Source organism: Pezoporus flaviventris, unplaced genomic scaffold (assembly GCF_033815535.1).
Source record: "Pezoporus flaviventris isolate CSIRO_AGI_PZ_B2104156 unplaced genomic scaffold, CSIRO_AGI_Pfla_v1 ptg000228l, whole genome shotgun sequence".
NCBI lineage: Eukaryota > Metazoa > Chordata > Aves > Psittaciformes > Psittacidae > Pezoporus > Pezoporus flaviventris.
This window is the reverse complement of record NW_026892776.1, coordinates 524,929-801,139: the sequence shown is the minus strand read 5'-3', so window position 1 is coordinate 801,139 and position 276,211 is coordinate 524,929. Positions and strand designations below refer to the sequence as shown.

The following is a 276,211-nucleotide window of genomic DNA, read 5'->3' as shown; positions in this document are numbered from 1 at the left end:
AGTCTCAGCGTCCTGGCTTCCCCCTTTCCAGACGGAAAACAAAATGGCCATGCAGCAGCCATTTTGTTTGCTGCGGGATGGGAGGGAGAAGGGAAGGGAGGGGAGGCGCAGGCCAGGCGGGAGCGCGTGGGAAGGACGAGGGGGGGAGAAGGGAGGGAGAGGGGAGGGCGTCGATTCGGCAGGAACCCAAAAGCCCGGCAGCGATGCCCGGGCGCGTCCTCCCTTCCTCCCGCCGCCCGGCCCCGCAAGCACCCATGCGGAGGGATGGACACGGGGCCGCGTTCGCCGGCTCTCCCAGGCCGGCCGAGCTCGAGTTGTGCGGGCTGATGGGGGTACGGCTCCTTGCCCAGGCCTGGCTGGCACCTCCCTGCTGCCCGCTGGTGCTGCTGGGTGCCTGCAGAGCAGGGCTGGGGCTCTGCGAGAGCTCCCAATGGGAGCCAGGCAGGAGAGCGGAAACCAACCGGGAACGTCAAACTCCTGAACTTCCCCGGGCAGGAAACGGTGTAAATAACACCCGCGGGGAGGGGGAGAGGAACCCGGAGCAGGCGAGGAGGCCTTGGGGACAGCGGCTTGGCAGCAGCATGGCCTCGGCAACCTGGATCGCTCCGGCACCTGCGGTGAGGAGGGAGGGAGCAGTGATGGAGGTTGCCTCGCTGGCTCCCATCCGGACAAGCCTGTGTCAGAAACGGAGCCGCATGGCCGAGGCCTGTGCAGGGTCTGGGCTGCCCTGCGGCGATGCCTCTGCACTCCCAAGCGCACCAGGCAGCGGCAGGCTGTGCACCATGGAGGACGGGGCTCCAGGCTGCGCTCCCCTCCTGAGCTCCATGGCTTTCATCTTTCTGCCCTTCCACAAACCAACACCGCAATGACCCCTGCAGCCCACGGCTTGGGGGACCAGGGAAGCATCACTCATCCCTCTTCTCCCTAAAGCACAGGGCTGAGCTCCGGGCTAGCAGCCTTCCTGAGGAAGCCAACAAGCTGCACAGATGAATCCTACCCTCCGCTTTCAGGTGAAGTCCCTTCAAGTCCTGATCAAAACCAGTCTTATAGAGCAAGGCAAGCACCTTGGGACCTTGCGTGAGAGTAGCCAGCCCAGGAAGACCCTTAGGAGCACACAAATCAAACACATCCTGGGCTTTCTGCTTCTGTAGAAGAGACAAGCAATGTGAATCAGGACTATTCCCAGGATTTAGGATGGGTGAGAGCTCTCAGCCTCAAGCCCTATCCCCTAAGGATGTAGGGAACTGGAAATGCCAAACCTCGCATAGTTCTGAAGTTGTTACAGGAAAATCCTATGAGGAAGGTTGTTAATTGGACAAGGCACTTTGTGGCATATTCATGTGGGATAAATTTAAGCACTGGAGGTTGGACCTGCTAAGCTTTATCTGGTTAGATGTGAGGGCAGTTTCTCTGCAGAGTAATTCAGAGCAGAAACGTGATGCCAACAGCTTGAATTACCCTGTGAGGAAACCTAAAATCTGAAGCTGGTTTTAATAACCATTATTCCTCACCAACTTTCAGCAAAGTAACCTAAAATCTCCAGGTGAGAAACGTTATGGATTTATTGCTTGGCAATGTGCTGTGATGGATTAGTCTTCAAATGGCCCTGAAATCAAGCATCACCTCTAGCAAACTCTATCAATGCCCGTCCTAACTTCTCATAGGGGCTTGGTGGGGAGCCGTATGATCTTGGAGGTAGGTCTGTGCATTTCGTACTAACCTTGTAGTGTGGGAATTTGGGAGTTATTTGAAAGCTCCAAATCTGGTTTATTTTAATAGGATTTGGGAAGGCAAGGCTCACTTGAAAACTTTGCACTGAAAGGGTATTGCATTCTCTTGTGAAATACTCTTCCAGGAAAAACAGCAAGGCAGCTTTGCAGAATAAAGACCAAAGAGCTCTAGAGATGCCTGTAGCAATAGATCAAGCAATGGCCACATGCGGCGTGTTAGCTTGAAACTAGGAATAAGAAACGATTCCTGCTCTGAATATTCTCTTGTAGAAAAGCCCTGACAAACTGAGGAACGTTATTTTTATCCTTATTCTAAGTGAAAACCTGTTACAAACAAGGCAGGACAAGAGGCATTTTTAAGACAGGGTGTTTTGCCTTTCCCAATAACAGGGTCCCTAGATCTGCTAGGCAGCTCCTTGCTGGTGGGTCCTGAGATGCAGCAGCAGGGGTTAGGGACATACATGGGGCTGAAGATAATAACAGCACACCCAAAAATGCAGAGGGCCCCTCAGCACAAGCTGCTTGTTCAATGTATCTTAGTCAAATGGGGGTGTGCACGGGGTGAAAGATGGGAATAAGAATAAACAAGAGGGTGTGTGTGCTTAGGAGGCTTATTAGCATGGAGGAGAAGGTACCTGACCACATAAAGAAGGGGAAGGAGATTGTGAATGCATAGGTTTTGTGCACCAAGGTTCCTGAGAGAGCTGAGATGGTTTGTGCTGGGAGAGGGAGGTGTGAATATGAGCAAAATGCTGGAGCTCTACAAAGGACAAGGGAGGAGCTGCTGAGCAGGGGGGATATTTCTGTAGCCTCCATTCTGGGCTTAGTAAACCAGGGGTAGCTTAAGCTGTGGTCATGAAAGGGGTCCTTTCTACAGGGCAGGCTGCTTGGAATTGCTGCTTTCTGCTTTCAGGGGCTGCTGCTGTGGCCTCACCAGAGGTCTCATTCAAGGCACACTCCCAACTTGCTGTTCAAGCCTCCAGTATTGTGAAGGGCAAAACCCATCTGAAAGCCCTAAGCGGAGGACTGGTAAGGTACATGGGTCCATGCGCAAGCCCCAGAGACACATTTGTCTTCCTCGGAGACAAATCATTGAATGCAGGAGTTGGTTCTCATTCTTCTACGCACATATATTTGCTGCCAAGGGTTGCTATTTGATAGTGGGTAGAGCAAAGAACGCTGTCGCTGACTTCAGATCAGAGCTGGGTGAGGAGAACAAGACTCCCATTCCTGTTCATGACCAGGACTCTCAGAAAAGGGTCTGTGATGCTGTCATGAGTGTTGCAAACCAAAGAGCTCTATCCTTGTGCTTTAGCTCTGGTTTTTCCTACCACATTGTAAAGCTGTGGAAATCAGCTGCTCATCATCATGTGTTTGAGGTGGTGGACATCAGAGCTTCCCCTCTGGCTGTTTGCTGGAGTCTCTTCAGGTCTTACTCTTCCTATTTGTTCACATCCCAGTCAGCCCATACAAACACAGCCCCACTGTCACCTCTCACATGACCTCCCTGCGCTGACCATTTTGCTTCTGGTTCATGAAATTTAGAGTGGATGAAAATGTAAGAAGCAAAGGGGGGTTATTCATTTGCTGGTGAGAAAAAAAAACTTCCCTCGTGAAGGAGGATAAATGGTCTTAGCTTTTTTCCTTTAGTTGGTGCGAGCATGTGGGTGAACTGAATTGCCTTTTCTGGGTACTTGGATGGATTCTTCTCCAGGTTTGTTCAGTGGTACCATTCTCACTGCGCCTGAGCACTCTCCTGGGAGTCTTTGGACTCCTCTATTCCTGTCTCAGGGGAGCTATGTACATAAGGCAGCAGCAGCAACAACAAAATCACTTGGGAAGGGAAAAAAACAGTTAAACAGCCGCATTGCTGAGCTCCTGCATCCAGTCTGAGTCACTTTGCCTCTGTTTCCTCCTTTGGGAGACAGTCCCTACACGGGATGCTGAGAAGGTTAATTAGTTAATACACTAATTAACCGAGTGTGCTTTGAACAAAGGAATCGCTTTAGGCACTAGCTCTCATGAAGGTCTAAGTCTAATACTGGTTTTAACAAGGTTTGGCTTCCACTTCTTATCAGCTGGGATAGCTTGCCCTCAGCCAGAGAGAAAAGACAAACTTACATGCATTATTCATACTGTTGCCACAACATATCTGAAGCAGAAATGGACAGAGTCCATCCAAGCTCTTTCCTGCCTTCTTCTTCCACCAAGGATGAAGATGAAACTGGTTTTCTTCTCACAAACACAGCTCTGGGGCTCCAGGCCAAGGAAACAGAGAAATCCAAGCTAAGGCTTTGACAGCATTGCTAGTCAATGCCCAGCAGTCTGGTTGTGACCCGTATCCCACCTTGCTCTGGAGGACTGCACACACATAAGGCAGCTTCTCCTCTCTCTTCCAGAAGATGGATGAAAGTAGAGTACTCTGCCTGCTGAAGTGAGAAGCACTTCACTTTTCGCATCACTGGGACCCATCCCAGACTGGATTTGAAGCTGCAGCTGCAACAAATCCTGCAAGCCAAACTGGTTTAGACTTTGGCCAGTCCTGAGCTCATCCAAGGACACATGTCTAGGGAAGCACCTGAACAGTGAAGCCAAACCCCATAGTGGAGGCTGTAACCCGGTTCTGAAATGTTCCAACAAAGATGTAACCGCTGGGGCTGATGAAGGTTGCTTGCCTTACTCAGGCGTGATCACAGCAATACACCTAGACCCTGCACTTCATCAGGGTGCCAGAAGATACCCTTTAAGAGTGAGACTGTCCCCACAGGCTGGGTGGAAGAGAAATTGTGACAGTTTTGATTGCTCAGGGAGCTGAGGTTGAGTTTGATTTCTAAATGTGAAACTAAATTCTCCTTCCACATGAGTTCTGCAAGCTCAGAAACTGAGGGTTTAGCTGGGCTCCTCCCCAGATGGAAAAGAAAACTCAAGGCATTGTCACTGCTATTTCTTCTGTGTCACAGTTATACAATACACAGGCCTAATCTACAGAGCTGAAAATCATAACCAGGGAGACAAGAACCTCCAGTCTCTGCATCCCTCTCTCTGGTCTAGTCTGAGGTGTGTGCTGTATTAGACTCCTCAAGGCTGCATTTTCAGAGCTGCATTTTCAGAACTGAACTGCTGCTGAAAGCAGGCCCCCTAAAATAAGCAAGCTTAGTGAATGTTCCCACCTGCAGCGGGTGTGACGATGACACCAACAGGCAGACTTCCTCCACCCTTTTGGCTGAGCCCGTCTGGAACTGTGGACATGTTTTCTGCAGGAAGAGCTCTTCACAAAACTCCTTTTCCAACACAGAACCTATACGGATTCCTGATTGCAGCCAAGTTTGACCACAGACACCATCATACAGATCCATCTCTCTTCCCTCTTTGTGGATGCAGAAATGCCTTGCAGAAACAGTACCGACATGTCATTGCTAATTAACGGTGTGTTGGCTTTGACCCATCCTCAACTGCCATTTCCTAAAACCTGGATTTTTCTGCTTGTTTATCTTCCCTGGCCTTGTTTGCACACAGCCACCACCCAAAAACCTCTCTCTGTCCAGGGAGTAGGAGTTATCACTTCTGTTTCAGCAGCAGCAGAACACAGAACAATGTAGGGCCTATGCAAACAAGTACTGCTGTTTTCTTTTGCTTTTCATTTATTCCTTAGTGGTAAATCAGTGCATTCCAAACCAAATAAAAATCACAAGATTTAGGATCCAAAAGAGCAGTTCAGAGCAATATAATAGGGGCTGAAGACAGGCTGCATTTAGAAGTTAAGCAACAAGTAGCCCTTGAAAGCAAATGAAATATTTAATCTGTGCTGCATGCCTCAAATTGTTTCTGGCTGGTAATGATGTTTTGCATTCTGCAAATGGCAGGAGCTCAGGTGCCTGGATCACTTAACACCAGACACAGGAGAGAGCTGGGCGGAGCACGTAAGCTGCTCCGGGCAGGAACCACCTTTATCTTCCGTGTGTGAACAGCACTTAGTACAATGGATCCCTCAAGACATTCCAATGACCAAACGTGACACAAGTAAGAGCTAATAGAGGCGCAGGCTGACCCAGTTTACAGGAGTCTATAGGGCAGCAGGACTGCGAATCACAACCTTCTCACTTTGTCACCAAGCTTGACCTTTCAGAAGACCCATGCAAGCTTGAGCCACTGTATTATGAGAGAGCACCATCCACACATCAGCTCCTTCAACTTCACTTCAGTCCAAGCCCCCATGTTGGCCTGGCATTTGCAAGCAAATGCAGGGCTGCCACGTGCTTTTTGCATAGTTGGACGAGGCTGCCGAGGAAAAGAAGGTGGGATGAACCCTCAGGACCCTGCACCAGCACCTATTGGCTTTAACCAGTGTTCCTACAGACCAGGGCTGAAAGCCCAGTCCTTTCCATGACCACGCGGGGACTGGATAGCGACTTCACAACCCTGCTAGCCAAATACAATCCACCTTTACCTGCCTGAGGTAAAGCAGAGCCCAGAGGAACAGGCAGCGTCTGTAGAGCTGAGCTTATCGGCGCGTTACAAAGATCACTTTGAACTTGTGCTCAAAGCCCTTTGGAGCAGACGCCCGCCCTCCCTCCCTCCCTCCAAAGAGGCTTTTCCTGGGCTTGGTGCTGCTGTTTGCAGCAGTCGCAGCCGCTCTCTTGGTCCCCTGGGGCTCCCTCTCGCCTCAGCCCCACAGGGAGAGGGAGCAGACGCTGGCTCAGAGCAAGGCTCGCTCCGAGCCTGGCAGGAGAGACCCTGGCAGACAGGGATAAAGCAGTGCCCGGGAGGCATCTGCCTGCAACGGGGCGTGCGCTGTCGATGCGCAGGGATGAGCAGATGGGTTGGTTACACAGCGAGAAATGGACACTAATCGCACCCAGATTCACCAGCTGCAGGATTTCCTCCTGAGCCCTAAAGTACAGGAAGCCCTTACCTGCTTCGTTATCCTGTCTCTGTTCATTAGCCCCTTCCCCCGCCCTGGGAACCACATCTCTGCTAATCCCCTGGGCAGGGGAGGGCCCTGACTGCAAAGCTGAGATCCAGATGGGAGCTCCCACAATGCTGAGGCACGGCTGGATCCTGCCCCAAGTCAGGGGCCTATCCAGGCTGTCAGCTCCAGCACAGCCAGGCTCCACCGGCTCAAGTTTCCCTCCCTGCTCTGGGAGCTCATTGCTGGACTCTTCTCTTGCTGCTGCCTCTCTGAACAGCTGGGAAGATTTCAGGGCTAACAAGAGCAAGGTGTGCAACACAGTCTGCGATGGGGCTCGACACATCGTGTGTCTCCGCATCCCTGCTGAGATGCAGCCGCTTCTGTGTGTGTGCATCAGCACAGGGCTGATGGAGCTTTAGCAGATTTAAACCAGCAGCAGTGATCCCCCAGCAAGCCGCAGGACCACTGGCCACACTGAACTGGGAGGTGATGCTGGTGGAGACCTTGGCTGTGTTCTTATTCCTGGGAGACTGAAACATGCTGAGTGGTTGGGTTTCATCACCTGCTGTGCAGTGCCAGCTTGGAGAAAGGAGCAAAACCCTCTTAGACCTCTTTATCCATGTCCTTGTGCATCCATCCCAGCTGCAGTGATGTGCAGAGGGATGATCCCAGGCAGCTTCCCTGTGGGGCTGCTCAGCTCCCAGGGTCTTAGCCTAATCTTTCTTCCACTAACAGGAGCCTTGGGAGGAGATTTCGGAACTTCAAGCTATTGATCACCTTGGTATTAGCACCCCCCCGAGTTCTGGTGGAGGCTCCACATGAGGACTACAGCCCGCTTGACAAATGCTATAACTCAAGCCATTGCTCCAAGTTGGGCTTTTTGGGACCCAGTCTCCTTGCATCTCCTTCACTGCTAACCTTTAGGGCAAGCAAATCTGCCTGCTCCCATCCCGCTGCCTGCTCCCAAGCCATCCCAAGCTGCCCCTCTGACCTCCATTCCCCTTGGCAGAGCCAGTGCCCAGCACTGGGCAAGCAAAGACTGAAGGAGAGGAGAACTGCTCCTTGAATTCTTGGTGTTACCTCCAGAATATCCCTACCCAGCTGCAGCTGATTCAGGTCCCCAGGCCTGGCACTAAGACATCAGCATGGGCCTTCCCAGTTCAAACCAGACCCTGAGCATCCTGACTGAGCAGTCAACCAAGTCATGGCTGCCCCACAGAGCCCTCAAGCTGGGAGGAGGAGGAGGAGGAGGAAGCACAATGCTTGTCATTGTCTTGCAGGTGAGGAGAAACCTGCACAGGCCAGGGCTGCCCTGGGGTGCGCAGCCTTGGGCTGTTCCTTAGTCCCAAGCCCAGCAGGGCTGTGACACTGATGTGCTGGCAGCAGCCACAGGACAGAAGAGCACTGGTGGGAATGAGCAGGAGCAGTGCTGGCAAAGCCACCACCCCGCAGCCTGGCTGTGGACCTCCCAAAGCCACAGGGTGCTCCATACGGGGTGATATTTGGCTGTCATCACCACAATAACACAACACCTATCTCTTGGACCGCACAGACCTCACTTTATGCAGCATGCTGTTGTGCCCTTTGCTGGGATACTTCTTCTCTTACATTCTCCATGGCCGGGACTACCCCAGCATGCCAACCCCAGTGTGCATTAGCCCTGTGCATCTCCTGGGCTTTACAACTGCAAAGCCAAACAGCACAGCTCAGTGCCCACGAGCAACCCTACAACAACAAACCGGCCACCTCACTCCTTCCTCCCAGACATCACCTTTCCCAGCAGCCAAGTAACATCAAAGATAAGCAATAGCCATGAGCAGCTCCACGCTAACAAACCAGTGCCGCAGAAGAAAGTGGAGAGAAATTAGGGATGGAAGAGAGAAAAGAAAAGCAGGGAGGAAACCAAACTATATTGATTCTTCTGGGGACAAGCTGGGGGGTGGTATGGAAGGAGAATCAGATCTGGGTACCTCTGAATACTGTCCTCCACAGTGCATGAAGCCACTAGCATCAGCTCTCCTTTGGATGTGTTTCTACATGGATGTTGTTAAAGCTGTGCCCCCAGATCCATTGGAACAATTAGTGGAAAGGCTGAGGATGGAGCCAACAAAGGCCAAATTCGGTCTCCCTGCCTTTTACGCCCTCTTTGCCCACCAGAAGTGGTCAGTGGAGTGACAAAGCTGATTACAGGGATGGTGCAGCGGGGGGGCAGCTGGTACCTGGCCTGTGGACACAGAGCACAGTGTTTACTGCACCCAAAATCAGGCAGCTTTCACCAGGGCACGTTTTGCTTGGAGCCTGGTTTCTGTTTGTCAGTTTGTTACCTAAAAAATGGGAAAAGGAAATAAATCCCAATCCAAACCCTGCCCAGACCTGGCCCTTCTGAGGAAAGGAGATTTCCCAGAGCCACCCTCCACAAACCTGGAGGCCCGATCCTGCTCCCAGGAATGTCAGTGCAAAGCCAGAGTGGCCCTGCTGACTGCTGGGGGGGGGGGTGTTATAGCAGCCGAATGGGGCTCAAGACTTGGGGAAAGGCTCCTGGTCTCCTTCCTGGAGAAGGAGCAGAGCAGCCTGGGAGCACACTCGGGATTCAAAGGCAATAAACAGCGGAAGGATCCAGCTCCCAGTTTCAAGAACTCCTCCTTTTTGCTGAGCCATGCTCTGGAAGCACGAGCCCTGTTTTGCTGTGAGCTGTGTGCAATAAAGCAGCTGCATCCCTTGGCTGGGTGGCTCTTCCAGGGGTGCCAGATGTTCTGCTTCGGACACGTCACAAGTGTCTTGCTTGAGGTTCAGACTTTCTGTCCTCTGGAGCTGCCCACTGGAGCTTTAGGGGGATTTTTCTACCCACCCTCCACCAGCTTTTCGCAGGAAGCAATAGGGACTGGGAGCAAACTGGGAAAGGTCTGGGTTTATCCCAGCCCCTGCTTGTATAAATAATCTGCAAGGAGAAAGCTGGATCGATGAGGAAAACACTTGTGCTGCCTTCCCACTGGCATAAAGGGTCTGGATAGAAACTGGTGTGTAAATGTGCCATAGTGAAGAGGGCCCCTCAATGGACTTGGATTCAGAGCCCACAAATGACACAGCCTCAGCTCCCACATGGGAGTTTCAGCTTCCAAACCAGCCATGGTATTGGGAAAACCTTCCTATGGCTGTGCTGAACGACACACCAGTGAGCAGCAAGGTCCAGAGGCAGATCCCAGCCACCAAACCCGGCTGCACAAGGCCACACAGCTCACTGAGGGGCTGGAAAGATGCTCAACACCCAGGACAGCATCTCTGGGCCGCAAGGGGCAGGCAAGGTGATTTGGGAACGTCTCTGGAGCACAGCTGAGATGTGAGGCAAAGCAGGGCCGGGGCATTCGGGTGCCTTGTGGCCAGGTCAAAGGCTTTACTGCAGGGCCATGTGTCACTCACTGAAAGAGGGGGTTTGGGGAGAAGGAAGGAGGAAGGGGAAAGCTGAGAGGGGGGAAAGAGGAGGAAGAATTTAGTGAAGGAAGAGGGGCGCCTCTCATGGCTCTGGAGTGCCTGCCAAGTGCACGGTGGTGGGACAGAAGGATCCTGCCCTGCAAACTGCCTGCTTTTGTTGTGTCCTGAATGGGCCTGAATTCAGTTGGACAGAAGGAGGGCAGGGTCACACACAGCGGGACCAAACCTGGGCTCGGCTCTGGCCTGGCAGACCCAGAGAGCTCCAATCTCACCCGGGAGAGGTGAGAACCTCCACGAGGCGGGAGGTGCTGCAGGCCAGGAGCAGCCCTGTTGATCCCGATGCCTTCCCAAAGCAGCTTCCTCCCAGGAGCACCCGGCTCAGTCCATTCCCAAAGCCTAAAGGCTGCCAGAGCGCTGCTTCACCCGCTGGGACCAGCAGAACCTCCCACCCCATTCCCGGGCATCTCCCCATGCGTGCTGCCCGCCCGGGCACGCTGTGCCAGCACGGAAAACAAGCCAGCTTCTAAAGAGTTAACGCTGCCAAACCCAGCCCGCTGGAGTTCCCACCTTCCCCAACCGCTCCTGGTTCAATTCACCCCCCCAGATGAAATGAAATTATCCGCCTCCTCTGCCCTCACCAGCGTCCTCCCTCCTTCCCTCCTTCCCATCCTTCCTCTCCCTCCTTCCACCCTTCCCGTGCCGCCACGCTGCGCTGGCACGGCCGGAGCACGCGTGTGCCGGGCTGCTCCGTGCTCCCACCACGTTAGCGGCGGCTGCCATGTTGAATTGCAAATCCGACATGATTCGACATCTTTTCTGCCCCCCTCGGCCAGTGGAGAACGAAAGCAGCACCCGCAAGGCACGCACCCAGCCCCGGGTGGCTCCTGGGGGCATCCCGGGTGGCGGCGTGAGGGCAGGGACTGAAACCACCCTGCGGTCCTGCTCCAAGCACTGCCCGTAGGGACCTGCCTGTCTGCTATAGATCCCTCTCTATAGGAGACCGATTGTAAAGTCGGCTGGTTTAGCACCACGGGCCTCGATGGGAAGGGGGCTTTTTGGGGGGCAGGAGGCAGGTTACAGCAACAACAAAGCCACTGAGGAGCAAAAAAACGTAATTTCAAATCAAAGGCAAAAAATGAAAAAAAAGAAAAACCCAACCGCACGGACAAAAAAAACCCTAAAAAGGCAAAATTAAGAGTGAGGTTCGAGTTCGTACCAAGGCAGCAAAGAGACGCACCGTGGAAGAGAGCGGGTTTGTTGTGGAGTGGTGGCTGGATTTAGCTCCGCTTTCTCCGGACAATCACCGGGGAAGGATCCTTTTCCGAGAAAGGCCAGTTTGAGTGAGACAGCTTTTTTTTTCCCTTCTCTCGCTCTGCTCTCTCCCCTTTTCCTTCTCCTCGCAGCTCAACGCCAAGAAATGGGCGGTGCCTGGATGCCAGGCTCCATCCGAACGAGACACCCAAGGCCAACGGAGGCTGGCACAAAGGCGAGCTGGCAGGAATTCCTGCACTGGGAGCCGCGCGCCCTCGGGATGAGCCCCGACACCTCCCAGAAAACCAACCTCCGACACTGCCTGTTCCGGAAAGTTGCCCCGTTCGGCTCGATAATGCCCTGCCAGGGTCCAACACAGAGGGGAAAGCAAGGATAAGGGGAGGGACCCCCCCCCCCAAGACCTTCCTTTGCATCGACGCAGGTTAAACAAAAGGCCTGGGGAGGTGAATTATTTTCTCCCACCCCCCGGCCTCCTTTTCCCGCCCGTCCGCCCCTCTCCTCCATCGCCGCTCCCAACATCCAGGCAGAAACGAGCCCTGGGCTCCCTCCTTCCTGGTTTTAGCACGACAGGAGGTGGCGGGTGCTTGAATAGGAGCACACACACCCAGCGCGAGAGGGAGCCGATGGCGGGGAGGAAATCAGAAAGGGACAAAAAACCCCGCACGCAAACAACAACCCACCCGCCATGGAGGGCGGTTGGAGCAGCCACCACCCAGGGTGGTGGTGTTGGGGGTGCTTTGGGTGCCAGGGGGGTGCCTTTGGCCTTATTCCTTCGCTGCCCTGGCACCCGGGTCATGGCGATTGTACGAGGGGAGCCGCAGCGGGCTGGGGCAGGCACGAGGAGGGGGGCAGCCGGGGTTGGCAGCGCTGCTGGGGAGATGCCAAAAGCCCCAAACAAAACACGTCTTCATCTCGCCTGCACCAGCCTGGGCGCGGGCGAGCGCGGGAGGAGAGGGAGGGAGAGGGAAGCGCACGCCGGGAGCGAGCCACCGCGCTCCGGCATGGGCCTGCGGCCACGTCCCTCTGCTTCCCGCTCCCTCGGCCCCCTTCTCCCTGCCCACCCGGCTGCTGCTGCCAAGTCCGAGTTGGCACCGCTCCCCCGGCTGCACCGAACAAAGCCGTCACCCAGCCCCGAGCCAGCGCTGACAGTAAGCAAAGTGACAGGCGCATCTTCCGCATGTTAATCCAACCGGCGAGGAGGCGATCGAGCAGCAGAGGCCCCCCCTTTTGATACCATGCACCCCCCCCCCCCACGCTGCCACCGCCACCCCATGCATCCATCCCACCCTTGGCACCCGCCGGCCTCGTGCGGCCATGGCGAAGGCCCCCACCGGCGGCAGCACCGAAGCCTCTGTGTCGGCGAGGTTTAAACGGAGCCAAAGCCGCGCTCGGCGGGCAAACGAGGCCACTCGGCATCTGCTGTACCTGTTCCCGCTGCCTTCATCTCGCCTTGGACGCGTGACAAGAGCACACTCGCCTCTGGTGGGCTCTCCGAGCCGCGGGTCTGTAACCCTTTGCAGGAAGTTGGCACCGATCCCAGGTAGGACTTTACTCCCCGGCTCCCGCTTTCTCCCCCCACCTCCGCCTCCTGCTCCCTCCCCTCCGCTCCCCCACCCATCCTGTCCCTTGGGCCCCCCAAAAACACCACCCAGGCCCCTGCTCCCCCTCCACACCGCTCGCCCGCCTCGGCGGCCAAGGGGCAACACGGAGGGCGGCTGCTGATGGCTGCTGGGCGCCCACCGAGCCCCTTCGCCCGCCACCGTGCCACACGTACCCTGTCAGGATGACCTGGGCAAGACACACAACAACAACTTCCTGCTCCGGCTCCCTAAAACGCCTGTTTCCACGCAGGGGTTAGGCGGCGCGGCGAGACGGGGGGAGCTGGGAGGAGGTTTGGGGGTTTGTCGTCATTGAACCATGCTTGCTTTTTTTTTCATATGCCTTTTTTTCCCCTTTTTTTTTAACATAGATATATTTCTTTTTCACCCAGCAGCCCCAGCCCAACACGAAGGAGAAAAGGGGGGGAAAAAGAGAAATCAAATGGGAAGAGAACAGCTCCAAGTCGCCAGGACAATGCATGGGAAACGGGGAGATTAGCGTAGCTCTGGAAATGCATCGCGCCCGCCCCGTTCCTGCCCCGTTCACCCCCGCGCCTCGTCTCTTTTAATTCTCCCAGCTCCTGAATTATTCCAGTCCACGAGCGGGAGGGGAAACGCGCAGTCCGGAGTCCCTCGGAGCTGCCAAGAGCATTGCAACAGGAAAGAAAGGAAAGCGCGAGAGGGAGAGAGCCCGGCAGAGCCCTCACAATCAAGCAGCGAGAAGAGCAAGGAGAAATTAACATCCAATTAGTGCCGTGTTTAACGAGGGAGACAGAGGCGGCTGTTGTTTTATTGCCCTGTTCTTTTCAGGCGCAGCTGACAGGCAGCGTTAAGGCACCCCAGCTCCAAGTGACGTCATCAGATTTGATTTTTTTAATCATTTCTCTTCCCCCCCCCTTTTTTTTTTATCCCCCCCCCCCTTTTTTCCTCCTCCAAGTTTCACAGCGACAGTCCCAGCAACTCGGCCAAGGAAATTTGGTACTTTCTCGTCCCCCCCCCCCTTCCATCTCCGGCCTCTTTCCTCCCCCCTTCCCCAGCCACCGACACCAACCCCGGAAAAACAACCGCGCCAAACCCACCCCAAAGGCTTTGTTCTTCCAAAAAAACACCACAAAAAAAAAAGGAAAAGAGAAGGAAAATCATCATCATCATCATCAGAAACGCTGCGATCCGAGCCGCAGGGAGCCCGGAGGAGGTCTCTCCGCGTGCGCGTCCGGGTGCGTGCGTGCGGCTGTCCCCTCTCCCGTCCCTCTCCCCTTGTAAAACTTGGCTGCATGTGACGCTGCTCCGGCCTCCGCTGGCAGCCTGACAAGAGCCGCCCGGCGCAGGCGGCTCTTAAGGGAGAAAACTCCATTGCTAAAGATCACGGAATTAACACGTTTGCTGCAGGGGAAGCCTCGGCCAACGGCGGCCGCAGCCGCGGTGCGGATCTCACCGTGTCAGCAGGGAGCAGGGGGAGAGGAGAGGGAGCAAAACTGGATCAGAACCGGGGAGGCTTTTCCCCCCTTTCGCAACTCCCTGGGCCTCCGGCTTCTCCCCCGGGATGGGGGCCCAGTGCTGTGCAAGTGCCAAGGGAGGCATCCGGGGACCGTGGTGGCTGCAGGCAAAGGCATCCCGGCTGACCCCGGCCGGCCTCTGCTGCCACATCTGTCCCCAAAGCCTGGGATGGCCTCAGGAGGGATCAAACCCTGCTTGCTTCCCCCCAAAAAGCACTGCAAAGGCAGGAAGTGATGGGACAGCTCGCCTGGGGAGGGTTGGAGGGAGTTACCCCCCATAGAAGGCCCACAACAGCCAAGGGTGAGTGTGGAAAGCAGCGTCCCCACGCTCTTTCCCTCCTTGTCCAAGCTGCCAGCATGGCAGGGCAGGCCACCACACCGAGCTCTCCTGCCAGGCCCTTTGTGCCCTTGTTTCCAGCCAGGATTTCCCTGTCCAGGGGGAGGAATCCAGGAGGACCCTGCTCCTCCAGAACCTCCCGCTCCGGGTGAACAGGACCATCCTGCTCCCACAGGGGACGGGGACAGGGCCACCTCGCTGCTGGCACCTGGGTCCAGTATGAGTGCCCACCCTGAGCAATTCCCAGTCCCACCTTCCCGGCAGCAGGATCTCCTCCCCAAGGGTTACTATTGTACAGATACTCATGAGGAGTTCTCTGCTATGAGCTCGGCGCTGTGGGAGAGCAGCTCAAGCAAACAGCCTGCTCGAGGGCAGCCGCACGGGCACTTCCTTATGCACAGCCACAGGCAGGGGCCCCTCCATTGCTGCTGGGGCTGGTGAGGGCTTGGCAAGGGCAGCTGGCAGCCCCTGGCCTTTCTGCTGACCAGACACCAGGGTGATGGGCACCGTGCAGTCACTACAACAGTTTGGCTGGGCTGCTTTTGCACCTGGCTCCGCAGCAGGAAGGGCAGCGCGGCCAGGTGGGGGTTTGGGTTTAACTGAAGGCTCCTTAGCAGGACGATGCAATCGTTCCAAACTCAGCTGCGCTTTTCCTGGGTACCAAAGGCTTTGCCAGCACCGAAACCCCATCGGATCCAAGTGTCCAGCCCTGGCACAGGGACCCAGAAGCCTTGACCTGAGTTTCCCTCTCCTGGTTGCTTCCCTTCTCTGCCAGCGGCTGGGAGCAGGTGAGGCCAAAGCCCCGGCAATCTCTGCTTTGCACTGATAAATCCCCAGGGCCCCGGCCGGCAGTGACCTCCACCCAGGCCGCCTCTGGGCAAGAGAAAGTCAATATTTGAAGCCAGCTCTGTTTCCTGGGCTGATCAGGGAGCACTGGGGCCATTGGTGGGAGAAATCCCCAGCTCCAACCCAGGCACCGGGCCCAAACCTCCTCCCACAGCCCTTGGTTTGCTCTCCCGGCCACAACTTTCAGCCTAGATCTCATCTCCTACGGGAGCAGGGCCCCATCAGCTACATGAGAACCAGCACCCAGGGCCAGGCAGCAATTTAAGGGAGGAAGGTGCCCAGCCAGGGTTTGGGTTGTCCCAGACTTCCCTTGCTCCTGGTGTGGACACTGTCCCCATGGTGGAACACCATGGGATGAGAACCAGGGACAGAAATGGGAGGAGGTAAGGGAATATTTAATCTTCCTATAAATGGCAGCCCTTACTTCAAGGTAAGACAGTGCCCTGAAAGCTTTGAAATGTGGCTTTCATTTAAAGTGACCAAAACCTCTATTCGAGTGATGTGTTTCCAGCAAAGTTTGGGGGTCCCAGTGAACTGGGCAGAAATTGGTGGCAGGGTGCTTGCTCTGGTGCAGATTTACTTAAATCCCTAAAGTGAATTCCTCAAAGGAAATTGCCCTTTACATTGCAGTGGCTGGAGCCAGGCTGTGCATGGGGTGTCAGAGGTTTTACAGGCGTGTGACCAGCAAAAGGTGACCTTAACTTTGAGGATAAAGGCTCACGTATGCTCCACAGGAGGTGCTGGGTGATCTGGGAGATACAATGCCCAGTGTTGGGGTAGGCAAGAAATCAGCTCATGTGACAAAAGGTCCTGGGGTGAGGATGCAGGGAGGTGGGCAGGGGAGGATGGAGCAGCTGAGCCCGTCCAAGGGGGTCTCCATCAGCCCTCCCACAAGAGCTCAGGGTCAAAAACTCTTCCCTGTGAGGGTGCTGAGGCGCTGGCACAGGGTGCCCAGAGAAGCTGTGGCTGCCCCATCCCTGGCAGTGTTCAAGGCCAGGTTGGACTCAGGGGCTTGGAGCAAGCTGCTCTATGGAAGGGGTCCCTGCCTGTGGCAGGGGTTGGAACTGGAGGAGCTTTAAGGTCCCTTCAAGACAAACCAGGCTGGGATTCTATGATTCTAAACTCCAAATACCCACTTTCATGTGTGGGTGCACCCAGTGCCATTTGCTCAGCCTACACCCACCAACTTCCATGGAGCTGTGGAAGCTCAGAGGGAATGTGAGTTTGCAAGAAGCTGGATCAGCCCCTGCTAGGGGAAGAAACTGAAGGAAGCACCCGTCTCAAACTGAACCCTTCCCTGAGGGAGGGCGCCTGCTGTGCAGAAAATAATGCCACCTTTAACAAAAAGAAACACCCAAGTTAGCTGTTTTAGAGCTGTATTTTGGAGCAGAGTTAAATCCTCTTGGAAATCATCTCTGGTGTTAGGGAACAGGACCATGCATTATTTAACTTCTGTTACTGTAACACAAACCGTTTGGGAGGAAGGGAGGAAAGTCAGGACCCACTTCACAACACCGAACGGAGCTGGGTTCAGGCTGCTGGTCCCAGCATGTACCAGCACTGCCCCAGAAGCCCTGGCTGGGAGGTGTGGATCGAACCCGTCTGATGCAGGAAAAGCCCTGTGCCACGGCAGGCTGGGGTCCCAGAGGACCAGGAGATGTGACCCCTCACAAGAACCTGCTCAAGGACCCCAAAGCCTCCTCACAGGGAGTGCAGCAACACCTCTGTGCAAAAGACTGCTCTGTGGGGGAACCAAAATGGGGAATCAGCCTGGCTGCTGTGGCAGCACAGACTGGTGCAAATAAACCTCCTGTCTGGAGAGCTGAGGGTAAATCCCTCCCTGCTGTCACCAGTGAGCTGCTTACGTAAGAGCCAAACGTGCACAGGGAGCCCTGGAACCCGGTGCCTTGCAAGCCTTTGGACAGCTCAAGGTTTGTTCCTTCATTCCAGCCCTGGACCGAGTGCTGGGGCCCTGCAATGCTGGGGCTCCTGGTGCTGCTGACAGGGAGATGCTCCTGTGGTGCCACTGTGCCAGTGCAAGCAGGCCCCATGCCCCCTGGGAAATGGACACCCAGGATACACCCAGCAGCTCTGTGGGATGTATCCTACCTACATCAGCCCATCCTGCTACAAAAGCCTTCCCAAAGCAGTTGCCATCACAGCACACAGCCCTCCCTGAGAGCTCTCTCCATGTCCAAGACCCAACACCACTCCTGAGCCGAGCTGTGCCTCTCCCTTTGCAACTGTGCTGTTCTTTATAGTGGGAAGCGTTTCCCTTTTCTGTTTCTGATACTCCAGTTTTCCTCTCACACCCTGGGAGATGCTGAGCTTCCTACTGCTCAGGTACCCTCAAAACCTCAAATACAGGTCGCAGGGTTGATCTCGCTCAGGATGAGCCATGCCAACCTTTGCCCTCTCCAGAGGAGAAGAGCCAGGAAGCTGGTCAGCTGCTGTAGCCTTCCCAGCAAGGAGATCCTGGATCTCCTGCTGCTCCCCAGCTCAGGCAGAATGAAGCAGTCTTTTGTCCCTCAATCAGTATCTGGGCATTTCCTGGTTTCCCAGACTCCCAGAGCCATAAACTGGACCAAAGAGACAAGTCAACGCTCTTCTGCTCTCTGCTGCACATCCTGGTTGAAACAGCCATGAGGATGGAGCTTTGGTCCAGCTGGAGCCTGAAGCAAGATGTCCAGAAGCCAACTTGGTGCTGGCCTTACTGGAGAGGAGGCATCTTATTCTGGCACCACGGGATTTGGATCAAAAACTAAAACTATACAAGTGTCAAATCAAGCTCAGGGTTTCTTGAGCAGTCCAAGCTCACCACCTCTCCCTGCCCAGGAGTCAGTCAATGGGGAAGCGGGCGGCTGGGACGGGAGCTCTGCGGAAGAGCAGGCTGGAGCCACGGAACAGCTGCCCCTGGGGAGGAGGAGGAAGAGAAAGTGCAGGGTCAGGGCAGCCACACTGGGACCTGGTTTAGCAGGGGCTGACTCCTGCGCACTGCAAGGCCTGAGCACCCTGCGGTGCTACAGAGAAAGTGGGGTTTCAGCCCCATGGGTGCTGCAGTTGGGCCTTTCCCCCATGGATAAGGAACAGAGGAGGGCAGAGCCACCTTCCTTTGCTGCATGCAATGCATTGGCTAAAAGGCTGCAGGCTGCCAGCCCAGGGCACGTAACAGGCAGAGCAGTACTGCCATGCTGGGCACCAGTGCCACAGCTGGAGGGTGAAAACAGGCTACAGCACGTGAAGAACGTGGCTCAGGAACCTCAGGAAGGAGCATCGGGAGCCCCAAGCCCTGCGTGTGCCCCTCACCTGAGCACTCAGATGCCTCCAGCAGTGGATCCAGGATGTGAATGCAGGAGCGTAGGGAGGGAGGCCGGCACGCAACCTGCATGGCAACAAGGAATAGCTGAGGAATAGCTGTGGAGGTGTCACATTATCCCACAGGTAACACAAGAGCAGCAGTCAGTGTAAGTGAGGACACAGAACAGTGTCTGCACTGGGCTGAAGGCCAAACGACCGGCTCATTATTTACAATGCAACAGATCATGTGATTTAATTACCCCTGGAGTGTTACCTGCACGCATTAATCCAGGACTATGCACTGTATCTACACCTTCAAGAGCCGGCAGATACTTGGAAAACACCACACCAGCACCTTGGATCCAGTCTCTTTCCCACAAGCATGAATGCAGAACATGTCTTGTAGCAATGGGACTGAGAAAGCCAGCTTGGTCGTGCCCCTGTCTGCACCCATTGCTGTGTGCAGCTTTGCTTTCCCTCGTGCTGCTCCCCAGCACAATCCCTTTGATCCCTCCTGCCTCCAGTCTACTTCAGACTGGGCCACACCACCACAACTCCCCGTTTCGCTCCACTTGAGCTTTTGTGCTGCTCTTGGCTGTATCCTCTGATCTAAAATTATAAGCAACCTGGGACAGGAAAGGAGATGGCTCTGTGAGGTGCCATCGGGTTTATGGCTCTGTATGAAAGCTTTACGATCCTTAGCAGTGGATTCAGCCAACAAGGGGCTGGAAGAAAGGAAGGGAAAGCCTTAGATCTCAGTGTGATGGACATACCCACAGTTGTTCACTGCCATGAGATCTCCCACGAGAAGGAATGGGTACGTCAGCATGCTCACAGCAATCTGAAAGCAGAGAAAACCAGTAGCCTCTCTAATGTTCACCATGTCAGAAAACCTATTCCCAGCTTTGGCATGTCAGAGAAGTTATCTTCATTTGGATATAAGGGACAGAGCAGCCTTTGCCCCAAACCATAAGCTCTCACCCCACAGATGGCAGGAAGAGGAGAAATGACAAAGCAGTTTTCTACGTACCCCTATCACGAACTTGGTGTAGCTCCGGATCACCGATGCCTGGCTGAACTGCAAAGAGAAACCAAAGGGACTGTGGAGGAGCTGGCTGACCCCAGGCTGTCACTGTCACTGGGTGGCATCCCTCTGAGCCTCAAACACAGGGCATGCGGCAGGGGAACAAAGTAGAAAGCCACAGTAACCACACCACATCGCAGCTGGGAATGAGGGAAGACATTTGCTATCAAAGCTGATTCCCCCCAAAGTGCAGCTGAAACAGCCCTGAGCAGACGCAGCATCTCAGCACTTTCACAGGGCTGTATTCAAAGCCCAGTGTCTGTATTTAATGACCCCCCACTTCCTGTTACCTCCTTCCACGTGCAGGCACTTGGGATGGGCCCCCCAACCCCTCCACTGGGCACTTGCACTCACGTTATCATCCACAGCGTAGGTGTTGATGAAGTGAGCCAGCAGGTTGCAGCACCAGAGGAAGATGACGTCCCCCAGGATGTGAGGAACTAAACCCCTGCAAGGGTGAAAAGAGGGGGGTGAGGTGCAGAAGGGTCCCAAGTGCTGCCTTCTGAGGTGCTTAGCCCTCCCTCCACCAGCACAGAGGAACCCCACTCCCCCAGAATGCATCTTTGCTTTGGGAGGAAGTGAAAGGGAGAAGGGAAGAGCCCTCCCAGCCTTCAAATGTGGTCCTGCATGTGCTGCAGCTGCTCCAGCCAAGGGATGCTCTGGGGTAGGAAGTTTGGGATCTGTCATTCAGACACGACTCAGCCAAGTCACCTTTTTCTACCCCAAATCCCTCCTTGGCCAGCTCCTGCTCTGAAATCCAAGTGAGACACAGATGAAGTGGATCTATCAAGCTCGTTTTACAGATGCTCTTCTGGATGCAGAATGAGAAGTTCATCTCTGGACTCTTCCTCCTTTTAGAAATTGAGGGGGTTGTTCCTGCAAAACCCACTACTGCAACATGGGATTAACAGGGGGCAGCACTCCGGTCCCTCTGATTTCCCCCAGTTCCCTGCTGCCCTCCGGAAGCATGGCTAAAACATTAACAGAACGGTTCAAAGGGTTTCTCCAGGTCAGCCCTTCTCCAGCATCTGCTGCACCACTGCAGGCATCGAGCAAAGCTCCTGCTTTGGCTGTGTGGTTGTTGCATTGCAAAAGGATCCCGGTGTGCATTAAAGCCGTGTTTCACCAGCAGATGTGTTCAGTTCTGAAAACGAGCCTGTTGAGCCACCCGAGTGTTTGCTGGGCTGGAAAGAGCCACCTCCAAGCACACAAATCCAAGTCATTCCTGCTGCCCATGTGGAGCAGGGACCAGTTTTGCTTCCTGCAGCAGCAGCACAGTTGGGACCACACGCTCTTCTCCAGCCTGCCGCTTGCTTGGGGTTGGGGTTTATGCTTCTTGCAGACACACTGTATATTGTCAAGGCTCCAGCAGCTCTGGAGATGCTGCCCAGGTCTCAGGGGCTGGGCACAGCAGAAGTCTTTAACAGAAGAGATGTGATAGATGGGAGCAGCAGCCAGGACAAGGAAATCAAAGCTCTCTGGTCCCAAGGAGAAGGTCTGTTTTGTGTTTAGCTTTCAGCCTTTGAGGAAAAAAATCCTTTCTTTAACTCAGTCAGGTCTGAAGCAGGCTCCTGAGCTGCTGCAGATACAACAGGGGCTTAACAAAGTCCAGAAACGGAGGCTGGGCCGTGGCAGCCACGTAAGAAAAACCTTACCCATCTGTTGATAGAGAATCACATCGTTTGTTCCATGTGCAGTAAGCATCCATCCCCCTTTCTCCTCCATCATCAAAGCAACCATGGATGCTGGGCCCAAACTTATGGGGTGACTGGAGACCAGGGCTCTGAGAGCTGCAGGAAGGGGCTTAAAAACCCAAATTCATTTGTGCTCAACCCTGGTGAGATGCCCAAGGAAATCTGGACTAGGAATATTTGTAAAAGAGAAGTCATTAAAAGCTAGAACAGGAGCAGGCAGACGAGGAAGGCTGTGATGTACAGCGATGTGACCCAGCAGGAGAAACCCCATCTTCAAGCTGGCCATGCACAGCAGTTTTGGAGCCCAGGGAACATCCTTCTGGCCTGCTGGCAGGCAGGAGACTGCTGCAGATATGAGGGGAAGGAGGTATGTCCATCCCCTGAAAGTGTTTCTCTCCAGCCATGCACACATCCAGAGAGTGCCACTGTTGGTGCTGCACAGATATTGTAAGGCCACCAGAAATAAGAGATTTTAATGGTTTTAATGGAGCAATGATTTTTAAGGGAGAGAATGTTTGGATTGCTGGGAGGGCTGGGAGCAGGAAAGCAGCAGTTTGGTCCTACAGATGCAGTTTGTGCTCCAACCCCCCCCCCCAGCAGTGTGATTTCCTAGTGGGGCTGTAGAGCACCTACAACTTCAGAGCCCTCCTGAGACATTTTGGGCTGTGTTAAAGCCTTTCCTGTGAACTATTAAGTTTGATTAGGCTCCCAACAGTGTTTGGTTTATGTGGATAGAAGGAAATGCAGCAGCTCCTTTCACGTTTACTCCTCAGGACGTGGAGGGGAAGGAGGACTGCAGCCTGCTCTGTCCGTGCCCCACACACAGGGAACATCCCAGAGGAACCTGTATTTAATGGAGATCTGGGGCTGCACAGCTCAGCAGAGAAGCTGTGGGCTGCAAAAGGAAGATGTAGGGACACTGAAATTGATGGGAGCTCTGCAGACCTCAAGCCCTTTTCCCTTGAGGAGAAGCGGATCACAGGTGATACCCCCTCCGACTGCTTGCCTCTCCCTGATGCATTCAGGTTTTATCTGGAGGCCCAGATTTTGTGATTGCAGAGCCAAAGGCATCAGGCCTGAAATCCCCTCCAGAAATGTCAGAGCTGCCTTTACTATTGTTGACACACTAAAGTGAGTTATCTCCCCACTGGGAGTAGAGGCAGCACGTGGTTCTGCTTTTATGTAGATGGGGAAAAAAAGGCAAAAAGCATTAAATAAGGGTTCAAGCAAAAAGGTGTCCAATAGAATTCCACTTCAGGGATGCCACCAATTCACCACCACGCCTCATAAGCAGCTGGAAGCACCTTTCAGCTCCTTCTGGTCCAGTCAGCAACGTCACTGAGCTGGGCAGCATCATGATCCCACCGTACAGGCAAACAGGCTCATTACAAGCACCCACGGTGCTCCTCAAGGAATGTGCTTCTTACCCAGCCCCTGGCTTTTATTTCAACAAGGGGTCTCACTGTTGCACTTGATCTTGGTGCCTGTTGCACAAACAAGTGCTTTAAATGGCCCTTCACTGAAACACAAGGAAGCATCAAAGGAAAAAGAGAAAGGTATGAAAAAAACTACTGGGTTTCTCTGGGCTCTCAAGGTTCGAGTGAAGATAAGATCTGGGTCAAACTTAATGGCCAAGCTGGAATGCTGTCAAAGCCACAGATTTAATCTGTGCTCATGGGAATGATGTGAGAGTCCCAGGGTCAGGCAATGTTCTGGAGCTCAGCACCACTCTGAGGTTGGCAGAGCAGCCAGGAGAGCCACCAGTGCCCTTGGACTACAGGAGAACGTACTGAAATAACTCACGTACACAAAGAATCCCAGGATCCCTTCTTCCTTAAGTATCCTGCCAATGGCACTGAACACACCACTGCCAAGGAAGGAAAAGAGCTGTAAGTGTCAGGGGCTCCTCCATCTCTGTCCTGTGCAGCTTCACACATATTCTGCAGCCACCAGGCGCAGCAGTGGCACCCCAGCCATTGTGCCAGCACTGCAGTGTGGCTCTGCAGCTCTGTTCTTGCTGCTTCTCCTCAGCCCGTGAAGGAGGGTCAGGTCTGCCCAGGAGAACAGCCAACTTGCTGACAGCCACTCAAACGCTGAAGCTAGAAGAGCTCTGCTTGGCTTTGTGAGAGTGAATACACGTGCTGCAACCACAGCACATCACATGCTTTGATTCAGCTGATTCTCAGCCCAAGAACCCTGTGCTGTCTCTGGAAGCTCGTGCTGGCTGTCATGGGTTAGCATGCTTTCACGTGGCTGCACGTGTAGTTTTGCCCTGCAGAGGGACAGGCTTGGAAAAACTCTTGCAGGGCTGCAGCAATGTTTTGTGTTACCTACTCTGCCTCCCTGCTGGCTTCCCTTCCTATTAACGCCTGAAGCAAAACGGCAGGAGACGCACTGTGTGATGAAATGTGTGTTACAGCCACCAAAACCCCCGTGGGCACAAGGCAGAACCAAGGCAGCCTGGGTACAGAGCCCAGGCTTTCCCTGCACCTTCACCCTGCAGTCACTCACCCTCTTAAGCACAGCTCAGGTTCACTTTCTGGCCACCCAGACCTCCTGGGTTGCCACATCCCCCACTGCACAGAGCACCCGGCACTGCTGACTCCCACTCATGCTTCTGTGTGCCCAAACCCTTCAGAGCTGCAGCCACTCACCTGTACTTGACTTCCCGGCCTATGAACTGAACCATGCAGCGCATAGAGATCACTAGGAGGAGAGAAACACAGGGCTGGCAAAGAAACAAAACCTGTTTGGGTTGCAATGGATGTGAAGGAAAACACAGCCTGACCCTTCTGCCCTCCCTCCCTCAAGCTGTGTCACCTCCAGCTCCTCTCGGTGGTCCTCATTAGAAACTGGTGACCTCCCTGGTACTGTGAACGATGGAAGGGATTTCTGGCCCTAACCCAAATGGGGTCTATAGGATGAAGTCTTGGATGAATGAATGAAGCACCTCACTGCTCTGCTGGGTTGGTCCTTGAAGTCCAACCCAAGTGTCAGCCTCCCAGAGAGGCTCAGACCTGCATCTGCTCTGATTTCATACAAAGTAATTTATGATAAAGAAGCACATGAAGTAATCAGGGTTTTGGGGTGACCCCCAGTCCAGAGAGAGCTGCCAGGCAGCAGGACAGGACTCACCGTGCAACGGATGCGAGACAACACGGGACATGCACTGCATCATCATCTCATGGGAGGTCTGGGAAGAAACAAACCCACACAGGTGTGAAAAGCAGCTCTGCTCCACCTGCACAGCTCAGGCCTTTCCCTCAGCAAAGGGAAACCCGTATCAAGTCCCCTTTTGAAATCTGTTGCTCATGGCAGACCTCTGTTCCTATGAAATATTCCACAGGTGGACACAGAGTGGCTACTATATCCCACAACCTTCCCACCCAGAGGTTCTCTCGAAGTAATTCCACCCACAGCCCACAGTTTAAGGTGTGTGCCTGCTCTCCAGGCACATCACTGCGATCTCCCTGATCACCCATGAAGATGCAACATCCCCTTCTCACCTCTTTCACCACTTTCCTAAGGGAGGTCTTCACATCATCCTTGTTAGAAACGTGCTCCATGTCTTCCAGTGGACAGGCCTGCGTGGAAGGAGAAGAAACAGGGTCAAAACTGAAGGAGAAACTGACCCAAACCCCTCAGTGTCTGAGGACAAGAGGAAACCAAGAGCAATTGTGCTCTAGATGGGAGGAGAAAAACAGGCAAGAGGGAAAAAGGAGAAGGAAGGATAGGGAAGTAAAACAGGGGAAAAGAGGGGTTGTTTGAATTAAATGAAAAACAGGTTTAAAAAGAAGTTTGGGGGATATGAGCACTGTTCTCCTCCTGTCCTGGAGGAGTATTCTGAGCCCTCAGGAGGGATTTGGGCTCTTTAGTCCTCCACGTGCAGTCGTTGCCTGGGGCAGGCACACGCAGGCTCTCTGCAGTAGCACCAGCCACCCCGGCAAGCTGATTTATGGAGAGAAAAGCTGACCTTTACCTTCTTCACACTCCCCCTGGTGATGGTTGATAAAGTGCTTGAGATGAGGCGAGGAGTAAGACCACGGAAGAGGCCTCTCTTCCCATCCACTTCCACAATGTGTCTGGCTGGGTAAGAAAACACCAGGCTGCTGTCAGCTGGGAGCCAGAGCACCCCAAAGACCTCCAGCCAAAACCACACTGTAGTGATTTAGTGTAACAGCCCCAGACTTCATATAGGATGTACAGAATCCTTAAGTATTCCCTGTCATCTATCTGATCTGGAAGGACAGCTCCAGTATTTTGGGCTGCTCCCCATCTTTTGAATCTTTCGCTCACCTGGAACGGCTACAAGGTGGATTGACTGGAGCGGGGCAGGGAGGGATCATCTCATGTGTGGTGTCATCTCCTCCCTCCTCCACCCTGGGGATTAACATGGATTCCACAAACCCACCTTCAGTTCCTGCCCCACCACCATCTCCCAGTCAAACTTCCTTATCTTTCCAGCTGAAACAACAGATCCCAATTTCCCCCTGACATAACAAGGTGGAACACAACCCGCTACATGCCTGTGAGTACTGCTCATATCCCCCATCCTCTGCTGTCCCAAGCTAAGATCAGCGCATCTCCATCACCCACCCATTTGGAAAATGCATATTCCAAAGGGCAGCATCAGAGTGTTTCCAGCTCTGGGTGGCCCAGGATGGGTTTGGGATCAGCCCAACCTGGCTTTCAGAACCGTGTGCTCCCCTTCCCCACAGCAAACCCACTGGGAAAGCAACCCCCGAGGTCACAGAGCATCCACCCGCCTCTCCCGTGCTGCTCCAGCCGCAACGAGAGAAAAAAGTCACTTTTTTTCCTTCTAAACATATTACCTTCCCCTTTTCTTGGGATTTCTGTCCGTTTAGGGCTCCATCTACAACACAAACGAGGAGGGCAGGGGGGCGAGTTATTGCAGGGCTGTTTGGTAGCAAAGGCAGGCGCTTTGCTGTCTCTAACACACACCAAACCCTCCACCAACAAACCTGCCCCACCTAAACCCCCACCAACCCCTCTGCTACGGTGTAAGCTCAGAGCAACGTGCCACGGGAAGGGGATGAAGCACCAACACCAGGGCCACCACCTCCTTCTCCCCACCAACAGGTAGGGACGTCTTTGCCTTACAACCAGCTGTTGGGGTTTATGTCTCGCTGCAGCCTCAGGCTGATTCCAGTGGGGATGTGGGAGTGCTGCTGGGGGTCAGCAGCTCCCAGCCCTGATTTTAGGCAGGACCTTGAGCTGGCGGCGAGGGATGTTTGCTCACCATAGGTGAAGAAGCCGGGCAGGTAAAGGACTTTCCTTCCCAGCACGTTTCTTCCAATGGTTGGAGGTAGTGGCTCATGCCCGACCTGCAAGAGAAACCCTATGAGCAGGCTCCTGTCTGGCATTCCCAAAGCTCCTGAAGCCATGCAGCCTCTATCCCGGCCTCCGCGAGCTGCCAAAGGGCCCTGCTCTCGCTGCTGCCCTCAGATAAATGGGGATCCCATGGCACTGGCAGTCCCTTTCCCACCGCAGGGCACACGGGGTTCTCAACCCTCCCATTCTGGGGGGTCCCTACTACGGAAGCTCTCAGGACACCCTTTACACAGGCATTTCCCACCCCTCCTTATACAAGAGCCCCCACTGCAGAGGGGATCCTCACCCCCCCCCCCCCTTTATAGGGGTCCCCACCGGACGCGGTGTCCCAATCCCATCACAGGGGGTGTCCCCACCCCACAGGGCTCCCCGCTCCCTGTTACAGGCAGCAGGTCTCTCTCTGAGCCAGGCCGCCCCGTTCCACAGCTGCCCTCACCTCCCGGTCACACAGGGACCCCCCATTTCACAGGGGCCTCCTGGTTCACACAGCGCTCGCTACAGGGGCACCACAGAGGAGCCCACCCCCGGCCCCCCCGGTGCCCCCGGACCTGCACGAGCAGCTTCACGTAGAGCAGGGGGTGGCTGGCGGCGGCGAGCCCCGCGCCCAGCGCCACCAGCAGCGCCTCGCTCCCCTCGGGGGGCCCCGCGGCACCGCCAGGGGGCGCCGGCGCCGCCGGGGGCAGCGGCGATGCCACCGCCGCCATGGCCCCGCCGCCACTGCGCCTGCGCTGCCCGCACCAACGGTGCGTCCTACGTCACCGCGCCGGGCACGGGGGTGGGACCACGGCGTACAAGGAGGGAGGGGGAGCGGGGGGGAACCATTGAGGCGGGGGGGACATGGAGGTGTAATTGGAGGGAAGGGACATGGGATCATGGGATGGTTGGAAAAGCGATTTAATGCATCCAGTGCAACCCCTACCCCAGCACTGCCGAGGCCACCCCTAACCCGTGGCACTGAGGCCTCGTCTCCACGCTGTGTGAACACTTGCAGGGACGGTGACTGCAGCCCTGCCCTGGGCAGCCTGTTCCAATGCCTGAGCACCCTCTGGGGCAGGAATTGTTCCTCAGCTCCATCTAAACCTGCCCTGGGGCAGCTTGAGGCCGTTTCCTCTTGTCCCATCCCTTGTTCCTTGGGAGCAGAGCCCAGCCCCTCCTGGCTCCATCCTCCTCTCAGGCACTTGTAGGCAGCCATCAGGTCCCCCCTGAGCCTTCTCTTCTCCAGCCTGAACCCCTCAGGGTCCCTCAGCCCTTCCCCATCACACTTGTGCTCCAGGCCCTGCACCAGCTCCGCTGCCCTTCTCTGGCCCCGCTCCAGCACCTCAATGTCTCTCTTGTAGTGAGGGGCCCAGAGCTGAACACAGGATTCGAGGTGCGGCCTCACCAGTGCCCAGCACAGGGCACAATCCCTGCCCTGGCCCTGCTGCCGCGCTGGTGCTGGTACAGGCCAGGATGCTGGGGGCTTCCTGGCTGCCTGGGCACAAGCTGCTCATGTGCAGCTCCATCACTCAGCACCCCCAGCTCCTTTCCCATGAGCAGTTTCCAGCCACAATTCCCAAAGCCTGGAGCATTGCAGGGGGTTGTTGTGGCCCAAGTGCAGGACTCAGCATTCAGCCCTGTTGAAACCTCATCCCATTGCCCACAGCTCATGGATCCAGCCTGCCCAGTCCCTCTGCAGAGCCTCCTGCCCTCAATGGGAGCTCAATGCTCCCTCCCAGGGGTGCGGGGCAGCCCCTCCTAGTGAGGGGTACCCCAATGTGGGGCACAGCCCACCTGTTAGAAAAGGGTGAGGTTTTTACAATAAAATAATCATACAGAATAGTAAAATGATTTGAGAAATTTATAAAGCACCTGAGGCTTTGTATATTAGAGGAGGTTGCAGCTTTGCTGTTTTGTATCACTTACTGTATAACTAGATGTTACAATGGTAGTCTTGGTAGCAAGAACTAACATAACCACATATGGTGAAGGGAGTGTGGTGAATTTAGGACAGTATGTATTGCGAAAATCTACCCCAGCAGAAACCTACGCTTAAGGTAGCCAAAAGGACATACCAGAGGCAGTCAAGGGAAGATAAGAAAATGCTGGCGTCCACACAAAGGTTGGGACGTATCCAAAGAACAGAAAGGTGAAAAGGACAAGCCGAGGAAGACTCCTTACTTCATCCGAGGAAGACTCCTTACTTCATCAGGACGACCACCAGAGGGGGCTGCGCAGGCGCAAAAGAGGCTGATGTCGTAATAGACTGATGTGGCAATCCTTGATGCATATGTATTAGTCAGTGATGTAATCTGTGTTGAATATGTATTAGTTACGAAATTTTTAGTGTATAAAATGCGAACGCGATGGGACCAGGGTGAAGCCAGATTTGGGTGCGTGCCCCTGGTTTCCAGCCCTGCAATAAAGCACCTCATATAACCATCCCGGTGGTTATGTGTCAGTTCTTACGCTAACATTTTGGCACCCCAGACGGGACCTCGCGGGCACTGCTGAGGTGGATCGCGTCTCGATCCTGCTCCAGCCGGCACCGAGGGATTCTCGGGGAGCCATCGACCGCGACCAACCTCCGCTGCTCACGACGGACCTCTGATACGGTAAGAAAGGTGCTTTTTCTGATTCGGTCACGGTGCCGATTTCTGGTAAAGTCTGGTTTGGTAAAGCCTGCCTGTAAGACGCCGTGAAAAAGCTGCGTTTGGCTGGGCAGGGAGCTCTGGTGTAAGCCTAGGCGCCGTCCGTTAGACGGCAGCGAAAGCTCTGCAGGTTCGGCAAAGCTGGTCTGGTTTTGTGCTGCGGGACCAGCATCTGTCTAGCTAGACATTGTAACTCAGTGGTGGGTGGGTGTGTGTGGTGTGAAAGAAACTTGTTTTAGATCTCTTTGTATTTGTAAAATGTCGTCGATCCCTAAGTCGTCCCCATTAGGCTGTCTTTTAAGCCACTGGAAGGAGGGTCGGTTTGGGCAGAGTATGAAGAAAAGTAAACTAATTGATTACTGTAATGTATGGTGGGCACAGTATAAACTGGAGGATCAGGAGAAATGGCCTGAAAATGGGACTTTGCAGTACAATACTATATTGCAGTTGATGTTATATTGTAAAAGGGAAGGAAAATGGGACGAGGTACCATATGTGGATCTATTCTTTGCTTTAAGAAATAATGATGAATGGCAAAAATCCTGTGGAATAATGTTTGTAAAGGTAAATGCTAAAGAACAGTGTAAGGGATGTGTTACCGAGAAAAAGTGCATGCAATGCCTTGCTGTAGACAATAGTTTACAACATCAGAGGGATATTGAAAGTCTGGATTTAGTAGTGGCCCCATCAGCCCCACCGGCACCAAATGAAGAAAGGGGGGAGGGAGAAGATGACAGTGAGGAAGAGAGTGATAGTGATCTTGAAAGCATGGGAAGTTGTGAGCACAGGGAAGATCAGAGGGCAGCCCTCCCCGCTACTCCGGTTTCACACAGAACTCGCCAGAGGGGAAATCGGGAAGGAAAAATGCAAACCCAGGTACCTAAAGCAGTGCTGGTGCCTTTTAGACAGAGGGTGGGAGCTGAGGGCCCGGTGTACCTTAAGGTACCCCTCTCGCCTGGAGATTTAATCATCTGGAAACAATTAGCAGGAACATATAGAGAAAACCCTGATAAAGTAGCCCGTGTAATGAAAATGATTATGAAAACTCAAAATCCAGATTGGGATGATATACAGGTGCTCTTAGACACTCTTATGGATTCAACAGAAAAGGAAATGGTATTACGAACTGCTCGGGAAAGAGTTCGGGAGGATATAAGACAAGGGTTAGTTACAGGAAACATAGATCAAAACTTCCCTATGGAAGATCCGATGTGGGATTATAATACACAAATAGGGATGAGGAATTTACGAAGGTATCAGGACTGGGTAATTGTTGGAGTGCAAAATGCCATGCCTAAAACAATAAACTGGTCAAAACTGTATGATGTCAGACAGGAGAAGGCAGAATCGCCGTCTGCTTTCCTAGAAAGACTTAAGGAAACGGCCAAGAAGTATACAGATTTGGATGTGGAAACTGAACAGGCTAGGGCACAATTGGCTTTAATTTTCTTAGGACAGTCTCAGGATGATATTAGGAAAAAGTTACAAAAATTGGAGGGGAGAGACCTGCGGAACCTAGATAGATTATTGGAAGTGGCCTGGAAAGTGTATAACAACAGGGAAAAAGAGAGCTCTCGGAGGCAGCAGCAAAATCTGTTGGATGTAATCCAGGGGAGAGGACGAGGCTTCCCTAACCCTAGAGGAAGAGGACGGGGAAATATGCGAGGACGGGGACGAGGAAGGGGATTTAGCAACCCAAACTTAGGGATGAATACAGAAAGGCTAGGGTATAACCAATGTGCCATTTGTAAACAAGAAGGTCACTGGAAAAATGAATGTCCGTTTAAAGGAGGATACATCCAAAACTGGAATGAAGAGCCATTAAAAGAGCAGTGGGACGGACCATACCAAGTACTGTTAACCACGTTCATGGCAGTAAAAGTAGAAGGGGTGGATTCTTGGATACATAATGCACGAGTAAAGAAAGTTCCAAAGGTTTGAGAAACACAGGTACTAAGTCCTACGAGACTAAAACTGAAATGTAAATAAGATGTCTGGGTTCATTTACAAAACTTTAATTGTCATTTGGTCATTAACACAGCTGACGGTTGTTCCCTTTCTAGAAATTCCTCAGAAAAGAGATGTTTTGACACGGCTCATAGGACAAGATGCCATTCTGCCCTGCAAGTTCACAGACACCATTCCGGTAGGATCAATGCCAGTAAGGGTAATTTGGGAAAAGGTAAATAGTCCTCCCCAATATCCAGACCTTATCTTTGACAGTAAGAAACATGAGACTCAACTGCAGGGTAAATGGAAGTTGAAAGGTGAAGTTAAAAATAGACTCAATAGGCAGAACCAAAATGCTGGGGAAGTAGAATTAAAGTTATCAAACTTAACTTTTGAAGACCAGGGCAAATATCGATGCATTATAAAAAAGAAATGAAAGTGTAGATTATGCAGAAAGAACATTAATTGTCAACTCTGCAGAAAATTATGGAATGAAAGCAAATCAAAAACCTGCAATTGACTACAGTGAAATTGAAGTTACAGGAAAAAGAATTAAAAGATAGAATCATAGAATCGTTAGGGTTGGAAAGGGCCTTAAGATCATCCAGTTCCAACCCCTCTGCCGTGGGCAGGGACACCTTACGCTAAACCATATCACCCAAGGCTTTGTCCAACCTGTCCTTGAACACTGCCAGGGATGGAGCATTCACAACCTCCCTGAGCAACCCATTCCAGTGCCTTACCACCCTAACAGGAAAGAATTTCCTCCTTATATCCAACCTAAACTTCCCCTGTTTAAGTTTGAACCCGTTACCCCTTGTCCTGTCACTACAGTCTCTAATGAAGAGTCCCTCTCCAGCATCCCTATAGGCCCCCTTCAGATACTGGAAGGCTGCTATGAGGTCTCCACACAGCTTCTCTTCTCCAGGCTGAACAGTGGATCCAGTGGATCCAACACAAATAGTCCAGATATCCCGCCAGGATCCTGAAGAAAACAATGATAGGCCTAATGGAAGATTTTGCAAAGATGCAAAATACAAGTAAAATAACGGCATGTTTACCAATACCAACAGAGGCCGGAGAACCGATTGAATGGGGAATAATAACGTTCTCACTTCCAGAAATTAACGAAACAATTACATGTCAGGAGAAGGAAATGACCAAAAAACGTAACGGCGAGAGAATATCATAAGGAAGGTATTCTGGGAACCTCCATAGCAAAGTCATTATGTGAAAAGAAACTAAACTCGCAGTTTACCTCTTATGAAGGAGGAGTTGGGAGATGTATTTATGATAAAGAAACTAAAGTAAATAGACAAGTAAAGGAAAAGGTGTGGGAATGCCAAAAGGTGAATGATTCAAAGCAAAGTTGGGATACGGTCTGGTCAATGAGTATCGTACAGAAATTCCAATATGGTGGAGACACACCTTGGTGTCTTAAAGGGACAGGGAAACAAAATGCAACAGGAGACATAAACTTGCAGTCAATGAATAAGGTCAGTCGAGATACTATCAAAAATATTCCCTGGTGGAATTGTACAAGGATTTTGGATTGTGATACTGACCCTGAAGAGATTGCAGTACTCCCAGTTAAGGTTGCTTTGATGGCTGGGTGTGCATGTTGAGGACTAAAAATAGGAGGAAAAACAATTCACGTCCCAGATAATACTGTAGGCTGTAGGTATTCAACAGTGCATAGTATGGGACACTTTGGGCAGTTAGTGATGGGACCTGGACTACCCACCTACCTATGGAAGGTCCAGTTAAAGAACTTACTTTAGGATTACCCACACTCTCTTCAATTTGGAAGAAATCACCATTTAAAGGTAAGCTGGAAACCCTACAAATTCAAACAAAAAGGGATATAGATGATGATGATGAAAATACTTGGCAAGAACCCTCCAAGGGAGTCAAAGTAGGATGGGCTTTAGAACCCCTGTTCGCCCAGGTTGCAACCTACCGAACTAGGGAAATGATTTATAATCTGATTGGTCAAACAGAGAGACTAGCCAGAGTAACAAAGAAAGGATTTAGAGATTTGAACTTACAGTTGCAAGCAACAACTAAAATGACCTTGCAGAACAGAATGGCATTGGACATGTTACTAATTAAAGAGCATGGTGTTTGTGAATACTTGAAAGACAGAATAGAGCATTGTTGTTTTCATATTCCTAACGTAACTGTGAACATAGAATACGGTATTTCCCAGCTGACCAAAGTAGAAAAAGAAGCAGAAAGAGAGTACATTGAACAAAGGTGGATTGGAGCACTCTTCGAGAGTTTGGGCCTTCACCTCACGGGATGGGTGCGTTCCCTCGTGCAAACTGTAATTGTGATACTGATTGTATTTTTAATGCTATATCTGATGTATCTTTGTATCCAGAAGGAAATAGCCCGAAGCAGTGCATGGACCCATCGAATTATAGGAGCAGTAACTAGAGAATATCCAAAGCACCCTACACCTCCACCTACCTATCAGGAGACAGTCACCTAAGGAAATGATAATACTTGCTTAAGTTACATGAAGTATTTTCCAGGGGGGCAAATGTTAGAAAAGGGTGAGGTTTTTACAATTAAATAATCATACAGAATAGTAAAATGATTGTATTTGAGAAATTTATAAAGCACCTGAGGCTTTGTGTATTAGAGGAGGTTGCAACTTTGCTGTTTTGTATCACTTTATAACTAGATGTTACAATGGTAGTCTTGGTAGCAAGAACTAACATAACCACATATGGTGAAGGGAGTGTGGTGAATTTAGGACAGTATGTATTGCGAAAATCTACCCCAGCAGAAACCTACGCTTAAGGTAGCCAAAAGGACATACCAGAGGCAGTCAAGGGAAGATAAGAAAATGCTGGCGTCCACACAAAGGTTGGGACGTATCCAAAGAACAGAAAGGTGAAAAGGACAAGCCGAGGAAGACTCCTTACTTCATCCGAGGAAGACTCCTTACTTCATCAGGACGACCACCAGAGGGGGCTGCGCAGGCGCAAAAGAGGCTGATGTCGTAATAGACTGATGTGGCAATCCTTGATGCATATGTATTAGTCAGTGATGTAATCTGTGTTGAATATGTATTAGTTACGAAATTTTTAGTGTATAAAATGCGAACGCGATGGGACCAGGGTGAAGCCAGATTTGGGTGCGTGCCCCTGGTTTCCAGCCCTGCAATAAAGCACCTCATATAACCATCCCGGTGGTTATGTGTCAGTTCTTACGCTAACACAGCCATTGCTGGGGGCTCCCTGCAGGCAGCCATCAGGCCTCCTGCCCTTTCCCCAGCCCCACTGCTGCTCTGGGCACGGTTCCGCCCAGCCTGGGGCACACACAGTGAGGTTCTCCCAGACTGAACAAATTCCCAGTGTTTTCTCAACGTTTCTCCTACTTGTGCTGTGCTTCCTCTTTCCTTTCCCTTTTGAGGCCAGCGCAGAGACAAGCTCTCCCCCCACAGAAAGGAGGGCAGCAGATGGTCTTTGCCTTGTGCAGATCCTCATCCCAAACCAACATCCTGGGTCCCAGAAGCACCTCGAGAAGAAGGGATCATCAGCTCCCACCCTGCAGTCCCTTGACACCCGCTCCCAGCCGGTGCAGGCAGCGCCATGGAGGGAGAGGCTGAAAATCAACAGAGGGTGCTGAACCTGGTGGCTGTGTTTGAAGAGCGCTGGTAAGGAGCGAGGGTCCTGGGTGCTGTGGGTGCATTTGAGCTCTGTGCAGCATGGATTTGGGAAAGAAGAAACCCAGCACAGAGGTGGCCTGGAGGCTGCAGAGGAGCTGACAAGGTGATCTGCTTCTCTTTAGCACTCAGATCTGCCCCAGTGTCTTCCTCCTGTGCATGGAAGGCTGAAAACCTCAGTGGGATGTGGCTGTGCTGGAGGTGTCAGTGCCTGGCTCAGGGATAGGTTGTGCCGTGTTCCCTCTGTGCTCAGCACCTTTGTGTCAGCCTGGCCGGGGAATGCTTTTTCTCCTGCTGCTGGGGAAAAGGGTTTTGCTTTGTAAATGTATGGGCAAGGGTTTTCACTGGGAATTGACTGCTTGAAGGCCTGGGAGGATCCAAGCCTCAGGCACCAGCCTCAGGCTCTCCAGCTGTTTGCAACGATGGGACTCCCTGGAAAGGGAAGAGAAAGCATCGTGTTAAGGGGAAGAGCAAGTTCCTTTGGGGCTGCACAGGAGGCCCATAAAACAGCACCTTCACTGGGAGTGAAGCAGGGAACCTCAGACAGCGTGACCCAGGGTTGGAGCGAGGGGATCTGCCTTGCCCCTGGTGTGGAAGTGATTCTGAGGCTTGGGGCGAGTCATTGTTGTGGTCTGTGCCTCAGTTTCCCCACCTATTGAACCAGGATGCCACATCCTGCCTTCCCTTGTGTCCTCTCAGTGAGCCTCGGTGAGGCTGGGTGGTTGGGCCAATGGGTTCTGCAGTAGAGGTGGTCAGGCAGTGTCTGCTCCGGGAATGTCACCTCCATCTCTGCGGCTTTGTCCCCAGCTTTCTGCTCTGGATGGCTCCAGAGCAGCGGTTGTCCCCGTGGTCCCACAGTTGAAGTGTGCCCTTGTGATGTTGTGGTCCTGGAAGCATTGGTGGCATTTGATGTGCCTCCGTTTCACTGCTGCAGAGTGTTCGTTGTTCATCACAAAGCGTGACTTGGATTTAGGGGAAATAGAAGTAACTTTGACTTTCAGGGGAAGCTGAGGAAGCTGGAAACAGGTTTTCTGGAACAGAAAATGGCTTAGCCCAGGTCAGCACAAATAGAAAGAGAGAAGTTCCCAGCTGGATCCTGGGAGTGGGTTTAGGCTGGCACAGTCTGGGAGGCACCAGGAGGTGAAGCCTCCCTGTCACATGAAGGGTTATGCCATCCCCATGGACAGGAGGGGATGTGAGCATGGCTGTGGATGCACTACCGAGCTCACAGACACGTGCTGATCAGCGTGAGAATGGACCCACCATCTGTTTCACAGGAGTGTCTGCCCCTCAAGTCATCTGCTATCCTCAGCTTTGCAGTTCTGTGTCCAGTTTCATCCCACCTTTCTCCTCCTCCTTATCCCGCTCCTGTGTGCAGGCCACCAGGGAATGTCCTTCTAGTTTCTGTCCAGGGCAGTTCACCCCAGGGACCAGCTCTCGGGTGACAGACATGAACCCTGTCATGTTCACAGCCTGTGCCCTGTGTGGCTTCTCCCCCTTGCCTGCTCTGGACCTGTTTTCCTTGTCTTTGCCAGAAAGAGGAAGAGAGAAAACCACCAAAGAGCTACGCCTCTGCACAACCACCTACACAAGCCTCCTCTTGGCTGATGCCTCTTGGCTCTTTGGCCGTTAAAGCCTCGTGCCTGAGGCTGCTGCTCCCCACTTTGGCTCTGCGGTGGCAGCAGGCAGAGGGCCAGAGCTGTGCCAGCACCGCAGAGGTCAGGGTTATCCTTTGGGAAAGAAATGCCTGTGGGTTGGATGAACAGCAGGGAGAGTTGTGTTCTTCTAGAGCACGACAGGGCCTGACCACATCAGCAGGAGGCACTGGAAAAGAGAGACTGGATCCTTGGAGGATGTATGGGCTTTCAGACCCTGGTCTGGAGAGCAAGGCGGCATCAGCTGCTTTGTGTCCCATCACGTTCACTTGAGGATGGTGGCTTTAACCTGGGAGCTGGGTGGGCCACACCATGGGGGAATGGGTGAGCTGATCACACTGATTCTATCATGGCAGGGCCTGGAGGGGCAAGCAGGCTCCACACATCCAGCCCAGTCCTGCAAGCAGCCAGTCCCAGCAGCTTCCAGCACCTCCAGCCAGCCAGAGCCTCTCCCAGATGGATGCCCGGCACCAAGCGGAGCAAGGGAGCAATGAGCAGCAGCAGCAGGGGCAGCGCGGGCTCAGCTTCAAATGCCTCCGTTCCTTCCAGCACAAGGTCAGAGAGGACAGCTGGAGGAGGCAGCAGGATCCCGGGCTCAAACCGGGCAGCAAGGTGAGCTCCGGGGTTGGGTTGGGTTGGGTTGGGTTGGGTTGGGTTGGGTTGGGTTGGGTTGGGTTGGAGCCGAGGCCTCTGCAGCCCTCAGCAGGTCCCTGCCCTGCAAGGGCTGCGGTGTGATGTGACAGAAGTGGCCCCTTCCCTGGTGCTTCAGGCACAAAGTCCCCATAGTCAGTTAGGTCCAAGCAGACCTTGTCTCTTCCAGCTCTGATACAACCGCACCATGAGGGTCTGATCATAGAATCCCAGACTGGTTTCTGTTGGAAGGGACCTTAAAGCTCCTCCAGCTCCAGCCCCCTGCCATGGGCGAGGCCCCTTCCACTGGAGCAGCTTGTTCCAAGCCCCTGTGTCCAGCCTGGCCTTGAACACTGCCAGGGATGTGCAGGTGAGCCCAGCCAGGTCCATCTCAGGGCATCCCCAGGGCTGTGCTGCCCTTTGCTGACTGCAGGACTGCATTCAATTCCTAGATGCATCTGTAGACCGTAGGGTTGATCCACCCCATGCTGCCCCACCCCTCAGGATCACTAACCCTGTATTGCTCTGGGATAAATAGGCACAGAGAAGGGGGTGATCCAGGAGGACATGAGCCAGGCTTCCCAACAGCCACCAGGCAGCTTTGTTTTCACCCTTGTTTCACTGCATGCTTTGTAGAGCTACTTCCCTTGATGGGAAGGTCTGGTTTAATGCTTTACTGTGGTCTCTGAACACTGGGAAATGGAGCTGAATCCTCTCAGGCTGGTGGAGGTCATGTCTCTGCCCATGACATTGATCCTTTCTCTCCATGCAGGAGCCAGAGGAGAAGAAGATCGCTCTGGAGCTGCTGGAGACAGAGCAGGCATATGTCAGCCGCCTTCACCTTCTCGACCAGGTGAGCTGGGAGCAGAGGAACCCACACGGGGAAGCAAAAGCCCTGCTGCCATCTGCCCCACCAGCACAGCTCAGCTGATAAACCACTCAGGGCCAGGGCACAGCTCCACACTCCCCACGTTTCATGTACCCTTCGGCAGGGCTCGGGCCCTGTGGCAGTGCCCAGGCTCAGTTCAGGGTATGCACAGACCAGGGACTGCTTCATGGAGATTTTGGGGAGAATGAAGCTGTACAGATGTGAGCCACGCTGGCCTCTTGGTCTTCATGACCGGAGAATGGGTCTGGCCCTCCATGGAGCACCTTTGTCCCAGCAAAGCTTTCCATTCCCCACACTTCTCTCTTGGGGCTTGGGATTTCCCTCCTGCACAGTCATGCCCTTCCACTGGGTAATGTGCCAGTCTCAGAGAGGAATCCTCAAGCATCTTCCTGACCATTTGATTTAGCCCTTCTTTCTTCCAGATATTCTATACAGAGCTGATGAAAGAAGCCAAAAATGGGAAGACAGTCCCAGAGGAGGTGGTGAAAATGATCTTCTCCAACATCTCCTCCATCCACCAGTTCCACTCCAAGTTCTTCCTGCCAGAGCTGCAGAAGCGCATGGAGGACTGGTGAGCTGCACTCAGGATACCTGGCTTGCTTTGCCAGAATGGGGGAGCAGGGAGGAATTTGGGCTTCCATCAGGACCAGAGCTCAGCCTGGTTCACTCCAAATGTCTTTGTGCTCTAAAGCTCTTCCTTAAAACACTTCAGCATACATCAGGGTATGTCTGGGGGGGGGGGGGGGGGGGGGGACGGACACATCTCAGGTGCTTTTAAGCTGGCTGCAAGCTGGGGACCATCCTGTTCTGGAAAGCATGAAGTTGTCTGGGGACACAGCTGGTCACAGGGGTAAAAACCTGTGTTCTCCACCGTGCACAAGCTTTGATTTACCCTTCACTGTCTGTTGGTCCCATTGCACTGCGGTCTCTGGTTCCTTCCTGCAGGAGCTGCAACCCACGGATCGGGGATGTGATCCAGAAGCTTGCGCCGTTCCTTAAGATGTATGGTGAATACGTCAAGAACTTTGACAAGGCCGTGGAGCTCATCACTGTCTGGTCAGAGAAGTCGCCGCCCTTCCAGGAGCTCATTGCTGACATCCAGGTATTGGGAGACAGCAGCAGCGCTCCCCAAAATCTCCGTGCAAGGGGGAGCAGCAGAGGGTAGGAGCTGCCTTGGTCACTGGTTCTGGTCACTGTTTCTCTCTCCGTGCCTGGTGTCTCTCCCCAGAAGAGGAAGATCTGTGCTAACCTAACACTGCAGCACCACATGCTGGAACCTGTGCAGAGGATCCCACGCTACGAACTCCTCCTGAAGGATTATGTCCGAAAACTACCTCCCGAGTCCCCAGACCGGGATGATGCAGAGAGTAAGGGCTCCCTCTGGCTCTTCCTGCTGTGGGGAGCAGCAGGATGGGTTTGTAGGGGAATAACAGCCCCTGATGTTGTTTGTGCATGGGCATCAGGATACCTGGATTCTCTTGGATAAACCTCTCAGTGCGACCCTTTCCTAGCAGGGAGAGGGATGAATCTGCCCTTGCAGGGTCTGTGGAGGTCAGCGGGGAAGGCGGGTGGTGGTTCAGGATAAGGGTAGTTCCTCCAGAGCATCCCCCAGGGAGAGCCGCAGTGGCCAGGGCAGTGCTCTACCCCTGCGGACACCAGCTCCCACTCCTGCTGGGATGGAAGAAGCCGCCGGCTGCCCCAGGGCCATGCAGGCTGTCCCCAGGGCCATGCAGGCTGTGTCCAGGGCCATGCAGGCTGTGTCCAGGGCCATGCAGGCTGTGTCCAGGGCCGTGCAGGCTGTCCCCAGGGCCGTGCAGGCTGTCCCCAGGGCCATGCAGGCTGTGTCCAGGGCCGTGCAGGCTGTCCCCAGGGCCATGCAGGCTGTGCCCAGGGCCATGCAGGCTGTGCCCAGGGCCATGCAGGCTGTCCCCAGGGCCGTGCAGGCTGTGTCCAGGGGAGGGCAGCAGGCACCGCACACGCGGTGGGAAGGAGAGACCATGGACTTTTCTTTAACCTCCATCCTTTCTCTCCTGGTTACAGAGGCTCTGCAGATGATTTTTATGGTGGCCAAGCACTCAAACGCAGCTATCGCAGAGATGGTGAGTGCCTGTCCCAGCTGGAAGTGCTTTGCTGCTCATGGCACCACGGTGACTTACAGCTTCCTTCTTGACCTTGTTGCTGTGCCATGCCCTGAGTGGGGCAGGAGCACTGTGGGTTCAGCAGAGGAGGTTAGACCCTACTCTTGATGCCCGACCCATCAACCTGAGCCTGGAGAAGCCATATCTGCAACATCAGCTGTGATGTTCAAGGCTGGGAGAGGGGTTTGGGGTCAAAGAGCTGTGCCATCCTTCACGGGCTCGTCTGCTGGCCTGGGGACGGAGAGAACCAGGGGCGACAAGGTTGTGGCTGCTCAGCTCCGCACAGAATATGTCCTCTGCCTCCCCAGGAGCGGCTGCAGAACCTCTGGGTGGTCTATCAGCGGCTGGGCCTTGAGGATGACATCGTGGATCCCTCCAATGAGCTGATCAAGGAGGGGCCAATCCAGAAGATCTCCACCCGCAGCAACAGCACATCGGAGAAGTACCTGTTCCTGGTGGGAGCCGGGATGCCCAGGGAAATGGCAGGGAGCAGATAAGTTGGGAATGGGGAGAGGGGCAGCACCACCTCACTGGGTGTTGCTGGGTCATCTCTACACAGAGGGGGTGAATTCAGAGCTGGGGGGTTTGACCTGCACGAGACACCCTGCACAGAAGATGGTTGGGAACCTGTGGAGCCCTGGGTGTTCCCAGAGCATTTCACCTTTGCAGGGTGGGAGAGGGCTGGGACAGGAACAGTCACTTTTGGGGCTGGATGCTTCCCAAAGACCAGTTCAAGCCTCAGGGAGTAAAGGACTCCAGATCCCAGGGAAGCCCTCAGCTCTGAGCAGGCTGGTGCTGGGCTCCAGCCAAGCCCACTCCCCCTTCCTGCCCAGTTCAACAACATGCTGCTGTACTGCGTGCCCAGAGTCATCCAGGTGGGAGCTGAGTTCCAGGTCCACCTCCGCATCAACGTGGACAGCATGAAGGTCAGACAGCACCTTGTCTTTGGGCTTCTTCCCGACCCTGGCCTCCACTTTGGGGTGTAATGTGGCTTTTTCTCTGTGCTTCCTTAGGAAGGGGGGAGGAGCTGGAGCCGGGGGGGTGGCTCTGTGGGTGAGGAGGGCTGGTTGATACACCCAGATCCTGTGGAACAGCAGTGAAACCTGGTCCATGCAGGATCTGAGGGGCTGAAGGGCTTGTCCCTGAGGAGGGAAGTCCCTGTCCCTCACGCCATGGGGGAAGGTCTCTGTGTGTTGGAGGTGGGTTCAGCTGCTCCACATCCTCCGGTCTCTCAGGTGCGGGAGCTGAACGATGCGCAGTTCCCAAACACATTCCTGGTCTCGGGAAAGCAGCGGACGCTGGAGCTGCAGGCCAGGTAAGGGGAAGGGTGATGGTCCCGCAGACCCTCAAGGAGGAGAGAGGGTGGCTTATGCAGCTCCCTTTTTGTACCCAGGTCTGAGGAGGAGATGAACGCCTGGATCAAGGTACCGCTCAGGGCTGGATGAGGCGGCACGTCCCACTCATGCTGGATGCCCTGTGTGGTGGGAATCCTCTCTGACCACCCCTCCATGCCCTCCTTCCCCTCTAGGCCTTCCAAGATGCCATTGACAGGAAGGAGAAGAGGAGTGAGACCTTTAAGACAGCAGTGCTTGGGCTGGAGATGGGCCCCCCTGCACTGAAGGTAACCCTCCTGCCCTCCCCATGCCTTGCCTGCCTCCAGCAACCCCTGCACAGCACCCACCGTGCTGTGCCTCAGTTTCCCTTGATAACCGAGCTGTGGGGAGGCTGCAGATGGGGAGACAGGCTGAGGAGGAGAAGGGGTGAGATCAGAGGGGCTGGGAGCACCAGACCATGGCTCGCCAGCCCCATTGATGCAGCCTCCCACCGCAGACAGAGGAGCTGGGCCGCCGTGCTCCGCAGTGGGTGCGGGACAACCTGGTGACCATGTGCATGCGCTGCAGGGAGCCCTTCAACGCCATCGTGCGCCGCAGGCACCACTGTCGAGCTTGTGGATACGTGAGTCTCCCTGTGCCCCTCCCGGCCTGTGCAGGTGGCTGCTGGGGCTGGAGCACTCCGCTCCTACACCTTACACACTTGTCCTCGGGATCAGCGCTGCTCCTGCCCCTCAGCTCCTCATGGAGCTGTCCCTGGGATGCCCCAGCACTGCTCCAGTCTCACCAGTGTCCCGGTCTGGTGGCTGCAGGTGGTGTGTGCTCGCTGCTCTGACTACAGGGCTGAGCTGCAGTACGATGGGAACCGCCTGAACCGCGTGTGCCAGGAGTGTTACGTGTTCCTCATGGGCCACGTGGTGCTCGAGGACCGGGAGGGGAAGCCCAAAGGCATCTTGGAGGTGAGCTCTGCCCCTCTTCCTCTGAGCTCTACACACACCCTGGTCCCTCAGTGCCTGGCAGCCAGGACCACCCCTCGCCTGCCCCTGGCTTGGAGGGAGCTGTGGATCAGGCAGGGAATTCCCCAGGAAATGGCCATTGCTCATTGCCCTTTCTGCCTCCTGCACTGGTGTTCAGGGATGTGGTTGGGTTGGTTTTTGGCAGAAGGAAGCTGCAGAGGTTTCAGGCCGGAGTTTGCTCTGCAGTTCCCTGCAGATGCTGGACAAGAATGGCAAAGGAGGCACCCGGGGCTGGTTTGTGATCCCGCAGGATGATCCCCTCGTGCTGTACATCTACGCAGCCCCCCAGGTAAGACCAGGCTCAGCTCCACCTCCAAGGGCCTTCCCCTTGTGCCCGTCCCCTGCCTCCCACCATGCTTCTGCTCTTGGCAGGATGTCCGAGCCCACACCTCCATCCCGCTGCTGGGATACAGGGTGAGGGACCTGCCGCACGAGAATTCCCGGCACCTTTTCCAGCTGGTGCAGTCGGGGCAGGTCCACACCTTCCTGGCTGACACTGAGGAGCTGAAGCGGTGCTGGATGAGGGTCATGGCACGCTGTGCCGCGGGGATCACACAGCCCGAGGAGGAAGAGGAGGATGCAGAGTCCTGCAATGAAGCAGAATAAGGCCCAGCTCCAGGTGGGTGAAACCTCCCCATTCCCATCCTGCTCATCCTGCCTTCAGGCAGATCCCAACCTCTCTGCGTTTTGGTTTTCCAGCACAGAAAGGACAAGGTGGAGGAACGTTTGTCACCGCACGGACGAGCTGCATCCTCCTTCCCCTCTCTCCGCGCTGGACAGGGAGGATGGAGATACCCGAGCCCTGCTTGGGGGAGCCTCAGCCCGCTCTGCCGCCGGCTGCCGCCCGAGGGCAGCAGCGCCTCAGCCTTCCTCCCCGGCTGAGGATGGTGCAGGGGGATGCCCGGTTGTGTTAAAGCATGTGTGGAACTGAGCCCGCTGTGATAAACCCGACCTGCAACCCCCGGTGCAGCCCACCGAGCCTTTTTGGGGGTGGATTTTCCAGAGCGTCCTGTGGGATTGTCACCGCGGCAGCACATCGGCTGATCTGTGACCAGAGACCCAGCTTGTTCCTCACCCCTGCCTGGCCCAGGGGTGCTGGATTTAGGATGTCCTGCTGCTGTCCTGGGATTGCAGCAGTCCCACAGCCTGCACTGCTGATCCAGCCTGTGCTCCTGCCCATCCCAGCCTTCCCCTGCTCCCCGTCCTGCCCGCCAGCGCCTTCCCTCTTGTGCCTCTCTCAGTCACTCATTTCTGGATAGGGGAAACACTCTGGGCCAAGGTCAGGCCCGTGCAGCTGCTGGTGCAGGGCAGTGATGCTGGGGCACATGGGGACGTCCCCCCTCCACCACCAGTCAGCAAAAGGAGCACCCCTGGTCATTCACGCAGTGCTGCAGGCTCCAGCCCCATGTATTTTCTCTCCACATCCTTTTTAGCTTCCCCCAAGATGTTGCTCAGTCACCACTTGTGAGCCTGCCAGGGGCTAAATTGGAGCCCCGTGGAGGGAGCTGGGGTGTCCCCTGTCCATGTCAGCAGCACCTGCTGCCTCTGCCTGGATCCCACAGCAACCTCTGGCAGAGCTCAGGGGTGTCATGGGCTAAATGGATCCATGGGGAGCAGGAATGGAAGTGAGATACTACAAACAGGGATAATACCTGGGGAAAGGATGAGGAGCAAAGATGAAGCCCAGCCATTGCCACTCTGGGGGTGGGCGTTAGGGAGCCAGGTAGAAGCCGTGAACATCATCCTCCTTCCTTGGGCTGCTCAGCTCGCCCCATGCAAGGGGCAAACCAACCTTGGTGGCTTTATCTCCTCCAACTTGAGAGATACCATCAAGGAAGGGGAAAAGGAGCTTGATTGGGGGGGGGAGAGTTCTGCCGAAGCAATTGCCCCTCGGGGTGCCACCCAGCACGGGGTTTTCCAGAGACACCCCAAAACCACCCTCACCTCCCACCATCACCTCATGTGATGGGAAACCCCAGCTACCCCATGGAAAGCTGTGGGGTGCGGGGTGCTGAGGGGGAAGGTCCCAGCAAGGGGATGCCCATGGGGCTGGAAGGCTCTGCCTCGGTGTCGCCTCTGGGGCAGGCAGGAACAAAACAAGCTCTGAACGGGAGCAGGAGCTGCCCCAGCTCATGAATGGGCCTAAGAATACATTTCCTGTTTACCCAGCAAGAAATGGCTCCTGGGGCAGAGGGCACCTGGGTGCTATTTTTACCAGCTCCTTCCTGATGCACTCCCAGCCCCCAGCAGCCCTCAGGGACCAACAGAGCACCCATGGAATCAAGGAATCCCAGCCTGGTTTGGGTTGAAGGGACCTTAAAGCTCCTCCAGCTCCAACCCCTGCCACGGGCAGGGACCCCTTCCATAGAGCAGCTTGCTCCAAGCCCCTGTGTCCAACCTGGCCTTGAGCACTGCCAGGGATGGGGTATCCATGTGTGCCATAGGAAGGGGCTGCCAGGGAAGAGGGGTGGCCAAGGGATGAAGAGGATGAGGGGGTAGAGGTTGCTCCCATGGCCTTGGCATCACCCCATTCCCAAAGAAGGCTGGCAGGGAGGCAGCATCACTTGGCTGCCTGAGCGTCCCCAGCACCGGCTCATGGGGAAGGGGAGCGATTCTTGTACCCAAGGCACACAGCAGCCGCACTGATGGGTGTCTCGGTCCCTCAGCCGTGGCACAGCCGTGGTCAAGATCCGGCCTCTCTCCTCCGCGCGCAGAAAGCGAAACCCTGTGGAGAAGTCGCTCGGTTTCCTATTCTCGAGAATGAGGAAGGCCCCGGGGCCGGTTACGGGAACCCCCCCACAGCAGCCCCCCCCCCACCACTTCTTGTAAGCGCAGACCAAAATACATTGTGAAACCCGCGCGGCGGAGCTCAGCTGGGGCCGGGCCAGCCCTCACCGAGCCTGCAGCGAGGGCAGCGGCCGCCGGCGCAGAGCCTCCGCTGCCCGCGCTCACCCCAAACCCGGCCGGGTCCCCCGCTCCGCAGGAAGGAGCTCAGCAGGTCCCAGGGCTGCTCCCCTCTTGTGCCCCCCGGGTGTGGGACCGGGACCATGTGGAGGGTTGAAACTGGAGCAGTTTTAAGGTCCCGTCCAAGCCAAACCGGTCTGGGATTCTATGATATTCTCTTATTGCCAGTTGTGGGTCCCTATAGGTGCTGCGCTCTGCTATGGGAGATGGGGTTTCCCACCCTACACGGGCTGTTCTGTAGGGGACGGCATCGCTGAGCAGTATCTTGCTCTGTAATGCCTGGGGATGGGTTGTGTATTGCTGGGCTCAGTAGGGGCCAGCCCATTGCAGCAGGGGCTCCTCTCCCACACCCTGTCCTATAGGTGCTGTACTAAGCCCTGTAGAGGCTGTAGCATGCCCCGTAGGGGCTGTACCGTGTCCTATAGGTGCTGTACTATGCCCTGTAGAAGCTGTAGCACGCCCCGTAGGGGCTGTGCCATGTCCTGTAGGTGCTGTACCGTGTCTTATAGGTGCTGTACGGTGTCCTATAGGTGCTGTACTATGCCCTGTAGAGTGTAGCATGCCCCGTAGGGGCTGTGCCATGTCCTATAGCTGCCGTGCTATGCCCTGTAGGGGCTGTGCCCCACCGCGGCTCCGCAGGACGCTGCAGCCCAGGTCCGTTCCGCACATGGCCCTCGCCGCAGCGGCGCTGGAGATGCGCGGCCGGAGCTGCAGCATCACCAGGGGCCCCTCCCGCAGCCTCTGCAGCCCGCGGGGGCTCCCACGTCTCCCGCCGAGCGCTTGGAATAACCGGTAATGGCGAGGCCGAAGGCAGCGGAGCCTGCTCCGGAGCATCCCCGCTCCGTGCCGGGGCTGCGGGACACGTGGGACCCCAAACCTCTCCTGAGCCTGGGGGCACCCCGTGGGCGGGGGGGGTAAGGCAGGGAGATGATGCCCCCCCCCCCCCCCCCCCGAGAAAAGAGCATTGAACAGCCTCGGGACTGGGGCACGCCCCCCCCCCCACATGGAGGGATGGAAGCAGGAGGGGGACCCCACATCCACCCAGCTGCACCCCCTCTGCATTGCACGGGCAGGACCTCGCTGTGGGGTGCCCCCAGGCTCGGGGAGCTTTGAGCGGGGCTGAGGCTTCCACCGCCTTTGCCCGCAGGCTGCTGCAAAGGGCGCTTGGTGCTGCTCCGGCGAGGCGGGAGGTGATTCCCGGTGGCGCAGGAATGTGCGGGGAGGGAGGGGGGCCCCGGCAGTTGTTATCGTTGGTTTTCCTTTCCTGCCTCCATCCAGGAATCTCTGCAATGTGCCGGCTGCTCCCCGCGCTGCCGTGAGTCACCGCTGCCGCTGGAACGTGACTCAACCCTGCTGCTCCCCCGGCAGGACATGACCAGACTGCCAAAGCCTGGGAGAAGCCCCAGCGCCGTCTCCTGCCCACGCCAGCGCGTGAGGATGCACCAAATCCCTCCGGAGAGCTCAGCCCTCCATTCCCGCAGGGATACCACCCCCCGCCGTGGGGCAGAGCTCACAATGGGCTCCTTTATTTATCCTCATTTTATTTATCCTCTCCTTTTGGTTTTTTCCCAGCCAGGAAAACCCTCCCCACATGCTCTGGCTCACCCAGCCGCGGGTCGCTGGGGGTGCGTCCCCAGGGTTTTGCTGCTTCTCCTTCCAGACCAGGCTCTCTGTGAGCAGGGAAAGCTCCGGGCGCTGCTCCTGCCCCAGTTCCCGTGCCTCGGTTTCCTCATCCCGTGGGGATGCGGCAGCAGGACCGGGGTCACTTCAGGTTGTGTTTTGAGGTCAGTGAAGAGCAGCTGCGGGGGGGGCGGTATTATTGGTATTAATAACCAGGCTGGGTCAGGGCTCAGGTGCTGGGGAGGGACGGGAGGGGGATGTGAAGCAGCCCTGAGTCACAGGGCAGGAGCAGCCCTGCGCTGAGCCCTGACACACTCACTGCACCCCAGGCTGCCCTGCTCATCCATCCCACCCGGGGAAATGGGCTCCAGGCGTTGGGAGAGCAGCAGCCGTGGGGCAGAGCTGAGCACCGAGCTGCTCGTCACAGCCCAGGCCCTGCGTGGCCACAGCTGCCTCTGTGAGCAGTGATTGAGAGCCCAGCCCGGCTCCCTGCGAGCTTCTTAATTAAGAACTACATTTAATTAGCAGCGCCCCAGCTGTGACTCAGCCGATCTGTGTGATCCAAGCAAGAGCCCGGCTCCAGCTTAAGCCTCCCCCCGAGCCGTGACCCCCCGGCTCCGCAGTGGGACCCTGTCACCCCCAGGCACCACCCAGTGCCCCCTGCGGGTTTTGGGGTGAGTTTTCTCCTGTGCTGGTGGCAGGTTGGGGCCGAGGCCGTCCTCACACAACACACACACACACACACACACAGGGTGTCATCCCCACCCGGGGCAATTACCCATTGCCACACTGTGAATAATCATATGAATAACCCATTTACTGGGCTATAAATAGCCTCGATAATAACAGCCTGGGCTTTCCAGGAATAGAGCATCAAAAAATGCAGGGAAAGCCATTCCCCTCTGCCTGGGATGCAGTGGGGAAACTGAGGCACGGCTGGGTTTGGGCACGACCCAGCCGTCTGCCAGGCAGCTGTGGAATTTGCTCCCGACTAAACCGTCATGTAAATGAGCCCTTATGTATATTTATAGGCACCATCCTGCCAGCTGGAATCTCAGAGGGGAGAAAATGCACTGGGAAAGCGCCTGGAACAGGAGGGAGGCGCTTCACACCTTGGCCCGCAGTGCTGGGTGTCTGTCCTTAGTGCTGGGTGTCTGTCCTTGGTCCTGGGTGCCCAGATCTGCACGCCGGGGTGCTCAGCTCTGGTCCTGGGCACCACATCCCTGGATGCCCCCATCCTGGGGAGCTGACACTGAGTGCACTGAGGCTGCTGCAGGCTGCAGTGGCTTTGGGGTTGGGATAATCTGGGGATGCTGCCAGCACTGGGTATAGTGGGGTCACAGTGAGTGATGCTGCAGCACCTTTGGCATCCCTGTGCAGAATGCACAAGGGGTTGCCCCCCCCCCCCGCCCCCCGGTTATCAGGGTGGCACCTCCATCCCCAGAGCTGATGAGTGCTTTTTGCTTGCTGTGCACATGTGTGTGCATGTGTACATGTGTACATGTACATACATGTGCGTGGCTGTGCGTGCATGCGGCAGTGCTGGCTGCACAGCACCCACCCTGCAGGCAGCCGGGGCGGGGAGCAAGACACCAGCACCCATAGCAGGGAAGCAGAGCACCCGGGGTGCCATCGCCCGGCTTTCCCGCAGCCTCCATCCGCAGCGGCGCTGGGCAGGGAGCGTGCAGCGGGAGGAGGATCATTAGGGATGCAGACAGTGCTGCGTGCTAATGTTTCCTGTCTCGAGAAGGCAGCAGCAGTCTGCGGCCTCCCCTCCACACCCTGAGCCTACCCCGTGCCAGGGTGCAGCCCCGCTGCCTGCTTTCCGTGGCCGTGGTTCCTTGGGTCCCCGCAGGGCGCTGAGGGATGCGATGATGCCAAGGCCCAGCGTGATCCTGCGCCATCCCAGGGCGGGGCTCCTCCCTGGAACGGGAGGCAGCAAGGATTTGGGAGCAGGGATGCTGATGGGGCTTTGTGCTGCAGCATCTTCCTCCCCAGCCCCCCGCTGCTCCCGAGCACTCGCCACCGTGATTCCCTGCAGTGGGCTAAAAATATCCCCAGGAGCTGCCGCCGCGCACCGGCGCTGGGGGGGGGATGTAAATAACTGGGAGGGGAAGGCTCACACATCCCACGTTGCTCCCTCCGGCCCTTGCCGGCTGCGGGAGGAGGCCAGAGCCCCGTCCTGCTGGAGGGGTGGTTGGACAGATGGGGATGTGCAGGGAAATGGGGATGGAGCAGCCTCTGCCCCTCGGCTGTGTGGGGAAACTGAGACTCAAGTGGTGCTCTTCTGGGGTGAGGGGAGGCGATGGGTCCGTTTCAGGGCTGCCAGGGTGGAGGGGACAAGTCCCGTGCTCATGGCAGGGCTGGGGGTGACACAAACTGTCTGCATCACATGCATCCCTCGCATCAAACCTGTCCCTTTGCAGCAGCTCCAGCCCCTGCAGCAGAACCAGCCTCCTGCAGCCGATCCATCCGTCTGTGATGGATCTGTCCCTTTGCACTAGCTCCATTCTTCTGCATTGGCTCCTTCCCTTTGCACTGGATCCATCTTGCTGCCGTGGATCCGTCCCACTGCCTCGGATCCATCCTGCTCCATCAGAGCATCCTCAGGCCAGAATTGCCTCTTTTCCCACACCACCCTCCTCTGGGCGGGGGCTGAGCCCTGGGGACCCTTCCCTCCCACCGCTCCATCCCAAGGGACCACACTCCCACCTCTGATCCATGCACCAAGCTGGGGTATTTCTCATGCCCATGCACCTCAGGCCAGCTTCCTTCAAGGCCACGGGGAATGGGCTGCAAGGGTGGGGGGGGTCCTGATTCGGTCCCTCCATCCCACTGGGGCCGAGCATCCATGAGGACATCCGCCCTTCCCACCATCCCTCCCTCCTCTCTCCCGTTCTCGCCGCATCCCCGCCTGCCCCAGCAGAGCTGCCAAAGCACAGGGCAAACGGGGACAACCAGGCAGAGTGATTTTTGGAGGCGTTTATTTCCCTCCATCGAAATCCACCAGGCGGAGAAAGCAGCGGGGGGAGAGGATGGGGAAACCCATCACAGGGAACGCTGCCCACCCCCACGCTGGTGCTGTATTTATTCCCCCCCCCCCCCGCCCCATTTCATGTCGGCCCCGCAATGAAGCCGGGTGATAAATCGCAGCGTGCCGGTAAGCGCTGAATCACCGCCCGCTGCCGCCGCTGCGCACCGTGACCGTGTCCCCAGCCCTGTCCCCGCCCCGGCCCTACGCCGCAGCCAGGCCGCCACCACCGGGCAGTTTCGGCCACGCACAGACACGTTTGGCCGCATTCCCCTGGCTCCAGCCCCAGCCAGTGCTGGGAATCGGCTCCAAAAGCCGTGTTTTGTGGGAGGGCACCCGCTGGGCAGTGACATTTCAGCAGCTGATGGAGGCTGCGGGAGAGCCGGGGATGCTCCTGCCCCCCGCTCCGGATGCTGGGGTGTCACACAGTGGGTCCCCGCTGCCTTGTCCTCACGGTGCCTAACTGGTTCCAGTGGGTTCACACGACCCAGGGGCAGATGTCCCGTTTTCCAGCCCCCAAACCCCATCCCGACACCCCTGACCCCCCCGCCCTGCATCCTCTCTGCACTCATCCTGCACCCTCTGGCCTCAGGTCCCCGGGGGGTGCAGGGAGACCCAAACCCGGCTGTGGTTTCCCTCCCCACCAGGTCAGTGTGTCCCCAGAGAGCCAAAGTGACACATCTGTAAGTGCAACCGCTGGGGGGATGCTCTGGGCTCCTCCCCAGCACTAAACCCCCTCCAAAGCAGCTCCCCAAACCCACCCCGGGCCCTCAGCCCCGCCTGGAACCCACAGATGCCGGCACATCTGGAAGGCACATCTGAGGCCGTGCACCCCAGCGGCTCGGTGTCACCCTCGGTGGGGAGGGACACGGCCCATCGCAAGTGCCACCGCAGTCCCCGTGGTCCTCAGGAGCTGGAGTTCAAAGCCCCCCCCCGGGCTGCTGATCCCCTCCACAAGTTACAGAAGGTGCTTGGACCTGGCGAGCAGCTGGTGTGAAGCTGTAATTACCGTAATTAGCTCAGGGATCGCGTTCCCTCCCCAGGCTAATTTCGTTTCTACAGTAACCAGCCCGAGAGGTGTGTGTGTGCTCCGAGCGAGCCGGAGACAGGAGCCCTGGCAGCCAAACCAGCACCCCGAAACCAGCCCGAAACCCGGGGCCACCCCCAAATCTACGCACCCTCGGGCTCAGCAGAGCTTCAAGTGTTTCCCATGATCCCAACGGGGCCATTGGCTGCCAGCAGCATCCATCCGGCTCCAGGGAAGGGACTGTCTGGGGGGAGACTGACGGTGCCCAAATGCAATGGTTGGGTTTAGGAGCAGGCAGAGCCTGGGCTTGTTCTTGCTGCTGGTATTTGCTGTAACCCAATATCCCCCCGATGGAAGAGCCATTTGGGAGGAAACCATAAAAGCTTCAGGAAATGGGTATTAATTCACCCCGTGGCAATAAAAGGGAAGGAGGGCTCCAGGCAGCGCGTCCGCCTCGGGGCTGGGGAGCACAACCTCTGCCCATCTTGGAGCAGATCTCCCCATCACGGGGAATTAACCCCCCCCCCCGAGTGTTTCTGGATGGAAAAGGGATGCTGCAGCGTGGGAGCTCTGAGGTCTCACCCAAATGAAGCATCACCAGCCCCTCGAGTTGAGTGTCTGGAGCTGGAGCGTGGCTGGGACAACTTTCTCACCCTGGGATTTTGGAGCAGATCCAGCTCCAAACGCCAAACCCTCTTCTGACCACATCCCTCCCTGATGCAAACCAGACCTGGCATGGAGAGGGCAATCCTGCAGCATGGGCAGAGGCTGGGGCTGCTCCTGATCCATAGACTGAGCAGGGAGAAAGAAGGGTGGGGGAGCACCGTGCTCCCACCCTCCACAAGGACAAGGGCTGGGCAGTACCACTGCAGTGCTGCTCCAGTGGCCATCACTGCAGTGGCATCATCCTGCCAGGGAAAAGGGCCCTGGGCTGAGCAGGATCGATCCCGCTGCTTGTAGATGGAGCAGGGTGATGCTCTGGGGAGCCCCAGGGGATGCAAGCGGGGTACCCTGGGCTCACGGCGCACATGGAGCTATGAATAGTGCTGGAAAGCAGGTTGTGATGCTCCATCACTCCATGGAGGATTCAACAGCCCAAAAAGCCATCAGGGTGCAGAGAGGGGACTGGAAGGGTGCGGAGCAGGGACCATCACACTCCTGTCCTCTGTTCCAGACACCCCCGAGCAGCGTTTCCCGGGCAGCAGCAGCAGGACGGGGACGGAGGTGAATTTCGCTGAGTGGCTGCTTTTAAAAATAGCTCTGCCTTTGTCAGCAGGTCAGGGCTGCTCCACATGGAATAATCGCAGCCGCCCAGCCCTGCCCTGCTCCCGGCGCTCGCTGCCAGCCCCAGCTCGGGATGCAGCCGGAGGGTGATGGACCACGGCGCCTCCGTTGGCTTTGTGGTCCCCAGGGGGTCGACATCTCATGGGGGATGCGATGCTCTGCAGCCCCCACCCTGCTTCCCCCAGAACCCAGCCCAAAGGGAGCTGGGTGATGCCCCGAGGTTGCATCCCTTGGGATGGGGGGAATAGGGGAAGATGTGAGAGGCGTCAGGGCGTGCGGGGATGGAGCTGTCGGGCGTTTGCTGGAATGGCTGATTCATACAGTAATTACACCTTAAATGAGAGCACGTTTGTGCAGGGATGAAAGATGCTCACATGAGCCAAGGCAGGAGCTCCTCTGCTCTTCCTCTGCTAAAGGCTTTGTCCCGGCTGCCGCTGTGGCCGGGAAGGAGCAGATCCAGCCGCCTTTCACCAGGAGCAGGGAAAATCATAGAATCCCTGACTGATTTAGTTTGGAAGGGACCTTAAAGCTCCTCCAGCTCCAACCCCTGCCACGGGCAGGGACACCTTCCATAGAGCAGCTTGCTCCAAGCCCCTGTGTCCAACCTGCCCTTGAACACTGCCAGGGATGGGGCAGCCACAGCTTCTCTGGGCACCCTGTGCCAGCGCCTCAGCACCCTCACAGGGAAGAGCTTCTGCCTAAGAGCTCATCTCAGTCTCCCCTCTGGCAGGTTAAAGCCATTCCCCTTGGCCTGTCCCTACATCCCTTGTCCCAAGCCCCTCTCCAGCTTTTCTGCAGCCCCTTCAGGCACTGGAGCTGCTCTCAGGTCTCCCCTTCAGGAGCCTTCTCTTCTCCAGGCTGCCCCAGCCCAGCTCTCTCAGCCTGGCTCCAGAGCAGAGCTGCTCCAGCCCTCACAGCATCTCCATGGCCTCATTTGGCCTCCCTCCCACAGTTCCACGTCCCTGCTGTGCTGCTGCCCCAGAGCTGGATCAGGGCTGTAGGGGGGGTCTCCCCAGAGCACAGCAGAGGGGCAGGATCCCCTCCCTCCTATGTCGGTGCTCTGGGGTGCAGCCCAGCACATGGGGCGTTCTGGGCTCTGAGTGCACGCTGATAGCTTTTGGGCAGGAATTGAAGGGTGGAAAGGAGGGAACATGGAGATGATGGGGACAACCTGGGGCAGAATGGACAAGTGCAGGGGAAGGAAGGTGAAACCCTGTGGTGCAAATGATGTCTCCATCCCAGTCTCTCTTTGGGGCATCCTGAGAGCAAACATTGGTGTTGCACAGATAATTTTAGTCTGTGAAGAAAGTGGATACAGTGGAGGAACCACAGGCACCCTATTGCTCCTTACAAAGACCCTGTGTAACCTTACAAAGGCTACAGTGTATGGGAAGAAACCTGCTTGGTAGGACCCCATCAGCAGGACACGGGAGGGTGGAAACCAGAGGATGCACTGAAAAGGGACTCAGGCTGCCGGGAGCTGCCATTCAGGCTCCCCTGGGCAATGTTCCCCCACAGTGGAGCGGGGCTCCTCAGCATCCTGATGCAGACGTCCTCATGTGCCCTTTGCCAGGCAGTGGGGACACAAAACCTCCCCATCATGACACAGCTACCAGAGTGAATGCCAGCAGCAAGACCAGATCTCACAGAGAAGTCCTCAGCTTTGTTCAGGTCTGATTTACACCCTGGAGATGCTCCCATGCTCAGTAAAGCCACTGCTGAGTGATAGCAGTGTGACAGCATCCCACCCTGAGCCACCTGCATCCTCCCAGCACCCGGGGTCAGCCCTGGCCACCCACCCTCCTGCAGCCCCATCTGCCCACGATGGCATCACCCCACGGAGCCATCCCTCCACCGGGATGCAGGGGTGATGATCCCCAGCACCCCGCAGCATCCCTGGCTGCTTCCATCCCTATCGGGCTGCAGTGGGACCGTGCATCCCCATGCAGTCCTGTGGGGAAACATCACCAGGATCCACCAGCCCCCTCACTTTTGTGTCTGGTGGGTACCAGCTCTGCTGGAGGCTGATCCAGCTGTGGAGCACTGGGGACCTTTCCATGTTCCCATCGGACATCTGCAGTCACTCCCTCCCTCATTGCAAAATGCCTCCCCAAGACCTTCCCATTAAAATCCAACCCACTGGCACATGTGGGTTTGTGGTCAGCATAGGGGGTGGGTGGATTTGGCCTCCCATCCCTCCTCCTCACCCCCCATGCTGTTTTGGATGGGAGAAAGGGCATTGCAGCCTTGGATATCCTCCTTGTTCTTTGAATACTAAAGGCAGGGAGCAGGTTGGGATTGTGCTGCTCATGGAGGGGCTGGGAGGGGAAAACAGGGAGGGGGGATATAAAAGGTTTCCTGTGGTGAGCTGGGCACTCAGGGAACAGGCTGAAAGGGGGCGGTGAGTGCTTTGTGTTTCATGCTTGAAGGCACCGAGGCTTTTACCAGCCTTCCCATGGTGATTTAAGGCCAGCGCTGCAGCTCAGGATCTGGAAGGGGATTTGGAGCCATGGCAGGGGAAGCTCCGGGACCCGCCGTGTCTGCTCAGGGTGAAGCCTGGTCCTGGCTTGGGGAATGCCCCAAACAGGCAGGTACCAAAAGTGAGTGCTCATGAGGCAGCTGCAGAGTCAACAGACATCTCTGGGCGAGAGCCTGGTATAGGTGTTTGCCCCTGGATGTCACTTGCAGGACTGGTTATGTGCCCCAGTCCCTGCTGTCCCCTTGTCTCCCTCCTGCTCATCCCACAGGGCGCATCCCTTCTGAGGGGTATTTACTGTCACAGGGAGTGTGCTAATCATAGAATCATGGAATGGTTTGGGTTGGAAGGGCTCTCAAAGCTCCTCCAGCTCCAACCCCTGCCACAGGCAGGGACCCCTTCCATAGAGCAGCTTGCTCCAAGTCCCTGTGTCCAACCTGGCCTTGAACACTGCCAGGGATGGGGCAGCCACAGCTTCTCTGGGCACCCTGTGCCAGCGCCTCAGCACCCTCACAGGGAAGAGCTTCTGCCTAAGAGCTCATCTCAGTCTCCCCTCTGGCAGGTTCAAGCCATTCCCCTTGGCCTGTCCCTACAGGCCCTTGGCCCAAGCCCCTCTCCAGCTTTCCTGCAGCCCCTGTAGGCACTGGAGCTGCTCTGAGGTTATCAGCTCACTCGGGGCTGTGCAAATGAGCATGTTTGCAGATGACTGCTCCCCAGCACAGGGATCTGGGGACCAGCTGCAACCCCCAGACCCATTTGCTCTTGCTCATGGGGTGCAGCCCATGTTTTGGGCTCAACCTCATACTTCAGTCGGTTTGGCAGCAGCACATTTTGGAACTGAGGTTTTGCTGCTCTCACCGGTACAGCCCAGCAGACCCGGGCTGTGCCAGCTCCTGGATCCCCCAAGTGCCTCCCAGGACAAGACCACCTCCTTCAGGTCCCCTGTTCTCCATCCTCCCTCCCAGCCACCTCCAACCCAGCTGCAGATCTCACAACCATCCCATCTCCCAAGCTGAGCTGGATCCATCCCGTTTCCCATCACCCTACCCACCCCAGGGCTACTTAAGCCCTGAGCAGCCTCAGCTGAGTTTCCCCTCTCTGGACTTTGCTCTTTTTGCTAATTCTGCCTTAAACCAGGCCAGTGGCTGCTCAGCTCCTGTGCGAAGGCTCTTCTGCTTCATCCTGGGCAAGATGTGGATGAGAAGGGTTGGAAGGATCAGGGATGGTGCAGGGTAAGGCCACATCATGGCAAGTAACCGGTGTGAATGGCAGCAGAGGCTCACTGGGAGGACCCATGCGCTATAAAGGGGTGATAGCAGAAAAGCTCCTGAAGAAGCTGCAGGGTTTCTGCAGCTCAGGGAGGGAACTGGAAAGGAGAAGTAAGGGTGTGAGAAATGGTTGTGTAGGACCTGAAGTTTGCTGGGGAAAAGCATAGGGAAAGTGTGAGCTCCAAATGAGGTGAGAGTGGCCAAGGATGGGGCTGCAGCAGGGATGCAGGTAGGAGCGTTAGTCCGGGTGCATGGCGGAAGCATCAGGGGACCATCTCAGCTTGGGATGCACCAGGATGGGGAATGGGAACAGCTCAGCATCACTGGGAAAACAGCCCCTGGGCCACCCCCAGCACTGCTGGCTCCTAACAGCAGCCTGGAAAGGGGCACAGGGGCTGCAGCTGCGCCTGAAGAAGGAGCTCCATTTACTGTAGCCATGCCTGGGGTGTTACCGTAAAGACCCCAAAGGAATGAAATGCCAGGTTGTTGCTGCCCACCCCCCTGCAGGGTGCAGGGACCCCTTCCCAGGGGGTGGGCAGAGCCGATAACCCCCGGCTGCCCTTCCAGAGCACAGGAAGCCGCAGATAAAAGCACCACAGGCCAAGCCGGGCACAGCTCCAGGCCTGGGTTAGGCTGATACCAGCCCTGAGGGGCGACCTCTCCCTTGGGCTCGGCCACCTCCCCCACTTCACCCTAAATTCCCCCTGATAAGCAGCTTGCACCACTCTGATTGACCCGGCTGATACCCAGCCGTGCCCTTACCCTGCTCCTATTCAGCTCTGACCATAGTTTGGGGAGGAAAATCGTGTTTATTACCAAAGAGACCTGCAGCGATGCCCACATCAAGTCCCAAAGCCCTGTGAAAGCCTCTGGCATCACAGGTTGAGGCTGGGAGGAGCGGGAGGAGGGGAAGCAGCTGCTTTGGGGGTTATTAATGAGCAGCGAGTGATGGGAAAGCTGAGGATCAATTGAAACAAAGGAGTTCAATGGTAAAAAGAAACGTTTGGGGAGTAATGGGAGTCCATTTCTCCAGCCCACTGTCGGAAGCGCATCCTGTTCAACATCCATCAATTATCCCAGCTTGCAAATGCATTAGAGTAATGAGGAATTATCCATCAAATACACTTAAAGCCAGTGCCCCCCTCTGCCAGCGGCCCTGCAAAGAGCCACTTCAGGAAGGGAAAATAGCCTGAAGGTGGATGCAGATGCAAGGAGTGGGGCAGTGAGGAGGCCCCGGGGCTGTATCCCCTGGAGCCTGGTCCAGCCTGGAGTATGCATTCCCAGCTCCTGGGCTTGGCTCCCACCTCTGGTATCCACATTTCCTTCAGAAACCGGCGGTGCCACCGGCCCAGGTACCCGCTCTGTGCCTCGGTTTCCCCCATTCCTCCTGTAATGCTGCCTGGGGCCACCCATGGGTGCTGCTCATGCTCATGCCATGTCCTCCATCACCCCTCTTCCCAGGAACAGAAGTAGTGGTGAGTGTGGTGTGTGGCATGGAAGCTGAGTCCCTGGAAACCCGTCCTCTGCCAGTGCCTTCCCCTGCATCACCCATGGTCCTTGCACCCCACGCTGGCAGAAGAGGGATGTGGGGCTCAAAAGGGCCTTGCAGCCCCTTTGGGTGCCAGTCCGTGCACTGGGTGCACCCAGCAGAAGACAGCAGCATCTTTCACGTAGGATCCTGCTCTGGCATCAGAGGGAAAAAGGCCTGGAGGAGCTGCAGGTCTGGACTGTGTGTGTGATGGGATGATCCCATCCCCATGGGTGGGTTTGGAAAGTGGCTGTGGGATGTGGGCAAAGGGAAGTTAAGGGATATGAGGTCGGTTGATGATCCCGGGTAAGGGTTTGACCCCTTCAGGGCTGGACCTGGGGCCAAGCCTGGAGTTTTCCAACCTGGGTGATGCAAACCTCGTCCACAGCTCTGGTGCTGTGATGTGAGGGATGCGTCCTCCTCCCCAGGGACAGGGCTGGGTTTATCAGGGTGCTCTTCCAGCAGCAGGATCTGCGGAGCTGGGGCTGCTCTGTGGTGCTTTGCTGTGGATTCTCTGATGTCTGGTGCTGTGGTTGTGGGCAGGCTCCTGCCTCTCCCTTCATGTAGGGGGAGAATTGAAGAGCAGAAGTCAGTGTTTGTACACCCGCCTGGTTCTCCTCAGCTCTGCAAGCACCAGTTTGGGGTTGGAGGTAGCCAGCAGGTTCAAGAGTCCATGGGAGGAGGGGAGTGGACAACCAGCACATTCATAACTTGTTTCCATAAGGAACAGAGAGAAAAACAGCTCCTGGGCTCATCTTTCCCTCATCTCTCCATCTCCCAAACCCATCTGGCAGCCCCATGGGGCTCAGCAACACTGCCCTGGGCTGGGTACCAGCACATTCCTTGATGGGTGGCTCCGTGGTGAGCTGAGGTTTCCTGGGAGAGCCCTGGGTCTGATAACAGTAACTGCCATTAGGTGTCACAAGAGCATCAGGTCTTTGCTCTTCCTGGGGAGATGGGCAGTGGCATGGGACAGGGGGGTGGGTGATGAGGTGGCCTTTGGGGTGGCACCTGAGGCAGCAGAGACGAGCTCTGGCTGCTGGGAGGAGATCCTGTGATGCCACTGTCATCCCTGGAGGCCACCACCCTTCTGTGCCCCGCTGCTGCCCAGCTGTCCCGGTCACCTCCTGCCTGTCCTGCCCTGGCACTGGAGACAGGCAGGAGGTGGCACCAGGTTCCTGCTGTCCCACACTTGGCCCTTCAATAACCCCCTGCCTTTTACTGCACGAAAGCAAAAGCAGCGGCTGCCCTTGAGACCTGACCGGCGCTGGTGCAGCTCCTCCCTGCAGCCAGCGTCCTCCCAGTGCCCCAAGCTGAGACACCTCCAAACCCATCACCATTCCTCCCCATTTCCAGCCATGGAGGTTGCAAGGGCACAGCCATGCGGGCTCTGGGTGCTCCTCTATGGAGGGATGCTCCGTGGATTGATCCCTCCTGGGATTCCCGCTCCATTCTTGCTCCTCGGGCCACCTCCCGCAGTCCCAGGCCAGGGCACACTCAGAAAATCCTGCAGGAATTTTCAGTTCTTCCCCAAAACACCATTTTCCTCTTTTTTTTTTGCAACACAACCTGAAACAAAGCGGCATCTGGGGCTCAGCGCCTCGACAAGGTGCCCCTGGGAAAAGCTTTTCTCTCCTCTCCAGTGCTCGGTACGAAGCTGTGGTGAGCTGATAAAGCCGAAAACACCGGCTTCCTTGGGGGAAGGAGTGGAATTGGAGCTGCCTCAGGAAGCATCTCTCCCCCTTCCCTCCTGCCAGCCTCCGGAGGGGATGGAGGTGGCCGAGTGGGAGAGCCCGGAGCGCTGGGCTGGGATAGCTTCCCGGCCCCGGGTGACCTCCCAGCATCACGTCATCCCTCCCCACTCGGAGAGGCTGAGTTCATGTCTGGCCTCCCCAGGGCTGGGGACTGTTCCTGGCCTGCCTGCCCTAACCCGTGCCCAGATGCCAGGGTGATGGCCACCTCCAGCATCTCAGCTGGGTTCATACCCCAGGTGGGCCTGGGTATCTCTGGCGGGTAATAGGGGTGTCTCAGGGCACTGGATCACCCCTGGCTCACCCCAAAACCAGGGTGCAGCACGCACAGCCTCCAGTCCCCATCCTGGCCCGCTGGGCTGAGGGGCTGGTGGCGTGGGGATGCTTTCCCCATGACTCACGGCATTCCTCGCAGGCTGGAGGACACCGACATTCCTCACTGCCCCTGCCCTCTGCCTGAACTCCACTGGCAAAGCCAACTTTCCCGTTGCAGATGCTGGAGGTCCTCGGCCCCATCACTGTGCCAGGCAGGCGGAGGCAGCGGGGTGCCCCTGGGCTCCCACGCAGGTGTGTGTGCTGGCAAAGTGGCCTCTACAGAACCTGTGGGTTTCCTCTTGCTCTGCAGAGCCCCAGAGGAGAATGGGCTCCCCCCAAACACCCCAGTGCAGCCCTGCCCCCCTCAAGCCCTTCTGTGCCTCAGTTTCCTTATGCTGGGTCAAAGGGAAGCAGATCCAATGCTATGCATAGAGACAAGAGCCTCAGTGCATGGCAATGCTTCTCCCCACCAGCTCTTCTTGGGAACACCCCAGTTGCTGCTTAGATTTCCCCCTCCAAATAAAACATTTCACTTTCTCTTTTCAACTTGAGCCTTTTGAATCCGCCCCAGGGGAGCCTCGGGGTGCTTCCTGCAGCACAACGCTGTGTTTTGCTGCATCCCACCAGCCCCAGCCATCCCGTCTTGCTGCTATTCAGGTTGCAAGTCATCAGTCTTGGGTCTGTTCTCTCCACTGCCATAGGCACCCCTTCCCTACCGGGACCGGGGCAGATGAGTGCAGAGGAGCTGATCCGGCAGCCCCACAGCACATGCAGCGCCCATCCTGGCTGTGTCCCGCCCGCTGCCCAGTGCTCAGCACGCAGGAATGCTGTGAGTTTGCAAAGTGGTTTCAGCGAGACGTTATCTAATGGAGGAGGAGGAGGAGGGTGGGTTAAGCCAAACCCACAGCACCGGCGTTCAATTAACCCCGGCGAGTTTACAGCTTCTCCTGACACAGTGAACACGCGCCCCGAGAGGCCGGTGGGATCCTGACCAGGCGTTTTCCTCCATCCCTGGCAGGGGAAGTGAGCAGCATCCCATGGGCTGTCCTGTGGCAGTGAGAAACCCCGTGGGCTTTGCTGTATTTACCATCAAAGTGCAGGGAAACACAGAGCTTATAACAGTCTTCCAGTGCCTAAAGGGCCTGTAGGGACAGGCCAAGGGGAATGGCTTTAACCTGCCAGAGGGGAGACTGAGATGAGCTCTTAGGCAGAAGCTCTTCCCTGTGAGGGTGCTGAGGCGCTGGCACAGGGTGCCCAGAGAAGCTGTGGCTGCCCCATCCCTGGCAGTGTTCAAGGGCAGGTTGGACACAGGGGCTTGGAGCAAGCTGCTCTATGGAAGGGGTCCCTGCCTGTGGCAGGGGGCTGGAACTTGATGAGCTTTAAGCTCCCTTCCAACCTAAAGCAGTCTGGCATTCTGGGATTCTATGAAATGCTGGCAATGCTGCGTTGGGTGCTGCACCCTGGAGCCATTCCACATCAGGCACCCTGGCTGTAGGGACAGAAGGGATCAGGAGAGAGATGGAGACCTGGGAGAAGAAACACCCCACCAGCATCCACTGGGCTGCAGAGATGCCAACAGCATCAGGGCTTCAGGTACTGCAGCAGCACCCTGGGATGGAGGGTGCTGTGGTGCAATGGGTGTGTGGTGCTCGATACCCGTAGCCCTAGTACCAGGCTCAGCCCTCCCTGGCTGCCTGATGGTCTCCTCCCAGCAGCTCCCCTGCATGGCCCTGCATCAGTCCTGCACACCCAGAGCCACAGTTTCCTCTGGAGCAGGGAAGGGTGCAGGTTTTCCGGGTGCGGTGGGAGAAGGGTGAGCCGGGTGAGCCAGAGGAGCCAAGAGTGGATCTCGCAACCGGGGCCGACTGGGTGAGAGGTGCATCCACACGTGTGCCAGGATGTGCCTGGCATCCACTGCCAGTAGCCTGGGTGCCACCCTTGCCTGAGGTGGGGACACAGCAGCACCCCCTTGCCCCATAGAAAGGGGTCCAGTGGGACCAGATCAGAGCATCCTGCCGCCCTGAGCCCAGCACTCACAGGCACCTAAAGATCCCTGAGCCCTTTTGGCCACCGTGGAGGAGGCCTGGGCATTCTGCTGGTCCCTGACTATGGGAGATGAGGCTGTGGTACCTCCCAGCCCTGCCGTGCCACAGCAGCACCCACACCCCGGATGCAGGCACCTGGCCAGTAAGGTGACGAAGGAGCCCGACGAGGGTGCTGGGGTGACGTCCCAGCCCCGCCGCTGACGTCTGATGAAGAGAAAAGCCCTCCCTAGAGCAAATAAGCATCCGCGCTGTGCAAACCCGGCTCAGCGGGTGTCTCTGGGCAGGTATCTGGGTCCCATCTGGCTGCTGTTTACCTGCCCACTGGAATCCACCCTGCAAACTTCCTCCTTGCATGGCCCAGATAAGGCAAAGGAGCCGTGCTCAGCCCTGCACCGGCTTTGTAGGGATGAGCCCAGCATCCTGGTGCTGCTGCTGACCCTGAGCTGGGTGGCTCAGGGGTATGGCAATCCCATGGCGATGCCTTGCTCCCCACACAGGGCAGTGCTGCAGGCAACAGAGTGGATCCAAATGGAGTTTCAGGGAATCTGAGCACCCAGCCCCTGCCAGGTTCACAGCCCCAGGGCTGAACCCTGATAAAACCAGCCTGGCTCTGAGCAGCCCCAGGAGCTGCAACCAGAACGCAGGAGCTGGGATGCTGGTGCCTATCCAGCAGGGTTAGGGTAGGACACTGGGGCTGTTCAGCCTGGAGAAGGGCAGCTGGGTGGAGACCTCAGAGAAGTTCCCAGTATCTGAAGGGGACCTACAAGGATGCTGGGGAGGGACTCTTCATCAGGGACTGCAGCGACAGGACACACGGTGATGGGTTCAAACTGAAACAGGGGAAGTTCAGGTTGGATCTAAGGCAGAAGCTCTTCCCTGTGAGGGTGCTGAGGCACTGGCACAGGGTGCCCAGAGAAGCTGTGGCTGCCCCATCCCTGGCAGTGTTCAAGGCCAGGTTGGACACAGGGGCTTGGCGCAAGCTGCTCTATGGAAGGGGTCCCTGCCTGTGGCAGGGGTTGGAGCTGGAGGAGCTTTAAGGTCCCTTCAACCCAACCCATTCTATCATTGTAGGACACAGCATCCCTGCCACTGCCTCAGTGTCACTCAGCTGGGCTTGCCTGTCCTGTCTGTCCCTCCCTGACCCGCAGCGGTGCCTTCTGCTGCATGCAGGGACCTGCCAACATGCAGGGATGGGATTGTGCTGGGTACGCATCCGGCCTTCACTGCCTGACCCAGGCAGGACCCTGCCTGCATCGCCCTGCCAGCAGCTTCAGGGGCAGCCGGGATTGCTCAGCCACCGGCACAGGGCGACTGAGAAGTCTCCGCCCCGCTCCTATCCTGCACCTTGCTCTGAGGTCCCACATCCACCCTGTAGGACAGGGGCGAGCAGTGGGCAATGCTCTAGTGGAAGGTGTCCCTGCCCATGGCAGGGGGTTGGAACTGGATGATCTTTAGGTCCTTTCCAACCCAAACCATTCCATGATTCCATGATTTCACCTCACAGCACAACATATCCACACTCCTGCTCTTCTTGCAAGCAGCTGTGGCTTGCAGGGATGTATTTCCACCTCTACAAAGGTGGGGAAACTGAGGCAGGAGAAGCAGGTGCCCACAGGCAGGAAGGGCAGTGACAGAGCGGGGAGTGAACCCGAGCGCGGCCCCGCGCTGTGAAAGCAGCCGGTTATCAGCGCGAGCGCGATGCTCGGAGCGAGCAGCTTCCAGGAAAGGAAGGAAGTGTGGGGTCACCCCGCGCCGCTGCCGCCCTTTTCCAGCAAGCAGCCCAGCCCTGCTGATAACGGGGCCGTGCCGCCGGCCGCCCGGCAGTGTGGGGCCTCCAGCCACACCTGCACCCGAAACAGGAGATTTCCCCCCGTTTCCTCACCCATGAGAGCAGGTTGTGAACCTGGGGCTGATGCCACCCAGCTCTTGCATGGGGTGCAGAGCAGGATCACACATCCACAGTGCCCCATTTGCACCCCAGTGCTTCTCACTGGTGGGAACTGGGAGTCACTGAGGTTGCTCCTGGGCTGTGAAAGGGTGCGTGAAGGTGCTCATGGATGTGGTGCTGCCCTGGCACAAGGCAGGAACCCCAGTGCAGGGTTGAACTGGGCTGTGGCAGGGCAAGGGGGTGATGGGGATCTGCTGCTCCTGCTCCTCTCCCATCACTTCCCACTGGACACAGTTCCGGAGGCACCAGGCAGTCCCATCATCCTAGTGGGCCCTGCAGCAGCACCAGGGCAGGATCTGTGCCCCTGCCACCATCCTGCCATGTGAAGTGGCCCAGGAGAGAGCAGGGATTGGAGCCTGGAGCTTGCTCCACCCCGATACTGAGAATAATTACATGATTATGCGATTTGGAAGCAAAGTGCAGATTAATCTCTGATCTCGTTAGTCCGTGTTTTACCATCTGCTTTGTACAGGCAGGAGAAGCCCTCACCCCCCTGTAAGAGGTGATAAAAGCCCCCAGGGAGAGCTGAAGTCCCACAGGGAAGCATGACCCGGGTGCATTAGGACATGCGTGCTTTAGGAAACGGGTGTGCGGGGACCCGAGCACGTCAGGACAAGCAGATGCTACCCAAGGCACCAGCTGTCACCCACAGTCCCGATTCCTGGAAGTGAGGCTGGATCCGGCTCGGCGGCTGCGATGGGACTCCTCCTTTGACCAACAAGGGTGACGACAGCCACAAGCAACGCACTTCCCGGGGCTGCTGGAAGGGAGATGCCAGGGTTCAGGTCACGGGGAGAGGTTTCTTATAGTCCAGGTGGGACAAAGAGATGGAGTGATCGCACTGAGGGCACGCAGGGGGTGTGTGGCAGCTGAGGGGATAGCCCCGCATCCCCTGGGCCCCTCAGGGGCTCCCCCCATCTCCTCCACTCAGGATTTTTTTGCTGAGCAGGCAGGGAGGGTGAGCTCTGCCTTTATTATGCTCTTGCCAAGGGGCCTGTGCCTGCCCCGGCTGCAGAGCCAGGCCCAGCCTCTGCTCCAGAGCTGCTCCAGAGCTCTGCACCCGGCACAGGGAGAGCCTGGTCTACAGACTGCCCTCATGGGAATGGCACTGGGCTCCCACCAAGATTTTTTCAGGCTGGGGGCAGCACCATGGCCCGGCTCCCTTGGGCACCCAGAGCTCCCTGGAGTGATGCTGGGTAGGAACTGGTACCCAGGAACCTCCATGTCCCCAGTGGGGCTGAGCCACCAGCACAGAGCCTGTGTCGTGGGCATTGCAGGACGCAGGGGATGGTGTTTGGGGGTTCCAGTGTCCCTCTGAGCTGTGCAAAGGGACAAAGGGCAAACCTAATTGCCCATCAGCTATCCCGGGGTGACCATTGTGACCCATCCATCCCATCTCCCCACCGTCCATCCCAATTCGGCCTCCTCCAGTTTGGAGCCAGCGTCCGGCCACCCAGGAGCCTCCCCTTTTCCAGGCGCAGACAAAACCCTCTCCTGCGCTCCAGGGCCACGTGCTGGCTAAAGCCCGGGAAAAGATGAAAGGGATTTCCCGGCTGACCTCCTCACCCCGCACTATTTGCACCTCCTTTCCCGCACGCAGACAGACATTTTTCCCATGCTCAGGGGGTCAGCGCCCTCCCTGCACTCCCAGCCGGAGCAATGCCAGGAATGTACCTGGGAATAGGCAGGGGTCTGCAGGGCGGAGGGGGAAGAGGAGAGCTGGGCACCCTCAGCTCCTCCATCAGCCACCAAAATCATTTTCATAACCTTTAAAAGGTGCTTTTCTCATGCAAACACTGCAGAAGGAAAACCTGTTGCAGCGGGGCAGCCTGAGCCTTGGGTGTACATACAGCCTGTGCTCCTCAAGTGCTGCCAGCCCATGGTCATGGGGCCAGATCCTGAGCCCCTAGGCACAGTCAGGGGTCTCCCTTGGGTGCAGGGTCCTCCCTGGTATAGCCATAGGCAGCACTTGGGTTGATCCCATCCACATCTTCCTTGGCTTGCAAATCATTTTTTTGCCCTTTCATCCCCTTTTCGGGGTGGAATAAGCCCATCTCCAGCCCCCCTCCTCCTGCCTCAGTTTTCCTGGGCTAAATCAGGGAGGACAGCCTGTCCCTAGCATACAGTCCCTGGAAGAGGAGCCCCGTTGCTGCAGCACGTGCTGGCATGGTCTGATCCTGCAGCATCCTTTGGACCAGTCTGGGTGCTGCACTTCCATGCTGTGACAGTCTCTTCCCAGCTGTCAGATCAGAGATGGAGGATAACAGGGAATAACACAGGAAAACAGCGTTTCCCTCCCCTCCTCCCCACCTTGACCTTGTATCACCCAAAAGAGCAATGAAGGGGAAATGAAAATGAACAGTTTTGGGACAAAACCTGGGCTTGGCTCAGGAGATGCTTGGGATGATGCCAGAGGGTGATGCCAGGTCTGGAGGCTGCTCCCATCACCCAGCAAGGTACAAAACCTGAGCCCAGGCTTAGTACTGAGCCCTTGCCCCCTCACAGAGCCCTATGTTTCTGGCTGCCCCTTTCCCTTCCCTCTTGGGGAAGAGGATTTTCCTGCCTGTGCACAGGGATGATCCGGGCAGCTGCAGCTCAGGGGAATGGGAAGGATGGGAAACCTCTTGGGGCCACGGGAGGACAGAGTGTGGAAGCCAGGACACCCCGTGCATGCAGGAGACACCCCAGGACACACTGGCTGCTGGGACCTCGCTGCAGAGGGGATGTGGGGGGAAAGCTCAGGGGAGCAGGGGGCAATCGCCTCTTTGTGCTCATGGGGAAGGGATGTGGGTGACACATGGTGGGATCCCCACCTTCACCCCCATGAATCCCTCTTTGCCCTTTTGCTCTGCAAAGGGGTTTGCTTGTAAACAGCAGCCCCTGGGTAACACTTTAATCCCTCGCCTCTTGGCTATTATTCATCCCCAGCTAACCTAAAAGCCTCCCCCTTTTTCTCTGCGAGGCACCCCCAGAGCAGAGGAAATTCCTCAGCCCTGACGTGATGTGAAACACGAGCGGCTCGGCCCCAGCCGCCCCCTTCTCTGCCCCAACCTACCCGGGCCATTTCCCAACCCAGGTTTCCCTGTAGCATCCCAATCCAGCCCCCCCCCCCCCCGCCTTCCCTCTCCTTTTTTTCCCCCAACCACCCTTTTCTGCTTTAGACATTGTAACCCGAGAGGCTGGAAATGCAGCTCCTTTCATCTTCCATTTCCCACATCCTGAGAGTCTGGGGAGAAGGAGCCCACCCAGATGAAGGAATCCCAAATATGTGGCTCCCTCCACCTCCCCATCCCCTCGGCCGCCCCCCGTGCAGCTCCATTCACAAAGCACATTAGCCATGCTGCCGCCTCCCCGCACACCTCGCCCCAAAAGCCCGCGCTAAAAAAGCCAACATACAAAAAGAAGTTGAAATTAAGAAGAAGAAATCCTCGGGTCTGCTCGCCCCAGGGAGCAGGATGGGTCCCTGCACCTCCTGCCCTGCTCGCAGGTCCCATCGTCTTCCTAAACCAGCAGGGATTGGCACCCAAAGGCCAGGACTGGGTCATGGCTTAGGGGCTTTATCAAGTGCTCCAGCACATCAGTGAGGACCTTCCCCCTCCTTGTCCTTAGGTGACTCCAGCCCCAGGATGGGATATGGGGTTCCCAAGCTGTCACTGCTGCTCTGGGGGCTCAGATGGGTTAGGGGTGACCACAAGGACCCAGATGGGGAGGGGAATCAACACCTTGCAGCTGCCCTGGCCCCCAGCATCCATGATCTCAATCCATGGCTGGGGGGAGCACCAGCATCTCCGAGCACCCCAGGATCGGCTGCATGCTGCAGGTTGATGCCCACCACCCGCACCACGATGATGCTGAGGGATGAACACTCATTTTATTGCGCTTATAAAGCCACCACTGGGACACGAGGGCACCTTGTCACCGCCATAGAGGTGACTTCAAGCGGGTGACGGCACGTTGGGGTGTCCCAACCGCAGCACCCAGGGCCTGGCCGAGGGCAGCGCCCGCTTCCTCGCCGGTGTGGCAGGGGCTTGCTCACCACACGTAGGTGGGAGCATCTTGGCTGAGGAAGCTTCACGCTTTCCCTGAGCACCAGCAGGTTCCTGCGGCCGCCTCACGCCCCACGCCCTGGCCCAGCCGGTTCTGCGGGCGCCCGAGCCCAGCGAGCCACGAGCAGACCCAGCCAAGGTCATGCAGTGACTCAAAGCTCATGCTTGGAAAACCACAGCCTTTCTGTGTCATGGCTTTAATAGCCCCACCGTCCTCCCCTCCCTCCTCCAGGGATGCTGTCCCATCTGGAGGGGGGTGCTCGTGTGGCTGATGTGGGGTTGTGCTCATGGCTTGGCATTGACCTTGCTGTTTTGTTTGCAGTTTTAACTCTCCACGAGCTGCAACTTTACCACCCCTCCACCCCAGGGACTCCTGGGCAGCGAATCTTCCCTCTCCACCCCCTGAGTGTGATACCCTGGCCCTCTCCATTTTCACCTCTTTGCTAATTGTGCTGGCGGGGAAGGCGAGGGGGAGGAAGTACAGAAAGTAAACTGGGAAAGCAACACAGCAGCTCCAAGGGCCCAGCACAGCAATCAAGCGATAAAGCAGTAATTAAGCCTGATTATCATGCAAGGCAGCCCCGGTTAGACTGGAATGCCACTGAAGAGCCCCAAAGCTGCCAGGATTGTTTGCAGGGCTGAGAACTGATCTTTTGATGTCTGCTGGAAGCTCCTTTCCTGCAGACCTGCCACCAGCTCCATGTGCCACCCGGGGGTCCTGCTTCTTCCCAGGCACGGTCCTGCACTTGGGTTTTAACTCCCTGCAAGACTTATGCCACCTCCTCTGAGCTGCAAACTGCTCCCTGGGGGTCAAGCCTTGGGTTTGACCCAAGGGTGGGAAGAGAGCCTGGATCAGGGATGCTGAAAGACCTGTTGTTCTGCTCAGACATCCATGTGTCCATGCAAGTGCTAAAAGACACAGGCTGCTCTTCTGCATCCATCTTTGGTGGCTTTCATCCTGGAGGAAGAGGGCTGGGAGAAGAGGTGATCCCTATGGACAAGGGCAAAGCAGGTAGCCAGCAGGATGGGGTTTGTTTCATGTTAGTTTGAATGCCTGACACATCCCAATGGCCTCACCCGGGTTGGGAGGGGAAAGGTGAGTATGTGGGATGGGCCTGGGGGGGAAAGATGGCTTCTAACCCCGGATTGGGGTCATCTGGGTAACAGGGATGGGTTATTCTGGAGAGAGATGGATTTGGGTGGGAAATGGGGCCACATCCCATCTCTGCATGGCCAGGGCATGGAGAAATGTCTCCCCATCACCTCCAAGATGGGGGTTTTCCCTAACCTAGGAGGGATGCAACCCCTGGGCACGGGCAGGAAGAGTCCTGCTGACTCAGCCCCCCAAGGCAATGGGCAGGTTTCCACACAAGGATGATCTGGCCCCAGCTCATCCAGGCTGCAAGACACGCTGCTCCCATCCACGCTAATGAGCAGGTTGGGGCAGAGTGAGGACAAGGCTACACCTCCCAAGGAGGTCAGGGGAAGGCAGCCCCCAGGAAGGCCCAGCAGCTCCGGGTGAGCTTTGTTTGTCAATAAAGAGCTGGGTTTCCAGGGCACCCCATCCTTACCTTTCATCATCCTGGCAAAGAACTTGATAATGGGTTTGGGGCCAGATGCTAAGTCACCCCGTCCCATGGGTGAGCACTGACTGGCAGAACCAGTTGTCCCAAATATGCCTGGGTGCTGGGTGGGAATAAGGCAGGAGAAAGGCCCTGCCCGCCCCTCTCCTCCGCCCTCAACTTGCATCACCCCAAATAACAACAATAACATACATAAAAATAAATAGGGGAAAATAAATAATAAAAAAAAAAAAGGATGAAGGGTGCAGGGTCAGATTTTCCAAACTTTTCGCCAAAATCAAATGCCACCTTCTGAGTAAAAAACAATGTAGGTTTTTCAGGTTTTAGGTTTTTGGTTATCTCAGTTCCTGAAAGAGGATGTGCTGCGTTCCTGGTAAATCTAAAGGAGGCAACAGCGGTGGCGAGCGCTTCCTGGCTGGTGCGCGAGCTGAGCCACAGCTCCAGGCACCACTTTGGGGGTTACTTTTTGGTTGTGTTTTATTCTTTATTTTTCTTTCAAGAAATACTAAAGGAGACAGGAGCTCACCAGCGTTTCCAGTAAATCCCATTCGATTTCAAGCAATTCATCCCACAAGTATGTGTGGGATGCTGGGAACTCCTCGGTTTCATTCGGGCGAGAGAGTCCAGATGGGCTTCGTCTGGAATAATTCAGCGCCCGGTGGCTGGAGCTCTTTGCTCTAAATGCTAATAGAGTGAGTAATCAGAGACCTCCATCCAGTAAATTATTTATCTTATCTCTGGAACTCGGGAAAGCATCTCAGCCAGCGACTTCTGCGGAGGAAAACAGGGAAAACCGCGTTGATAGACAAGAGTCCCAGCTGGCATCGGCACTTTTACTAGAAAAGGGAAAAGTTTAGACACTCGTTTGCCCGCGATGAAGTAACGGCGGCGCGGGGGGAGCGGGCGGGATGGGGGCCGGGAAAGGCCGGGCACCGCTGGCGAGCGGCGAGGCTGCAGGGAAAAGGGATAATGTGAGGAACGAGCTCCACAGGGAGGGCTCGGACAGGAAGCGCCGCGGCTCGGTCGCGGGGGTGATGCCGCTGAGAGCGGGGACGCGACCCGCAGCCGGTGCCTCCCCGGTGCCCCCAGCGCCGGGGCTCCTCCCGCCACCCCGCGGGACTCCCGCGCCGCTCCGCTCTCCCGCTCCCGGCAGTGGCGGCGCTGGGCGGGCCCCGCCGCTGGCTGTGGCGCGGCAGCACCGCCCCCTGGCGCTCCCCGGCCCGCCCCCAGCCCCCGCTACGCCCGGGGCCGGCCGGGGGCCGCCGCCACACACGGGGCCCGGCGCCGCGCGGAGCAGCCGGGCCGCGGCCGCTCCCTCACCGCCCCGCAGCCGCCGCGGCCGCCTCCGCCCCGGGGCTGCCCCGCCCGGCCCCGGCCGCTCGGCCCCGCGACTGCCGGCTCCGAGCCACCGGAGCCCGGTGCGGCTGCGGAGGTGCCGGGACCGGCCCCGGTCGGGCGAGGGGACCGGGATGCTGCTCTCGAAAATTAGCTCGTTGGCCCATCTGCGCTCCGGGACCGGCGGGGAGCTGCACGCCGCGAAGCTGCAAGCGGGTAAGGGCGGTAACTGCCCGGCTCCGCTCGGCCCGGGGCGGCGGGTAGGGGCCGGTTGGAGCCCCGGCTGCAGCGGTAACGGCCGCGTCTGGCGCGCAGGGAAGGAGAAGGAGCCCCTGGAGCAGCTTTACCGCGTGGGACCGCTGCTGGGGAGCGGCGGCTTCGGGTCCGTGTACTCGGGGGTCCGCCTGTCCGACAGCGCCCCGGTAAGTGGCGGGGCCGGCGCTGGGGCGGGGGGAGGCGGCGCGGCGGGGGCCAGCTCAGCCCAACGCTGCCCTTGGCTTGCAGGTGGCGATCAAACACGTGGCTCGGGACCGCATCTCCTCGTGGGGCGAGCTGGTGAGTGCGGGACCACCGGGACAGCGGGAGGGGAAACCGGGAGTCACCGGGGAAGGCGGAGCAGCCGGGTGGGGGATGCCCGGTACCGATGGGACCGAGCAGGGCGGCACCGGAGCATCCTCGTGCTAGGGGAGCACGGTACTGTTGTGGCCAGACAGGAGGGCACTGGAGCGTCCGCTGGACTGGGGGATGCCCAAGCACCGTTGGGGCTATGCTGGTGGACAGACGAGCTTTCCCCTGGTTGGGGGATGCCTGGCACTTGTGGGGCTGGGCAGGAGAGTACCAGAGTATCCGTTGGACCAGGAAATGCCCAAGCACCATAGGGGCCGGGCAGGGGGACAGTGGAGCTTTCCCCAGGTTGCAGGATGCCCAGTACCAGTGGGGCCAGGCAGGGCAAAACAGCAGCAACCGCAGGGCAGGGGGCACCAGACCCCTGGCGCAGCATCAGCCCAGCTGATGGCATCATGGTCCCCCCGCAGCCCAACGGCACTCGAGTACCAATGGAGATAGCCATGCTGAAGAAGGTGGGCTCTGGCTGCAGCGCCATCATCCACCTCCTGGACTGGTTTGAGCTGCCCGACAGCTTCGTGCTGGTGCTGGAGCGTCCGGAGCCGTCGCAGGATCTGTTTGACTTCATCACGGAGCGGAGGTTCCTGCCTGAGGACCTGGCGCGGGGGCTGTTCCTCCAGGTGCTGGAGGCTGTGCGACACTGCCACAGCTGCGGCGTCGTGCACCGAGACATCAAGGACGAGAACATCATCATCAACCTGTCCACCGGAGAGCTCAAGCTCATCGACTTCGGCTCCAGCACCTTCCTCAAGGACACAGCCTACACCGAATTTGACGGTGAGCCCGGAGCTGGGGGGATGCTCCCGGTCCCGGGCAGTGCAGGGCCCAGCCTGGCTGGGCACCGGCAGTTCCCTGCATTGCTGGAGGGGGAGTTCATTCTCTAGCAGCTGCCAAGCAGCTTTTTGGCGCGGGGCGGATGTTGTGAAACGGGAGCCGACAGCCTCTGCCACCCGCCCTGCCCCTGGCTGGGGGTTGCCAAACCCGTGCTGGGGCCGGTTGGGTTTGCAGGCATGGAAGTGCTGGGGCTGCTCCGCTCCCTTCGTCTGCCGTGGCTTGTTATGATTTCTCAGTGGCTGAGGTGGGGGCAGGCGGGTTTTCCCCCCGTAAGGGTCGGTGCTCCCCCGGTTCCGTGCTGCCATCTTCCGGCACCCGCGGCTTTTCCTTACAACCCAAAGTTTGTCAACAAGAGTCACGTGCTGATGACGGGGAGCGGGTGACACGGTGTGTGTGTCCCCATGGGGCCACTGGTGCAGCCTCTGTCATCCCAGGGATGCATCCTCCTGCTGAGCTGTGCCTGTATCCCATAGGAACACGCGTGTACAGCCCACCGGAGTGGGTCCGCTACCACCGCTACCACGGCCGTCCAGCGGCCATCTGGTCACTGGGCGTGCTGCTTTATGACATGGTCTGCGGGGACGTCCCCTTCGAGCGTGATGAGGACATCATCGGTGGGGAGCTCTTCTTCCGGCGCCGGGTCTCTGTCGGTGGGTACCCGGCCTCGTGGCACAGGGGAGAACGGGATTTAGGAGGTGTCTCCGGCCACACGAGCATTGTGTGACTCACGGCGGGTCCTGCTTCTCTCCCCAGAGTGCCAGCACCTCATCCGGTGGTGTTTATCCCTGCACGCTTCCGACAGACCATCCCTGGAAGACATTTTCAACCACACGTGGCTGCAAGCCCTTCACCTGCCCCAGGAGACAGCCGACATCCACCTGCACAGCCTCATCCAGGAGCCTGGCAAGTGACAGCTTCAGGCAGCTCCTGGCCAGAAGCAGCAAAGAATCCCAGACTTGTCCTGCTGAGCACAGAACTGAGCAAGGATCCTCAGATGCACCTCGCACAGCTTGTCCTGGACCTCGTCTTCCAAGCACCAGTGGCCGCCATCCAGCCCGGCTGCCCTGGACTTTGTGTTGTTCCGTTTAGTTTGCTTTGGTTTGGTTTGTTCTGGTTTGTTTTCTGGGGGGGGATCAGGGTTTGGCTTTGTCCAGTTTGGGTTTCAGGGGGACTGGGGTAGAGTTTTGGGGTTGGCTGTTTTTTTAGGGAGGTCTGGGATTTTGGGCAATTTGGGCTTTTTGGAGGGTGGGTTTTATCAGGGAGCTGGGTTGGGGGGTTGGGTGTAGTTCTTGTGTTTCGTTTTTTGTTGTTGTTTTGTTTTCTTTGTTTTGTTTCTGTTTCTGGGTTTGGAGGCTCCCAGGTGTCTCCTGACCTGCTGGATTCAGGAACACAAGAGGAACAGGGACCTTCTTGTGAGAAAAGCTTCAACAGGGAAGAACTGATGGCGGGGGGCAGGTCCAGGGTCGTGCCTCTTCTCCTCTGTCCCCCTGCTTGAGTGCCTTCAGTTGCCACCTGGGCTGTGCTGGAGGAAATACTTGAATTTTCCTACTCTGGTGCTTTCCCGAGACTCGCCTGGATGTACAGCTCCTTGCCAAGGAGCTCAGAGGACAGCGGGAGCCCAGCCGGGTGATGCCTCCTGTGCCTCCATCTCACGTGGATTTGTCTGGGGTTCCTTGCTTCTCTGTGCCCTCATGAATGCACAAACAATGCAAACCAACAGAGCTGTAAATATGGACAAAGTCAGAGAGGAGCAAAGTCTGTTGTACAGTTGTTAATAGTGCTAAGAATTGACCTTTTTTCTTGTTGCTCCAGGTTTGGTTTTTAACTTATTTTCATGAATTTGTTGTTTGTTTTGTTTTTTTTAAAGAGTTCTAGCCGGTGGGCAAAGTTATTTATTTATTTATAATTCCCATGGGTTTCCAACCCGCGCCTTGCTCCTGCAGCTGCTGATCCCCTGGTTTTCCATTTGGATCTTCCCTCCGTGTGTGTCCTGTGTCTGCCCCCAGCTCCGTAGTGTTCCTGTCAGCAGCCTGGCGGAGGTGTGGAGCAGCTCCTGCTCCCAGCTCCCTGTGCCCACAGTTGTGGTTGCTGGTGTTTCCCTGCCACGGGCAGGTTCTCAGTCTGCAGATGAGGTTTGGTTGTCTCCAGGGGTGTCTTGTTTGGGGCTGGGCCGGGGGAGCTGGCCCAGGCTGTCTGCATGTCAAGTCTTGATGTGTAGCCGAGTGTTGAGCCGGTGGGATTTGTGTTAATAGTTCATATTGTACAGGGGAACTCAGAAATCTTATTTTTTTTATGCGGTTTTAAATAAAATTGAACCACTTGATGTGATGGAGCCATCCATTTATCGCAGGGCGGGATGAAGGGATGTTGTGCAGGATGCAGGGCACTACACTGGCTACTGCAAGGACCACCAGTGTGTGTCCCACAGGGACTGACTCAAAGGCTGCTGGGCCGCGTCAACCAGGACCCGCAGCTGAAAGCACCAGGGGGAAGGCTGGATCCATCCCTCGGCAGGATGTTTCCGGCATCCACTGCTCCTGCCAGGTCTCTTGGAGTGATCAGGGTGCTGGAGCCCTTTCCGTTTCCATCCGTCCGCAGGCTGGTGTGGAGCATGTGCTGGGTTTGCCAAGTAAACAAACATCAAAGCACCCCGATGAGACGCCGGATGTTGTCGGCCAAATTCAGTTTTGGTAAGGCAGATCCTGCTGCTCCGGCTCTGCTGGCGCAGAGCGGAGCGGGTGCTGCATGCTGGGTGCTGGTGGGTGAAGGAAGCCACCACGGGCTGTCCCCACCTCCAGCTCGGCTGCGGTGAGCGCAGAGCCAGAGGAAGTTGATGTTGGGATTACGAGAAGTCAGTCAGCAGTGGTTAACGCTTCACTCGAGCTTTTAATCTCCAAACTGTCAAACCCCGCTTCCAGCTCTGCGGTGCTTTGGTGTCAGGGCTGCTGGGTTTGGGTCCTTTGTTAATTTGTTGTTCTTTCTTGGGATTCTATCATTCTGTTAATTTTTGCGCTGAATTTGAAGCACTGCTCCTGCTTGACCTCCTGGTCCCCTGCTGCTGTGTGCACAGTGCTGTCTGCTCAAAGAAGGGGCACGTTTCCCTTTCTGCAGGTTGCTTTCCAACCTACAGTCACCTTGCAGCTCGAGCACAACAGGACCCTCCTTCCCTTGGCTTGCCCCAGGACCCTCCTGTTTAAAACGCAGGCAGCGATCCCTTTCCCAGCTCACCCCGGGCTGGCCGGCATCACTCTCCGAGCCATGGGGCTGCTATGGGGAGGATGAGACAGGGAGCCCTGGAGGCAAGCACCAGCCTGGCGTGTGACTGGTGTGTGGGTCACTGCTGAGCCGCTGCCTTCTGCAGAAATCTTCACTCTGGGTTTCTGCTTTCTCCTTTTTAACTCAGCTGCATCTTTGGTCTCCTCTTTGGGGCTGTGAGGAGCAGGAAGCGCGGCTCCAAACACCTTCAGAGCTCAGGCCTATTTCGAGATGTGGCTTGTATTGAACCTCCTCTCTCACTTCTGCCCCGGGCCCTCCGGGAAGCCGCTCTCAGGCAGCACCAAACCTCCCCCGGGCTGCCGTGGCTGTGAGGGGCCCGGGCCCCTCGGGTGGCCGCCATCTCCCCTAGCACCCCAAAGCACTATCGCAGCCAGCGCGGCTGCAGGCTGAGCTCGGCCCAGCCCTTCCCGTCGGCGCTCACCAACGGCTGGGCTGTTTCTTAGAAACCTCGCCGCAGAAGAGCCGAGCAGCCCCAGCAGGGGCTGGGGGCTCGCAGGGACACGGGGTTTGTGCCTTTGCTGCTGGTTTTGTCCCCACTGGGCTTGTCCTGCAGGAAGGGAAGAGGGGCATCGTGGCCGCTGACATGACCCCACAGCTGAGCACCCTCTAGTCCTGCCCGGGCACCATCCTGTCCTTCCAGATACAAGCTTGTCCTGCCAAGGTACCACCTTCTGGGGTCAGAGGCCAATCTTGTCCTTCTAAGGTGCCATCTTGTCCTTCTAAGGTGCCATCTTGTCCTGTCTGGTGACCAAGTGAAGCCAAGTTTTGGGTGCTGGAAAAGGATCTTGTTTGATCCCCTGTTCTCTGCTTTTCCTGTGCAGTGAGACCTTCACAGGGCCAAGAGCCACCAGATCTTTCACCCTTTTCCAAGCTGTTGGTGCCCTTCCTCCAGGGTAATGGTTTTGTGTCCTCAATCAACCTTTTTCTTACGGTTAGGAGGGGGTTAAGCAACCCCAAAACTGAAACAACAGCTCCCGTTTCACTCTGAAGCAGCCACTTCAGCCAACCTGGAGTGACGCGTAACACGTGCGTGTCTGAGTGATGAGCAGAGGAACAGGGATCTCACCCCGCCACCAAAGCTGTGAGGCAAACAGGTCCCACAGACCGTCCCTGAAGACATTTACACCGGCTGGAGTCTGCCTCTTGATGGTGATTTTGTGCTCGCTGGGCTTGTGCTGCAGGAAGAGAAGAGGGGCATCGTGTCCCCTGACAAGGTCCTGCTGCTGAGCACCATCTAGTCCTGCCCGGGCGCCATCTTGCTTTTCCAAGTTACACTTTTGTCCGGCCATCTTCCGGAGCCAGGGCACAATCTTGTCCTTCTGAAGTACTGTTCTGTCCTGCTAAGGTACTGTCTTGTCCTTCTAAGGTGCACCCTCTTGTTTCGTCCTTCTAAGGTATTACCCTGTCCTTCTAAAGTACACCCTCTTGTGCCCAGGCTCCATCTTGTCCTGCCTGGGCGCCATCTTGTTCTCCCTCATTTAGTATCTTTTCCTGAGGCAGGGCTGGAAGAGTCCTGCCCGGGCACAAGCTTGTCCTGCCTGGTTTCCATCTTTCCCTGCCCAGTTGATACCTTGTCCTTCTGAAGTACAATTTTGTCCTGCCAAGGTGCCATCTCCTGGCGTCAGAGCACAGCATTGTTCTGCTAAGGTCCCATCTTGTCCTGCCTGGGCGCCATCTTGTCCTGCCTGTGTGACCGAGTGCAGCCAAGTTCTGGGTGCTGGAAGAGGATCTTGCTGGATCCCTGTGCTCTGCTTTTCCTGGGCAGTGAGACCTTCACAAGGGCAAGAGCCACCACATCCGTGTCCCAGACCTCTGCCATGGGGAAGGAGCCATGGCAGATGAGATGGGAGACCTGAAGACCTGCAGCCGCGGCACGGCTGCCCATGGCTCCCCTCCATGCTGCCCATCACCAGCACATTGTGGCACAGGGACTGCACACATGGACTGGAGGAGAGGAAAAGGGTTTTTCACCCCTTGTTTCCCCTTGATGGGGAGTTCACTGCCCTTTGGTAGGAGAGGATAAGGACATCACTCAGACCGAGTGAGTTCCCGGGGCTTTATATGAGAAAACCCCCTACTTACTCACTGTAAAAAGCCTACTGTAAAACCCTTTCCCTGTGTAAGTTGAGTCAAACGCAGCAGCTTCAGCTAATGAAACATGTTTTTAAAGGGGCTTATCCCAGTGTTTCTTTCATCCTTTTCCCAGCTTTGGTGCCCTTCCTGCAGGGTCATGGTTTTGCGAACTCAGTCACCGTGTTTCTCAGTTAGGAGGGGGTCAGGCAAGCCCCCGACCGAAACAACACGTCCCGTTTCACACCGCAGCAGTCACCTCACCCACCCGAGCTGGAGCACCGGCACGCGCGTGCACCTGGGGGGCAACCCCGGCACCCGGCGGGGCTTAAGGAAAACAAGGGGAAACGCGAGGAATAAGCTCCCCGCGGCGGGCTCGGACGCGGAGCACCGCGGGGATGCTGCCGGTGAGCGCGGGGCCGTGACCCGCAGGCCGGGGCTCCCGCGCTGCTCCGCTCTCCCGCTCCCGGCAGTGGCGGCGCGGGGCGGGCCCCGCCGCTGGCTCTGGAGAGGCAGCGCCGCCTCCTGGCGTTCCCCCGCCCGCCCTCAGCGCCAGCTACTCCCGGGGCCGGCCATGGGCAGCCGCCGCCAGACGCGCGCTGCGGTTGTGGAGGTGCCGGGACCGGCCCCGGTCGGGCGAGGGGACCGGGATGCTGCTCTCGAAAATTAGCTCGTTGGCCCATCTGCGCTCCGGGACCGGCGGGGAGCTGCACGCCGCGAAGCTGCAAGCGGGTAAGGGCGGTAACTGCCCGGCTCCGCTCGGCCCGGGGCGGCGGGTAGGGGCCGGTTGGAGCCCCGGCTGCAGCGGTAACGGCCGCGTCTGGCGCGCAGGGAAGGAGAAGGAGCCCCTGGAGCAGCTTTACCGCGTGGGACCGCTGCTGGGGAGCGGCGGCTTCGGGTCCGTGTACTCGGGGGTCCGCCTGTCCGACAGCGCCCCGGTAAGTGGCGGGGCCGGCGCTGGGGCGGGGGGAGGCGGCGCGGCGGGGGCCAGCTCAGCCCAACGCTGCCCTTGGCTTGCAGGTGGCGATCAAACACGTGGCTCGGGACGCAGCAGCAGCCTCGCCTGTAAGGGTCGGTGCTCCCCCGGTTCCGTGCTGCCATCTTCCGGCACCCGCGGCTTTTCCTTACAACCCAAAGTTTGTCAACAAGAGTCACGTGCTGATGACGGGGAGCGGGTGACACGGTGTGTGTGTCCCCATGGGGCCGCTGGTGCAGCCTCTGCGATCCCAGGGATGCATCCTCCTGCTGAGCTGTGCCTGTATCCCATAGGAACACGCGTGTACAGCCCACCGGAGTGGGTCCGCTACCACCGCTACCACGGCCGTCCAGCGGCCATCTGGTCACTGGGCGTGCTGCTTTATGACATGGTCTGCGGGGACGTCCCCTTCGAGCGTGATGAGGACATCATCGGTGGGGAGCTCTTCTTCCGGCGCCGGGTCTCTGTCGGTGGGTACCCGGCCTCGTGGCACAGGGGAGAACGGGATTTAGGAGGTGTCTCCGGCCACACGAGCATTGTGTGACTCACGGCGGGTCCTGCTTCTCTCCCCAGAGTGCCAGCACCTCATCCGGTGGTGTTTATCCCTGCACGCTTCCGACAGACCATCCCTGGAAGACATTTTCAACCACACGTGGCTGCAAGCCCTTCACCTGCCCCAGGAGACAGCCGACATCCACCTGCACAGCCTCATCCAGGAGCCTGGCAAGTGACAGCTTCAGGCAGCTCCTGGCCAGAAGCAGCAAAGAATCCCAGACTTGTCCTGCTGAGCACAGAACTGAGCAAGGATCCTCAGACGCGACCATGCACGTCTTGTCCTGGACTTTTCTTTCGTTTTGATTTGGGGTTTGAGTCGTTTTTTTTATTGGGGGGGGGGGGGGGCACGGGCTAGGGGTGCAGTTTCATTTTGTTCATTTTGGGTTTTAGGGGGTCAGGTCCTTTTTTGGTGGGGTCAGACACTTGAGAGCCAAACCAGACACCATGCATCTTTCCTGTCCGGACAGATGGAGCCCCAGGTCATGGATGGGGTGAACTCAACAAACCTTTCTAGGATGGTCCGTAGGCTAAGGGAAGGTCTGTGTGTGTGTGTGTGTTTGTGTGTGTGTGTGTATATGTATATAATTTCTTGTACAGCTGTTAGTAGTGCTAGATCTGACCTTTTTTCTTGTTGCTCCATTTTTTTTAACTTATTTGGGGTTTTAACTTATTTCCATGAATTTTTTGGTTTGGTTTTGGTGTTTTTTTTTAAGAGTTCTGGCTCTTAAAGTGGTCAAAGTTATTTATTTATTTGTAATTCCCATGGATTTCCAACTCCTACAGCTGCTGATCCCCTGGTTTTCCATTTGGGTCTTCCGTGTGTGTAGGATTTGCGTTAATAGTTCCTTTTGTACAGGGGAATACAGAAATTTTACTTTTTTATGTGCATTTCCATAAAACCAAACTACTTGATGTGATGGAGCCATCCCTTTATCATGGGGTGGGATGAAGGATGCTGTGAGCGTGTGGGGTACCTAGCACCACATCACAACTACTGCGGGGACCACCAGTGTGTCTCCCACTGAGACGACTCTGAACATCCCACCAAAGCAATACAGGGAAGGCTGGATCCATCCTTCTGCAGGGACACCAGTGGGATCTGGCAATGCCAGCAGAATCGTGGAATTCTGCTGTTCCCAGGGGCTCCAGCTGTGGCCTGGAGGACCTCACCTTGTGAGGCAAAGATGGGGTTGGGACAGGTCATGGGTTTCCAAAGGCTGCCACAAGGGATGGGTTGGGGTGGTCCCAAGTGCAGCTTGTGAGTATGAAGGTGGGGCTGGCCTTGCCGTGCCAAGGGGCTCTATCTGGGGAAGGGGCTGAGGAGGGAATTTGGGGGTCCCAGAGGCAGCTGCCTCTAGCAGGGAGCAGCCGGTCCCTGCTGCAAGCAAGGATCTCCCTGAGCCATCCCTAACAGCACCCCAGCAGGTGGTACTGGGAGCTTGATGCCTCCATCAGCTGCATGTGTGAAAGCCTTGTGGTTGAGAAGTGTGGAGTTGCCTGTGTGGTGATGCATCTTCCCCCCCATTCCCAATCCCCTCAGCTGCACTACAACCTCAGGAATTCCTTTGGGTAATGAGTTGGATGGTGAAAAGTCCCTTGACTGTATCAGGCTCACAGGGGACCAGTGTACATAAAGGTGAGTAATGAGCAAATCTGACTTGGCTTTGAGTTTTAGGCAGTACTGGAACTCTGTTGCAGTGTATTTCCACTCATGCCTTTATTGGTTCTATGAACCATGAAAAGAAGTTAAACTTACTTCCTTCTAGACTCATGCTTTTCCCATCCCCCTTTCCCTGCCCTTCACCTTCCTTTTGTACTGTTTTTCTAGACAGCTCCATAAAACTGGCTCTGGGAAGAGCTGAGTGAGGACTGCCCCAGCATCACCTCTCAGTGTGGTTCCCCTGCTTGCCCTACTGGAACACCACATGCCTGAAGCAAGGTGAAGCCTCCTGAACACATCAGGGTTGGTTGACACTGATCATCCTGTTGCACTCCCCCTGCTTCAAATCAAACCCCAAGTGGCACTTTTCAGGAAGACTAAGAACACAGTAATAAGTTTAATGTACAAACCCAGACACTGCTGTATGTGGACAGCACTACATCTGTGCCAGCAGAAAGTAGGCTCCTGGGGGGTAAAAATACACTGAAGGCCTTGAACGTTCCTGCCCCTGCTCTGCTGAAGCAGAGGTGCTCAAGGCTCCAGGTCAGGTGTGTGGCTCCAATCTCATGCCAGACTGCAGCAGCAATGGCCTGAAGCCTCACTGCAGTCCCTCAAGGCTTTCCACAATGCTCCTGCAGGAGCTCCAGTCCCATAGCTCTGCTGTGACTCTCATGAGGTTCACAACAGGAAGCTTGTTTCCATTTCTGTCTTCTCTTGCTGCTCTTAGGACACTTCAGTGGAAGATGATCTTTTTATATTTGGAATTGGGGATCTGTCCTCGTGCCTTCAGCCTCCTGACCGCCTCCCGCATGTGTTTGGGCTGCAGAGGTGGCAGCTCCCCCCACTTCTCACACACGTCCAGTGCTACACATCAAAAACCAAGAAGAGTTCCCATAAGCAAGACAGTTAAGCTTAGCCCATCTCCTACTGTTTGAGCTTTAATTTTAAAGCCAACAGTTAACATTATCGTTTGGGGTTTACAGCTCATAGTTTAACACGCAAGAATGGGCTTCTCTTTGTCTGAGTGAAAAGTCAGTCCTAAGGGCATCAATACCAGACTAGAGTAAACCACTTAGCTACTAAGGCATATGCTGGTTGGAGACACATGCACTTACTCTTTAAACCTTCTGCTCTAAAGCCACCCCTGGGCTGGATGGTGTGTTTTGGGGTGTTGTGTATGACAGTAACGGAAGTGGACATACAGACCAGTTTCTTTTCTATCATTTCAAGTATCATTCACACCTCCTGCCAAGGATATAAAGCAGTTGAGCACAGGAAACAACCAAGGACAGCACTGAAGCTGCTTATAGAAACCACCTCAGGCAACACAGCACCTCAGAGACAGCAGCAGGCCCTGGTAAGGGTGACCCCAGCACACACACGCCACATTCTGCCTGGCAAGTCTATACAAACTGCTTGGCAGCAAAGCCTATGCCTCTTCCTCCTCCAGCCCAAGCAAGGAGGGACACAGCTGGTCAGCCTCCCAGCCCATGTCCCAGAAAGATCCTGGACCTTCCCATGAGCAGACAATATTTACAGGTTTAAGAGACTTAAATATCTAATTTCCCTCTGGGCTGAATTTATCCACAGCAGTACCAAGAGAAGATCCTTACTGCCCTGTTGCAGCCTGCTCACAGGCTGACTTGCAAGAGCTAACTTCTCAGAAGGGATAAACCAGGAGCTCAGTGGTCACCAGCCTCTGCTGATGGGTGAGCAGTGACACCAACAGGCTTAGAGGGGACTAATGGCAACACCATACACCACCCTTCTCAGCTTGGCTCTTAACCACAGCATTTGGAAGGTCAGAGGGTCCCATAGGGCAGCAACCAGGAAACATCCAGCTTTACTCCATTGTCCTGCTCTGCTGCATGCAATGCATTCCCCCATCTTTTTCACTTTCTCCTCAACATCTGCCACTTACCTTCCTCCACCACCTCCCCAACAAAGACCTTGGAAATGCCGGACATGGCGATAACCACATTCTGAGAGACAGAGGTGCCGGTGATGGACTGGATCAGCTGGACAAGAGGAGGAGAGTCAGCTGATGGTGAAGCATTTTAGCTCATATTTAGCAGTTTGAGCCTGGCAAGTATCAACTGACAGCTCATGAAATGCACAGAACAGCAGTGACCGATCTTTAGAATTAGATCTACAGGTCTGGGCACATGCTGGCTGTCAAGGTTTTAGCTTTGCTCGTTCAGCTGCTGACCCTGAACCAGGCACTGCTTCTTCCCATTGCCTCACGGCCCCCCAAACCAGCATCATTTTAAGTAGATTCTGATTTAACTGCATAAGCCATGCAAGGGCACTGAGCTGGGACATAATAAGATCAGCTGAGCCGAGGGCAACAGTCTGAGCCACAGGGGCTGAGATGCAACTGGAGGAGAGCACACCAAGGCCCAAATAAGACCCCAGCCAGTAAGGCTCAGCCTGCTTGCCCTGCTCAGACTCAGTCTGTGGTGAAGCATTACTGATTTCATACCCGTTTAATGGCAGCTTTGGGGAAAGCAGAGCGCCGATACATCTCATAACGGTTCAGCTGTTCTTCAGAAAAGGAAGAGACCAGTATTCTGCATAGAGAGCATTGATTATTTACAGCAAAAAATTACAATAGAAGCCCGAAGCCTTTCAGGCTGCTGCAACAGTCCTGCAAAGCCCTTTGACCCTCCCAAGCCTCCTGCAACACAGAGCCAGGAAGGGGAAGGCAGTGCTCAGGTTTGTAACACAAAGGGGCTGGGCCTGTTCAGGAGGGATCCGGGATGGAGCTGCAGCCACTGCTGACCACGGGCTCACACACGGATTCCATCACAGAATTACAAAATCCCAGACCGGTTTGTATAGAAGGGACCTTAAAGTTCATCCAGTTCCAACCCCCTGCCACGGGCAGGAACACCTTCCCAGGGAAAAACTTACTCCTTTTATCCAATCTGAACTTCCCCTGTTTCAGTTTGATCCCGCTGCCGCTTGTCCTACCGCTACAGTCCCTGATGAAGGGCTCCTCTCTGTATTCAATGATTACCGCACACCCTGAAGCAAACCCCGAGCACCGACGTCCCCCGGCCCCGCTGCGCTCCTGCACTCACTGCATTTTCTGGATCTCGTCCTCGTCCACCTTGTGCTTCTTCTCCTTCCTCTCCTTCAGCTCCAGCTTCACCTTCTTGGCCGCGGACGGCTGCAGGCTGGGGTCCTCCCCGTCCACCACCTCCCTCTCTGCGCTCCTCACCTGAGCGAGAGCGCAGCGGTCGGCTCGGCGTCCCCGCGGTCCGCCCGGATCCCGCTCCCCGCGTACCCGGCCCGGCCTCACCTCTCCGTCCGGCACGTCCCCCTTGGGCTCGCCGCCCCCACCGGCCTCTCCCGTTTCGCCCTCGCCTGCCACCTCCGCGGCCGCCGGCTCCTCCGCGGCCATGGCCGGGCCATCGTCCGAGGGGGACGGGGCCGCGGGCGGCGGCTCCTGCGCGGCGCCGGCCCCGAGCTCCTCCCGGCCCGCGCCGCCAGGGTCCGCCATCACGCTCCGAGCGGCGTCGCCTCCTGATGACGCAGCGCGACGGCTGCTGCGGGAGGACGCGGCGGGGCGGGGCCTGTCGCCAGGGCAACGGGTCAGCGGCTGCGGGGGGGCAGGGGGTGGGAAAGGGGGGACCGGGGTGGGAAGCGCTGGGGAAAGGGGGAGAGTGGAATGGGAACGGGTGGGGGGCCTTAGGAGACGGGGGTGGGAAGGGCTGGGGAACTGGGGGCACTGGGGTGGCCGGTGCTGGGGTACAGCAGTGGCCAGGGGCAAGCAGGGGGTGCGGGAGGGCGCTCTGAGAGTGGGGCTGGGGCCGGGACCGGGGGATCCCCTCCAGCCGTTCAAGTCCTTTGCATTGAACTGTAGTTGAAGCTGGATGTGGCAAGGAGCCGTGTTACAGCAGGTGTTCACCCACAGCCCCAGTCTGGGCCCAGAGGGACTGAAGTGACATAGACCTCCTCGAGGTATGGCTGTGGGTTTCCTGCTGGTTTTGTGTCTTGGAAGCTGTTGGAGGTTGGAGCAAGTTGGCACAGTCCGTCTCTTCCCACCTTCCCATTGCACATGGTCCACCCTGGCAGCAGGGAGCGTGGGTCGTGCTGGGAGAGCCCCTCCTTGGCATAGTGATTCTCACCCCACTGCTTTGTGTCTTTGTTGTGCTGGAAAGTGGGGTGCTAATATAGGGCTGCAGGATTCATCCCAGCACACAAAGACCTTTGGCAAAAGGTGCTAAATAAGTGAAATTTCCAGCCTTTGCGTATCCTCCTCCTCCGTGCTGTTTGCTGGTCCTGAGCCCTCCAGCATGAAGATAGCACTGCATGGGAAGGCCATAATGAACACTAAGTGGGTGTGTTGGACACCAAGGCCATGATCCCTGTGTGCAGCACAACACAGGATCAGGACGTGCTCCCCTCACCTTCCTCAAGTGCAAACCAAACTATAAAGGGCTTCCCCTCAAAACTGCTGGCGTCAACCCATGCTCATCCCCTTCGAGGGGGCAAGCAGCCATCTGTGAGGGCTCATACTGTTAACACTGTGTTCAAACAAACCATCTGACCATATCTGAATGATTTTTTATGCTGGCTTGTAGCATTACGCAGTGGATAACAGCTTCTAACTGCTTTACTTCCTTGGCATGCAATGCAGAATGGCACGCACCCCAGAGACTTCCCTGTGGGAAAACAGCTGCAAAACTGCTTGTGATTATTCATCCTCCCAATAAACACATGGAGGGAAAACTCTGGCAAAGATACTCTTTTATATACTCTTTTATATATACCCTCGTTTACATGCATGCCTCCTTTACATGCATACCTTCTGTATATACCCCCTGAGCTGGTGCCCACCATGGTTTACACCTGGCTCCTCCAGTCTATCAGAGATTTGGAAGATGGAAAATCCTAGAATCCCAGACTGGATTGTGTTGGAAGGGGCCTTAAAGCTCCTCCAGCTCCAACCCCTGCCACAGGCAGGGACCCCTTCCACTAGAGCAGCTTGCTCCAAGCCCCTGTGTCCAACCTGGCCTTGAACACTGCCAGGGATGGGGCAGCCACAGCTTCTCTGGGCACCCTGTGCCAGCGCCTCAGCACCCTCACAGGGAAGAGCTTCTGCCTAAGAGCTCAGCTCAGTCTCCCCTCGGGCAGGTTAAAGCCATTCCCCTTGGCCTGTCCCTACATCCCTTGTCCCAAGCCCCTCTCCAGCTTTTCTGCAGCCCCTTTAGGCACTGGAGCTGCTCTCAGGTCTCCCCTTCAGGAGCCTTCTCTTCTCCAGGCTGCCCCAGCCCAGCTCTCTCAGCCTGGCTCCAGAGCAGAGCTGCTTCAGCCCTCACAGCATCTCCATGGCCTCCTCTGGCCTCGCTCCAACAGCTCCGTGTCTTTCTTGTGCTGAGGACTCCAGAGCTGGATCAGGACTGCAGGGGGGGGTCTCCCCAGAGCACAGCAGAGGGGCAGGATCCCCTCCTGAGCTGCTGCTCACACTCTGGGGGTGCAGCCCAGCACACGGTGGGGGGGGTTCTGGGCTGTGAGCACACACTGCTTTGGCAAACCCCGGCTCCTTTCATACTGCAGCGCGTGCCGGAACCCCACTTTCATGGTATTCACTCGCTGAAGGAATAATCTGAACTAAAACGAGCAAAAAAACGATGCGCAGAAACGTGGCCCAGCCCGAAACAGCCCTGGGGCGGGGCCTGAGCGAGACCACGCCCCCTCCCAGCAGAAGCTCCGCCCCTCAGCTGACTCCGCCCCGGAAGGCCGCGCACGGGGGGGGGCGTGGCTCGGCGGGCGGCGGCGGCGGGCGGCGGCGGCCGGGCCGGGCCGGGCCATGGGGAAGGAGCAGGAGCTGCTGGAGGCCGCTCGTACCGGGAACCTGCCCGCCGTGGAGAAGCTGTTATCGGGGAAACGGCTCAGCTCCGGCTTCGGTGGCTCCGCGGGGGGAGGCGGAGGAGGAGGTGGAGGCGGCTCCGGAGGGGGAGGCGGCGGTGGAGGCAGCGGGAGCGGCGGTGTGGGGCACCCGCTGTCCAGTCTCCTCAGGTGAGGCGCGGCCTGAGGGAATGGGGGGGGCTGTGGGAGTGGGGCTGAGGGCTGGGGAGGAGGAGGAGTTGCGGGTTATGAGGAGGGGGCTGCGGGCCTGTGAGGAAAGGGGACGCTGTATGAGTAGGGGGGATATATGGGGCCATACAGGGCTTAGGGGGCTGTGGGGGAGGCAGGAGGGTGTGGGCTTTTGGGGTGTTGCAAGACTGTGAAGCAGGTTGGGAGTGTGGAGCTATGGGGTGGTATTAATAGGGGCTGGAGGAGGCAAGAGGTTGGGGGTCCGTAGGGGTTTAGGTTAGAAGATGTGAGTTGGGGGGTGTGGGACAAGGGGTTGCGGGGCTGAGGGGATCGGGGCAGGGGCTGTAGGGAAGGGAGGCAGCTCTAGGGGTTTGGGTGTGCTCTTGGCGTGGAGGCAAGGGGGTGTTGGAGGTCACTGGGGCTCAGCGGTGGGGGCTGGAGCCCCAGGGAACGCAGATGTGGGCTGCAACACTGCAGGGATAGAGGGGCTGAGGAGACCAGTCCCTGGGGCGCCTGGGCCAGCGTGGGTCAGAGAACGGGTGAGTTGGGTGGGAATTGAGGGCTAAGGGGATGGGATGAGGTATTGCAGTGGGCTGTGATGGATGTGGAGCGAATAGGGAGTGTGAGGACAGGCTGGGGTAGCCCTGAGGTTTTGGTGCTGCCCGTGGGACCAGGGGTGTGAGGAGGTCACGCTGGAGGGGGCTGGTGGTGGAGCCTGTCAGGCTTGCGTGCCCTGACGTGAGGAGCAGCAGTGACTGGTGGGCTGGGAGAGGACAGGAGGCTCTTTGGAGTGGGCACTTCCAGGGCTGGGTTCTGCTCCGGTGTGGCATGTCCTTTGGAGATCAGAGCGCTCAGGGTTGTGGGTGCTGCTGGTTACCATCTCTAGCTGCAGACTGGGAAATGTGTGTGTGGAGGAGGCCTCTGGGTCAGGCTGCTGACTGAAGCCAGGGCATGTGTATGTTCCCATGGTGAGGAGAGCTGGATGGATTTAATGGAGCAGATGTGCAGCTGGGTGCTGGACAAGGCATCCTCTCTGCTCTTGTCCTTCCTCAGTGTAGTGTTCATGGCTTGCAGAGCTCCTCTGTTGTGGTTCTTGGTGATGGTGGGTAGGGTTTGGAGCTCAGCACCCTGCACTGGGTGCTGTGCTGGGGCTGTGCTAGCAGATGGAGGGTACAGTCGTTCACTTTAGCATTTAAAGTACTGTGCTGTGTAATTTGCTCTGTTTTGAAGCTCTGAGACCTTTGTTAGTTTTTTCTTCTCCCCCTTTTTTCCAGCATCTCCCAGTGAATCTGCTTGCTGGTGCATTTCTTGACTTGCAGCTTTTTGCCATTTCGGCTGCTCTGCTGGAAATGCTGCTGTTCCTGTTCCCTGAGCAACTGGTGTATACTGGGGAGGATATTTGAGTCCAGGGCTGAGTGACACTGTCACTGTAGGACCTGACTGTTTGGAGGGATATGACTTGCCCGTTAGTGGCCAGATTTGATCCATTTTGTCTTTCACATAACATTACCAGTTCTCTGCTGTTGCTGACTCTCAGAGCTTGTTCTTCCCCAGTGCACATGTTGCTCCTCCAAAATGTAATCTTGGGTTGAGCTTTATTCTCTTTTAATGCATTAAATGCCCTGGGCCCTTGTTTTGAGTGAGAGATTGCTCTGACCACTTCAGGCTCGTCTGCGTTGGAAGGTGGATGTACCTGCAGGGTGTTCAGTTTAAAGTGGAGAGGGTCAGTGGAGTTAAATACACACCAGGAGTGTTATCAGCCTCTTGTTCTAACAGCTCCGCCGCGCTATCCATCAATGCGTGGGGATGACGCAGCGACCCCTTCTCTCTGGTAAGAGAAGTGCTTGTGATTCCAGCTGGGCTGGGGAGTGGGGCAGGCTTTGATCTGAGCAGTTAACACGGTTTTCCACGTGTAAATGTGGTTTTGTGTCTGAAGGATGGTGAATCCCACTGCTGCCATTCATTGTTTCTGTGTTCATTAACTGTCTGAAATGTCTGTCAGTGAGATCCTTCTCCCACCAAATGTCCCAAAACTTCCCAGTCCCTGAACTGTGGTTTGTTTTTTTCCCTGCTGCTGAGTGATGTCAGGCTTTTTGCATGCTCATGATGGTGGTTTTTGTTTTGGAGGCTTGTTGTTGTTCCCAGCATGTTGGGAGTCACTGCAGCACATCCTTAACTTGCTGCGTGAAATCTGCTGCAGCTTCCCTGGATTTACGGGAGTTTGCATGCCCACAGATGCTCGTTCCGAGTGTGACTGCAATCCCACGTGGGCGCGACCTCTCTACCCTGTTTGTAGAGCAGTGGCTGCAGTATTCCTCAGTCTCAGTGTTCCAGATGCCAGGCAGTGACCCTGGGGATAGCCTGTGGTCACCTCTGGCAAACTGGCAGTGGTGGGAGAGCTCAGGGGGCTGTGGTTGCAGCACTGGGAAATAGGAGGTTGCTGGGGATTGTTCCAAGGCTTGGGTGCTGTGATGAATGCTGCATGTGAGATATCCAGAGCGGACTTTCAATGATTCAGAGGTATTATGATTGCTTCCAGTGTTCTGTCAGCTTCTTGGGCTTTTACTTTGCCTTAGCTGACTCCACCAGAGATTTCTGCTTGTTTTATAGTGATGAGGCTTTTGTGAGAAGCAGCTGCTAAATGGAGCTGTGAGGTGATTGGAGAGCAGCTTGGACATGCTGGGCAGGTTCAAAACTGTTTTCTGTAGTGTGGGCTCATCTAAGTGACTGCTCAGTGTCCTGTGTGGTTGTGAGGTGGCTCTGAGCTTATAGCAGCAAACACACTCCTTTGTGTCACAGAATCCCAGACTGGTTTGTGTTGGAAGGGACCTTAAAGCTCCTCCAGCTCCAACCCTGCCACAGGCAGGGACCCCTTCCACTAGAGCAGCTTGCTCCAAGCCCCTGTGTCCAACCTGGCCTTGAACACTGCCAGGGATGGGGCAGCCACAGCTTCTCTGGGCACCCTGTGCCAGCGCCTCAGCACCCTCACAGGGAAGAGCTTCTGCCTTATGTCTTACCTGAACTGTTTCAGTTTGAACCCATCACCCCTTGTCCTATCATTACAGACCCTTATGAAGAGTTCCTCTCCAGCATCCTTGTAGCCCCCTTAGTACAGCAGCAAAACATTGGATTTTGAGGATTGAGCTGCCAAAGAAGCCAGACTGAGTTTCAAAGTGGCCTAAGTGTATCTGAGAATAAATTCTGGCCTTTGTCTCCTGCCTGTTTGTCACCCTGCCTCTGCTGTAGTGTTTTTTCCCTTGTAAAGGGCGAGATGAACTCCTGCCCCTGATGCCAAGCCTGGTTACTGGCTGTTTTGCTCATCTCTGAAGGTGCACGATTCCTCTGGAGCACCTTTGCCTGTGGTTTCCCTGTGTCCCGGGGCAGGGAGGATGTGGCAGTAAGTTCTCCGCAGCAGGATGATATTTAATTATATCTAACTTTGCCTTTCTGTCCCCCTTTACAAATGACTTCAAGGGTTTGGAAACAGGGAATGTGACATTTGCTGGCTGACACTTCATGGAAAGTTAAAGGCTGGCAAATTAAAGGGACCTGGTGTTTAGGAGGAGGGTGGATGTGATAGGAAAGATTCTGCTTGGTGTCCACCCCACCTTCATGGCATCCAAAGGTGTGCAACAGGTCCATAAAAACTTTGGAGGGTTTTCTCTTGGGTATCTTATTCTTGCATCTTGGTTTATTTTGCTGATGATGATTAGATGCATTTTCTAAATTAAAACCAGTAAATATGGCCTGGACCTGTGCCCAGGGAAAGCCACAGTGCAATGAAGTGGAAGCATTAATGGAAGGAGTTGATGGGGAAGGCCAAGGTGCTTCACTTGGTGGCTGCTGGTCAAGGCTCTGCAGTGCAGGAAAGCTGCTTGAACAATAGATGTCATCAGTGCTGGTGGGTTAAGAAATCAAAAACTAGGTATATGGAGCAGGGATTTAGTTCTTTGTGTCGATAAAGCTGCATCTGAGAGAATTCAGGTTACAAAGCTTTCTCACTGAGACTTCCAGGTACTTAGAAAAGAGGTATGGCTGCTTTTCTCCTTGCTCAGAAGTGAGTCCTGCTGCAAATTTCTGGCCAAAATGGCCTTGTGTCCTTTGGAACAGCCAAACACCGTTTCTTAGTTGGGCTCCTGTGAAAAGCATCTCTGAATCCCATGTAATTGCTTTGCAAAACCATAGTTGGCCTGCATGACAAGAGGATGACCACAGTTGATGGAAAAAGAGGCAGGTTACTTTAATTTTGGGGATGGGAAACTTTACCAATGCCAGAACAAGGGAACTTTTCTAGTTAAGGGTTCCTTACCCCTTGGTTGTGATGGGGAAACCTGTCCTCAGCTTTATATGCTTTGTGTGTTCCCTTCCTCAAACAGCTTCTGTCAGCCTTCTTCTTTCTGCATGGTCATTTTCATTCCTGGTCCTGTATCTAATAGTATCCCCTCATAAGGTTGTTGCTAAGTTGACTTTCCCCCCAAAGCTCATTCCAGAAACAGGGACATGAATGCTTGGCTGGACCAGCAGAACTCTATTGTTCCTTTCTCCATCTGGTTTTGGGTCTCTGCTGTTGGCATGGTATTTAGTTCCTTTTTAAAGTCTCACTGTTTGGGTTACCTGTTCTCACAAGAGCATCTCTCCTTCTGAGGGGCAGATCCCAGCCTTTTCTCTGCAGGTCTGCAGCATTTCAGAAGTCTCAAAAATACAGTTTTGGATTAAATACGAAGGCAGTTCCTGGAAGAAACACGTGTGTTTGTGGGCATGGTGTGGGAAGCTGCATACCCACTTGTTAGCATAGAATCATGGAATGGGTTGGGATGGAAAGGACCTTAAAGCTCTTACAGTTCCAACCCCTGCCACAGGCAGGGACACTTTCCACTAGAGCAGCTTGCTCCAAGCCCCTGTGTCCAACCTGGCCTTGAACACTGCCAGGGATGGGGCAGCCACAGCTTCTCTGGGCACCCTGTGCCAGCACCTCAGCACCTTCACAGGGCCTAAGATCCAACCTGAACTTGCCCTGTTTCAGTCTGAACCCATCACCCCTTGTCCTATCACTGCAGTCCCTGATGAAGAGTCCCTCTCCAGCATCTTTGTAGCCCCCTTCAGACACTGGAAGCTGCTCTGAGGTCTCCACGCAGTTTCTCTTCTCCAGGCTGCGTCGAGGCCTCATAGCAGCTGAACAGCCCCAATGTTCTCAGCCTACCTCCATATGGGAGGTGCTCCAGCCCCTGGTCATCTTCATGGCCTCCTCTGGGGACTTGCTTCAACAGCTCCATGTCCTTCTTACACCTGGTAAATGTTTGTACTGACCGAGGGACTTCTCTGAGCTGGAACATGAAACATTTTGTACCTGTTTTTTTTTTTCCAAAGAGAGCAAATGCCAGTCCACGAAGTCATAGAAGATGCCTCCAGCAATAAAGCCTGTGGAATGTGTTGTTTTATCACATAAACTTAACCGTCCCCCATGTTTAGTATAATTTCAATGTGAACTTTGTCAAGGTCTGAGGCTTTCATACTTCCTGCTTAGATCACTGAGCTGAGCCCTGTGGGTGTGAGGCGTGCACAAACTCCACATGAAATCACCAGGTTCTGGAGGTAAGCAGGAAACAAGTTGTGATAAGCCAAATGAAAAGGAAATGCAAGGACATTTAAAGATAAAGGCTCTCCCTATGGGGTGAATGTGCCACTGTGTAATGCTACAAATGTTAGGCAGGAGAATAAAGCTCATGTGAATGAGGGAGGTTGAGGTATCAGGAAGGACATGGGGAGGACAAGAAGCAGTAGAGGAGAGGGAGACCAGTTTCTGGTTTTGCCAGAGCAGGTGGTGGGGCTTACAAAGAGGTGGTGGTTTGCCAGGCTTTGGGGGAGGTTTGGCTTCATGCTGCCATCCAGAATCTGATCTGTTCAGGGCCTGGAAATCTGTGGAAAGCTGGATCCAGGAGCCTGATGCAAGTCTCTGCTCCTTGAGCATACTCTGACCTGCCTCATTTGCAGAACAGCTCTCATAGGTCATGGGCAAAAGTGGCTTTTGGAGATCAGTGAGCATCTGGAGATAAAAACAACTTAATGTAACTACAGCTTATTGCTTGTTAGAAATGCTTTGTGAATGCATGAGGTTTAGTAGGGTTTTGGGGGTACTTCTGCACAGAGGATGCAAAATTAGGATTTCTTTTTATTTATTCTTTTTACTGCTTCACTGAAGTTAAAGACAGGAAGTAGCAAACCAATCTGTGGCCTGAAATATCAAGCTGCATTCAGTAGGTCTTGCCAGGAGCAGTAAGGGATGAATTGTGTTAAAGCCAAATCTGCAGAAAAAGCTTTTAATGTTCATTTCTTGATGTGAGAAGACTGGATCTTTGTTGGTGAGAGGGGAAACTGAGGCTGCTGCTGAGCCTCAGCTTCTATACACCATCTTCTGTAAGTCAGCAAGGAGAAACTTCTGCTGTGGATTCAGACTTTTTTGTATACATCTGTTGTGGGAAGGGATTTGGTTGCTGCTTCACAGAAGCCACAGCAAGCGTCCTACTCAATCTGCAGCAGTTATTGCTGGTGACTGTTTTGTCTGGTTTAGGAAACATGGTGTAATGGCTGAACACTTCAAGGAGCTTCAAACACTCTCAATATGCTTAGGAGACAGGAAAATTATTTCTGTTCTCAAAAGAAGTGGGGTTCCACACTTGTTCTTGTGTGACCTGATTGTTTAAAGGAATGATGTGTTGGTGCTCCATGTTCTCCTGGTGATCTGAGGTCTTGCTGCAACCTTTCTGCCGCCTGTGTTCCCATTTGGAAGGGGGGTCCCATTCCGATGGTGCAGCCAGCTGGGGAGGAGAGGAATTGCTCTTTACATAGTAAGGAAAAGGCCGTTTGTGTGTCTGTCCACTCTCAGGTGTGTTGTTACCACATTGTGTGGTTAAGAGCTAGCCCTGCAGTGTGTGGCTGAGGTAGGGAACAGCAGCTCCGAGGTCTGAGCTTAAGGATAGTGTAAAGGTACAAGCAGAATATTTCCCTATTTTCCCCCCATAGAAAGGAGGTGCTCCTGGTTTCACGTAAACCAGGGCTGTGTTGAAAATCATGACTGGGCTTTTCACTGCTCTTGGGGCTGTGATTAATAATCTCACCCACTTTTAAACTGTCTTCTATTCCACACCCTGCTTGCAAACAGCAAAGCAGGACAGAGCTCTCTTTAATTAGGAGCTGAACTCTGGGATTGGTGAGAGTATCAGTGCCATGGGCGTTAGGTGTGCACCAGCTGTGTTCTGTGAATTGTTTTCTAAGCACATTTTAAATCATTCAGGATGGCTGCAGTTATTGGCAGGGACTCTGAAGTGTTTTGGATCTTTGGGATCTTCTAATTCACCTTTGGAACGTTTTATTTGCTTGCTTTGGTTGGCACAGTTCTGTGACTGGGGATGTGGCTGGGGTGGACTGGGGTTTTCTTGCCATAAGTTTGAAGTGGGACCTCAGACAAGTCGCATTATCCGTGCCCTGCTTTGCTCACCTATTTTCCTCTTTAGAATGGACTTGTTTTTAGGTAGCACCCAGGGCTTGCTTGGAGTGCACAGGAAAATTGTTGTGTAGGTGGTTTTCCTTTTTGGGAAACTCCCTTGGGAGAGTTTTGTCCTGCTTCCTTCCAGACAGACTGCGCAGGCTGAGGTTTCATGCTGTGCATGCTGGTTTGCTTGGCAGTGGACAGGAGGGACAGTGGTGCTGTGGAGGGTGTGAGGAGCTGAATTCAGTGAGTGAGGAGTTGGGAGCAGATGTGAATCAGTTGAGGTGTCACAGCCTTCAAGCAAAATGCTTTGAGCACAGCACGTTGGATAGAAATCTCTGCTAATGCTGAGGAGAAGTGTCCTAACTGTGTGGGCAGAGACTGATTAATCTGGCATTGGCACTATAATATAGGTGGCTGTCCAGGCTGGGGTGGATTCTTCTGGCTGTTGACTTCCCATCAGTCTTTACCCACATGCCAGGTCCTCCAGTGTCCTGGGACTTGCTTTCTTGGGAGCACCAATGTGTTTGTGTCAGATGGAAGGTGAGAACACATTAGCTTAATTCTTGCTTTGCTTTGAGAATTTCCCAGCAGAGTGTTTTGAAGTGCCAAACAGGTTTGGGATATATCCATATGCTCATATTTGAAGCACTCCATGGGGGAGTTACTGTGGTCTAAGATGGGATTTTAGGAGTTGTAGGTGGGTCAGGATGTTAGATAGGTCAGATTATGTTGAGGATGTCAGAACCAAGCCAGGCACTGCCTGGTGATGGATTCAGGATTTAAATAGCAGCAGTATCCCCATGTGTTCAGGGGCAGGAGCAGGGTGAGGAGGCAGCGCTCCTGGGCTGCTTTTCCAATTGCTAGGTTACACTCCTTCCCAGGAGCATCATTTTGCAGCTCTTAGCATTCACAAGACACACAAGATTTGTGCTTTGCCCCATCATGGGAGGAACAGTGAATTGCATCCATGACATGCAGTTTACTTACTTTCCATGCCTCGAAAAAGGCTGGCTTCAGAGCTGGCTGGAGGATCCCAAACAGCTCTAGGAAGCCTGAGGACTGAGGAGGTGGTTTGTGTTCGGGGTGCCTGCAGGGGCGGCTTGAGCTCTGCACTGGTGCTTTGGTTACAATGCTGGGTGCAGGCTTGAAATCTGCATTTTGTAAGGCTTTAGGGATGGCTTTGTTGGTGCTGGAATTAGCAGCTGCCTTCAGCCCTTGGTGCAGGGGGTGTCTCTGTGTTTACCTTGGTGGCAGAGTGGATGCTTGTGGCACTGGAGTGGACTGAGTGGATGTTTGTGAGAATCCCTGATGGCTTTTCAATCTATATACCCCACGTTATTGTCCTACCATTGAGCTCTGTGTAGGAATTTCAGGACCCAAACCACAGCTATGCATGTAAACAAATATGGAATGCTTGAGCAATGCGATACTGACATTTCCACAGCTTCATTCCCCTCTACTTCTGTCTGCAGTCCCAAAACTGAAGAAATGTCACTGCAGATTTGAGTACATCCAGAGTGCTCTGTTTCGAGGGCAGGAGCTGTGCAGTGTTCAGCTGGGTGCTGAATGCTCAACAGACAGGTTTCCATAGAATCCCAGGCTGGGTTGGGTTGGAAAGGACCTTAAGATCCTTCAGTTCCCAGCCCCTGCCACGGGCAGGGACCCCTTCCACTAGAGCAGCTTGCTCCAAGCCCCTGTGTCCAACCTGGCCTTGATCACTGCCAGGGATGGGGCAGCCACAGCTTCTCTGGGCACCCTGTGCCAGCGCCTCAACACCCTCACAGGGAAGAGCTTCTGCCTAAGATCCAACCTGAACTTCCCCTGTTTCAGTTTGACCCCATCACCCCTTGTCCTACTGCTACAGTCCCTGATGAAGGTCCCCTGTTTTCTCTCCCAACAGTCATTTGTGTTGTGGGGCTGTTCCAGGGTGAATCACCCCAGCTGAGCTAACAGATACCTCTTGTTTCATGAGACTGCGCAGTTCCTAAGTCCAATAGGAGGGAAATGACAGAAACCTGCAGGTGACAGCACAGAGGAGCAGGATCTCCCCTTCCCTTCTCCTTTGCTTGGGGAGCAGTTGTCCTGCTGCAGCTGTCTATGTAGTCATTCAGATCTGCATGTGGACTGTCTAAACAGCATGTGTTGGTGGAAGCTCTGCTTCATGACGTAGGTCCTACTCTGGCTGATTAAGGCTGTTTGGCAGATAGCTGAAGTTTCTGAAGATGAATGTGTGAAACAGTATTTGATCTTTTAGGAGCAGCTGAGCCAAAAAACTGTTCATCCAGTAGGATTTTTATGACGTAATGCATTGTTTTGGTGAGATTGAAGGAAAAAGCAGGACGTAAAAGATTTAATGAAAGATGTGATACAGAATATGGGCAACAAGTGCGCTTCATCTCGTACCGAAAGGGCAAGCCCTCTCCCAGCTGCACTTGGACAAGGATAAGGCAAATTCCTGGAGGCTTGCACCAGGTTAACATGTGCTAATGCCTTGACTCTGTGTGAGCCCATTGCCTTCCATGAGGAGCTTCCACTGAGCCACATTCATCCTGTGAGTACAGCAGGTTGTGGGGACTCAGTGATGATCCTTCTGTCTGCGCAGAGGGTGTTTGACATCTGGTGGGTGCTCAAATGAGCTTACCCAGCATATCCATGGTCTTCAGGCTGTGCCAGCCACTCCTCTGCTCTTTTCCACTTCACAGATACAGCCACAACTCGGTAATACTCTGACTGCACGAATCATTTCAAGGTGAAGTGTCCTCTTGAAATGAAGAAGGTGCTTTTGAATAAGAGTGATGGCCATTTCTTTGTATCACTGACACCAGGTATGAGGTCCTGTCATGCTGAGATGTCACTGTCCCTGTCCCAAAGAGCTCGTTCTGGAGTACAGCTTAGTCATGGAAATGAAATAAATCCTATTTCACAGAAACTGGTAAAAATAAGTGTTGAGGATTGGTTTGTTTCTATAGCAACAGCCTAGAGAAGCTCATCTGGCTGCTTCTGCAGAAGGGAGGAAAACAGGAATTGAAATGTTGGTCCACCTGGGACTGTAGCTGTCAGCAAGAGGAAGGTCTTTGATAGACTGATGAGGGGGTAAAAAGCTTAATTAAAGGCAGAGGGCAGGATGATGGGAGCTGTGTTTGGAGAGGAATTGCTGCTGGAGTGTGTGAATGTGCCCTCTTCTTCCATGCCAGACCTGAAGAGCCTGTATTAGGTCCTCAGGACTATTTATAGCCTGTTTCCCAAAGGATTGCTTTCTGAACTTGCTTGCCACCTCGTGTCGGTGGGGAAATGCCCTGCTTAAAGCAAAGCAGAGCTTTGATGCTGTTCAGCACCTGAGTGTTCATCATTGTTAAACCTGGATTTAAACCCCTTCTGTCCTGCAATGATTCTCCAGGGTTTGCTTGAGAAAGTTCAAGGTTGATCAGGAAATCTCTCTGTGGCATGGGCTGGGAGGTGACCTTTGAAAAGTTTGGATGACTAGCTGAGCTAAATTGTCTTGATTCCTTTTAACTCAAGCTGAATCATAGAATCCTGGAGTGGTTTGGATTGAAGGGACCATTAAAGCTCCTCCAGCTCCAACCCCTGCCACGGGCAGGGACACCTTCCATAGAGCAGCTTGCTCCAAGCCTCTGTGTCCAACCTGGCCTTGAGCACTGCCAGGGATGGGGCAGCCACAGCTTCTCTGGGCACCCTGTGCCAGCGCCTCAGCACCCTCACAGGGAAGAGCTTCTGGCTAAGATCCAACCTGAACTTGCCCTGTTTCAGTCTGAACCCATCACCCCTTGTCCTATCACTGCAGTCCCTAATGAAGAGTCTTTCTCCAGCATCCTTGTAGCCCCCTTCAGACACTGGAAGCTGCTCTGAGGTCTCCACGCAGCTTCTCTTCTCCATCCTGAACAGCCCCAGTGTTCTCAGCCTGGCTCCATACAGGAGGTGCTCCAGCCCCTGAGCATCCTTGTGGCCTCTTCTGGCCTTGCTCCAACAGCTCCATGTCCTTCTTGTGTTGGGGACACAGGCACTGCACACAGTGCTGCACGTGGGGTCTCCCCAGAGCAGAGGGGCAGAATCCCCTCCTTCAACCTGCTGCTGATGCTCCTTTTGATGCAGCGCAGTTTGATGCAGCCTGATGCTCCGTAGCAGTGTGTGCCAGGGTAGAGTTTGCCGTGGATGTTTGTATCCTGGAGCAAAAACCCAGTAAAGCATCCAGACTGCTGGATAATGGGTTTGGATTTCAAAACAGTTTTATCTCTACAGTGTGAACATTTGTGTGGTGTTTTACTGTTTCCTAAACCAAGCCTTTTAGCAGACTTTAGCACATGCAGGTGTTGAGGTGGCTGTTTTCCCCCACAGTTAGTAAAGGTGAACTCCTGTCTGGGAGGCCTTGAGATGCCAAGTGCTGAGGCCATGTACATTGTTGATGATGAATCCTACCTTACCTGACTGTACCAGTAAAGGTGTCTGAGACTATCAGGATATTGATGAAGTTACAGAAGTTGCTTTTGAAACGGGAGTGTGTGTGCCCAAGGCTTGCACAAGGCTTTCACCAGGCTCTCAGAGAGAATCTGCTGTTTAGCAGAGCTCGAGTTCATCTTGTTTAGGTTTGGTAAACCCATGTTAAACTAGTGCTCTTCCCTTGTTATTTATAGACAGGGTTTCTTTTAAAGGGAAATTAAAGTTGAAAATAAACCTTTTTACAGCTAAAAGGAAGTGTCTGTAGTGCCACATGCTAAGGACACAAGAACACAGCCCTAGACAGTGAGTGCCATAAATTTTATGTAAATACATGATCTCATTAGATTTATATCTAATCCTATTGCCTGCTGTTTTCCAGACTCTTAGGGCAAGCCAGGCTGAAGATGTGATAGATGGTCTTTAAATCTAACCTTGAAGTGGGCTGGAAATCAGGTGATATGACTTTTGCCTCATCCTAATTAAGGCACTATGAAAAATCCTTTCAAGTTTGGCATCACAAAGTAATTTGCCTGGGTTTAAAATGTAATCTGGTTAAAGATGCCTGATAAGGTTTGAAGTCTGTCCATGCAGGGATGCAGATGGGCTCCCAGGCCCTTCCTTAATTTCAGAATCGGAGCAAGCTTTTTAGGAAGCAGGAACAGGATTATGTCGAAACCTTGAATTTTGGAGACTTTAAAGCTTTGCATTCTGGTCTGGGTTCTGTTGAAGGACTGGGAGGTCCATCAGATGACCTAAATAAGGGACCATATACTGTGTTCAGCTCTGGGCCCCTCACTACAAGAGAGACATTGAGGTGCTGGAGCGGGGCCAGAGAAGGGCAGCGGAGCTGGTGCAGGGCCTGGAGCACAAGTGTGATGGGGAAGGGCTGAGGGACCTGGGGGGTTCAGGCTGGAGAAGAGAAGGCTCAGGGGGGACCTGATGGCTCCCTACAAGTGCCTGAGAGGAGGATGGAGCCAGGAGGGGCTGGGCTCTGCTCCCAGGGAACAAGGGATGGGACAAGAGGAAACGGCCTCAAGCTGCCCCAGGGCAGGTTTAGATGGAGCTGAGGAACAATTCCTGCCCCAGAGGGTGCTCAGGCATTGGAACAGGCTGCCCAGGGCAGGGCTGCAGTCACCGTCCCTGCAAGTGTTCACACAGCGTGGAGACGAGGCCTCAGTGCCATGGGTTAGGGGTGGCCTTGGCAGTGCTGGGCTAAGGGTTGGACTTGATGATCTCAAAGGTCTTTTCCAACCTGGATGACTCTATATGTCCAGTGGACTTTATTCTTTTTGCTAGTACTTCTTCCCAGTGGTTTTTCAAGCCATGATTTCTCGCTGCACAGTGTTGGATGTCACGTGAGAGTTGCTTAAATTACCTCAGTTCATCCTGAGACACCCCGATGGGTGATTTCTGGTTGTTTTAGAGTGTTTTGGTAGCTACCTTTGCATGATCTAAAATGACATGCATTCCTCTTGTGACATTGGGCTCTCTTTACAGCCTTGAGGAGTCTGAAGCCATATGTCTGAACTTCTGTGGCTCATCTCCATTGAGTGAGAAACAGCTGAAAACAGAGAGAACTTTGCCATGCATAATTAGTGCTGGATTTGGTATGTGGAGACTCTTTCCTTTAACCTCAACAGGAATTACTTCACAGAAGGAGTGAAACAGGATGTCTTCTTGACATTCCTTTCTGCTGAGAATAAAGCCCTAAAAAGAAGAGAATTGGTTATAAAAAGCAAACTGCAGTCTTTGCGCTTGTCCAGTGTGGAGGACGTCATCCAGGCACGGTGTTGGTTGTCTGTGCTGAGGGTGGTGCTGAAACTACTCAGTGGTTGAGCTGCTGTGAGGAGTCCAGCGCAGCTTTCCTGCCAGACCTAGAGAAGAGAGCCCAGAGATGCTGTAGTTCTAAGTACAAGCTTCATAATGAAGATTCTTGGTTTCTCTACAACTCACTCATGCTTCACTTACGCTTTTTCTGTTAAATTCCTCAGGAAAGTTGGGCATAATTTAATGGTCTTCAGTGCAGCTCCAAGGCAGCTATGGAGAGCTGCAAAAAGGACTTTGTGCTTTCCATCTCAAAAGCTGTCACTGTTGGTAGGTAAGCACTTGAAGCCATCTGAAATGCTTTAAGGTCTTGGTAGTTCTATGGGTCTGAGTTGTCACAGCTGAGATACAGTTCTTTGCTGGGATAGAGTTGCAATGACCCTGAAACTGTTTGAAGTAATGGAGAGTTTTATCCCTGCATAAGTTTATAATTTAGGAGCCTGACTTGCATATCGAGATTCCTCCTGTGTGTTAAAAATGGTAGGCTGGGAAAGGCTCTGCCACTAAAAGCAGCTCCTGGCTGGGAGAACTGTATTTATCAGCAGAAAGAGAAGCCCAGAACTGTTTTTAAATGCTTTCAAATAAGTAGGCAGAAGTGTTTTAAGGGGTTTGGAACACATTATTTCATGTTGTGTATGTTCCCCAAAGAAAATCCATTTTGGTTTGTCATCTTGGGTGAAATCAAATGTGGCAGGTGGATAAAAGCTGGAAGCTTAAAGGTGCCCAGTGAAATGTGTGGGAAAGAGCTCTCTTTGCTGCCTGATCCAGTATTTATTCCGTTTACTGGTGGTGATTTCCACAGGTGCCTGTCAGCTCTCTGAGGAGCTCCCTGCCCTTCTAGCTTTCCCCACAGCTCTTTCGAGGCAGTTAGCAGGGAAAGGACCTTAGTTAGCATTTAATACGTATCATTTTGCTGGCTCACTTATCCACTCCTGGCTTTCAGCTCAGACCTTATCTCTGTTCTGCATAGCATAGACAAGTAATGACAACTTTATAGGAGCTATCTCAGGATTTGGGAATAACTTCCTGCCTCGGCCATTCACTCTTGTGCCTGGTTTTTAACAGGCTGGGTTTCACAGATGCTTCTGGAGGAAAAGGACATCCTTTTTCATGTCCATCCAACTTTTCTTTAAGCCTTCTTAAGAACTCTTGTCTTAAGTTGATGCTTTCTATGTTTGCTTGATGCATACATACCAAGAGGGAGCAGGAGCTTATCACAGTGCTCTTTGAATGCGATGGGTGAGGTGTGTCCTTATAATGTTCCCATCCAAGCCACTGCAGGGTCACTTTTCTGTTTCCCTTCTTACCCTTACTGTCTTTGCTCTCTTGTTTTCTTGTTACTTGCTCTTTGAGCATCCAATTAAAAAGCTCATCAAGAAAGAATTTCATCTGGAGTCAGAGCAGTGGCATGTTTGTTTCCCTCATTGTTGCCAGTTAATCTCTTGCTTGGCCCTGTCTTTCTTTAGCCTTCAGGGACCTTCTGATTATGCCGGAGCACTGGGATTTGATGCATGCTCAAATTGAGCTGTGTGGGTGAAACAGCTCTGCTGCTGATGTGGGTTGTGTTGAAGGGCAAAGTCTGCTCCAAATGCTTAAGTGGAAGCTTTGTCGTGGCTCTTAATTCTCCAGTCCCATGTTTTGTTCCTTGAGGGCCTCTTCTCCCATCCCACTGCATTTGGTCTTCAGTATCAGAGCAACTAATTTCCTTTTTACTGAAGCTGAACGTTGTCTTGATGCACAAGGATTGGCACCCTGTGGGTCCCTGCTGAAGGCATGTGGGGTCTCTCCCTGCATGTGCACTCCCCATCTGTCTCAACAATTAAGCACTTCAATGCCAGTGTAAATTCAAAGCCTTCATGTCGCTCATCTTTGCAATGTCACAAGGGAAATAGTATGTTCTCATTTCTTTCAGTCTCCCTAAGGCAAAAGTGCACTCCAGCTGCAGTTATTGATACAAAATAATTGCATTTGCTTTTTAATTGATGGAGGGAAGAGCTGATTCAGTCCCTGGATCTTTGTTTCTCTGGCTCTGCTTTATTTGGCCCATTTCCCTGTTTCTCATCTATGCCAGGTCAGACACAAGCATCGCTGTTCAGTGTTTTGGGCATCAGTTCTAGGCAGCAACCTTGCTGAAAAGGAAGAGCTGGCTTGCTGTGGGAGTGAGTGGGTTGATGTAGTTCCATGATGGCTTGGGGTGGAGATGGCTTTGCCTGGGCTGGAGGGCACGGTGGCCAAGTGGAGCATCTGAGCTTGGCTCTCGTGGGCCAGAGTGAGGAGAGGACAGGTCTGTTTGGCACTGAGAGATGGTGGAAAACATGGAGGTGTATTTAGTTTCTCTGTGTAGGATATATCTAAGACTTAACCACCTTTCCTTTATGCTTCCAGGTGCAAGGTTCCCAAATTCCCACTGAGATCATGTTGGATCAAATCACTCTGGGTGCTAGGAGAAAAAAATAGGAACTTTGACTTGTTCTGATCCTGTTGATTTCATCTGACAATGAACATGTAGCTGTCCTGCAGAGTAGACAGCTAGCAGAGAGTGACACGTATCTCCCATCCCAAAACACGTAATTGGTGCATCAGTTTCCCCCATACAGGAATAATGACAGGCCATGGGAATGAAGTGCACCCTGCCACAATGGTTTTCTGCACAACTTGCTTGTGGCAACACTTTTACTCCAAACTCAGACCTTTTGTGTGTCTGTCAGAAGGGAACAGCGCAGATGGACGCGTACAGTTCAAGCTGGTTGGTTGTCATGTCTCTTGGGATGCTGTAGCTTGTTAAATCTTCTCACAAAGGAGAAAAGGGGGAGGGAAAATCCACTGTTGCCAGCTGCAGCTTGGTGGGGTTTTGATTAGGAATTTGTGGTTGCCCAGGCAGCTTGCTGCTGTTTCTCCGGAAGCTCTGGATGGAGGGAAGGCAATGGGAAGGTCTTGTACCTTTCTAAGGAATTGTGCTTCAGCACAACCCAGCTAGATGTGTCCTGCTAATTGTCTCTGTGTCTGATTGTTTACCTGTTAATACTGCATTTTCTTCCACTTAGTTGCATCTTCTCCATTACTGTGGCAACAGCAGAGCTCAGCTTCAAATGAAGAGTGAGGAACGCTTATGGTAGCAGCACTGCTGGTTCCAGTTTGCAATTCCATGAAATTGTCAGTTCCAGGCTCTTGTATCTGACCTTCATAATGCTGCTCAGTTTATTGAGTTTCTGCAAGAATGTTCTGCTTGCTTTTTGCTCCTATTCCTCCAAATCCTATCTAGTCAGATGCAAAGGAAGAACACACCACAAGCCTGGTATTCAGTAAACATCCTTAAGAGCTCTGTGGGCATTTTGTGAGCAGATCTCTATACTTTCTTAGAGCTCAGTTTCCTGACCAAGACAGCTTTTTGGACTTCAGGGGTTCATATAAAAATCCCACATCTGTGTGCTGCGTGCTCAGGGTTTGCTCCCTGCTACATACAGGCACTCTATTTTGAGAATGCTGTTATTAAGGTAGCAGTAGAGACTGCGTTCTGCTTTCAGTTACATGTGTTAGAAGCTAAATTCAAACTCTCTTTTTAAATGACTCCAGTGGGCATTTTCCTTCTCTTTCCTTCTGAAATCTCCTCATCTCTTCTGAGTTTTGCCTTCAGTTGAGCTAAGTGACATGAAAACATGAGGGACCTGTGGCTGATGCCTTTTTGATGTTACCTTCCTGTTATCCCTTCTCTTCCCCTGGGAACAGGCTGCCCTTGGACATGCTTGGAGAATGGGGTGCTCCTGACACTGTACACATCAGAAACCAGAGCTCTGGCTGCTCTCCCATGGAGGACACTGGTTGGCTTTCCCTGCCTTGATGACTGAAGCTTTTTGCACTTCTTTCAGAACAGCTTTGTTCAGATCTGGCCCCTGTAGTCAATGCCAGCATGTAGAGCCTGTGTTGTATGTGAACTCTGCTCCATTGCATGTAATCAGCTGGAAATGCTCCCGTAATGGGAGCAGATTGCAGAGTTGAGTGTCTGTAATGCTTTTAAGAATAAAGGACAGCATATGCACTCAAACCAGACCGGGTTTTTTCCTCTCCTGCAGCTATTTATTTTGCCTCCTGCTTGGAGGGATTCTTTGAAGTAACATAACACACACGCCTGACCCTTCCTTTCTGCCTCTCATTTCATAATGCAGGTGACAGAGCCCACTGTCACCCCCCACCAGACATTAAAGAAATGCATTTCCACTGCCAGGAGCTATCTGTGAGGCTAGGGCTGCCCTCTTCCTAGTGGGGAATTTTAGTTTGGATGGATGCTTTTCTATTAGCAATGCCAACTGTGTCTTGTTCCTTTATAGCGTGAGCCTGCAAGCCCAGAGGTTAAATGCGTGGTTGTCATAGTTCTTGTGCCAACCTGAAACAACCTCCTGAAATGAGGAGTGGGAGGTGGTAGACTGGTTCTGAGAGAGAGAAATGAGCTTATCTGTTGCCTCTTATGAGTCCTGATCTGGTCCTTCATGGGGTTGCTGTCACTTTGAAAACTCATTCAGGTTTCCTGCTGCCTGCTATTCACTACTCACTGTATCTGAAGAGCCAGTGGTTCTTCTCTGTTCATAAAGAACAGTTTGGCCATTAGAGGATCAGTTGCTGCATGGTGTTGCTCCGCTGGCTGAAATGCTGGCTTTTGCACAATATGCTGCTAACCTTACACTGGCTGAAGTGTTCGTGTTGGGCAATGAGTCTGGAGCTGTCAGCAATCTTTGTTCACAACTGTTGCTTCACACTGAAAATGAGCTGGCAAAGTGGAAGCATTTGAGGGCTGGGAACTTGGTCTTGTACTGTGCAGAGGGCCAGGCACAGTCTTACTGCTGCTGTGTGACAGCGAGTGGACTGAAGCTGAGCATTTTCACCCAAACCCCTTATCAGTAGCTCTGCCTTCACTCCTGGGTATCTTGAGAGCAAGTCTCTGATAGCCTGAGCTCCAGCAGCTCTGGAATGGGGTCTTGGTGTTGTGCAGTGTCAGCTGGGTTGTTTTCACATGTCCTGCTCTTATTAAGGTCCCTGCTTTTTCCCGTCCATCCCCATCATGTACTTGAACTCCTGATCCTGTGACGTTTTTCACCTTGTTAGCCTGTCTTTGGCTCTACTTTACCTGGTGGGATGTAGGGAAGGGGTTTGGCTTTGTTCTCTCAATGTTCAGCTCTAACTCTTGTGCTGCACACATGCAAAGTTGATGTTGCCAAATAATTGCTAAGTGCTAACAAATAAGCTCTGAGGCTTTCAAGACAGAATGGCCTGAAACTTCTCATTCTGGTCCTGATGCTGTGGAAGGAAGGGAAGGTGAAATGGCCAAAGGTTTGTCTTGCTGCTCAGACTTTACATGGCATCAAGTGTCCCCGGTAGCTGCTTTTTCAGTTGCACTCACCGTCAGCTTTGTCTTGCAGGTATTAACACATTACTTCCTTGTGTATTTCATTTAGTGTAAGAGGATTAAGTCTTTTAATGTCTGTCTTGTATATTTGGTCTCACAGTTTAACATGTTAGTAGTAGTGTGGAAAGTACTACAGGGAATGTGAGCCTTAAATGTGATGTTAGCCTTCTATGTAAATCAATAGCCCTGTAATTCCCACAAGTGGAAGCATGTGCCTTTGCCCTTCTGCATTGAAAATAGCATCTTCTGCAGTGAGTTAGATGTGAAGTGGGATTTCAGTGTGGTGGTGGGCATTGACAAGTCACTTGTTTTACTTGGAGGAAAAGAAACCCAGGAGAATATTGGGGGGGAGGGCAGAAAATACTTTTAAGGCTCCCCTCCAAGATGTTGGGTGCTGTTAGCAAGTTGATGGGTAGGATGTGTGTAGTGGTTTGGGGTGCAGATATCAGTTGAATAGGAGCACAAAGACCTTCTTGCTTGTGCAACCACTGAAGTGGTCTCTGGAGAGTAAAGGGGAAAGAACCAAGTGGGGCAGTGGCCAAAATCCTGTTACAGCCTCAGTGCAGATGAATGCTCCATATGTGTTTGGAATGCAATGTCCATGCTCCTTGAGGACTCAGTGACCACCCCGATGCTGTCGTTCCTGGTGGGTGCATGTGGAGGTGGTTTGTTTCCACTGTTGTGTTTGTCAAAGACATACTCCCACCATCACCCCTTCCAAACACATAGATTCTCCTCTCTTGGGAAACTTCAGCGCTGCATTTCACTGTTGGGAGCTGGGTGGAGGAAGTGATGTGCTTTCTCATGTCCCAGACCTACTTCTTTTGGCCAACCTTCTGAAAGGAAAGGAACCCAGGGGCTTGTAGGAGTTCAAAAAGTCACTATTGAAAGCTCACCTCAATTTTACTTTGACTGTAACATTACAGATCTGTGCTGTGGCTTCTCCTTCCAGCCCTGCTCTTTCCTACCAGAGAACCAGCTGAGCCGGGAGATTTGCTCTCCTGCTCTCCTTGGCTTCTGTAGCTAACCATGAATCATGTTTGATGTGATGATGAAGTTTTAGTCTCACTCTTACTTAACTGTCCCTCTTCAAAACTGGGGTGCCAGGAAAGTTTAGGTGCTGGTTTTCATTAAAAGTTGCACATGTGTAGTTAAGATTTGCTTAAAGCTGAAGCTGTCAAATACTTCTTCACTAAGATCCTGATCTAAACTTGATCTAAAATCATTGGAACAAAGTCCACTGGGAAGTGCACGTTGATACTGCAGCTACTAGATGAGATGTATGTGCCCCCTGCCATGCAGAGGTGTTGTGTGCAAACAGACCTAGACATGAGAATTACAGGGAGTTTTGTGGATACAGCTGTTGAAAACAGTTATTACTCCCATAAAACTTCCTTGATACACGAATGCAGCTACAAAATAAATTCTCCCTATGAACATGTCCATAAATCTGAAGTTGCTCTTAGGTGAGGAGGACACTACCTGTTGAAGGAGAACGGTTAATGCTGCAGCATAATGCTGTCAGCAGCCTTCCACTGAGTTTAGCTGTCAGGATTTGTTAGGTATCTATGCAAAGCAATACAAGCACTGGGAAACTCTTGTTTTTCATGTGCTTGAAAGGAGTTTTCTGGAAAGAGCTGCCTGCAATTAGAGTGGGAAAAGCACCTCCAGCAGGCACTGAGTTAGTGTTGCAGTGTGCATTCTGCATGTCTTTACCTGTTTGCTCTACTTGGAAACGCAGTTGTCGTTCCTTGATAGATGGAGTGCCTGACTCAGCTCTGGCTGGTGCAAGCTGTGAGGAAAGAAGGTGTGTTTTGACAGTGTGGAAGAACAGAGACAGTGAGATCTCGTATCACTGCCTTGTGAATCCCTGAAAACAGCTTTGTGCAGTGCTGACACAACATTGATCACTGTCTCCATAGCTGTGAGATGGAGACTTCAGCTGGTAACTTGAGTTATCCCACATGGACAGTGTCTTGCCTGCAGAGCTAGGTCCGTGCTGCTCCTGTTGCAGTATGTTCTGTCAGTTCAGGAGTGATGCTCACCAGTCGTCTGTGTCTCGGTTCAGCAGTTCAAGTGGCTGCACGGTTAATGCATGTGCCCCTTACCTTTGACTTGAACCTATGCCCTGTGTCTCAAGTATCCATTTCCTGGAATGGTGTGTCCAAATCCCAGGAGGATCAATCTGTCTGCTCTGGTGGTTTTGTTCTTTTCATGTTTGAAACTGGATGCGTTGCACAGATGTTTGTGATCCCAGTGCTCTTTCCTTATAGGTGTTGCTTTCCTGCTCTTGTGTGTTCATTGCCAGGGAAACTGCTGCTTTGCAGCCCGGAACTAACAGCATCTCAGTGGTGATTTTTCACATACCACAGGCTCTCTCCGGAAGGAGAAGTATAAAGCAGCGTGTAACTCCGTGCTGGTGCTGTAACAGCAGGGCTGTGCTGTACTCTGCGCTGTGTTAACTCTTGTATGTGGGGTTAGTGGTCTCCCATTTCCTCTAATTTCAGACTTTTAAGCACAGCAGTGAGGACATGGTGAATTCCAGCAGCAGGAAACGTAAGCAGAAACACCTCGTAGGCAGCTTACAGTGACATTACTCAGCATTGCACCTTTTGACCTGTAAATCCAGATGTGCTCTTTCATTTACCCCTAATCATTCAAGCTCTGTATTCATTTTGCCATCAAGATCTGTCCAGATAACTTACTGTTTGCGTGAAGGATCTTTCCAGTCTTCCCCCGATAGCTTTAGCAATACATTGCTCTAACTTCCCTGCTCCTTTCAGTGTGAAAAGCTGGTTGAGAGCTTCAGCTCTTCTGAGGCCTTGTGGGCTGTGTGATCTATGGGATAGATACATCCTTGCTGACAGTTGTTCTTGCATGTGTTTTTGCCAAGTCTCTAGAGGCACTTGAGAAGCACATGTATTAGCTCAGATCGTTCAGCTTCTTCCCTTTCATTTAAGTCTCTGAAGCTGCATTTTAGCCTTGTCAGTCAAGAAGAAAACTTTGCTCTGAATTATTGCAAAAAAGAGAGAGAAAAATCAAACGCAACAACTGAACTCCAACAACAAATCAAACCAAACCAACCTGTACCTCTCCCCTTTGGCCCCATGGCTCTTGACAGCACTCTTCTGCATCAGGTGATGCACAGAACCTAATGCCTGTGGTTGTAAAATGCTTGGCAACATCATCGTATTTGAAGTGCTAAATGTGAATAACTGTATTTTTCCAAAAGCAAAATGGAGGCAGCAATGTTAGAGAATTTTATATACAGGGAATGCTTCCTGCCTAGGACTGGAATGTGAAGTGAGACTTCTGCATGCATTTAACATGCCTGCATTCCCTGCAGAGCATTATATCATTAGCCTCCGTATTAAATGACCACCCACATTTTCTATAGTACGTCTGAGTTTGGTTTTCTGACTGATAATGGCAATGCCAAACTCTTCAATGTTGTGCTTTTAGAGCTGCAGTTAGAGGAAAACACTAACAAAGGCAGAAAGGACTTCTCTGTGGTCAGTTCTACAAGGAGCTGGAAGCGGCGGTCGGAATGAAGCTTCTGTTGAGCTTAGGTGCTCTTTGAGCTCTTCAGGCCTGAGCAGAACAGACCAGGCAGATGCACAGATTGTATGTTCTGTGGTTTGTTGTGTGGGAAACACTTGTGTTTGAAAGGAATGGGCTGAACAGAGAGGAAAGGAGGATGTGAAAGGCATAAGAGGATGATGGTGAGGGCAAGCATATAGGAAGGGGGCAGCCAAGGGGTTTGGGTGGGAGCAGTCATCCCAACTGACTGCTTTTATTTTATATGTATAGCAAAGGAAAGTCTTGGACAGGATTTGAGTGTAGAAGCCATGTATCATTTATGACCACTTCGGCTTCCCTTGCAGCCTCTCCGCTAGCTGGAATCTAACCGGGTTGCTCTCCATGCTCTTTCCTGAAGCCTGCCAAAAGGGGCTGAGAAAGTGCTGCTTGGGATGTAGCCACGTTCTCCCCTGCCCCAGGAATCCTCTGCTTTAATCTGCTCCAGCCTTGCATCAGCAGTTTATTTTTGGAAAGGCTGTTGTATTATCTTGTGGTTGAGGCATGCAAGAAGAGGGGTCACAGCTCCATTGTGAGCCCTACTTCATACACCAAACCCCTTCCCATCAGTGAGATGGGTGTAGTGCTCCTTTTCTCCCTCTGCAGAAGAATTAAGCACACTTTGTGAATCTAAAGCCTTGCACAAAGCATGTGAGTTGTTTGCATTAGCAGTCTATAAGCAGGAAATACCAAAAGGGGGTTGTGTTCCTTGCAGGGATCTAACAGTTGTATGGATATTAATAGCTGAGATGTGTGTATTGACTTGTGATGTCCTCCAGGCAATGGACTAGGAGTTAATCTGCCTCCAGCCTCCGCTGCCCCTATGACACTTTGTCTCTAAGGCATTGAACTAAGCCTACAAACATCGGGGTCAAGTTCTCAGCTACTTTAAACTTCCTTTGTGACCCTGGGCCAAGCCACTCACGTATCCTGGCTTCTGGTATCTGAACCAGGGATGGCACTCGTTTTGTGCTTTGTGTCTTTAGTGTTGGGTATGTAAATACAGTGGGTAGCAGTGGCCTCTGCTGTCTGCTCTGCACAGGTAAGAGTACTGGTCCCTGAGGTCTTGGCGTGCTTCTGTAATCCATGCAAGTGAGACTAAATCAGCTTTAAAGACTCATCATTTGACTTGAAAGCACTGAGTTGTTCTTCCAGTGGCTTGGCCTTTGCTCTAACCCACTGCTTCAGACGATTCTGTGAGTAAAGTTACTATAGTCAGGAAGAAATAAGTGGAAAAGCAAGAGGACAAATATGGTCTTGTTTAAAGGAAATGCTGGGGTTTATCGTGACCTAAAGCAATGTGCTTTATTCAGCAGTTTTTACAAACAGGAAGCTTTATTTAAAAAGCTCCAGCACTTGCTGAATCATGGAGCAAGAGAAAGCTGAGAGGAGAATTAGCTTAAACGGAGCAGATTTTGTGATTTTCAGAGCTTTTCTTACATCCTTAATGTTCTGTCTCAGTTGCCTCAAACAGATACATGATGGACATGGTTAGAATACTGCTGTGGTGGAGCAAAAGGGAGATGAAATCCAGGTAATCATCCAGGCTTTCATAACAGAGACTGCTAATGTAACCCCCCCCTTGATGTGAAGGGGTGGCAGTGGAATTGGCTCCAGCCCTTCCTTGAGCTTTATTGGAGACTTGTATTTACAGCATTCTTCTGGGATCTGTTGTTCTGTTTAATCACAAACAGCCCCAAAATCACACTGTACATAGATAGTACTTGGCTTTGTACTCGGCTTCTCTCAGTTCTGTATTTCCATTTTATAGATGGGAAAACTGAGGTCTGGAAGTAGGGCTTTCCCCAGGGCTATGTAGCACAGCGGGGAGTAAAGCCCTTGTGATTCCAGAGTCATCATCTATGCCCTGGCTTGCTAGGCTTGATGAATATCACACAGTGATCTGGTGTTAGGATTTCCTGGCATTTTGTTCTGTCTTGTCTATTCTTGCTGAAGGCAGAGTTCATAGTGCCCTGTTCTGAATTACTTCCCCTCATGCTTTGTAAAATCAGGGCAGCAGGTCTGTAAGTAGGTATTGTTAACATGAACTGATTCAGGCTTTGCCACTGCATGATCTCACAGCACCATAAATAACTGCTCATCTCTTTCTCATTTAATTTCTCATCTGCAAGCCATTGGAGATAATATATTCTAGGTGGAGATGCAGCCCCTGGCCTTGATGTGAGCATCTGTGCCTTAGCAGGAGGTTAGTGGCTTGAAGGAGAAACCCCTCTAAAGGGGATGGAGCCTGCCCAGCTGCTGCAGATGCCTCATTTCCCTGCAGGATTTCTGTGTCTCCATAAAAGCAGCTTGCTTGATTCTTAATGTAGTATTTTTATTGTTCTCTCTGTTGTGAAACGTGCTCACACTGAGACTCTTCATCAGGGCCTGTAGCGATAGGACAGGAGGTGATGGGCTTAAACAAGGGAGATTCAGGTTGAATATAAGGCAGAAGCTCTTCCCTGTGAGGGTGCTGAGGCGCTGGCACAGGGTGCCCAGAGAAGCTGTGGCTGCCCCATCCCTGGCGGTGTTCAAGGCCAGGTTGGACACAGGGGCTTGGAGCAAGCTGCTCTATGGAAGGGGTCCCTGCCTGTGGCAGGGGTTGGAGCTGGATGAGGTTTTTAAGGTCCTTTCCAGCCCAACCCAGTCTGGTTTGTGTTGCACACTGTTCCCATAAGAGCTCCCAGACTGGGGTTGGATGAACAGGGCTTCACGTACCTGTGAGCCTGACATCTCAAAGTCTCGCTGAGTCGTTCCTGTTGACTTAAACCTGAATTTCCTTGTCTGGCCTGAAAACACCTGGCAAACTCCTCGCTTCCAAAAATGTTGTTTGAATCCCAGAGTTCTCACCTCCTCCCCAGAGTGATCTGAGGGGGTTTTCTTAATAATAGCTTAGATTAGAGCCTGGGCTTTGTTTCCAGTAGCTCTGCCACAGTTCCTACAGAGATGTCATTCAAATCAAATGCACCAGGCACTGCAAACTGTGCTCTGAGGGACCTGCGGGGTCTTTCACAAGGGACATTCCAGTGTTTTTCCAACTCCTAGTTTCTGCAGACCATAGCAGAGTTATTTTCCGGTGGTTAGATCTAAGTTGGGACCTTCCTAGTCTGTCACTTTAATGCTGTGCCTTGCATAAATAAAATTGGGATGGAAGCTTTGGTTTCTGTTAACTCAGGAGGCTGTGGCCTTCCTGGCAGAACTGGGGAGGAAGAGGAGGGAAGAGACTGACATGCTTCAGTGCAGCCCTCATCTAAATATAAATAGTTCTCTCCTTGGATCCGTTCAGTCTGAACTTCTGGGTCATTTGACCTTTCTTTGATAAAAGCTTCCTTTATTTGCAAGACTAAAAGGGCAGAGGGGAGGGAAGGACACGGCACATTGTTATGTTTTACTTAATATCCTAAAATCCTGCCCCTTGGTTTCCGCAGTGCAGTGCCCGGCGCTTGCTGTGGACCCACTTCCATGCCGGGCTCCAGTTTCTCTCCTCCAAGTGCCTTGAGTGAACTTTGCTTTTACTCTAAAGCATTAACCTGAAAGGTTTTCAGGAAGTTTATGGAAGCGTGTTCCTTATGGAATTGTGTTTTCCCACAGAGAGCCTCTGATGGGGACAGATACCCTGTTCCAGTGCCCAGCCCTGCTGCCAGAGCAAATGACTTGGTTTATGCCCATTGCACCACTAACTTGGGTTTCCCTTCGTAACTTCAGCTGAAAGAAATACTTGTATTAAATGCTGCTGGTTTTTCATACGTGCACCCTGAAGCTTTTTGAGCTCAGCATCAAAACACAGCTCTGTTCAGGATGTGAAACCACTGAACGCTGGCTTTGGTCTCAGGTTAGCAGCCTGTGCAAGCGAATGTGCAGGTGCAGCATTTAGAACTGCTCCAGACTACACGCAAGTCTTTCTGGCACTAGTTTTAACCATTAATCACTTTAAATCCAGCAATAAATTATTTGAGCAACCACACTGCGTGAACCCACTGCCAAGAATAAACCAGAGCCTGAGAATTACTCAGATCCCCTTCATACCTCAGGACTGTTGCTGCTGGATGGGGCAGGGCTCCTCCTGGACTCAGTTTTGGTTTTTTGGTGCATGTCTTCTGCATGTAGTTGAAGCCATCATCCTGCAAATGATGTTAGTAGCAGTTGAAATGCATTGCATGCATGTGTTGATTTGCTGTTTGCTTCTGAAGTGAGTGGTGTTGTATGGGAATGCAGCTGGATAAGCAGCCTCATCTGTTGCAAATTGGATTTTAGGGCTCACTTGCCTGTCCTCTTGGATAAAGTTTCCCCTCAGCTGCCTCTCCTCTAGTGGAGCTTGTGTCTATCTCAGGCCTGCAAAGCCTTTTATAATGCTCTGCTGGATCAGGAGTCACTCAGGAGGGGCTGAGAGTTTCCATTTCAGAGTGTGCTTCTGAATCCTACCTGAAACATGCTTGGTTTACTCCTGAATTTCCACTTGGTCTGCATGAGATTCCCGTTGGTTTGGTGCTTTTCCTGCTGCTTCTGCACGCTGTGGTGGAGTGTTTTTTCTGGCTGGGAGTCCTCTAGTTAATGACTGTTAGAAAACCTGGTTACTGCTCGGGCTGTCTTTGTATCCTACAATGAGTCGTAGCAGTTACATGCTGGGAAGGAAATGAAATGGTCAGGAAAAGCCTAATTCATAAAGAGCAACAGTTGACTTTATTTTAAACCAATTAAATGGGGGATTAGAGAGTGCTGGTAAGTTCTACCCCTAGTTAAAGAAAACAGCGCAGGCAAACGTGCTGTATTAGCATGAGCATGATTGTCCAAGCTTATAATAAATCCTGTATAATTCCTGACAGTATTAACACGGGCCAGCATACAGGGAAGGTGGGTTGACAGAGGGGTGAATGGTTTCAATTTGCTTGTAAGAACATCTTGATGTGTGTTCATGTGCCCTTTCTCGGAGAGGGTGGTAGCACTGTGAGGAGTGGCAGCAGAAGCCCAACTCCTTTAACAGCAAGCTCAAGAGCAGTGCCAGCTCCTTACACGTGTTTCTCCACTGGTTTAAATAGAACATCTTGCAGGGGTTAGAGGGAAGATTAATGCTCTACAGGGTTAATCCTTAAATCCTTGGTGTTCAACTTCTGAACAAGGGAGGGAAGTGAACAATATCCTCGAACCTCAGAGACCACCTACTCTTTCATATCGACTGCAGCAGCTGTCAGATGGAAGTGATTTTTGGACAGTAAGAAGTCTGCATGGAATCACACTGGTGACCCAGAGCAGGCCCTGTACCCCTGAGTCTTGGACTTCCACTCCTAGTGACTCATGCCACAGAGGGAAAAGGGTTTCCCAGACCCATCAGAGTTCTTCAGAGGGGTGTGAATTAGAAGTGGGTTGATGGTTTACTGTCTCTTGTGGTTAAATTTAATAGACACATGTTTCTCTGAAGATGCTTTTTGGTAAGCACGTGTGTGGCTGAAAGGAGGTCTAGTAGCAGGAGAACATCCCTGATTTAAAACCAGGATGGTCTGATGAAGCACAGAGTAGTGAATTCCTGTACCAGTTGTGTGCTTTGTGCCACTAACCCCTCTGCTTGGCGCAGTGCTCTCTGCGGTCTGTACTCTGTATTACTGCTCTTAACCACAGCTGTCCAGCCCCTCGTTTGCTTCCAGATAACCAACTTGGTGTGAAAACTCTGCTCAGACTTGTCCTTGCCAGCTGTCCATCCGTTTGGTGTATGCCTAAGTGTTCCCTGTACGTTTTCTGTCTTGCAGCATCTGGAGAGGGCCAAATGTGAACTGCGTTGACAGTACTGGATACACTCCACTGCACCATGCTGCTTTGAATGGTCATAAGTGAGTCATCTTATAATGCTTTTGATTTAGCCGATGCTATGTGCTTTACAAGCTATGGTTTCTGTGTAATTCATTCACCTAATGAATGTAATTCATTCTAATGCTGTTCCCACTAAAAATGTGGCAGTGGTGCAGCACTACACCATCTTGAGGACAAGTAGTGAAGAACATCAGTGCAGTGAAGCTGTAGAGGCATTGCCTGCTGCACATACATTTAAGAGGTCATACATCTCTTAAAATTGGGCAAAGCACTGACGTTTTCAACCACTCTTTTATTTATAGAAAATTTGGATAAGATATAACAACATGTTAAAGGTGGCTTCTCCAGTAACAGTCCTCTGCAGTCTGTCTGATGTCCAGTGTGTTGCTGTGCCTGCAACACTTACAGTTTGCTTTCAAGTATATAACATTTTTAAGTAACTCCAGTCCTCAGCGTGGTAAATCTCGTGGTGTTCATTGCTGCTTAAGATATTGGGAAGTTGAATAGCATTGCCTTCATTGTTCTGGTGCAATTCACTTTTCACCAGAGTGGCTTGTGGATGACCTTGGTCCCTGTTCAGCTCCATTAGTATGAAGGTAACACAGATCTTCCCTGAGCTCATCTCAGCAGTGTTTCATTTTCCTTGGGCAGCATTTAATAGGAATGCTTTAAAAACACATTTCAAGAGCATCTCTGAACTACTCCCGTTCAGATTAACCTTTTGTGCAGCACTTGCTGCAGAAGCTGTGGAACAAGGACTGAGTATCTTATGGGCTGAAGTTTCCTTCTCTTGCAGGGATGTTGTGGAAGTTCTGCTGCGGAACGACGCACTAACCAATGTAGCCGACTGCAAAGGCTGTTACCCTCTTCACTTGGCTGCTTGGAAAGGAGATGCAGACATAGTGAAGCTCCTCATCCACCAAGGACCTTCACATACCAAAGTGAACGAGCAGGTCTGTGTGGTTTACTCTAATATACTATTGAATTGCTTTCCTTGGATGGAGACTACTTCAGCTGACTCCTGGCCAACTACTTCAGCTGACTCCTGGCCCTTCTCAAAGGAGTAGCAATGGTTATAAAGTCCTACTTGCTAATGGGATAAGAAGAGCACTGCCTAAAGCAATACCTCCAGTTCTGAGTTAGTGGTTGAATGAGTAAGCAATGTATGTTTATAAAGAGATAGAGAAGTATGAGAACCACTCAGCACCTAGGAAGTGGTCTCCTGCTTTCATACTGGGCTTCTGAAACTAACTCGCATTTCCTTTCAGTTGCTGGATAGCAGAGAAGGTTTCAGTTCTGTCAAAAGATCCATTGGCTCCCTTCTTTGGGAACTAATCAAAGCAGCTTTTTTAGTCTTTGTTTGGCCATGCTCTCTTAGCTACTCTCCTGGCTTGTCTCTAGCACTCGCTCCACTGAACTAATTTGTAAGTTGCAAGATAACTGTAACCCTACTTGCCCCCAGATTAGTCCCTAGCTTAATCTTAAGAAATCAGGCAAGACAAACAATCTGGTGGATTCCTTCCCTTTGTCAAGGTGATGGTTTTTGGTCTGGGATGCAGAGGGATTGATTGGTGTGAGACAGCTGTTCTGTACAGTGGCTGCTGTGTCCATGTTGGGGGGCTGGCTCCATCTAACTTCCCTTTGGAAGTCAGCAGATATCTGTCAGTAGGGAACTTCTGGAAAGCTACTGCTGGAAGACCCAAATACTGCTCTTGTTGAAGAGTTTTAGATAGGGGACTGGTTTACTGAGTGAGGCCAACTGAGCAGTGTTACTGAGCCACTTATGGCTGAGGGAGTTTGGGCAGACATGCAGTAACATATCCAAATCAGATGGTTAAAGCTACCATAGCCCTTGGTTGTCCTGTCCCTGAGGCAGGAATGTCTAATGTCCCTGTGAATCAACTCCTAAACCCCTCAGGTTTTCATCCAGGAGGAGAGGAGTAAAACAGAAGTTTGTCTGCCTTAGTAGCACAAGGCTAAACATGTTCAGAAGTTAATCCCCAGGTAGGTCAGATACTCAGAGCTCAAATTTAGCGAAATCAGTCAAAGTCCAGATGAGCAGCTGGTAACTGTGGGTTTTGCTGTTTAATTTTGATGTAAGGTCAGACACTGAGGAGCAAAAATTCCCTTTGGAGTTGGGTTTAGGAGTCCTAATACTGCTTCCAGCCACACTTTGTGGCAACCAGAGAGCCATGCTTAAGTTTTCCTGAGTTCTGTTCCTTGGTCTAAGGTGGCTAACTTGATGCATTGGGCTGCTCCAGGGCTGAACAGTTGCTTCTGAAGCATCACAAAATGAGTGATACAGTGGTAATGCTATTCACTACCATTCCTCTATTGGAATAAAAAAAGGGGGGGTGTTTAATGTCTGTGGATAGGTTTCCACTTTGGGGCTGCAGTTAATGATGTCTTCAGGCACAGCTGCAGGCATTCAGTCTGTTCAAATAGATTTGAGATGTGTAGTTAGCTGTTTGCAATCCATCTGATAAGAACTGACTGAGGGCCCCGACTGTAAACTCTTCTGCTCTGAGTCGAACAGGTACAAGGCAAACCTTTGCAAAAGATTAAAAGCTTTAGTAGTGTAATCCTTCCAGGTAATGTTTCATTAATGTCTGATTAGTAGGAACCTTTCTAAATGAGAAAAGTCAGCTGAGTAGCCTGTGCTGCTTGTGTTTGAAGGCTTGTCAATGAAATGCACAGTGGTTCAAGTTACAGGAATCAGCAGCTGGAATGGCTTCTGCTGGTAATAGCTTTGACTGGAACAAGATGCTGTGTTCTGTCATTTCCACCCCTTGGGAGTCACCCATTGCTTTGTTGCTTTACCTCACCCATTTCATTATCACATTTTTTGTTTTCTTTTTCCTCTTCCTTTTTGTAGAATGCTCTTGAGATCAAAGAACTCAAAAAGTACGGCCCCTTTGACCCATATATCAATGCCAAGGTGTGTACTTTGCTGTCAGCATTTCACTGCATCATTACTCCAAGCTGCAGTCGTGTGCTTCCAGGTGCAATGTCATCCAGTTGCAGTTAATACCTGTTCACTTTGCAGCAGCTTGGGAAAAATATGACAATTTATTTACTGTGGGTTTCTTTCTTCAAAGCAGTTATAGAAACATAATTTAAGGGAAGCTTTTCCTTACTTTTCCTGGGGGCTCCTTCAGTGCTTAGCCTTGTAGGACTCACGGTGATGGTCAGTTTGCTTGATTGGGCTGGATGACTTCCAAAAGGTAATGTTATTTCCGTTAAAAATGCTTTAGGTTTTGTTTCGTGTGCTAATGTTGCTGATAAATGCAAAGAGATGGATTTTTTTCCTGCTTAAACATGGATGTGTTTTCTCTGTGGGCTGTTTAGAGTGGATTTTCCTGCCTTTTCCCCTACAAAATGCTGTTTTTGTTGTTTGAATGGACACTTAACTCTGGTGGTGGGGAGAAGGGAAGGCAGTAATGCTCATGCCTCCCTTCCCAAGTCCTTCATGTCCTGCTTATTGCATCAGTCTCTCTTTTTTGAATGTTAAGTCTGTTGTGTCGTCTGACCCTTCAGCCCTGGTCTTCTGTTCCTGTTTTCTTGCCTATTTTGCTCCTCTTGCTTTTAGTTGTTCTTGAGCTACACAAAGGCCATGACATCAGCATTTCAGTGCGCTGAGGCTGAGCAGTTGAGGAAGCAGATAAGAGAGTTCCTGGTGGTGTCTTCTCAGACACCATTTTTCATTGTTATTTATAGTGAAGCTGTGGGCTAATGGTGGCAGAAGAGTCGCTGATTTATTGTAAGGTACTTCTGCTGTAAGCCACCACCTCATGGTTGTTTCCAGGTAGTTATTTGGGATCCAGCCATCCATGGCAGATTAAACTCTCAGAGTTTAGTTAACACTTTCACTCTGCTCTATCTGCAGTGCCTTAAAAACATGTATGAAAGTTTCTGAGCTTGCTTACCACTGGGAATTGGGTTTGGGTTTGCAGACCTGTGTTTCAGGATACTCCAGTGCATACCTCTTAAGCACAGATATATCTACATGCACATCAGTGATTTCTACAAAAATCCAGATGGGAATTTTTCCCACAGTGGATGTCTTCTGTGGAAGGATCACAGTTGAGCAGTTCAGTTGCCTCAAGAGGAACTTCCTGAATCATTGTCAGTACCAGAGTAAAATCTTCCACACTCCAGCATTAAAATGCTGAATGAATGAAGTGTGCAGTGCGCTCACTTTCTGGTGGAGTTCTTACTGTGTGTTCTGATTTGGGCTTTGTATTTTTGACAAGTGCCTTATTTTAAACTTCCAGTTCACTCTCAGAGGTGGCTGTGGTGCTTTTGAGAAGGCAATGTGGTTTTGAAATCTGTGCCTTGCTTTTAAGGATAGAGATGATTTATACATAATCTGTTAGGTTCATCACAAGTTCTCACCAGCTTTCCACCAGGTTCTCCCCAGGGTTGATGAAGAGCATGTGGAATCTTATGTCCTGCAAACCTTGATGCTTTCTCGATAGCCTGGCTGCAGGTGGGAGCACCACAAAAGGTCCAGGTGTAAAGTGTGAGTGTCATTCCTTAGGTGGTGCTTTCAGCTTCTCCGCTCCGATGCAGAATGGGATATCATGCAGGAACAATTGAGAGATGTTTCATCTTTCCAAGCATTTTGGGATATTTAGGAGAGGGAGGAAGCATTTATATAAGGCTGGACTGCAATCTAATACCCTGTTGAGGAAGAGGTAAGAAAGCCCAGAAGCTTCTTGCTTTTCTAAGAACTAAAGCAAGAGCTGAGCTTCTTTTTATGTCTTTTTAAACATCCGTTTTAAACAGGAGGCCCCTGCAATATGGACTTCTGAAAAGCAAATGATAGAAGCAAAGGAGATAGAGCAGCAGCTTTGCTTCAGTACCTCCTGCTATCTTGAATTTAGTTCTTTAATTTGTATGAAGGAGCCAACCATTTGAGCAGAGCCAGCATAGAAAAGGCTGTCACACAGCTCAGCTTTGTGCACTGCACAGACTACCTTTGTCTTTTGTAATCGGAAGCAAATGAATCCTGCAGATTGGGTTTAAGGAAAGGAGGTCTGTTCATCCTTCTATGCTCCTGGCAGTGCTGTGTGGGATACCTGTGGAGAGCACATGCTGCAAAAGGAGGGAAGGAGCTGGTACAACTCTTTTGGCCAGCTCTGTGCCTGAGGTGCTGATGTTCTTTAGGTGTTACCTCCTGGTGAAGTTTGGATTTTGCTTCACGTGTTTTCTCTTTTATGCCGGTTAGACATGGCTGTTCTGTGCTTTAGTTTCAGATATGTCACTGGGGCAGGAAAGTAGGTTTTTAATAGGGCAAGGCACTGTTAGACGTGTATACACTGACACAAGACCTCCACAGGGACCTTAGAAATAGCTTGGATGGGACTTAAGAGTCCTATGGCCTCTTTCCCCACCCCTGAGGCCAGATCGTATCTACCTAAACCACTGCTGACCAGTGTTTGTGTAGCAGCTTCTCAGAACCCTTGGAGAGAGACAGCTCTATAATCTCCCTTGGCAGCTTATTCAACCATTCAAATCTCTGTAGGTTAGAAAGATAGAAACCTTTCCCTTGTTTAAACCCAGTCACCCCTGCTTCAGTCAGACCTCTCTTATGGTGCGTTACAAACACCGGTGCAGACCAACATACTTTAAGTGGTTATAGATTCTCCATATTAGCATCTGATGAGGAGTATAAGGCCTATGGTATGTAGTATTCCGTTAACAGGGCTTGAAAAATTTGATGGAGCCCATATGAAAGCAGAGGCATTCCTTTTTGTATTCCCATTTTGTGGTCTGTAGGGAGGCATCTTACGAGCCTGGCTTCTAGCTCCCAGCTGTGAACTGGGGGGGAGATGTGAGAATTCCTGCACGAATGCAGCCCCTGGGCCTTCTTGAGTGCTCTCTTTTTCTAAGAAGGTTTGAAATTTGACGCCATTTGCCTTGTGGCTGCTGGAAAGGAATTTTCTTTTCCCATCTCCAATAAATGTATGTCTGAGAGCTCATGCGTATTGCTCAGGCTCCACCCCGGTTTGTGCTTGCAGAGGGGATGTGAAGGGAGGCAGACTCCCTTGCCTGATCAGCTCTAGTGTTTGTGGCTGCTCAGAACTCTCCCGGAATGGAGGCAGTAAGGACTTGGGCAGTAGTGGGGGTTTCCAGTCACAGCCTGTGGTGGTGATGGGGGACCTGCTTGAATGATTCAGGGGATGTTACCACCTGGGGACCTCTGCTGCTGGAGGATGGTCTGGGGATCTCACCCTGAGCCTCAGAGCCCTGGTCTGCTTAGGGAAGATCAGACTAAATTGCAGTGAAGATTGGGGAAGCCTCCAGCAATTCTGTTATTGAAGGATGTTGTGTTCCATTCCTGAGCCACCAGGCAGGTGTTTGGAGTTGCTGTGTGCTTTAAAGCACCCTTGAGGGATACGGTCTCTGTGCCAGGGAGGGATGAGAGGGGAAATACCTGTTAGCCAGGGCTATGTGGCATAGGCAGTGCATGTCCCCCATGGCTCTCTGCAGACACCCACTGCTCCAGAGGGACCAGGGTTATCTCCTCCTCCTGCAGGAATTGGCATTGAGCCTCCTTTATGCTATGGGGCAGTCTGAGTTCCTTGGTCTTGTGCTGTGGGCTCACTGATACCCAGGTTCCCTTCCCTGTCAGTTAATATGTGATTTACCAACCTTAAATGCCTTGAGAGCAACAGGTTAAACTGATTGATAGGTGTGATCTCTGTAGTTGTCTTTTCTCTCCCCTTCTCACTCCATATGTATATTTTATGTGCAGACTTCTTTATTCTACAGTAACTTCTGTCCACATATGTGTGCCTTCCTTCATCATGGCTGCCTCTGCCACTCCAAGTATAGAGTCTGTTGTTTGACTTTGACCTTCTGTGCTAACAGTGATGCTGTGCTTTCCTTGCCTTCCTAAATATCTCACTCCTGCATGTGGCTGATGCTGCTTCCTGCGTCCTTAGGCTTTGCTTTTACACAAGCTGCAGCTGCACAGAGCCTCTCCAAAGCTCCTCACTTCCCTTCTGCTTCTCATGTGGCTGAAAAATGATGCACATACCAGATCCAAACAAGTGGGGGTTTGCATGCATGACTCCTGTAATCCTTAGAATAACTTACCATGGTAATAAGATTGAAGTACCTGTACAACAGAGTAAGTTCTGCAGTGTGTGGTTGTGAAGTGGTGCAAAATACTGACTGTTCCTACAAGCTGGTATCCAAGAAAGTGCATGTGAAAGCCAAAAGGAAGGTACTTGTGATCAAATTTGATCTCTAAAGCAGTACCTATAACTCCTTCAAGACAGTTCTGTTCTCTAGTTTTGTTTTTGGTTTTCAATAGGAATTATTCTTCCTATGTAGGAACTAAAATGACAAATTCAGCTGTGATTCTTTGAGCTAAAGTTGAAGTGTGTAACAGTTTGTACTAAAGTTTTTTTTGGGTCAGATTGTCAGATACTTGTTTCTAGAGTCCTAAACCAAAACCCCTTTGTGTATAATGACTCTGTAACACACAGCAATAAAACTAGAAACTTGAGGTGAATTTAAGAAAAGGCTTTCTTAAACCTAGCAACATTCTGATTTTGCACCTGCAAGTGCAGTGTGTTGGGTTGCTTGTCTTTCAATGCTTTGCATTGCTGATTTTTACCCTGCCGAATGCTGCATGCATTAGTTGGACCTGGCTTTCACTGTGGAGGTGTCCTCCTGTTGCTTGGACATCTCTTCCCTCAGCTGAACTGAGACCTTGGCTTCTTAGTGGAATGATCTGATTGCACTGCTTTAATTCACAAACTGCATGTAACTTAATGCACCCTTTCTTGTGAGCTTTGGAATTGCAAAGGTGGAATGACTGTTATAATCAGGATAAGTAGGATTTGAAACAATTGAAGTTTAAATCTAAAATGATGACAGTTAAGCTACAGCAGATAGAACTCATGCTGCAGTTTGCCTATCATACATTGCAGCCTTCTGTTTTTGTGGCACCTCCAAGTGTGGGATGCTGCCAACAAATAACAGACTGCCTTTCCCAAGTGCTAGCAGGATTAATGGGAATCCAGATCCAGCTCAACAGTCCCTTCCTTTAACCTTAGCATGGTCCCTTGATTTTGACCTCAGTGCTTTGAAAGCAGGCTATTGCACATATAGCATCTATTTCCCATTGAGCTGATTTATGATACCTAAGTAAAGCTTACTGTTCTGGATGGTTTTGAAGCTTTCACTGGGTGGTTGGTTGATGAGCTCACGAGGGGATGTCTGTGCCTGGTAAACGGCTATTGAGATGGTGAAAAGCTGCCTCCAGGCTGTTTCAGACTGGGCTCTCTGCTTCCCAACTGCCTTTTTGGTCTTGTTTTTGCATTTAAACTTCAATGGTTTGAGCGAGGCATGAGGCAGCTCTGTACTGCCCTGTTCTGATGCACTGGCATTTGTGACCCCCCCAGAACAACGACAATGAGACGGCACTGCACTGTGCTGCACAGTATGGCCACACAGAGGTGGTGAAGGTCCTTCTGGAGGAGCTGACTGACCCCACCATGCGCAATAACAAGTTTGAGACTCCTCTGGACCTGGCTGCACTCTACGGGAGGCTGGAAGTTGTGAAGATGCTCTTGAACGCTCACCCCAATCTCTTAAGCTGCAACACTAAGAAACACACTCCTCTGCACTTGGCAGCTAGGAATGGTCACAAAACTGTAGTACATGTCCTCCTGGATGCTGGCATGGATAGCAACTATCAGGTATCTGGTGTGGCTGTGTGTGGAAGACTGCTCTGATAGCTGGGGGATGGAGAATCCCTGTGGTTACCATACAGAGAGCTCCACCTAACCCTCTTCCCAGAGGGATCCTTTATGAAAGATAAGCAGTAGCTTTGTTTGTTTGCCTCTGGGCTGTTTGTTCAACTCTTAGTTGCTCTGAGAAGCTGCTCAGAGGGGTTCTGGTGCTATGCATGCTTCTTGCCTGCTTGGTAGTTGGTTAAAGAGCCCCAGACACATGGCAAGGGAGAAAACAAGCTGAAGCTGTTCTGTCCCGCAATACCGTGAGCTCTTGATAGGGATGGAGGCAAACTGTGTCTCTTCCTATCAAGCCATTTGTGAATATGCTGGTTTTGCAGTTCTAGCTTGTATGGGGTGGTCTTGTCTTTGTTTTCCAGGACACGACCTCTCCCTAAGCTGTACAAAGTCCTTTCTTGGTCTCTAACCTGGGCCTGCATGTCTCTGAAGAGACCATCCCCATTTTCCATTCCAAATTCTCTCAGCATTGTAATAAGGTTGATAGCCTGTCTTTGGGTGTAGATGTTGTTGCCCATGCTTTGTATATGATGGCATATATTTATTGCTTCTGTAACCTTCTAAAACATGCCTCCATCCCCATTCCCAGTCTGGCTTCATGCTATTTTTCCATTTAATTTGCAGACTGAAAAAGGCAGTGCTTTGCACGAAGCTGCTTTGTTTGGCAAGACAGATGTGGTACAAATATTGCTGGCTGCAGGTGAGAGACTGATCCCCTTTTGAAGCAATAACGTGGTGATGCCTTCACCCAGAACTTGAGGAAACCCCATTATAGTGGCAGCATGTTTCTCCAACCAGCTACCAGAGTTCCGTAGAGAGGGTTATAGAAGTTCTCTCTCAGTGTTTGGCTTCAGGTCTGCCTCTCTAGAGCATTTTTTAGCTCCCCCAGTGATGATCACAAATGTAAGATCTGACTTAACATGAAGACATGATTTTGCACATAGTTAGAAGATATTCTTGCTTTTGCCTTCTCTACCCTTCTTGCCATAGGTATTGATGTGAACATAAAGGATAACAGAGGACTGACAGCTCTGGATATTGTGAGGGAGCTTCCCTCTCAGAAAAGCCAACACATAGCAGCTCTTATTGAAGGTAAGTGATGTAGCTCTGTGTGGGGGGGGAAGTTTGAGGTGCTGACTGTGCTAGTGCACATACAGGATTTTGTTCTGTAGTCCTGGAAGATGCTGGAAGCAAAGCAGCTTCAGATCAGGTCCCTCAGTGAGAATCTTACAGGTTTAGGAACGAATGATGCTTCAATATTCTGGTGAATTGTCTCCAGACAAACACTTGCAGGAGGATGTTTGGGTGGGCTTTAGGGGGATTGGCTCCTTTACTGAAGGAGTGTGACATAACTTTTACAGTTCCAATGGCTTAACTGAGGTCTGTTTAACTCACTTTAAACAAAGTTGTTGAAAATTAAAGAGAACCTAAATCTGCTGCAGAAAGTGAAGTAAATTGCTTTAGAAATGGTTTTAGATTAGCTGTCCCTTATGGGCTATGTAGGCAAATAGTTGTCCACAGATCTTAAATTCTACTCCTCACTTTATTCTGAAGCTTGGGCATGGATTTTTTCACAGATGAGATTTACAGAAAAGGCCTTGATTACTTGTGGCTTATTAAGGAGCTTGGCCTATTGTGTCTGTCCAAGTTAGGGAACGAAATGTGGCACTTTAGCTAAATTCATACCTTGTAATTATGCTGTCTCAATTTCCTCTCAGCTGTGGGGAGAGAGATCAGAAGTGTATGCAACTGGTGTGCATTATTCATGCTTTGCATTTGAGAGCTTTACAGGTTCAAAGCACTTTGCAGACTTTTAATTAAGCTTTGCCTGTGAGGCTGGTGGGTATTATCTCTATCCTGAAATAGCAGACAAAAAATGGGCTTTATAACTGAAGTTCTTGCGGGTAAATGCTGTTAGTTTGCTCCTGTGAGCTGGCTGTGTGAGGTGTTGCTGGCTGACTCTGCATGTAGGTTTAATGTTTCTGCCTTTACCTGTGATTTGGATCATGGCTAGGGTTGGTTTCCCTCTTATGACTCCAGAAAACCAGACTACATCTCTGCTCAGTGATGTAGCTTGTGTCTACAACATGAAGTAATCCGCTCCTGACATTGTGTCCATGCAGGAGCTTTGCAGCTTTCTGATTAAAGACTCCTGTAGAAGTTCAAAGACCCATCCTTAATCTTGTGTGAGTGATTAAAGAGGTCTCCTGCTTCTATTTTGGGATCTGAGCTGCAAGTTTAATAATGGGTTATTAAAAAGAGTTCATAAGCTGACAATTGGCCTTCCATCCACAAGGGAGGAAGTAGCGTATGCTGAAGTGGATGTAAAACTAGACTGACACAAACTGACCCTGTCATCCCACCTCACTGCAGATTACACCATTGGGAAGAAAAGTGCCAAAGCTGCAGAGAAGACTGTTCAAGCACCACTTGTTCCCCCCACTGATCCTGTGGGCCGGGTATCTCAGGGTAGGCTTCGTACCACAACAGTCACTAGCACCCTTCTTCTTCAAGTGCTGCCTTTCCAGGGGCAGAAGCCCTGACTGATGTCTTTGTGTCTCTCCTCCTCTCCCAGGTGATGTGGAGAAAGCAGTTACAGAACTGATCATAGACTTTGATGTGAACCCAGAAGAGGAGAGCCCATATGAAGCTTTGTACAATGCAACGTCCTGCCACTCCCTGGACAGCCTTGCCAGTGGGAGATCCTCAGATCGAGAGTCTCTGAATAAGGAACCTGAATCAACTGGTCTCAAAGCAGCAGGAGTCAGGCCTGTATGTAGCTATGTGTGCTCCTCCCTGCTTGCCTTAGGATAGGAAACTTGCCTTCAATTTCAGGATTTTGCAAAGGCTCTCAATCCCCCAGCTTGAGGAAGTCTTTAAACCCATCCCTGACATTGATTGCAGCAGGCAGGTACCTCTCCTTTTCACTGACCTCTTCATATAACCCCTCTTGTATTGACTACAAATAGCCACTTTGTGCTGATTTTCACCTCATGCTGCATCCATCTGTTTTCAGTCTGTTGAATTTGGGTGCCAGTGGATTTGGGTTTGTTGGGACATTACACTTAGCTGAAGGGCTAACTTGTGTAGAAGAATGCTTTGGAAACTTGCATGCAGCATTTTTCTCATCTCTCTTGCTCTCTGCTTTGCCCAAGAGAAGGCTCTCAAGAAATTAAGAATGTCCCATTGGAATCTAGTTGGCACTGGAGCCTTTTATTTTGGGGTGTGTGTATTACTTGCAGAGATCTGTAGAGGGTACTCAAGGCTTTACAAAGCAATGCAGAGTTCCTGGAACTGTCTACAGTGAAGTCTTCCTTACCTTCTGTTAGTTGCATTTGCTGCCTCCTTAGCAACCAAGCCTATGGGGCAGATGCTGGCCTTGCAGCATGCTGTGTCAGCTTCAGGGGTGCTTTTCTGCTTGCATGTACAGAGCCTGCTCTGTGGATGCAGTTCTGGACAAAAGGCAGAGAACAATTAAACTGCTGCTGATACAGAAACCATGATTCCTGTCTCTCTGCAGAGGGGCATATTTTTTCCTGTACTATTAGCAAATATAGTAGAAATGAAACGAAAGCTCCAGAAGCCTGACATTTCAGACAGATGTGCAGTACACTATCCTGTTACTAACTGAATCTTGGTGGCTTACATCCATCTATTCACTGTCCTGTGTTGATGGTGTCTGGTGTGAAATAAGCTCAGCTCTGTCCCAAGTAAGATGAGAGGCTGAACTGCAATGAAAAGGGAGAAGGAGGGATGCGCTCCAGGAGCTTGCTGCAGTTTATCCCTAAGCTTGCTTGGTTTTGGAGTGTGCAGTCCACCTCTCCGACTTTCCCTTTGCCATTAGATGGAGCTGTTGCAGGGCAGGAGATGACCTGGAGTTGTGTTCAGCGCTGCATGGAGGCAAAGCCACACAGCTCTCGCTGCCCACAGGCAATGCTGGGATGTTTGAGGAACGCAGTGCTGCATTGTCTCTTAATCTCTAGGGTTTTGCACTATAAAAGGTTCCTCTGGAATCACTTAACTGTTTTATTAAGACACAAGTGATGTCTTCCCTTTCTGCCCACTTGCATGATTTCATTACTGACCTCAGCTGTGTGTTGCCCTGCCACTGAGATTACCAGTCTGGGTCTGAATGAACTGGCTGAGGTAATGAAGCACTAAGCCTGTGTAAACAGCACCTTCCACCCCAGCAGTTTCATTCTCCTGACAGCACAGTTGGTGCTCACGTGGGCCGGAGCTGGCCTTGTGCAGTGTCACCACTGCAGAGCACAAGTGGGTGCTCTGTTATCAGTAGCAGTCTCAGGCTCCGTGCTGGTAGGACTGAACTTCTCCACCCACATGAATTTGAGGTCCTTACCATGCTGCATCCACAGCAGCATGGACACGGTGGTGGGAGCAGAAGGGGATGTGCTTTAACACAGCACAGTTGACTGTGATCTTCTAAACCACAGAGAGAACGTCCACCGCCGCCTGCCAAGCCACCACCTGATGAAGAGGAGGAGCAGCATGTGGAGAAGATAGGCCATGGTGCTTCCTGCGAGGTATGTGAGGCTCGATCTGGGGTGTTTTACAGGAGTATGGTGTAAAGATCAGTTTAATTAATTTGGGAGGAGCCAACTATGATATTAACCTTGCAAGCTGGGTTGTGAGTGGGAAGTTTTCCTTCATTCTAACATTGCTGCTGTCACTTGCCATGGGAACTTCCTTTGTGCAGCTCTTCCAGGGCACCTCTGTGTTGCCCTTTAGCCTTACTTTCCTATTCTTGGCTGGGAATTCCCTTAGGAAGAGTTTTTTTCCTGAATCACATTGTGATGTGGACTGTTGCCCATTTGTAATGATCCCACCAAATGCATCTTCACTTGAGACTGAAACCCAGAGGGCCATTAGTTCCTGCTTCCAATGAGCTTCCAGATGTGGAGGAGTGACGTGGGCTTGTGGATCCCACTGACATGAACAGGGAGCAGGGGTTTGAATTCAGCTGAGAATCTGGCCCAGCATATGTTAAAGCTGTCTCTGACGCGGTCAATGCATGTGAGCTGCTTTTTGATGAAGCTAAAGCTTTCCTATTCTGCATCTTTGCTACTGAGCTTCCAATTGCTCATTTTTACTCCGTTTTACATGACTTGGATGTGAGGGCTCTCTGGGAGACCCATCTATGGGGGATGTGAAACCACAAATGTGTCTTGGCGACTTCTGACACCCAGGAAAATCTTCAAAGCAAGCCCAGATCTTGAGGATTTCCTTGCTTTTCCGAGTGTGGTATGTTGCATGTAAAACAAGTGGAGTGTGTTGTAACAGCCTCCCATTCACCAGATGCTTTGCTTTGAATGTGTTGATCTGCTGAAGTTCCTACAAGGCAGGAATGTGATCTGTTTTCTGAAGTATGTCACATCTACATGAGACATGAGTAAAGATTATTTGCTTTAACAGAACTGGCTTTTTCTAGAGAGTAAACCTCCAAACAGTGCATAATTTCACCTGAAATGTGAAACTGTGGGCTGATCTCTCCACTGCTGTTGAAATGGCTTTGCAGGGTGATAACCAGTCCATGGCTGGCTGGCAGCAGAAGAGAGCTGGGGAGCAGGTCACAGCATAGTTGGAAGCAGAACGTGTTCATGATGACAAACACGGGGGAGGGAAGCGTGCACTGACTGCCCCTGCTGAGTTATCTTGCCATATTTAATTATCAGGCACCTGCTGGGTTGTCCTGGCTTTAATGGCTTTGGAAATATGATCCATTAAAGGAAGTCTTGCTGGCAAATAGACTTGTACAGAGTGACTCGCTGGGGAGATCTGGATTTGTCACCAAGTTTGCTGATAGAACTTCTGGGCAGTGTGTGTGTCGCTGCCTTCTCGGTGTACTGGTTTGGCTCAGATTCTTTGCTACTTCTGGGGTGCTTTGCTTTTCCGACTCCTGCCCCTTATTTATCATCTCAGTACATGTTCTCCCTGGGTTGGGCAGGCGTGAACAGGAGTAAGCTTAGGGAGTGCTCTGAATGTCTCATTGCAGCATCCTGGTCTGATCCTCTAGGCCTGCCCTCACATTAGAGCCAGGACAGTCAGTCATTGAGTATTCTGGGGTTGGGCCAAGCTCTAGTTTGGAAAGTAGTCTTTTTATTCAGTTGCCAAGATGGGGCTATCAGTCAAAACAGATGTGCATAAACAAGAGAATTTTCACTTTCATCATGGAAAAACCTGAGTACAAACAGGCAGAAGAGCTGATTGCTTGAGGTGCCCGAGTGCCGCCTTCAACTATCTGCAGAAACCTTCCGGGGTGGGAGCCCAGTAAGAGTCTGCGTTGGCAAATGAGGCTGCAGTTTCACTTGTTTACTCCTCATTCCAAAAGGGAAGTGCAGATGAAAGACAAGGCACCATGATTGTTCCAGCAGCTTGGTCTGCAGCTCTGCTGAGGGAGGAGAGAGAAAAGAGATGAGTTACCCTTTTAAAGTCTTCCAGAGTTCATTGCTGTGGATTAAATAACTTTGAAGAGCATGCTCATTATTAACAACATCTTATTTTTGGGCTTTGCTAATAGTGACTATTTCCACATGCTCACCAACGTGTATAAATAAATGAAAGATGAACTGGAAGAAAAGTTGATTTGATTTTGTTACTCCTGGTTGCAGAGCCTACAGGGCAAGCATAGTTCTCCAGCAAACAATGGTCTTCATTTTGGGTGAATTTAAACCTGAAACTCTATTTAAAAATTCTATATAGAGCTTGGGAGGATGAGAGATGGAGAAAAGAAAGTGTAACCAGGTCTATAAATACATACACAAACATTTACAAAGCAAAAGCTGGGAATTATGTATTGCTGAGGAGCATGCCTTCAAATGAGTTCAGTGGATTTGAAAGAGAACAGCACAATGATCATCATCTGCAGAGTCTGAGGTATCCTAGTGCCTGCTCAAGGTCCAGGCTGCAACTGCCCTGACAGGCTGCTGCTGTGCAGTATTTTTCCAAGCTCTCTGGCAAGAGCTTGTCACCCACTGTTAAAGTCTGATGGGTTTGTGCCACCATCTGGTCAAAGCTTTTGTTCCTTAATTTGCTCATGATGAGCACCTTCACCTCAAAAGGAGCAGCTCTGCCTGACAGCTCCTGCTCCAAGCAGGTAAAACAAAGACTTTCTTTGCCAGACACAGCCCATTTCCTCCCATTGAGAAAGTTGATTTAAAAGCCAGCTGGGCTTTGCAGGAACAGTGCACGGATGTTGGAATCCTGTCTGTGCTGCTGGCTCCTGGTGCCTCTCCAAGACTGCCTAAGCTTCCAGAGGTCCTGGCTAAATTGCTGTCAGGTAGGTACCTATTTGCCCTTGAAGCAACTTGGATGCTTTCACTTGGGGAGGAAATCGGAGGTGGTGCTTAGTCTGCTGTCTAGACAGTGGCAGTTCCAGAGCAGTACAAGAGCCCTCTTTGGGGGGATGTCTTGTTCAAACCTGTTCTTCCCTGTCTTGCAGCAGGTCAGGATCACTTGTTTTCTGGCTTATGTTTGGCCCCACCACTCTTGGCTGTCGGCACACATGGCTCCTGAAACAGGATTGCATCAACTTGGCATGGTCTGGCCAGGAGATGGTGCTGGAAGGCAGCTGACCATGCAGGCACGGTGCCCTGCAGCCCAGTTTAGGCCAGTTAACACTGGGATGGCACATGTGGCTCTATAAGGATGCCAAACCATTGGCATTGAGGTAGACCAAAGTGTGAGCCTGCGGCAAGACTCATTTGGATCTCGCTTCAAGACCATGCACATGGATGATGGCTTTCCAGAGCAGCTTGCTGGAGGGTCTCCCAGTATTACAAACAACTGCTAATCAGAGACTTTTGGGGATTAAAATGAGCACAATCACTGCTGCACATCCTGAGGTTACACTGGATTTATACAGTGTTACCTGAGGCTCTTTAGTCCTAAATCCACTGTGCATCCTGAGGTTAGGAATGCTAGAGCTGAGACTTCTGAGAAGGAGGAAGGGGTTTGGGCTTCTTACTTTCTTTAGCCGTGTCCCAGTAGAGCAGCAACTAAATAGTGAATGACTATGCAAATTCCAATAGCAACAGTAAATCTGATGAACAGGAATAATGGCCTCAGCTCTTTCCCCCTCCAGGCTGTCTGCAGACCTTGCACAATGAATCTGTCAGTGATAGAAAGCTGTCAGCACTCTTAAATACTATAAAATAAAGGGGGTTTGGGTGGCTTTTTGAGGGGGTAAAAAAAAACAGGGAGTATTACATTTTGGATCCCACTGCACAGCGAAGGTGTTGCATCTGCCAATTCCTTGCTTAAACCGTGGCATAAAGAGGCCTTGTGCTTTATTGATGGGATAAATAGCACTGCTTTGTGGAGCTCTGCATTATACTGTTTTTCATTAGGCCTCTGGTGCACGAGGAAAGAGCAGGGGAAGTGGAGCTGAAGAAGAGGAACACCCTTACGAGCTGCTGCTCACAGCAGAAACTAAGAAGCCCATTGCAGTGGACAGGAAAACGAAAGGTAAGTGCCCATGCATAGAGCAGAGCTGTTTGCTTAGGTGCATTTAAAGGAAAATATAGAGGGCAGAGGGTAACTGGAACAGTTAAACTCTCTGTTGGGTGGGGTGGCTGGGTCAGCATCGCAATTGTTTTGTTTCCTGGTAATCTTCACTTTTAGAAAGGAGAGATCTAAATGTTCCTGTACAAAATGTACACACAGGAAGGGCAGCTCTATTCTGACAACTAAGAGATTGCAAAGAGCTCTTCTGTTAACTTGGAAAATAAGCAAATCCTGGGCAGAGTCAAGTGAATGCAGAGGGGTGGAAGAGATGAGCTGATACAAGCATTCATATGAGCTGTATTCTCCCTCCAGCTGAACTTGAAGCCCTTCTGGCTTCGCGTGTTATACCAGCAGATGATTTGCCCTGCTACCCTGGTCTTAAAATCAACATCCCCCCGTGTATTAAAGCTAATTTGAGATGTAAACCAACAGAGGAGGAAAACAAACACGCGTTGAGCAAGCCCCTTTCTAGAACTCACTGAAAATCCACTGCATAGCCAGGTTAAGTATCAAACTAGTCTCCCTTCTCCCAGAGGGACTTCTGTGCTTTGCAAAGGATCTGGGAACACCTTGTCTCTTGTGTTTGGCTGGTGCTGGGCTTTTTGGCTTTCCTTCAACAACAACAAAAGATTAAAGGAAAAAACATCCCTTGCTTTATTCAGAAGTCCTGAGCAGGAATTTTGAAGGATTTAATTTGGACTGTAAACCTGGAAAGCATCTCACTGAGGATGAACAGAGGATAATGAGGACTTGATGTGATGCCTTATTGACTGCTCTGTAAGACCTGCAGCTTTTTTTCCTCCCTTCCTGCAGCGTGATAGCTTCCATTCCCTGAGTCCTGCTCTACTCCAGGCTTGGATAGGGTGGCACAAGAGGTCATTGTTTTCCCACCAGCACTTGCCAAAGCCACTTGCTGCCGGAGGCAAAGTTAGGGTGCTTTTCAGGTTGGTGCTTTGTGGTCTCAGCCAGGAATAGTCCTTGGGTGACAGCCATTGAGCCAGAAGCTTTCAGGCTATCTTTTCAGTGTGCAGCTATTGCTGGTTATTCAAGTGTAATCTATTCCTGACTGCTTTGCTGCTTTCTCTGGCTACTGTGTCCAGGCTTCATGAATATGAGTGAAGGTGTGTCATAATTGTGTGTCAGATTAAAATAAAACCTCAGAGTAATGCATCTGCTTGTCCTTGATGCAAATCTCTTCCCTGAACACATGAAGACATTAGTACTGCAGGCATCTAAGCCTCATTTCATGGAAAGCTTATCGGAAGCATCTTTAGCCTGTTAAGGATCCAGAGCAAAGTCATATAATGAACAGCTAGGGTTTGGTCTGTGGACAGTGTTACTGTGGTTGTAACAGACCTAGAGCCCACCCCACTCTTGTAGTGGGAGAAATCCAAGGATGCAGTTGAGTTTTCTCATCTTCCAGGACTTGTCTGTTCTCTTAAATGCAATTAGCACCAACTGATGTGGTGGAGCCGTGGATCTGGTGGAGGTGAAGAGCTGTTGCTTGGTAGAAGGGGCCCAGCCAGCAGATTTCTCATGTCTTGCATTTCAGCTTATCTGGGCCATCTCCTATTGCTCTTCATGGTGGACCTGGAGAAAGAGACATGATTGGTTGTCCCCCTTCTCCAGAGGGTACCAGCTGTTTTCCATGACATCCCAGAGTGATCCCTGTGGCACAAGCATATGTGTGACTGTGTCCCCAGCTGGCAGCTTTCCCTGTACTGCTGGAGCTGCTGAGCTTTGTCAGGGTCCCGTGTCATCTTCCACTTCTGCTTGTGGACTTCAGGCTTCTCAACACTAATATGAAAAGAGCCACTGACTGCTTTTCTGGTGTGTGTTGTTCATCCCTTCTTTCTGTCCCAGCCTTACAGGTTGCTTCTTTCTGCACAGGTGTTTCCTAACTGTGCTGGGAGGGTGGATCAGCTTTGAAATCTGCTTTACTGTGCTGGGAACAAAAGGGAATGTTTCCTGCTTTTGCAGTACTTGGGGTCAGATGCCAGGAGGACATGTGGAACCAGATGTAGCAAGTATGAAATGAGAGGTATATACTGATAGGATTGGGGGAGAAGATGCATTTAGGGAGTAGCAGAATCATTTTGGCAAGAAGTTAAACAAGGGCTGAAGGAGGTACTAAGGCCTTACTTGGGGTGTTAGAGAATTTTCCCACCTCTGGATCAGAAGGGTCCTGGAGCATCAAAGGCAGCAGCTCAATCCCAAGACAACGAGGAGGCTGAACATGGCCTTAAATTGTTTCTTGGCTCTTGATCTGAGAGACTGGGCTTCTAGATGTTACTTGATGCGTTCTGGAGGAGCTTTTGGTCAGAAGAGGAGGACTCTGATTCTTGTGGGGGATTGAGAAGGGCTTTTGAGGGCAGCTGAAAGGCTGAATTTCAGGCATGCTGGGTTTAATGGTGCCTTTCATATGGGATAGCTGTCTTTGTTTCTCTGGCTGCGAGTTGTCATGTATGCAGTGAGGAGATGAATGTGGTATTATCCGCCTGGCTTTGGTTGCCTTTTGTGTCCCTTGCAGCAGTTTGCTGTCACATGCTGGAGCACTGGGAAAAGTTGGCCTCATGTTTTAGGCAGAGTATCAGAAGTGGTTGAAGCCAAATGCTTTCCCACCCCCTTTGGTAAGGAAAATATGTGCAATCACATGCATGAAGTCAGGGTGTTCAGGACTTGTAACTAGGCCAAGGGTGGTGAACTGTGTGTGGACTGACCAGGAGGAGACTGTTCAGCTCCTGCGTTCAGAGACCTGATGGAGGATGGCTGCAGAAAACACTGCTGAGTTTTGATGTCTGTCTTGCTCCTCGGGAGAGTCACCCACAAGGGCTGTCAGCAGTAACCAGCTGCAGGTAGGACTCAGTTGGTTCCTTCTGATAGTTTTAAAACCTGATATTTGTTGAGGTTCTGCTGTGCTGCTTCCATAGGAAGCCCAGCAGGAAGTGCCTACTTTGCCCTTCTCTTGCTAGGGTTTTTCTTTGTGGTTACACTGGTTCAACCAGATGGATGACTGAGCTCCAAACCAGGGTCTGAAATGAGGCAGTGATAAAAACCAAAGCATGCTGCAAAGAGATTTAAAGGAAATATCTTTCCACAGAGCCAGATTATGATCACAGGAACAGTGGGATGCATATCACTGTAGGGAATCCTTGGGGACACATGGGTGTCACAAACAAAGGTTGGAAGGGATAGAAACCCCTTGGTTTACCATGAGGTGAACGATAGTGTAGAACCAGAGCTGACATGCCTTCTCTTGGTTTCATCATGGCTGGAGGACAGATCCCTTTCCATGTCTCAGGTCCAAGCCCTCATTTCTGTTGTCATGATGTATTTAGAAGCTTCTCTCCAGAATCATATTAAGCAACTAGGGCAGTATTTTATTGCCCTTCTTTAAAAGGGGAATAAAGGAGGGAGTACAGAAGAGCACAAGTTCAGGTAGCTTTTGTAGAATAAACTACCCAGCATGACTGAGCTTGGCGAGACTAATTCAGGAGCACGCTGTACAGGTCTGGATGTCACATGCAGTACCTCGCTGTAAATGAGCCCTGGGTTCAGTTTTACTGCAGCTGAAGGTTATTTTTGCACTTCTGAAGTGCACCCTAAAGGCCACTTTCCTCCTTGCTGGCTTTCTGTGCCACAGGAGATAGATTTGCATGCTCCTCACTTGACAAATTCTGACATGATGTAGCACAGGGAGCCTTTTCTATATCAGAGTTAGAAGCTAGGGTATGCCCTTGCTAGTTCTAAGGTTGGGGAGCTTAAGCAAAAAGCAGCTGCAATAACAGCTTCATTCTCCTAATCCAGGGACACGAAACAAATCCTGCTGATGATATACAGGGACAGAAATCCAATCGAGGCAGGGCAATTGCAGCCCAGTGTTAGGAGTTTAGGGAAGTGCTTTGTATCTGGGATTGTCAGGCTGCTGGCAGGGAAGCTCGTAACCGAATCCTGCCTGGGAAGCTGACAGGCTGTACCCAGAAAGGTTCTCCTGTTCCCGTTAGGTGTTGGAAGCAGCCTCTCCTGTTGGTGAAACCTGCAGCAGGCATTGACTGAAGAAGTCAGGACCAGTCAGATGTCTGTGTTTGGGGGTAAGATCAGCTAAGGGAGCTGGACAGAAGACCCTGTGTTAAAGACATCTCCCTTTCTCAGTTTAAAAGTGTAACTGCAGGAGTGTGCTTTCACATCCCTCAGGGTGCAGCAGATGGATGGAACTGGGGGCTCTCTGCTTTTCTAGCACCTGAATATTATTTTTCCCTTCTCCAAATTCACTGCACCCTTGAAAAATGACTGCTGTTTTCATCTTTGTGCCACGAGGAAAGTGATCAGCGCATCAGCTGCATCATGTCAGTAACCTATCCTGAAAGGGTCTATCTTCCTGACATGGCCAGTGGTTGTTCTGGCTGATCCTGAGGCCTCTTTAGTTGAAACCCCAAAGGCTAAGGCCTGGTTAACCCTCAGGGTTCCTGCCACGAGCACCTCGATGAGCAGAAACAAGATGACTGTTCCTACGTGAGTTCTGTCTGCAGCTTTCAGGGCAGGCTCTGAACATCTCCTTCACGATGTTCCTCACATCTTCTGAGCAAGTGCTGTTGCTCTTGCTTCATCCCTTCCTTCCCTGGCAGCTTCCTTGTGTTTCAAGTCCTTCATGGGCTCGAGGATGAATGGTGGCTGTGATTTCTGTTCAACAGGAGTCCTTTTGTGAGGCTCTGGAGCTGGATTTGGAGCATTTTGTTCTGGCTGGACTCAAGTGTTCCAGCACGTGGCACAAAATTTCACCAGCCGCCTGCCTGCCTTCAGCAGAAATGTCAGTAAAGGTTAAGCTGGGGCATGGAAGAAATGATTCCCAGGGAAGGAAAGTCTGAAAAGAAAGGCTGTTGATTTTGCAGGAGGTTTTCCCTCCTCATTGCGTTACTGTGACTGTCCCTTCAATGCTGTGTTCCTCTTCCCAAGTCGGTAGCTTTATCTTACTCAGACCAGTCTGTCCTGTGAATGCAGCATGTCTCATCTCCCCTTAGGTTTCTCTCCAGCATTACAGCTTCATAACTTTATGCAAAGTAACTGAACATAGTCTGGTCTCTTGATCTCCTGATGGGGTGCTGCTGTGGCATTCCCCAGTGTTGGGAATGGTGCTGGTGACGCCACCTGCCTGCAGGGAATGTGCCTCCCCCTTGGCAACTTCAGCCGCACAACTTGTGGTTTATGTGCCCGTGCAGGATCATCAACAACTACTTCATTGTCCTGGAATCTTTAACTCATAGGATCCAGACTGCAATAAGGCCTCGCATCACTTGATCCCAGTGGGAAGCGTGGTCTGCGGCGTGCTGCCCGGGCAGTCAACCTCCGCTCGGGCTTCTGCTGCTCCTGACTCAGCTGCCAACTGAGCAAAGTGCTTTGAGCATCTTGTGGAGTAAACACATGGCTGTGAGAGGGCCCAGCTCTGCTCAGCACACAGGGGGCACAGCACAGCCCATCTGAGGTGGCTTGCAAAGGCCAGTGACTAATTTTTCCTGCCTCATTCCTGGTATTAGGACACAAAACCAGATGGGTGTTAGTGTGTGAAAATGACCTGGTCAAGCTTCGTGCTGGGAGGGGTGCTTCTGGGGAAGGAGTTGATATCTTTCTTGTTGCTAATAGACTCCTTTTAGTTAAAGATAAGTAAAATTCATTAGTGTATTTTGCCTCGCTGAAATGAGGATTCCTTTGCTTTGGCTTCCAAGAGCTGCTGTCTTGCAAAGCAAGCAATTTCCTCTTCACATTTAAACATCCTCCCTGTGTTTGAGCCACGTTATCGGGGTCTGAACATCCTCCCTGCTTTTCAGAGCCATGCTATGGGGCTGCTTTGCTTTATTGTTCTTTTTTTTAGTCTTCAGAATGAAGGGTGTTTCTTCAGCACTAAATGAAAGTGGTCAAAACTTACAAATACTTACGGGTGGATATAGGAGTCCTTGGTGAACTAAAGTTATGCTCTTAGCTTTACAGTCTTGCTTTTACAGTTCACATGCACGTTCAGCTGTGGCCAGGGTGAGTGCGTGTATGTCTGTGTGCACACTTGGCAGTTGGGATCAGTCAATTATTCATGATTGATGCAGGACTGTGGTACCTGATATTAAAGATGTTGGTGTAACAGTGTTGTGTTTCTGGGGCAGCCGGTGCTCCACTGCCTTAGCAGATGAGACCGCTCTGTGTTCAGTGCTTCCCTTGCAAGAGGGAGGGTTCTTGAACAAGTCTTTTTATTGCCTCAAGTGTTTATTTCTCTCCCCTGAGTAGGGAGAGAGGTTAAACTCAGAAACCACTAGGGAGGAAAGCAGTGGTTGTTTTTGGGGGATGGATTTTGGAACTGGCAGGTTGATTACAGTCCAGAAGCTTCCCCACCCTGCAGCCCGTGCCAAGAGCAGGGAGCGCTGCTCTAAATAACACTTTGGCCTTTATGGAAATCTATCAGATGTTCCAGGAGCCTCCGACTCCGCTTCTCCTACCTCACTTGCTCTCTCTGCAGGATATAGTTAGCACTTCTCTTAGCCTTATATAGCAAGGCCTGATAGTTAGTGTTAACAGGAATAAAACAACAAGGAGAGCTGCCAGATTGCATAAATCAGGCCAGTGTTTGGAATTTCATAAATGCCATGACTTTGGGTACAAGTTGAGCACGCGGAACAATACGGAACTGTTCTCTCTTTATCTCTGCCTCCCTTGCTGAGGGAAGGCAGGGGGGAGAGATGGAATTTTGCTGCTTCTTCCATGTTTTTAATTTCCTCCCCCCTGCCCTGTTTTCATCTTCTTGAAGACCACAGGAGGAGCAGTGGCAGCCGCAGCCAGGACTCTGCTGACGGTCACGACATCCAGGTTCCAGAGCAGTTTTCGGGGTTGCTTCACGGTTCTTCCCCAATCTGTGAGATAAGTGAGGACCCTTTCAGGCTCGTTTCCTCCGTGGAGAAAGGAGGCACGGAAGCTACAAGCCAGGCACGTGCTATGCAGCTGGAGGATGCTGCCTTACCTGCCTGTGGCTCGGTACGGACCAGCTCTCCAGACCAAACCCAGAAAGTGGTCTACGCGACCGTGCAGCACACGCACGTCAACCGGGCGGATCCTGGAGCTGTAGTCACGCCCCACGTGCCCCAGCACCCCGGCGGTGCTGAGGAAGAGGGGGACAGAGCTGTGGGCAGAGCCCACCCAGGCAGCAGACCCAAAGCTGAGCTCAAACTCAGCCGCAGCTTGTCGAAATCGGACTCTGATCTTCTGACCTGCTCTCCGACAGAGGACGATGCCATGGGGAGCCGGAGCGAATCGCTCTCCAACTGCAGCACTGGGAAGAAAAGGCTGGAGAAGTCCCCGTCCTTTGCTTCCGAGTGGGATGAGGTAAGGCTGACCTTGCTTAAGAGCTCCTGTGCCAGGATGAGTGTGTACAGCACGAGCTCCTCTCTACCACACAGGTGGGGGTTCTGGGTGGTTCTCATTACTTGTACTAACTCTCACATTGTATTAACAGGCAGTTAACTGCAGTGGGGGACAAGAGGAATTGCAGAAGTGAGGGGCTTTACAAAGTTGCTCAAATTCAGGGTGTGATTTCTTTTTGGCAAGCCAGATGTGGGTTTACATCCCTGGAATGAGGGAGAGTTGATAACGGTGCTCCTCCCAAATCTGTGTTGACCTCCTCTTTCCAATTCTTCCCCATGCACTCTCCCAACATCCAGAGGGGAGATGTTCTGGCTGTGGCTCCCTGCTGCTGGAGGGGTGAGCAGCGTCCTGGGTTCAGGGGATGGAAGGAAGAGAATAATTAGACTTTGTTTTATGTATTTACCATCTCCCACTTTCATCTTCACATATTTATTTCAGAGGCTTGTTAGCAGTCACTTTATTATAGCACAGGAAGCCTATGGATAGTTAAATATTTCATGCTCAGAAAGTTGGCCGTAGTGAAGCACTCGGGCGAGATTAAGTGTCCCTCTGAAATTCAGCACCGCAGCATTACTGAAACATTCTTTGGAGATGATTCTCTGCTGGTGGAGCAGGAGCACTGCACAAGAGATAAGCTCGCATGAACCACTCTTTGTACACTGAGAGGAAGTAACCCCCTGGGGTAGTGCTGGGGGTGTGGAGCTGTGTGTGCTGGGCATGGGCTGGTTGTGCCCCTGCTCACCTGTCCTCTGTGTGCTGAGTGATGCTCAGCTGCCTCTCTGGTAGAGATCAAATCATCTTTTGTGGAAAAGGGAGGTATTCAAAGGTGCTAATAGCAAAGTGGGAGTCCCTCCTTGGTATGATGCTATCCTTCAGTTCATACTCTCACTCACTACAGTGTTTCAGTGGCCAGATAGCTCTGTTTTCCTCTGTAGCTGTTTTGGTTGTAGAGACTTTGCAGTTAATCACCTGGGTCAGTAGGAGCACGGTGTTAAGTGAGGGAACCTGTAGCAGAAGCCAGAGTTGAAAGGATGGGGTAATTCTCACTGTGCTTTTCATGCTGAACTGAACTGTTTACAGCGGGTATTGAAAGGGAAGAAGCCTTCATCTTTGCAGTGCTGCATGACTCCAGTAATAGCAGAGGTCAAGTGTTGGTGTGCCTCTGCTTCCTCTGCTCAGAGGAACAACCCCAGATCTGCTTCCCTGCTTGTAAACAAAGAGCATCATTTCCACCCAGTGTCAGCCTAACAAGCCACAGGAGGAAAACCTGCTTTTCCTTCCTTCTGTTGAGGTGAGGAAAGCAGAGAAAGAATGTGAAAAATTCTCATCCGGCTGCAGTGGGGCAGGTCTAACTTAGGTTTGTACTGTCAAAACCTGATGGTTTTCTTTGTCTTCCTGCTTTCTGGTGCAGTTTAAACAATTTGTGGAATTGCTTTAATGTGAGAGCAGCATCCTTTGGCTAAAGCACTGATTTGCCTGTCATGGACCAGCCAGAATGAGTCTGGGCAAAGGTTTCTCCTCCCTGCCGCAGTTTCCCCATCTGTGAGATGACAATAGCCTCTTCTTGCAGGATGCTTTTGTTCCCACTGAAAAGCAGTATGGAAAGTGAAATAGTGTCATAAGAAAGGGGACAAGCCATGAGCTGGTGATTCTCTGCCTTTACCTTGATTTGCTTTTTGATTTCTAAAGATTATAGAGGCATTTTGGGTCTCCTAAGTCCTGGTTGCACTCTGATGCTGTCAGCAGGAAGGGTATGGTTCACAGATCAATCTTCTATAGAAGCAGTATTAAATGGAGCTGCTCATAAGAGTTTGTATGGTAAATACTTTTGTAAAATAAACCTTTTATGATGGTTAAGAAACAGTAAAGATGCTCCTTTGGGGAGTGTTTGGGGTTTCTTTACAGTGATTTGTATGTGCTGGTCATAATGGCAGCAGTGAAATTTAAGCATCAGTTAGAGCTGTGCTTGGAGGTTTCATTAATTCCCTGAATGGGATAATGCAGCTGCTCTGAATTAGGATTGCAGCCTCTGAAGTTACCAGGCTGATCTAAAACCTTGTTGAGCCAAATCGTTGCTAACAGGGGTGGCTCTTCCTGTGTGTTGAGGGGAAACAATGGCAGATTTATAGGCATTATTCTGTTAATTTTCATAGTCTTTATGCAGACAACTGGAGAGGAAAGTGATCCATGTGCGGCTCCATGCAAGGCGCAGCTGCAGCAGACAAGCTGTGGGTGTTGCCCACTGGCTTTGCCAGCAGTAGGTGTGTCGGTGGGGCCCTGGGGATGTGGGGGGGGACCTGTTTATGTCTGAGCAGATGGGATCCATGGGATCCAGCCAGCATCTCTCTGGGCCATGGGTGACCAGGGACAGCAGGAATATCTGCTGCTTGGAAGCAAAGGGTCATGTCCCTTCCCCAGCCGAGTGCTGCCAATGCCCTTTGTTGGAAGTGGAAGGTGGTGCTGGCTTTGCCAAAAGGGTGGGATGGGGAAGAAATGATTCACTTGGCAAAGCTCATCCTTGTTCCCAGTTGCAGCTCCCCTGCTCCATGGACCCTGCCTAAATAACAGATGCTGATAGCGCTGCTTTGTGCTCCGTGCTGCAGAGGAGTCTGTTGAGCTTGTCCCATCTGCCTCCTGACCCACCAGCTCCTTCGTGGGAGCAGGGCTGTGTGTGCTGCCCCCTCAGCTGCTGTCCCATTGGAGCTCTTTGTAAGCCAGAGAACCCAGGAAAGCAAACAGCAATGTATTGCCCAGGGAGGGGGGTGAGGACTGAAAATGCTCAATTCTTTGAGTGGGAAGCAAGGTGGGGCAGGGGAAGTGTGCAAGGGGGAGAGAGCTCCTACTCAGCATAAATACTTGAATCCTTCCAAACCTGGCTGAGGGTTAAAAAGATAGATTGGGTTTTCATCATAGACACTTAACAGATGCTAAGATGCTCACTGTGGGGTTTGTATAGGAGGAGGAACTGTTTGTGCTCCTGAAGGAGGAAGTGGGGGTTTGGTGCCTGGCTTGGCTGCCAGCCCCCTTCCTGCGTGGATTAACTCACTTCTGCTCTGCCCTCCTCCTTCATAGAGCAGCTCCAGCCCTGCCCATCTGCCCAGGTTCATGGAGAAGTCCTGTTATAAGCAGGCGAACCTCATGTCCTCCACAGTGGTACTGGAGTCTCTTGGTGTTTGCTCCGCAGATCCTTCCACCAGAGTGTGATCCAGGAGCTGACCTGATTTCTCTCTTGATAGGCTCTTCTGGGTGTCTCTGGATACAAGGTGACATACACATCTGATATGAATAGTAAGCTGTTAAACAAAGACTAAGGGATGTGTAAGAACTTTGCTTTCTTCTGAGCCTGTGCTGTCTCACCATCCCCAGCCAGGTCTAGGTGTTGAATGGCTCCTTCTCCTCCTGCCCCAGCTTCTGTTGTGTTGGGTTTTTTCCAGGTCCTTTTATCCATTTGATAGATCCGTCTGTGCTAAAGGAGAGGGACAGACCAAGGTGAAGTAGAACTTTATCACAGTCACTCACTGAGCTGCCACAGCTCTGCCGGGGAAGCAGCTTCCTGACAGTGAGAGTAATCGGTGGAGATGTCAACTCCTGGGAGAAGCAGCAGAGGAGCAGTGCCTGGGCTTGAGGAGGGTGTCAGATAGTCCTCTAAAAACTGTGAAGAAGCTGTGGCAAACATTTCCTGTCCCTTAAATGCTGCCAGGTTGATAAAACCCCTGTGCAGGCTTTGAGGAGCGGTGTCCCACACAGCATTGCTGCTGGGTACTGGTGAGGCTGCACCTCGAATCCTGTGTTCAGCTCTGGGCCCCTCACTACAAGAGAGACATTGAGGTGCTGGAGCGGGGCCAGAGAAGGGCAGTGGAGCTGGTGCAGGGCCTGGAGCACAAGTGTGATGGGGAAGGGCTGAGGGACCTGGGGGGTTCAGTGTGGAGAAGAGAAGGCTCAGGGGGGACCTGATGGCTCCCTACAACTGCCTGAGAGGAGGATGGAGCCAGGAGGGGCTGGGCTCTGCTCCCAAGGAACAAGGGATGGGACAAGAGGAAACGGCCTCAAGCTGCACCAGGGCAGGTTTAGATGGAGCTGAGGAACAATTCCTGCCCCAGAGGGTGCTCAGGCATTGGAACAGGCTGCCCAGGGCAGGGCTGCAGTCACCGTCCCTGCAAGTGTTCACACAGCGTGGAGACGAGGCCTCAGTGCCATGGGTTAGGGGTGGCCTTGGCAGTGCTGGGAGTGGTTGGACTGGATGAGCTTAAAGGGCTTTTCCAGCCCCGTTGATTTGATGAGTCTTGCAGCACAAAGGGGGGGTGATGAAATGATACCCCTTAAATGTGAATAGCAGATAAATGGGCTTTGTAGAGGAGGAAGAAGAGGGGAGACATTTGGCTTTGGCAAAATGCAGAGATGCTGGGTAGTATCTTGGCTTCAGGAACTCAGGTTCAGTGGTTTATATTAGAGGTTTCTGATGTGCTGCAGCTCCTGTGATTTATCTCTGTTGTTCCTTTCTGCTCCTGCCTGTGCAGCCATGACACTGCACCAGGGCAGGCTGCTTTGCTTTGGGGTGTTTTGAGGATTGCAGTGAGGTTGTTCTTGATAAAGACCTGATCCAGGAGATGCATCTGTGCAGCCTGATGTCACCAGCCCATATCAGTATCCATGCTCAGAGCAGAGGTCTGGAGGTGAGGCATGGTGCTGTTCGAGTTTCCTGCTCTTCTGGGTCATAGGTGTTGGTAAGAAAAAATGATCTGTGCAGTGTTTAGGGGCAGGGAATGAGGCAGGCTACTGAGAATTAGCCTCAGACCTGGCTCCTGCCATTCCTTAATCCTCCACTTCCAGCTCTCTGCTCTCAAGTAAGTGGGCTCTGGTGGTGAATTTGTAAGGAGCGTTAGGGCTCGGAGGTTCCAGCATCAGTCACCAAATGAGGTAGTTGCTTTGTGTTCTGTCTTTAGCTCTTTTAAGAAGAGATTAAACCTCCTTCAAAGGAAGCAGGGGACTGAATAAAACGTGCATTTCACTTTGCATAAGATGAGAAGCACAGTCTGGCACTGATGCATTCCCCCCCCCAAGTGAATTAGTTAAAGAATTAATGAATATTCTGCAGCTCATTATGGCACTGGACAGCCATCATCTCCTATGAATGACTGCAGTGGTGCTCCATGTTTCGCTATGTTCAGAAGGAATTCTTTCCCCTTTGTGGTAACAGTGGATGTGCTGTTTTACCTGGTGCTGACCCATTCTGGGGGCTCTTAATGTCACATAAAGATGGATGCCAGGAGTAAATGGCACATGTGTCATACCTTCCATTGTGGGTTGTGAAGAGCTGGGGAGCAAGTTGTTAGAGACTGTGACTGCTGTGGGATGCCTTAAAGTACTTGAGCTCCATTAACCTTGGGCTGCTTGGGTGCCTAAGTACCTAGTGGAGTTAGTGCCCCAATTACAGGCTTACAGCTGAGGATTAAGAACATTTGCATTGAAATGTGAAACTTTCAGGAAAAGCTCTTGATGTAAAACCTGCTGCTGCCTAAAAAGGACACCCAAAAGTTGAAATTCAGAGCTGCCAGCTTGCCTTGAAAGAAAATGCAAATATCCTCCTTGTTATTCAGGGGGAGAGCTACTGGTTTGTGCCCGGGGAAGCTCAGTGGGTTTTGTTCTGAGGAGCTCATGCAGCTTACCTGGTGATGGCTCCCATATGGCCTGAGCTGTAGGTTAAAATACTGGTGTTCAGGGGAAAAACACAATAGAGATAACATGTTCATCCTCTCTGTATCCATCCCACCTGCAGGCTGGACATCTCGGTTCTGGCTTGACCTGGTGTGCTTACACTTGCATGGGCCAAGGACCATGCCATGTGGGTTACAGGGCTCCTTCCTTGCTTGCCAGCAGCCTCTGCCTCCTAAAAGGAGGAACCAGAATCTGGTTCAGGTGTTTAACACCTCATTTGCCTTGGGTTTAGCTGGTGGGGCCAGGCAGAGCCTGTTTTCCGTGTGGGGTGGGCTTGGTGTGCTTCCCTTGCCTAGAGCTGCCCCTCGTTTCTGAGCTCTCATTCCAGTTGTCCCTTTGCCTGTTTGAAATGGTTTCTAATTGTGCTTTGTTTAGGGGAAAGGCAGTGATGTGGTCAGTATTTTTGTTCTGTTTCTGCTCTTCTAAACAAGTGTGTCCATCAGGATCTGAATCAACTTAATTATTAGGCTGATTATTCTATTATCTCCATATCCCAATGTTTCCTCTTGTTTTTCCTGTGCTAAGGTCAGGAATTCTTACATCATCCTTTATGTCTCTTTTCCCTTTGCCTGCAGTGGTGAGATTTCCTCCATCCTGCTTCACTTTTTGAAGTGAAAGCTTTTGTGCTTCTCCTGCAAATGACTTGATAAAATCATAACCCAATAGTGAACTAAGCCATGCCAAATGAAGAAAATTGACTGATTTTATAGGTAAAATTGGTTGGTGTTCTGGTCTGGATAAAGACTTTATTCCTGTATTTAGCACCGAGGTTTAGACATTGCAAGAATGATATTTGCCAGCCCTCTGAGTCATATCAATCCATCTGGAGCAAGGCTGGTATCCGGGGTGGCTCTCCCTAAGGCAGGTTTGCAAAATACAATGAGCCACTGCAGCTTATCAGTTCCCCTGTGTGTGGCAGATGCCTCCATCCACCCATTCAGAAGGATCTGTGAAAATACCCTCAATACACAGAGATTTCTCCCCCCTGATATTTATAGGTCACTAACTGGAAACTGAATGTGGATCTAACTCAATCTGTGTGCATCCAGTGCACTAGAATAATGTAACTGCAGTCCACATCTCTGTTTCTGTTAACTTTTCAAGTGTATTAATTCAGTGTTTCTAAAGCAGAAGCTTCTGATTCTTCTATATAAATTATTGATGCTCTGATGGATACTTTGGTTACGTAAAGATCTTGTGATTGTTGGTTTTCAGGACACTTCTTCAGGAGCACAAGTGTCCAGCCGCAGTGTCCTTACTAAATCTGGTCTTTCATTAGGTTCTCTTCCACTTTATATCACATCCTCCGGCACTCCAGAAGCTTTTAGTTTTAAAGCAGGGTTTCTGTAGCTCTGTCTCAAGTCTCCAAGTGGGCATCCCCATGCCCTGTGGCATCCTGCAAGCTGGAGGCAACCTTTGCACCAAGAGCCTGGCATTTTGGCTTTGGGAGTTAGGATGTGAGAGCATGAAAACGTAGCTGTGAAGACAGTGAATTGATTCAATATTCTTAAGGAGGGGGGGTTGCCTGTCTTTAGGGTGAGTTCAGAATAACCAGCATCCAGCCATCTCACTGCTGTGAGCAGATGCAGTGTGCAGTTGGCCACTTTTCCTGTCATGTTAACAGCAGATTTTCCTGGGTGTTTGTCAAAAGAACCCTGCTATTTGGAGGGCTCTGAAACTGCAGATCCACCACACGCTGCTTGGGAAATGCAGATTTATACCCGAAGTTCCTTTCCTTTCAGTTTGTGTTCAGATTTGTACAAAAACATAGACTGGAGAGTGCTGTGAAGCAACAGGCCCTGATCCTGATCCAGATGAGTTTCGCAGAGACCATATTAAGCCAGAAAATGTGTGTGCCCTGATCAGTAATGAGCGGTTGCAAAACATCTAGAAATAAATACCAGTGTTAGTGAGTCCTGTGTTGTATGTGGAAAGCACATGCTGCTGGAGGAGGATGGAGCATGCGAGCTCAAGTGTTGAAATGAGCCTCAAACAACTGGCTTGCTTTTGTAGTTTAAATTGGAATTAATAAATTGAGCATTATTTTCTCCAGGCCTTTGGTGTTTGTTACACTGAGCTCATAACGCAGGCTGGTATCTTTTGTATGCACAGAATGTATTGAGTGATGAAATATGAGGCTTCTGCTCTCTGGGATGGTGATGTTGAGAGCACAAGCTGAAGCATCGTAATCTAAACCAGAAGTGGTTTATGTGCTGTCACCAATCTAGAAATGAGGTTCGTGGCCCAGATCCAAATTTCCCACAACTACACTTGCAGTAAGGAGCCAGCAGGTATTGTCCCTGATCCTGTCTGCTCTTACTTGCAGCTCCATCCCTTTCAGGCGTCCTAGGGGATGCTGCGATCCAGCCATGCCCTGTGCTTCAAGGACACGTCTCAGCTGGGTGTGAGGAGCTTCGCTTTCGCCTTCAGGGATGCAATGTCATAGAATCCCAGCCTGGTTTGGGTTGAAGGGACCTTAAAGCTCCTCCAGCTCCACCCCCTGCCATGGGCAGGGACCCCTTCCACTAGAGCAGCTTGCTCCAAGCCCCTGTGTCCAACCTGGCCTTGAGCACTGCCAGGGATGGGGCAGCCACAGCTTCTCTGGGCACCCTGTGCCAGCACCTCAGCACCCTCACAGGGAAGAGCTTCTGCCTAAGAGCTCATCTCAGTCTCCCCTCGGGCAGGTTAAAGCCATTCCCCTTGGCCTGTCCCTACAGACCTTTGTCATGAAATCTCTCCAGCTTTCCTGTAGCCCCTTTAGGTACTGGAAGATTGTTAAAGGTCCCTCCTGAGCCAGTTAGTAATATCAGGTATCGTTCACTGAAGACTTTGCTGGGGATAGTTCCTTAGCTCGCTCTTGCTTTGCATCAGCAGGGTGAACAGGGAAGCAGGCAAGACCTTATTGCTGGTTGAAGTAGCACCTGCCTTACTGTCTGCAGATGAAGGTCTGCACACAGCATCTTCTTGGGTTGCCCTCTTCCTGTTAGCATCCTAATCACAGTGGTGTTTTGAGCCTGTGTCATGTTGGCTTTTAGAAAAGCTGCCCCTATTTCTGTTGGCTTTGCCCTTCTGTTATCTGTGCTGTTGTCATGTCAAACCCCAATTACTGTGGATCAGCAAGGTTCTTGGAAGCTGCAGGAAGTTCAGTGTGCATCCGTATGTGCTGGGAGAGCAGCAAGGGTTCAGAGATGCAGCTAAGAAATGTGAAGCATCATGTCCAGTGTAGTGGACTTCCTTTTGGGAAGGCTGCCTGAGGTGTCTTTTCAAGTGTGTGTTTCTTAAAAATGAATGAGAAGCAGGAGGAGTTGGGACAGTGTGATTAGCACTGCACTGAGAAGACTGGAAAATCATAGCATCATAGAATGGTTATGGTTGGAAAGGACTTTAAGATGATACAGGTCCAACCCCCACGGAAAGTATCAGCTAAAGGGCATTATTGCTATTGATGGGTATTAGTTTTGAGATGCACAAAAAGCCTAACTAAAGCTGGTTTTCCATTCAGTCCGTTGCTGTTCCAGGTTGGACAGGCCTTGGGCATCATGGTTTAGAGGAAAGCATTCCTGTCCTTGGCTGGAGGGTTGGAACTGGGTGATCTTAAGATCCTTTCCAATACAAACCATTCCATGATTCTGTTTTGCAGGGTGTTGGGTGTTCTGCACTGTTGTGTAATTCCCACTTGAGTCATGGGCTTGTGCTGACCTCTTCCATCCCTTCCGGACCGTATCCTGCATCTCTTGAGATGATTTCACAAGTCAGCAGTTAAAAAAGGAGATCCCCAATCTTGATTAAATAGCTCTGCTTTCTTCTTTGTTTTTCCAAGCAACCCCAAAATAACTTGTTGCTGTTTACTAGAAGACCCACAAACCAGTTGGAAGTGGCTTGGAGCACCTTGTAACTGTCCAACACGAAGTTTCAGGCACACTGTTGATGGGTCGGAATCAACCTTTGTGTGCAGGAGGAATTGTCTTGTTGAGGCAACAGTGCCGCTCATGCTTGATCTTACCTTGGCTGTGTTTGGGGCTTGTGGCTGTGGTATTGGTATGGAATGGAGGCATTCTGTGCTCCCCAGCCTCACCCACTGACCTATTGCACCCTTCTGTTTCTTCCCTGCTATTTAGAGCTAACTCATTAGCCTGTAATAAAGCTGGTGGCTTTGTCATTGGGGTGTTTGTGGTACTTAGAGGGGTTTTTAAACTGTAGAGGCAGCTTGTCTGGGTTTTTATATATATATCTATATAATTTAAATCCAAATCTGCCCCATCCCTCCACTGCAGAAGCTTAGAAATAATGAAGTCTTAACCCTTGCCTCTTACTTGGAATTGCAGAAATGTCAAGTACTGATAACCTTTAAACCCAACTTTGTAAGTAGCTTTCAAGACTAAAATATGCTGCTGAAGCTGTTATCTTGTCTGCTGAGCTCTACCCCTGGGCAAGTTTGTACAATAGGTTATGAACCCCTTAATAATAACAATTTGTAATGGGAACCCTGATTCTTAATTATGCCTGTCTGCAGGGTGTCATTCTAATGCACTAATTCCATACATATGGAAGATACCATGCCACTTGTTTCCCTGGGTTTATTTCATTAGAGACACTTACCTGAATAACTTTATTGCTCAGTGTTTCTGGTTTTGATGCATGTGTAGGCGTGTTACAGCTTATCTTCCTTGGGATCAGGCTTCTGGACTGGTGGGTTTTAAGCTGCCCATTTGGGAAGGGGGCACAGAGGAAACAGAAGGCATTGACACAGACACACACACACACCCCCCACACACCAGGGTTTTACCTTGTGATGTGCAGAACTCAGGTTGATGGGCAGTGGTGTGTGGTAGCAGAAATTGTATCATGAGGGAAGGTAAGCCCGGGAAGCAGCAGGCAGGAGAGGTTTTGAGGAGAAGCCCTGTTATGCTGCCACCTAATGCTCTTCATGATGGCAGAAGCTGACAGAGGTGGGGATGCTGCTCTTGCCTTCAGCATTTGAGGCCAGGTTGACGGGGCTTGGAGCAAGCTGCTCTAGTGGAGGGTGTCCCTGCCTGTGGCAGGGGCTTGGAGATGGATGAGCTTTAAGGTCCCTTCTAACACAAACCAGTCTGGGATTCTATAACCCTAAATCATTCCTAGCTGCTAACACAGTTCCCTGTTCAGGCCACCCAGGTAGGGGCCTGTGAGGAGCCTCTGAACAGCAGTAGAACAAAGTGATTTGTCACATCTCGTTCTGTTCGTAACAGATTTAACAAGTCTGAAGTTGTTACAGGGATTTAAGAGGAAAATACTTCATTAGAGTTTCTTCAGTGCCCCTCACATAAGTCCAAAAGCTGTTTTTCCAGAATAAGAGCATCAAAGGGGCTCTCCTTGGATATCAAAGCGTATCTGGATTTTAAGGTCATATTTAGCTTCTCAGAAATAAGGTCTCTGTAAAGGAGTGTGTGTATGTGGGAGGGAGGTGTTGGAAAGAGGGAGTGCTGCATGGAGAGGTGTCAGACTTCCAGCCTCCTCATGAGCACACACAAACCTTCCAGGTTGACCTCCTTCATATGTGTAGGACTGAGAGCCTGGATCTTGGTTGGGATGCAGGGTTACACCTGCAGAGCTGCAAGACAGCGATGCAGATCATTGGATGCTCTGACCACCTATTGCTCTCAGAGGGGATGGAGAGACAGGGGAAACCCTGCTTATAAACCAGCTGGAGTAGGGTAGTTGTAGCTCTCACCAATATCTGATCATCCAAATGCTGGCATGAGCATAGAATTGCATCCAGGTTTGGGCTGGAAAGGACCTAGAGCTCCTCCAGTTCCAGCCCCTGCCACAGGCAGGGACCCCTTCCATAGAGCAGCTTGCTCCAAGCCCCTGTGTCCAACCTGGCCTTGACCACTGCCAGGGATGGGGCAGCCACAGCTTCTCTGGGCACCCTGTGCCAGCGCCTCAGCACCCTCACAGGGAAGAGCTTCTGCCTAAGAGCTCATCTCAGTCTCCCCTCTGGCAGGTTAAAGCCATTCCCCTTGGCCTGTCCCTACAGGCCCTTGTCCAAAGTCGTTCTCCAGATTTCTTGTAGGCTCCCTTTAGGTGTCTGTGTGTGTTTTCCTTCTCTCAGGACAACCTTGCTGTGTCCTTGGGAATCACTGGTGCTGCATACAGAGACAGAACCAAACTTCTACATTTGGACTGATGGTCAGTGTAAGGACTTCTCAGCTATAGGTGAGGTTTTACCTAGCCCCTTCCAGAAAGCTTCAGTAGCATAAAGATGCCCCCAAACCGGGGTGAGTGTCACACTGATGGAGTGCTGCTCAGTTTTGTGCTTTCTGAATGAAGCTTCCTTTCTCTGCATGCAAATAAGTTGCCGCAGGCAGCTCGTGATGCAGGAAGCTGTCTTTTATATTGGTGATAAAAGCCCCCGGATCTTGTTTAATCTTCCTCTGTCTCTCTCAATGGACTCACTGGCTCCAAATTTCAGTGCTGGCTCTGGGGAGAAAAAACTGGATTAATATGGGCACCATGGCTTCATGTCCATCAGGGCAGGGGGGGAAGTGAAGCACGTCAGCCCTGGCTGCAGAGTGGTGCCTGTGCAGAGCTGTGCCTGGCCTTTGAGGAGAAGGGGCTCTGGTGGCTTTGATGCCTTGTACCTGGCACCAGTGTTGTCAGAGCAGATGGGGGACCTGTCCATCCCTGTGTCCTGCTGGTCCTGAGGGGTGGTGTCAGAGAGAAGATTTTTGCATCCTGCTCATGTAGAAAGCCATTAGATCATAGAACAATGGGGATGTTTTACAAGGGCCTGTCAGGACAGGACAAGGGGGAATGGCTTTAAGCTGAAAGAGGGGAGATTTAGATGGGATAACAGTACTTCTCCAGGTTTCCTGCAGCCCCTTCAGGCACTGGAGCTGCTCTCAGGTCTCCCCTTCAGGAGCCTTCTCTTCTCCAGGCTGACCCAGCCCAGCTCTCTCAGCCTGGCTCCAGAGCAGAGCTGCTCCAGCCCTCGCAGCATCTCCATGGCCTCCTCTGGACTTGCTCCAACAGCTCCATGTCCATCTGGTGCTGCTGCCCCAGAGCTGGATCAGGGCTGCAGGGGGGGGTCTCCCCAGAGCACAGCAGAGGGGCAGGATCCCCTCCTGAGCTGCTCAGGCTCTGGGGGTGCAGCCCCCACACAGGGGCAGCCTGGGCTGTGAGCGCACACTTCTGGGTCATGCTTCTGCTGTGAGCTTGGGAGTTACTCTGCAGGACTGCGGTGTCAGTGACCTCTTGCCAGCAGAGCAAACCTCAGCATCCAGTGTGTCCTCCAAGCTGGCTTGGCTTTTACTGGCCTTCTACAAACAAATGCCTTTTGCTCCATTAGTCAGAACTCGGTTTGTTTTAAGATAAAGTTCTGTTTTGGAGTAAATTCCCAGTTGCTATGTGTTGGTGGCTGCCTGCCTGCATGGAAGAACTTACCGCTTCCCAGCCCCGGGGTGATGCTCAGCCGCACCCAGCTCCTGCTTTTGGGGTGTTTTTAGTTTTCATCAGGACATAAGCAAATATGAAAATAAATCCATGTGCTTCACTCCTGGTAACTGCTCTGCAGCTCCTTCCCATCACATCCCTTGGTTTGGGGTTTAATGAAGGACACTCCCATCCTTGCAGCCTTTCCTTCTTCCAAAGTACTTCAGCTCTGCAGTACTTTGTTTCCTTTCCTGGTGGGGTTTCAGGGTTCATTGGCCAAGATACCTTTATGGGATGGAGCCAGGTACTTCTCTGGATTAAGAATAACAGACATGATTGTATTAATTGAGGAGGTTTAGGCTTATTTCTGTGGGTAAAATAAACCACCCTATACCCTGTTCAGAGATGGATGCTTGGTGCTTCAGTGGAAGAAAACAGGTTAAGCCAAAACAAATCGGAACTGAGTGTTCAGGCTCCAGCTAAGTCTGAAGTGCAGCGCTATATTTAAACATGGTATTTTTGTATTTTAATAATTAATTACTGGGAAAGAACAGGCTAAGAAACTGGCATAGGCTATTTTCAAGGTATCTTCTCTTCCAGACCCCTCTTAGCGCTCTAGAGTGCAGTTGACCAGTTGTGGAGGGCAGGGATGCTTTAAAGCTTTCATTCCCTCTTTAGGATTGTGTCCTTCCCCTGTATTCTTGTTTTTGCAACCTTTTAACAGTTAAATCCAGATGATGAGCACTAAACCGGTGTTTGAGTTGGTGTGTAACCTGAGCGTGCTTTGTTTTTGTGGAGAACCTCGAGCATGAAGGAGGATTTCCCTTTGCATTCATTGTAGCACAGCTCCGACTGTGCATAGCCGTGACCGCCTCCAGATCAAACCCGTGTTTAGCAAAGGATGGGTTGTGAAAGGTAATCCTTTGCTATGTAATTATTTCATTACCATCCAGCTTTATATGGCACTAGGCAATACCCTGCTTTTGAGGAAGAGTTCATGGGTGTTTCAGTGCTGAAGAAGCACCTGCAAGTCTTCCTTGCTGTGTTCTGAGTGTCGAGCTGTCCGTGCTGGGGTGTGGACCTGAAAAGCATCAGGTCCCTCTTGTACTAAGGGAGGGCAGTGTGATGGAAACAAGTGAACTTGGCCTGCTGCTCAGAGTTAATTTGCAGTTGAATTCCAGCTGTGGAAGAAGGATACAGTGAAGGAAGCAAATTTTTCATGGTGTCAAATCATGGCAATGTGCCCTAGGCACAGAACACCTCCGGTGCACTGGGAACAGAGACCTGGACTCACGTTGTCCTCTCATCTGCAGCTTTGGAGCATCTGTTACCTCCATGCATGGGGAGAAGTTGTTGTTTGAAAACTCTTACTACATTTAGAGAAAGGGAAAAGAGAGGGAGGGTCCTTTTGTCCTGCACCATCCTCTCCAGGTTACAGTATGGTAGCAGGCATTGCTGCTTCCCACACAGCAGAGGAGCTGAGCTTTCTAATCAAGTTAAAACTTTCTCTTGTCCTTCATCCTGCATCATGTAAGAGCAAAGCTGCAGGCAGGTAAGGGTGAATCACAGAATCATAGAATGGGTTAGGTTGGAAAGGACCTTAAGATCATCCAGCTCCAACCCCCTGCCACGGGCAGGGACACCTTCCACTAGAGCAGCTTGCTCTGAGCCCCTTTGTCCAACCTGGCCTTGAACACTGCCAGGGATGGGGCAGCCACAGCTTCTCTGGGCACCCTGTGCCTAAGTTCTGCCTAAGTTCTAACCTGAACTTCCCCTGTTTTAGTTTAAACAGCTCTGAAGGGGGCATCCAAGCATGGAATATGGTGGGGGAGGGCAGAATGCTGCCTCTACTACTGCAAAAATGCTGGCAAGTAGACGGGGTTCTTTTATAAAGAGCATCTGATGGGAGGAAGCTCACCTGGCTCTTGTCAAATAGCATTAGGAGTTGTATCTCTGACCAAAGAGGGGCTGCAGATGCGGGTTTCGAATCAGCTTGGCAACATGCTCTTGTACTCTCTGCCCTCCCCAGCAGCACCGGCAGCAGTCCCCGCATGTCCTGCACAGCATACGAGATCTGTCCCCAAGCGCTTTGCCTCTGTTGCTGGGAGACACTGGAGGGAGCTGGGGCTGCTTGAACAAGCAGGCTTTTTTGCTGCCTGCTCTCTGCCCTCCCTAGCTCATTTTTCCTCTTGGTGGCTGGTTGTAGGAAAAGCTGGGCTGGAACAGAGGGATTCTTACTCTGCATGTGATGGTGCCTCCTCCGTGCAGGCTTCCAGATCCCCTGAAGTAAACAGCGCTCAGATAAAGGTCCCGGGCAGGTACAAGAGCAGCTTCGGCTCAGAAATATGTCTTGCCATGAAGCTAATGGACATAAATCTTCAAATCTTAATGCCCTTAAACTTCTGGAGCTTGAACTGAATTGACCTCAAGACCCAAACTCTGTAGCCAGCCCTCAGGATTGGGGCAGTGTCCCAGAAATCCTGCCACAGCTTGGGATCAGGGCCTGCCTGTGGAAGTGAATAAAACTGTACCAAAGCCCTTGGTCTCATTAGGAAATGAGGCTTGTTTTGCACCATGAAATTCCAAGGCCTTGCTGGGGAGCATTTGCTGGTTTGGAGGAGCAAAAGCAGATAAAGCAAATGGTTCTTGCTGAAATGGTGCCTGGGCTCCTACCAGTAACCTCTGCTGAGAAATACGAGGCAGTTCATGCTTTCCAGTTCTTTCACGTGTCTGCAGGCTTGAGCAGAAGCTGCTGCATCGCTTGTGCATCCTTCAGGTTCCATCACAACTAATGAGAAATGGGAAAGTTCTTTAAACCGGAGCCCATGGAGGGGAGTGGGGCTGGTGGAGGGAAGGTGGCTCCCACAAGCACCTCTAACAGAGGGAAACAGTTAAAAGGCAGAATTGGGATGGAATTGAAGCTCAGCATCACAAGGCAGACTTTGAATTCCTCTGAACTGATCCACTTCAGCTGATCCCCTGCTTCTGCTGCTGATAGTGCAGAGTTGCTGATTTACACAGAGCCTTAGGTTAGATGGCAAAAAACCTCCACCTTTCTCTTGCAACTCCCAAAGCTGTATTTCTGGGGCTACCTTTTTCAGCCAGAATGAGTCTTAAGCAGCACGATCGGATGATGTGATGCCTCATGTGTCATTTTGAGCTGAAGCAACGGCTTGGGCTGCAGGCAGCTGTGGAATGAACCACCCTGTGTGTGATTTCTGTCATTTAAGGGCTGCCTCTGTCCCCTTGAAATCAGGATATTTTTGCCTTTTACTGGGCCTCATCTTTTTTTTAGTCTTTTCAGTCTTAAACTTGAGCTTAAACCACAAAATCCCATGTTTGGACGGCTGACTTGCAGGTTTGGATTGAAGTTCTGAGTGACTTCTGTAAGTGACAGCTTTCATGTTCCAGGCTTATCCTATCACTTCTCCTTTGGCATTTTTACCCTCCTGTGAAACAAGGGATCTGACTGCTCCTGCTGCCCCCCTGTTAGTGACTCCAGTAATCCTTGTGTTAGCGTTTGATGGTGTTTGGCCTTTGTCTGAGACCTGCCTGGCTCCAGCAGCCTGATGGAAGCTCAGCATTGCTCCAGTGCTGGGGTATCTGCCAGCTCTCATGTTCAAGTTGTTCTTGTGTTGCAGGGGCAGAAGAGCAATGGATGCTTTTTCCTTGTGTACTGCGGGGCAGGATGTTGGTGGTAGGCCCTGTGCATCCAGTGACTTAAAACTCATCCTTTAACTGAGATTTCTTTTCAGAATGTGCTTTACTTCAGACATGTTGGAACGCTGAATTCTGGTTCTTTTTTCCAGGCTGCTCTTCAAAGCTCCCAGTACAGTAGCATTAACTGTATTTCAAGCCCGTAGAAGTGCTCTTCCTCATGGTTTTCTAGGGGCAGAGGATCCACATCCTTTAATGACTGTTCTATAGATTGCATGGATGCCTTCTCCCTGGTGAGATTTCACGCTACCAGTGCCCTGCCTGTGTGCTCCCCACGAACAGGAAGGACTTTGTTGGAGATCTGACTTGACAGGAGCCTTTTAACACTGTCTGGTTCTTCTGTTGTTATTGTTTCACCAAAATAAACCCCTGTCTGCTGGAGCTCAGCTTCAAGCTGCCATTGATTTTGAATGGAAGTCAAAGTCCTGGCCCCTTGCAGTGTTTCCAGGAGCTCTGCTTGCTGGCCAGGCAGTTTTGGGAGCTCATGCAGCTGCACCAAGCAAATCATCCCACTGGGATGCAGACAGTGCAGAGGCGGTTGAGGGGTGAGGTCAGGAAAACTTGGATGTCTTCCCAAAACCTATCCTTAAAAGACCTGGAGGAAAAAAGTTGCTGAAGTTGATTTCCCCCCACTCTTCATTGCCAGTCAGTGCTTTGCATTCAGCAGCAGTGCACTCAGGTGCCTCACAGGAAGGTTTTCTTGGGAGATTCCTCTCAGGACTCTCTCACTGGGGCTCTTTAATTTTCTGCTTGGTTATAGGTTGAAAACGGGGGTAAGCAGCTAGACCTGAGCCTCTGAAGTGCCTCATTGCTCTTTGGAAAGCAGTGGGCTTTAGTGCTTTGGATCATTTTAGTTCTGAAGTGGCTGAGGTGCAATTTATCAGGTCTTTCATCTCAACAGAATTAACCCAGTACCTGTCACTGTCGTTTTCCCTCTGCAGCACTGCGTTAGGAAGCCTCAGTTTACAAATTCTGCTCAACAATTGGTTTGGAAACGTTTCTCTTCTCATGTAAGAGCGGATCCTGAAGGTTGTGGAAAATTGCAACTTGCTTTTTCTTTTTTGGGGTGGCCTGTTTTACACTTGAAAAAGCACCCTCTCGGGCAGGAGTTTTTACCCTTTTTGCTTACTGCTTGAGGTTTGCCTTGAGCTCTTCGCTGTGAATCGCTGAAATGAAGGGATGGAATTGTCTTTAGCTCCCTCTCCTGGGTAATTGGGGCATTTGCCCCCATGATGCTGCTTGATGTACTCTCCGACTCGTTCTGAGCATCTCTGCTGTCAGTGGGAGCAGTGAGGAGCGCAGCGCCCATGCACAGGCTTGGGACATGTGGTTTAAACCCCCCCAAACCCCAACAAACCAGAAAAACCCAACAGAACCAGGGGGAGGTGAGGCCACGTTCCCGTTTAGTGTGCTGTGACAGAGTTGGGGAGCTGTTTCTCTTGGGCTTGGCTGCTGGTGGAGGGGGCTGCATGTTTGTGCAGGGCGAGCGGAGGAGCCTGGGGTTCCTTTCCTCCTCCCTAATTTTGTGCCCCAGAGGGGTGGCTTTCTTGGAGCCATTTATTTTCAGGCACTGTTAGGTTTTGGAAGGGAAGGCTCTGTGGAGTCCCAGCCTCTAAGGATCCCTCCCAGCCAGGCCTTTTCCAGGCAAGGTGTTGAGGGTACTTCTGGGTCAGAGGTACCTTGCCATCCTTTCCTGGATTTCTTTGGCACTCACATGGCAGGAGAAATCCCAGGGCTGCCTTTTGCTTTTTCTAAGGCTTTATGAATAATGCAGTGTTTGCTTCTTTCCCTTTCCAGATTGAGAAAATCATGAGTTCCATCGGCGAAGGCATTGACTTTTCGCAGGAGCAGCAGAGGATCTCAGGTAGTGTACCCAGCTCGTGTGTGTCTGAACAAAACTGAGATGTTGCCTCCTGTGAGCACATCTTCTCACCTGCTTTGGCTCCCAGGAGGGAAGGGAAGGCTCTGGCACAGAAGGAGCAGACCTTGGCCTCCCAGCCTGATGCTCAGTGCTGCTACCAACAACCTTTAATTCACTAGTCCCCTTGGTGAATTCATTTAACTCGAGGTTGACCCCTTGGCTTTTTAACATAAAGCAGCTGCCCTTCCCTCACAGTAGGCTTTTGGGGTGAAGAGCATTGCAGCTGGTACCCCCGTCCTGCTGGGAAAGGGGAGACCAGCTACACAGTGGTGATGTATGCTCACCCAGTGCCAGCAGTGTGTGTGTAGAGGGTCTTACTGCTTCTGTAAACTGCCTGTTCATCAATTTTAGGACTTGGGTGTTTCTGTTTAGGATATGGGAAATGTTGAGGTGAATAGCTTTAAACAAAGGCTTGTTGCTGAGAATTGCAGAGTTATTAGTGGTGGCTTCTGATACTTGAATTGACTCCTTAGAGTCCTTCCCTTTAGGTGGAGGAGAGACGTGCTGGTTGGTGTGCATGGTCTGGGATGCTTCTTGTGCTCTTCTGCAAGTTCATGCAGTAAAATCACCTCTGGAGTGACTGTGTCATTGGCCCTGCTCACCCAGCCCAATAACCACCCTGTTCTGGTACTTGGAACTTCCCAACTAGTCTTTGCTCAGTGTGTAGGAGGAAGATCAGGTTTTCTGCACACACACACAAATGAAATCTAATTTGCAGTTGAAGGATGGTGTGAGGGCTCTGGCCAGGGTCCTAAGGGTAGAAAGTCCTGATCCTGGCTCCTCCAATTCCTGCTCTCACCATAGCCTCTGGGAAAGCTGAACTGAATGAAAGGCACTGAACTCTCGTGCCTTTCAGAATGTGTTTGTCTCAAGTTTCTGTTCTTCTCTGCTGGACAACAACAAGAATTGCTTGAAGTAGTCAATGTGAAGCAGAGCTGCTATGTATTTGACTTCTGGCTGGTCTCACAATCCCCACAACAGTCTTGCTTTTGTTTCAAATCCACAATGTAGGGAGATGCTCTTTGGCTTTTTTCATTATGTAAGAGTGGGTCTGTCCCTTTGGAAACGGGCAGAGCCTCTCTAGACCCCACCACATTCTAGTGTTTTGTTCTTTAAGGCTCACAAAATCCTTTCAGCCCTGGGAGGTTAGGTTGGGAATTTTGTACTTGGGCTTGAACATCACAGAATCCCAGACTGGTTTGGGTTGGAAGGGGCCTAAAAGCTGATCTGGTTCCAGCCCCTGCCACGGGCAGGGACACCTTCCACTAGAGCAGCTTGCTCCAAGCCCTGTCCAGCCTGGCCTTGAACACTGCTGGGGATGGGGCATAAAGAGCTGCTTCTGCCACCCAGCCTCTAAACCAGACCTGGAGTAGCTGGAGTGTTGTGGCAATTTCCTAGCAAAACTACTGCTTTTTCTGCAGCCCATGTTTTAATGTTTCTTCTCCAGTTTTCACCTATAAATCTGTAGGTGCCCTCTCATTGCTTCAGATCAGAGAAAACAGTACAATCTCTCTTTTCTATGTATTTCACATACTTCTGTGAGCTTGAAGAATGTAGTTTTATTAATTTTATTATAAAGCTTTGTAAATAGTGTGTGTGGTTATTCGGTGGTGCAGTTTGTCTTTGCTTTTCCTCATTTCCATAAAACAAGGTGAAGGAGGAATGGTAGTGTCATTTAGCACATTGATTTTCCTTGAACAGAGCAATGTCCTCCTCCAGCCACACTTGCAACTGTTATAACTCTTATCTCTGCAGTGCAGCATCAGAGCGATGGGAGACTATCCTGGGTTAAAACACTCTCATTTCCATAAATATTGGAAGTAAAGGCAGCTGGAGCATGGGGAATAGTGAACCTTGTGCTGAGTTTGTGTTCAGGATGCAGACTGGAGCAGCAGAGAGAACCAAGTCTTGGTTTAAAATCTTCCTCCATTGCTCCTGCAGTGACCTCATTGCGTGCCTTGGCTCTGCACATCAAATGGGATCATTTTGCCAGGTTTTTTCCTATATTTTTTATGCCTTCTTTTGAGGAAAGCAGATGAGGTGCTGACAGAGGAAGGATGCTTTGGTGCAAATGTCCCTGGACATATCTCTGTATGGTTTGCAGAGTGGGGAAGTCACCTTGCCCCTTCCCCAGGTGACTGTCTCCGTGCTTCTACATTTCCAAGCTGCTCAGGAGGTGAGACACAGCTACAGAGCTTGATGAAGTGGATGCTGATGAACTCTGCTGCCTGGGGCCTGAAGGTGCCTCAATGTCATGTTCTGCTCAAGGGGGTTAGAAAATCTCCACCTTGAAAACGCTGTCCTAGGAAATGCTTTCTGATGGTGAGACCAGTTCAGCTGCGGCAGCACTGCCCTCTGGGATACTTTGTGGCTGATCTAGTGCCATCATCCCAATAGCTGGGAGCAGCCCTGTCTGTTCAGGGACACCACCTTCTCCCAGTGCCTCTTGTGGGGGAAACACAGAATCAGCCAGGTTGGAAAAGACCTTTAAGCTCATCAAGTCCAACCATTACCCCAGGGCTGCCAAGGCCACCACTAACCCATGGCACTAAGGGCCTCCTTGTTTCTGTTAGGACAGTGGCTGTGCTTAGGGCAGCACTGAGGTGATGCCAGTTGCAGGACAGCACGGGTATCATGGTGGCTGTGCCCTTTGGCTGTGGCTAATGTGCCACGTGCCTCAACTTAGGCTGTGCCAGGCTTTTCTGAGCACGCCTGAAGGCACCGCTCTCTGCTAAACCAGGCTGCTTGCTGGGCATGTGCTTCCCCTGTGCTTTAAGCATGAATTCCCTTCTCTGCCTTTAAATCAGGAGCAAAACCAAAAGCGGAACTTAAAGAGCTTGCTGGAGAATTGCCACCACGAGGGATTCTGTCCTTTTAAATCCTTCACCTCCAGCCTGCAGCTCAGAACTGCTCTGGGTGGGCATCTCTTGATGAGATGCTAATATGGATCCGCACACACAGCTCACGCTTGCCATAGCAGAGCTTATCTCACATCCATTTATCACCTGGGTTTTTGCTTTGGTGACAGGGAATCCCCAATGGGAGTTTAACCTGTGCCCGCCCTAGATACTGTGCACTGAGGAGGGCTTATATTTTCTGGGGTCAGAAGGGGGTTTTTTGGCCTAATGCAGTGTCAACTGTTCAGCAGCACCCTGCTTTATGACAAGCCCTCCCCAAGCCGGTCTGGAGCTGTAGCAGCATGTGTGATGGATCGATAGCATCAGTGGAGAGGTCTAACATGGAGGAGAGAGGAGGAGCCAGCACTTCAGCCTTGTGCAGGGGCATTCCAGCAAAATGGACACCCACCTCTGGAATCAGGCAGCCCCAGGAGCTGCCTTGTCCTTAAGCCGGGTGTTTTCCTGCAGGTTGCTCAGTGTTACACTGGGTTTGGGGCCTGTCGCGTGCAGCTGAGCTGCTGTTACACATTCCCTGTTAATCCTTCCTTTCCCTGTGAGCGCAGTGAGCCAGAGACTGGGCAGAGGCAAAGGCAGAGGATGGCCTGGGGTGCCTGCACCTGGGCATTGGTGTTTTCTGCTCCTGCTGGCTTTGTTGGGGCTGGTTTAACACTTCAGCTCCTACCACAGATGTGCAGGGAGCTGCAGGGAACTTTCCAAATGCTCTCTCATCCTCAGAAATGACTGGGCTTGGAAGATACTGGGGCTCCTAACTGATTTGGTGTCTGGAATCATTAATTTGCCTGGAAAGGTAAAATGCTTTGCTTACTGTGGAGAGTCTGTTCATACCGGCAGGTATTACATACAACTGACTTGTGTATAGGGAGAGCAGGAGCCCTTGGAGTCATGCTGGAACAAGCCCAGGCCCTGAAGCACTTCGTTTCAGGTCCCAGCCATTCCCCAGACTTCCCATACAAATGGGCAAATAACTGGTTTCTGTACCATAAAGCTTTCCTCCCTAAAACAGTAACAAAGCTTCCCTGTCTTGCCATGGTGTTATGGGCAGTGCCTCTGGAGGGTAAGAGAATTAGGGGCATTCTGGCATCTTTACACAATTTGGAGCTAGAAGCTGTTTCTTGGCCAACAGGTTCAACCCTCTCATCCTGATAGAACTTGTAAGGAAATCTTCCAAGTGTGTATTGCAAGGATGGGGTGGTGTAGGAAGGAGGAAAAGACAAGTCACTGATCCGTGTTGGTGCTTTTCCGAGCTTGGGGAATCAAGGGACACCATCTTGTAAAGGATACCAGATTCCACCTAACCTTTGCTTTAAAGGATTGGTTTGCCTGTGAAGAGATGCTTGAGTCCAGTCTGTGTCTCCCTGCACGTGAGCTTTGTAGTCACTCATTTATTTAGTTCCTTCAGCCCACTTCTGATCATCTCTTCCTTCCAGTGAGTCAGAAGAGTAGGGGAGTACAGGTCTCGCAGCAGAAATTCAACCCCACTGCACTGCAGTGCTCCATCTTACTGCTGGCTCTTAACAAGAAGCCTGTGTGCTGCTCGCTGGGTTATGGTGACTTGCCAAGCAGCATTTTCCTCCTTCAGAATAGAGGAGATGGAATCATAGGATTGTTTAGGTTGGAAAAGACCTTTGAGATCACAGAGTTCAACTGTTAACCCAGCACTGCCAAGTCCATCACTAAATCATATCCCCAGGTGCCACATCTCATGTCTTTTAAACCCCACCAGGGACGGTGACTGCAGCCCTGCCCTGGGCAGCCTGTTCCAATGCCTGAGCACCCTCTGGGGCAGGAATTGTTCCTCAGCTCCATCTAAACCTGCCCTGGGGCAGCTTGAGGCCGTTTCCTCTTGTCCCATCCCTTGTTCCTTGGGAGCAGAGCCCAGCCCCTCCTGGCTCCATCCTCCTCTCAGGCACTTGTAGGCAGCCATCAGGTCCCCCCTGAGCCTTCTCTTCTCCAGCCTGAACCCCCCAGGTCCCTCAGCCCTTCCCCATCACACTTGTGCTCCAGGCCCTGCACCAGCTCCGTTCCCTTCTCTGGCCCCGCTCCAGCACCTCAATGTCTCTCTTGTAGTGAGGGGCCCAGAGCTGAACACAGGATCCGAGGTGCGGCCTCACCAGTGCCCAGCACAGAGGCACAATCCCTGCCCTGGCCCTGCTGCCGCACTGGTGCTGGTACAGGCCAGGATGCTGGGGGCTTCCTGGCTGCCTGGGCACAAGCTGCTCATGTGCAGCTCCATCACTCAGCACCCCCAGCTCCTTTCCTATGAGCAGTTTCCAGCCACAATTCTCCAAGCCTGGAGTGTTGCAGGGGGTTGTTGTGGCCCAAGTGCAGGACATGGCATTGAGCCTTGGTGAACCTCATCCCATTGGCCTTGTCCCATCCTGTCCAGACCCCTCTGCAGAGCCTCCAGCAGATCAACACTCCTACCCAACTGGTTGTCCTGTGCACTCCGACTGATCTGCTCCATAACCTTCCCCAGCACCAGGTCAGGCTGGCAGATCTGTAGTTCCCTGGATCCTCCTTCCAGCCCTTCCTGTAGATGGGGTCACTTTTGTGAACCTCCAGCCAACCAGGACCCCCCAGTGAGCCAGGACTGGTGAGAACTGATGGGAAGCGGCTTGGTGAGCACTTCACCAGCTCCCTCAGCACCCTTGGGTGGATCCCATCTGGCCCCAGGGACCTGTGTGTGTCTCAGTGGTGACACTGACCACTTCCTCTTGGATTGTGGAGGCTTCATTCTGCTCCCTGTCTCTGTCTTCCATCTCAGGGGGCTGGGTACCCAGAGAAGAACTGGCCTTACTATTAAAGACTGGGACAAAAGGCAGCATTAAGTACCTCTGCCTTTTCCTCGTCCTTTGTCGCTGTTTCCCCCCACATCCAACAAAGGATGGAGATTCTCTTTTGCCCTCCTTTTGTTGCTGATGTATTTATAGAAACACTTTTTATTGTCTTTTACAGCAGTAGTGAGATAAAGTCCTAGGTGAGTGGTCTCTGCTCAATAAATCAGTTCGATGCAGGCAGGAGGGACAGGGAGTGCATTGGGGCTCAGTGAGTTACCTGTGACTTGAGACATGAAGAATGTGCTTACTGTTTTACTGGACAAGAGGGGGAAATCTGTTAGCAATGTGCATTTGGCTAATTGAGCTTAGTTCAGTAAAGCTGGATGCTGGCTGTTTCCTTGCAGCTGATGGCATTAGTGACTACATTTGCCTCACCCATCCATCTTGCCTAATGCACTGCCTGAGGTTATATCCCTCCTCAATGGGCTATATGGGCTTCTCAGTGGATTTAAGGACTTCCAGCTGATGATCATTCCCAGTCACGGCAATACCTGCCTGACTGGCTTCTCCTGCATGCTTGCTTTGTGATGGTTTCATCAGCGCTTACTTGGGCTTTCAGTTTTACCTTCTGGGTGAAGCTTGGTTAAGTGTCTTCAGGCCACACCAGGTCTTGTTAAACTGTTCTCACATAAACAGGGTGATGAGGGTGATGCTTTTTGTCTGGAGTGGCCCACATTCTTATTTCGTCCTCCAAACAGACTCACACTTTACACTAAAGGTCATTATTGGAACTGTAACTTCCAAAAGGGCCCTTTTGAGCCCTCGTAGCCCTCTCCCTTTCCTGTTTTCTTTGAAGCACGCTGTGTAACATGAAAAATGTCCTGCAGGAGGAACTGAATTGCTGGCTTGCTTGCTTTGCAACTTTGAAATACTCTCATTATTTGTAACTACACTCTATTGACTGCTTCCCCCTCTGCCTCTGCAAACCCTTTGAAGGTAGGATTCATGAAACGTGGAGCATAAGGAGGATGGAGCTGAGCATCAGGAGTTTGTTTCAGTCAGAAGTTGTGATCAGGCTCTTGATGGGGCGGGGGGGGGGGGGGGGGCACAGTGACTGGGATTCATTTGTTCTTGTGTCATCCTTGTAACATACAAATAGTAAGTGTATTTTAGTCTTTATTTTCACCTAGGATGCTTTGGGCATCTCTTCTCCTTTTCTTTTTGAAGTAAACCCCGCCACTCCCCTTCCTCCAGATACCCAGCCCCTGCTTCATTTTGTCTCGATTTGAAGTGGTTTTAAAACCCTGCACTTGGTGTCACTGTAGGTTTCCCCTGTAAAAGCAGAAATACATTTATGAGTGTGTTGAAAGGCTGAGAAGAGTAAATAATCTTTTCAAAACCTGAATTCAGGAGCTCAGAGCCATGGTTTCATTCCCCTGCCAATGCCCCGGCTGCTTCCAGAAATGCTGTAGTAGGCAGCAAGCAGTTTCCTCACCTCTCTCTTGATGAATTAATTCTGAGCCAGCCACAAATCACTTGGAACTGTCAAAGCAGAGCAGTAACCTCGTCTGTGGAAAACCCAAGGCGTGTAGTCCATCCTTGAGAAAATAGAAGCCAGTCATTGCCACCAGAGAGTTAGAAAGCTGCTTCTCCCTCCCCTCTCCTGCAGCTTCTGGTCGCTGCTTGTACAGAGGATGGAAAAGCTGGGAGGGGTAAGAGGATGAAGAGAAGGGAGGGACAGGCGATGCGAAAGCCGGAGACAAGACTGCGAGTGGAACGGCAAGCGTGGAGCTCGCTGCCTTCAGACAAAGCACTGCAGCGCTCCACAAGGACACGCGCTGCTCTGGGAGGGGACACGGCTGCTGGGACCCACAGAAGGGCAGGATGGAGACCCCAGCCGAGCAGGAGCTTGTTGCATGAATTCCAGGTTTAGCTGCTGCCCTTCTAGAGGCTGTGTTAGGGGAGGGAGACAGAAACCTTTTGTGATCTCTGCGTTGCTCGTGCTGCAGTGTGCACTAGAAAGACTGGCCAGCTCTGTCGGACTCGCCTGGCAGAGGAGCTCTCCTGTGGACCAGAGGAGCTCTCCTATGGACCAAAGCAACAGGAACCCTTATCCCAAGAATCTCCAGATGGCACCGTGAGCTCTGCCTTGTGCAGCCATTGCAGCAGGTGGGGGGGGAAGGATGCTTTGGAAGGTACCAGCCAGCTTCAGCAGACCTGAAGGTTCGAAGAAGCAAACTTTGGTTTTCCTGAGCATCTTTTTGTTTGCATATATCCTTGAAACAGATGTGCTAAGAAGCTTGAAAAATTCTGCCTGTCTTGCATAGCAAATTCCCTGATTAAAGGAGATCTCTGAACTTTTTTTGGGGGTCATATTTAAGGTCTCAAGCTTTTCTAGAGGACAGTAACAAGTCATTGGATTCCCTTCCCAGGGGTGAGGGAAGGGAAAGCTTGTCTGTGCAGTTTCCTTAGGGTGTTGGGATATCCTAAGGGGAGGTACCAGGGCATGTCTCGGACTTGAGCTGCTGCAGGAAGACAGGAGAGTGTGCTTGCCTTTGGGTTCTTTCTGTTTTGCCATGGTTTGGAAGCAAGGAACTGAAATGCCTCCTCCTCCAGAGCTGCTCCGTCTTTGAGTGAGGGGCTCGGTTGCAGCAGCTGAGCTTGGCTGAAGATAAGGAAGGGCAGATACAAGCATGTACCAGATACCTGACAGGACTGAATGCATTAGGTGAAAACCATACTGATTCCTCTGTCTCTTGCTGTCACCCAGTGCAGGGGTGTAGTTAGACTCATCAGTGCAGCCGGTACTGGAATGCCATGTGTCGGGATGCGTGGTAAAATGACAGTGCCAGGACTCTCAGCCTCATGCTTGGGCTCACTCTTGCCTCTGCTTCTGTTAACACAGTAACAGCAAGAAAAAGCCCTTACCATGGTTTGCCTCTTTGAGGACTGCTGGGGGAAAAAAAGTATAAGCCCTTCTTTCCTTCTGCTGCAGTTTGTGTGCTCTCTTTGTCTTGCATGTCTCCTGCGGACAGCTGCTCTAGTCTGGCTTCTGCTGCTTTTCTCAGAGTCCGTCGTGTCTGTTCTGTTGTCTCAGCTGCATGAAGATGTCTTTCCTCTCTAGCTGCTTTGTGCCTCCACTGCTCCTGGCCCGCTGACTGGGGCAGCGCATCCCAAGTTGCATGGATGAGAGGACCTGTGTGGCTCTGCTTCATTCCCTCGCGTCGCCAACTGGCTGGGAATGCCTTGGGTGAAAGTTTTCTGCCCTCCTCCCGCCCCCTTCAGATGAGCCAAGGAGTGGATCTGCATCCCATGGGGTTGGGCTTCGTGTGTTTGCTTGGCAAGAAACTCGCCCTGAAAGCAGTGCATGAGGTGTGCTGGTCCCAGCAGTGCTTCTAAACACTCTGCCCGGGCAAGGTGATTCTGGTTTGGAGCATTAACCGGGATACAGATTAAACCCGGAGCCCACAGACGCACTGGAAGCTCGTTGTCCATGCTCTGTGCACACAAGAGGAATTGTCTGCCAGCTGATTTGTTGTTCTCTGAGCATAATTTGTTGAGTTTCTTTATGGTAATGACTATGATGTGGCAATGCCATCTGTCTTCCTCAGAGTGCCGCTGCTACCGCCTTAATGGTTTCTCCCTTTTCAAGCGTCTGCCGATTCCTCTCTCGTCAGGTTCACGGATGCTGGAGCAGAGTGTTGGGGAGTGGCTGGAGTCCATTGGCCTGCAGCAGTATGAGAGTAAGCTGCTTTTGAACGGCTTTGATGATGTCCGCTTCCTGGTAAGTTCCTGCTGGGACCCCACGGGCTCTACCAGATGTGTTGGTCAAACCTTGAGCTGTTATGGACACCCCGTGTCAGCTGCAGCACAGATCTGGGTTCTGCAGCGCAGCAGGATGGTCCTGGGGGTGTGGAAGGTCAGACGAAAGAAGTAAGGGTTGTGTTGGGTCTGGGTCATTCATCTTCGCATTTAATTCAGGTGATGTAGTTATTCCACTGTAATTTTGATATACAGGTTCATTTATTCTGCCTCTGAAATCTTTACCACCCAATTTACTTCAGAAACGGGAACTGGAATTCCTGTTTCTGAAGGGGAATTTCAAACACTGAAGTAGCGTCTTGAAGAAATCACTGAGCAGTCTGTGTTGTGGACTGTGAAGGAGGTGGAGGAACTCTTGTTGGAGCTATACCTACTGTAAGCATGCAGACAGGATGTAAATGAGCTGTACCCAATTGCACTGACACTGTTGGCTCTGAATCCTAATGATGACAACACAGTAATGCTTAATGTTGAGGGGTTTTATTTGATAACCAGTTTTATTAAATAACCAGTTAGCTGGCGATTTCATGTGGAATGATGACCAGCAAAGGCAGAAAATGTTGGCGCTCAGGAGGGCTCTTCCTGCATGGCTTAAAGAAATGGTGTTTGAGCGTGGACTCCCAGGTTTTGCAAATAAAGCATTACTAGAAATGGCTGTAAACCTTTGGAAAAGTCATTTGGGCTAATGTAATATCCTGCCTTGGCATTTGGTACAGTGGACAGTGTGGAGGATGTGGAGGATGTGTGCTTGCCAGTTCTGTTGTGAGCTGGGTGACAGGATTTGGAACACACGGCAGCCGTCTGGCAGTGGTGAGGGGGTGTGTGTGGGGCAGCTGCAGAAGGAACAAGAATCAGCAGGGGTAGGTACTGTTGGTCAACAGTACTTGCGAATGGCTTGGGATCTCTAAGCATCCCTGGAAGTTGAGTACTGTGGCAGCATCCAGCCATTCCTTCTGGCCTGCATGGCAAGCACTTTATCCCTTTGTCGTCCTACCTTAGCCTGGCAGGGCCAGTGCTCCCCTAGAGAGCTGGATTTGACTGTGATTTGTGCACCTTCAGTACAGGAACTGCTGGCAACCGGCGATGGTCTTACCATGCAACCTTCTGCCTCTACCTTATCCTGGTCCTACAGCCATGTGCAGCGCTGTCCCTCTTTCCTGGGGAGGATTTGGAGCAAGCTGCCCCCATGGAAGCCCTGGTTGCCCTCACTGGGTTCTGGCACTGCCACAGCCAAGCCAGGTCCAGCTCTGAGGGGCTCTGGTCCCTCAGTGTCCCACCCGGCTCGTCCCAACCTTCAGATGAAGCCTTGACTGCTGTGCTTTGGGCTTGTGTGTTCAGCTCTGGGTGAGGAATCAGCATTCCTGCGTGCTGGGGTGGTCTGACTGCACCTGTGGGATGCTCTGGGTATGCTACAAGGAATTGAAATGAAATAATGCCCCACAGATCCCCTCTGCTGGTGGACCTTTGACTTTTGTGGTGTTTGTGGGCTGCGCTCACTCCAGCAGGCAGCAGATAAAACCACCTTTACTGGGACTGACCCTGCCTGATGAGTGTGGTGATGGACCTTCTGCAGCACAGAAGTTTGATAGTGAAGGAAATTCGCTTTCCAGGTAGGAGCTGGAGGCTCGGAAGCAGGAATTTTTGTTGACTGCTTATTTGCAGTAAATAGCAACGCTTCGTTGCAGACTGATGCAGAATTTTGTTATTTATAAGATGAAAGCAAAGGTCCCTTGTATGCGTCTCACTGGGGGATTTTATGGTGTACATGGTAGGAGTTGCTTTTTAATAGTGTTCATGCCTGACTGGTTTTCTTTCCTACCCAGTGCCAGGCAGCTGTTCCCAGTGCAGGAATCAGCTTCTGCTGGTCTCAGGGAATAGGCTGCTCTCCTTGTTCATCCCTCCCAAATTTAAAAGGTCAAGTAATTTAACAAAGGTTTCCTGCAAACCCTGGCTGATTTCCCTTTGGCTGCTTATCGCTTTCACTAGGAAGCTGGCTCTGGCACCCATGGCAAGACTGGCTTTAAATCCTTTGCTTTAAGTCCTGGCAACTCCAAGCTAATCCAGGCAGCCCGGGATGAAAGTTTAATTATTAGGAACCTCTTTCTCTGTGGTGTTACTTGCCTTCAGCTTCTGATGTTGTGGAAGGAAAATGTTCGGATGCAGTACGGATGAGGATCAAATAGGTAATTTGGTTTTAGCAGTGATTTTGATGTTCTTAGATGAATTATTAAAGCTGTAAACACTGAAGCTGGCTGGTGCAGCGAGCGCTGAAAGACCTGGATGCTTTTGCTCCTGGCATTCCAGGCTGTCCATTCCTTTTGTTTTTACATAACAGTTTCTTTCCGAAGTGCCACTTCCAGTCACTAACGAAGAATCTGTCAAACTGAGTGTCATTGTTTTCCTGGAGTTAAAATGGGTTTTGTGAAGGCTTAGTCTCTGTTAGGGCCTCATTATGTGAAGTATTTCAAGGTCCAGAGAATGCCTGGTAATAGTTTGCAAATTGCCAGATGGGCTGTGTGGCTAATTAATGTTAGCTGCAAAAATGCAGTTGGAGTCTTTTGATACAGAAGCACTCTTGTTTTCTGTGTCAGATCTCACACTACATAGAGGGCCATAGGGTTTTCAGGCTCCTGTGGCTTCCAGAGTCCCCAAGGTGCCCGTTTGTGAGCAAACAAGCAGTTTGTCCAGTGGGTAGACAAGAAAAGCATTGCAAGAGGAAACCGATGTGTAGTGATAGTACAGCTGTAAAGCAGGGACAGTGTCCTGGAAGAAGAGCTCTTCATTACACTTCTGAAGAATACTCAGCCTGCAGCAGGTAGTAACTAAAAGTAGGGTTAAGAAGAGTCTAACAAAGAGCATATTCTGTAACCACAGTGGTAACTGGGTGAAATCTGGTGTTTGCTGCCACAGAGGTGTTGAGGGCTCTGGTAGATGTTTAAAGTGTACTGGCTACCCAGCAGGTAGTACAGAGTTGCGGAGAGAGAAAAACTGGGGAGTACAGAGCTTGGCTGGTGCTTTTTGGTGCTCTTACAGCCTGTGCTTAGCCAGGTCTGCTTTCAGGAATTCCAGATCCCTGCATGTTTTCAGTTGGCTCTTGTGTTAATTTGTGCCCTGTATTACAAAAGCCTTTTCCCCCAGACTCATTTCCTTTAGGAAATTTCCTTTAGGAATTGAGTCAAGAATGTGCAGGATGGTAAAGTGAGGTTGGAAAGTGTTGTAAGGGGGATGTGGAGCTGTTGGAGCGAGGCCAGAGGAGGCCATGGAGATGCTGCGAGGTCTGGAGCAGCTCTGCTCTGGAGCCAGGCTGAGAGAGCTGGGCTGCGGCAGCCTGGAGAAGAGAAGGCTCCTGAAGGGGAGACCTGAGAGCAGCTCCAGTGCCTGAAGGGGCTGCAGGAAACCTGGAGAGGGGCTTGGGACAAGGGATGTAGGGACAGGCCAAGGGGAATGGCTTTAACCTGCCAGAAGGGAGACTGAGCTGAGCTCTTAGGCAGAAGCTCTTCCCTGTGAGGGTGCTGAGGCACTGGCACAGGGTGCCCAGAGAAGCTGTGGCTGCCCCATCCCTGGCAGTGTTCAAGGCCAGGTTGGACACAGGGGCTTGGAGCAAGCTGCTCTATGGAAGGGGTCCCTGCCCATGGCAGGGGTTGGAGCTGGAGGAGCTTTAAGGTCCCTTCCACCCCAAACCATTCTATGATTCAATGAAATGGATTGGGCTTCTTTAACTAGATATTAATCTAGGAAGGCAGAAACATGCATTGTTTCCAATAATATTAATTCCCTCACTCTCAGCAATCCAGGGATCAGCTGTGCTCTCTGGACATGCGTCTGGCTGCTGCAGGCTGCGTCTCCCGCAGCACTGAGGAGAAGCACTGAGCGGGGCCAGGGCAAGAATCCTGCTCCCTTGTCAGGGTCTGCTCCTGCACCTCAACAGGCAGCATTGAAAGTGCCTTTGGAGACCTGCAGTTTCCGTAGGTCTACATGAAGAGGCAGGCTTGGAGATGTAAGCCACAATGTGAGCCATGAGCATTTTACAGGTTTTCCTATAAAAGGAGAAGGGAAAAGTGTATTTTAGCAGATGGCTGTGAATGTCAGGCTGAGGCTTCTCTGCTTTTGGGAATTCCAGCTCTGTATAGGGATGTAGCTGGAGGCCTCGCGCTCCAGCAGGACCCTTTGCGCACAAGCTTGTGAGACAGCACTTCAGTTGTCAGCAAACTATTGCAGTTCAGGTCTGCTTTGGTACAAGAGTGATGACGGCACCACAGTGATGTGTGTTTCTGCCAGAGCTGTTTCTCTTTTGGGAGTTCAGGACAAAGAAGAGTATTACTTGTCCTACCCATTTGTTCTGAGCAGTGCTGGGGCTTGTTGGGAATGTTCTCGCTTTTGGAACTTGCAGGAATTTTTGAGAGCTTGTGAATTGGTTATCGGGGAAGAACGAGTTGATACAATCATGGTAAGGAGAAGGGAATCCCAGGTGAAAATGCATAAATGCAATGACTGACACAAGCGTTGGGTGTTTTAGGAACCGGAGCCGGCGTGGGATGCTGTGGACAGGCTGTTTCAGCACTGGCCTCGTTGATGTGTTGCTTTCTTCCAGCACTGAAAGCAGAATTGCCTCAGTGTTTCCATGATGTAAAATTCCTGTTAAATGTGCAGGACAAACCCAAGTGCTGCAGTGCTGGACGTGGCACGCGAGAGCATCTCGGTGGCACTGACCAGTTTCACAGTCCAATACAAAACCAAGTTTGTTTATGACTAGTGCAGAGTAAATGATGTTGATGAAGTATTGACTTCACTTAGGGTGGATACTGCTAACACAAGATAGCAGCATTATTTAAACATCCATTTGATGTGACCTTAAAGCCTATTTGCCAATGGACATGTTTCTGGGAAGGGACTGATGGCCATTTATTCCAGCTTGTGCAATCTTTTGGCTTGGTTGAGGGAAGAAATGGGCTATTCAAGACTTGAGCCTCTCTCCAGCACAGAAATGTGGCCCAATTTGCAGGTGTTAGTATTTGGAACAATTCTTACATTCTCTTTAAGTTGATTACAGCAGTTTTGTTGTGTTTCTGGGCAATGCTAGGAAGGAAAGGGCCTTTCTGTGGTTTCCTTGCTGTTGTTCCGCAGCACTCACCCCGTGGTCCAAGGGAGCAGCTTCCTTGGCTCATCCTCCCTTGCCACTGAGTGACCTTCAGTGCCAGCATTGCTGGCTTGGGGCAATCAGACTGTGACACTCAGCTTCTGCTTCTAATATGAGGCTTTAATTCAAAAAGCAGTCTGTTCAGCCAGCTGGGGATTAAAAAAGACTAAAGGGGAGATGGTGCTTCAAATTCTCCTTCTCTGCTTCGCAGCCTACTGGAATTCTTTCATTAGAGGGGAAAGGTTTATTTGTGCAATGAGTAAACAGGACTGAATTGAAGCTGGTAGCTGAGTATTACCGGCATTGGCTGTGCTGCCCTTGACTTAGCAATAGTAAAGCTTTGCAAGTCGAGCTAAATCCTCAGCAGAATTGCTTGCCAAATGTTAACAGGACTAATGAACCAAGAATACTCCACCACCCAGGAGGAGCCAGCACTGCTGCCTCCCACGTGCAGAGTGCAGCCGGGGGTTTCTGGAGACCCATTGCCTCTTCCTGCACCAAAGGAGGAAGGAAAAGGTCAGATCACACAACCGTAGCAGTGAGTGAGCAGTGCCATTCAGAAAGATGCTCTATACATGGAGTTGAGCCTGACTGGAAATAAGCTGGGGTAGCTCCAAAGTGTCACAGGAATGTGGAGTAAGAGGGGTTCTGCTGCTCCTAGACTTGGTCCTGTCGTGTCTCCTGTGATCACCAGTGCATCTGCAGCAGATGTTCCCTTTGGGAAGACCATGGGAAGCTGGTCTTGCACCTTGAAATGCACCCTGGTGTCCTGTAGCAAACATGGGAGTGATCCATGGGAGAGGCCAAGCTGGGCTCTGCTGTGCTGGGGGAAGAAGAGGCATTGCTACTGTAATAAGAAGGAATTGCAGTAATTCATGATGGAGTTAAGAAATGGGGAAGGAAATACCATTACCTGCACCCTCACTACGTTTTTTTTGTGGTCCCACAGATCCCATAAACGTGTCTGAGATGCTTGCAAAAGCTTTTCCTTTCCCTGGGAGGGCTGAATTTTTGCTGCTACCCCAGACAACTGTTCAGGCTGGCATCTGAAAAGGGCAAACCTCACATGCTCTGGCAGTTGTGCCATTATTCTGTAGCTGAACTTTTTATTCAGTCCAGAGATACTTTGATTCACAAATGAGCAGGTAAAAGAGAACCTCAGCCTCTTTTAATGGTGCCTTTTAATTTTCTTGTTGAAGCCCATGGAGTGTGTGGAAAGCAGCTAACACTGATTCAATGAGACAGCATCAGAAAGGGAAATCTGTTCTCCTCATGTAGTGCCGTGGGCTCCTCTGGCTTGCTTTTTTCTGTTGTTTATAATAATTGGGCAGAAGTGGTAAAAAAATGATGGCATTGGAATAACGGGGTGTGCACAAATAATTTAGAGTCCTGGCTTTAGTTTGATCAAATGTAATTCAGCACTGTGTTAGGTTAACCTGCAGTGTTTTGTTATGGAAGAGCCTTTTTCCTCTCTTCTGTGTGTGTGGATGATGAAAACATGGAGCTGAGGTTCTGGATTGGTGTTTGAGCAGAGCTGGAGGGCAGCTCAGTGAGCTCTGCCCAGCTGGGGCCCAGGACAGCCCTCATGTCAAAGGATAGGATGTGGATGGAGCTGTCACCTTCACCCTGCAAACCCCCATGGTTTGGGTGCTGGCTGACATTGTGCAAGCTTCATTCTCATCCCATACCTGTCATGCTGGAGCACAGGGCATCTCCCGGTGGCCTCAGTGAGTTGTAGCTCTGCTTTGCACGATTCACTTCAGAACTACCCAGCTTGGCTCACAGATGTGGGGCCCCTGGGCAGCAAGCAGGCTTTCAGCATGCTCTGAGCATGCCTGTGCCCCCGAGCTTTGTTCTGTCTCCATATAAAACTTGTCGTTTTATAGTAGTTATCTGGGGAGATCTTAACTGACATATTCCAGTAGTGGTTTGCACTCGGTAGTGATCTATGAAGAACAGTGACCTCTCTCAGATCCCACAGACAAGGAGCTGCATGCCCATGTGTGACCAGCAGGTTGAAGGGGGTGATCCTGCCCCTCTACTCTGCTCTCGTGAGACCCCCCTTGCAGCACTGTGTGCAGTTCTGGTGTCCCCAACATAAGAAGGACATGGAGCTGTTGGAGCAAGGCCAGAGGAGGCCTCCAGCCAGAGGATGCTCAGGGGCTGGAGCACCTCCTGTATGGAGCCAGGCTGAGAACACTGGGATTGTTCAGCCTGGAGAAGAGAAGCTGCAGGGAGACCTCAGAGCAGCTTCCAGTGTCTGAAGGGGGCTACAAGGATGCCGAGGAGGGACTCTTCATTAGGGACTGCAGTGACAGGACAAGGGGTGATGGGTTCAGACTGAAGCAGGGGAAGTTCAGGTTGGATCTAAGGCAGAAGCTCTTCCCTGTGAGGGTGCTGAGGTGCTGGCACAGGGTGCCCAGAGAAGCTGTGGCTGCCCCATCCCTGGCAGTGTTCAAGGCCAGGTTGGACACAGGGGCTTGGAGCAAGCTGCTCTAGTGGAAGGGGTCCCTGCCCGTGGCAGGGGTTGGAGCTGGAGGAGCTTTAAGGTCCCTTCCAACTCGAACCAGTCTGGGATTCTATGAAATGAAGAGAAAACTTGGTGTGGTTACAGCTGTTGGTGAATATTTTAGTATGGAACCAGGTGAGCCCCTGTGTAGATTGTACCCTGGATGGACACCACATAAGGGTGGAATTGGCCCCTTGTGTGAGGGCTTCTGCTTAGCTTTTGAGTGGGAATCGATTCATACAGTGAAGTGAATTGTTTTGATAGTTCTCCAGTGGGTTTCAGACACTGCTTGGGCGGTTCATGAGGACTGTGCTTTGTCCACCGTGGTTATGGGGATTGGGATTTCCCTGAAAGGGAACAGGGAGAGCAGAGACATGCAATGATCTGGGGTTTGAGGGAGCATTCCGGCTGCTCTGCCGGGGGAAGGCAGCAGAGCTACGCAGCAGCTCCCCAGATGATGGAAATGGACTGCACAGGGAGCAGCCAGTTTGGAGTGGATTTGGAGAAATAAAGTGGGTGGACCAGATCTGGATGCTCACATCTGATTCCTTGGTAGCTGCAGGCCCAATAACCATTCAAAAAGCCATTAAAGCAGCTTTTAGTTTCTTCCTCTCAATAAAATTGCGTGAACTTGACAAGCATGACGGGTCCCCTCCGCTGCTGTTGTCTCGCTGCCAGGCTGCATGGGGGAGAAAATGAACCAGAAATGAAGAGGCCGTGTGCTAATCTGAGATTTATTGCAGGGTTTTGTCTATGAACCTTTTCCACAACCAGTGGGACTTCGTTGTCATGCCCTTAGCTAAGCAAACCCTGCTTTTCCCTTTGTTCCCACTGAACTGTGGATGGCATTAATGGACAACACAAAACCCCACGGGTCATGAGGCCAATTGCAAATACGTATTTGTGTGACCCCTGGGGTGTGCAGGACCCAGCTTTGGGGTCATGAGCCTGCTCTGAGATAAATAAGCCACTGGTGCAGGTTTGTTGGTGGGGTTGAGCAGCCAGGGTTGGCTCATGGAGCTGTGAGTACTCAGCACCGTGTAATCAAGGCTCTGGTGTGGGAGGTTTCAGCTTTTGGTGGTCTCTAAAAGCTCTGAGCTATCAGTGGGGGTCTCAAGTGAAAAGCCCACAAGTCCAAATCACACAGATAGACAGGGCACAAACTTGTTTCTAGGTTAGTCCATTAACCGAGGCATTAGCTGTTCTTGTCCTGTGGAGCAGAACACATTAGCAGGGCTTTACTCCAAGCACAGCTCCATCCAGCCCCTTGTGCAGTCAGCGGGTTGAGGCTGGTGGGTGCCTCCCTGTACCCCGCTCAGATGGGTTTGGACATGCAGAGGGGCTGGATGAGGCCAAATGTGCAACCTCCAAACCCTGCAGGGAAGGTGATTCTTTGTCATTAACTACTGATAGATCTGGGGACAGGGAGCTCGTTCCTGGCTGCAGCAGCTTGTTCTGCTCCCGGGAATACCTTTGCTGTAGCTCATCTGTCTGAATTTTCCTGCCTTCCCTTACCCTTGGGATGCTGCCTGGGGCCGCAGGGCTGTGAAGTGCAGTGGTTTTTTACAAGTCTGGCAGCAGGAGCAGGCAGAGCCATGCAGGACTCACCAGATCCCCTTGCTGGGCACGCCACTGAGCTGCTGTCTTCGGGATGGCAACCCCTGAGCTGCCTGCTTGCATTGAGGCTCTGAAGGCTGCAGCTGGCTGCTCCCAGGATGGCCAGCATGAGGCTTCTTGATCCTTTTTTATTCTGCCTGAAAAGGGGAAATTGGTGTTGAGGCTAAGGAAGGTGCAGTCTCTGTTTGCAGGCTTGCTTTGTATTGTCTCTGTTGGCTGGGTCTGTGGTAAGCTGGATGCATCTCCCATCTCCCACATCCAGGCATTTGTTTGCCAGAAGTAAAGCAATAGCAGTGGCAGCAAAATCCTTGATAAGATGCAAATTGTCTTGAATGTACTGAAGGGAAAAAGAGCTTTGTATGCATTAATGTAAGAAAAGCTGGATGCTTTGGCTCATGCAGCTGAAGGCGCTCTGCTGTAGATGTTTTCAGAAGCCTTTGTAGTCTGGAAAAGCTGTGTTTGGGTTTTGCATCTGTTGTTTTTAATAGCAAACACATTCTGGTCCCCGACTTCCCTGCAGTCCATTGCTTGTCTTTAATACAGGGTTTAGTAACAGAGGCAGCACTTGTGTTAGCCTGAGCTTAGTGCAGCAGTCGGGGTTCATTCGGCTGCATTGCTGGCTGGACAAGACCATGCGTCCTATATGACACTTCCTTTGCCTGGGGCCTTTCCTTGGCTGGAAGGAGAGGATGGCCTGGAGCCAGGCTCTGTGCGAGAACCAGCGTCTGAAAATTGGGTAGTTAAGTGCCTGCAGAGCGTCCTCCTGGTGGAGGGATGCTGGCAGGTTGCAGCAGCTCTGCTTTTGGCATGCTTGCCTTTGGGGTCACCGAACTAGCAGGAGGGGACGCCGCCTTCCCACAGTGTACCCTCTGACTGTGCTGTTTGTGCCTTTAATGAGAAACCTGGAGCCTTCCAGGCTGTTTAATTACAGAGCAAGATGTGAAGCATGACTAAAGCGACCCTGTCTCTAAAAGCCTGTTTCTGCAGGCGGGTCGGCTGCGCCAGCATCCTCCGGGGCAGCCCAGCCAAGGGCACGGGTCACTGGCAGAGTACTGCCCTGCATGAGGGCAATGCAGAGGGCACAGGTGGGGTTCAGAGGTGCCCCTCACGGTCGCGTGTATTTGGGCCTTTCCACAGAAAGCTGTTTGGCTCTGAGGAAGAGTGGGGAATAAAGCCCCTCCAGGCTGTCTGCAGCCGGTCTCTGCCTGCCTGGAGAGCGGGAGAGGGGGATTCACCTTCCCCGCTTTCAGGTGTCTGCAGCCGGGCTGACGGTTCAGGCTCTTTGGGTTGCCGGTGGGGGTGGAAGAGGGCTCATCTGGGTGTGTGTTTACCCTTGTGTAGATGAAGCTGCCCCAGGGCAGGTTTAGATGGAGCTGAGGAACAATTCCTGCCCCAGAGGGTGCTCAGGCATTGGAACAGGCTGCCCAGGGCAGGGCTGCAGTCACCGTCCCTGCAAGTGTTCACACAGCGTGGAGACGAGGCCTCAGTGCCATGGGTTAGGGGTGGCCTGGGCAGTGCTGGGGTAAGGGTTGGACTGGATGAGCTGAAAGGGCTTTCCCGAGCTCATTGATGCCATGGTTCTGTGATGGGGAGGTGCTGGGGGGAACGGGGGGTTCCGATCTTCCCCACTCCCCCAGCGTGGAGGGAATCAAGAGCTTTGGCCTGGTGCAGTCCTGAGCTGCGCTCGCCCTGCTCAGCCCAATAGCAGAGAGGGGCGCGAGGTAAAACGCAGTTGTCACAGGGAATAAAGTCTGGGGTAGGTCTGTGATCCTGAGCAGCGTTTCTGCGGCTGCTGCAGGAGCACGGAGCTCACAGCAGGGCTTGTCCCTGAGAGCTTTCCTCTCCCCCACCTCGGGCCTTTGCTGGTCCCGTCCTCAGAGGGCCTGGAGGGGGGCCGGGACCGCTCGAACCCCTCCACGGGCACTTGGAGCTGGCAGCTTTTGGCCTGGTTTGGTGCCGACCTCTGCCAGTGCCGAAGGGGAGCGGCTCTGCTGAAGTTCTGCAGCCTCCCTCTGAGCAGCGCTGTGTAACCAGAGGCTGTTTCAGCGGGTGGTGATCGCCTCGCTCCCCTTTCCTCCGTGCCCGTGGCTGTCCCATCCGTGGCGCAGCAGAGAAGTGGCTCTTGCCTGGATCGGGGCAGAGCCTTCAGGAGCCCAGTGCCCGGTGCGAGCTGGTGATGCAGAGGTCAGGAAGGACGGGGCTGAAAGCAGGTGGGATCCCAGAGTCCTTGGGGTTGGAAGGGCCCTCTGGAGATCATGCGGGGCAACCCCTGCCGAGGCAAGGCCACCCAGAGCAGGGCACCCAGGAACGTGTCCATGGTGTGTTTGAACGTCTCCGGGGAGGGAGGCTCCACATCCCCCCTGCAGCTCTGCACCCTCAGTGGGGAGGAGTTCTTCCTCCTGTCGAGGTTAAAACCTCTGGTGCTTTAGCTCATGGGCAGGAGAGGCAGGGAAGGACCCAGCTGGGTCACCACGGCTGAGAACCCCCCTTGCTTAGGGGCTTTTTGTGCCAAGCCATTGCTGGTTGAGCAGAGGTGGCTCTGCAGGAGCAGAGAGCAGGGCACTGCCTAAACCGGAGGCCATCGCTGTGCCAGAGGAGCGCGACTCAGAGGCAAGGGGCAGCGGTGGTCCAGGCAGAGCATCTCTGGCCCTTGGCTTTTGTCTGTGAAATGCAAACAGGTTTAAAGTCTGTTTTAAACAGCTCATCTGTGGGGTTGGCAGAGGTTAAAAGATCTCCAGTGTGTTTGTGTTTGTGTGGTTTAGTGGCAGATTATTTTCTTTTTCATAGGAGATAAACCTGGATGGGTTTAAAGGACGTTTCTCTAAGCGGAGGCTCATGCTCTGTAGGCTGTAATGATTTATTCGGAACTATGCTCTGTCTATCCTTGTTAAGTACCCTGAGAATACGACTGGCACTGAGGGAATTTAATGTGACACATAAAAGTAAAGAGTGTTGAAGAAAGCTGAAGGCTTTACAGTATTTAACCAGCTTGGATCCTCGCTCCATAGCAAGCCATTTTCCTTGAATTTGAGATGCCAAAAGTGGGAGAACACCTATTGCCTTGGGCCTGGCACTGTGTCAGCATAAACCAGGCTTCCTGGAGAGTGCCAGCTTGAAACGTGGCTGTGCTAAAGTGGATTAGCACCAGAAAGGCTCAACGTTGGAAAATGAGCGTGATTAAAATTAAATAGGATCAGCAAGCTTGTTTAATTTTTATACAGGACTATTACACATCACCACTGTCACAGCTCATTTGGCTGCCACCCGTCCCTGCTGTACGGGCTGGGGCTTGAAGTGTTTGCTGTGAGCTGTGCCCTTGCTCACATCCTCCTCCAGCTCCTGCACCTGCTGCCACCATCTCCTAACAGAGCCCTTAAGCACCAGAGCACCCAGATGGGGCAGGCTGGGGGAGCAGGGTGGGCTGAGGTGTTAGGAACAGCAGGTTTCAGGTACCCAAGGTGTGGTGTTAACCTGCTGCAGGGACTTCAGTAGCTCAGTCCCTTCCTGTGCTTGCCTTTGCAGGCAGGGCAGTAGTGCTTTGCTCGCCAGGCTTACAGGAGAAATCGCATCACTTGCTCTAGCCACCTCCTGACCATTTAAAAAAGCCCTTTCAAAGCTCTCTCCCTTTAGTAGATTAATTCCTTGCACATATTCTGCTTCCCAGGGACCTTCATGCGGAAACACTTGTGCAAGGTAAGGCGCGTGCAGGGAGTTAAGCTGCCTTTAATCCTTTCCCTCTTCCCCTGAACTGAGCACACAATCCCCTGCTGTTACAGGAATCCACATTTAAATGTCGCTCTGTAGCTTAAAATCTGTGAGCAAGAAAGGGGAGGGATGTTCCAATTTGTTGTGGTGGGATGCTGCTGCCAACAAGCTGGAGCGATCACTGCTTCTGACAGCAGCAGCCTCCTTACGTTGCATTGCTCTCAATGCAGAGGAGCCTGGCGCTGCTCTTGCACCAAACGGGCACCCTTGGAGCCTAAACCAACAAAATGCCCTTTAAAATTAGGTTTTAATGTATTTGTAATTTACCAGGTGCATAGAACAGCTCGTGTGACATGGTTACATCCTTGCAGAGGGCTCTGGGGGCAGCATTGCCCCCAGGCTGAGACCCGGGGGTTTCGCATGGCCTTGCCTGCAGGATGTGGGGTGCAAGAGAGGCAGTGTGGCCCCGTGCCCCTGCAGGATGATCTGCAGAGGTCCCTTCCAACCTGAATGATTCTGGGGTTCTGTGAGCCAGGCACCACTTGGCTGCAGGCCTGGCTCTGTGAAATGCACCCAGTGACTCTCTTCAGGCCATCCCCAAAGGACTGCCCCGGGTGCTTGTCCAGGGGCACCTGAAAGGGAGGGGGCAGAGGGAAGGGCTGTTCCTCCTCCTCTGCCACTTTCTGGTGGGTGCCACTGCTTTCGGGTTTGGCTGTGGTATTTAAAGCAGGTAGTGTATGGCACAGAGGGTTGGAACTAGATGATCGTAAGGTCCTTTCCAACCCGAACTATTCTATGATTCTGTTCTATGTAGTGTGTGTATTTGCAGCAGGCAGTGTGTGATATGTAGTGTGTGGTACGTAGTGTGTGGTGTGTAGTGTGTGTATTTACAGCAGGCAGTGTGTGGTGTGTAGTGTGTGTATTTACAGCAGGCAGTGTGTGGTATGTAGTGTGCGGTGTGTGGTGTGTAGTGTGTGGTGTGTGGTGTGCGATGTGTGGTGTGTAGTGTGTGATGTGTGGTGTGTAGTGTGTGGTGTGTGGTGTGTGGTGTGCGATGTGTGGTGTGTAGTGTGTGATGTGTGGTGTGTAGTGTGTGGTGTGTAGTGTGTGTATTTACAGCAGGTAGTACATAGCTGAAATACTGCAGAAACTACCAAAAGGCTGGAATACAGAACATTTGCTGCCCTTTACAGAGGACCCTTGGCAATCTTCCCCTCTCCTTTCCCTCCTGCAGCCGCGGCCGGTCTGTTCTGCAGCCTGCATCGCCCTGCAGCAGCAGATTGCCCCATGGCCAGTTTTAATTAGGTTTCTCTTATAAAACCCGAATGTGGAACAGCGAAGCTCTGTCAGCTCAGACCTTCAGCTGGGGCTCTCCTGAGAGCAGAGGGAGGCAGGGCTGGGGAGAGGGCTCTGGGCTCAAGCTGAAGCCTCTGTCAAACAGCTCTTGCAGCCATGGGGAGACGTGCCCGCGCTTCCCACTGACCTCTCCCCAGGTACGAGGGGCTGGGAAGCAGGTTGTGATGGAAGATCTTAAGGGAGGTAAATCAGTGTGCTCTGCATGCGTCTGCTGCTGCTCTGCAGGAGAAAAGGGGGCAAAAAATGGGCTTAAACAGAGCAGTGTGCGTTGACTCGCTGCCAGTGGGGTGAGCTGCTCCCCTGCCCAAGGAATGGAGGATAAATCCAACCTTTGCCAGTTTGCCGGATCTCATGGAAGAAAATCAGGTTTTTCTGTGGCTGTGGAGGGAGCCTGGGCAGAGCCAAGTGCCCTACTCGGGCACCAGGGGTGGAGGGGAGCTGGGGTTTACTTGGGGCTTGCTATGCAGCGATTAAAGCATCAAACAGGGAGGTGGCTGTGAGCAATGGCTGAAATCTGATGGCTGGAGGAGGAGGAGGTTGCGCTGAGCAGGCTGCAGGAGGGAGAGAGGGGATGGCAGTGCTCTGCCCCACGGATGCTGTCTGTGCTGCTGCCCCTCTCGTGTCAGCCCTCAGTTCATGGGGCAGAGCTGCCATCCTTGGGACCCTCCTCCTCCTGCTCTGGGGCCATACTGGTAGGTGAGGTCAGGAGGCTGCTGTAGTGCACGATCTCTGCTCCTGTTGTCCTCCACTGCCATGTCACCTCTTCCTGTCCTTGCAGGGCTGCAATGTCATGGAAGACCAGGACCTTCGGGACATTGGGATCAGTGACCCACAGCACCGGCGGAAGCTGCTCCAGGCCGCTCGCTCCCTCCCGAAGGTCAGTGCTGTCACCATCATGTGAAGCAGGGAGGGGGCATTGCCCGGTGGGGTGGAAGCAGAGGAAGCAGAAGCCAGTCCCTGTAACTCCAAGGATCACAAGGGTTGTGGGAAGGGTTTTGGGAATAACAAGGAGGAGGAAGAGTATATTCATCTGCCAAGCTACGTGGATGGGATGACTGCAGGGGAGAGGGTGGCTGTCCCTTCTGCCAGTCTTGATCCCAAGTGCGTTTCCTATTTATAGGGTGACTTTTTTCCTTTAAAGCTTCTAGTGGGGATGATGATGGCCTTTAAACTGCTTTTAATTGGTGCTGTATGCCTGGGGCTTTTAACCCCTATCTTGTGCTTTTACAGTTGAAACCCCTGGGCTGTGATGGGAACAGCCAGCCTTCAGTTCCTGCATGGCTCGACTCCTTGGGGCTGCAGGATTACATCCAGTCCTTCCTCTCGAGTGGCTACAGCTCTATTGACACTGTGAAAAACCTCTGGGAGCTTGAAATAGTAAATGTGAGTGTTACCCTGCTGCCATGCAGTGAGGTCCTGCCCATGTTCTCTCTGGGGCTTTGACTTGCAGTGAGTCACAGAACCCCAGAATCATTAAGGTTGAAAGGGACCTCTGGAGATCATCTGGTCCAGTCCCCTGCTCTTCTTAACCAGGCCCAGCTCCCACAGTCTCTCATAAAAGAGATGCTCCAAACCCCTGATCACCCTGGTGCCCTCCGCTGGACCCTCTCCAGTAGCTCCTTGTCTCTCTTGTACTGAGGAGCCCAGAACTGGACACAGTGCTCCAGATGTGGCCTCACCAGGGTCAAGCAGAGGTGGAGGATCCCCTTCCTCAACCTGCTGCCACACTCCTGATGCACCCCAGGATACTCTTGTCCCTCCTGGCTCAAGGGTACACTGCAGCTCATGGTCAACTTGTCATCCACCAGCAAGCCCAGGTCCTTCTCAGCTGAGCTGCTCTTTAGTAGGTCAGCCCCAACCTGTGCTGGTACTTGGAGTCCTTCCTCCCCAGGCACAGAACCCTGCACTGGCCCTGGTTGACCCTCATTAGGTTTCTCCTTACCCAATTCTCCAGCCTATTGAGGTCCCGCTGAATGGCAGCACAGCCTTCAGACGTGTTACACAGGAACAGCACAGCTCCAGGAGGGGAAGCTTTGCTTGTGCCCAGGGCAGGAAAACCCCCAGTGACCGTGGGCTGTCCCTGCAGGTGCTGAAGGTGAACCTGCTGGGCCATCGGAAGCGGATCATCGCCTCCCTGGCAGACAGACCGTACGAGGAGCCACCAGCAAAGCCACCGCGCTTCTCGCAGCTGAGAGTGAGTCAGTGTTTGTGTCCCTGCCCGGGTCTGTGCAGGACGTGCTCAGCACTGGCTGGGAGCTTCCCTCTGCCCTTCACTTCCATCCCTTTCTTCACAGAGCTAAACCTGAGTCTGCCAGGAATAACTGTTCCCTCTCTAATGAGCAGCTCTCACCCTTGGGGACTCAGGGATGTGTTGAGGATGTTTACTGAGAGCTCAGGTCCTGGCTGGGTATCGAGGCTCAGAGCTCAGCCATGTTCAGCTTTCCTCTGCTGCTCTCATGCACAGGAAATTCTGCTTAGCAAAATCAATAAAAAAGGGGGGGAACCCCACTACAATGTCAATATTGAAGTTAAAACTTCTTTGAAGGTAAGGATTGAGAGTAATAAGCATAGAGAGTGATCTTTGAAAACTGCATTGCTGTGGAAAAGAAGGAAAGGATAAAACCTAAAGAGGTTGTTTCTCATTAAAAGTAATCAGTCTGACCTGGCAGCTTGGGTTCCTCCTGGTTCTCAGATACTGGGTGGTTTGGAAGGAAGTTCTCGAAGCACTGAGGCAACTGCACATCTGGCTGCGTGGAGGAGGAGGTGTTTGCTGTTAACAGTTCCCATGGATGCACCTTGGCTGCTGCTGGGGATAGTGCAGAGCCCAGAACTCCCACTCCGTGGGCAAGCAGAACTTGGGGAATAACAGCCCGGCTGGCTCTGGCTTGGCCGGAGCACCCGGAGCTCTTGGCCAGAGTTAAAACAGATAACAGCTGTGATTTTGTCCTGTCCACTTCCTGCCCCACAACAGCGAATGTCGCCGTTGGTTTGTTCAGTTGTGCTCTAGCGGAAGTGGTGAAGGAGTTTACCCACACTGGGCTTTATTCTGTGTGGGTCAAACTGCATCTTCCTGTGTAAAACAAAGCTCAAGTGTGTGCACACAGCAGTGCTGGAAGTAGTGATGTGGCCAGTTGTATCAGCTTTTCACCTTCATCTACTCCAGCGACCCAGGCAGCAAATCCTCGCACAGGCGTGACCCTGCTGTTGAAATCATAGAATCAGAGTGGTTTGGCTTGGAAGGGACCTTAAGCTCATCCAGTCCCAACCCCCTGCCATAGGCAGGGACACCTTCCACTAGACCATGTCACCCAAGGGCCTGTCCAACTCGGCTTTCAGAAATGAGAGCTGGGAGATGATGTTCAGCCCTTGCAGGTCAGGTTCTGGCTGCCTCCCCATGGGAAGCATTAGGCAGCTCCTTCAGTCAGGTGCCTCTATGCAAGGTGGGTGCCTGCACTGAATAGAGAGCTGAACAGAGCTGACTTTCTTCCCCTTGTTTCCTGGCCAGATGTAAGGCAGCCTTCCCACAGGGAGGAATGTGGCACGGCTCAGCTGGGATGGGATGCAGCTGGGACCTGTTCTGATTGTGCTGGTTGGGAGTCTGAGATCTCTCTACCTGGGCTGGTTGGGCTTCTCTCACTCTTGCTGCACTCGATATGGATGGTGGTTTTTTGCTGTGGGATGTCAGGCCCTTGGTTATGGGGGTTGGCTGCCTCATTCACTGTTCTTCCTGAAAACTGGCATTTGAGAGAGGAGTTTGGCAAACCCCATTGATTTTGCAGTTCACCTGTGGCCTCAGGAGCAGGGCAGTGTGCCATGGAGTGGGAGCACAGCATCCTGCTTCCTCCCAGTGCTTGCAAATTAGCTTCCTGGAGCAGGAATTGGAGGTTCCCCATCCCAGACATCTGGTCCTTGCCCTGCACAGCTCTTCCCTCTTGTTTTGGATTCCCAAAGCTTTTCAATGAGCTGAAGTGAGTTGAGCTGCTATGTCCTGCTTATTTACATGGGATTTTATAGGAACTGAGGTTCTGGTGTAAAAAAAAGGGGATTTACCCTGATACTGCACTGGGAACGGGTGCTCAGGAGCCACGTACAAGCCCTGCACCTTCACCCCGCTGCCCTCTTCCAACTACAGAACCCCTGCTGGGCAGCAGGCAGCTGAGGATCCACTCCTGCAGGCACAGGGGGGTTGTCTGTGGGGGAGAGCAGTCCTTTGGTGCAGCCTCCACTGATTGCTATGCTCTACAAGGAGGCTGTGGGAGAGAATGGGCCATTTACAGCATTTCCTGGTGCTCCAGCTGGTGGGATCCGGAGCCTGGCTCTGGCGTGGGGAGCGGAAGATCGTCAATGGCAAATTAAGGCAGTCTGTTGAATAGGATTAATGTGTGTTGCAGCTGTGAGCTTCCCACTTTGTCTGCTGGGCTGGCTGGCACGTCCAGGCCGTGGATCTTGCCTGCAGTAAGAGCCAGGCTGTCGGGCATCTGGGCTGGGCTCTTGCAGGGCTCCCAGGGCTTTTCTCCTGGGGTGGCTTAGCAGCAGCAGCAGCTTCAAGTGCCTTGCTTAGTGCTTTAGTGGAGCCTGTTCCTCTGTAACCACCCTGGCCAAGGCTCAGTGTCTCTCCTGGGATGCTCTCAGCAGAAGGGGCTGCACAGCCGTCCTGGAGCAAACCCAGGGGTATTGTGTGGCAAACAAATGGTGGGATGGGAGGACAGGGAGGCAGGAGCCTGCAGAGCAGGAGCTGACCCCCTTAACTCTGCTCAGTGCGCGCTGGCACTGTTGAGGGGATGAGGAGTGTCTCAGCTAAGCACGGGCTGACTGGGGTTCGTGGTGTGCGCTTGTTTCAGTGCCAGGACCTGATGTCCCAGGCGTCGTCCCCCCTGAGCCAGAACGACTCCTGCACGGGCAGATCTGCTGATCTGCTGCTGCCCTGCGGGGACACCGGCAAGAGGCAGCAGGACCGAGGCACCGAGGCTGCTCCCTACTCCAGAGCTGAGCGCTACAAAGCCCAGGTCAGCGGGTGCTTCTGCGTGTCCTCAGGGCCCCTCTGTGCAGCTCAGTGCAGGATCCCCCCTCTCTGGAGCCAGTGAGGAGTCGGGATGACACAGAGGTGTCGGGGGGTCAGGCACAGAGTCCACAGGCATCAGAGCCAGCACTGTCACTGGCAGCATCCTGCCTCCTCCCAGCCCCTTGGGAGTGGGACTTGGCCATGGCCATTTTGAACCTCAGTTGCATCCAGCCCAAGAACGCTCCCAAGGTCTGTGTTTCAACCCCAGCTGGACCTGTTGTGGCTTCACATCATGTTTCTTGCCCTGCAGGAGGACCGTCGGGAGTCAAAGCTGACCCTGCGCCCCCCCAGTCTGGCTGCCCCCTACGCCCCAGTCCAGAACTGGCAGCACCAGCCAGAGAAGCTCATCTTCGAGTCCTGCGGGTATGAGGCCAATGTAAGTGTCTTTTGACTCGTGGGGTGTTGAGGATGAGGAGGCTCCAGGGTCAGGTTGTTGTTGCTTCCTCCGTCCCTGAGTGACCTGCCCCTCCCCATCCATCATCTCTTGAGACCCCACTTGCAGCACTGTGTGCAGTTCTGGTATCCCCAGCATAAGAAGGACATGGAGCTGCTGGAGGAGGCCACGAGGATGCTCAGGGGCTGGAGCACCTCCTGTATGGAGCCAGGCTGAGAACACTGGGGCTGTTCAGCCTGGAGAAGAGAAGCTGCGTGGAGACCTCAGAGCAGCTTCCATGTCTGAAGGGGGCTCCAAGGCTGCTGGAGAGGGACTCTTCATCAGGGACTGTAGTGATAGGACAAGGGGTGATGGGTTCAAACTGAAACAGGGGAAGTTCAGGTTAGATCTAAGGCAGAAGCTCTTCCCTGTGAGGGTACTGAGGCGCTGGCACAGGGTGCCCAGAGAAGCTGTGGCTGCCCCATCCCTGTCAGTGTTCAAGGCCAGGTTGGACACAGGGGCTTGGAGCAAGCTGCTCTAGTGGAAGGGGTCCCTGCCCATGGCAGGGGTTGGAGCTGGGGAAGCTTCAACCCAAACCAGGCTGGGATTCTGTGATCAATGGCTATTGGCTGCTCTTGGGCCATGACATTCCCTTGGCTGTTGCAGGGTTTTTTGCCTGAAGCCTTTAACATCTCTCTCTCTCCCAAACAGTACCTGGGCTCCATGTTGATCAAAGACCTCCGGGGGACAGAGTCTACGCAGGATGCCTGTGCCAAGATGAGGGTACGGAAGCCATGGGTACAGGGGGGCTTCACTCACAGGATGTGGTGGGTGATGTGGAGATCTCGGGGAGTTGTGGCTCCCCAAATGGGGAGGTCTCAGTGAAATTGTGGATCCCCAAACCCTGCCCATGGGCAGAGCAGGGCCCCAGAGCACCCATAACAGGTTATGCTATTGCTGCTGAACTCCCCCCAGCACTTCCCCATAGCTGGAAGGTCTGTGCAGTGGGAGAACTGGTGTTTTCCCTGGGGAAAGGGGTGCTGGGTGCATTTCAGGTTTTCCTTCTCCTGGTCCAGGACCCCCAAAGCCTGCTTTTGTGGGGCCTGGGGTTTCTGGGATGGACTGGGGCCCTGGCAAAGGAGGGAGCATTTATTCACAACTGGTCACTTTAATGTTCTTGTTTCTGAAGAAATCCACAGAGCATATGAAGAAGATCCCGACCATTATACTGTCCATCACGTACAAAGGGGTGAAATTCATCGATGCCTCAAACAAGGTGAGCTTCAGGTGCCTTGGAGCTGGTGTCTGGAAGGACAAGACCTGCAGCCCCAGGGGATGCAGGTCACATTTCTTGGCTCAAGGAGCTACCTGGGCTATGGGAGAGCACCAAGGTGGTGGTGTTACCTGAACGCCAAAGGCTTGGCAGACTGGCTGTTTGTGGACCGCGTTTCCATTGATTCCTGCCATGGGAGGGAGCTAGAACTGGTCTGGCTGGGAGATTCCCCCTCTGCCAGTACCTGCTTTGCTTCCTGGCCCCGGTACACACGTGCCACAGCCACCAGGTGGTTTGCTGGGTATATTTGCCATCCCCAGAAGGGTGAGAAGTGCTTATGGTTGACCCTGACAGAATGTCATTGCTGAGCACGAGATCCGGAACATCTCCTGCGCTGCTCAGGACCCTGAGGATCTCTGCACCTTTGCCTACATCACCAAGGACCTGCAGACCAGCCACCACTACTGCCACGTCTTCAGCACCGTGGATGTGGTGAGTGTGTTACTGCATCTCCCAGCGTGTTGCGGTCCTTTGCAGCCCCCTTGTTTCAGCACTCAGCTTTGTTGGGCAGTCACAGACCAGGATCAAGGTTCTTTCACCTAAAATAAGCCTTTCAAAGTCCTGGTTCAAAATGCCTTTACTTTGGAGCTCTGTCGACAAACAGAACATTTGTGTGGCTTCGTTACTGTAGTCTCCAGTATAAAGAGAGTTTTCCCCTCCTGGGGAATATACAAAGCCCTAATACACTCTCAGCTATGCTGGGTGTAACAGGCTGATTTAACAGCCTTTCATTCACTGTATGAGGGGGAGCAGAACTTGCTTTTATTCTCAGGCAGAATCAGCTGTACCAGATGATCTGGCTTTTTTCTCTTTACAATGCAAACCGCTGCTAAACTGCTCTGTGTTTTGTGTGTTCTCTCCAAAGAACCTGACGTACGAGATCATCCTCACGTTGGGGCAGGCGTTCGAGGTGGCCTATCAGCTGGCCCTCCAAGCCCAGAGAGCAAAGCCCCTGGGTGCTGGGGCAGGAGAAGCCATTGAAACAAAATCTTCCAAACCGGTGCCTAAGCCACGAGCTGGCATGAGGAAATCTGCAGTGAGTGCCTGAGGGCCGGGGGGGATCTGGGATTTCCCTTGGGCTTAAACACCCACTTAAACCTTCCCCTTGGTGGTGAGGGGAGCCCAGGCACAGACAAGGTGCCTGTAGCTGCATAAAGGGTGCCTTTAGGTACAGATAGGGCACCCATAGCTGTAGGCACCACTGATGTTGCAGTGTCTGTGACTCTGGTAGCAGTCCTGCTGCAGTGTTAGGGCTTCCCCTGGTAGGATGAGCACAAGCCAAGGTGGGAATATCCTGGGTGGGATGTGATCTAAGTACCCTGTTGGGTCCAGTGCAGCTTCCATTGTGCAAACCCACCAGGGCCACAGTACATAGTAGATAACCTGCAGTTTGCAGTGTGGGAATGCTCCTGTAGCCAAAACCACCCAAGGCTGGAGCTGCTGAGGAGCAGAGACTGCTGCATAAGCCTTTGCCTTCCTTTAATGTCTCCTTTTGTCTGTGTTGTGCTTGCTCCCCCCGCTCAGGTGCCGCTCCCTCCCGACACCCGCTGTTGTTACTGTCACACGTGTACAACACACCGCCCCTCCTACCTGCCGCTGCAGTCTGTTAGTCCCGGAGCCAAGGTTCTTTACCCTTCTTCCTGCCACCTTCCGTTGTGATCCGACCTGGGCCACCCCAGCTGCCACCAGCCCGCCCGCCTCCCCGCTTCCCGTGCCTCTTGCTGTGCTCCTGTGTCCTGCCTCGCTGCTGTCTCCCCTCCCTGCTCGTTCCAGGGCCGTGCCATGGGCTCAGATGAACCCCAGGGATAAAGCACTCATGTCCTCATACCCTCCCCTGCTGATGTAGAGTGGCAGCTCTCAACTAACTGCGTTGCTCTTTCTGGTGTTGTTAACCTTCCTGTAGGATCCTGATTAAGGAGGACAAGATGAAAGAGCCGTGCTTGGTCAGGAGAGTAAATCACTTGGGAGTTCACCTGCCAGAGCTGTGTCCCCTCTCCCTCTGCCTCTTTTATTTTGCTTCTTACAGTGCCATCTTTATAGCACTCTGTATTTTTCATGCTTGTTTGTAGAAGGAAGTGAAGCTGTCACTAATGGTCACAGGGGCTTGCAGGCCTAACACAGGAGCTCTGCTCAAGGTGCTGGGTTGAGACTGATGTGGCTAGACATGCTTTAGCTCACATTTAGGACTCGGTGTGTGTGGGGAGCTGCTTCCCTGCACTCGTGCGTGGTTTTGGGATGGGCGTTAGGCAGAGCAGCAGCCTCCCCATGCTTTGAATCCCAGATTCACGGGTGACCTAACACGTCCTTTCTCTCCTTATTTTCTAGCTGGAGCCCCCGGAAGTGGACCAAGACTCCCAGTCTCATGCCAGTGTCTCCTGGGTCGTGGACCCCAAACAGGACTCCAAGCGGACCCTCAGCACTAAGTATGAGACCACTATCTTCTAAAGCAAACACACCCCGTGTCCACCCAGTCTAACCGTGCCTTTGCGATCTGATCTGTCCGCTCTAAACCCCCTCTCCCTCCAGCTGCTCGCACTGAGCCCCGCGTAGGCACTACGTCAATGGCAGCAGCACTTAGGAGACTGTAGACTTAAAAACCGGCTTTTGTACCCGATCACTGCTGAACACTGTGAATTCTCCTTACTCGGAAACAAGGGTAACACGCTGATAGGTATCCGTGAGGCGGGAGGTACAGGGGGTGCAGGCTGGGGAACCGGAGCTCTGGAGCCAGGAAGCCTCCGGCCGTTGTCGCGTCTTTCCCCTCGCTCTGGCACTGTGAATCCCTGGGGCAATGTGACACCCCCAGGCCTTTTCTTTTCTATTTCACCTTCTTCTCCTTGGACTGATGGAGACCTCTTGTCTCTGCGGTGCACTCCCTCCTCCTCCACCCTCTCCTTCCCGACTGAGCCACGGCTGCGTACTGTTAAGTGAACTCACCCCTCTTCTTACCTGCCGTTCGAATCGACACTAACCACTGTGATGCTGTCTGCAAATAACACACGTTCACTAGACTGCCTCACGGGGACCCTTGCCCACAGTCTCTCCCTGTGAAGCCTGAAGCAGAAAACCTGCTCTGATGGGAGCATTGGTTCAGGCCGGGTTTGATCGTTCCCACTGTGAGCTCCGTCCCCCTCAGAAGTGAACTGAGGTTCTGGTTTCATGCATTTCATCCCTTGTAGGATTCTTTCCCCCCCCCATAGTCCTGTTTACACTCACCAATCTTCAGAGCTATGGGCATAGTTCTCACTTTGCAGATTATAAAGAGGTTAAGCTTTTAAAGGCACATGTTGTTAGCCCGTGCTGGGAAGGAAAGGTGTTGGAGGGGCTGGACACTGTGCTGCTCAAGCAGATGGAGCTCTGCGGTGTTGAGCAGACTTACTTTTTTGCCAAAGGGAGAAATGGAATTGAAATCAGTCTGCTGCTGATCCCAGAGCTTGTTTTCAGCCTACAAGCCATTGCACAGTGAGGGCTATAGGGATCTTGAAACATCTGTCACCTTCCATCCTTGAGAGCAAGGATTTCACTCGGAAGTGGCCCTTGCATCAGGGGGCCAGAAGCAGCTTTTTCTGGCTGCTTCTCAAGTGCATATGTTTTTCCTCTGGGAAAATGTCCCTATTTCAGTGTAGAAATGTTACTTTCTCAGTAGAAGCAGCTTTAAATTCCAGACTATGAGTGGGAATCGTTTGCATAGGATGGCAGAGCAACTGTCACAGGCCAGAGCAGAGTCTGGGAATGCTGTTACGGTGGTGAAAGCCCCTATGAGCCATCCGTGGCCTGCTCTTGGTTCCTTCACTTGTGTTTGCAAAGCTCACTGAGCTCAAACTGAGGAGGAGGAGGATTTGATGACTCTACAGCACCGGGAGGCAGAATTCCTGACCCCCTGCTGCTGCTCTCGGAGTTGCTGTGTCCAAGCAATGGCACCTGTCGGTTTCCCCGTGTAGGAGATGGGGATGTACTTCTCTCTAAGGGTGGAAGGCTCCTTGTGTTTGCAGAGCAGTTTGAAGACCCTTTAGTGAAAGGCTCTGTGACTTCCACGACATGGCAGTAACCCTCCAGCGCTCTCCTCAGAGGTGAAGTCTGAAACTTCAGACTCAAAGCACAGCTGGTTCCTGGACCCCCCCAGCTCCTCGCAGGAGAGGGCTGAGCAGATGGGGCTGTGGCTGTGTGGTAGTTGGGCTGCACAGAACTCGCTGACGTGCACCCTGGTGTGAGTGAACTCACTGTGGGTTTCACACCTTGGCAAAACCCCCTCACAGCCCAGTTCTGGAGAGGTGCTGGTGCTGGTGGGTTTGTATTGGAGAGCTGTGAAGAAAGGTGGGCAGCAGCTCCCTGCTCACCTCTGTGTGACGTGTCTGGTGGGCACCTTAGAAATGGGGAGGAGGGCACACTCGGATCCCCAGTAAAGCTCCATGTCCACATAACAGAATTTACCCCAAATCTTCTTTGGTCGTCACCAGTTGGCATCAGTGGGGAGGTCACAATAGCAGCCCTGGGTTATTGCACCTGGTATTTAGGGGCTAGAAGCAGCTTGTCTGAGTTTAGAGCTGTTGCCTCAAAGCTTCTCTTTCCCCAGACTTGTGGTGAAATCTGATGTTTCAAAATCTTGATTCAGCTCTTTCTCAGGAGTGAATTTGATCTCCCAAGTCATTTGTGGCTTAATAGCACTGAGCAGCAAACTGACTTCAAAATGAGGGCTAGGCTGGTAAGAACCCAAGTGAGAGGAATAAAAAGATTGTCCTAGAGAAAAAGGAAGGCTCAGCCTAGTGCATGTATTTCACATGCCGAGGAGCCTCTTGCCACAGAGCAAATACTCCTCTGCTTAAAGACCCCTGAAGCAGAGGTTGAACTGCAGCTGCCTGAAGTGCTGCAGGACCATCCTGCCAGCCACAGTGTGGTGTACAGCAGAATATTGCTGCATCTGATGTGCTGTGAGAGGCTGGGGCTGGGTTTGAACAGCATCTTTCCAAGCTGTAAAGGAGCCCTGGGGGTTTCTGTATCCTTCAAAGAGAAACAGGATTGGTGTGGTAGTGCAGTTTCTATGTGTAAGTATTTACCATGCCATAGCCCACCTATACGCCTGACTCTAGAGGGTCTGAGCTCTTGCATCTCCCCTGCTCTCAGCAGGTTCCTCAGCACCTCCCACACTGGGTCACCACAGCATGTGCCTTCCTAAGGGTGACCATCCAAACCCAGCTGGGATCACAGGCAGCTCTGCCCCCGCTGTGTGTCCATAACCCTCACGGTTGTGTCGCATCCTGGCCATGAGCCTCATCTTTCCCAGCTCTTGTGTTTTATGACTCAGAAATCATTCATTCCATTATCTTCCTTTCTGTTTGCCTCTGCAAAGCTGAGCTCCGGGCAGCTGTCTCCTACCACGGACATGTAGTAACGGGGCAGAGACCTAAGAAGCAGTGGCCTGCTGACACGAAGATCATCTCCATCTGGTGTCTGCCTTGGAGTTGGGTGCATGGCTGCTCAGTGAGGGCTCCCAAAGCAGAGGGGGGAAAAGGGATCCCAGGCACCAGCTGAGGAAAGCAGCTCTCTCCATGTCTAGCAAAGGGAAGCTGAGACTTCTGAGAGCGATATCACCTTTTCTAGCTCGACACAAATGTTTTTCAACCTGTTTCTTTAATAATGTGCAAAAATGATGCAGAGCAAATCCAGTTCACAGTTTAAATGTAGCACTGCAGGTATTTTGGTGAGGAAAAAACCAATAGATATCCTTATTTACTGAGAATCCACGCAGCCCTGAGTACACTAGGGAGTCTTAGTGGTGGGAGTGGTGTGCACATCTCTAACGGTACTTACATTGCTTCAGTTCTGGGTGAACAGTAGAGAATGCCAAATTCCTGGAAATCACTTCCTCCAGTGTGAGAAGTCTGGCAGGGGAAGTGCAAGTGGAAACAACTTAAGGAGTCTGCAAAGGATCTTTCACCCCAGAGTGGTTGTGGCCAAGTCTGACGATGGTACAGAGTTTGCTTCCCTTCCAGAGAACTCTTGCATTGCAATACTTGATGCTTCTATGGCAAGGACACAATTTCTTCCCATTTTTCCGCACTGAACCCCTGGAGATGAGTCCCTTCTCCAGTCTCGTGTGCACCTGAGTTGGTTTTAAATGCAGTTGTGCCCTGAAGGGTTGAGGGGTTGGGGTTTTTTAAAGTCTATTCAATTGTGATTTAGCACTTTTTTGATACTAGCTTGTTATTTAATTAGTGCAACCGATTCAGAAGGTGAACAAATAAGGAGTTAAATTTTGGGCATTACACTGAAACGGTCCATACACCAGGAGAAATCAGACCAACCTGAGGATGGCTCAGCCCCCATCTCAGTCCGGGATCCCCAAAACCGCCATCTCAAAGGTGCCATTACTTTTCTTCCCAATCAGCAGGGTATAACAGCAGTTTGGGCTGTGACTGATGTGTCTTCACACAGCACTGACTGATCCCCTCAAGGGAGAGGTGTTAAAATGTGATTTTCATTCTTCAGACACACAAATGTAGCACAGCACGTGTGTAACCTTGACAGGCATTATGATGGTTGGGGATGTGGTACCTGCTGCTTTACTCTGATGGTATGCCCAGATAATTCCTGTTTAACTCCAGTTGCTGCTGTATGTCAGGATTTCATTTAGTCTCTCTAGCCAGTGAGGCAGAGAGAGATGATCCGTAATCCCAAGGGCATAGACCTGTAAATGATAAGGAGGGGGAAGTGGAGATGATTATTTTTTAAGTTGATGAATTTAGGAAACCTAACATTCCTTGTTCTGCATATGTTGCATTCATACTGGTGTTAAGTGTAAATATTTGGTGTGTTGGCAACAAGTCTTTTTGGAGAGATTGCAAATTGAACCTCTGCTTGGGAGGAGGGACAGCTTTCTTTTTACTTGCATGAGCTTTTTGAAGGTTGGCTTGGAGGTGACGTGGTGATGAAGACTCCAATCTTCAGGGGACTGTGCTTAGTGACCCTGGTGGTCCTTTCCAGTCCTGTGTGTGATCCTGTGGTTGTCTTTAGTGATCCAACAGTTCTTTAGCCAGATACTCTCTTTCTCACTCCATAAACAAAGCAGTTGTTTTGGCAGTGCATATTCCCCTTCTATTTCAATGGGTCTTCTCAAGGTACCTGCATGCTGGAGACAGATCCTGGACCATGCCAGTCCCTGACTCCCAGTCATGTTATCCCACCCATTGCACAGTATTCTGCCTCTTCCTCCCTCCAGGGTTTTATGGTATCTGGGAGGAAAGTGCCCTAAATTTCTGGTGCTGAATATGACTTTTGACTCAAAATGCATCTGCTGTATTTTCTGCCTGGAAAAGGTGGTGCTGCCCTGGGCCTCAGTCCCCTTTTTTAAGGACAGATTGTGGTTTACAGAGTTTGGATTGTGCACGGCATGAGTCCAGGCTGAGAACTCAAGATAAGTAACTGAGATGCAAAGTTGTCCTTTTTTATATAGGAGGGGATGAACTTTTTTGGTTTGTTTGGTTTGGGTTGTTTTTTTTTTCCCCCCAGATTGAAGCTGCTTTATCCTTTTTAATTTTATACTTACAAGGAAAAACAAAAAGTTGTTCAGCTTCCATTGAACTTGCTTTGGGATTGTTCTTTTATGAAGAAATTATGCAACTTTGGTGGGGTATGTGCCTGTCCCCTCACAGGGAGAAGATGCAGCAGCTTCCTGGCTGTACCTCTAGTGACAAGTCTGCACCTTCACAAGGCTGCTGAGACACAGACCAGATGCCAAATAGTCCCTCTGAACCCACCCCGTTCTGTGGGCAGCTGAAGTGGAGGCAATTGCTCTAATGCTCCTTCCACTGCACTTCAGCAGTTTCTAGCAGCACAGTTTCCCCTAGCTTCCTTCTGCTGATGTTGTTTCCATGCAGTCAGACCTTTATTTTAGAGGTGTTTGCAACACTCTTGTTGCTAAAGGTCTCCCTTTTATGTTTCCTATTGGCATTACTTCCTGTATTTTTTCATTTTCCCAAAAGAAAGTACCTGTGCTGCTCTTGCAAAGTCAATCTAGCTCAAACATTTTTCTTACCCATGGAAGAATAACCTGAGATTCCCTAAGAGGGCAGAGAACACTCACGTTCAGTTTGCAATGTAGTCATTTTTGCTAATTGTGATGTATGGCAGTGGGACTGATTTGTACTACAAATGTTATTTAATCTGTCTGTATTTTGATACTTGAATTTCCTTTTATTTCCTGTATATACAATTGTTAATCTGTTCAAATTTGTCTGAATTTTGGAACATCTTGTGGTACCAAACATAACCAATCTGTGCAACAACATAGACTGACCTCACTACAACAAGGCGAGAGTGTAAATATTTCTGGGCTTCCAGCAGTCGTTTTGTTGTTTTCAGAATTGTACAACTTAGAACAGACTGAATTAATAAACCAACTTAGACACGTGTTGCCCTCTTGTCACTGTGACCTACCCCACGGTGACACCAAAGGCTCCTGTTCTTCTGTGTTCCAGCAACGCTGTTCCTGTCCTCAGCCAACAGACCCGACCTGTGAAGGTAAGAGAAGAGGGGGTGAGGGGTGGCAGATTTGTGGGGTTTGATTGGGTGAGTCCAGCACCTGTGCTTCTCCACTTTGTAAATCCAAGGAAAGGGGAAGCATTGGAGCACTGCACAGAGCTGACATCTGGTGAGCCCAACATAAGAAGGACATGGAGCTGTTGGAGCAAGGCCAGAGGAGGCCATGAGGACGCTCAGGGGCTGGAGCACCTCCTGTATGGAGCCAGGCTGAGAACACTGGGGCTGTTCAGCCTGGAGAAGAGAAGCTGCAGGGAGACCTCAGAGCAGCTTCCAGTGTCTGAAGGGGGCTACAAGGATGCTGGAGAAAGACTCTTCATCAGGGACTGCAGTGATAGGACAAGGGGTGATGGGTTCAGACTGAAACAGGGGAAGTTCAGGTTAGATCTAAAGCAAGAAGTTGCCTGCTGTGAGGGTGCTGAGGCGCTGGCACAGGGTGCCCAGAGAAGCTGTGGCTGCCCCATCCCTGGCAGTGTTCAAGGCCAGGTTGGACACAGGGGCTTGGAGCAAGCTGCTCTATGGAAGGGGTCCCTGCCTGTGGCAGGGGTTGGAGCTGGAGGAGCTTTAAGGTCCCTTCAACCCAAACCAGTCTGGGATTCTGTGATGCACTCTGGTTGTGGAAGCAGAGCAAAGGGCACTGAAGCTGGGAGCAGTCCTGCTGTAGTTGAGTGGTGTGGAATGGGGAGTGGTGCCTGCTGGGCAGTTGTTTCATTTGGCTGAAGCTGCTCTGTCTGCACTTAGTCATAATGACCCCAAATATTGGGTGTCATTATTTTGAGACAAATGCATTATTTATGTGTAAGAACACATCCACTGGTTCTGTTCAAGATCTCCAGCCCCTTTGGGTATGGTGAGAAATGTTCATTTTTACCCCCATTACTGTGCATCTGGAAGGATTGTTCCATTGGGACTGAGAGGACCCTCATTTACTAATGATGAACAGTGAAATCACAGCAGCCAGTGGTTCGTGTGACAGCAGCCATTGAGTTTAGTGTTTACCCAGCAGAGATCTTGAGCTTGCCAACAAATAGGACATTTTCATGATGTAAAATTAGAGCAAGAAATCTAGACAGGTTAAAGTTCCCATTTTCATGTCAAGTGAAATCTGGCTGATGTGAAATACTAAATACACCAGGGATTGCTAAATTTATACCATATGTTCCATTTCTAATAATTCAGTCAGGTTTTCAAGCTAACATTGAACCATATTGAGCAGATTTAATGATTTTAAATACCATGTGGCCTTATCAAATGCAAACAGCATCCCTGGGCTGTGACTAAAGCTTCAGCAAAGTAGGTTACAGGCCCATGGCAGAATTAACACCTTGAATTAAAACAGCCTGAGCTCCTCTGCAGCTTTATCAGCTCCACATCCTGTTGTCTTCCCCACCAAACAGTGGCAGGTTTGGGGGAAAAAGCAGCACTACGGTTTGTAGTTGGGAGGTTTATTCAGATACAGACACGCAGAGTCGCTGCATGGTGGTAATGCTGGTCCCTGTGGATTTGTCCAGTTGGTTTTTACAATCTGAGGCATGATTTGAGATACTGTGGGAGAAAGTGTTCCACCTCTGCCAGGTGGTGAAGATGATCAGAAAGAATCCACTTCGAGTCTGGTTCTGCATCTGGGAGAAGCACCTTCATGAGTATTCCTGAGTGGTGAGGTCCAGACCCCTGCCTGTTGTGGTGGATCACACTTCCAAACCTGCTCCCAGCTTCCCACAGCTCTTCCTGAACAGAACCAAGGCTCTTCAGGAAATCTTTCTGCACTCTGTCCATCAGGGGAAATGAAAAGGCAGAGGAAGGAATGAATTTGCTGCTCTGTAGGGAGAGGAAGTAAGCAAACAAAACTAAATCTACAGTCAGCACAGGAAGCTTCCTTGTGCAGTCAAGAGTAGATCTGAAGGCAGCCCCGTTGTGGTGGGATGTTGTGGACAAGTAACACAGTGGGTGGATTCAGGGACAGTGGATTAATGTATTCCTCTTCCATTTGGAAGCAGCTGGAAGAGCCTCCAGCACAGGAACCAAGGTGGAACATGTGACACACGGAGAGTACTCGAGTACCAGGGGCACATGCCTGGAGTTCACTCTGCAGCTGCACTAAGGAAGGCTGTCACTGGGGGGACTGCTGAAGGGCTTCACCATGGTCAGAGCCATCAAACCTCACGTTAAAGTGGAGCAGGTCAACAGTAAAGATTCTTCACCCACCGTGAGAGCTTTTGTACTGCACTGAATTGTTGAGCATCTTCAAAGGGAAATGGAATACAGAACTCCAGAGCCTGGGATTTATCTTGCCTGCCACAGCAGCAGTTTGAAATGGAAAGCATGCAAGGACCTTGCTGAGGAGCACAGAGCTGACATTCAACTATCAGCTACTTCAGATGTTCCTGCACTTGAAGTGAGTATGTGGAAAATGTTGATGGAGGCCAAAAGTACAGGCAAGACACGGGTTTGATTTTTAGACACAAAAGGGGACAGGCTCTCTAGTTCGTGCCACCCCATGGTGAGTCAGTGCCATCACCCGCTGCCCAGCCTGTAGTTTATCAAGGTTTGGTTTAGGTTATTAATCCAGCTTTCTGAACTACATCAAAACTACATCAAAACAAACCTGCTCTGACATGGGAAGAAGAAACCCAAATAAACACTGGCAGAGTCCACATGGGCTGGGAAGGATATTTGACTAGATGAAGCAGTGGGCAGGAAGAGCCGCACCTTATTTTCATAGCTGATAAAAGCTGGTCTTCCATGTGGAAATAATCTTTCTGTAGCGTACAGGCTGCCTGTGGCACTGCATTCTCAGTTAGCATTCTGAATACTAATATAAGGTCAAAGTAAGCAGCTCTTACCCAAAGCATTTGAATAAATATTTTGATGGAGTAGCATTTCAGGGCAGCTGAATACCAGCACTGCTCTCTCTAGGGATAAATAGTATTTAAAGATCTTAGCATGGTGCTTTACTACAGCCAGTGATTAAGTACTCACTCTGCATCCTGGCCTGAAGATTGCAACACTGCCTAGAAACGGAGCTTGCGCTTGGGCCTGTTTAGCTTTTAGCAGGGAAGGGAGGATTTAAGAGATTTCCCAAAGCAATTACTGTTTGGAAGCATTTCAGGGTGGAACAGGAAAATCAAGGCAGTTTCTAAACCAAGTTTCCCTGACCCACCTCTCCTGTTCAGACTACGTGGAGGGGCCAGACACCAAACTTAGTCTAGACCTGTCCTGTATGCTCCAGGGTAATCAGTCTAAACCGAAATTGTGGCCTACGAGTGCAAAGTGGCTTCAAGTTAGACTTTAGCTCAGAGACTCACCAATGATGTGCTGGGCTGTGTTGTCGTTGTCTGCAATGCTTTTTATCTGACCTGTCAGGGAAGTGTGTATCGGGGTGAAAGCAGAGTAACCCAGCTGAGGGAGTCCTGCTGACCTCCTGGAGCACGTGGTCACAATGTCTTCTAAAGCTTCTTTATCCCTAAATCATACGAAGGTACCTGTGCTCTGGCCACAGCTCAGATTGGTTGGGGAAGGGGGCTTCTCCATGTGCCTGTGGAGTGTCACCACAGCCAGCTAGCTGGGGTGACCAACATTTAGCCAGAGCTCTGTGAACTAAGCCTCCCTTCCTGGCTCTTTGGCAAGCATTAGGCTGCCCTGCGGCTGACCCATGAAACGCTGATCAGCACTACTCATTTTTCCCCTCTGATCAAAAGGGGATCATTGCTCTAGAGTTAACTCCCAACTAAAAACACTGGCTGGCCTCCTCTACTCCTTGCAGTAGTCCTGGCTGTTATTTGGATCTCAGATTCTCTTCCGTGCCCAGAGGAGATTCTTGCCACTTCTCCCACAAGCAACCAGTGCCCGCATACTCATTCTTCTCCTGGAAAACTCAAAGTAACCTACCTGGTACTCTTGTACCTTCCAGGAGGACCTTTGTTACCCTTTTTAGCCTAGATACAAACCCAGGTAAGCTACATAAGGTGCTTCACAGATGCCTCTGGTCACTAGCAGGACTGCGGCTATGATGGCAAGCTCATTCACCTGCACTTGTACATCCTGCCTGATCCATAAGCAGTGCCTGTGATCAGAAACCAAATGAGCCTGTGGGTGTGGAAACAGCAGCTGTGGTAACCTGGCAGATCTCAAGCCACGGAGCAGAGCTGCAACACCCCCATGAAGCTGAGTGGAAAGCAGCTGCCTGGCAGCAGGGAGGTTTAGTTTTGTGAACCATCCAATTGTTTCACAGAGGGAAAACCCATGTGTAATGCTTCATGGTGTAGAGGGGACAGAGATTCTGGCAGTTCATCCTATAGAAAATGCAGAAGCTGTAAAGGCATTCAAGCACTTTTCCTACCTCAGGGTATTCCTTTTGCCCAGGCTCCCAGCAGAGCAGATTCATGTATCCTCAGTTTAGCATGGATGCAAGACTAGGCAAAGTTGTGCTACTGGTGGCTGTGGTGTGGTGGCTGCAAAGAGGACATGGACACTTCTGCTGCTGCTCGTCACAGCCACACTCTCGTGTAATCCAGGTTATCTGCAGTGGGGTAACGGCAGTGGATGTTTGCAAGGACAGACTGGTCAGGCTAAGTCAGTAAGAAGCAGGTATGCCATGCTGCAGGCTGAAGGGGGGGTGTGTGTGGAGGGAATGGCTTGCACCACCAGTGACACACAGTATTCATGTCCTGTTGCCAGGACATGGGGTTAGGCTACTGTGGAGAACAGTATATTGGATAGAGGCCTTCAGTCTCCAAAAAGCACTGTTAATGGAGTCTGATGAATGAGAGAAGCAGACAGAAATCCTCTATAGCCTAGCAAAAAAGATGTCTAGATCAAATGCAGGATTTCCTTTTTAAATCTGCCTCCTAACATCATTTGCTCACTCCTCTAAGGATCTCAAAACACTTTAAACTCCTCAGAACTTACAGTTCCTCCTGAGAAAGCTATTAGCTCTGACTTATGCATGCAGAAACTGAAGCACTCTAAGTAACTTCTTTTCTGTGAGGTGTTAGTAAAAAGCCTTGAGGAAGGGACCCAAGAGTCCTCCAGCTCTTAGAAGCACTTCTCTCATCTGTTACTGAGCACATGATGAAAGCATCAGCTTTGGAATACTTAGGTTCCCTTCTAATGCTTTAATAACTCTTGTAGAAGGAGCAGGTCTCCTCTCCCTTCCCCAGTGACTTACTAGGCAGCTTATCCAAGAGTTCCTAGAATTTCTTCTGTTCATACTGGACAATGTGGTCTTGCAAATGAGAGCAGATGCTCTGGATGGTAAATTCAGCATAGCCATTTTCATCAGGCCCAGCAGCGGAAAATCTCCCTGGGGTGAGACACAGTGAATTGAAGGTTTAATACTGGGGTAAATGCTGTAACTGGGGACGTTTTAGAATGCTGACAAAGGAGAATTTAGATCCTCTGACTTGATTCCATTTTCTTACAAAAGGTTGTTCAGTCTAAATGGAGTGGTCCTCAAAAATTACTCTCCAGTCTGGCTTCACAGCTGGTTGTGCCACGGCACAATGACAGCAGGACCTGCCCAAAGAACCAGCAGTCTCCTTTTGCTCCAGGAACTCCACAGTTCTCCAGAGTTGCTCAACAGGAATTGAGGTTGGCCTTGCCTGGAGCCTAAGGTAACTACTGGGAACACAACTTCTGGGCCACACTGTTGCTTAAAGCTTGGCTCTAATGACTCACTTCAGGATGCCTGGCTACAGTTTCCAATCTTGCAAAACCTCCTTTACCTGCATGAAAGAGGAGTTATCTCTCTGGCGGTTAATGGAAAATCACAGACTGAAAAAGCAAACTATATGCCTCTTCATGCCCTGTTAGGACGTGTGTCTCTAAGTGCTAAACTGTGTTCTTACTACATTGTACACTTATTTAAGTAGATATTTATTTGAGTAGATACAGCCCCTCTTATACTTAAAAAGATGCCTTTGTAGAGAGAATTGCAATTTTTCTTTGGCAGACACTATACCAGGAAGGGCCTACAGCTGTTACTGTAACCAACAGCTCAAACAAAAGCTTTCCATTCTTTTGGTAGATTGTGTTTTAAAGACCTGGGACCAGAGAATGAGTTTCCTTCTCAGGCAGGTTTCAAAAGGTGCAGTTGTGTCTCCCTAGAAATTACATGGAGCCTGCTTTCTCCTCCCTCTTACACATGGTCACATAGGAACATCGGATGTGAGGGTGACGTGGTGATTCAGAGAAGACAGTCTAAGGCAACCATCTTCTCTGGGCCAGGAACAACCCCACTCATCTGCTGCAGCAGCTGGATTGGCCAGGGAGCTGGTCCTCCACGCTGTTCCAACAGGCTTTGTGCACGGTCTCCTTCGCTGGGTTTTCCAGGCTAAGAGCGGAGGGGACGGGGTTTCTGTTAACACCAAACTCAGGAACTGTTTGATGGAACCGTTCCTCTTGGGTTTTATTGCGGTTCATGCCTTTGAGTGTTCCCTTCTCTTAGTCTTTACTCCTAACAGGCAGCAATACACCTCACCTGTCTCTAACTCGCAGAAATCTTCCTCAACTTCAGTTTTCTAAAGTGGGCTCCTTCCTTTCAGCCCTGTTCACAGCACCCAGCACCCATCCTGTCTTAACGGAGGGGTGAGAACAGCATGGCATTTTCCTAGGAAACTCCCCAAGCCCTCAGAGAAGATCAACAGAACGTTTCTCTGTGTTTGCTGTGAGCATCAGTCACTTGAACAGACCTTCAGCTACATGCAGACACCTCAGGGGCGATCTCCAGCAAAAAGTCTGCTTTCTTCATGGCACAGTCACAGCTTATGCAGGTGAAGCCTCTAAATCTTTCAATATTCGTCTTATCTGACATCATCGTTATGAACTTCTTAGTAAATCACAAAGCAATGAGTAAACCAAGCTCCAACGTATCTTCTTGTTTTAATATATTGCAGGAGCCACCTTATTTTCTTGTTACTTCTCCTGTCACTGCCACAGTCAGATCCCTGGAACCGTACCGCGACGGAGAAAAGCCGAGCCTGAACATTCACTCACACTCACACCCAACGTGCCTGGGAGCGCCGCCCGCAGCTTGCAGCCACCGTCCAGCGGCACTGCAGGCGCAGCGCTCAGCCTGGGAGCCTCACCGGTTACTCCGGATGGAGGAGGGCGAGTCCGAGCGAGGAAGGGACGGAACGCTGGCGAGGGAGAAGTTCAGCACCGGCCCTGCGCAGCCGCTGGGGCCGAGGGCAGCTCTCTCTCACACACAGCCCGCTCCGTGCACCGGCACCGGGACCCGCCTCGTCCTCCTGCTCCCGCGGAGCGCGGCTGACACCTAGTGACGGCGGGCCGCGGGGCTCCCGCTCCGCCGCAGATGTTAACGCCACCCCGGGATTTAGCCCTGGTCAAGCTCTGCGCGCAGGGAGACCCCCAGGCCCCGCTTCCACCCCTTCCCCGTACCGGCAGCTCCGGGTCTCGCTCATGGCGGGCCGGACCCACGGCCCTCCCCTCACGGAGCCGCCATCGGCCCGCCACAGCTTCAAACGGGACCGAGCCACGGCGCGACGGGCGGGGGGGGGAAAGGGGCGAGCCCGCTGCCGTGGGCCGGGGGATGCCCGGTACCCAGCAGCGCTCCGAGGGCTCCGCGCAGGGCGCTGCCGCCTCCTGGGTGCGGCCTCGCTGACGGAGCTCGCCGGGTCGAACACCCCCGCGCCGGCGGCTTTGGGCCGTCCCGCAACGGGGAAAGGGCGCAAGCGGCGGGGTCCGGCTCCCCCCTCCCTCCCGAATGGGACGCGCCGGGCGCCGGGCAGAGGCGGCGCGGTGGGACTGGCCCATTGCAGGCGGGGGGGCAGGAGGCCGGGAGGAGAAGGGCGGGCCCGGGCTTCCCTCCTCGCCCTCGCCATTGCCGTGCGCCCTATGGGCGGGAGCTGCGAGCGAGCCGGGCGGCCTCGGTCTGCCCAGCGGGGCTGAGCCGAAGGGCAGCGGCGGCTGTACCCGGCTGCCCTCGCTCCCCAGCAAGGGCAGCAGAGCCCCCGTGGCCCGCGGGCTGCGGCCGAGCGGCCTCGTACGTGAAGGCTGTGAGGGCTGTGGCTCAGCGGCTGACAGGGTGTTGAAACCAGACGGGCCTGAGGGAGAGGTGGAAGGGGGGGCGGCAGAGCTGGAGAGGCTCCAGGGCTCGCAGCGCTGAAACATCCTTCCTTCTTGCGTTGGTCACCTGGGTTTGCCCGGTTTTCCTCCCTGTGGACCCAGAAAGCAGTGGCTGACTGCACTGCCGTAACCGTGCCTCGACTGCACCGGCACTGGGATTAAACCTTCCAGAGGGCAAAACGCCCGGTCTGGGAGGAGGCTCCTTGTGCACCGATAAACAAGTTGCCCTTTTTCTCCTTCCCAGCATTTCTTTTCCTCTAAATGCGTTTCCTCAGGACCCAGTAACACCAACTTGTGCAGTCAGGGGTGGAGCCGGGAAGCTCTGGGGCACCATGGGGCAGGGTCTCGCCATGGCCCCGGCTCCACGCACACGGTGACCTGCGCTCAGCCCCGTGTGTGCAAGGGACAGGCATGAGAACCGGCGCGCTGGGGAGCTGGGGCCTTGATCCACCCCTTGTAAAGCAGGCCTGGCACAGCTCCGGGCTCCAAAGCCTGTGAAAGCCTTCAGATGTCCGGGTGCTGTGGCCGGGGAGCTGCCGAGGATGAAAGGCGCAGGACTGGCGCTCCGTGGGAGCAGGGACGAGGCCGCTCCCACCCGTAATGAGTTGCAGGTTCCCAGGCAGGCTGTGTGCCCACCACCGCGGCTCCCAGCCTGCTGCCCCTGCACAGCAAAGGGTCCCAGGTGGGTTTAAAGGTTTTAAGGAGCTGCCGGCATTGCACAGGGTTTGCGGCAAGATACGGGTGCAATTAATGCAGTTCAGCTGCTGAGTTGCAACGCTTTTAGCTGTCATAAGTGATTGAATGCTGGGAGTAGCCATAGCCTGAAACTCTGTCTGCCCTGTTGTGTCCCTGCAGCACAAGGCTGTGTCAGAGTGATCTTAAACCATGGCTCTTCCCTGTGAGGGTGCTGAGGCGCTGGCACAGGGTGCCCAGAGAAGCTGTGGCTGCCCCATCCCTGGCAGTGTTCAAGGCCAGGTTGGACACAGGGGCTTGGAGCAAGCTGCTCTGGTGGAAGGGGTCCCTGCCCATGGCAGGGGTTGGAGCTGGAGGAGCTTTAAGGTTCCTTCCACTCAACCCAGTCTGGGATTCTGTTTTCCTCAAGCCCCCAGGGAGCTCTGAAAGTCACCCCATCAAAGAGCAGTATGGGAAAACTGCTTGGCTTGGGCAGCACTGCAGCTACATCAGCTAATGACTGGTCCTTGGCTGGGGGGAGGATGCTGCTGAGATATGACCTCGGGAAACCACCCATCCCAGCTTTTTCCTCTCACTTGAAGCACTCCAGGGCCTGACCGGTGTGCTCAGTTTGCCCTGTCCCCAGAGGGAATTCACCTCCTCCCGAATAGAAAGCTATGTGGTGGAGTAGCACAAGCCTCAGCACAGCTTTCCATGCACTGTGCAGGCAGGTGGACCCAAGGTTTGGGTGTGGGTTTGATTTAGTTTAACTGTGCTCCCAAGAGAACACGTCTCAGTGCAGCCCTGGGCAGAAGCAGGGCTGGCTGCTCACCATGCACAAGCTGGCAATTGTTGTGTCAGACTTTCCAAAGATACCATGTATGTGATGATGCCTTGGAGAGGCAACTGCAGCAGCTTTTGGTGGCTCCTGCATGGAAAACTGAACATCAGGAGAAGGCAATGGGGCTCTGTGCATGTGAAGCATCCATGTGTGGGTTCCTCCCAAAGAGCTCCTACACCTACAAACAGGGGCACAAAGAGGCTTTGAGGGGTGGTTGCTCTGCTCAAAGCCACAGGACGGGGCAGGAAAGCAACTGGTCATGAGAAATAAACCCAGGAAAGCTCATTGTGGGACCAGGCTGGCCCAGATCCTACCCAGGAACTCCCCCCAGTGCTCCCTGTTCAGCTTTGCACAGTGCCGGACCCTTCTGCTCCTTTCTGCTGCTCAGCCTCGTGTGAGGAAGGTGAGGGTGGGGAAATAGCATTTACAGAGAATAAGACAGCACAGCTCTTGAGATGACTTCGAATTGCTCACATCTACCTGTGTCAGTGCGGGGCCCGCCACTCCCAGCCTGAATCCTGATCCCAGAGGATGCAACTGTATATATTTAAATATACATGCATTTTCCCTGCATGTATTTCCCTTCCCAAGTGACTGGTGACACGAACTGTAATAGCAGACTATTTGTAATGCATTTCCTACAGATTTCTGCAAGGGAATCTGGTTCCTGGGTGGTTTTAACTTGCCACAAAGGCACAAGACCTCAGGAGCACTGGTAATAGGCAGGGTGGGTTCTTTTTAATCTACTGTTTTAATGAGCTCCATCCATCTTTCTGATTAGATTAATCTCATTTATTTCAGCCAAGCCATCCAGCTGAAATCCCAACAGAGGAAATGGGGATTTTGAGTCTTTCAGGGTGAGGGTTTGAGTACCAGGCAGCCAACTCCACATGGACATTTGCAGTTTGCCCTTTTATCATCTCACAAGTTTGTAAACCTGATGATCACATTGGAAAGGGACCATCCAAGCTCTGATCCTGTCTGCATCACCCACACCATCAATTATATGCTCTGGAGAGCCCATGTGTCTCTCCTCTGCTCTTTTTGAGCAACTTCCCTAAGAAAACAAAACCAACCTAGCAGGGAGGGCTCAGCTTTCCAAAACAGCTCCCATTTTCCCTACAGGAGCAGAGATAGCTCCATGGCTGGAGCATCTTCTCCAATGGAATGGCTACGCTTCTGCAAACCCACCACCATGACCCCACCAGGCACAGTGAGGCAGCAGAGGGTGGGAAGGTTCCACTTGTTCAAACAAGCTGCAGCCCGTGGAAAGGGAAATGGTGTTTTGGTTTAAAAGCTGCTGTTGATTTTTCAAGCCTGACAAATGTGAAAGTCTCCATTTAGAGGAGTCAAACCAGCAGTGAAATGGGTCCCTATCTGCACACCCACACACTGATGGAGGCAGCTGAAAGCAAACTTCCTGCTGAGTCCTGGTCCGGATCACCTACAAGCGCAGTGCACCAAGCTGTGAGCAGCCACCCGGCCGTGGAAGGTTCTCTGCAAACATGCAAACCCTGTCCCAGCATGAGAGGTAAAGCCCAGTTGGTGTTACAGCCCCTCACTTCCAAAAAGTGGAGCTTGGAGCCTACAAGCTACAGCTTTGGCTCCGCTATGAGGAAAGCAATCAGGGGGAAGGGCAGAAAACGTTATCAGGGAGGATGTGGAGGGCAGAGCCTGGAGTTTTCCTCTGCCCCATCAGCCAAGAAAGCTGATTTTGCAGGAGCCCCTGGGATTGTTTTTGTGCTGGATGCTGGTGCATCTGGGAGCAGACAGCTGGATCCTGAGGAGCTCACAGCTTCCCTGCAGGTGAATGAAGTGGTGTTATCCACCTTGTCCAGGTGAGAAGGTGCTGTGGTGTTGGGTCTGCTGTAGCCTGATTTTGGTTTGATCCCTTTGGAGAGGTATCTGCTGCAGTGATGGCTCCGGGGTGGGTGTGCAAGGTGTCTACGTGCTGTAACACACCACATGCTTCACCAGTGACTACAGCATCTATTCATTCCCTTCTCCAAAGCTGGTGTGTGACCTTTTCCGTGAGACAACCCATACACATGAGCTGGCTGTTGCCACCTCAGTCACGACACCCATGTCCAAGCCATGGGGACTGGCCACTTTGAGCAAACCATCACCCATCCTGCCCAGCCTCTGCGGCCAGCTCCTCATCTTGGGGCATTTCACAGTGATCTCGTCATCCATATACTTAGGGGATGGGTTGGTGCTGGGTAAACTGAGGCTGGGAGAGGTTTGGCTTGTGGTCACATGGGCAGTCTGACTGGAGCCCAGGTGTCGTGGCTGGATGATGTGCATGGATCCAGGGAGATGCTCCGTGTGCTTTCACCCATTTGGACATCCCAGGACCCAGAATCAGTTTTGGGCCTCATGTGCTGGCTCTCGGTAATCACATTTGCTGACTTCACTTAATTATCTGAGTACTCAGTGCAGAGCTCATCTGGTGACGCTGTGGTATGGGGAGGCCCAAACCACACACAGTGCTCAGGGAAGGATTTTGATCCCTAAAAAAATAACAAGTTCAAAGGTGGGTTTTGGCTTAATGCGGTTTATCTAAATTGCTTGATGTTTGTTAATCTGGATTAATACAAATGCTCTTGGAATGGCTGCTTGGGGAAGGGTTTGCTCTGCTGTTGGGAAGAGGACAGGCTTTCCTAGAAGTGAAAGACCAGAAAAAGAAGCAAGAGCCAGGTCCTGGCTGGTGCTGAGTGTGCGTGAGCCCTGTGAACAGGGCAAGGCTGTTTCTATCTCTGTTGTCCAAGGGGTCCCTCAGCACCCCCATACACTAAGGACCGATCAACTTCCCCTCTGCCAGCAGAGGATTAATCACCCTCTTCTCTCTGGGGTGATGTGAACCCCTCTTTTGGCAGTGGTTGGCACAATTAGTGAACGTGAAGGTAAACTGGAGGTCAAGCCCAGATTTGAAGGTGGTGGTGGCTGGCGTGAGCATGACCCAGAAGCCATGTGATGTGGGTGACGTCCTGGAGAAGCAGGTGATCTCCCCGTCCTCCCCTTTCCAGAGGCTGGGATTAGGAGAGATTTTACAGCTGACTGCCCAGCCTCATGTTAAGTTTAGGTTTGCAATGGCTCAGCCCCCCTGGCCCCTTGTCAGGAAGGACTTTTGGGTCTTTTATGGCCATTTTGCATGTCAGCAGGGCAGTTCATGCCTGCCAGGGACCTGACTGTGGGAGGGATCATCCCTCTGCCATCTGTAGGGACCTCTTCCCACCTTGAGAACAGGCAGAGAAATACCCAGCGTGGAAACTGGGACTCATGGAAGGGGATCTCAAAGCCCAGCACTCTGGAGAGGATTGTCTCATGCTTGTGCATTCACTTGGGATCAGAGTGCACTTTTGTGTCCCACAGAAGGCTTCTTGTGCAGCCTCAGGCTGGTCCTTGCACCTTGAAGCTTGTTTTTTTCCCATGCAATGAGGAGAGCAACCTTTTCCATCAGCTGCCTGTGACCAAGGATGCTCGGGTGCCATGAGGAGAGGGCAGACATCCATTGGGTCAGCTCCATGAAGGATCCAGCTCTCGGCAGCCACAAGCAGCAGCAGCAGGAAAGCAAAGTGCTTCTGCTGAGCTGAAATGGAAGTTGTAAGTGGGACCTGATCACTGCCCAAAAGCCAAAGGACTCCCTCCTCCTCCTCCTCCCCTGCCCCAGTGCAAACAGCAGATTAACAATTTATTTGACGTGTTGTGGCCGGTTGGTTTCTTCACCCACTCCCCTGATCAGAGGGAATAAACGTTGCAGTGTGCAAGAATGTTCATTTCAGGTGAGGGTAAATATAGAAAGGAAAACCTGCTGAGAGCAAGCCATTTATTTCTGCGTTTGGAAGCCTCTGCTCATAAACAGGCAGTCATAGCCATTTGGAAAATCCCAGCGTGGTTTCCTTGGCCATCCCAGAAGAACATTTACTTTCCTGTAGGTTAAGAAGTTCGTTTTAAATTAAAAAAAATAATAAAATAATGGCATCTCCCAGCCGCCCCCGGGGGTTCAGGGCTTGTTGACACACTGAGGCTGCTCTGTTCTCACGTGAAACTGCTCCAGTGCAGGATCACAGAGATCCTGTAGGGCTTTCCCAGCTGGCAGTGCTGTGGGGGAACCTTGTTTTTTGGGTTCCCCTTGTTTCCACAGCTTATCATAGAATGGTTTGGGTTGGAAAGGACCTTAAGATCATTTAGTTCCAACCCCTGCCACGGGCAGGGACCCCTTCCATAGAGCAGCTTGCTCCAAGCCCCTGTGTCCAACCTGGCCTTGAACACTGCCAGGGATGGGGCAGCCACAGCTTGTCTGGGCACCCTGTGCCAGCGCCTCAGCACCCTCACAGGGAAGAGCTTCTGCCTTAGATCCAACCTGAACTTGCCCTGTTTCAGTCTGAACCCATCATCCCTTGTCCTATTGCTACAGTCCCTGATGAAGATTCCCTCTCCAGCATCCTTGGAGCCCCCTTCAGATATTGGAAAGCTGCTTGTGTTGGGCTTGGGATTTTGTCAGACCTTTTACCCATGTGTAGGGTTAGAATACCCAGGTTTTGGGGGTGCTGGTGGTGAGGATGCAGTGTGGTACTTGTAGGGATCTCAAGAGTCCTGTGCTTGGGAGGCTGGGCCAAACGGATGATCCTGTCACACTGAGCTTGTGCTGGACCAGAAAACATCTGAGGGTTTTGGGAGAGTGTGCCAAAGACAAGAGGAGAGTGTGGACCGCAGGAGCATCCATCAAACAAGCCAACAGCCAGGGTAAGCCTGTGGCGCGCTGCTGCAGCAGCATGGGAGAGACACTCCAAAATGGCATCATAGGAGGGGGGTGAGGAAGGTCTTGCCCAGGCCCTGCATCCCTCCTCTATCCTGAAAGCAGCGCTAAGGAAAACCATGTGGGGAGAGCAGCCAGCTTGAATTGGACGGCTGCCCCACGGCTGCTCTCCGTGGCTGGCACCGGCCAAGCAGGAGCCAGCTCCCAGCTCTGAAGTTTCCTGCAGTCAATAAGGGTCTCTCCGTGTTTTCCACAGGCTCTGGATTTGGCTCGGGTTTGCCTTGGTTTCCGAAGGCAAGAGGCAGTTAAGTCTCTTGGAAGAATGAATTAATTAGCAAATGCCTTTGGTCAGGTCAGTGCCCTCGAGTAAAAGCGTGTTTCATGCTTTAAAGCAGAGCCTCTGCATGCAGGTAAGCTTTAAAAAGCTTGTATTACCCTCAGTATTTTAAGAGTTTCACATACATCATCCTGGAGGAACCCTTTCTAAAAAAAAAGGAGGAAAAAAGCCTCCCCCAAGCGTGGTGTTGACTCTAAGGTAGCATTTGTATAAGTAACATAATATTGACGCAGTTGGCTGAGGTCTGGCTGGGGCTGTTGGAAATAAACTGCTGCCTTGTTAAATTGTCACTGGAAATGCAAGTGGGAAAAGGACTCACATCTTACACATAAAATGCTGCTTTACTACAGCAGGAAAAAACTCAGGAATTAATAGGTCTCCTTCTGCTCGAGGGTGTTGGATTTAACCCCGAGTAAGATTCATAAACTATTTTAAGGAGAGAAGTGCTACTTTTAAACACTTGTGTCTGGGTCCTGGAGTTAAAGTGGTGTCACTGGTGCTGAGTTAACCCTAAAGTCCTCATATGCTGGCCCCGGGATCATGCAGACGCAGATAGTGCTCTTGTGGAATATACAGACACATCAGCACCTGATAAGCGTGTGTGAGTTTGGTTTTGATGAGTACCGAGTACAATGTGTTCCAGCAGCCTGTGTCAGAAATGTTTCAGGCCTCAGATGCTTCAGCTTTGAAGCAGCTCTTCCCTGTGAGGGTGCTGAGGCGCTGGCACAGGGTGCCCGGAGAAGCTGTGGCTGCCCCATCCCTGGCAGTGTTCAAGGCCAGGTTGGACGGGGTTGGAGTAATCTGCTCTCATGTGAGTTGTTCCTGCCTGTGGCAGGGGGGTGAAAATGGTGATCTTAAGGTCCTTTCCAACACAAACTATTCTATGATTCAACCTGAACCCTGAGCTTGATTTTGTGTGTAGGACATGAAATGCATTTAAAACACTTGTTCCAAAGCTGTGCCTGGGCTGAACATGAAGCAGACACAGAGTGTTGCTGAATCTACCTGGAGGGTGATCCAGTGCACCCCAAAAGACTCCTTTTGATTTCAGTAGCTCTAAGAGCTATTATCAGGCTATCTTCCATGGGAAATGTGATTAACAGAGCTTTAACGAGGGATCTATCACTTTCCTTTCTACCCAAAGCCCCTTCCTTCTCCACCCACATCCTGCTGATGTGCCAGTTGACATACATGTGCTCATAGAAAAGGAGGATGCGATAAAAGCCATATGGAGCATGGAGCAAGTCAGTGGCATGGGGTCCAACTCACCAGTGTAATTATACATGCTCCAGTATGATTTCCCAGTAATTATTCTGGAATAAACCCCTACCTATTTCTGTAAGAGCTTATGTCACTTGGAAAGCTGTTATAAATTCAGCTGGAGAAAGGGACCCTTATTCTGGGGTAAGTGTGGTTAGTGGTTAGCTGGGAATAGGGCTATTCCTGGTGCTGCCATCGAGCTTCCTGGTGACGCTGGTTAGGTCACCTCACCTCAGTGTGTGTCACCTTCTGCTGCAGACTGGGAATTACAAACAAGGGCACTTTGGGAAGCTCCGTGACACTGGAAAAAAGGTGTCAGAGGGTGACAGGCAGACATTTAGTGGGACTTGGGGCTTTTTTATCCACATTGGAGGCATCTTGATAAAACTGGGCTTTGGGGGAAATGAAGGATGAAGCCGGGAGCTGGTGATAGGGGCTGGTGGCGTCAGTCAAGTCCATGCTGTTGGTGTGTTACAGAGAATACTGTTTTCCTCCCTGTTTTTAAAATAGTCTATTTTGTTCTGAGTTCTAGACCACAGCCTCACTAGGGCATCAAAATGTCTCTGCTGCTGTCTTCTTGTGCCAGCTTCTTCTAGTGTGCAGTGTCAGGATACGGTACCAGCACCCATCACCCGAACTGCTGGGTGCTCTGGGTGCTGTGAAGAGGTGAGATCCTGCCTGGGACTGGCAGTGCTGTGCCTCTGTGAACCAGAGAGGAAGGGGAATCTCCTGATTTGCAGCATTGTGCCATCTTTTTCTTCCAGTATCCTGCCTGATTCACTTGCTGCTTCTGCAAGCCCTCAGGTCTTTTATGGGAGTTTTGCTTTTGCCTGTTACTTCTCAGCAGCTTCTAGTGCTTAGAAACCTCTTTTGGCTCCAGCATCATGCAGATGTGTGATCAGAGATGAAGATGCAGCTCACTCACACCATAGGGCATTGAATTCATGCTAGAGATGGGGAGGTCTAGTTTCAGAGTTTCCTTTAGTTTGCACAGATAGCACAGGGGGGCTCCCAAGCCACAGCCTGTCAGCTTTGCCAAAGCAGGAGCTGCCCGTGGAGCAGATGGACCAAGGTGCTGATGGCGAGAGGTGAAGGGAGTGTCTGTCCTGGTGCATTCCCACGCGCTCCGTCCCGGCGTGAGCACTGGAGCAGGACTCGTGCTGCTCCTCTTGGGCTTGAGCCAGGGAGGCAGAGGGGAAAAAGCTCTTTACAGCCCATTAGACCTCCCCAGAGCCGCTCGGCCCCTCTCCTAATAAAAGTGGTGGTGGAAGCCACAGAAACATTACGGCCGGCCTGCAGAAGATGCCGGTCTGCAGAAGATGCCAACCCGCCGCTCCATGTACCTCCCTAGTGGCTTTGCCAGAGCTGCTGACCCTCCCGGCAGCCCCGGCTGCTGGAATTCCCTCTGGGAACACAGGCCCAGTCCCCTGTCTGTTCTGAGCTCCCCCAGCAAAACACACATGGGAGAGTTCCAAGTGCAAATGTGTGTGTGCTAATGGGAAATGAATTGCCTCTTGCCCCGAAGCTTTGCAGCTTGAGGAAAACAAGGCCGGGTCTAGGAATGACCTCATATTGCCTCCCAGGGAATGTTTTGCCAGATGAAGGGGGGAGAAGCAGCATCAGGACTGCACAATGTATGTATCTCTCTGCCTGTGTAAACATCTCTGTAGCTGCAGAAACCTCTTAAACCCCTGAATGAGAGAAGGGCTGCTTTGATCTGTGGATGTGGTGGTTGGTTTCCAAGGGCAGAATCCGTTCTTTTTTTAATTTTCCTTCAAATTAAAAAAATGCCTGTTGTGATCTTTTGCTTTTATTCCTTGGCGAAGGGACGGGAGCAGGGTGCAGTAAATTCTCATTACTCCCCATGTAACCATTTCGGCATGGTTGACAATTCCTCTCTGGCTCTTCAGCGCCGCAGCACAATGGACCGAAACTTCTGGCCCTACATGAAGCCAAAGCAAATGGATTTTGCCCAGAAGTGCACGACGGGGAGTGGAGGCAGTGGGAAGGAGACTCCTGTCGCCTCCTTCCCTGCCAGAAACACGCATAGAGACACACACGTGTGTGCGCACAGGGCTTGGGATGGAGGGGTTGTCCCAGTGCTTTTGAAGGGCTCCAGGGAGGGCTCCTGGGAATGGATCCGTGCAACCCTGTGGCAGCAGGAGCTGGTGAGGAGCCATCGGGGCTGAAGCACTGGGTTGTCGTGCAGGAGGTTTAAGTGTGATTCATGGCTCTCCCTCCAGACTCCCTGTGTGATCTCGGGAATCTCCATCTGCGCTCTGGATGTCCCTGTGCTCGGAGGGGAACTGTGGCAGCCCTGGGACCTCCATCAGCCCTTCTGCTCAACCAGTCCTCGTGCTTTTGGAAGAAAACAAGATTATGCATTTATTCAGGGAGTTTCCAAATGTCAGCTCCTTGCCCCAACCCATGGTGCTTCACAACCCTGTTGGAGGAGTGAGACATGGGGTTTGCAACCCCTTTGCTCCCTATGGTGTGAATGATGCTGCCTTCAGCTGAGGACCTACCTTCAACAGCAAAACCCAGCCCTCAGTGCAAGGCACTGGTTGAACTGGGAGCCTTTGGCTGGAGATCTCTCCCCACCGAGGCTGTCTGGGTGTGAGCAAGGAGTTTGCTGTCCCCCTGTGCTGTCATGTGGCTGCCCGGTGTCTTGGCGTTGTGATTACATACGATGCTGTGTATTTAAACTGGTTTATGGATGTTTATACGAATGTGTAAACCTGTAATTTAGAAGCTTGGTTATAAATCAACATCGCTGAAGGTCTTGTCCCTTGTGCCTCGAGATCACTTTCCAGATTTAGAAGATAGGTTAGAGGAAAGGAAAAAGAGGAGGACTGTTTAGTTTTCCTCTGTTTATGATGATAAAGGATCATGGGATGGGATGTGTCCCGCACTCTGAGGTGTGGTCGTTGGGCACAGGGATCCCAAGCAGAGAGTTCCCATTTTGACTCATTTTGGCCCATTTTAATGGCCTCAAGCTGCCCCAGGGCAGGTTTAGATGGAGCTGAGGAACAATTCCTGCCCCAGAGGGTGCTCAGGCATTGGAACAGGCTGCCCAGGGCAGGGCTGCAGTCACCGTCCCTGCAAGTGTTCACACAGCGTGGAGACGAGGCCTCAGTGCCATGGGTTAGGGGTGGCCTTGGCAGTGCTGGGGTAAGGGTTGGACTGGATGGGATTAAAGGAGCCAGGAGCCTCCTCCAGTGGGGTGCTGAGTGGGATGGCACATTCCCACTGGGGGATCATGATCCTTTCCTAATGCATCCTAACAGTGACACCTCCATATTAGTATTTTACATATATAAAAACCTATTACAGCTTTAATAATCATTTCTGCATCTTAGTCCCTTCCCAAGCTGCCCTGGAGCCTGGCTGTGCCAGGAATGGTTGTGCACTACTGTTTTGATTCCCTATCATGTAGCAAGATGTGCTGTGAGTTACTGCACTGGTCGTGTTGGTGCAAGTGCTCTTCCTCTGGATTTCTTACCCAACTGGGCTAGGGCAGAGCCAGTTGTCTCTGTTGAGAAATCCCTTTTAGCTAGGATGGGCTGGAAGCTGCCTTGCGCTGAGCTGCCAGCCCAGTCAGACAAGAGCCCTGCAGACACCCCTGGCTCCAGGTTTACCTGCAGCCATCATGCAGATGTGAGTTTGGATGTTGGAGACTTATGCTGGGTGTAATGGGCACATCTGTGCTTCTGTCCTTTGGCTGATGCTGGTCAACCCCTCGAAGGGGTTGGTTCCTGCATGGGTTTAGGGCCCCGATGCTCAGTGTGTGTGACCCGCTGGCAGCCAGCAGAGCTTTGTGGGTGCAGGATAGCTCTGCAGGGCTGGGCTGGCCTCTGCCTTTGGAAATACCCATTGTGTGGATGAGCTCCTGATTTCCACATGGGGTGCTCGCCTGGGCCAGCCATGCTGCATCTGTCCCATCTGAAACACACCTGCTTCTGCAAACCCACTCCCTCAGGGAAGATCCCATGAAGGCAGCCCAAGGGTCAGGCATTTCTGTAGGGAAAGCATAACCAGACCCAGGGACTCCTCAGCATCCTCCTGTCCAGCTGAGGTCCCTCCCCTTCTCTCCACAGCAAGATGAGAGCCGGTGCCTTGGCTTAGCCGGACACCTTCCATCACCTCCAGCCCCCTTTATTGTATCTTTAGGGGTTATTAGGACAAAAGAGGGTATGGAAAGACTACAGGGCAGCAGGGTGGGCTGGGAGGACCCCATGGGCAGGATGACCACTGGCTCCATGGGACCCCATGTTCCTGAGCAGGTGGAATCACCATAAGCCTTAATCCCGACCACGTTCCCAGCTCCTAGCCCTATCTCCTGCTGCAATTTCCCAGCTGAGCAGGAACACCCTGGAAGAGAGATGGTGCCAGCAGCTCCCATTGCAGGGGCAGCCACGGGGCATGGCAGAGGGTCCCTCTGCACCCCTGGGCTGCCGGCTGCAGGGGGGGCAGCCCGGGAAAGGCTCCTCCGAGCAAGCAAACACCCCCTGGGATACTCAGGTCTTTTTTTCTTCCCCCTTCGACCCTTATTTCCAGCCCCTCCTTCCCCACCTTTCTCTTACAAATAGCAGAGCTGCTTTCTGATCCCAAATTCCACCATCGCAGCACCCCAAGATGCTCCCACAGCCGCTGAGCCCAGCCAGGCTGTGCCATCTGCAAACTCTGTTTTAGGGTTTTTTCTTACATGTGTATGTATACATGTGCGTGTGTGTGGTTTTCCCTCCCCTTTTCCACCCATTGCCTTTTCCCATGCCATACCCCTCCCCTTGCATGTCCCGTTCCCCCCCCCCCCCCCGCCTTGCCACCACCCCAAGCCCTCGGTGGCCGAGGGGCTGCGAGGTGGGTCTGGGGGTTGCGGGGGGCTTTGCATTGATGCATTGATCGCCCCTGGTCTCCGCCTGACCTCCCTGCTCCCAGGGAAGCAGTCTCCATGGCTACTGGCCCTTCTCCTCCAGAGTAGACTGTAAATTCCTGCAGGCAAAGCCCAGCCTTGGGGGTACGAGGGAGGGGGAGCCGGGAAGGAGTAAACCAAAGCCAAATAGAAAGAAAGAAAGGCTGGGAGAGAGAGAGAGAGAAGGGCGTTGCTTGGATGGGGCTCTCCTTTCCACTCCCCTTTCTCAGGTCCCCAGCACCAGGGCAAGGCGCCTGCTTCCCCCCTCCAGCGCTGCTGCTGCTGCTCCTGCTCCTGCTGCTGCTCTCTTGCAAAACTGGAATTGGCTGGGATTATTTAAGGGGGGGAGAAAAAAAAGGAGAGAAGAAGGGATCAGAGCGGCCGCCAGAGAGAGGGCGATAGAGTCCACTTTCCTCCAACTGCCCTGGGTCTCCTTCCCTCGCGCTCTCCTCTTTAGCAACACCAAGAGCCCCAAACTGAACCCAGAGCAGCTTTTCCATCAGTTCAGCTCCCTTCCCTCCCTCTGTCTCACACACGGCAAGAAGAGAGCCCCTTCCTCCTCTTGATTTCCCTTCGCATGCTCAGCCTCTTGTTTCCTTTAAAGCACTGGAAATCCCCCCCGTCTTGCCCCTTACTCCTCCATGCAGACTGGGATTGCAATGGGAGCTTTGCAGCTTGCTGGATTTTCCATCCTTTTCTTTCTCCTGCACTCTGGAAACACGCTGGCAAATAAAGCCAGTCAAGGTAAGAGAAAATCTCCCCAGCTCGAAGGGTTGCTGTTCGATGCGTGCGTTAGGACCTCTTTGGATCTGGGGTTTTAGATGCAGGCTGGAGGAATTAGCAGCAATAACAGCAAATAGTGGAGGGGATGTTAAACGGTGCGTGCAGATATTCTTGCTGCTGCCTTTGCTTTGGGGTTGTTTTTTCTGGGAACTCTTTCAGGAGTTGTGCTTTTTGCACTTTAGGATTTGGTTCAGACGCTTTCTCTCAAGGCAGGGGGTGCAGAGGCAGAAAATTCGGGTGGGCAAAGAAGTCTGCACCCATCGCAGGGAAAACGCGGCCGTTTGGAGGGGCTTGGGGGGCTTTTCTGGGGTAGGGTGTCCGTGGGATGGGATCACACCCACAGGGCTCCTTTGGGGCTGGGTTGGAGGGAAGAGACCGTGATGTCTGTAACGCCGGGAGGTTGCGTCTGTGGCTGTGTGTGTTGTACCCAGGCAGGGGTTGAATCTGCAGCGCTGTGCTATAGGGGGTGGGGGGCTGAACACAGCAAAGCTTGAAAAATACAGGAGCTCTTTCCCGATCTCTGGCAAAAAGAGGGAGGTACGTCCCAGCGTTATCAACTTCAGGCTTTCTGCTCCACCACTCTGTAATCGAGCCTTGATTTCTCCTGCCCAGACACACACATGTAGCTTTATGTATGGTCTAAGCTATACCTTAGGTTTTCTATAGCACCTCTATATTTAGCTGGGTTTTTTTCCCTTACACACGCGCAGGAGTGCGCGCGCACACCCAAACACACACAGCCCTATGTGCATGATCCCCTTGGCTCTCTCAAGGGGGGGTTCCTCTTAACTCCCCGCTCTGAATCTCTTGGGGTTTCTTTTCTTTTTGGTGTTTTTTCCATACACTCCACGGTGTGTAAGATTTATCAAACCCAGCTTTGGCTCTTGCTATTGTAGTAGCTGCGTGTTTATGCGTACGGCGAGATTAAATAGAGTGTGAATGAAATATAGGAGCACAGGATAGGATTAAAGAGCTCTTGTAAGAGTATTTCAGCCCCGTGCATGGTCGCCCTGAGCCCTGTCACCGACAAAGTTAGAAGGAATTTCAAGGCTATTGTCTTATCTGGCTTAAAGTGTTCCTTAAACAATAGGAGACTTTTCAGGAGGGCAGTCTGGGCAAGCACGGGGGACGTGTTCCAGGGCAAAGGTTTGGTAAGAAGGCATCCAACTTCATGTAAAGCTTTATGATTTAGGCATAGACAGGAATGCTTAGGTTTCTATCCATCTCCATCCCCCCCCCCCCCCCAATTATCTTGAGTGTATGCATTGCTTTCATTTCTTATCATAATATTTATTTATTAAGGCCTTTTGGTTTCCAGTTCCATTTAAGCCTGAGCCAGAATTGCATTAAAATAGCAAAGTAAAATTCCATCGTGCAGAGACTTGACAGATCCCTGCGGGGAAGGAGAGGGGTGGAGTGGGGGTGGAGAGAGGTGAGCTCAATCCTGCACCGAGGGAGGTCACCCGCCGTATGCCTGGGATGGTGCTGGCTCATGCCAGCCCCTGGAGAAGTCACGGAGCAGAGCTGGGGTCCGGACACTCTGCAGCGGTGGGGGGGTTACGGTGGAGAGTGGAGCTGCTGCTGTGGGGTTCTGAGGGCTGGAGAGAGAAGGGTGAAGGCTGGCGCCTGTGGGTATGTGAGGGCTCAGGGCAGCGGCGGATCTGGACCTTTTGGAATGAACCTGAAGTTGTGGCCCCAGCATCACCCCACACTATTCCTATAACCCAATGCTACCTCGTTTTGTGTGTGTGCAAGTGTTGTGGAGCTCTTCAAAGCCACCCCGTGTGCCTGGGCATGTTTTAGTAGGGTATTTCTGAAAGCATCAGGCATCCCCCCTGCATCTGTGAGGTGATACCCTAAGGATGGGGTACACAGCACCCTCCCACCTCACTGGGTGACTGTCAGGGGCTGGGGATGGCTCCTCTTCCATCAGATGGGTTTGTTTTGCTGTGCTAACATCACCCTGTGTGTCGGGCTCGCTGGCTCATTGCTCACTCTGAATTACCCTGGGAAGTTTAGTCTGTAGGGAAGGAAGGAGTTAGCAGAGCCATTCGCTGGGCCTGCAGGGTGTCTGCCAGAGGACCTGCCTGTCTGCAGGGTTTATTGGGTCAGTTTAAGGCTAGGAAAGCTTTCAAGAGGAGAACTGACAGTATAAATCCAAGGAACCCCAGGGAAGCTCCCAGTGTGCATTCAGCTGGGATGAAGTCTCCCTGTGGTCTCCCTGCCAAGGTGTCCAAACAGCCCCAAGCTGCTGCTGTACCCACAGCTCCCTGGTCTTTGGACAAGTAGTGCCACCCCCAGTCCCGTCCTGTTCTCATCAGTGCATCCCACAGCCTGCCAGGCAGAGGAGCCTCTCAGTGGAGCAGCGCCCTTGCCCATCATCTGCCAACATCAGTCCTGCCTTGTGTGCTGAGGGTGATGGAGCCTGAGGGCTGGCAGATTTACCCCCTCCTCTTGTACCACGGAGTGCCCGGATCCGGCCCTGCCACACTGCTGGCAGCACCCCCATAACTGGAGACAAGGTGCAGGATTCACCACTTTTTTTCCTGAAACCAAATTGCAGGAATGAGGCCGGGAGAACAGAGCCGGGAGGGAGATGCAGCATCTCCCTGGGCACCCCAGTTTGCAGCTCCCACAGCCCAGCCACCCACCCAGTGCAGGGTCCGAAGTGGGACCACGACCCTAGCGCAGTGTGATGGTCACCCACGATTAGAACCAGACCTTTTGGCCAGTGCTCTGGGATGAAGCCCCCATCCAGCGTGGGGACTGGCTTTGGCTGGGATGCACCTGCGGAGCCTACACCGCCAGATTCCTTTCATACACATATATATATATTTTAGGAGTCTAAGTTTTTCCAATTGCAGCAGAGATGCTGTTTGATTCCCTCCCACCTCCACCGAACTTCCTCCCCTCGGCCCCCGCTCCCCTCCCTCCCGTGCATTCACAGTGTGCGACTGTTGTGCCTGTCCCCTCCGCCCCTCTGAAATATGAAATGTAAAACTGTAAACATTTCAGCATAGAGCAGTTCAAAGGAGAGCTTTGACTGAGGGCGTCCAACATGCCTGTACTGAGATTAAAAAGGGGAAAAGGGGGAGTGGGAAGGAGGGAAGAAGAGGGGTTTTTTGTAACTGCCAATGGGAGTATAAATATTCAGACACCTTGAGCCTTGCAGTGGGGATGTATTGCTGCCTCCAAACTGCTCAGGAGGGTTTTCGCTTTTAGTTTTATAGAGACTGTTCCTTTGCCAGATGGTCGTACCGGAGTAATCCATTTAGGAAAAAACTGTGCATGAATAACCTTAACCTTCACTTCCAAAGTTGTAAGTCCCCTGAGAGGCTTTAGGAGAAGCTTGGGATGGCAAATAAAGTTTGCTCTGTGTTTCTGTGAGGATGGGCTGGAGATGTGATTGTTGCTCCCAAAGCCAGAACCAAACACACACATTTTTAAAGGCAAGCTTTGAGCAGCTTGATAAGCTAAATGAACAACAGCAGCAACAGCAGTTCCCATGGGAGATGAGCACACTGCTGGTGTGGAGCACCAAACCCTCCTCGGAGGAATCACAACTGAATTGAGTGACCAGGGTTGGCTCAGGGAGGTGGGATGGGGATGGAAGGAGCATTTCCCACCCCAGGGGACGCTGGTGATGGTGGTGGATCTCAGATCCATCAGGTTGACCCAGGCTGGTGCAGGTGATGAGGACCTCAACCCAACTCTGCCCTCACAGCAGTGGGATGCATCAGTGAGGGGGAAAAAAGCTGCTCTGGGGGCACTGGGAGCTTTGGGGAAGCAAACCCTGGGGTGAGGGGTGCAGAGCAGGGTCTGGGTATGGGGCAGTGGAGTGGCCAGGCAGTGAACCCCCTCAGGTCCTCACTGTGACTTGTGGTTCTGCATCCTTCATGTGTGCTCCATCCACAGGGCCAAGTACTGTGGCTGCATCCAGCAGGTCCCATCTGGTTTTAGGCATGGAGCACCGGGCTCCAGCAGTGGGGCTTGGTGAGATGCAGACATCCCTCTACTAGGGACCACGGGTGCCACATCCCTGAGCCAGCCATCACTGACCACCCGAGTTAGATCTTGAGTTCAGATGATGCATATTTGGCCAATTTACACAAAGCCATCCCACGGAGAATCTTCATCTCCTCTGTCCAGCCTGCGGCTCCCATTCCTTTCCCAGTGGGATACCACTGCCCACGGCCGTGCTCTGTGCCCATCCCACTGCAGCGCAGCACGGGTTGCCCTCGTGAGCTCCCCGGGCAAACAAATGCTTAATAAACTGCACCACGGTGTCTGAGGTGGTTATTAATACCCTGGTAAAAAGAGCTACTGAAGTTATAAAGCTTTAATTTGGCATTAAGGCCGAGTGGAAACTCCACGTGCCTGCCAACAGCTACACACACATCCCTATACAGGCAGGCTGTTAACATATATGTCGATATAAAAATAAAGAATAAAATCAAGTTGAAAGAAAGAGCTGAAGTGCTCGCAGAAGAGGGGGAAAAGGACAGTGGATTGGTGTGTTTAGGGGGTTTCTGGTGAGTTTTTGCTGCCCTGTCTTGGCCTCCTCCTCAAATTTATTTGGACTTTCAGCCTATGGATAAAACCCCATCTTTTATTATTATTTTTCTTGTTTTAAACAAAATAAGGAAGTGAGGAAAGAGCCTCAATCCAGGCTCTAAAAATATATGAGCTGTTGCTTTACGGCGCACATTGCCGGCAGCCCGACGCCACAGGGATGGGCGCAGATGTGGGACCTGGGTGCCCATGGGCTCCAGCACCACCAGCCTCAGTCAAAGCCCTTCTCTTCCCGGGTGGGTGCACCCCGGTCCTGGGGGGCTGGCGGTCCCCCCACTTTTGGCACTCTCGAAATGGCAGTGGCGTTGAAACCGTCTGCCTCCAGTGCCTTTGAAATGGAGAATAAAGCTGCAGCTGGAGCGGAACGGGGCCCAACAGCCAGTGCTGGAAAATCCCACCCACAACGGAAGAAAAAACATTGCCCGAGGCACAGGGTGAGCATGGAGCCTCCTGCCCTGCATCACAAACTCCCCAGCACAGTGGGGCAAGGATGCTCCTGCTCCCTGAGGAGTCCCAATTCACCTCAGAGCATGGGAGCAGGGACCACTGGACATGGGTCAGACCTTGGTCTCCACCAGGATGTGATGTCTTCAGTGCTCAGTATCCCACGCAGAGCAAGGTGCCCCAGTTCTGGGGATTTCATAGAATCCAACTGGTTTGTGTGGGAAGGAACCTTAAAGCTCCTCCAGCTCCAACCCCTGCCATGGGCAGGGACCCCTTCCACTGGAGCAGCTTGCTCCAAGCCCCTGTGTCCAACCTGGCCTTGAACACTGCCAGGGATGGGACATCTATTTGAGGCATGATGTATCCGTCTTGTTGCCAGGTCTGGGCTTGTTTCAGGCAGCTTGGGATGATAAAGGGTTTCTGGTTGTTCGTCCAAGCAGGGTAAGTGAGGGATGCAGGTCTGCAACCTGGCTGGTTTCCCCCACAAAGCCCACGCGGGTTTGGAACCTGGACTTCAGAAGGTCTCAAGCAGTGGGATGAGCAGGGTGCACCCCAGTGAGGAGTTTGCAAGAACGAATGGAGATGGGAACATCAGTAAGGATGTGGTGAGGCACTGGAACAGGCTGCGCAAAGAAGGGTAAATGCTTCATCCCTGGCAGAGTTTAAGGCCAGGTTGGACAGAGCCTTGGGCAATGTGGTCTAAGGTATCCCTGCCCGTAGCAGGGGGTTGGAGCTGGATGATCTGAAGGTCCTTTCCAGCCCAAACCATTGTGTGATTCCATCATTCTGTGATTTACTTTGTTAAATCTTCTCTTTGCTTGGCTTGAATATGAAATCCCTGGAGCACCTGCAGCAGCCCAGCCGATGGCTTTTTTCTGGATGCATTATATTCTCCTGTGGGAAGAGCAGGTTGTCCCAACAACTGAGCTGCCCTTTGGTGGGAAAACACCGGTTACATTGACAAAAAAAAAAAGCAAAAGTATAGTTTTTCAGAGGTTTTTTGTTTGTTTTTTTTTTAATTCACTCCATCATTTTGGAAGGATACTCCTGAGGAGCCAAAACTTCAGCCTGCTGACATTAGGGTCTTTGCCAACCTTAGGGTGGCTCCTGGGGTCCCAGGGAGAGTGTTTAGTCACTCTTCCCACACACTCACACACACACTTTTTTCCCCCTTTTTCTTCCTTTCTTTTTTATGATCCTACAACCTTTCAGAATGTCTCCAGCTTTGGAAAAATTACAGAGTGTCAAATTTATAATGTTTTCTTTTGTACTTCTGTGTAATCTTTCCAAAGTTAGAGACGTTTTGAAGTTACAGAATGGAAAAGAAAAAGATAGAAAAGACCAATAATACACATGTGTGAGGGGGAGAGACGTGATGTTGTGTTCAGTGCTGCACAGACCTCGTCCATGGCCTTGACTTTGGGGGAGCAGGAGGAAAAAGAAATAGAAAATACCCCCCCCCAAAAAAGTGAGGTTTCTGGCCGAAGGGTGGGAAAACATCAGTGATGTGATGGTTGATGGGTGCTGTGTGGGTTTGGGTGTTTTTAGCAGGAGATGGGGTTGATGATTGGTCTGTACTGTTTGGATGCTGGATCCCACCTGGGTGTCAGGGTGAGTGCTTGGGGTGCTGGGAGCCAGCAACTCTCCCCTTGGGACCATCAATTGGAAGCACCAAGGTGTGATTTATAACCTGGTAGGGGAAGAGCTGAGGGAGTGCTCTGAATCCTTAGGGTCAGAACCAGGATCTGCAAATGCAGTAGATCTTTGGTTCAGCATCGCCCATGTTGCTGTGGACTCCTTGTGCTCATTGCTGCTTGTGGAGCAGAGAGCACTCAACATCCCACTCGCATCCCCCTGCTCCAGTGCAGCATCCTCCCACCACCCACCTGGGAGCCCCGGTGAGGGATGCAGGAGCCGGAGGTGAAGTCACTGGAGGCGGTGATGCCAAACAGCACTAATGGGTGGTGGAAGTGCTGCTTCTTATGGCAAAAGGCCCTTTTGAGCCTGAGAACATGGTCGGGAAGGAGCAAGCTCTGCTCCCTGTGGCTTTTGCAGGGTTTTATCCACCAGTGATGATTTGCACATGCTTTTTGGTCTGGAGGATGGGGCCTTTGCAGGTGGGTCAGGAGTGCAGCGGCGCAGCCGTGCCATGGGGTTTGCAGCCAAATGTGAAGTTTGGCTGGGGAGGAACCAAACCTGCACCATGCTCAGCACCCCAGAGGGAGAACAGCCCTTCCCAAGACCCACAGGACCCCTGTGCAGGGCTGTGAACCTCTCCCCAGGGATGCGTTGAGTGCTGGGAGCAGGGTGCTGGTCCCCTGTGCAAGCCCTCCATCGTTCCCACTGCAGTGGGTCAAGCTCCGGGCAGTGATGAATGGCCCCGGGGAGGCCATGGTGGCCGCGGGCCATGGCTAATGTCAAATAACAAATATGAATGTGGCTGTAAATATTTATACAATGCGCAGGCACGTGCCGCCTCCCCGGTGCGGAGGCAAAGCTCTCCTGCCCCCGCCGCTGACTCACAGCTCCCGGCAAGGAGCCTCCAGGATGGCTGGGATAAGGCTCGGGACGATGCTCCGGTGGCCGTGGCCCCCGTCCTGGCAGGGCTGCCTGCCCACCCGCGGCTTGCAGGGATGTTTCATGTTCTTGGAGCAGCTTTCTAAAGGCAGCTGAGAGCTTCTCAGCCTCGGGTTTCTCTTTCTGGGGTGCAGGGCAGCTGGAGGGCCCCTTGATCCCCCTTCCCTGGTGAGATCCTCCCCATCCCAGTGGGAGGTGGTGGAGGTGAATATCCCCAGGAGCAGAACTGACGTTCCCATGTGCTGGTGGAGTCAGAGCATGGAGCTCAGGGTGCTCAGGGAGCCCTGCCCGCGCCTGAAGGGCTGTGGGTGATGCTCAGCACGCACCTCCCCTGCCAGGGGCACTCAGCTGCCTTACATCCTGGCAGGCATTGGCAGCCAGAGAGGGGATGTGCCTGCTCCGGAGCACCACACCTCCCTTCCTGCCTGTGAGGGAAGGCAGAGAGCAGGCAGGTGAGCAGCCTCTGGATCACAAACCTCTGCTCCACGTGCTCAAGGCTCCTCTGTTTCCCAAATGCCATTAAACCCTCCACTCCCACAGCCTCTTGCCATGGCAAACCCTGGGGCATCACCACTTGAGGCCGTCGCTGGTGCACAGTGCTCCAGATGTCATGCTCTGGGTACCAGGGTGCTGCATCCCGGATAAGTGGGTTGAGGGGCAAAAGGGGGAATGGGAAGATGCAGATTTTGGCTGTGTCCCCAAGGAAGCTTTGATGTTTTCACATCTTCCCACTCCCGGCTCCCAGGTTTATTTAGCGTGGTTCCTGCTAATTCCTGCACATCCTTCTGCACCTAAGAATAGAAAGCGATGATGATGATTTGGGTGACTGGTCAGCTCAGGAAATGGCTAACAGGAGACAAGAGACTTTCACCTCACCCTGGGCTGGCTCCAGCCTGGACTCTGGGCTCCTGAGCAGTGTTTCCTGCCATCAGACATGTGAGAGAGTCGGGGGGTTTCAGGGTGGTTTGTATGAGAGTGGGGACATAGGCTCATGAGTGGACCTAGTGATGCACCATGTCCCTCAGTGAGGCCATCGCCCGTTGTGTCAGGGCTGGGTGTACTGCACTGCTCCCTCAAGCCTTTCTGGGTCATGGGCTGGTTGAGGAGCTGGAGCGCTGCTTGGTTTCATCCCCTCAAGCAGTGGCTCCAGTGGGGTAGAGCCCCCCCAGCTCTCCCCATCGCTCCCCTGCCTCTCCCCTTGCAGATGTCGATGAGTGCGTGGAGGGCACTGACAACTGCCACATCGATGCCATCTGCCAGAACACCCCGAAGTCCTACAAGTGCATCTGCAAATCTGGCTACACCGGCGACGGGAAGCACTGCAAAGGTAGGGACACATCACCACCAACAGTGCCACTCGTCCAACAGGTGACAGCCCCAGCAGGTCAGAGCTGGTGGTGGCTCTTCAGCAGTGTCCCTGCCCTTGCGGAAAGCTGGTTCACCCCAGCACACTGCACGTGTTTTAGTCCCCTTTTTTGCTCTAAACTCCTGGCCTATTGACACCACAGTGCCTGGGGATGGAGGGGAGTATGGCTGTCCTTGCTGGTGGCAGTGGCAGTCACAATGCACCTTCTGTGCTATCCCAGCATTTCCAAGACTGGGGCTGCCCAGTCCCTGGGAGATCACCTGAGGCTTGTTTTATACAAAGCTCTGTGCTTTTTGCTGCAGGGTTTCCAACCCAGAGGCTGCAGAACTGGCCTAGCAGCTAAAATCATATAAATATAATAATAATATATAAATAATAATATGAAATAATATATGGAGGTATAGATGATACAGATATGGATGGAGATGGAGATACATGCAGCCAAGTTGGACACAGAATGAAAACGGGCTCCGTGGAGGAGCAGCAGCAGAAAAGCAGGAGTGGCACAGGGGAAGAATTCCCAGCTCTGCTCAGAGTGGGTCCAGAGTCAGGATGGGCTGACTACAAATAGCAGAGGGATTAAAGTGCGCTCCACACACAGCAGGGCTTCGCCATGGAGACGTCCTGCTCTGCCCACCAGTGTGGGAAATCCCTTGGGATTCCCAGTGCACTGTGCTGTGCCAAGGCTTTAAGGTTAGCTGGGAGTCCAGGGTGCAGACAGGGATGGTTTTGCAGGGTGTGGAGGGATGCTGTACGTGATAACAGAGCTGGGGACCTGCTCAAATAAGCAAGAGATCTCAGGATGCAACATCGGCTGGGTGCAAACACGCTGGAAATGGGGCTCAGCACCCATGCAGAGGGTTGGCCATCCCCTTGGGCAGCCCTGCAGCTCTCCTGCCTCCTCTCTCCCCAGACGTTGATGAGTGTGAGCGGGAGGATAATGCAGGCTGTGTCCACGAGTGCGTGAACATCCCTGGGAACTACCGCTGTACCTGCTACGACGGCTTCCGCCTGGCACATGACGGACACAACTGCTTAGGTGAGGCCCCAGCATGCTGGTGGGATGCTGGCATGTCACAACCCCTCAACACCCTGGTACCTTGGGACCAGCCTGCTGGCTTGCTTTACTGTGCACCTTCTCGCCTCTAAGGCCCCGAGACCAGTTTCAGAGCCAGGGGACCATAGTGGCACTTGCAGGGTGCCAGCAGCAGACATGTCCCGTGCCGTGATGGCTCGCTGGGGACAGGATTGCTCCCCATTGCACAGGGGATGCTGAGGGATGATGCTCAATGCTGGGAGAAAAACTTGCTCCATGAGTTCACCCATAGACTGGGGGAGTTCGGGGTAAGGCAAGACTGGGAAGGTTGGGTTTGGGGATGCTGTGTGTGAGCCACAGCCTCCCCACAGCTGCATCCTGCTGTGGTGAGTGGCCGTGCCGGCAGTTCTGCTGCGCTGCCCAGGGCAGGACCAGCCTGTGGGGCTCACCCGGGCCCTGCCACTCGTGCCTGAGGTCAGCCCTGCACCTGCCAAAATAGATGAGTTAATAGCAAAGCCGGCGGGGATGGGAACCAGTGAAGAGACTGGGTAAATAATCCCTGGGCCAAGACAAACCCGGCGTCTGCCTACGGAGCCGCCGTGCATCCTCCCCACCGCTTCCCACTGCCCCAAACTCCATCCGGCCACGGCGGAGCCAAAGCTCCCGGCAGAGCCCTAGGGCTGGCCGGGCTTCCCACAGCCCGGCGCCCGCTTCCTCCCCCAGCACCCACGGGTGGAATTGCGGGAGCACGGCTCCACCCACCCGCCCTCTACCTGGAGCTCATGCTAGCTCCTAATGAGTGTCTGCAGAGGGGTCATTGATGAGCTCATCGCTGGGAGGAGGAGGAGGGGAAGGGATTATGGCCACATACGCTTTGCATTAACCGCCATCACCAGGATCTTTGCAGCCTCCTCGGGGAGGGGGGAGATTTACACAGCTGGGAGGAGGCGGCTCTGCCTTCCTCTCCCCGGGGAGGATGAGCCCGAGGAGAAGAAAGGAAAGCCGGGCTCGGCGAGCCGCACGTCATGTGTTTACAGAGTGGGGTGGGAGGGGATGGAGGTGGCTGGGGAGCAGCTGGGGCAAGGGAGGACCTGAGGGGCAGCCCCAGCTCCCCCCGTGGAGCCTTTCCTCGGCTCATCCCAGCATCTCGGATGTGTTGCTTTCCTGTAGGGATGGGCAGGTCTATCCCAGCACTTCTGTGTTGCTTTGCCATAGGGATGGGGCTGGTTTATCCCCTGCATCCTATTTTACCGGTGAGGATGTTGACTCCCTCCATGCTCCAGCTTGGTTTGCTCAGCAGCCACTCTTGAGGGGCATCAGGGATGAACCCCAGTGGGTTTCTCCATCCTCCTGAAGCATCTCTACTTAGCCAAAAAGAAGAGAAGCAGTGCACAGCAGAAAGTCATGCCCAGGCTTTGCTGGTGCTGAGAGCAGTGGCTGAGCTGGAGATGGGTCAGAGAGGGTCAGGGCATGCCCGTAGGCTCCCCCATCACCCCCACACAGCAACCTTTTGAACCAGAGCAGGAATTGGAGCCCCTGTCCTGACACAGGCCCTGCTGGCTTCTGCCCATCTCTGTTGCATTTAATAAAACAGGCATTAGAGCAGCAGAGTCTTGTCCCAGCCGTCGGGTTTGAGCGGCTGCCTCCTCATGTTTGTGCAGAGCTTGAGGGAAAAGTCGCAAGACCTTAAGCCCTTGTTATAAGTGGGGGGATTTGAGGAGAGTTATTGGCATCTGCAGCACATAGCTTGGCTGGAATGAGCCTCAGAGGAAGCTGCAGGCCTCCTGCCATCACAGAGGACAACCTTTTTGTGTCTGGCTGCAGCCTGGCTGTCAGCCCTAGCTTGCCCTGCGGGCACCCGGGTGTGAGATAAAGATTTCAACACCTCCTTTCCAAGGCAGTGGCTTTGTGGGCTGCTCCTGAGCTTTGCTCCCATGGCAGTTTCCAGCTGTAGTCCTGCTTGGACTTCTGACCATCCCCCAGGGTTGCAGCATTTCCCTGGGCTTGTCTGGGGCAGAGGGCACAGTGCAAGGCACTCACACTGCTTGGACAACCATCCATCCATCCATCCATCCATCCATCCATCCATCCATCCATCCATCCATCCACCCATCCATCCATCCATCCATCCATCCATCCATTCACCCATCCATCCATCCATCCATCCATCCATCCATCCATCCATCCATCCATCCATCCACCCACCCATTCATCCATCCACCCACCCACCCACCCACCCACCCATCCATCCGTCCGTCCGTCCGTCCATCCATCCATCCACCCATCCATCCACCCATTCATCCATCCACCCACCCATTCATCCATCCGTCCGTCCGTCCGTCCATCCATCCATCCATCCATCCACCCATCCATCCACCCATCCATCCACCCACCCACCCGTCCATCCACCCGTCCATCCATCCACCCATCCATCCACCCATCCATCCATCCATCCACCCACCCACCCGTCCATCCACCCGTCCGTCCATCCATCCATCCATCCATCCATCCATCCATCCATCCATCCATCCATCCATCTCTTTGCTCCAAAGCAAGGGATTTTGGTGCCTGCTGTGCCACTCAGGGAGGAGGGCAGTGCCGGGAGGATCCCCCTCAGCACGGTCCATCACTGAGTGTTTCCAGCCACCAGTGCTGGCAGGACTCAGCTTTTCTGGCTCTGCAACACTAAAGTTCATGGGAGATTTTCTTTGGCACGGGACCTCCCACTCCCCATCCTGACACCATCACCCAGCTCTGGGACTGTGGGTGGAAGGGGCAGGGGTGTGATTCTCTGGCCAAGTCCTGGTTGCTCTGGCATCTTGGGGCACTGGTGAGTTCAGCTTGGACCACTGTCCCTAGAAACCATTTGGACACAGTAAAGGCAATTGCTCTTCGTTTGGGTTGGAACTAGATGACCTTAAGGTCCTTTCCAGCCCTAACCGTTCTATGAAACAAGGGATTCGCAGGGATGGAGCAGGAGCAACCTGGGGCAAGGGCTTTGCCAGTGCCACGGGTGCACAGCTCAAGCCCCTTTGAGCCTCGGCTCATTAAACTGAAACAGGCATGAGGGCAGCGGAGCTGCTGGGGGTTTGAGTCTCCTTACAAATAATTATCCCGGCTCTGGGCTAAGGTTTCCCAGCTCTCCCTAATGAAGTGCAGGCATCCCCAGCCAGCAACAGGCTCGGAAGGGCTAGGAGCAGGGGGTGGCTGCCTTCAGTATCCCATCTGAGCATGCTGGGTGTGCTGGGGGTCATGGGAAAGGAAAAATCCCTTTCTCTGTGGTTTTGGGTTCCCTTCTGTCAGACGAGGCTGGACCATTTTTGCCTGTTAGCTGAGGAAGCTGCATGGGCTCTGCAGCCCATCCCATGGGGTGCTTTGCCTTCATCCCCTGAAGTCCTAAAGCATCTCCCTTTCTTCTAGCTGGGGGATCATGGATGTAAAGCAGAAATAAGGTGCAAATCTGTCACACCCAGTTCCCCATCCCCTCTGTGTGCCATGGATCCCTGCTCACCTCCCGCCATGTCCCCTTTGCAGACCTGGATGAGTGCTCAGAGGGCAACGGCGGCTGCCAGCAGACCTGTGTCAACATGATGGGCAGCTATGAGTGCTTCTGCCGGGAGGGTTTCTTCCTCAGTGACAACCAGCACACCTGCATCCAGCGCCCCGAAGGTTAGTGCCTGGCCTTTCCCTCCAGCCCTGCATTAATGGACAGATCTGTCACCTCTGGCCACCGCTGCACTGCCTGGGTATGGGTCTGGGTTTGGGTTTGGGTTTGGGTGCTGCTTCATGACCCTTCTTGGTGTTGCAGATTTGAAAGTAAATTTATTACGAGCACATTGCTGTGGGGCTCATAAACATCTCTTAGAAAACCCTCTCAGGCCCCTTAGTCAAGCTCAGTAATACCAGGCGGAGGAAGCTGATCCTATACCTAGAGTGTTTTGTTAAATAAAAGGTAGCTGGAGATCCTCACACCCCCCTGTGAGACTTCTCTTCTCCTGCCAGGTCTTGTGCAGCACCAACCCCTTCCTCTTGATATCAGTTCTAAATTGCTGCCATCTGGAGCAGTCTCGTAGCCAAAATAGGAGGAAATAAGAGATTTTTGCATCTCCACTGATTTTTATCTCTGCTGTTCAGCAAAGCCAGCTGAGTTTTGCTTGCCTCCTTCCCCCTTCCCAGCTGTGTCAGTCGCTCCAGCTCCCCTGGGAATCTTGCCCAGCCTGGGACAGCTCAACCGTGGTGGCATCTCCTGCGTCCCTATTCCCTGTGTGTCCAGGAGGGATGAGCTGGCTGCTCCTTCCTCTCCATGACACAGTGGGTGGCCCTTGCTGGGGACAGGGGTGCAGGTGCTGGTGTTTGAGCTGATTTGTTGAGCTGCAGAGTGGTGTTGTCCTGGGGAGGTCTGTGTTGCTTCTGCACCCTGAGGTTGATCTTGTAGCTGCTACGTGGTCCCTGAGCTTGGGCTCAGGAGGATGAGGGGTGAGAGGGTTGCAGCTGGTCCCTGGGATGTGAGCCTGGAAAAAGCAGAAAGCTGAGGACAATCTGGGGTCTGATATTAAAGCCTGTTCTGACTTTACTCTTGGCTTTTGGGCACTGCCAAGGCAGAAGCATTCAGTATTAGAGAGCTAAACCTCAATGTTATGGCTGCTTCCTTCCTTCTGGGGTCCTTGCCAGCTCCTTGTTTCTCTTCTCTCCCCTGGCAGGAGGCTTTCTCCTTTCCCTCTGCTTTTTCTCCTTTTCTGATTCTGCTCTTGCTTTCCTCTCTCCCCTCTGATGCACAGGGGATGAAACTTCTGGGTAAGAGACCTGGGTGATAGATCCCAGAACCCCACTCCTGCAGCACCACCACCCTCTCCCTTGCACTGGTCCCTCCCATAGGGAGAGGCCAAGGGTTGGGGCTCACTGGGTATTGGTGCCTCTAAACCCTGTTGTGCTCAGCCCAACAGCGGCGGTGGAGCCACCGAAAGCAAAAGGTGCAAGCGCCTTGTGCTGGTGCAAGAGCAGATGATGGTGTAGCAGGGAAAGGGATGATTAAAGGGGTGCATCCCTTCCCAGGCAGTGGCTTTAGGCACTGGGGAATCGCCGTGTCCTGCGGCGCAGGAGGATGCTGGGCGCGGGTGGAATCGCCTGAGGAGTTGGAGGAAAACAGCGTGGGGGCAGCCCGGCCTGGAGGGGAGCCAGGGCACGCAGGCTCCAGAGCCTGTGTCTGCCGGGGTGCGCCGAGGGAGCTCTGCAGACCGCTACTGGGATGTGGCTTCTCTGGAAGCGCCAGGGGGGCAAATGGTGCGGCAGGGCAGGGTCAGCCTCGGAGGGCCCCGTGTCCGCTGTGGTACGGGGATGTGATGGAGATGCTGCCACATAGTGAAGAGCAACGATAAAAAAGAAGGAGAGAAAAAAGCTGGTTGGAAGAGAGGCTGAGAGCACTCTGGCATCCCTGGGGCATCGCAGGGGTCCCTGAGGCAAGGCTTGGTGGAGACAAGGGACTCGAAGCAGCATCCTAGCCCCAGGGTACCCTGGAGGATGCCAGAGGGATGGACTGGGGCTCCCCACAGGGTGGGAGTTCCCAGCCCCAGTGTGGAGGCCCGGGAAGGGAGGGCTGGTGTGATTGGAGGCAGGAGGCTTTAATGACAGAGGGCTCCCTGCCACTCACTTAGAGATGATCATCCTGTCCTGGAGCTAGGTGGGATCTGTGGGGCAGGTGATGGGGAGCAACCTGGGACACCCACAGGCTGCAGCCTCTGGTTTTTAACCATTCCAGTGAATGCTTGGTGCATCTCAGCATCCTCCTTCAAGGAGATGTGGGAACGGGGTCTTGCCCGAGGTGGTGGGAGGGAATCAAAGGTTGAAAGCTCCAGGGTGGCTCTGTCCACCTTGCCAAGCAGCTCTGTGCCAGGAGGTGCTGCCCTTTGAGACACCTTCTTCAAGGCAAGAACCCATTAATGTTCTTATTGCAAGGTTTTCCTCCATCTCCCCCTCCCCATCCCACCCCACCCCAGAGATCCCTCTGCCGCCACAGACCAGTACCAGCAAACTTTTGGAGCTTTCCTTCGCTTCCTTCTCTCTTTTAGAAGGAATGAACTGCATGAACAAGAACCATGGCTGTGCCCACATCTGCCGGGAGACCCCCAAAGGGGGCATCGCCTGCGAGTGCCGCCCCGGCTTCGAGCTCACCAAGAACCAGCGGGACTGCAAATGTAAGGAGCACTCCAGGGATGGGGATACAGTTTCCTGGGAACCCCTAACCTTGTCTCCATGAGACAAACGCCTCCTGGCCTTGCTGCAAAGCCTTGACCCCTGGTAGCAATTGGTTTATCGAGCCTGAAGCTCTCTGGGCTTCATTGTCCTCCAGCATGCCCAGCTCTGCCTCTGTTGCTCTCACAGAGGATGCTCTTGGCATCCTCCTCTGCCATGGGACATTGTGCTCTTACGCTGACCAGGCTCAAAAGGCACTTGAAGGGGTCCCAGAGGTGTAGCATCCTCTGTCCCTGCCCCAGTGTCTCACTTTCCAAAGAGGAGATGAACAGGGAGAATGCAATTGGCACAGGATGAGCACAGGAATTCTTTCCCTGGGGGTCATGGTGTTCTGAACCCGTCTCATCTCCTGCCAGTATCTCACTGGTATTGCCAGGGTTATTAAATAGAGATGAATGTGTTTATGCAGTTATTTTTGTTTCTCCTTTTGTTATATGCAGCAAATGTGTAAAATGAGATGGAGTTTTAATCCTATGAGCCTGTTTTCCCTCCGTGGTAAATGAACAGTATGCCTTGCCTTTTGGGAAGGGCTGAGAGGGATTCCCAGGAGCACCTGAATCATTCCAGAGCTCAAGAAAGTCCCACCCTTCCCTTGTAACATCAGATTCCAGGGTCAGGGGCAGCCAGCCCACAGGTCCCCTTTGCTCATGCTCCACCAGTGGCATTTAGAAAATAAGCAAAGAGAAGACACAAGAAACTTAGATCTAAGGCAGAAGCTCTTCCCTGTGAGGGTGCTGAGGCGCTGGCACAGGGTGCCCAGAGAAGCTGTGGCTGCCCCATCCCTGGCAGTGTTCACGGGTAGAACTGAATGATCTTAATGTCCTTTCCAACCATAACGGTTCTATGATTCTATAAACCACAGTTTGCATCTACCAAGATCCTGCAGGGAAAGTCAAAGGGCTCCAGAAATTTTCCAGGAGGATATGGATGAGGTTTCCCCAAGCTGGCTTTATGCTACTCCTTGAGGATGCTGGGTGGGGAAGAAAGGGGCTGGGGACCCTGCTGACAGCCGATTCTTTGCCTCCTGTAGTGACTTGCAACTACGGGAATGGGGGCTGCCAGCACACATGTGACGACACCGACCAGGGGCCCAAGTGTGGCTGCCACGTCAAGTTTCTGCTGCACTCCGACGGGGTGACGTGCATAGGTAGGTGCGAGCCATGGCCTGGGATGTGGGGGGGCTCCTCTTCCTCCCTGGGCAATTTGCTCTCAGCCTGATGAAGGGGCTTTGGGGATGTGGCGTTTCCTCTTGCTGGGACTGGAGAACCTCGGTGATGTGAGGGGTGGGGTTGGTACCCGCGGGAATGCGCTGCTGCTCAGCCACAAAGGGCAAAAGTGGCTGCGGGGATGCTTGAGCGGGTGGTTGGGGTTTGGTTTGTTGTGCTGGGGTGCGAGCAGGGTCCCTGCCTGTCTCCGTGCTGCTGGAGGGAGAGGGCTGAGAACATCCCCATGCTAGACGCTGTTACTGTTGCCGTCACTGGCAGCATTTGAGGAGGGACAGAGGGGATGGATTTAGTCCCTGTGATCTGTTCTTAGTTGGCACCATGGAGCCTGGGCTCAGGAACAATTGTCTAGCCAAAAACAAAACCCAAAGCCCTGACAACCTGACAAGTGAACCACCCCCAGAATTGTCCTTTTCCTCCGTGTGTTTTCAAATTGTAGAACATCAAACGGAGGTCGAAATTTTACTGGTTTCATATGCTCGTGCTGCCGAACAGCTGATTCGATTTAAAAGAACGTTGCATTTGGAGAGTGATTAAGTCCACAAATTGCTCCAGACATTTGAGTTCTCATTGCAAAATAAAAATGAAAGAGGAATTGAAAGCGAGAGAGAGGGTTTGGCTCCCTGTGGCCCTGCTGTGCCTGAACAGCTTCCCAAGGACAGCTCCATCCTCGGGGTGAGCAGCCGAGGAGCCCCCTGAGCCCCTGGCTGCTCCCCACCAGCTCAGTGGATGCATCAAAGCCCTCCTGCCTGTCAGCTCAGCTGCCTGTGACCTTAACATCACCGCTGTCACCCAGCCTGCTGCCAGGATTAGTCCCAGTCCCTCCTGGCAGCTGGCAGGATCAGCCCCTTGTCTCCGCCATCCTCGTGTTCGCTTCCGTGGCCACCACATCCCGTCCCAGCCGCTGAGGACAGGATAACCAGGGGGTTGTTGTGGTGCCCGGGGTGGGGAGCGCTCCTCCAAAGGGGACTTTGGGGTGCATCAGCTGGTGTGCTCCTCCTGGGTGGAGGTCCCTGTGTGTGTGCTGTCTGTGTTGGTGTGAGGACTCAGGGAGGTTTGGCACCAAAAGGGTGCTCCTGACCTGGTGGGTGCAGTGGGTGGGAGAGCAGCTCCCCAAAGCAGCTCATGGTTCGGGAGATGCTCAAGAGGGGTGTTTTTGCCAGACAGTCTCAGCACTTGGATGCGAGTACCATGGGCAGGGTGGTGGGATTTGGGGGTTTCCAAAATCATTCATCCTCACGGCCTTGACCAAAATCTCCCTCTTTGTTCCCAAACCATGCGCCCTATCTGCCGGAGAGGCATCTCCCACCAGAGCCGGTACATCCCCGTGAGCTCTCCCCTCACCCCTATTCCTAGGGGAACTCAAGCACCACAATGAAGGATTTTAGGAGCATCACCAGCCCCAAACCCACCACCGGCCCTTTCCCATCCCTTTCGGCTCTGCAGCAGGAAGGAGCCTGCCTGGATCCAGCATTCCCGGGGGGATCCCAGCCCCCAGCCCCAGCACGGGAACACTGCGGGATTGTGCTGCGGCCGCTGGGAGCCGGCGGCTGCCCCGCGGGGGCAGATTTACAGCCGAGGTACCTGCTCGGATATTTATAACCACCCTTTCTTGTTTTATGGCCGGCGCTCAGCAAACAGCCCTCCCCCCGTGCTCCCTCCGCTGCCCCTTCCCCGTTTCCTCTGAAATATTTCATCATTTCAAGGGGAATAAAGTTTCCAGCGAGGGGAAACACAAACTCGCTCCCCGGGCCGTGGGCTTTGAAATTGTACGCGGTGCGTTTGATGGGCTGCCGGGCCAGGCCCCTGCTCCAGGTTCCCTTCAGATCACACCACGCGGCAGGAAGCGCGCTCGGCCCCTGTGAGTGACAGTTTCATTAGGCCACGGCCGGTGTTTTTCATTTTTCCGCTTTTTATTGCTGCTTTTAAAAATGCAGATAATGAATAACATGCCTCTGAGCAGAGCGGGGCCAGCCCTAATGGCTCCCAACATGTCTCGAGGGGGAGGGGGAGCCGGGAGGGGAGGCCAATGACCTGAAATATTGATATTTACGCTCAAAAAAAGCAGCTCTTTTCACAAAGGAAATAAAAAGCAAGGACACGGAATCGCCCTTCAGCAGCCCCGGCTGCAGCGCCCGCGGGCAGATGTGAACCAGGCTGCTGTGGTCGATGCAGATTTTGGCTTTCCGGGAAGGTTTGCAAGCCGGGGCATCACTGTAGCTCCCTCCCAGTGATATTTGGGGTTTAATGGGACTGATGCTGTCCCCTGCTTGTGGCAAGCACCGGAGGAGCAGGAGGAGGTGGATGGGGAGGAAACATGAGTGGATGGAGAAGGAAACTAAACCCAGCTCAAGTTTTATGGTTGATTTCCTGACCCGTGCCTGGGCAGTTTGCAGCAGCTCCGCCGATGCTCTGGCTTTGTGCAGCCGAACCCTGCTGCAGGTCAATGCCTGGGACATGGGAGGGAAGGGGTTGAGGCATAGGAAGGCTCTGGGAAGAGGAAGGCAGGGCTCAGGGACACGAGGTGGTTTGCCATGGGCATTCCATGCACACCCCGTACACATCAAACTCCCCACGGAGACGCGGTCCCTGTGTCCCGGCTGCTGAATCCCTGCCCTTAGCCTGAGCCCCCTGCACAGCACAGGCACATGGGGGCTGCCTTTCCCCTTTTCCCCTTCCACTGTCTCTCCTCGCACAGACCCGACGTTGTTCCTCCTGAAGCAGAGATGCGCTCGCCTCCGCTCGGGTCATGGGCTCTGGGTGCCCTGAGCACCCCACGCTCAGCCAGGGGCTCTCTGGCTTCAGTGCAGCAGTGCCACAGGGTTCTGTCCCCTCCCCGGCATGTCTGGGATGAAGGAGGGACATCTCCCAGCCATGGGGGTCTCCCCCAAAACCGAAGGGGTTTGGACAGGCTGTGGAACGTGGGATGCTTCAGACAGGGTGATGGAGGAGCTGATAGCAGCAGACCCAAATGGCAGGTTTTGACTCTCTGGGAGGTGGGTGATGCCAGGCAGTTTCCTTTGCAGGGCAAAGCTCTTGCTAAGGTTTTGGGGCAAGCCCCGAAAGTGATCTCTGTGTGTTTTTAGCACCAAAATCTTGCACCTATTTTGGGGTCTATGGCTTTGCCCAGGCTGCTCTCAGCCCCATCTTGGCCATTTGCACTCCCCACCAGGCTCCCCTATGACCCTTTGGGTACTCAGCACCCTGGGGCTGTGCCGTGCCCCCTGGGGCTCCCTGCACCTGGGTGCATGGGTGATGCTGAGCGGCCAAAGCACACCCAAAATGTGGGCTCAGCTGCTAGATCCAAGTGGTGCAAGTGCCACTGGTGGGACAGAGTCACCTCCGGAAAGCCCAAGGGCATGCAGTGTCCATAGAGCTCCAGCCGGGGGTTGCATTCAGCCCCAGCACGTGGGGGTGCTAATCCGGTCAGGACCCGGCTCCCCAGACTAACGGGCTGCACTAACGCTCCTTGCAACGCGCTTCCTCCTTCTCACACGGAGAGCACAAAAGCCAAGGGGGTTCGGTGAGGCTGTGGAACATGGGATGATGCTTCCGACAGGGTGATGGAGGAGTCGATAGTGCCAGACCCAAACCTCTGCTTTGGGCTCTTCTGGGAGGTGGGGGGGAGCCAAAACGCAAAGGGAGGATTTCCACGAGGCTGGAAAGGCGGTGGAGTGGAACCGTTGACGTGTGACACCAACCGAGCTCCTTGCTGGACACTGTTTCTAAATCACTTTTTTATAAACAGGGGAGAGACACTTCCAGCAACACGTTATCCTTGAGACGTTTTCTAATGGTAAATATTTTTGTTCTCTATCTCTCTGGAGGGGTCTAACAGTAGCTGGTCTCCCAACTGGAGATCATAACCGGGCTCGGGGGGCTGAGCTGTCACGCTAACCGCATGCCTCACTAACCCGCTGCTGCTTCGTAACCCCACAGAGCGAGCCTGGCCTTGGGCTGCAGGAGGATTTGGCTTTTGGGGACACAGAAGGAAACCCTCCCCTGGCTGCACTTGCATGAGGCGGGGGCTCTCGCGTTGCTTTGGGCGATCCAGCCTGGTGCAGGGGTGATAATCCACTTTCCAGTGGCTGTGGCAAGGGTTATCCCTTCCCAGGATGCCAAGCAATTCCCAGAGGAGCTAGTGGTGGGCTGCTGGTGGCAGTGGGGTTGGGAGGGTGATACTCATGCCCATCTCTGCACTGTGTGTCCCCAAAGTTACCCCTTCCCGGAGCCCACCCGCTCATAGACGGACACCCTCAGGGTGCCCCAGGCTTTGGCCCAGCAGAGCTCCAATGACCCTTTATGGGGCTGGGCACCTCGGCTGCTTCCCCACATATTTCTGTGCAGCCTCTCTTGGGTCTCTAAGCTCTCCATGAAGGTAAGGTGATGCCTCTGCTCCAACAGCAAGGGAACTGAGCCAGTCTGATGGTGCAGGGACTTGTCTGTGGTGGGGAACCTTGCTCATGGACGTGATGGATGCATGGAAACTCCTGGCTCATCCAGGAGGAGCTGTGGTAGCTTTCAGGGGGGCTCTGCAGAGCCTTTCCCACAGGGATGGGAGAAGGGGGGACCGCAGCTCTGCGCCATCACCGTACTCCAGCCAACCTGGCTGTAATTCCTCTGAGTACAGCTCAGTTATCTCCTTGGGCTGCTGGGATCGCAGTCCCGCTGTGATTGCTGCTGCCTGGCAGGTGCAGGGAAGCCGGAGCGAAGGGTGCACCTTCATCAGCAAAGGGTGCTGAGCGGGGCGAGGATTTCCATGGCGTGGTGGTTGGGAACTGAGAGCGGAGCTGGGATGGAGGAGGGCGGGAAGGAGTGCGTGTCTGTGTGCGAGCTGCTTTGTCTTCTCCTTCCCCGCGCGGTGGAGGCCCTCGCCAAAGCCCTGTGTGGTTGGGTGAGTCACGCCAGGCTGGAGCAGCCCCCGGCACTGCCGAACAATGCGGCTCCCCCGGGGCCCCTGGCCCCGTCTCCCCGTGACCTCCCCTACTCACAGGTTCCCCAGAAGCCCCCTCCACGCTCTTTGTAAGCCCAGGACAAGGTCTCCCCTTTGTAAAGGGGTTTGCAGCGCTGCTCCAGCCGTACTGGCTCAGCAACCACCCCATGCGTACCCCGGGCGGGGTCTGCATCCTGCATGGGATGGTGGGTTGGGTTTCTTTACAGCTCAGCTGGAATTCCCAAAGGTGCAAAGAGGCCAGGAGGGGAGATGGGTGCTGCAGCACAGGAGGAGGCTGTGAGCATGGTGAAACAGGCACCGTGCTCCATGGAGAGCCCCGTCCTCCCTGGTGCAGCCACTTCTCTGGTCCCTTGATCCCACCAGAAGCAGCTGCAGCGCTGAGCCCGTCCCCTCACCTCAGCAGTGACCCTGTTAAATCAGCCCTCCCTGGGCTGCTTCTGCACCAGCTGCTGGAACAAAGGCTGGTATTGAACAATTCATCAGGCTTCCAGAAAGTTTCCCTTCCCTTCGGCTTGGTGTTGCCCGCGCTGTGCTCTTTGCCCCGGTGCCACAGGGGAACCAACGTTCCCGACACGGGGTGGCTGCTTGCAGGGAGAGGACCTGGCTGGAGGAATATCTGCAGAAATCCCTTCCTTGCCGTTAGGTTTTGTAATTGTGGTGGCTATTAACTTAATAAAATGGTCCCTTTTGTTCTCTTATTATGGGACATCATAAAAATAGCAGCGGCAAGACGAGCACAGAGTGATCCCAGCTCCCTTGCCCCGAGGCAAATGGTTGGATGGTTCAGTCATTCCCACCCCATGCGGCGCTTGCAAAAAGCGGGAGAACCTGGGATTTGCTCTTTCCAAGGAATTTCTTCAAGGCATTTTCATCTTGGGTTCCTTGAAGCCCAAATGCCTCATTTATCCAAGCAACCAGCCTTCTGAAAGGAATATTTTATTATCCTTTGTGAACAACTTCATGCACTTCAAACCATTGTTCTGGTGGTTAGGACCAAAATTGAGGATTGATCTCACAGGGAAGCTGTCAAGCTGAAAATGCTTCATTTAAATTAGTGTCCCTTCTAGTCCTACCAGCCACAGCTGACTTTGATAATACTGGAATAATTAGTGCTCTTTTTTTCCTTCTAAATTGGATTTTTTTCCACTGATGCTGCCTCTGTGTGTGTGTGTTCTAATTATATGAAGCGTCTCCTAAATTAGCCTGGGACACTGGACAGGCTGGCGTGCCCGAGCGGCGGGTGACAGTCCAGGCTCACCCATGGCTTTGTGGCTCAGTGGCGGTGGTGGCAGCAAGCGGGGCTGGAACCCGCTTTTCCTTCCTCCATCCCACTGGGACTGGGGCTGTGCATCCGCATCCATGGGGAGCTGCAGTCGGGGCACCCCGGTGAGAGCCGGCTCCGGCTGCGTTTAGCACAGCCAGTGCTGGGCCTTTGTCACTTGGACACGCAAGTCGTCCTCATTGGAAATGGCAAAGCCAGACTCCACCAGACACTGTTTTGGTGGGACACAGCCTGGATTCCAGCATGGAGGCTGAGCGTGGTGGGATTAATCCCATGGAGATGCTTTTCCGTCCGTCATCTGGGAAGCTGATGCATTTCAGGAGTGAAAAGCTTCTGTCAAACCACCTCTGCTTTTCCCAGTGTCCTGTTTGCTGTTCCACATCAAGATCTGCCGACCCCGTTCTCCCTGGGTGGGCAGGAGCCACTCTGCTCCTCTAAGCATCCTCTAAGGAGGGGACAAGGCTGTCCCCACTGCTTTCACTGCTTAAATGCAGATACCCAGTATATAAGAGCAGGTTGTTGGAAGGCAGAAGGGTTGCAAAGGAACCAGGGAATGGGGAACCAGGAAATCTGGGTGCTTTTTCCTGCCTTAGCACTTGGGGGAATCACAGACACCCTTATTTCACCCCCAAACTCACCAGGGAGCAGCACCCAAGCGGTGGGAAGGCAACAAGCTCGGGGTTGTCTGCGGAAGCAGAAGATGCTGCAGGGGTGCCAGTGCCTCAGTCCCCTTTCCCTTGCTCTCTGTACCAGGGGTTTGTTCATGGGGGTGACCTTGTTACTGCTGGGAAAAGCCACGAGCAGTTTTGGTGTCTCTGCACTGAGGTTTGCACTCATTGCTTCCTTGGCCAGTGGAGCCATTTGGGTGGCATGGGGACAGCTGGGTGGTGTGACCCCCCCACCGCAGCCTTTTCAACACCAGTCCTTCAGCTCGGCTGCTCTCTCCTCTGTCCCTGCAGAGACGTGTGCTGTGAACAACGGGGGCTGTGACAGCAAGTGTCATGATGCAGCGACGGGTGTGCACTGCAGCTGCCCCATGGGCTTCATGCTCCAGCCTGACAGGAAGACGTGCAAAGGTAGGTGGGTGTGAGCGGGGCCGGGCTGTTCACTGCTCACCTTTGGGTGCCTCAGACCCCACTTTGTGTCCTGTGGCTCAGGTTTAGCTCAGCTCAAGGTTACTCACAGCATTTGCTTGCTTGGTGTTTGCATCCGTGGGTGCAGATGGGTATCCCCCCAGGTTTGGGTACTCATTTGGTTGGCCCCACTCTCCTGGGAAGCCTATGGAGAAGGGGAAAGGGAAGGCTGGGTCAAGCCAGAGGCAATGGCTTGACACACATGGGCCTGGAGGGTCCTGTCCCACCTTGCTCCAACCTGCTGCCTCAGTTTCCCCATAGGTAGGTATGCAGGAAATCCACATCTTTTCTGGGAACATGAGATGCACGAGTCCCTCTTTGTACGCTGGCCAGGCAGGTCCAAGCACCATGTCCCATTTCATAGAACCATAGAATAGTTTGAGTTGGAAGGGACCTTAAAGCTCATTCAGTTACACCCCCTGCCACAGGCAGGGACCCCTTCCATAGAGCAGCTTGCTCCAAGCCCCTGTGTCCAACCTGGCCTTGAACACTGCCAGGGATGGGGCAGCCACAGCTTCTCTGGGCACCCTGTGCCAGCGCCTCAGCACCCTCACAGGGAAGAGCTTCTGCCTTAGATCCAACCTGAACTTCCCCTGTTTCAGTCTGAACCCATCACCCCTTGTCCTGTCACTGCAGTCCCTGATGAAGAGTCCCTCTCCAGCATCCTTGTAGCCCCCTTCAGACACTGGAAGATATTTTCGGATACTGGATTTGGGCAGGACACCACAGGAGGTTGCTCACTTCTGTGTGCTCCCACCACCATCCCCATCCACCTGCCCCTGCAAGGGGGAGCAGTCCAGGCTGGTGACCCCACACCCCAGCGTTGCCCCCCTCCCTGGGCAAGGGGCACCATGACCCCGGGCTGCCTGGCGCCTGTGTTGTGTCTTTTGGCAGCTCTGAGAACTTGACCCCGGTTGAAAGCAAAGCCCATCCCGCTGCTCCCTACCTGCTGACTGCTTCCAGAACCCCGCGCCTGGTGTTTTATCAGAGCATCCCCCTCCCCTCCAATCCTGCGCTTTCCAGGACCATGCAATAACCCAGAGCCATGTCCCCTGTGTCTGGGGGTTTTATTGCAGCTGGTTTATAGCCTGCTCCCTCACAGTCGTAAAGAGAAAACCCCAGAGAGCCCCAGAGAGGCAGAGGTGCCCTGGCGCTGGGGGTGGTGGGGTGCTGCTTCTTCCAGGTCTCCTTCCATTTTACAGGTCATTTCCTAGCAGTAAATTTTGTTATTAGTGGAAAAGGGGGAAAAAAATCAACCAAAAAAAACCAAGTCCCAGCCTCCTTCCAGGTTTCTGGGGCTCTTTGCAGTTATTGTGCATGATCATTTTTAGCTTTGTTTATGGCAGGAAGGAGAAGACAAGCAAAGGTGAGGATTGAAAAGCACAGAGTTTGTCTCGTTTCTGCTGTTCTTGGTCCCCAGAATTAGCCCCCAGCCCAAACCCGTGACTCCGCAGACTCTGGTGTGATGCTTTCCCCCATTGCCAGGCTCTTTCTGAGTCCCTGGCTCCTGCCTCTGCTCTGGGGGATGCTGAGACCTGCAGAAATTAAATGTTTTGTGCAACTTCCAAGCTCAGCAGAGCCCAGGAGTCCCCAGTGTCCTGCATCAGCTCCCCAAGTGCACCAGATAAAACCAGGAGCCACGTTCCCCCAGTGCCCATCAGAGCCCAAAGGCTTTCTCCCATCTGCCGGCTCCCAGTGGGGACAGAGTCCGAGGGGATGATCCCTCCCTGCCTGCCGAGCATCCCAGCTGGAGTGTGCCGTGTCCCCTGTCCCCACAGACATCGACGAGTGCCGGCTCAACAACGGTGGCTGCGACCACATCTGCAGGAACACGGTTGGCAGCTTTGAGTGCAGCTGCAAGAAGGGCTACAAACTGCTCATCAACGAGAGGAACTGCCAAGGTAAGGGGTGGCAGCAGCCCAGCACCCTGCCCTGCCCGGGGACATCACCTCTCCTGCTCTCCAGTGTTTCCAGCCCTCCCATGGCTACTGCTGAAGGAGTGCTGGCCTGGTTCCTCTGGACCACGTCCATCCTTCAGGGGAATTAGTGCTGGATTTGGGTTCTGGTCTGGGGCTTAGCCCTTTGATCTGCACTGGATGACGGTCATGGCATTCCCTGCAGCCCCATGGGCTAGGATGTGGCTCTGCCTGCCTCTCCCCCTTGCCTGGCCACCCCACAGCATTGGCTGGATCATTCCCTGCTCAAGGATGTGTTGGTTTTTGCAAGCTGTCAAGGCAGAGCAAGGATTTTAGTGGCTTTTGTAAAGGGAATGCCCCTTGCCCTATCTGTGGAAAGCAGGAGTTGGGGGGAAGAGGCATCCTGCTCACTCTGCAGGGAGCTGGCTGCTCCATGCTGCTTCTTCCACCTTTTTCTTCCTGTTTCCTGCACATCCCTCCTAAACCCAGCTTTAAACAACCTGGCAGGTCACTAGGCTGTCTCGAGGGATCACAGGGCTCTGCACCCCCAGTCCATGGCCGAGGTGAGCCCAGTGGGAGTGCCTAAGCCCAAGTGTTGCCTCCCAGAAGCACATGGCCAGGGAAGGAAGGGGCTGGCGTTCTGGGGCCATGACCACTTTCATCTCTGTCCAGGCCCAGCACTCGGGATTTTGATGTGAGCAGAGCAATTGACTTAATGAAGGCCATGAAACGGTGCTCAAACCCGCTGGGATGGGCTCACCCACCAAGCCAGGGCCTCCCTGCCATGGCCAAGTGCCCCATGGGGCTGAGCAGACATCCCTGGCACTGTCCTGGGGCAGGACCATCCCACACAGCATTCCCACTTGTCACAGGGCAGAGCCAAGGCATCCTGTGCCAAGGACACGGCGCTGGTATTGTCTGAGGGTCAAAGGGGCTGCAGGAGCTTGGGGCAGGGCAAACGCTAGGGCAGTGGGAAAGCTTGGATGCAGGCAGGGTGGGAGCAGTGTCCCAGAGCATCCTGGTGTTGGATCCCCAGAGCAATCCAGTGCTGGATCCCTGGCGCATCCCAATGCAGTATCCCACAGCATCCCAGTGCAGCCCCCAGCTTGCTGGAGCAATTGGAGCAGGAGGGGGACAACCCTTGTCTCTGGGGCTGCCCCTTCTCTGCACCAGCCCTCACCTCCCTCCGTGCCTCCCCTCCAGACATCGACGAGTGCTCCTTCGACCGGACCTGCGATCACCTCTGCATCAACACCCCAGGCAGCTTCCAGTGCCTCTGCAACAAGGGTTACACGCTCTATGGGCTCACCCACTGCGGAGGTAGGGCTGGCACGGTGCTGGCAAGGAGGGACCCAAACCCAGCAGGGAGGCACACGGGGCACCCAGGGATGGGACAGCCCCATGGCATGGTTGCAGTGTGACCACTGGGGACACCGCTCACACCAAGGGCCCATGGGGAGGGTGGGTGGGTTCCCCACATCCCCTGAGCTGAGGCCGGGCTGGGAGGGGGCTCGCAGCCAGACACTGGTGTCTGCAACTTCAAACACAGCGACAGGAACAATTTGCGTCGTGTCTGCAGCGGCAGAGAGGGAGGGAGAAATCCCCAGCGCTTTTGGCAGGGAGCTGGGAAGGGGAACATCAAAAGGGGTTGATTTAAGTTTCACAAGGCAGATAGCTCCCAAAGGCAGGGGTGTGCAGTGCCCCGGGGTGCAGGGATGCAGATGAAACACGCTCCGGAGGGGGCTGCTGGAGCTTGTGGCAGCAGGGGTGCCGGTGGCCTGGGAAGATGACAGCACGAGGATGAGTGCTGTGGTGCTGCCCAGCCAGGGAGGATGGGCAGCCTGCCTCGTGCTGCTGAAATGTGTAGCCAGAGGGAGCCAGCGCAGTCACCGGGGTGCTCTTGGTGTGAACCCCATGGTGCTGGCTCCCACTGACACTCCCACCAGCAGGCAGTTAGGTAGGAAGGTGAGTCTGGGGAACAAGCTCCATCCCTCCACTTCTGCCTCTGCTTCGTGCCAGACCTGGATGATTGACCCCTCATTTCGGGCAGGAACAGAGAGTCTCTGCCATGGGGAGAGGGGCCAGGGCTGCCAAGTAGCTGCCTTTTGAATTTGGCTGCGAAGTGCTTCCATGTCAGCTCTGTCTGGTGCCCCACAGCTCCCCAGCCCACCGTGGGACCTCAGTACCTTGGGTGCATGTGCCCCATGGGCATGGGTCCTTGCATCTCTCTGAAATCACAGGCCTGGGGCAATGCAGTGATTCAGTGTCAGAGCTGGGGGCCCCGTTGCCCCTCGCCCATCACTTGTCCCTTCCTCCCTGCAGATGTTGACGAATGCAGCATCAACCGGGGGGGCTGCAAATTTGGCTGCATCAACACACCTGGCAGCTACCAGTGTACCTGTCCTGCTGGCTGCAAGCTGCACTGGAACAAGAAGGACTGTACTGGTATGTCAGGGCAGGGCACACCGCGACTGGGGATCCCCAGCCACCACACGGGGCTGTTGGGATCATGTTTTAGGGTGGGGGGGATCATGGGGGTTGGGGGATGTCCTGGCAGGGGGATGCTCCAGAGTGGGCTGCTTTTGGCTGGGTCTCACCTGGGTCTGGATGGGAAGGCGTTGGCCGTGCTCCCTCTGTCCTTGGTCATCTCATTGCTTTTATGATCATGCCTGGGGCTGGCCATGAGCTTTTGCACCAGTAAATGTTCCACAAGGAGCTGTTTCCATGGCCCTGGCCATGCCCTGGTACCCGACTCTGTCCCCATCCTTGGGTGCAGGCTGCTCCAGCCCCCCTCCCATTGAAATCCCACAGTCACATCTCACATTTCCAAGGAGGGTGTGGGGGGGTTGAGTGAGTCCCCCCATGGCTTGGGAGGGTGCAGGAGCCCCTTGCCTGTCCCAGGGCTGTGCCAGCCACGGGTGTCCCCGCTTGTCATCACCAGCCGGCGCGTGTCCCTCAGAGCTGGTCAAATGCCTGCCAGGTTCGGTGCCACCACGGGCCACTCTGACCTGCAACAAGACGGGCAAGAAGGACAGTTGTGCCCTCACCTGCACCTCCAAGGCCCGCTTCCTGCCAGGTACCGGCACCGGTGTCACTGCCAGCATGGGCAGGGGGGTTCCCAGTTCTCTGCATGGCCCAAGCTTTGGGGGGAGAAGTGTCTGCATGGCCAGGGTGCAAAATCCCAAGCAGTAGCCAAGGAAAGAGAGAGGGGCTGGTTGCTTTGGGGGACTCATTGCTGAGCACAGAGCTACGTACGGGATGGGTCCCTGGTGCAGGATCCCCATGGAGGGGTTCTGGGCATTGTCCCAACATGGCACAGCCATGGTTCCCTGCATCACCCCAGCAGAGCATCACGGGGACCGTGCAGCCACTCCAGCATCCCCTGACTCCTGTTCCTCCTTCCCGCAGAGTCCGACAGCAGCTACACAGTGAGCTGTGGGACCCCCGTCCTGCGGCAGGGTGGACAGCAGAGACCCACCAACAGCAGCCAGCAGTGCCTCGGTGAGGGGGCTCCCAGGGTGCCCATGGCCCCCACCCGCTGGGCTGCCCCGCACCGGGGTGGTTGAGCACCCACCTTTTCTTTTAGAGACTGTCGCTGCGCCAATCAAGCAGAAGGCTTCCTTCAAGATCAAGGATGCCAAGTGCCACCTGCATCCACGGGCCAAGGGCAAGCAGGATGAGGCCGGGAAGGCTGGGGCACAAGGTGAGGTGTGGTGGCAGGGGGATGGTGGGGCTGTTGGAGGGACACGGTGCTGAGCTGTCCCCCCGCATGCAGTTGGGTCGGCACCTTGCTCCGACTGCCAGGTTGCCTTTGTCAACCTCAAGTGTGACTCATCCAAGAAGGGGAAGGGACGCCGGGCTCGCAACTCCTCCAACAAGGAGGTGACGCGCATCACGTTGGAGTTCGAGGCCGAGATCAAGCCAGAGGAGATCACAGGTGAGCATGGGGCTGGCTTGGCACATCTTGGGTGCAGGCAGGGGTGGTGGGACCAGAGGGATGGTGCTGGGACCAGGGTGTGATGGTGGTGGCACCAAGGGGATGATGGTGGGACCAGGGTGACACTGGTAGGACCAGGGGATGGTGGTGGGACCGGGGGGACAGTGCCATCCCCACACAGTAACAAGAGGCAGATCGTTCCTCATCCAGGTTGGGATGTGTTGGGCAGCACTTGCAGATGAGTATTTAGGAGATGGTTTTGATCCTGGTGGTTTTCCCCTCTCCATCCCTCCCTTCTTGCTGTGTCCTTGTTTCCCCCTGCACCCCCATTCCCCCCCTGCTCCCCCAGCCAGCTGCAACCTGCACTGCCTGCGACAGAGGGTGGAGAAAAAGCTGAAATCAGCCATCAAAGCCCTGAAGAAATCCATCAACCAGGAGCGGTTCCTGCTCCGCTTCGCCGGGATGGAGTACGAGGTGGCGCAGAAGCTGAGCGTGGCCCCGGAGCGGCAGGAGAGCTGCGGGCCAGGCCAGCACCGCCTGGCTGGCAAGTGTGGTAAGGAGCATCAGGGGGTGCCTGAGCTGTGTTCCCCCGCTGGGGACATCCTCCCTGCCACATCACTGACGTCCCCCCCCCGCTCTCAGTTAGCTGCTCGCAGGGAACGTATTACCATGGCCAGACGGAGCAGTGTGTCCCCTGTCCCCCCGGCACCTACCAGGAGAAGGAAGGGCAGCTCTCCTGCGACTTGTGTCCCCGTGGGGATGCCTTTGGACCAGTGGGAGCCACCAACATCACCGGCTGCACGGGTAAGGGGGGCATGGAGAGGGGCTGGGAGGCACACTGGGGGCTGCAACCTCAGCCATCAGCCCCCATCCAGAAGGAGGGAGAGCTCTGAGCATCCCCAGGACCCACAGGAGCTGTTTTGGGCATTTATCATTAGGAGGAGAGCTCAGGAAGGGCAGCACTCGCTCTGGATATATTGATACTGCCAAGGCTGGGTGGGGAGAGGAGCAAGGGCATGGGGCAGGGGAGCCCTGGGCATGTGGGATGCCAGGACTGAGGGGTACTTGTGCCCACAGGTCAGTGTCCCCCTGGCCAGCACTCGGCCGATGGCTTCAAGCCCTGCCAGCCGTGTCCCCGGGGGTCCTACCAGCCTGAGGTGGGGCGGGCGCTCTGCTTCCCCTGCGGTGGGGGCCTGACCACACGCCACGAGGGAGCCCTCTCCTTCCAGGACTGCGACACCAAGGGTAGGTGCCAGCCGGTCCCCAGGGATGGGGGGCACCCAATGGGGCTGTGCCAGTGGCTGATGCAGCCCCTTTGCTCTCTGCCCCCCTCCCAGTCCAGTGCTCCCCTGGGCACTACTACAACACGAGCGTCCACCGCTGCATCCGCTGCGCCGTGGGCACCTACCAGCCCGACTTTCGGCAGAACTACTGCATCTCCTGTCCTGGCAACACCACCACTGACTTCGACGGCTCCACCTCCGTGTCCCAGTGCAAAAGTAGGCAAGCTGGGGTGCCACGGCATGGTGGGAACTGGGGCCTTTCCTCCGAAGTACTTAAAAATCCCTTAAAATAGTGTTTGGGGTCAGTTGTGTGCTGTATGCGTGCAGAGAGGCGTGGGAGGGATGCGTGGAGCACTGCTAGGAGAGCACTCGAGAAACCCAGCCCCATTCCAGTGTCCATGCCGCTGGTTCCCAGTTGAAGCAGCTCTCCATACCTTGCAGACCGGCAGTGTGGGGGGGAGCTGGGAGAATACACGGGCTACATCGAGTCCCCCAACTACCCGGGGAATTACCCTGCCAACGTCGAGTGCACTTGGAACATCAACCCCCCCCCCAAGCGCAAGATCCTCATCGTGGTGCCCGAGATCTTCCTCCCCTCCGAGGATGAGTGCGGCGACGTCTTGGTCATGCGGAAAAACTGTAGGTAACCGAGCGCGCCGCGGTGCTCACGGGAGGAGCCGGGGGGGAAAGGCTGGGATTTGGCAGAGGTGCCTTGGGCAAAGGGGAAAGCCACAGCCCTCGGCGGCAGGAGGGGGGCTTGGGAACTGGGTGAGCAGCGGACTCGGCATCAACTCATAGAACCATGGAGCGGTTTGGGTTGAAGGGACCTTGAAGCTCCTCCAGCTCCAACCCCTGCCACGGGCAGGGACCCCTTCCATAGAGCAGCTTGCTCCAAGCTCCTGTGTCCAACCTGGCCTTGAACACTGCCAGGGATGGGGCAGCCACAGCTTCTCTGGGCACCCTGTGCCAGCGCCTCAGCACCCTCACAGGGAAGAGCTTCTGCCTTGGATCCAACCTGAACTTCCCCTGTTTCAGTCTGAACCCATCACCCCTTGTCCTATCGCTGCAGTCCCTGATGAAGAGCCCCTCTCCAGCAGCCTTGTAGCCCCCTTCAGACACTGGAAGCTGCTCTGAGGTCTCCCCGCAGCTTCTCTTCTCCAGGCATCACCATGCTTCCTTCCTCTTTTAAAATAGAATCACAGAACAGAATCACAGAATGGTTTGGGTTGGAAAGGGCCCTGAGATTCCAACCAGTTCCAGATCCAGTTCCAACCCCCTACCATAGGCAGGGACACCTCACACTAGACTATTTTGCCAAGACAGTCTTTCTGGATCAGGGAGGTGCTCATGGGCTAAGTGTGGGCTGGATTGCACACCCAAGTCCCAGCACTCCTTTTGAGGGGTAAAAACACCCATTTGGAGCTTTCCAGAGCAAGGAAGGAAAAACAACATCCCTGGTATGTAACGTGAGGGTTGGGGGGTGCTCAGTCTCACCGAATATGGACAGTCCCCACATCTGTTGCCCCCCTTTGCCTTGAGCATTTAAGGACAGTGAGGCTGGGGGTAGTTCTGCTGATGTAGTTCAGCATCATGTGTTCCCCCGTCATTCCCTGCAGCCTCCCCGTCCTCCATCACCACCTACGAGACGTGCCAGACCTACGAGAGGCCCATCGCCTTCACCGCCCGCTCTCGGAAGCTCTGGATCAACTTCAAAACCAGTGAAGCCAACAGTGCCCGGGGCTTCCAGATCCCCTACGTCACCTACGATGGTGAGCACAGGGTGCAGGGGGACACCATCCCGGTGTGCTGGTGCCCCCCTGCCAGGTTGGGTACCCGGGTCACCCCCAGTTCACAGGTATCTGGGGGGGAGCAGGCTCAGGGATGGTGACCAGAGGTTTGGGGCCAAGTGACAGCTCGTGCCCTGATGGTGTATTCTGGGGGGTGTTGCAGAGGACTACGAGCAGCTGGTGGAGGACATCGTGCGGGATGGTAGGCTCTACGCCTCCGAAAACCACCAGGAGATCCTCAAGGTGAGTGTATCCTCTCTGCCCGGGGCTCTGGAGGATGCTCCATGCAGGATCATCCTTCTGTGCTCCTGGCTTTGTTTTGGAGCTGCCATGGGGGAACACAGGGTGGGAACACAGGGTGACCTTCCCTCTGTCTTGCCTTCCCCACAGGACAAGAAGCTCATCAAAGCTTTCTTCGACGTGCTGGCACATCCCCAGAACTACTTCAAGTACACGGAGAAACACAAGGAGATGCTGCCCCGCTCCTTCATCAAGCTCCTCCGCTCCAAAGTCTCCAGCTTCCTCCGGCCTTATAAATAGCCCCCTGCACCCCTGCAGCCCCTGGGCTGCCCTGCAGCCAAGGAAACACTCTTCTCCCTTCCTTCTCCTTTCCGATTTTCTCCTTCCTCCGCTCGGCTCCAGCAGGACCAACACCTCTCACCCTGCAGATGCCCCACGAGTTCTCCACCGCTCCCCACAGAGCCATGTCCCCAACCAGGGGAGGATGCTCCTGTCTCATCCAGCCACCGGTGAAGCCACTTCTCTCTTTGGAAGCAGGTTCTTTGTTGTAGGGAACCGAAGCACCAGTCCCGTCATCATCCTCTGTCCTCCCTTTGGTTTCCTTTACGCCAGGTCTGTCCTTGTTCCCTGGTGCCACCAGCAGCCTGGGACATCAGAGGGGTCATCACGCTTCCATCCCACAGGGCTGGCGCCGGCTGCAGCTCCACCAAGCCCTTTAGCAGAGGAGCACAGGAAGGTAACGGTGTGTTTACGGCAGCACCCGGGGCAGGGGGATCGGCATCACTTTGCAGAGGTCGGGGGAGATGAATTTACAGAAGCTTTACTGGAGTGAAAAGAAGAGGTAAAGGGGAGCTCAGCAATGGCAGCCGTGGTGCTGCAGGGGCCGTCGCGCTGGCGCTGGGAGGGAAGCGCAGCCAAGCCACGTTCCCGGAGAACAATGTCTGGCTGCACGGGAGAAAACAGGGAGCAAAGGAGGAGGACTTTGAGCCGGGTTAGGTTTTTGTTCCCCCCCACCCGAGACACTTGTGCCAAAAACCCAGACTTTCTTACAAGCTCTGCCAAAGAGTAACTCGGAAAAAGCAAGCTTTGTGAAGAGCAGGAGTACGTTTGTGCACTAGGATCTCCTCCTTTCTACCTTTTTCATATGTATTAAGTGCAATCATTTGAGTCTTCTTTATATTATTTAGAGGGAAGCTGTGTTTTTTTCTACTAGAAACGACGATATTTATACCTGAGGAATGAGAATGTGCGTTTGTAACCCAAACCAAACATCCACCCGAAGCAAACCCAGCCCTGGGCTGCTGCTCACTGGTGGGATGGTGGTTTTGGGCCTAGAAACCTTTTCTGCCATGTTTGTCCCTGATAAAACCCCCAGGTCAGGGGGAAGCTGGTGCCACACTGCTCGGCATGAGATGGGGTTTGAGGTATCTGGATCCATCGATGGAGGAGGTGGGGTTGCTTTTGGGCTGAGCCTCTGTGGTTTGTGGGTTTTTCAAGCCCTGTCGTAAGGAGGACGCAAAACTTGGCCCCAAAACCTGGAGCCAGGGGAGGCAGGGGCAGGTCCTGAGGCCAGGGCTGAGGTCACAGTGGACGAGAGGGGAGCTGCCCCTCTGCTCAGTCCCAAAATCTCTGCCAGGTGTGGTGGTCCCTGCAGGAAGAACCATCCCGCCTAGCTCTGGGAAGCTTTGTGCTTCCAAGTCCCTTCACGTGCTTGTGGTTCCAGCCATCCAACATGCTTACTGCACTGGGATGCTGCAGGAGCCCTTCTCCGGGGCACGTGGTGCAGATCCCATAGGAAACCCATCCTGCCACCCTGCTTTCATTGCCACTTGCATTCCCCTTTGGCTGGGGACCAAGTCCCACTTTTGGGCTTGTCCCCCTGGCATCTTCACATGGCCACACAGGACCCAGGGGACCAGCGAACACTGCCACCGATCATCCATCCTCTTCCTCCCCAAACCTTCCTCCCTTTCCATCCTTGGCTGTCACCTCCCCTCGCCTTCATCCCCATCTTCATCCTCTCAAAGACCTGGAGCTAAATGCGGTCAACTTGCCTACAGCTTTCCTGTTGACAGGTCCCGTCCTTGTCCCTGCTTGTGTCCCCCTGTCACTTTGACCACAGCTGGGATGAGCCCTGCTCTTAATGAACCAGGTATTGCTCCACATGTGCCACCCGCTCTGTCCTTGCCGAAATCCAGAGGCAGCTGCTCTCCCGTGTTTCCCTTCCTCAGTCCCTGCTGCTCCAAGAGCTCCTCCTGGTCTCTATGAGGGGCTGCAGCCTGGCAAAGGGGCTGAGGTTTGTCCCTACGATGCTGCGGCTGGAATAGTCTGTCCTGATCAATCCCAGCTGCGCATCTCCCCCTCCTGCCGCCCAGCTCCCAGCACGTTTGGAAGCTCGACATCTGCGGCCTGAGCTGTTTGTCACTTGGTTGGTGTCTGGAAGCAGCTGCTTTGATGCACAAAAGCTGTTGTAGGGATTTGGAGGGGGGGTTATTGCTCTGGGGCAGGGGCAGTGGAGCGGTGGCTGTTGGAAGAGTCCTTCCTATTTGGAACAGTAAAACTAAAACCAACTCGGGGACGATGAACTCGCTGTGATGGCCCCAGTGTGAGGTAGCCACGCACTGGAGCTTAGGGATTCATTGTGACTGATCAGCAGGGTCACTGTCACCCTGACCCGGTGGGGACTGGGCCTCCCAGAGCCTCGGGGTAGCCAGGCTGTCACCGTTGTCACTGCACCAACCACCTCTAACTCGGTTTTGGAAGGGTGAGATGGGCAGCATCTGTAATGGCCAAAGGCACCTGGTGACATCTCCTCCTCCTTTCCCACATATCCCTAATACCCCCCCACCAAAGAGTCCATGGGGCCACCAGAAGCACCCCTCTGCAGCACAGCCCCTCTCCTCACCCATTAGCAGGGCTCAGAAAGGGTTTGAAAGGCTGAAAACTGCGTCACCAGCCACCTCTGGGCTGTGTTGAATGTCTCGATGTGGTGAGCACACGGGAGGGTTGTTGGGTTCTTAGTTTTCATGTTGGAATATTTATATCTGCCTTTTGCAGCGGGCCATGACTTACCATCTCCAGCAGACATGATTAAAGTGATGAGACAGATGTAGTTCATGAAGTTATTTGCACTTGATTGAAAGAAAAGAAAATGTATCTGAACTTTGTAAAGAGAAATGTTTGCATTTTGTATTGTCTTTTTTTAATTATTAAATGGAATTTCTTGGTGTTGTGTTGATCTTTCAAAAAAAAAAGAACTGGCTCCAACACTTATTTTAAAGGTTTCTAACAGCAGGATCCAAAGCTGTTTTCATTGTTTTTCTCCCTCAGATGCTAAGACAAGCCCTTTCCAAGGGCATAAGGGTTTTTTTTTTTTCCTAGAAGCTTAAATCCTGCACACTTCCATAAGCTCAACAGTCATTACCCAATGTAATTATTTATATACATTAACTAGCTGCAGTACAACTCATTTTTAGCCCAGAACATGGGAACTGGGCACAGACCAGCTCAGAGGGAAGCAAAGGGGATGAAAGACCCTCGTGACCTGGGCCCCAGCACCCTCTGCTGCCCCCGGTCCCATGGGGCAGCTGAAAACACCCATCAAGGCCTCAAGAGCTGCTGCTGGGAGAGATCCCACAGCCCCAGTCAGTGCTGGTGGAGGCACAGCAGAAGCCTCTCAATGCAAACACAGCCCAGGCCTGGCCTGCAGCAGGGACAATCCAGGCGGTCCTTAGAGAAGAGAGGAACCCTCCTGCCTCAGCTGGTGCGTGAGCCCCCGGGGGTGCCCCATTAGATGTGTTCACAGCTCGTGGTGATGTGACAGTTGGAGGGCAAAGTGGTCATGAAACGATTGTATCTTCAGTCCTTGGAGAAGCCAGAGGTCAGCAAACCCTTCACCTCCTGCGGGGCTGCCTTTGGCCTGTTAAGGATGCTGGTTCCAGAATTCCTTGAAGAACATTACTGAAGAACAAAGCGGTCCAGGAAGGCCGGATGCTCCTCAAGGTGCAGGAGCAGGTGGTACCCCTGTGCTGAAAACTGGTGAGGAAAACCAGCCTGGCTGAACAGGGAGAAGCCTGGAGAAGAGAAGCTGCATGGAGACCTCAGAGCAGCTTCCAGTGTCTGAAGGGGGCTACAAGGATGCTGGGGCATCAGGGACTGCAGTGATAGGACAAGGGGTGATGGGTTCAGACTGAAACAGGGCAAGTTCAGGTTGGATCTAAGGCAGAAGCTCTTCCCTGTGAGGGTGCTGAGGTGCTGGCACAGGGTGCCCAGAGAAGCTGTGGCTGCCCCATCCCTGGCAGTGCTCAAGGGCAGGCTGGACACAGGAGCTTGGAGAAAGCTGCTCTATGGAAGGGGTCCCTGCCTGTGGCAGGGGCTGGAGCTGGAGGAGCTTTAAGGTACTTTCCAAACTAAACTGTTCCATGATTCTATGATATTGCTTGAACTCAGGAATAAAAGGAGTTTATCACCTATGGAAAAAAGGGATTGTTGCCCCATGAGGAGTACAAAGGATGTTGTTATGTAGGGAGAAAGTTAGAAAGGTGAAGGAACATATGGAGCTAAGTCTGACCACAGCCATAAAAGAGAATAAATGCTCTTACAAATATATTAGCGATAACAGGTAGGCCAAGGAGAACCTCCATCCTCTGCTGGATACCGGGGGAAACCTAGGGACTGGGGATAAGGAAAAGGCTGACGTAGTTCATGCCGCCTTTGCCTCAGTCTTTAGGAGTCACACCAGCAGCCATGCTGAGGGTCCTCGGTTCCCTGAGCTGGATGGCAGAGACGGGAGCTGACCGAAGTCCTCATAATTCAGGAAGAAATGGTTAGAGACCTCCTGCTTCACTTGGATGTACACAAGTCTATGGGGCTGGGTGGGTTTCACCCAAGAGTGCAGAAGAAGCTGGCAGAGGAGGTTGCTAAGCCACTGTCCAGCATCTATCAGCACCCCCGGTCCAGGGGGCAGGTCCCAGAGGATTGGAAGTTGGCCAGAAGGGCAACTCCACAAAAAGGGTAGGAAGGAACCCTGGAAACTACAGCTTCAGTGGCGGGGGGAGGTCACGGAGGAGATCATCTGAGATCACAAAGCACATGTGAGAAAGCGGGGGATCAGGCTCAGGCAGCATGGTTTTGTGAAGGGCAGGGCCTGCCTGACCAACCCGATCTCTTCCTACAGGTGACCCCTGGTCGGTGAGGGAAAGGCTGTGGACATTGTTCGGACTTCAGTAAAGCACTGGACTGTCTCCCACAGTGCTCTGGGGACATTGGCTGCTCATGGCCTGGATAGGAGGATTCTTTCCTTGGCTGGAAACTGGCTGGGCAGCTGAGTCCAGAGAGTGGTAGTAAATGGTGTCCCTCAAGGCTCAGTGTTAAGGTTAGTGTTGTTTAATATCCTCATTGATGAGGGGCCTGAGGGCACCCTCCATCAGTTTGCAGATGACACTAAGTTGGATGGGAGCATTGATCTGCTGGAGGGCAGGAGGCTCTACAGAGGGATCTGGGCAGGCTGGATCCATGGGCTGTGGCCAATGGGATGAGGCTCAAAAGGGGCAAGTGCCAGGTTCTGCACCTGGGCCACAACAACCCCTTGCAATGCTCCAGGCCTGGGGAAGAGCGGCTGGAAAGGGAGCTGGGGGTGCTGAGTGATGGAGCTGAACATGAGCAGCTTGTGCCCAGGCAGCCAGGAAGCCCCCAGCATCCTGGCCTGTACCAGCACCAGCGCGGCAGCAGGGACAGGGCAGGGATTGTGCCCTGTGCTGGGCACTGGTGAGGCCGCACCTCGAATCCTGTGTTCAGCTCTGGGCCCCTCACTACAAGAGAGACATTGAGGGGCTGGAGCGGGGCCAGAGAAGGGCAGCGGAGCTGGTGCAGGGCCTGGAGCACAAGTGTGATGGGGAAGGGCTGAGGGACCTGGGGGGTTCAGGCTGGAGAAGAGAAGGCTCAGGGGGGACCTGATGGCTGCCTACAAGTGCCTGAGAGGAGGATGGAGCCAGGAGGGGCTGGGCTCTGCTCCCAAGGAACAAGGGATGGGACAAGAGGAAACGGCCTCGAGCTGCCCCAGGGCAGGTTTAGATGGAGCTGAGGAACAATTCCTGCCCCAGAGGGTGCTCAGGCATTGGAACAGGCTGCCCAGGGCAGGGCTGCAGTCATCATCCCTGTAAGCGTTCACACATCATGGAGACAAGGCCTCAGTGCCATGGGTTAGGGGTGGCCATAGCACTTCTGAGGCACAGGATTCTTATGGCTTCAGGTAACTCCTGCACAAGGGAAAGATCTCCAGCAATGGCAAGCTGGGGGCTCAAAGGGTTACAGTGACTGCTTAGCACCATGCATCTTCAGCTGTGGGTAACCACCTGTTTTGCTTGCTCAGCATGCAAGCGGAGCTGCTCCCCCTCCCTGCCCTGCTCTGAACACATGATGAGGTTACTTCCCTCAAAAGCTCCAACAGCCTCATATTCTGCTCCAATTCATACCCATCAGCTCAACAGCACTGGAGAACTCTCGTGCTACATGGAAGCAAACAGCTCTTCGGCAAACCCTTCCCAACCAGTTTCAGAGGAACACAACCAAACAGCTGAAGGTATCCTAAAAGTTTATTGCTGCCCCATTAGTAAAGGCGCTGGGGCTTCCCCATGGTGCTCTTGATGTACAGAGCACGCACGTTCTGCCAGTTCTTCTTCAGCAAGGACACCAGGAAGTTGATGGCCAGGTGGATGTTGTAGACAAGTTCATCCTCTGTCATCTTCACATGACCAACAGCCACAGCCAGACAGAGCACCTGAGGGACAAGGACACCACAGTCACCGATGCAGGCAAGAGGTTTTGTGGGGAAAAATGAAAGATTACAGCAAAGTGATTGACAAAATCACTAAACTAAGCGGGGTATCAAATTCCCTTGTTTTGTCCACTGGACATAACTTTTCCATCTTATCTACGGGTGTTTCCACAGAGCAAATTGTGTTTGGCACATGGCTCCCATCAATGTGTCTGGCAGCATCCGGATGCCACCTCTGAACAGCACCTAGCTTCCTCAGAGAGCAAAGGGGACTTAGAAAAGGAAATGAGCACCAGTGTCTCCCGAACATGGGAAAACTGGGAATGACACGTAACACATGGTGCCAAAGAGGCACTAGAGTGGGAGCAGACCTCTGTTTTAACCATGTTCCCACCAACCTGCTCATGGAGCAGTGTGCAATGTGCCCTGCAAACCTCTAGCCCCAGACAGAACAGTTAGCTCCAAACTTCACTGTGAAGCACAACCCCAGCTTCACTTTTTGCCTTGCCACCAGCCACCAGCCCTTTCTTTCCATGCACAAGAGGCTGAGAAGCCTCTGCCTGCCAGGCTGGATGAGGAGTTGTAAGTCAGTGTTCCCCACAGGCACAAGACAAAGGGACTTATGAGTGAGCTGACAGGCAAAGTGTCATGACATCATTAGCTCAGTTACTTAAAATGCTCCAGCATTTGGAAACTAGCACATTTGCGCTGCCCTCGCAGTTGTTGTGCCCCCAGGCACACAGCAGCTGGTGTCCAAGGGTGCACCTCAGTGAGCAGAGCTGTTAATTCTGAGTAACACCCATGAGTCACACTTAAACCACTGAGACAAGACTCCTGAACAGGGTTAAAATAACCTGCTTTATGGAGCTCCTGTGCTGGGGAGTCAACTTGCTTTGACACCTCTTGACAGCAAGAGCAGACATCTGCAGAGCTGCTCCAGAGCCACTTGCAGAGTCAAGTTCCAAACCTGCTTCTGGCAAAGCACTGCTGAGTGCACAGACCCACATGGGCTGCACCCTGCAAATGTCACCCACTTGCCGTAGGAAGTGTTAATTATGACTGTGCTCTGCATTGAAACATCATCTCATCATCATCTGCTCTCAGACCTTTCAGCCACATTATGAATGATGTCTCTGCCAGCAGCTGATGGTGAGGGAGTCTCATGGTCAGGGGGCACTGTTTTAGGAAGGCACTCGAGGGACACCTACAGCCCAGCCCAGATATCACAGCCGTGTCTGAGTGACCACCCCAGTCACAGGCAGGAAGCTGCCCTGGAAAGGAAAAGCTCTGCTTTACCTTCTTCATCTGAAACTTGATGGTAGATTTGACCTCATCAACCTTGGCCACCAGGTTCTCATTGTGAGTGAGAAGAGAAGGGAATTTGCCAGCTTTGTTCAGCCCTGGTCCCAGAATTCGAGGAATCTGCTTGATCAGGGACTCAGAAGCCAGGAAGGCATCGTACTTCTTGGCTGTGAGGAAAGAACCAACATGGGTAAGGATGGGCTCTCAGCTGACACCAAGCTTGAGACTGAGCTGCTCCATCTCCCTCAGCATGCACCTTTTCACACTGAGTCCTGCCTACTTGAACCCAACCTGTTTTTACTATTACTGTATCAGAACTTACACCTGTCACAACAGCCAAACCCACCAGCACCCAGCTTCACCCCGACAGCACGCTGAACTGTGCACAGCTCATTTCCCTGAAGAAAGTGGCATTTATTGAGCCAAAGGTGACCATCGCTTAACTCTGAGCTCCAAGAGCCTCCCACCACAGCCTGGGCACATCTGGATGGGCAGATGTACCATATACCTTGGAGAGGCTGAGCTAGCAGACATGGTATCCCATCTCATTTCTTATTATGTACAATTTCATGGCTAATTATAGATGGGAGGGTTTTCTTGTCTGCCTAAGGTATGTATCATTTTGACTTTGCCTTTACAGGGAGAGAAGGATTTTCTTAGTAAGTGAAAATATGCAGATTTCATTCCCTTCAGGTAAATACTGCAGGACTAAATCCAGCTTTTGCCTCCAGCTTCCCAAAGAAGAACATGAAGAACACCAAGTAAGGGTGACACCAAAGATAGGAACATTTCCTGTATCCCTCCCTCCCAGAGGGCCTCCTCCTTCCAGGAGGGCTGACCTGTCACACCTCCTGCACTGGTAACTGTTGGCTTGTCAGGGTAGTTTCTAACCTGATTGCTGTACTTGAGGCTGACTCTGGTCAGCTTCCTATTCCCTGCAGTTAACCAGAACACGAAAACCTGAGCACATGGGAAGCCATCTGGCTTAGCCAGCCCTCTCATGTCAGCCAGGGCACTCTGAGCCCGACCCACAGCACCACTCACCCAGTTTCTTCACCAGCTTCTTGTTTTTGTTGAGCTTTTTCAAAGCTTCTATGTCCATGTGAGGGATGTCAACTGCTTTGGCCTCATCACAGTGCTGCTGGTCCCCCAGCAGGCAGACAGAGAACTTGGGCCGTGGAGTTGACTTCAGCCTGGAGACAGAAGGTCTGAATTACTATAAACCTCCGGCACCACACACTCTTCCACGGGAGCCAACACAAGAGGTACCTTACCACAGCGCCTGGACCTCTTCCTTCACAGCTGCTACCCTGCCTTCCCCAGCAGGTCGGTGGGGACAGCACCCACCTCCCCTCATGTTTTAAGACCCAGGGTTGGGGTCCGTCCAGCCGCACCCGTTTAACTGGGCTGGGCTGAACTACCCGAGCGGTTCAGCGCCGCGTCCTCACGCTGCCGCGGCCGTGCTGCCCCATGGCAGGGCCCGGCAGCGCAAGGGGGGCGCGGGCTGAAGGCTGGGTGGGAGCAAGAGGAGGCCGAACCTGACGGTGCCGGAGAAGCGCTTGTCTTTCTGCGGATCGTAGTTCTTGAGGCTGATCTGCAGCTCCACCGTCTCCACAAACCTGAGGAGGGCAGAGCGGCTGAGGGCACGGCCGGGCAGCGCCCCGCGATGCCCCGGTCCCTCCACAGCACAGGGCTCTTACTTGCGCTTCTTGACCTTGCTGCCCTGCAGCACCTCCTTCACCGCCTCGTACAGGGTGTCGCGGGAGACCTTGCTGCTGCGGGGGGAGAAACAACGCGGGCTCAGGGCGGGCCCGGCCTGGACCTCCTGCGGGCTGCGGAGAGGACGCCGCTGGGCCCGCCCTGGCCCGCTCGCGCTCCGCCGCCATCGGCCCTCGTCCCCCGCTCCCCGCAGCCGCGGATGGGCGCGGATGGGCGCGGATGGGCGCGGATGGGCGCGAACAGCGCAGCGGGCCCGCACCCACCTCATGATGGCGGCGGCCCGACGAGACCGAAAGGCGGCGAGGCGCGCAGGCGCGGAATAAATAGGGGCGGGAATCTCGCGAGACTTGGTGCGCGCCATGCTGGGGGCGGCGAGAGCGGCACGGCGACGCCGCCATGTTGAGAGTGGCCGGACCGGCTTCGCCTCCCGGCTGCCCCGGCGGGAAGCCCGGCCCCATCATTGCCATTGCCATTGCCATTGCCATTGCCATTGCCATCGCCGCCGCCGCCGCCGCTGCTCAGCGCCAGGCGCGGGTGCTGCCGCCCGGGCTGTGCCCGGCTGCGGAGGGGCTGCCGCAGGGCACGGCTCCTGAGGGAAACCTGTGGCTTCAATGTCAGCAATGCGCATGCGCGTCGTGGCTCTAGCGCCAAGTTGGCCCGGCCGGCCCAGTTCCGGGGGGCGGGGTTGCTGTGCCCCGGAACCTGTATGACAAGCCAGGGGCCGCCGAGGCGAGATGGGGGTGTTGCCGTTATGCGTGTTGCGGGGTGGGGTGAGCAGGGGCCGGCCCGCGGTGCATGATGGTCAGGCGGCGGACTCGGTGCCGTCGCGTTTCCTCAGGTTGGTGTCGGAGGCTGGGGGAGCGCGGACGGCACGGGGTGAGATGGTGGCTGAGGGGCAGCGGTGCCCCGGCGAGCTGCTGCCGACGGACCCCTGCATAACAGCGTGGGGGGAGCCCCGCTGTGTCTCCCCGCCATCCCCCCGGCACTTGGGCCTGTCCCACCGCTCCCCTCAGGGCTCGCCGTGGCACAAGGCCCTGCCCTGCCGCGGAGGCACGTCCCCTGTCAGCCCCGGGCTGGCTTCGCGCTGCAGCCTACGCTTGGTTTTTCTCCGGCAGCGCCTGCCCCATCCCTTCCAGGGGGTTGCGGCCCCTCCAGCCGTTTGCATGGCAGCCACAGCAGCGCAGAGGGTCCTCTGTTCCCCAGCGACCCTGCTGTGGCTGGGCGTTTGCTGGGGAATGAGCTGTAATGCTTTTCGGGAGGTGTCAGCACTAAAAACTAAGCAGAATCTGCTGCGGTGAGTGAGGAGGTGTCTGCTGGGTCTAGGGAGCACTTGGGTTAAAGGGCATTGAGCATGGCACAAAGCCTGGCTGGGCCCACGGGTGCTGCAGTGTCAGGCAGAGTGGTCAGACTTGTTCCTGGAAATCAAAAGGGTAAAATACGAGACTGTCTCAGAGATTACTCGTGAAGAATCCAGTGCAGCTGCTTTTAAAGATGCTTTTTAAAGCAAAGTGCCTCCAGCGAAATGCTCTTGTCAGGGTGTGAGTGTTTTAACATCATCTGCTTATAGCCTGAAATTCTGTTCCTCAGAAGCCCAGGAACTGGACAGGAAAGGGAGGAGAGAAAGCTTCCATGTACAAAGCTCATTGTCCTGCTCATCTTGCAGTACAGGACACCCTCAGCCTGTAGGTTCACACTTTAAAGTACTCGGAAACCTTTCCTGCAGGTCATGTGGCAGATGGGAAGGGCTTGAATGGGGCGTTTACACTATCTCTAAGAAGAGTCTGTTGATTCACTCACTTGATAAGCTTTACCTTATACTTACCTGTGGAATAGATTTACTCCTGCTTGCCATGGATATACATCTTTTGACCAGTTTAATCCTTTACAGTCTGAAAAATCATTTGCCATTTAAACCTTTCTTAATGTGCAAAAGTGGCTATACATATGTTGGGTGAAAACAAAATTTGAATTGTTCTTTTTATTCAAGGCTTACAACAAGAACACAGCTCCTTGTTCCACAAACCTCTTGCTCTGTGTCCTGGTGCTCTCTACGAGCACACTGAGTAAACTGAAATTCATGTCTGAGGACCAGCCATCAGGGCAGGATGGAGAGCTTGGGCCTGCAAACAGTGACCCTTAGTGACGGGATGACAGCCTACATTCAGCAGGCTGTCAAAGGTAATGGTTCCTTTGGGCTATGAATCATAGAATCATAGAATAGTTAGGGTTAGGAGGGACCTTAAGATCATCTAGTTTAAGTCTCAAAAGTGCCCTCGTGGTGTGCAGACCGTGTGTGATTCCTTTGGACAGGAAGCTGACAGCTCTCTGTTAGATTTGCACAGTGATGCAGTAGAAATCAAACATGCCTCTGGTTGGAAATAAAGCCTTGGAGATGGGAGAGGTGTTGCTGTAGAAAATAAAGGTTCTGTTCAGACTAGAGTGAGCCCTGGAATAACTGGGAAAATGAAGTTCGCACTATGACCTGCATGACTCTATCCAACCCTGAAGCTAAGCAGGATGGTTTATGTCGTTGAGATGCAGAGAATTTGCTTCCCAGTAGCACTTTTCTCACTCAAAGTGGGGCTGAGCTTGTGTTGACTAACTGAAGCAGTGCCAAATTCAATACCTGCTCTGATTTTGGTGGTTGTGAGGTGCTGCTTCCTTCACCACCCACTGTTCCTGAGAAAAGGAATATGTTTCTTCCCACGCTGTAGAACAGGAAGGTTGAGTTGCAAGGCTTCATGTCCTGGGGATTCCTCTCTTGCTTTCCTTTCTGTGCAAACTTGATAGGTTTGTTACATGTGGAGTTGGACTATCTTGAAACCACCAGTTTTGTGATAACATGCCCCCCTGACATTGTGCACCAGGTGAAAGCAACGTGGGCTCCTCATGTTGCAGTGGGATAGAGCAATGTCCTCTCTGCATCAAATGATTTGGGAACTAAAACATAGTATAATTCAGAGTTACACTATTTGAAGAGTCCAATGTTCACAGCCCATCAAGGATGGCATCACTTTATGCCCCTTTATGCACTATAACTTTTCCCCAAGAGTTTATCCTCCATCAAAGCAGAAGAAAATATCTCCAGGCCCTTGCTGATGGCAGTGAAAGCTCCCAGATGATTTTTTTTCCAAGCACAAGTGTAATTGCTTTCTACTTTAGATCCAAAATACTTAGCACACATCATTCTTTCTGCTTCTTGGCTCACAGAGCTGTGAAGAGCAGCTTGTAAACAAGCAATAACAGGTTCTTTGTCTTGTATCCTCTTGTCTAGGTAAAGGAAGCTCCAGCATTTCTAGGAAGTGCCTCTATGGCTATTCAGGGAAAAGCTTCATAAATAACAGCCTATAAGTTGCAGTTTCACTGTCTTGTGGGTACTGGTTTTCTTGTGAACATGTAGCAAAGGGGACAGCTCATGGGACCAGGAAGACTGGGCTCTGCAGGCAGTGCTGATGGCATTTTTTTAACTGTTTCAGATGGAAAGCTGGTTGAAGGACAAGTCATTGAACTTGAAGATGGGACCACAGCTTATATCCAACAGGTGACAATTGAGAAAGGTGAGGACCATAAATTCACCTTTTGCTTTTTAGAAGGATGTTGTAAATGTAACTGCAATTGTCTGTGTTCCAACAGTGGGGCTCCTCTATTAGCTCAAGCTTTAAGAAGTCCATACAGGTGTAGGATTTTTTTGTCTCTTGCCCATGGTTTTGAATGAGCAAGGACACAGAACATGTGATTTCCTGCAATCTGACAAGGCCAATTTGCTGGTGGTGTAAGCAGCAGTTTAAGTGTTGTTTCACCTGTGGGCTCTCCCACAGTTGCCACTCTGACAGATCACAAGTCTGCAGGCAAGGCCAGGAGCTGTGTGCTGTGTTTGTGCCAACTACAGAGCCCAGACAAAGTGTGTTTCCTGTGAGAGCAGCTGGACAGGAATTTCCTCTGAACCAGGAGATAATATATTAATTCTGCAATAGGTGTTTGGGTATGTGGGGTTGTTGGAAGCAATGACCCGTTAGCCAATGTCATCTCTGAAATGAGGTGACGTTAAATAATCTGAGTGGTGGTGGGAATTCAGTTCATGTGGCAGGCACTAGAGTGGCACAGAGGAATCCTCTCTGACCATGGTAAGATGTAAAAGGGCAGGTAGAAAGAGCTCTGTTGCTCTGGGCAGTTCTTCCTTCACCCTCCAAAGCTTCTTGTGAGCCACCTCCCTTTTCTGTTCCTAAATGGTTGCTGGAAACCCAGTTTGAGTTCTTGGCTGTGCCCCTTTCCTCCTTTCATCCTCTACCGTGCCTCCAAACACAGTGAGAGGGGTTTTCCTTCTCACCCGTTTCCCCTTCTATGGGATGTTTGTGTTCTCCTTCACACGCACCTGTGCCAAAGCCATCACAGAATCACAGAATAGTTAAGGTTGGAAAGGAGCTTAAGATTATCTCGTTCCACCCCTCCTGCCATGGGCAGGGACACCTCACACTAAACCATGTCACCCAAGGCTCTGTCCAGCCTGGCCTTGAACAATGCCAGGGATGGAGCATTCACAGCTTCCTTGGGCAACCTATTCCAGTGCCTCACCACCCTCACAGTAAAGAACTTCTTCCTTATATCCAATCTAAACTTCCCCTATTTAAGTTCTAACCAGTTACCCCTTGTACTATCACTACAGTTCCTGAACTTCCTAATGAAGGGTCCCTCCCCAGCATCCTTACAGGCCCCCTTCAGATACTGGAAGGCTGCTATCATTTGTGTGTGGGACATAAATTGGCATTTTTAATGGATGATACTCTGCATTTAGCCCAGTGAGCTAAAGAAGTGTGGCAAAGCTATGCATGAAGTCTTAAAAACCTCATAATTCATGTTGGAAAGGCTCAAGTGGCATCTTAAAACCTATAGGTGTGTTTGACTTTCAGTGTAAGCAGGCAGCCCTGCTGTGTCCTCCTCTGTGGGCTTGAATGGTTCAGGAGCTTCTCCTCTGTGCTGTCTGAGTGTTCCAGTAAGGTGTGTCTATCTTTTTGTTCTCTTTTAGAGTCTGTGGCTTTTGAAGATGGTCAGCCAGTGGTGTTGGAAGATGGCAGTATGGCCTACATACACAACACAGCTAAAGGTAAAGAGCATTCCCTGTTCTTCCCTTGGCAGCTGGAGTAGAAGCTGTTACATAGTTCCAAGGCTGTAGATAGCCCAGGAGATGAAGAGTGCTTCTTACTCAGCAGCCTTTTCACGCTGGATTTGTTGGTTTCCACTTTCCTCTTACAGAGTGTTCTGACCCCAACACCTTCGAGGCTGTCCAGCTGGAGGATGGCTCCACTGCCTACATACACCGTCCTGTCATCGTGCCACCAGGCAGCACCATCCTGGAAGTGCAGGCAGAAACTGGGCTGGAGGAGTTGGCTGGAGAGGAGGAAGACGATGCCTTTGATGTGGAGACCATTAATGCATTAAAGCAGCACACCAGTAAGGTGAGGACACAGTGCTTCTTTCATGGTCTGGGTGTAGTAGTTCACATGTGTCTGAGGTTGAAGTGTCCTCCCTTCATTAGTGCTTCTGTGTATTTGTTTTTCAGCACTGCCACCTTTGAGAAGAGAAACTGGACAGGGCTCCAGTGAGGGCATCACTCACAATAGGTGACACTTGAGGACCTAGAGCAGGACAGTTTTCTGCTGGACCCTCTAGCTAGTTCCTGCAGAGTGCTGAGCCTACCACCCTTAACCTGCTGCAGGCACACATTTGGGAAGAGCAGAGCTGCTGTGTACAGCTTGGATTGTTTTTTTCCTTGCTTTAAATGTCCCTCCTTGTAGGTGTTTTCTTCCTGTTTGCCTGGCTTCCTTGGGTATGATGTTCTCTTCCACAGATTATCCAGGCAGGAGATCAAGACTAGCATTTTACATGTCAGGAGTGCACTGTCCGTCAGGTTGACAAAGGCCTTAAAACCTAGAATAGCTTCACATCTGACGTGTTGTCACTGCAGTGCTCCATCTGAATGTCTTGAGTGCTGACATTTTCTCCCATCTTCATGGTGTTGCATGAGAAGGGGCTACCTGGAGCACACTGATACAGTGCTCAGCTGGGCAGCAGTAAGATTTGCCCATGGAGACCTTTCTGCTGTGGTGTCACTGTAGATATAAGTGCTGCCTGCTTGGGGTGCTTGTCTGCCCCACGCCGTACAAGGAGGCATGAACAGCTGTGCTTCTTTACTTGCAGGCTTCTGACAAGGAAGAGGAGGGAGTGACAGACCCCTGCCACAGGAAGAGTGAGGACTCCAGCAATGTTTCTTCCCAGGTCTGAATTTCTTAGTGATGCATTCCTGAAACTAGGCCAAAAACTCCTCTTCATGCAGAGCACTTTGCCAGGTAGTAGTTAGCAAAGCTTTGTGGCTTCTCTGCAAAGTCAGCAAATATATTAGCTACAAGTTTTACAAATGAGCTAAGGGAAGCACAAGGGGGTAAGTTATGTGTGGGAGAATTCCCAGTGTGAACTTGGGGGTGGGAATGGGAAATGCTGGTTCCTAGACCTGTGTTCTGTCACATGGGTTGCATCATATGTGTGCAAGCTGTGTTTGTAAGGACATGTGAGGGTGCTGAGGCACTGGCACAGGGTGCCCAGAGAAGCTGTGACTGCCCCATCCCTGCAGTGTTCAAGGCCAGGTTGGACACAGGGGATTGGAGCAAGCTGCTCTAGTGGAATGTGTCTTTGCCTGTGGCAGAGGGTTGGAACTGGGTGATCTTAAGGTCCTTTCCAACCCAAACCATTCCATGATTCTGTGGTTTTGTGAGGATAACTGAAGGAGTGCATATGCGTAGCAAAGAGGGGAATTATTTGTGTGGGATTCACAAAACCTGCTGTAGTGGCTCATTGAATTAACTCCCATACATCTTTTGGCAGGATTTGCCGGAGGTGGAAGTGCAGAGAAGTGAGAAGAGGCCACAGGTTGGCAGCAAAGCTTTCCGCTGTGGGTACAAAGGCTGTGGCCGCCTCTATACCACTGCCCATCATCTAAAGGTAAAGCAGATAATATCCAGTCATGCAGACCAGACACATCCCCGTGTTACGGTGCCAGGTTGGAATGCTGCTATGGAAAAGCCTGAGTTGTATGCTTGGCTTGCCAAGAGATCCAGATGTGTAACTACCCAAGGTGAAGTCCAGCAGAGAACTTCAGATTCTCCCCACCAGCTAGATTTCTTCACACTCTGTCCTTTCCTCCTTGTCTTGGACTTCATTTTAGGAACCTGTTCTTTCTTTTTCCAGGTCCATGAACGTGTTCACACAGGTGACAAGCCGTATACGTGTGACTTCCCAAGCTGTGGGAAAGCATTTGCTACAGGTAGCAGTTTCTCTTCTGAGTAAATTTTGTTTTCTGTCCAGTCGAAACCACTCTTGAGCATCAGCCCTGGCTCTTTTTCCAGCTGAGCACAATGAGCATAGCTTTTAAAGCCTTCTGAGAAGGAATTGTAGCATAGGAGACTGTCTGAGACTTGATTGATGATGAACGGATTTGAGCTATGAGAAGCAGCTGAGTTGTCAGTTGTGTTGTGAGGCTGTTTGGATATTTCTTCTCCTTCAGCTATGCAGGCACAAGACAGACATCCAAAAATATATGAGCTGAGAGGTGATACACAGCTTGCCATGTTATTTCCTTCTTCTTATAAAATTAATCATGGTTTCTTTCCTGGACAGGATATGGGCTGAAGAGCCACATGAGAACACATACTGGTGAGAAACCATACAAGTGTCCAGAAGATGTGTGTAGCAAAGCCTTCAAAACCTCTGGGGATCTTCAGAAACACATCCGGACACACACGGGTGAGCAGTACAGGAGGAGAACTGAGCTGCTTCTTGAAAGGGTCATCCAAGATACTCCAAGTAATGCTTCAGCCTTTGTCCAGGATGTGCCTTTATGAATCTTGGGTGAAACAAGGCAGACCTGAAGCTGTCTTCAGACAGAAGTAGACAGGTTGTAGAAGTAGTACTAGGGATTCTTGACTGTGTTACAAACAACACAGCAAAAGAGGTAGAGGTGCCAGTGCTGCTAGAGAAATATGCCAGCATTTGGATCTGATTGAGGTCTTGTTGTTGTAATACTGTGGAGGAGGGAAGTTGAGGTTGGATGTAAGGAAGAAGTTCTTCCTTGTGAAGGTGCTGAAGCGCTGGCACAGGGTGCCCAGAGAAGCTGTGGCTGCCCCATCCCTGGCAGTGTTCAAGGCCAGGTTGGACACAGGGGCTTGGAGCAAGCTGCTCTAGTGGAAGGGGTCCCTGCCCGTGGCAGGGGTTGGAACTCTGTGAGCTTTAAGGTATCTTCCAACCCAGAGCATTCCATGATACAAGAGTCCAGGGCATTCCAGGTAGGTGAACTGTAGCAGGACTCTCATCCACGTTACTCCTCATGCAGGTGAACGGCCCTTCAAGTGCCCCTTTGTGGGCTGTGGCCGCTCTTTCACCACATCCAACATCCGGAAGGTTCACATCCGAACGCACACAGGCGAGCGGCCGTACATGTGTCGCGAGCCCAACTGCGGGAGAGGTTTCACCAGTGCCACCAATTACAAGAACCACATGAGAATCCACACAGGTAAGAGGAGAGGGGGAAGCACAGACAGCTCCTCCCCAGTCAGCCAGCTGTACTGACAGCCTGGGGCGGCTGGGAAGTCTGTGGGACTGAAATGGCATTTCCAGGCATTGCAGGGGTAGATCTGGGGGTAGCCAGAGAGTTACAGGAAACAGAAATCACTTTATTGGGCTGATCATTGTTTCACTGGTCTGTCTCCAGCTATTTGCTCTTCATGGGCATGAGGAGGACAAGAGGAAACTGCCTCAGGCTGCTCCAGGGGAGGTTTAAACTGGACATTAGGAACAATTCCTTCCCCCAAGGGTGCTCAGGCATTGGAACAGGCTGCCCAGGGCAGGGCTGCAGTCACCGTCCCTGCAAGTGTTCACACACCGTGTAGCCGAGACTCTCAGTGCCATGGGTTAGTGGTGGCCTTTGCAATGCTGGGGAACAGTTGGACTTGATCTTAAAGATCTTTTCCAACCTGATTGATTGTATGAGGAGGGTGAGTGGGTCAAGCTCTGCTCTGTGGCCTCTGCCCTAGGAGAGAAGCCGTACATGTGCACTGTGCCAGGCTGTGGAAAGCGCTTCACTGAGTACTCCAGCCTCTACAAACACCACGTGGTGCACACCCACTGCAAACCCTACACCTGCAGTTGCTGTGGCAAGACCTACCGCCAGGCCTCCACGCTGGCCATGCACAAGCGCAGCAGCCACGAGGTGGAGGCCACGGAGGAGAGTGAACAGGCCCTCTACGAACAGCAGCAGCTGGAGGGTGAGCAGCCAACCACTGTCCTGTCACCTGCGACAGGCGTTTGGGTCATTCCTGCATCAGGAATGTGGCAAAGGGGAGAGAAGTGACAGCAAGAGCTTGCAGCTGCTCCCCTCTCAGAGCCGGGTCTGTGCTGTGGCCTCCTGCCTCCCTTACAAAACCCAGATCTGCGTCACAGACAAGAGAAGAGGGCTTCCCATGGTACTTATTCTATGTCATGGGTTCGGAATGGGCTCCTGCCTATTCTTTAGTACAGGGAGGGGTAAAGACTCTCCTTCCTAGGCCAACACTGGGCTGTTGTTATGATCCTCTGTGCTGGCATCAGGCAGGTCCCAGGGTCAGGCGTGTGCCTTCACACTCTGATGAGCACATTTCACCCCTTTTGCTCTTTGCTTTTCCTGACTCAGCTGCTGCTGCTGCTGAGAGGAGCTCCCCTCTAAAGAGCCAGCATACTGCCTTCCTGTCAGAGATGGAAGAAAATGAAGAGGAGGAGGAAGATGAAGATGAAATAGCTGCACAGGTCTCAATCATCTCTCAGGATGAGACAGAGCAGGTATGAACACTGACAGCCTCCAGCATGTGGGTAGCAGCAGTTACCTGCGTGACATCTGCCTCTGTCCAGACTTGGTGTTCTCTTCAGGGCTTTTTATCAGCATAAAACAGACCCTTCATGGCTTCATGGGCTCTGTGTGTCCTGAGGGCTCCCTCCTTACAGCTTTACTCCACTGCTGCAGCCTGGATGTGAAGGGTAAAGAAAGGTCCTTCGCTCCCTGACTCAGGGTCTTGCAGGTGTTTGCCCAGGCTTGGCGCAGTGCCTGGTAGCCCTCACCTTCCCAACAGCAGTCAGGAGGCAGCTTCCAGTCCCTGCTGACACAGGCTGATTTGGATACAGCAGTGCTTTTCTTGTACTTCCCTCCACCAGCTGCCTGTGTGCCAGCTGGGAAAAACTCCCTTCTGTGGCATGGGGCAGAGGAAACAGGCACCACAAGTAACGCTCATTTCTGCTCCGAGGTGCTCCCTGCTGCAGCAATGCAGGAGCTGGCCTCAGAGCATGGAGAGAAGACACTCAGTGGGAAGGGGAGATGCAGTATAAGGGGAAGGGGCTGGAGCCCTGACGTCTTCTGAGTTCTCCATTGATTCTGTCCACAGTCCTGGGCAAAGTCTTTGGAGTTCTTTGTGCCATGGAGAGAATATTTTATCAGTTGAGACCTTTTGTGTTGCTAGACTTGGGAGTTGTGTAAGGCTTCCTGAGAAGCCATCCTGGCTGAGAGTATCCACGGTTCTTCCACCTAGGTCAGTTTGTCACAGGAAGACCTGCAGGCCCTGGGCAGTGCCATCAGCATGGTGACACAGAGCGGTCCCCTCCCGGGGGCCAAGGAGGAGGTGGTGGGTGATGACACACACACCGTGACGGTGGCCAACACGAGTGGCATCGAGACGCTGCCGGTACAGACAAAGCTGGGAATGTCCCTTTTATCCTGCAGAGAAACAGCCTGCTGGAAGGGAACTGGATTGGTGTTTTTAAACATGATGTGGTTTTAATCTTAACTTTTCCAGGTTACCATAGTCACTTCTGGGGCAGTCGTGTCTGAGGAATCAGCAATCGCACCCCTCTGTCATCAGCAGGTGGCTTTGCTGGCTACTGCCAACGGCACCCACATTGCAGTGCAGGTACCACACAGTTCCTGCCATGTTTCCCTTCATTCCCCCATCCACCCACTGGCTTCAGCACCTTCCCTTGTGCTCTTGCTGCATTGCCTCTTGCCTAGAGCTTCTTCACTCCCAGATAACCTGTGTATAAAGGAGAGTAGGGATACACTCCTTGGATTGCAGAATGCTCCTTTGGAGCCAGCCTTGCTGCATGCTAGTCGAGGCTCTTTCTGCTTTGCCCCTCTGCTTCATACCTGTGTCACCCACTGCCAACCCCTCACACCTCTGTCCTGCTGGGGGCAGCCCCCCCCTCTTGAGCCCACCTTTTGGGAGCACAGTGCTCTCTCTTTCCTCCTAGCTAGAAGAGCAGCAGAGCCTGGAGGAAGCCATCAGCATGGCTGCAGCAGCAATGCAGTATGAACCTGTGACACTTGATGCAGCTGTGTCTGAGAATGGGTGCTGAGCCCCTGCAGAGCCTCCCAGGCAGGCAGAGAAGGCAGCCCCAGCCTGTTCTCCACAGGGATGGTGGGAGCTGCTGCAACCAGGATGGCCAGCATGGAGAAGAGGTGCAGTACATGAGCAATGGAAGGTGTCAGAGCAGCAGCAGCCAGCGGCTGCACCACGCAGCTGGTGAGAGCTGATGTGTTGGGCTACAGGAGTCACCCTGTTCAATGAGCTCTTCCCTCCAAGGATGAGTGTCAAAGGCTGCTGCCTTTAGAGGCTCCACTGTTTTCCTGGGCTCTGAGCAGCAACTTCGCTGCTCCTTGCCTTGGGCACTGACTGCCTCTGTCTGGAGGAGATGGCACATGGTGTCTTCTAGTTCACGGCTAAGATCTCCAAGACCTGCCAGTCTTCTGCAGTAGAGGTGAAGCCACAGAGATCTCAGCAGTCTCAGTGTGCAAAATAGTTTCGGAGAGGCACGTTTCCTGCCCTCTCCCTCTAGGAACAGCTCCTCTTTCCTGCCCACCCCTCAGGTAAGGGGCATGTGGGCAGCGTATGTGCAGAAGCATTGAAGCCCCATCCAGTCAAGCCCAGGCTGTCCAGGGCTCTGTGTCTGGAGCAGTGACCCAGTGTGGAGTGAGCATCCAGGCCGGCTTCAACAGGAATTCTCCCATCTCTGTCACACTCTTGAGGAAACTTCTTGGCAGACTCAGTGCTGTGGAGCAGAGCAAAGCATTCCCTCCACCGAAGCCAACCAGCTGAGCCAGGCTTGGATGTAAATACTGAGTTGAAATAAAAACAAACTAAAACTTTTCTTTCTGAAAAGAAGCACCTTCTCTCTTTCCGTTCCTAGGGCCAGAGGCTGGCAGAGGGTGGGATGAATGTTACGAGGTCAGGATTAAGGAAGTTCTGGAGATTTGTAGAATTCACAGAATCAGAATGATTTGGTTTGGAAGGGACCTTCAAGATCATCTGGTTTTGAATTGGCCAACTGTGTCCTGCCAAAGCTACTGA

At 52.8% G+C, this 276,211-nt stretch overlaps 10 protein-coding genes and 1 long non-coding RNA gene across 31 annotated transcripts in view; 6 read left to right on the top strand and 5 right to left on the bottom strand.

The window, feature by feature from the left end:
• Positions 1-240, bottom strand: part of LOC133262982 (uncharacterized) — a 7,119-nt gene extending 6,879 nt beyond the window's left edge. Inside the window, exon 1 of the long non-coding RNA XR_009741422.1 lies at positions 1-240. This exon is cut by the window's left edge and continues 1,109 nt beyond it. This is a non-coding gene — a long non-coding RNA (uncharacterized LOC133262982).
• Positions 241-18,151: 17,911 nt separating this feature from the next.
• On the bottom strand, positions 18,152-27,766 carry MTCH1 (mitochondrial carrier 1). Of its 2 annotated transcripts, XM_061442653.1 has the most exons (12): positions 27,593-27,766; positions 26,953-27,037; positions 25,672-25,778; positions 25,199-25,276; positions 24,828-24,885; positions 24,347-24,398; positions 23,500-23,559; positions 20,353-20,446; positions 19,945-19,992; positions 19,688-19,755; positions 18,924-18,999; positions 18,152-18,530 (listed from the first exon to the last, which is right to left on the bottom strand). In XM_061442653.1, exons 1-12 carry the CDS (start codon positions 27,746-27,748, stop codon positions 18,456-18,458), a joined length of 957 nt encoding a protein of 318 aa, XP_061298637.1. In that variant the 5' UTR covers positions 27,749-27,766; the 3' UTR covers positions 18,152-18,455. The 2 variants fall into 2 exon arrangements, with proteins under 2 accessions (XP_061298637.1, XP_061298636.1); XM_061442652.1 differs by lacking the exons at positions 18,152-18,530; positions 18,924-18,999 and adding an exon at positions 19,083-19,540.
• A 7,127-nt stretch (positions 27,767-34,893) lies between these two features.
• On the top strand, positions 34,894-43,957 carry FGD2 (FYVE, RhoGEF and PH domain containing 2). 3 transcript variants are annotated; one of them, XM_061442521.1, is made up of 17 exons: positions 34,897-35,288; positions 37,309-37,564; positions 38,355-38,435; positions 38,894-39,042; positions 39,417-39,573; positions 39,700-39,838; positions 40,512-40,570; positions 40,918-41,064; positions 41,443-41,535; positions 41,845-41,924; positions 42,003-42,033; positions 42,138-42,230; positions 42,440-42,565; positions 42,753-42,899; positions 43,102-43,245; positions 43,329-43,575; positions 43,656-43,957. In XM_061442521.1, the coding sequence occupies exons 1-16, from the start codon at positions 35,224-35,226 to the stop codon at positions 43,560-43,562; spliced, it is 2,001 nt and encodes a 666-aa protein (XP_061298505.1). In that variant the 5' UTR covers positions 34,897-35,223; the 3' UTR covers positions 43,563-43,575; positions 43,656-43,957. The 3 variants fall into 3 exon arrangements, with proteins under 3 accessions (XP_061298507.1, XP_061298505.1, XP_061298506.1); XM_061442522.1 differs by lacking the exon at positions 34,897-35,288 and adding an exon at positions 36,060-36,354 and having other exon boundaries at positions 43,656-43,956; XM_061442523.1 differs by lacking the exon at positions 43,656-43,957 and having other exon boundaries at positions 34,894-35,288; positions 43,143-43,245; positions 43,329-43,463.
• Positions 43,958-71,182: 27,225 nt separating this feature from the next.
• PIM1 (Pim-1 proto-oncogene, serine/threonine kinase) lies at positions 71,183-73,751 on the top strand. Of its 3 annotated transcripts, XM_061442509.1 has the most exons (6): positions 71,188-71,393; positions 71,493-71,599; positions 71,682-71,732; positions 72,212-72,578; positions 73,109-73,285; positions 73,389-73,751. In XM_061442509.1, the coding sequence occupies exons 1-6, from the start codon at positions 71,312-71,314 to the stop codon at positions 73,544-73,546; spliced, it is 942 nt and encodes a 313-aa protein (XP_061298493.1). In that variant the 5' UTR covers positions 71,188-71,311; the 3' UTR covers positions 73,547-73,751. The 3 variants fall into 3 exon arrangements, with proteins under 3 accessions (XP_061298495.1, XP_061298492.1, XP_061298493.1); XM_061442508.1 differs by having other exon boundaries at positions 71,187-71,599; XM_061442511.1 differs by lacking the exon at positions 73,109-73,285 and having other exon boundaries at positions 71,183-71,599.
• Positions 73,752-78,505: 4,754 nt separating this feature from the next.
• LOC133262978 (serine/threonine-protein kinase pim-1-like) lies at positions 78,506-79,830 on the top strand. Its single transcript, XM_061442512.1, is given in 5 exon segments — positions 78,506-78,713; positions 78,813-78,919; positions 79,002-79,028; positions 79,031-79,427; positions 79,531-79,830. Coding segments are annotated over 5 exon segments (771 nt in total). The 5' UTR covers positions 78,506-78,631; the 3' UTR covers positions 79,689-79,830.
• Positions 79,831-81,550: 1,720 nt separating this feature from the next.
• TAF11 (TATA-box binding protein associated factor 11) lies at positions 81,551-84,702 on the bottom strand. Its single transcript, XM_061442514.1, has 5 exons — positions 84,477-84,702; positions 84,256-84,395; positions 83,655-83,742; positions 83,094-83,190; positions 81,551-82,036 (listed from the first exon to the last, which is right to left on the bottom strand). Exons 1-5 carry the CDS (start codon positions 84,675-84,677, stop codon positions 81,906-81,908), a joined length of 657 nt encoding a protein of 218 aa, XP_061298498.1. The 5' UTR covers positions 84,678-84,702; the 3' UTR covers positions 81,551-81,905.
• Positions 84,703-86,971: 2,269 nt separating this feature from the next.
• ANKS1A (ankyrin repeat and sterile alpha motif domain containing 1A) lies at positions 86,972-212,120 on the top strand. Of its 8 annotated transcripts, XM_061442581.1 has the most exons (27): positions 86,972-87,199; positions 115,701-115,781; positions 116,558-116,714; positions 118,637-118,699; positions 124,182-124,478; positions 125,154-125,229; positions 125,520-125,621; positions 126,903-126,998; positions 127,105-127,301; positions 128,981-129,070; positions 132,893-133,010; positions 139,837-140,408; positions 159,087-159,153; positions 168,583-168,689; positions 183,830-183,928; positions 184,282-184,434; positions 185,138-185,245; positions 187,893-188,057; positions 188,364-188,489; positions 189,198-189,269; positions 189,676-189,762; positions 190,114-190,251; positions 190,685-190,855; positions 191,344-191,442; positions 192,145-192,242; positions 208,754-208,809; positions 209,078-212,120. In XM_061442581.1, the coding sequence occupies exons 1-26, from the start codon at positions 86,991-86,993 to the stop codon at positions 208,797-208,799; spliced, it is 3,594 nt and encodes a 1,197-aa protein (XP_061298565.1). In that variant the 5' UTR covers positions 86,972-86,990; the 3' UTR covers positions 208,800-208,809; positions 209,078-212,120. The 8 variants fall into 8 exon arrangements, with proteins under 8 accessions (XP_061298565.1, XP_061298568.1, XP_061298567.1 ...); XM_061442584.1 differs by lacking the exons at positions 208,754-208,809; positions 209,078-212,120 and adding an exon at positions 195,167-198,226 and having other exon boundaries at positions 86,973-87,199; XM_061442583.1 differs by lacking the exons at positions 208,754-208,809; positions 209,078-212,120 and adding an exon at positions 192,346-198,226 and having other exon boundaries at positions 86,973-87,199.
• On the bottom strand, positions 199,778-206,484 carry TCP11 (t-complex 11). Its single transcript, XM_061442500.1, is given in 12 exon segments — positions 199,778-199,922; positions 199,958-200,119; positions 200,121-200,172; positions 201,660-201,817; positions 202,239-202,326; positions 202,329-202,399; positions 202,401-202,417; positions 202,694-202,793; positions 202,795-202,873; positions 203,522-203,614; positions 203,617-203,656; positions 205,753-206,484. Coding segments are annotated over 12 exon segments (1,737 nt in total).
• Positions 212,121-219,045: 6,925 nt separating the features above from the next.
• Positions 219,046-254,772, top strand: SCUBE3 (signal peptide, CUB domain and EGF like domain containing 3). 6 transcript variants are annotated; one of them, XM_061442595.1, is made up of 23 exons: positions 219,046-219,964; positions 228,801-228,923; positions 229,876-230,001; positions 233,533-233,667; positions 236,064-236,189; positions 237,278-237,394; positions 241,219-241,266; positions 244,666-244,782; positions 246,618-246,740; positions 247,959-248,075; positions 249,078-249,200; positions 249,736-249,831; positions 250,164-250,256; positions 250,342-250,458; positions 250,531-250,692; positions 251,042-251,245; positions 251,335-251,496; positions 251,770-251,937; positions 252,030-252,191; positions 252,417-252,614; positions 253,592-253,744; positions 253,926-254,005; positions 254,153-254,772. In XM_061442595.1, the coding sequence occupies exons 1-23, from the start codon at positions 219,862-219,864 to the stop codon at positions 254,300-254,302; spliced, it is 3,003 nt and encodes a 1,000-aa protein (XP_061298579.1). In that variant the 5' UTR covers positions 219,046-219,861; the 3' UTR covers positions 254,303-254,772. The 6 variants fall into 6 exon arrangements, with proteins under 6 accessions (XP_061298579.1, XP_061298578.1, XP_061298577.1 ...); XM_061442594.1 differs by having other exon boundaries at positions 249,715-249,831; XM_061442593.1 differs by having other exon boundaries at positions 249,697-249,831.
• A 5,805-nt stretch (positions 254,773-260,577) lies between these two features.
• RPL10A (ribosomal protein L10a) lies at positions 260,578-264,159 on the bottom strand. Its single transcript, XM_061442529.1, has 5 exons — positions 263,780-264,159; positions 263,618-263,698; positions 263,124-263,272; positions 262,074-262,246; positions 260,578-260,780 (listed from the first exon to the last, which is right to left on the bottom strand). Exons 1-5 carry the CDS (start codon positions 264,157-264,159, stop codon positions 260,610-260,612), a joined length of 954 nt encoding a protein of 317 aa, XP_061298513.1. The 3' UTR covers positions 260,578-260,609.
• A 332-nt stretch (positions 264,160-264,491) lies between these two features.
• ZNF76 (zinc finger protein 76) lies at positions 264,492-276,010 on the top strand. Of its 4 annotated transcripts, none has more exons than XM_061442651.1 (15): positions 264,492-264,636; positions 265,786-265,976; positions 267,275-267,355; positions 268,822-268,899; positions 269,049-269,251; positions 269,994-270,071; positions 270,675-270,791; positions 271,038-271,113; positions 271,467-271,592; positions 272,179-272,358; positions 272,879-273,109; positions 273,514-273,659; positions 274,400-274,552; positions 274,664-274,777; positions 275,119-276,010. In XM_061442651.1, the coding sequence occupies exons 2-15, from the start codon at positions 265,904-265,906 to the stop codon at positions 275,182-275,184; spliced, it is 1,722 nt and encodes a 573-aa protein (XP_061298635.1). In that variant the 5' UTR covers positions 264,492-264,636; positions 265,786-265,903; the 3' UTR covers positions 275,185-276,010. The 4 variants fall into 4 exon arrangements, with proteins under 4 accessions (XP_061298635.1, XP_061298632.1, XP_061298634.1 ...); XM_061442648.1 differs by having other exon boundaries at positions 275,115-276,010; XM_061442650.1 differs by lacking the exon at positions 264,492-264,636 and adding an exon at positions 264,759-265,092 and having other exon boundaries at positions 275,115-276,010.
• The last annotated feature ends 201 nt before the right edge of the window (positions 276,011-276,211 follow it).

Excerpts from the sequence above, each read along its gene's own strand:
- MTCH1 (XM_061442652.1), bottom strand. The coding sequence starts at position 27,748 with ATGGCGGCGGTGGCATCGCCGCTGCCCCCGGCGGCGCCGGCGCCCCCT. Across the intron at positions 25,779-26,952 it reads GCCCGGCTTCTTCACCTATG|CCAGACACATTGTGGAAGTG; the intron begins GTGAGCAAACAT and ends TTTCTTACCCAG. Across the intron at positions 25,277-25,671 it reads CCAGGGGGAGTGTGAAGAAG|GCCTGTCCACTGGAAGACAT; the intron begins GTAAAGGTCAGC and ends CCTTCCACGCAG.
- FGD2 (XM_061442521.1), top strand. The coding sequence starts at position 35,224 with ATGGAGGGAGAGGCTGAAAATCAACAGAGGGTGCTGAACCTGGTGGCT. Across the intron at positions 42,566-42,752 it reads ACTGTCGAGCTTGTGGATAC|GTGGTGTGTGCTCGCTGCTC; the intron begins GTGAGTCTCCCT and ends TGGTGGCTGCAG. Across the intron at positions 42,900-43,101 it reads AGCCCAAAGGCATCTTGGAG|AAGGAAGCTGCAGAGGTTTC; the intron begins GTGAGCTCTGCC and ends GGTTTTTGGCAG.
- PIM1 (XM_061442508.1), top strand. The coding sequence starts at position 71,312 with ATGCTGCTCTCGAAAATTAGCTCGTTGGCCCATCTGCGCTCCGGGACC. Across the intron at positions 71,600-71,681 it reads GCCTGTCCGACAGCGCCCCG|GTGGCGATCAAACACGTGGC; the intron begins GTAAGTGGCGGG and ends CTTGGCTTGCAG. Across the intron at positions 73,286-73,388 it reads CCGGCGCCGGGTCTCTGTCG|AGTGCCAGCACCTCATCCGG; the intron begins GTGGGTACCCGG and ends TTCTCTCCCCAG.
- TAF11 (XM_061442514.1), bottom strand. The coding sequence starts at position 84,677 with ATGGCGGACCCTGGCGGCGCGGGCCGGGAGGAGCTCGGGGCCGGCGCC. Across the intron at positions 83,743-84,255 it reads GACGAGATCCAGAAAATGCA|AATACTGGTCTCTTCCTTTT; the intron begins GTGAGTGCAGGA and ends CTCTCTATGCAG. Across the intron at positions 83,191-83,654 it reads CCAAAGCTGCCATTAAACGG|CTGATCCAGTCCATCACCGG; the intron begins GTATGAAATCAG and ends CCTCTTGTCCAG.
- ANKS1A (XM_061442581.1), top strand. The coding sequence starts at position 86,991 with ATGGGGAAGGAGCAGGAGCTGCTGGAGGCCGCTCGTACCGGGAACCTG. Across the intron at positions 183,929-184,281 it reads CCGCTCGCTCCCTCCCGAAG|TTGAAACCCCTGGGCTGTGA; the intron begins GTCAGTGCTGTC and ends GTGCTTTTACAG. Across the intron at positions 184,435-185,137 it reads GGGAGCTTGAAATAGTAAAT|GTGCTGAAGGTGAACCTGCT; the intron begins GTGAGTGTTACC and ends CTGTCCCTGCAG.
- SCUBE3 (XM_061442593.1), top strand. The coding sequence starts at position 219,862 with ATGCAGACTGGGATTGCAATGGGAGCTTTGCAGCTTGCTGGATTTTCC. Across the intron at positions 233,668-236,063 it reads CTGCATCCAGCGCCCCGAAG|AAGGAATGAACTGCATGAAC; the intron begins GTTAGTGCCTGG and ends TCTCTCTTTTAG. Across the intron at positions 246,741-247,958 it reads CAACGAGAGGAACTGCCAAG|ACATCGACGAGTGCTCCTTC; the intron begins GTAAGGGGTGGC and ends CCTCCCCTCCAG.
- RPL10A (XM_061442529.1), bottom strand. The coding sequence starts at position 264,159 with ATGGCGCGCACCAAGTCTCGCGAGATTCCCGCCCCTATTTATTCCGCG. Across the intron at positions 263,273-263,617 it reads CGCTTCTCCGGCACCGTCAG|GCTGAAGTCAACTCCACGGC; the intron begins GTTCGGCCTCCT and ends TTCTGTCTCCAG. Across the intron at positions 260,781-262,073 it reads TCAAGTTTCAGATGAAGAAG|GTGCTCTGTCTGGCTGTGGC; the intron begins GTAAAGCAGAGC and ends CTTGTCCCTCAG.
- ZNF76 (XM_061442648.1), top strand. The coding sequence starts at position 265,904 with ATGGAGAGCTTGGGCCTGCAAACAGTGACCCTTAGTGACGGGATGACA. Across the intron at positions 265,977-267,274 it reads CATTCAGCAGGCTGTCAAAG|ATGGAAAGCTGGTTGAAGGA; the intron begins GTAATGGTTCCT and ends TAACTGTTTCAG. Across the intron at positions 271,593-272,178 it reads ACACATCCGGACACACACGG|GTGAACGGCCCTTCAAGTGC; the intron begins GTGAGCAGTACA and ends CTCCTCATGCAG.